Source organism: Lynx rufus, unplaced genomic scaffold (genome assembly GCF_022079265.1).
Source record: "Lynx rufus isolate CCGP_SWC_20201006 ecotype Redwood Valley unplaced genomic scaffold, mLynRuf1.p SCAF_1, whole genome shotgun sequence".
Classification (NCBI taxonomy): domain Eukaryota; kingdom Metazoa; phylum Chordata; class Mammalia; order Carnivora; family Felidae; genus Lynx; species Lynx rufus.
Window position 1 is genome coordinate 193022180 of NW_025814823.1, and position 288358 is coordinate 193310537.

The following is a 288358-nucleotide window of genomic DNA, read 5'->3' on the forward strand; positions in this document are numbered from 1 at the left end:
GATGCAGGATTTGTACAACTGTAAGAGTACGGGCTGACCACTATCTACTTTGCTCCCCTTCTCCCCATTGTCATGGAAAATCTGAGGCCTAGGGAGGGGAAGGGACTTTCTCAAGAACACACAGCATGTAATGGATATAGGAGCACTCTCTCTCAGAAGGCCTGTGGGCTGTGAGTGGAGGAAATAAAAGCCTAAAGTGTAATCTGAAGCTGTATTCTTCACCCGTTTGTCCATTCTTCAAATACTCATTGAGCCTTTACTCAGTGCCAGGAGCCCCCAGTCCCCAATTCCAACTAAGTACAGAGAGAGAATCCAAAATTGTTGGCAAATTGCCAAATTCTCCGCCTCTGCTCCCGAACAAGTATGCCACCAACCACTGACAGAGCTCCCACTGTGTGTCCAGCTGAGTGCTTTAGATACCTTGGATTCTACCCTTGCTTGTGGGCTTGGGAGCTGAGGAGCTAGAACGGATGAGACATGTTAATTCCCCCCATCCTCCCACCTGTCCCAGTGGGGAAGGACCTTTCCTCCCAGGAATCAGTGATTTCGAGAAGGCAACTGAGGGCCAGCTGCCCTGGAGTTTTCACTCTGCAGGCCCGAGGTGCCAACTATGTGCGCAGCAGCTCGAGAAAGTCATTCCTGGCTATAAACATCAGTTGAGGGCACATCTGATGCTCTCACCCTACCCAGTTAAAAACCCTCCAATGGTCCCTACTGCTTTAAAAATAAAGCTCAGAGATGCCTTAACATGGCCTACAAGACCCTGCAGAGTCTGGCTTCTGCCCACCTTTTCCTTCTTGTCTTTTTTTTCTCACTCACTCTGCTCCCACCTCACTGACCTTCATACCTGTCACGTTCCCTCCACAAGGTCTTAGCACATGCGGCCCCTGCACCTGAAATCTTCTTCCCTCTCTTCCTCTGTCCCTAGTAAAAGAATTTAATCTTTTTAAAGAAACCATTAAAATTTTAGAAGAAAATTAACAATATCCATCTTCTGGTTCCAGGGCTCAGAAGGCCAGTGAACAGATTTCCACCCCCTTAATCTGCCTTTTCCAAGCCGTGGTCCACAGCGCCCTCTGGTGGGCTCTGGGCGACAGCATCAGCAGGCAGCTTGGGCTGGCTGGACTGGTAGTCCTACACTAAGTTTCAACCAGGGAACCAGAGGTGGGGCTGGAAGGATCATCCCAAAACTGGCCGTTTTACAGCAGAAAACTGAGGGGCAGGATCTGCAGAGCCAGGCCAGCCAATGCTGTTTCTAGAATGTGGCATTATACAAATGATACAAATCTAATATTCAAAAGCATCGTAATATTTTGGTAGGTAGACACCTGTGGCTGATGGGTGAGCATCAGAAATAAAGCCATTTCACCTTGTCCTGCCCCCCTGAAATCTTCCATTCCTGGCTGTAGTCTGTCAGACCCTTTGTGGGCTACCCCACCTCACCCTGTGAGCTCACCTCCTGTGCCTTCAACACGGAAACTCCCTCCTGCTCAGGGTTCTTGCAGTAGTGACTCCCTTTGCCTGAAACTCTCTCCCCCAAACTGCCTCTTGGCTCAGACTCCCTCATGTCTTTCGGCTCTCACAGAGACACGCTCTGACCGGCCTACCTAATGTTGCCTCCCAATCCAGTCTCTGAGACATCTCGGTTTATATTCTTCATAGCCCTGCTCACATCTAGAGTCATCTTGGTTGTTTGTTTGAGGTCCACCTTCCTCTCTAGAAGGACAGCTGTTGGGGACTTGTTCGGTATCTGGCAGAGGGCCTGGGTACCGAGCAGACACTCCCTGAATACGTGGGGAATGACGGACTGAAAAATGGTGCGTGACAAGAACAAGCCAGAGAACACGTTAGACAAAGTCTGGAGGTTTACTCAACAACAATCACAATTGTACACAGTAAGTCAGTTCATCACAAAGGCTCACTTTTCCGGGCAGGAGAAGAGAGGTTGGTGGTCTTGAGCTCTCGGTTTAGAATCCCAGTCTGCCATCTCAATATTCCCTGCCTGTAGTCCCTTTGGGATCCCAGGCTTCACGCCCAAAACAGAGCAGGAGCTCAACCCTGTTGTCTGGAGAGGCTGAATCAAAGCCATCTGGGGAGCGGATGCTAAGAGGACCTTGTCACTTGGGATGTAGGTCCAACACCCACCCCAGAGGCGGCAGTGGGCCTTGGCCTTGGCTCAAGATCAAGTTTGAACTGAAATATTACTTCGATTTTCACAAAGAGCATCGGTGGAAAGTAGAAAAGAATTCCAGAATTGGACTGCACTCCTTGCCCCTCTCCCACACTTAAAAATCTTCAGAAAACATTAAAAATGCATTGCCTCCCAGGAATTATAAAAGATCGCCCAATCTGTACACACTAGAGACCACTGAAGCAAGGAATCCCCAGTCAGAGTAATCCTCGGTTACTACCGTAAAGTGCTTTGCCACGCTTTTGAGATTCCAGAGACTAGAAAAATGAAGATACATGGAAAGAAACAGGGAGCCATTTTCAAGGGTATCATCTCTTTCTCAAGGAGAGACAGAAATTCGACAGGTAGGTTTGGAAAGTGAATATAGGGTGCACTTTGGGAATCTATATGCTGCATCTTCAACAGGAACTGCTCTTTCTCCCCTAGGCCTAATGTCACCACCCCCCCCCCCCCCCCGTGGAAGTGCCCCCCTCTGCCTCTGAACTAATTCTTCCACAAGGGGAGAAGGGGCGGTTCCTGGACTATTTTAAAAGTTGAAAGCTCCAGGGGGAGGCACACGGTAGAATGGCTTTTCACACGTGTGCCTGAACATTTAGCCACCTCCAAAGGCCTTGTATTTACAGCAAAGAGGCTCTCCGCATTCCAAAATGTTTCCGGAGTTCCCCCTCTGGAAAGGCTGCTGGTGAGCCACACGGTCATGATGCTTTCTGGCCGCACCCTGTTTTGTGACCTCATGCTTAGAACAAAGGGAGGCAAAGGGGCCCACGTTCTCACCCATGACCCAGATGAGAGCGTCTCCACAGGTCCTGGCTGCTGTACTAAGCATCGGCTGGCAGTGTGGGCAGGAACCTGGATCTCTGAGACAGGTGGTTTTCAAAAAGGAGGCCAAAGCAACCAGTGGTATTTGTAACCAGTCAGTTGGTCAGCTGAGCCGTGAACCTCTTCCTTCCCCTCTTACACACTTTGCCGAGTCCCAGCACCTCCTGGTGAGGGCTCATCAAGTGCTGCTCAGAGGACCTGCCCATCCCCAGTCAAGGGTGCAAAAGCAGACCCTAATGGAGGACCCAAGAATGGGACGGAGGAAAGCTGAAGCCCGCTTGCTGCTGCACCTGCTTTCCACAGGAGTACCGGTCTTGCCGAGGACACTGTCACCCACTTGGAATGGGACATCTGGAGACCTAGCGAGTGCGCTGCACTCCGTGTGGGGGCTGGGGTGGGGGACTCCAGGTGTGGTCTACAAACAGGGCCCTCTCCCAGGGGTTGCTGAGGCCCTTCTAGGCCACAGTCAGAATGAGTTGTCCAGCTGCCCTTTTAACTTGGAGGGTTACTTGCCATGAACTGGAACAACTCCAGCCTCTGGCCCTTGAGGGGCATCTCCGCCTCCCAGATCCTGCCCTAGGCCCAACGTCTCCTGCTTGAAATCAGAAGTTAAGAAACACACACTCATCCAACAGAAACTGCACACACTACCACGAAAGCTTCCCCTCCCCCGCCCCCAACCCTGCCCCTTTATGTTTGTCTAGCAAGGCACTAGGAAATTGTTCAAGTTTAGGGATTTGCTGTACATTTGCATTTTTTTCTTTTTAAAAGGCACAGTTTTTATTTTAATGATGCTGCTTTGCTCTCTGATGATGAACCCTCAGTTCTCCAAACTGCAACTCTTGTTCTCCTAGATCCCAGAAGGGGCCTCATCTTTGGACTCCTTCCTGTGGAGGGCCACTTCTAAAGATATGGCACTCGTTTGGAAAAGACACGGAGGGATCAACAAGAAGGGATCAAGCAAGCTGTTGCACGCACAGGGGCCACCTCTCCTGGGGACAGGCGGCCAGGGCAGGGTGGGTGTGGGGGCAGAAGTGGAAGAAGTGATGCTTTGCCAGCTATATGCTTAATTGGGGTGGTGGTGGTTAGGAGTGTTTTATCTGCCTCCCCGCCCCTGATAACTGATGGCCTTGAGATCAGCCAGCATCTCAAAGGCAGATTCGTGGCTCTGTTCCCAGATTAATGTCTCATTTAATTGGTAAATGACACAATCGAGAGACCCAGCTCTAATTGGAACACTGGTTTCAAGTATTTCCTGGACTAGCTGGTGGGAGCCATAGGTTGTAGAATGCGATTTCCATTTCTGAATCAGTGGGTGGCAGGTTGGTCACAGAAATGCTTCCTATTAGCTTGGGAGCCCTCTGGGAGCCCGACACATAATTAACGAAGCAAAAGGTAAACACGAGGGACTGGCAGGGAGCTGGGTGTCTGCCTGTTCGTGGGACCCTCCTCCACTGCAGCTGTGAAGGCGGTGGAGGGTGCAGGGCTTCGGGTCTGCACTGTGGACCGTGTCGTACCGAGGCCTCCGGTACGAGCTGACGGACATGGGTCACCCACCCCCTCCCCCCGCCGGACACCACCAACCTCGGATTTCAAAGATTGTCTCTAGGTTGGGGGCTGGATGCCTTAACTATATTACACTTGGCTGGCTCTTTTAAATCGCAGCATTCTAGAAATCCCAACTGGATGCTAGAATACCAGAATCCTATGTAGCGTTCTAGTTTGTGATCCAATGATACAGTTCTATAAAAATTCTAGAGTTCTATGTGAGAACTGGAGCCGCGATGAGGTCAGAGGCTGGGCATCTCGCCCCTGGTCCACCTTGGAGGCCTCCAGACTTTGTGAGGTGAGCACTTCACACATCTGCTCCTTTCTTGAGGCAGGTAATTGCCCAAGAGAGAAAGAGGAAAATGGAAGCACTGATAAGGGAAATTCAGCCAGAATATCTGGTTTGGAGGTCTTCTACTAGGCCTTTTCCATGGGCCCAAGTCATCTGAAACCCAGCCCTGAAGAGCTGGTGGCTGAGCTGTCTTGTGCCCAGAGAGCAAGGAGAGACGTCCCATGTGTCCATGGCGGCAAAGGAACGTCTAGGGGTCCAGCTTCTGACCCCAGGCCTGGCAGCTGGCCAGTGTTCAGTACTGGATGCTCTGAGGGCCCAGGTATGGCCTTTGAATGCATCGCCTGGGGCTGTGACAGAAGAGAAGCCGGGCAGTAACTGTAGTTACTCAGTTACTCCATGACAGGCAGAAACTAAATGGCTGAAACCAGTGGCCCCAAGAAAGACTCCCTCCCTCCCCTTCTGCAGCGGACGGATGGCAGAGGTGCTACAAGTGCCCAGACGGACAACAGGGGCTTCTCTTTCTAAAGGGCCATCACATACGAGCCATCTCAAGGCTAGGTAACCTTGTAGGACCCATTTTCGGGTAGCCTAGGGCTGCCTTGGCATTTCTCCCACATAATGCCCAAAGGAACGTGGTGACAAAGTTGGTAAGGCCCTCCTAGATTTCCATGATGCCGTCAGGGATTAAAGCAGGCACTGCTCTTTGTGGGGCCTCATGTGGGGTCTGTTGTCCACCCCGTGGCTACCACCGGGCCTCAAGGAACAGGTGGGCCTCCTGCTCCAGCCGTCAGAGCCCTCTCTGCCCTAGACCTGTTGGCCAGCGCCTTTCACGTCACGCTGCCCACGGAAGCCCTGCCTCCCTCGGGAGGGGAAGGCTGCCGGAAGCGCCAGGAGAGGACCCCACCAGGCCCGCTGAGACACCAGGGCTCAGTTCCTGTTGAATTTTTCCAAGACTGTCGAGTTGGTGTGTTCAAACAGCCACTGCTGGGTCAGAGAAGAGGGGTTACAGGTGTTCATGAAGATCCTGTGGTCACTTTCACTGCAGTCCATGCAACTGCCGCTGACGGGGTGGTACAGGGTCTTGTCCTACGAAACAGGGAGGTAATCAGGGAGGCGGCGCTGGGGATCTGAACCAACGGCAGCAGCAACTATAGCAACGGGGCAGTGAGGCAGCGGCCGGCCGTGTTCACTGACCTGCGAGGCCTCCCTGCTGAGGGCACAGCGAGACCCTGCCCGGCCTCGCCCGCAGGCGGCCTTGCCCTGTGCCTGAGCTCTGCCTGGGGGGATGTGGGTGGAAGTGACCTGTGTGCCACTTCCGGGCCTGGGCCCTACTCATGCTCGTCTCTGGCCCACTGGCATCGGTTCTCATGACGGTGGTGGTGCTGGTGTTTTATGGACTCAGCTGCCAGCATGTAAGAGCGTAGAGATTTCACATAAAAACCTGGCTTTCTGGCATCTCTCAAATGGCAGAGAAGTGGGGCATGGCGGGTGTGTGACGCAAATGCACGGGCGAGCATGCTCTGTGGGGGGGAGTGAGGTGCTGCATGCCCGTCTGCTTCTCTTTGTTTAAAACCAAGCAGGTTAGGGGCGCCTGGGTGGCGCAGTCGGTTAAGCGTCCGACTTCAGCCAGGTCACGATCTCGCGGTCCGGGAGTTCGAGCCCCGCGTCGGGTTCTGGGCTGACCGCTCAGAGCCTGGAGCCTGTTTCCGATTCTGTGTCTCCCTCTCTCTCTGCCCCTCCCCCATTCATGCTCTGTCTCTCTCTGTCCCAAAAATAAATAAACGTTGAAAAAAAAAATTAAAAAACAAAAAACAAAAAAAAAAAAAAAACCAAGCAGGTTGCCCTGTTCCGCCCACACAGCCCGCCTTACTTTGCGGTATTTCCACAGCTGGTTGCCCTTCATGCTGTGGCAGTCATAGAGGGTGACCGGGCTGGTGTTGGAGATGGCGTCAAAGCAGAACTTCTTCGTGTGTTGGGGGTCTCCAGGTCGGATGTCTTCTCTCCAGGTGAAGGTGAACACCTGTACATACAGGGACATCATTATAGGGATAGCAAAACCGGGGACTTTCTTTCTTTCTTTTTTTTTTTTTGAGAGAGCAAGAGTGCATGTGCAGGGGAGGGGCAGAGGGAGGAGGGGGAGAGAGAATCCCAAGCAGGCTCCACGCCATCAGCACAGAGCCCGACGCGGGGCTCGACCCCACAACCATGAGATCTTGAGCTGAAATCAAGAGTTGGATGCTCAACCAACTGAGCCACCCAGGCACCCCTCTCTTTTCTGTAATGATAGAAAATGTTAAACATTGAGATCCAGGGAACAGTATTGACCACACCCCTTCCAATTACCCAGCTTCAACAATTACCAACTCATGGTGAATCTTGTTACAGCTTTACCCCCCAACACAACCCCCCACCTCAGCTGCCAGGCCTGGGGTCAGAAGCTGGACCCCTAGACGTTCCTTTGCCGCCATGGACACATGGGGTGTCTCTCCTTGCTCTCTGGGCACAAGCAAATTATTCTGAAGCAAATTACAGACATCATATCATCTCAGGTGAAAATACTTCACTGAAGTGCCATTATAACAATAAAAAGTTATTGCAAAGTCCTCAAGGTCATCAAGTAAGAAGAGTTCAAGTGTTCTTAAATTGCTTTGTAAGTTTCTTTTCACAGTCTGTTTCAATCAGGATCCAAACCAGGTTCACTATTGTATTGAGTTAATAAGCACTTTTTCCAGCAGCTTTACTGGAGAATAACTGGCATACAATTAACCATACACATTTAAAGTACATAATTTGATATGTTTTGACTCAATTTAATTTTAATTTGACTTGTTTTAATTTCTGATTCTTCATTATTCATGTATAGAAATACAATTGTTTTTCATATCTCATAACTTTGATAAGTTCATTTATTAATTCTGGTAGTTTCTCTGTAGAGTCAATAGAATTTTCCACAAAGGTGATCCTACAGTCTACAAATAAAGATGATCATATAGTCTACAAATTATTTTCCTTCTTCACCCATCTGCATGACTTTTCTTTTTCTTGCCACAGGTTAGTACAGTGTCAAATAGAAACAGTAAGGTCAGAATCCCTGTATTATCCCTGATATTAGGGGTAAAACATTCAGATTTTTACCATTAAGTTCGATGTTAGCTGCGGGTTTTCTATAGATGACCTTGATAAAGTTGAGGCAGTTCCCTTATTCCTGGTTTGTGACAGTTTTTATCAGGAATGAATGTTGGATTTTGTCAAATGCTTTTTCTGGGTATAAGGTGATTATGTGGTTTTTCTTTTTCAGTTAGCACGGTGAATCTATTGATTACTTTTCTAATATTCAACCAATCATGCATCCCTCAGATAAATTACACTTAGTCACGATGTATTATCCTTTTTACACACTGTTGGATGGGATTTACTAAAATTCTGTTTAGAATTTTTGCACCTATATTCACAAGGGATACTGGTCTGTAATTTTCGTATATGGGTCAGTCTGGTTTTGCTACGAAGGTAATGCTGGCCTCACAAAATAAGTTGGCGAGTATTCCCTCCTTTTCTGGAAAAGTTTTTGTAGAGTTGGTAACATTGCTTAAGTGTTTGGTAGGAATCACCGATGAATCTATCTGGGCCTGGAGTTTTCTTTGAGGGAAGGTTTACAACGGCAATGTCTGTCTCTTTAATAGAACCCTCTGTTGTCTGCTCTCTTGAAAAGAGTGTTTCACACATTTTCTGTTTTTCAGTTGTTTCTGGCAGGAGGGTAAATCCAGTCCCTGTTACCCTACTCCATGTTGGCCAGGAGTGGACCCCATGGTGGCAAAGGAGTGGTTGTGCCAGCTACTGCTTCCTGATTATCTCCCGGGTCTTCTGCATTTTAGACTCACATTTCTCCCTTTTCAGGCTCACGAGAGCTCTCTGCTCAGGGTGTCTGAGAGCCCCAGGGAATATCGATCCCACAGGGGCAAATGGGCTGCCATGCTTCCCATTTCAGAGGGTGGAGGCTGGCACAGCCAGGCAGCCAGACATCATTTTGTTCCTTGTTTGAGTGAATCTTCAGGCATTAGTGTGGACTCTGCCATATAGTGAGGCTATCCCAGGTCGAGCTCTCCAGGCACGTTCTCCCAGGCCCTGTGCTCTTCCTGGTCTCTTTTGGGGTTTTCCTTCGTGGGGTGGGTGTGGGGAGCAGCCACACGCTGCCCTGAAGAATTCAGGAGAATCGGTGAAGGAGGGCCACTTCTAATAACTGTTACCAAGGGAGGAGAGGGAGCAAGGACTTCAGAGGGAGGGGCAGACACTGTCAGGCCGGGCACTGGGCCCATCTGAGAGGCAGTGCTGTTCCTTCGCAGTGAGCGTGCCACTCACCCCTTCTGAGCTCTGTTTTTGCAGAGGCCCCGCAATATGGACTTCTATCAGTGTGCACTTCCAAAATGTCAGAAAACCCACAGGAAGGAGACTATAAAAATGTTCCCTCGAACCAAGAGTCAGTGGAGGCGGGATGCGGTGTGATTTTAGGGTTAACCGTTGGTGCTGGGGGGATCACGGCAGTTAAATGCAGTTTCTTGAGGGTGGTGGCTTTTTCTGCACCGCTGGCCTGTAGCCTTCATTCTTCTGATAACACCGCCTGGGCACGATCCCCTGGGGAACCCACTCTCCTCATTCATCTCCCCGTCCTTCAGGTGAGGCTGACCACATCACAGGTTCCAGGAGTGGGCACGTGACGTGGGCTTGAGCAACACGAGGACTGTATCACATCCCCTATTGTAACTGGCTCAGGAAAGCCAATATGTGAGCACCCCCACGGCTTCTCCAGAACTCTGGAAAGGGACATGCCTTTTCACTGGCGGGTTGGAAGCCTTTGCTGCTGGTGGTCATATCTGCCACCATGTGGGAAGAGCCGGATGAAGGATGAGGCCAACAGAGAGGAAGAAGAGTTGAGACCCTGGAGAGCTCCTGATGACATCATTTAAGCTCTTCAACGGCATACATGAGCCAATATATTCTTCTTTTTGTTGAAGACCATTTGGGCTGAGTGTCTGTCATTTGCCAACAGACCCGATTGATGATTTTATTGCAATGTGAAGGATTCCTCTTTCTAAGGTGTTCAGAAAGCTCTTATAACTCATCCCCTGGGCTAGCTTTTGTGACTCGTCACTGACCCTTGGCGTCTCTCTCCCTGCCGTGACCATGTGAGCATTCCAGGCCACAGATGGCCCAGGAAAACCTGGCCGCCAGTCCCTGAGAAGTGGCCCTTACCTGCATGTTGTTCCAGGCAGCCTCCCCACGGCCCCGGACACAGCTCTCCAGCCTCAGCGGGGAGCCCAGGGCCCCATGCTTCGTGTCAGCACACAGCCCTGTGCCCACGTTGCGAATCTGAAAGAGACAGAAGGAAAGAGTGGACTAATGAGGCACCTTGAGATAGTCCCCTGGGACCCCGCCGGGATGGAACGAGGGAACCCAGCAGAGACATCGGATGGAGGAAGCTCTGCATTATCTTAATGAAGCTTGCCCTGGGTTGGTGGACGTGCCTTGCGCTTCTCAGTACAGGAATACTCAGTCCTCAGAGAGGAGCTCCTCCAAAGCCAGCTTTGTCCTAGAGCATGCAAAGTCACAGGGTGGCAGTGGGGACCTGGAAGTTGAGGGGGGTTGGTATTCAGAGGACTCTCTGGCTCCATTCCTGGAGAATCTGATCCAACAGTTCCAGGAGTGGAATTTTACTCCCATTCCAGGAGACGCAGGGACCATATCTTGAAAGCCACCCTAGAAAAGGACGGGGCATCTTTGCTGTGGGGTCTTGGCCTTAAAGAGCAGGTGAATGGCAAGAGGTTCTCAATCCAAAAAACAAGAGTTTCAGTAAGACAGGGTGTGGTGTGGTGGGAGGAGCACTGGGCTGGAGCAGAAGGCCTCACTGCTCACGGTTGGTCAGCACTCACTACCTGAAGGCCACCATGCCGTGTAGGTGCATCGTGTAGTTCCTGCCTCACAGAATCACTCCTATCTTGACTGAGGGGTTGGGTGGAGGTGTGGTGGCCATGAAAACGTGCTCCTCAGTTGCCCTGCTGCAGGGAGTCTGACTGCCCGGCCTCTGTGTCCGGAATCCACTGTGTCTGAGTGGAGGCCGTGCTTCCCATGGGCTGCTTCCAGCCAGCGACGGAGCGGGGCAGGGGGACTGTGGAGGCCCATTCCAGGGAGATGCTGACTTCTCTGGTAGGAGACTTGGCTTGAAGACTGCTCAGTCACTTGGCTCAAGAGCATGCTTGCAGTGTGGGACTCCTCCTACAGCAGCCCTTCTTCCTCCCCTTTCCCATTCCCAGCGGGCAGACCAGCCCCACAGCAGATCTCCCAGCCTCTCCTGGCTCCCTTCTTGTTCCTTCTCTCAGGGATTCCCCCAACAAGTCTCTTGATGTCTCTGCTTCTCGGAAGACTGGCCCTAATACAGGGGAAAAAGCCAATAAACTGGCAAAGAAATGAAGAGCTTCATGAGGGAAGTCAACACGACACCTCCTCTACAGTATCTATGCTGGTGTTAGATGGGATGGGCCAGACAGCTTAGTCAGGAAAGGCCCCTGTAACTTGCTGTATGAATTTGAACAAGCCATACCTGGTGTTTCTGTTGGCTCAAACCCCTCACTCCTTCCTCTGGTAACAGCACCCTGATTTTCTATCGGACTACCGCCCTCTCCCCACTCTGTGGCCTGCTAGAGTATCTGTCCACTCCTGCTTTCCCCCTTCCTCCCGTGGCCACAGTGATTGGTGCAGACCTAAGAATCAGACTTGATTCCTGGAGCTGTGCTGGCTTTACTGGGAAGGAGGCATATACTTTCTGTTGCTGGGCCAGCTTCAAGCTTCTGGAAACCATCTTGCTACCCTCAGCATGAGGCTAACAGAAATGGCAGCAGAGGTAAACAGGAGAAAAAGCAACTGACATCATTTGAGACCCTGGATCCACGTGTCTGAAGCCACAGCTACCCAACGTTTCTATGAGATTCACTACATTTCTCTTTTCACTTCAAACTGGACTTCTGTCACCTGCAAGGAAGGAGATCTAACCCTTATGCTCCTTGTCCCCCAGCCCCGGTATGTCCATCTATAAATGAGTGGTCCTCTCAGCTCAGACACCAGGAGCCAGAGTCTGGTGACAGAGTGCTTCTTCTACTAGAAGATGGTCTGCCTCCCCCAGCAGGACGGGCTTGAGGAGTGTGACACAGGCAGCAGCCCCAGGCCCCTCACTCAGAAGGGGCTGTCATTGGTTTAAAGCTCTGCTGTCGTGGTCTTAAAAGTTTTAATAATAGTGTTGCTGTAAACATTGGGGTACATGTGTCCCTTCGAATCAGGATTTTTTATCCTTTGGATAAATATACAGTAGTGCTACTGCTGGGTCGTAAGGTAGTTCTATTTTTAATTTTTTTGAGGAACCTCCATACTGTTTTCCAGACTGGCTGAACCAGTTTGCATTCCCATTAACAGTGCAAAAGACTTCCCTTTTCTCCACATCCTCGCCAATACCTGTTGTTTCCTGGGTTGTTAATCTGAGCCACGGGGACAGGTGTGAGGTGGTATCTCATTGTGGTTTTGATTTGTATTTCCCTGATGATGAGTGACGTTGAGCATCTTTTCACGTGCCAGCCAAATTATGGAAAGAGCTCAAGTGTTCGACTGATGAATGGATAAAGAAGATGTGGTTTATATATATATAATGGAATACTACTTGGCAATGAAAAAGAACGAAATCTTGCCATTTGCAACAACGTGGATGGAACTGGAGGGTATTATGCTAAGTGAAATGAGTCAGTCAGAGAAAGACGGATCTCATATGGTTTCACTCATGTGGAATTTGAGAAACTCATCAGATGAACATAGGAGGAGGGAAGGAAAAATAAAATAAAAACACAGAGAGAGGCAAATCATAAGAGACTCTTAAATACAGAGAACAAACTGAGGGTTGCTGGAGGGGAGGTGGATAGTGGGATGGGCTAAATGGGTGACGGGCATTAAGGAGGGCACTTGTTGGGATGAGCACTGGGTGTTATATGTAAGTGGTGAATCACTAAATTCTACTCCTGAAATTATTATTACACTATATATTAACTAACTTGGATTTAAGTTAAAAAAAATTTTTTTAAATAATTTTATCTTTGAACTTGTCAGTGGAATCTGATAGGACAGGGGAGCATGCATGTGAGCAGAGGTGATAACATGGTACACGGGCATTCGCTGTACCTTTCTTCTGTGATGCCCCAGAAGCACAGAATCCCTGGGGTCCTGCGTGCATGGGAGTTCAGCTAAGACTAAGTGGGGTGCTGGCATGTCTGAAGGCCGTGCTTTCCGACCAGAACTTGACTGCACAAAGAAGGCCGAGGTATTCAGAGACACAGGAAGAGCCAGGGAGCTCTAATAGCCTCTTGCATTACTTCCCTGGACCTGCAGACCACTTTCCTTACCAGCAGAAGATAACAACACAGAAGGAAGGGAAGAAGAGGGCAACCCCCAGTTTTTCTTTCTGCTCTTCCTCATGCATCAGCAAGCCACAGGTAGAGTGGGTTTAGAAAGTATACATTATCGGGGTACCTAGGTGGTTCAGCTGGTTAAGCAACTGACTCCTGGTTTTGGCTCAGGTCATGATCTCATGGTTTGTGAGTTCAAGCCCCACAATGAGCTCCACACTGGAAGCACAGAGCCTGCTTGGGATTCTCTCTCTCTCTCTCTCTCTCTCTCTCTCTCACACACACACACACACAATAAATTTAAAAAATTTAATAAAATAAAGTATGCATTAGCAACAAGTGAAATAAAATCAGCTGAGTTAGCTTTGTGCTGTGTTTGCACCGTTCTGGTAAGAAATACATATGCACGTACAAGGGTTGAAATACAGATTGTGAAATTTCACCCATCTGGCACATGAGCTAAATGCTCTTCTATTTGCATTTAAAACTCACACTGCATAATATGAAGCTGAATGGTAAAATTTATGCTAATATTAAAGTTTTAATTTTTCTCTACTTAGAACATTAAGTAGCATATAAAAAACCACCACAAGGCTAGAGAGACTCAAGAAAGAAACATGTTTTATATTTCATGCCTTAATTGGCACTCTTTGCCTGTCTTGTGAATAAGGGTTCCGCGTTTGCATTTTGCACGGGGCCCTTCAGACTCACCTCTCCCCAAGCTGCCGCCGGGGGCTCCACCGGCGGGTAAAATTTGGGGAGGTCCCACGCGATCTTGGTCATAAACCACTTGAAACTCTTGCAGTTAAGGGAGCTGCGGAGCTTCTTCTGGGCGGCGACGTCCCCAGCAGACAGGTGGCGGTACTCTGGCCGGCGTTGGTAAATGTGCTCGGCGTACTCGTCCATCCACACCTCGGCTACTCGCTTCAGGTTCTGGAGGGCGACAGGGAGGTGGAAGGGTCAGGCCCTCCGAGGGGCTGAGGCCAGGGGCGGGGAGGGGGGGGCTGGGGGCAAGGATCCTGGAAGTTGAGGTTCATCTTTCTTATTTTGTGTTGCATCAAAGACCCTAGCCCACCATGTTTTTAAAGCCTTCTCTATTAATTTATGCACGTTTTAAGGACTCTACAACTTCTGGCTAAGAGATGGCTGTTGTTTTACCTGTGCATCTTCCACCCCCTTTTTCTAGCTGTAGCCTCCCTCCTCTGCTTCTGTCCTCTCTCTCAAGTGGCTTCAGGAAAGGTACATGAACCAGCCCCGCTAATGGGAACCAGCCCTGACTCTAGGGATTGGTCAGCGAGCACATGACTCACGCCAAGCCAATCAGAATCAATGATATTAGCATGGCGATTTCACCGGAACTATTGGGGAGAATTGCTCTTCCCACTTGATTCATTGCTGGGTAAGCTAGAGGCCAGAGCTGCTGGGTCATATGGAAAACCTGACCAAGGCTAAATGAATGAAGCAGAACTGAGGGCTGGACGAGGAACACGTTCCTTTTAGTACCTGAATCCAGCTATACCTGAAGTGAGCACTATCTTGGGACTTTCTATTAACATAAGTCAGTGAATTCTCTTTCTGCTTATGCCAGTTTCAGTGGGGTTTCTGTCATTTTCTATTAAGAGTGCTGACCAAGTACCCTGGTTGAAAACAATAATTTGCAACCAAAATTGTAATTCCACCAGCAGCTGGAATTTTAAAAAAATCCTTTGAGGTGCAAAGCTTGCTGCTTCTTTGAATATGAAGCACAGGGATGATTGATGTAAAAATGACAACCACATTACTGGCAAGTAGAGGCAGCAGTCAGGAAAACAACCTGTTTGTGAGCAGACTTGGAGATAGAGGGAAAGTGAATTCTTCTGTGTAACTGGGATGAAAATTCCTTATTTCATCTGCAGTTGTAGACACCACCTGCTGAGAACTTCAGACAGCTGGTTCCAGAAGAGCACAGCTTCAGTGTTCAGGGGGAAATTCTCTGCTCCAAAATATCTTTCTCCAACCCCTGACTGTTGCCAGAAATCTGCCCTTCACCCCCAACATTTAACTCTACAGGCTTTTTTGCTATCATAAAGGATTTTCTCCCTATTGCAATCCAAATTTTCTTCTGAAGGGCAAAAGGGAGTTAGTATTTTAAACTGTTATCAGTCATTCACTCCTCAGTGTGAATGACTGCTCTAGAAGCAGAAGATAAGGCAGGGGTGGACAACTACTTTGTGTAAAGGGTCAGATCGCAAATATTTTGGGCTTTGCAGACCATATGGTCTTAACTCTGAGGTGGTGGAAAAGGAGCCCTAGATAGACATTATGTAAATGAATATGTGGTTGTGTTCCAATAAAACTTTATGGACTGAAATTTGATTTTCATGTATCACAAAATATTCTTCTTTCATTTTTTCACCCTAACTACTTAAAAATGTAAAAACCATTCTTAGCACACAGGCCACATGAAAACAGTTTGCTGACTCCTGAGCAAGGAGGAAAGAAGCCATCAGGAGGGGGCCCCATGCCAAAGACAAAAGTTTTCACTCTTCAATTTTGCTGACTCGGAGTTTGGGACTAGGAAGCTATGGAATTTCCTCGCTGATATCAGCCTCATTCTTTCTGAGTGCTGAAGAGACTGACAGTAGGTTAGAAAACAATTAAGGAACGTATTAAACAATTAAGGAACAATACCAGGCCCCTGCAAGGCAAAGGCTGGGCTTAATTTAAATCTGTGCCCTGAGGAAGCTGAAAACCGAAAAAGGCTTGCACACCCAAAGTCTCTCCTTTTCCCAGGCGGCCCACCTAGGTCCTTCAGCACACTAATTTGCTCATGCCACAGGGATGGTGAGGAATTGTGGCTTCACTCCTCTCTGTTTGTCCTGGAATCTGTACAACCTGAGTAAGACTTTGGTTTCCCTCTTTATGTAGCTTTTTTAGGGTTTTTAACCGACCTCTCCTTGAATCTATCAAAATGATCTTCTAGGAGATAATGCTCTAGAAGGATTTGGCTGTCAAAACACTAAGCAAACATTTAAAATATGATCTGCAACTCAAGGAGGGTGGTAGTTAGATACTTGGACACAAATTCAGGGGAGCCTGATTCAGGCATCTTTGTGGTCCTGCATATGTATGTGGGGTGCCCCTCATATTATTAGCTGGCTTCAAGTCGACAGGAGACTGAAACAGTACAGACAGGTGAAAAAGAAGTTAAAATGTTTCAACCCAGAATTCAAAGACGCTGAAAGAAACTTCGCAGTCTTGTTAAGAGATGCTGATACCCATTGAAGAGGGCATCTTTTGGGATGAGCACTGGGTGTTGTATGGAAACCAATTTGACAATAAATTTCATATATTAAAAAAAAATAAAATGAAAGTTGGATTTTTACATCCAACAATAATCTTTACAAAAGCCTTTTATCTTAAAAAGAAAAAAAAAGAGATGCTGATACCAAGATGATCAGCTGTCACTGTTTAAGCAACAACTGCTCTGTGTGCCAGGCACGGGTCAGACCTAAGTGGGTTTGAATTCTGGCTCTAGTTAGTTAATGTCTCTACATTTCACTTATCTCATCGCTCCAGTGGGGATTAAAAACAAGTGAAAATTAAGTGAGACATGTATGGAAGATGCTTCGCCTGACGTCTAGCCCACAGGAAACTTTTATGTGTTACTACAGTTAGCTGTTATTCACTGAATTCATCTGTGGTTCGGTAAAGAGGAGGTGGGTGGTGCCTTTTTACGAGGCAGGTCTTATAAATGAGTGGATAAGAAAAGGATGCTTCGGGAATAGTCCTGCTCAGGGGTCAGAGGTGTCCCCATGGTCCCACCACTCCTAGTAGCTGGGAGTCGCACTCTTGGGCTTACTGACTGACGTTGTTCTGTTTTCCTGCCTGGCACCTTCCTCTGGGATTGCCAATGGGATCTCAAAAGAAATGGGATTCCTACCTCTCCAGCTGAATCTAAAACCGCCCTCCCAACCTACCCGGGTCGGATGGGCTGTGTCCTAAGCGCAGATGGCAGATGTGGCTGTCCTTAGAATCTTACACCACTAGAGGGCACTGCTGGCTCTCTTTTTCTTCAACACTGGCGGCAAAGCAGCCCCTGGAGCTCAGCTCCCACCTGGGGAGACCCACTGCCTCTTTGAGCCGGCTGGTCTTCCTTGTACCTCGCAGGACGAAGGCTCTTCCTGACCCAGAGCCTGCAGTTCTGCATGTCATCAGGTGATGAGGGAGGGGGAGGCGGTGGCCAGGGCAGAGGGAAGCTGTATGGACTGATGCCAAACAGGCTTGCAAAGGGGTCTCTGTCCGAAGGGGTCTCCACGAGGCAAAGCTGTGCCAGTTACTGAGTTACCTTTCCAGCTTCCCCCAGACCTCCCTGCGGCCCTCTTTCCTTTCTGGGCACCCCCATCCACCCCATTTTTCCTTTGTAGTAACCTTGTTGTTTTTTTTCAAGACACTTAATATTTTAAAATTTGAGGCTCAGTGGAATATCATTAATACAAAAAACAACCCCCAAAGCAAATCTCTGGCTAACATTTCTATTTGTAGCCAGTGGCCATTTAATTCAGGCAGCGATTAATACAAACCATTTTAAGCTAATGAAATAGTTTGACACACAGACTTTTTGGCAATGTTAGTGGGGAGGGGGTGGGGAGAAGAGCAAGATACTTACATTTATTAACCACCCTCATGCCTGGAACTTTTAAGTACTTTGTCTCAGGCTTTCTCAGTGTCTCACACTGCTCCACCTGCACAAACATTTATCTAACAGGCTTCTTTAAATCACTTCTGGTCTGACTTTGCACCTATGTTAGCTTTATCCTAATAATACCTGTGAAATCACAAGTCTGCAACTAATACATCTTAACTTCTAAAGCACATTAATTTAAACGCATGTAAATAAAAATGTTCCTATGTCTGCCACCTAAAATCATCTTGTCTGTCACACTTGGAGTAACTATGCTATCTCCCTGACTCTCCTGGCAATGCTAAGAGTCGCCAACAAATTAGCTTTTTTTTAAGTAAAAGAGAAAACACAGGCTCAGAGGAGTTAAGCAACCCTCTCAAGGTCACAGCTCCTAAGTGTTTAAGCAGGGGTTTAAGTAAGTTCTCTTAAACTGGATTTCACCTGGAGAGTTGGGGAAGGGGGTGCACATCCTCCCCCCCCCCCCCCCGCCCCGAGGCACTTGGCTTGGAGTTCCCAGGTGTCTCAGGATGCCTCTGCTCTGCTGATGAGCCTAGCCCCTCACCCCGTCCCCATCCAGGGAGCCATCACCTTACCCGGGCCAGGCTGACTCCAGCGGGGACTTTGTAGGGTACATATTTCCTGTAGATATGGCCCACCCTGGAGCAGGGAATGTCCTCCATGCGGCCCCCACACATCCACACCTGCAGGGTGGGAAGGGAGAAAGAAGATGGTATTTCTGCCTCTCATTCACCACCCCCTCGAAGGTCACTGCCCCTTCCTCCAATACATTCACTGGAAGCATCAGCTTGGGACTATTAAAGCTCCCATTCACAGAACGAGGAAAACACAGTGATAACCACAGCAGCTTTCAATAGTTGACAGCATTGAGCGCCTCCTTGTTGCCAAGCAGTCTGCTGCAAGCCCCCCCCCCCCCCCCCCCCGTGCACAACTGCATTTAAGCCTTGTCAGAAGACCAAAGAAGTGGGTAGTAATGGAGCTCCATTTTACAGATGAAGAAACGGAGGCTCAGAGAAGCTAAGAAGCTTGTCTAAGGTCACAGGGTTAGTGAGTGGTGGAACTAGAATTTAAACCTGGCTTTAGCGGACTCCAGAGTTTGGGCTCCGAACAAGTGCAGGTGTGGGGAGAGCTGTGTTGAGAATTCTAGGCAGCAAAGGGCGGCTCAGCGGGAAGGACTATGGTGATCGCCTTGGTAACGTCTACCACAGGTATGAGAGGGGAAGAGATAGCACCTAGGCTCTGTATATTTACCGACTGTGGTACCCGGTTCTGGAGTTTCCTCTGAGATCTACATGCCTCTTGCTGGGTCACCCTGAGCAGAGGCAGCAGGCTCCCTGCCCTGACTTCTCTGCAGTCTGGCTTACTAAGCCACACAGCTGACTATCACCGTAGAGAGGAATTCCAAGTTTCTCCTTGTGTTTCCCTACATTCCTGGCGTCACAAAGAGCTCCTGAGTTTGACTGCATGTGGTCTGATGGCAATGTGGGAAATCTCCGGAAGTACAATCCACGCTGACGCATATCCACTAAGGGGCCTGGCCTAGACAGACCGTCCTCAGCAGTCCTGGGGCCAAATGTTGGCTCAGCCACTTACCAGGTTTGTGACTTTGATCAAGGTACTTAACCTCTCTGAGACTCAGTTTCCTCATCTGTAGAGGATTAAATGAGGCAGGCCGTGGGGGTGAGATATTGCATGTAAAGTGCTTACTTAGCACAAGACTTAGCACACAGTCCTAACAGTTACACACTCTTATGATTCATTCAGACATCTGGCTAATATTCATGGGGTCTCTGCTACATGCCAGACATTGTGCTGGGCACACACGTGGCAAGTTTGCCAAGGCCCTTGTTCTCATGGAGGGGGGAGTATGGTGTGCAACCTCTAGGATGGCCCCCGGTGATCCTCGCTCTCTGGAGACACCTCCCTCCCGAATGAGTCACATGAGGACTGAGCCGTGTAACCAAAGGAAAACTGAAGAAGTGGTGGTCGTAGAAGACACTGTGGCTTCCACCTTCCTCCGTGGGGTCACTTGCTTTGGGGCACCTGGCTGCCATGTTGTGAGGACACTCGAGCAGCTCTGTGGAGAGGTCTAGGTGGTGAGGAGCTGGGGCCAATGTGCCAGCCAAGCTGAGTGAGCCGTCTTAGAAAGGGATCTATCAGGCCCAGTCCAGCCTTCAGATAACCATGGCCCTGGCTGATACCTTGACCACAACCTCACAATAGACTCGAGCAGGAATGTCCTGCTAAGCCACTCCCAAACCCCTGACCTGGTGTGGGTTTGTGTAACCTTGCGATACTGTCTATTACCGTTTGAAGAGGGTATGTTCAGGGGGATTTTTCTCTTGTGGCAGTAGATAATCACTACAGAAAGCCAGTTGCAGATGGTGATGTGTGCTATAAGGAAGCCAAAGCAAGGTAACTGGAGAGACTCATTGCCTGGATCTCTGAGAAGTGATGTTACCTACGCCAGTCAGGGATAGCCTCACTTAGAAGGGAAAATTAGATACAATACTTAGATAATGAGAAGGTAAAAGTAACATAAGGATCTGAGGGGTGAGAGAACAGGTGGAGAGAAAAGCAAGTGTAAAGGCCCTGAGGCAGGGCCAGGCTTGGTTGGCTTAATCCCTGAATGGAGGAAGCCAGAGGCCTGGAGCAGGAGCAGAGATGGGCGGGGAGGTCAGAGACAATCATAAGGGTCTTGCAGGGAAAAATAAGGAGGCTTCACCAAAAGTCTTCAGGGAGGGTGACGATATAATCCAATTTCTATTTTATGAAGAGGACTCTGCCTGAGGGGTGGAGGATGGGTTGTAGGGGGCAGGTGTGGGGGAGGGAAGGCCCAGAAGCTCTTGGAGATTGAGGCAGGTATGGCTTCGGGTTTGTGGGGGCTGTGGTGATAATGGTAGGGCCCAGCTGCACTCGGGACGTTATTGCTAATCTTATTCCCGTGTTTCCTTGTTTGTGAATGACAAGTAGGAGTGGGAACGTCTGTAACCCCAATTCTGTGCAAGAGACTATTTTCTGGGGATATTGGGGATCTGGCTTTATGTCTCAACCAATTCACAGGCTCTAGAAGGACTGCTTTTCCTCCTCATGCACCTGAGGGTCCTCAGTCCCCCATGACCCTCTGCCAGCCACTGTCTCCATCCCACCCCAGATGTGCTGTATCCCGGGCTTCCTGCAAGGGGACCTGTATGCATGAGGCTGCAGTGAGTGCAAGTGCTGCCTGGAGAAATGCAATTATAGTCTGATCTTGGGGGAGAAAAAAAAAATTGAGCAAGTCAATAGAACAGAATATCGGTCTTGAGATAATGGGCTCCTGATGGTAGATTAATGTCAAGGCCAAGCCAAGAAGTTTATTTTCAAAGCAGGAGATATTGATCAGGCGCCAGCCTCCCATAACAATAACTCTTCCTTTATACAAAATGACTGACGTGGAAGTGATGCTTTTGTCTGGCGGGTATCGCCCAGCTTGCCGCTGGGCCGCCCCTGTCTTTTGGGAGGCAGAGTGGCGCTGAACAGATGGGGGACACCTTACCCCACTCTATTTCTGATGGTCTCCTGGGCAGTTGACTAGGCTGGCGTCCAGCTCCCCTGACTCCATATTAAACTCACATTAGCTAACAAGGTTGTGTCTCCAGCTCTGCCTGGCAGGGAACCTTCCTTTATGTAGACAACGATCAATCTCCACATCCTTCTCTTTGCTGTGACCTCTGGTTTCTTTGGCCCTGACCATGCTGGCCATCTGCCTAAAGGTTCCTGAGGGACCAGGGTGACCTTGATCTGCTGAGAGGTTTAAGGCATCCAAAACACCCGCAGATTCCCGAGACGTCCGGAGCCCAGAAGGAGTCCTAGCTTTAGACAATGGGTTTACTCCTCAGCTTTCCTGCCCTTCCCTGAGTGAGAACTGCCTTCAGAGACAGAGATATCTGTTTGTTCAGCTAAAGCTGCTTCCAATTCCTGAGTCTTCTTTGAGCACCTGAACAACCTGAAGAGGTATCTGGCAGGAGCCCAAGACTGGAGGGGACTCTCCCTCCAGGAACACGACAAAAGATGGAGGCACAGAATGGTGTCATGACTCACCCTGGGTGGCCAGAGGTGGTCTTGGATCCCAGGTCCCATGGTTCCAGTCATGGCCCAAGCCACCCACCTGTGCACCTCTAGGGTCCTCTCCTACCTTCCTTCACAACTGAGGCAACAGCCACACAAGACCCATGATGACCATGGCACAGGGGTTACAAGCACACAACCCTCTCCATTCCCAATGCCAACTTGTGCAGCCATGTGACCTGGCACAAGGCATTGACCTGGGGTGCGACAGTCTCCTCACCTGTGACCTGGGCATGGCAGGTCACTACTACCTTGCAAGGCTGCTGAGATGGCATGAGACAGCTCATGAAAAGCACTCAGCTTAATGCCTGACCAAACGTACCAAACGTAACTACGTTAGTCATTTCTGCTTGCAAAAGAACGAGAAATGCCACCACCTTGAAATTATACAGCATTTGCCCTTTTGCCCAACAGCATTTTTTTTTTTTTTTATCCTATGGCCTGATTTCCTAAATGGAAATCATTCATTTTTGAGAGAGAGAGAAAGAGAGAGACAGAGCATGAGCGGGGAAGGAATAGAGAGAGACAGAGACACAGAATCTGAATGAAGCAGGCTCCAGGCTCTGAGCTGTCAGCACAGAGCCCGATGCGGGGCTCAAACCCACAAACCGTGAAATCATGACCTGAGCCAAAGTCAGACACTTATCTAAGCCACCTGGGTGCCCCATGAAGTTTTTCTAACTTACTTGGTGGCAGAACCTGTAACTGACTGGGAGAATGACAGGGCCAGGCAGCGCTGGGGCACAGTCATGGGGGCACCGCTTGGGGCCTGGGTGCCCCCGGGTGTTCTCCTCTCCCCCAGGTATCACACCTGCGGGGAAAGAGTCCAGCTGATGGCAAAAAGAAGGGGGAGCAGCAGGCAGATCACATTTGGATGGGACCCCATCACATTTGGATGGGACACACACAGACCACCGAGATGATGTACCTGCAACCCCTCTCTGCTGGCTTCCCTCCCTCCCTCTCTGTCAAGCCCCTTGCCAGCCTCCAAGCCCACAGGGGACACAGCTGCCTGCCTTGGGCGCCCTGTTGCTCTGCCTCGAGGAGTTTGCAAACACCCCGTCAGCTCATCTCTTGGTGCCTTTCTCCCCTGCGCAACAGCCTTCTCACTTCTCATGGAAGCACTGTGCCACCAGACAAGTACAAATCTAATTGTAAAAGCTTGCTCCCTATTCATTTTCACTGCTGCTTTGATTTATTTTATTAGCAAACTTCTTTTGTGTGATGACAGGCTTCATTACAGTGTCTATAAAAGACAATTACTTGCTCTTATCTCCTAAACTGAGGAGGGAAGAAACAAATGGTGATGTGCATCAGAAGACACTCGGGGACCCAGAGACAGTGTGGCAGAAGGGCCCATCCTGTGAGGAAAACATGAGCCAGCAGGGGCCCTGGCGAAACCTCTCTCTGTCAAGGACATGGCTGCCTGGAAACCACCAGGCATGACTGGTCATCCTTCCTGCTGACGGCCAGGAGAAGACAACATGTCTTTTGCTTTTGGGATCTCGGCTGAGGACCCCTATGGAATTCCAACCCTATTTAGTTGCACTTGGGGGACATAATATGATAATAGTTGCCACCAATTATTCTGCATTATCTGTGTGCTTAGAAGGTACGTAGCGTTCCTGTTATGAACTCCATTCTGGAGTTAAGAACTGAGGTCTAATCCAGGCTCCTCAGCAAGCTTTGTGAGTCTGAAAGCCTCAGTTTCCCCATCTGCAAAATGGGATGAATTATGTGTGCCTGATAGGGCTGCGATGGGACTGGAATGATGTAATTCTGAAGCACAGAGGGCTGTAAGCAATCCGTATAGTGTGATTTGGACACATGGCAGCTGGGGGGCACTGGAGGCAGGCCATGCAGTTCCCCTCAGAGAAGAAATGGCGTCATATCCATGTCTTCCAGAAGTTTGCATGGTTTTGAATATATTAGTTTGTTTTGAATAAGATACTGTTTCGGGGAGCTTACCAGCATGAAAGGACCTCACTCACGCTAGTTTGAGATATTTATAATGGTTACTGGATGCAGCTGGTGAAGAGTAGGAAAAAAACAATTTTACTTTATTTTTAAAAACCACTTGAAATACAGATTTGAAGGGGTACATGCACCCTGATGTTTATAGCAGCATTATCAACAACAGCCAAACAATGAAGAGAGCTGAAATGTCCATCGACTAATAAATGGATAAAGAAGATGTAGTGTGTGTGTATATGTATATATATACATATATATGTATATGTGTGTATGGGTGTGTATAGGTATATATACATATATACATGTATACATACATACATACATATATATACATATATACCTGTACACACACATACATACATATAGTGGAATATTAGTGACCAAAAAGAATGAAATCTTGCCATTTGCAATGATGTGGATGGAGCTAGATGGTATTATGCTATGCAAATGAAGTCATCAGAGAAAGACAAATACCATATTTCACTCATATATGGAATTTAAGAAACAAAACAGATGAACATATGAGAAGGCGGGGAAAGAGGAGAGAGGGGAACAAACCACAAGAGCCTCTTAATGATAAGAGAACAGATTGAGGGTTGATGGAGGCAGGTGGGTGGGGGATGGGCTCGATGGGTGATGGGCACTAAGGAGGGCATTTGTGATGAGCACTGGGTGTCGTATGTACCTGATGAGTCACTGAATTCTTCTCCTGAAACCAATATTGCACTGTCTGTTAACTAACTAAATTTTAAATAAAAAAAATAAAAACCATTTGAATTTACTTCTAGGTTAATATATTATTTTATATAATACAGTTTTAAGCACATATGTGTATCTAAATGAATAAATGAAATGTCTAATTCAACAACATCCTTAGGTGTTTATAGACAAGTTGGCCAAAAAATGGGAGGTGGCTGCCTTACACTGGGGTTTTGTTGCTTAAACTAATAAATGAATTTAGTCAAGTTGCAATTTCCCTGAGATGTGACTCATACTTGGGACAGAGCACTTTCATAACCACCCAGTCAGAAAGGTCCTATCATACCTTTTACATGTGAGGAAGCTGAGGCCTTGCGATATAAGTGCCTTCCCCGAGGTTCCTCAGCTCATAAATGGCAGAGTCCACAGTGGAATCTGGGGCTGGGTCCCCCAAGAACTAGGCAGCTCTGAGACCTCCAGGCAGACTGTACCTTCCTGGTTTGATCTTTCTTAAGCCTGGTCCAGACCCTATTATGGTCTTCTGCCAAGACCCTGTCAGCACCTGTATTGCCTACAGAATGAACGGGCAGCCCTGGCTTGCAAATAAGGCTCTCTGCCATCTGTTCTTCTCTTGATCACTTCTGGCCCTCTCCACATCCCCCGGACTCGTGTTGTGGATGCTGAGAACCAGCTGCGGTGCGTTCACTTGTCTGTGGTTTTGGGCGCCGTCCTTCTCTTCCCATCAATAACGCAGCCCATACAAACATTCATTCACTCATTCATTTACACTGGACCTAGTCATTGGGCAGCGTTGCTCTAAAACCCTGTCAGAAGAAATGGAACAGAAACTCGCTGTCAAGGGTGGACCCAATGACCCGAACCTGATGATATAACAGGGGGAAGGTGCTGGGACATGCTGACCAACTGCCAAGCAGTCTACCCATTTGCTCTGTCCTTCCACGTCCAAGCCTGAGAACGTTCTCTGTACAAGACCCCACGTATTCATTACCGCCATAATCCTCACCTTTGTGAGCATCAGAATCATCTGGAAAGCTGGTTAAAATACAGACTGCTAGGGCCCCACCCCGAGGGTGTCTGACTCAGCAGGTCTGGGGTGGAGACTGAGAATCTGCATGTCTAACAAGTTCTCAGATGCTGCTGCAAAGGCTGGTCTGAGGACCACACATTGAGGACCAGTACATGCTGGAATAGTGACAACCCCTCTCAGGATAATGGTATTAGCTAGTTCACAAAGACAGCCCTGTAAGTTTTGAGTTTTTAGTGCCCTTGTAGATGAGAAGATACGGGTTCAGCAGAAAGGGCAAGTGAGCTGTCCAAGGTCTCACTGAAAGTTCATTCCAAAGCCGGGCCTGGAGCCAAGGTCTTCGGCCTCTGTCTTGTCAGCCTCAAAGCTCTTTCCACTCCTGTCTTCTTGTAACTGTAGCCTGACTGCATCAACCATAACAATGCAAACATTAACAGCTACCATTTATTGATCATTTATTACATGCCAGGCACTGAGCTAAGGTTTTAACACAGTTTGGCTAACATCACGTTCACACCCATGCTATGAAGTAAAGATTATTCTATCCCCATTTTACAGCTATGAAGTCCAGAGAGATTAGGCCACTTCCCCAAGGTCACACAGCAACTAGCTAATCAAGTCTGCACCAGAACCCAGGGGGTTTGATTCTGAAGGCCATGTACTTCATCCGATGGTGTTTGATGGTGTTCTAACATGAGGGTTCTGGTCAGAACAGCTACCACTTACTAAGTGCCTCCTTTTTGTCTGGCTCTAAGCCAGATGAATGTTTCATGCCATTTAGTTCTTAGAACAAAGCTCTGAAGAAGTTATTATCTCCATTTTTAGCAACGAAAGATGGAGGCATGGACACAGGTATGTGCTGGTTGGGAAGCCATGGATGACAGATGACCCTTGGGCCTTTGAGCCACCTTCCTGGAGGAATGGTGGGAGATGCAGGCCTCTACAGACACATTCATGGAATTTCAAAGGGCTTGCTGAGAGTCATGAGCAGAATGCTCTCCCTGCTCCCAGCAGGCGGCTCTTGGGAAGCCTGGGCACCTGTAGCCAGGAGGAAAATGCTGCACGCGGCAGAGCACGTTTGCGGCATCCTCGGATAGCTTAGCCAAAGAAAGAATTAGCACCAGGTTCTCAGCAGCAACTCTGCAGCTGGTCTGAGTCAGGTGGCGGGGGGGGGGGGGGGGGGGGGGGGTAAGTGATGGGATGGGGGAGGTGTTGCCATGCAGGTCCTTGGATGGTAGCCCCAGATCACCTTCTGCCCCTTGGGCTGGCCTCTGGAAATCATTTTTCCCTCCTGAGCAGCAACGCAACTCCCCTCGGGGCTGGTGCTGACTTCTGGACCCTTCCTGTAAAAAGGGCCTCTGTCTAGGCTAGGCCCACCTTTCCTCCACCCCTCCCACGGGTGGAATGAGTTTAGAGTCAGGACATCTGGGATTTAGCTCCGGCACTGCCACCTTCTAGCCGAGGGACCCTGGTCCAGTCACGGAACCATTAAGGGCATCAGGCCATAACATCACCTGTACCCAGTTTCTGGTGTGCTCCTGCCTTCTTTTCACACTATTTCACTTACTCCTCCTGACAACGCCATGAGTTTTACAGAAGGAAAGCCTGAGAGTTTTCTCATTTAAAATCTGCCCCAAAGCTGCAGCCTGAGACTGGGTTGGGCTTTGACAGCTACGTCAAACAAAGCAAACCCAGGGGCCCTGATACCTCCTGCCTCTGCTGGGATGGGTTTCCTCGTGGAACAAGACTGTCCCCTGATGTGGTATTTCAGGACTCCCTCGCTCACATGGACCTGCCCCATGGGACCCTCAGGGAGGAGCCACTGCCTCCTCAGGCCCACCCTGCAGAGCTACGCTCCGTCCTTCCCTGGGGTGTCCTCGCTGTCACTCCCTTCTCTGGAGGCCTCCCTTGGCGGGGGGTGGTGGTGGTGGACTCTCATGCCTGAACTTGCAAATGGCCCAAACACAGCACTGGGATGTATATGGTGGGGCGGGGGATGCTGCAAGGGCTGAAAAACCATTTTTCCTTCTTAGTTTAAAAAAAAAAACTTCTTTCTTTCTTTATAGAAGTGATATGTACTTATGATGAACATATTCATTGTTATAGAAATAGTAGAAGGGGACAGCTGCACCCTGGAGCCCTCCTGCCCCCCCCCCCCCGACACCACAAGGAACAGGACGCTTTCATGGCGTGCTGGGTCAGAGCACAGGCTCAGTCTGAAATCCCCGCTTCAGCCGTGTGAGTTTGTGGAAGTGACTTAACCCAAGCCTCAGTTTCCTCATCTACAACACGGAGAAAGTGAGAGCACCGCCTCGGGTGTCTCATGAAAATTAAATGACCATGCATGTAGAGTGCCATGCACAGAGCCTCACACATTACTGGTGTGAGTGACCAGCAAACACCAGCTGCTAGAAGGATACTCTCAGGGTTTTTGTTTGCTGGTTTGCCTTCATCATATATTTAAACACCAAACATGGGATCATATTATATATATACTATTTTTCATTTCTTTTTTTTATTTTATTTTTTTTTTTTAATTTTTTTTTTTTTTCAACGTTAATTTATTTTTGGGACAGAGAGAGACAGAGCATGAATGGGGGAGGGGCAGAGAGAGAGGGAGACACAGAATCGGAAACAGGCTCCAGGCTCTGAGCCATCAGCCCAGAGCCCGACGCGGGGCTCGAACTCGCGGACCGCGAGATCGTGACCTGGCTGAAGTCGGACGCTTAACCGACTGCGCCACCCAGGCGCCCCTCATTTCTTTTTTTTAATTTTGAGAGATAGAGACAGAGCATGAGCAGTGGAGGGTCAGAGACGGAGAGAGAGAATCCCAAGCAGGCATAGAGCCTGACATGGGGCTTGAGCCCACGAACCCTGAGATCGTGACCTGAGCCGAAATCAAGACATGCTCAACCGAGTCACCAGGCACCCTGATACTATTTTTCATTTCTGTTTAAACTTAACTTTGGAGGCATCTGGTCTTTTAATATCATATTCCATTGTTTAGATGTGCTTTTATTTATTCCCTAAGGATGTACATTTGGGTCCTGTCAATCTTCCCCCATTGTAAGTAAGGCCTCAACAAATAACTTCTACCCAAATCTCTGCTCATCTTTGCAGTTGTCTCCCTTGGATAAACTCCTGGGTGTGGAATTTTGGGTGAAAGAATGTGCTTGCTTTGGTACATAACAGATTTAGCCAAATTGCTATTAACAAGAGGTATCCACTTATACCACTGCAAAGCCCACACCTTTCTCATGCCAGCTCATCCGTACTGTCCGGTGGAAGCATCCTGTCTCCTGGATCTCAGAGATGAAGATGTCCTAACCCTGGCCTCCTAAGGACACTATGCAGTCCAGTTCCTGGCTCGTTCTACTGCCATCACCTCTAATCCAAACCACGCTTGCACCTGTGTAAGTCAAGGGACTTTCCCCACAGCATCGTATCCGATCCTCTCTCACAGGGCAGGTAGGAAAGCTGTATCAGCACTGTCTGGGATGTGAGGGCCAAAGAGGTCAAGCGATTGGTCCAGGATCCCCAGATGGATGAACAGATGGATGGAAAGCCAAGATGAGAAGCCAGTGCCCTGCCTTCTCACCGAGTACCCTTCCCACAACACCACCACTACCAAAAGGTATTGAGGTAAATCTAGGAAGAGCGGGGCAAAGGAAGTTTTATCAGATACAAATTGATGCCACTAACAGTTATTTAAAACACCTACTGTGGGCCACACACTGGGTATAGAAATGGCCTCCAGGGAACTCAGAGGCCAGTGGGTAAGACAGGTCACCCGTTGGGTCACAATTAACATGAGGAATTCAGAGCTAAGCCAGGAGTAACGTTGGGGTGGAGCCTCGTTAGCACAGACAGCTCAGGTAAGGCCAAGTGGGGGCCTCTCAGACTAAGGAAAGGCATTTCCAGAAGAGTGAACAGTGCCTGCTTCCAAAGATGACCGGACGCACGAGCCTGGGGCTTGTGAGCAGCTCCATATGGCTGTGCGGACACATCTGTGTGGACGTCTGTGGTCTGCCCTGCCCCATATTCATTCCCCTTCTAGAAACAATGACTGGGCTTTCGTTTGGGGAACCAGCTCATCTCCACTTTCCGGTCTCCAGGATGGACATGTGACTGCAGCTGACCAATCAGAACATGGCTCAGGGATGGGCAAGGAACCAGCAGGCCAGTGAGAATCACCTTGGGGACTTCTACAGGAAGGATGGGAAAGATAAACTCTCTTTCCAGTGGGATGCTGGGCCCACAGAGAGAAAGCCTGACCTGAACAGGAAGCCAACCGAGATGAAAGTTGTGCCAAGGGACTGAGAGAGACGGAGACTGGATGAGATGGGTTAGTCTCTGGATCCAGCCAGGCCTGGAGGGTCTGCCCTGGAATTTCAACTGTGTGAGCCAACTGATTCTGATTTTTGCCTTCAATCAGATGACTAGGGTCATCCGTAACCAAGAGTGCAGACTAATGCAATGCGGTAAGAGGATGGAGGGTGGAGAAATGAGCAGGGGTCAGCTCACAGAGGCAGGTACAGGCAGGCTCTGGAGTTAAAGATTTAACCTGCCACCAGAACTGGGAAGATTCTAACCGCCAAACAGGAGAACTTCCATGGTGTGACTGTGCCTTTTGGAGACAATATGTCTCCTGGCTGAGAGAGTGTGTCGGGGTGGGGTGGGGGGATCAATGACTCTTCCAGAAACTTCAGAGCCTTAGAATACCTTTTCTAGGGTTTTCCCATCAGGATAGATGGCCTAGTCTGGAATTGGAGCCAAATTATTAATTCATCAGTCCTGATGCCACATATCAATTTATCTTAATTTCTGAAAATGCACTCAGGCCTTTCAGACCAGTCTCTTTTGTCCATCACCAGGAAGAAAGGGGTCTTAGCAGAGATTAAGCGGAGGGAATATGGCCCTTTGAAAATGCTCCGCTCTGGCTGAAATGAACACCCACATTTCAGGGAGGCGTCTCTGGCGGATGAATGGGCTTGCCTGTCTCCTCTGCACTGTGGCAGGCTTTCCACAGGGGCTTGGGAGACAATGCACAGGCAGATGGACCGCCACGGGCTCTGGGACCATGTTCTCAAAGCCAGGACAGAGAAAACTGAGGGAGGAAAGTCTCCCTTCCAGACCTGGGAGCCTCCTCATTACGCAGAGCCCTTTCCCCTCGAGAGTGAAGGACATTAATTGGATCAAATAGAAACAGGAGCCAGCCGCCACCCCCCCTCCCGGACGAGAGATTTCCAATATGGCTTCATTACCAAGTCTTTTGTAAATAAACTGTGTGGAGAAAAATGCCATTTGTTCTGCTGTAATTGCCTGATGAGCATCATTAGATAGGTCTTTGAAACACACAGAATGAAATCATTTTGGGTTTGGGAATTCCTTTGTGCAACTCTTTCTCCATTCACTATTCTCCACAGAGGGTGTTTCTGAAGGGGGACTTCTTGACCATGGAGGCTGGTTTCTGGCCAGTGATCTACCTGCTCTGAGTGTGTCACAAACACCTATTTATTCAGTGCCTCCTCAATGTCAGGCAATCCTTTCGGTACCTGGGACACAGCAGTGAGTGAAACACACAAACAATCCTACCCTATCGAAGTTGACATTCTGGTGAGCACTCAGAACACAGGTGTGCCCATTTCTGGGCACACTTGGCAGAGAACTTGATAAATCAAGTTTGCTCGATGGCTGTATTGACAAACTGTGAAGTTAAAAGTCCTTTGATTCCTTGTGTGTGATTGCACCATACCCATAAGGATGCAACATTTGGAAAGCTAGACTGCACTGGGCTACGGATACCCAATGACATCTGTGCCATCACCTGCCAGACCTGCACCCATGGCAGACATCACTCATCAGTCACCACCCTCGTTCTGATCAGCTTGGATGCAGCTTCGGAATACATATCAACACCGTGCTGGGTCGCCCCTATCCCAGAGCAGATCAGAGATGGCTGGGAGAGGAAATCTATTTGCTACTTCTCACTTAGATGGTCATTAATTCACTTCACTGAGAGGCTGTAGAATATCCCAGTAAATTAAGAACGAGCCCAGGAGGAGGCAAAAACAGAAGAAAGGGGGGAAAGACCACTGCCAACTTCTCAGGCTAGTTTCCCTCTCTAGTGTTCTCTCCTGTCCCTAAAGAGGCCCAGGAAACGTGGCAGGTCACAATGCAGGCTTTGCAGTCAGGCCCCCCTGCGGTCAGGTCCTGGTTCTGCTATTTCCACCTGAGTGGGGCCTTGGGCTGAGCCCCTCGTGTCTTCCTGTGAAATGGGTATAATGATGACACCGCTCTGCTAGGGTTGCTGAGAGGATTAAAAAGGCCAACACGTGTGAAGGGCTTGGCATAGGGTCCCGTCAGCTCCGAGCAGGGCTGAAATTCAGCTGTTGTGGACCAGAGCTGACACAAACTTGTGTCCAGCTGGTATCCGCTCTGACTGGTTGGTGCCTGGGCCGCCATCGCCATTAAATACTTTGAACACCAACCCTGGATGCGAGTGTTGGTTAGGTTAGGGGCTGGTCCCCTTCGGGGAGACAACTTCAGAACTCTGGAAGTAAAACAGACACAGACCGCCCTTCAAACCCAAACGATGTTTTGGTCGTTCTTGAGTTCTTTTCTTGCTACTCAAGAATTTATGTTCCCTAGTTCTAAACTGCTCAACCAGAGGTGTACATGGTGATGGCAATGATGTCGATAACGAACATAATCTTTGGGACGTTGTTAGGAAGCACCCAACTGTCATGGTCGCATTTAATCCTCTGAACAACCCCGTGAAGATTCAAGTATCATTAAGCAGATTTTGTGGCAGCACAAACCGAGGCTCAGTGAGGTGAGCCTTCCTTGTCTGAGATCACACAGTCTGTTGGAAGTGGCAGGGCCGGGATCTGACCCCAGCACCGAAGTCTCAATCACGGTGTCCCGCCTAAAAAGTTGATGCCCGATTCGGGGGGCATCAGGGTTGTGTATTCACAGGGCTCGGCCCAGTAGTGGTGCTGCTGGCCATCCCTCGCAGGCTGGGGGTGTGCCCTTCCAGGGGCCCTGGGGATGCAGACGCAGACCCTGGCCAGACGTAAGGGGGCACGGGACAAGCTAAGCCTCCCCTCAGAGGGACCGAGCCTCTGTTCGTCACCTGAGACCAATATGGAATCCCACAAATGAAGGGGAGGAAGTGGCCCCAGAAGGGTGGGTGGCTAACTAGTAACCACCATGTCCTCACCTACCATTGTCAGCAAGCTTCTACAGCACATGGGCTGGTCTGATAGAGTAAATATTTACTCACTGGATCTTGAATAGTTTCTACCCATTTTTAATTGCTGGCTGTGTCCCCGGGTTGCATGTTAAACACTTCTAAGATATTATCTCGTTTGCTCTTTGCAATAGCTCTGGAAGATAGGTAGTATTATTATTCTGTCATTTCAGACGAGGAGAGAAAGCTAATCTAAACTTGCCCCAAATCACACAGCTCCTGAGTGGTGGAACTGAGATTTGAACCCACACTTTTCTGACTCCACAGGTTGAGCTCCTGACCACTGGTCTCTACGGCCAACTCCAGCAGTGGTGGATACAGAGAAAGCACACTTGAGAGGGATGGCCACAACCCACTAAGGCTAACTGGGAATCTGCGAGGCCACGGGCCATCCCCAAAGCACAGCATCCCTCCAGGCCTGTGTGTCCCACTTACCCCGGCTTCTCTTCCCCCCTGCTGGTTTGCTGGACACCTCACTGGGAGACACCACCTTTACTGGAAGCAAGACCTGTCTTATTCCAACACTGCCATCCTAAGAAGGGGACGACGTTAAGGTAAATGGCAGTCAGAGCTTAGCAGCCTAAGGAGACACCCCACCTCCACTATACACATGCAAGAAGGAGTGGCCCATGGCCTCTGACTTGTCACCTGAGGAGCAGGGGCTGCTGAACCCTGAGCATCCAGAGTCTTTCCAGGCTCAGAAAGCCAAGGGGGTGTGGCAAAGAAGGGGGCTTCCGAAGAGCCGGCTCACCTTGAATGAGATTTCATACTGCTCCCCTCCCCAGATCTCCAGGCCTGGGTCGTACCCACCCAACTCCCAGAACCATTTCCGATCCACAGCGAACAGTCCACCGGCCATCACGGGAGACCTGTCAGGGAAGAAGAGTGTGGTGTGAGGACAAAACGTCCCGGCGGCAGGCTCCGAGTGCAAGCTGACACTGCTATTCCCCCGGGGAAGGTACTGCACACTGCCCCAAGGGCACAGCCTATGTGTCTAGCAGGGAACCCAACGCCCCTCCAAGGGAGGGCCTGGGCTGTCTTCTTTCTCGGCCATGACTTCCCTTCTTAAATACTGCATTTTAACCAAACGGATCCAGAGCTCCTTTCCACGGTCACTTGTGAGAGGAAATCACAGTAACGTGCGCCTTGCAGCGGCATGGTCTATGCCTCTCCAGTGCTCCCCCGGGTTAAATGGTCTGAATCGGGTCCCTCTGGGCCTGTCTGCGCAGTAGAATCTCTTAGATGACAAAACACGCAGCTGTCTGGGCCCTACCCCAGACCTAGGAAGCTATCCCTGGGCGGTGGAGTCTAGGAATGCGTGTTTTCAAACAGCCTCCTTGGATGAGTCGCCCTCAGGCTGCCCAGCACTGGACAGGAGTTCTGCTGAGAGTTTGCAGAGGAAGACACAGCTTCTGCTCTTTCAGGTAAACTGGGCTAAGACGAACTCTGCACATTCACTGTCTCATTACCCACTGAGCGCCAGCTGAGCCGTAGATGCTGGAAGAATGTGCAGGTAAATCAGAGCTGGCCTGGGACTTTGGGGGATGCTAGTGTGGCCGGGCAGCTGCCTCTCAGGACAGAAGGACCCAGAAGATGGATGGGAGGTACCAAGGGCCTCTGGGAGGTGCAGACGGCACTAAAGGAACATGGAAAGAGCGAGTGTCTGCCACCAGGTTTTGGGAGTGAGGAGAGAGGCTGGGGCAAGAGTCAGGGAGGGGTGCTCGGGGTGGTGGCATTTGAGGTGGGTTTTGTTTGGACAAGTGGGCAATGAGGGGAGAGGAAGGTACCCTGGAGGGGAAAACCACAGGAGCAAGGGCACAGAGATGATAAACGGGGCAGTGCCACGGGTAACAAGTCAGCACGGCATCATGCCAGGCCAAGGGCAGGGCTGGCATGCTGCAGCCTGCCTGGGTCCCCCTGGTGCCTCACACGGGGCTGGCACCTGAGGGGCCGCTGGTACTCGCTGAGTGACAATCTCGCAGAGTGACTGCGTCCTTGTCCGGCTCCACTGGAAGACTCCAGACCCTCAAACCAAGGAACATTCCAGCAGTGAACTCCATGCCACCTCCTGGCCTTGGGAACTGCAGGTTCATGGGAATTGGGCTGATTTAAGAAGAACTTAGCTGACCCACATGCCTCCCACGCTTCATGTAGCAGATGAGCCTTGACAGCATGGCAGGGACTCCTTTAAAAGATCCCCTTGAATATCCACTGAGGGCTTGAATGTGGCAGGTGGTTGACTGAACTGATGATTTAATAAAATGACTGCTCCTTGAATTGACCTCATGAGGTGGGCCTCATCCTTATTATCCCATTGACACGTGTAGAAACCAGAGCACAGACCGGGAGGTAACTTGCTCCAGGCTTCACAGCTACTAAGCAGGATTCGAATCTCTAATCTATGCCAGAGCTCACACCCTCAGGGCCACAAAACTCTGTCTCCTATCAGGGAGGAGCCATGGAGAGGCAGGTGATGAGTGAAAAGGACAGGGGAACAGGGATGGGGAAACTGTCACTCCACTCTCCTTTACCTTTGGTGGGATGTGAGATGAAGTGTTTAACCACTGAACCCCGTATCGCCCGCTGCAGCGACCACGGGCCACATGCGGCTACTGAACACCCGGAATGGGACTACTCTGAATTGAGTTGTGCCGGAAGTGTAAGGGACACACTGATTTCCAACACTTACTGTGAAAAAAATAATAGGTCTCATTAACCATTTCAGGGATGCCTGGCTGGCTCAGTCGTGGGGCCTGCGGCTCTTGGTCTCGGGGTTGAGAGTTTGAGCCCCACGCTGGGTGTAGAGATTACGTACACATAAAATCTCAAAAAAATAATTTCCAAGTGTTGGTTACATGTTAAAGTGAGACTATTTCAGATATACTGGGTTAAACAGAGTATATTACAAAAATGAATCTTACCTGCTTCTCTTTACCTTTTTTTATGTGGCCACCAGGAAATTTAAAAGTATTTTTGTGGCTCCCCTGATTTTCTACTGGACGGTGCTCATTTAACATCTCAAAGCCTGTCCCCCCATCTACACAATGAACATGTAGCTACATTTCCTAGTTCACATTGCTGTTATAGTTCTGAAAGTACCCAGTACTATGAAACATACGGTGTCTAATATCAACTTTCCTTTGTCTTCTGAAGATGGTGGGGTTTGGGTTTTTTGGCTGGAGCCATACACTGCCTGGAGAGGCAGGGAGCGTTTCTGAGCCAGGGCTTCGTGGGAAATCAAACCCAAGACTCTGCATGCGGAAACCAGCCTGGGCGGGAGCCCGGGGCAAGGACCTAGGAGCCGAGGTGGAGCAGGGAGAATATCAGCCTTAAGGCATTTTGGATGCTGGATGCTGGCCTCCAGAGGGAGGCCTCTCCTCCAGCCCCATCTATTTCCTGCCCATGTTCAGCAAGAACAACAACAACGGTTCTGAGGTCTAGTGTCTACCACTCACTTTACCGACATCATCTCCAGCTCTCACAAAGCTCTATTAAGCCCCTTTTCAGACGGAGAACTCTGGAATTCAGAAGAGCGACATACTCTGCTCAAGGGCATGCGGTTACTAAGTGGATGAGCTGTGGTTCCAACCAGGGTCGGCTCCCCAAGCCCGTGTCCTTCAAACATCATTGTCGCCCTGGGCCTGCGGATTGTTACTTGCGGGCACCGTAGAGCGGTGTGCAGGAAATGACCAGGATTTTTCTAGTGGCCTCTCTCCTGGGTTTTGTCCAAATACAATACAGAAAAGATACTTTTGGAAAGAATTGGAAGATACAAAGGATGGAGGGTCCCTCGGGAAGCATCTAGACCAGTGGGTCTCAACTGTGACCACACAGTTCGCATCGCCTGGGAGCTTTAAAGAATATTGATGCCTTGATCCCATCCCAGACTCTGGTGTGACTGGTCTTGGGTGGCAGGTGGCCTGGTGGGTTTTGTTTGTTTTCACAAGCTCCCCAGGTGATGCCAATGTGCAGCCAGGGTTGAGAGCCACTGCTGCAGGGCAGGCCCAACCCCTTCAATATCCAAGTGAGACGACTGCGGCCCTGGGGGGACAGGGTGGGGGGCGGGGGGGAACTACTGGGGCCTCTGCTAATAAGCAGCCACAGGACCTGGCCTTACCCTCTCCTCATCCTGCAATGAGGAAGATGAACGTGCCGAGACCCATCCACATAGGGCCCACGACTAAGCTTATGGTACTGGTTCAAACCACAGGGGGTTCTGGTTACCCTGAAAATTCTGTTCTCTGGAGTACCCCATTCCGACCTCAGCCTCTGCTGTGTGTCACCTCGGGCAAGTCTCATGTCCTCCCTGAGCCACAGGGTCTGTGCCAGTCAAGGGTGGAGGATTCCAATTACACCCTGGGGCTCTGTTGTGAGGGTTGTGTGCGGTCATGTCGGCTGGGACTGCTCTGCCGGCTCAGCTCAGATGTTGGCTACTCCTTTTGTTGGTATTACTCTCCAAGAACTCGGGGCAACTGGGGCCTCGAGCGTACGGAGGGTGCTAACTGCATGATGTCGTCTTGGGTTCTGACAGTAGTGGTTGGCCATGTTCAGGAGACCAGAGGTCAGGGGAAGAACACGGACGTCTGACCTGCTCAAGCGGCACGGGGCTCCACCCATGCCCTCTGCCCTCAGCTCACGCGACTCCCTTTGCCCAGCCACCTTTTATTTCCCTGAACAAGCGGGGCCTCTTCGCCTCTCTGAGCCCTCCCTTGGGCCCACAGCATCAGAGGCTCTCCTCAGGAACCGCGGTGTGCCCTGTGCCCATGACGATGGCCGAGCTGCCAAAAGACCCCTTTCTCAGGTGGGGAGTGTGAGGCGCAGGGAAGCTGGAGTTCACTGAGGCTAAACTGTGGTTAGGCAGGTGTGCATAATGGCCTCCCAAAGAAGCCAATGCCTAATTCCTGGAACCTGGGGATATGTCACCTTACACAGCAAAGGGACGTTGCAAATAGAATTTAAGTGAAGGATCTGAGATGGGGAGACTGTCCTGGGGGGCCCAATGTAATCACAGGGGTCCTCATATGTGAAAGAATGAGGCAGGAGGGTCAGAGTTAGAGAAGGAGATGTGATGATGAAAGCAGGTGCTGCAGAGAGATAGTTGGGTGAGGGGGGGTGGGAGAAGGAGGGGGAGTGATGGCGGAAGGAAGGAGGGGGAGACTTGGACATGTTAGGTTACTGGCTTTGGAGACGGAGAAGGTGGGACACCTGGGTGTCTCAGTGGGTTTAACGTCCCACTTTGGCTCAGGTCATGATCTTGCGGTTCCTAAGTTCGAGCCCTGTGTCGGGTTCTGTGCTGACAGCTCAGAGCCTGGAGCCTGCTTTGGATTCTGTGTCTGCCTCTCTCTGCCCCTCTCCCACTCAGCTCTGTCTCTCTCTCTCTCTCTCAAAAAAACGATCATTAAAAATATTTTTTTGAAGATGGAGAAAGGAGCCACGAGCCAAAGAATGTGGGCAGCCTCTAGAAGCTGGAAAGGGCAAGCAAACCGACTCTTCCCTAGAACCTGCCTACACCATGCATTTAGCTCAGTTAGACTCCTTTTCACACTTCTGACCTCCAGAACTTTAAGAGAATAAATCTGTGTTGTTTTAATAAGCCAGTAAATTTTGGGTAATTCATAATTGGGAAAATAATACAGCAGAAGACTGGACTTTGGCTTTGTACCCAAAGGTCTTTCCACATCTCTAGGAAGGGAGCCAGAGTGGCTCACAGGGCAGCACAGGAAGAGCCCCAGAGAGACACGGGCTCTAATTCTGGCCTGGCACTGACTCACTGTATAAGTGAGGCCCCTCTTGTCCTGGAGCCGCAGTCTCCCCATTTGCAAGGGACTGGAGTCCATTACCTGTAGGTCCCCCCAGCTTTCACATTCTAGGATGTTACGGGTCCACTCCACACATTGACCCCTAAACTGCTACCGTGGGACAAGCTGCCATTTCCTAACACTTCCAAGAGGGCCTAGCTGAATGATGGGACAGCTGTCTCTAGGGGCAGACAGACCTGCAGGTGCACCCAGCCTTTACTGCTTCATAGCTGTGAGACTTGGAAAAGGTGCTTAACCTCCTGGAGCCTTGGTGTCCTCACTTGGAAAATATGGATAATAATTTTTACTACGTATGGTTGTTGGGGATTAAAAAGGATCAGCATGTGATATGCTCAGCACTGTGCCTGGCATTTAGAAAGTGTTCAGCAAGGGGTGGTGGTGGTGATGCTGGTTCTTGCTGACCACGGGGTGCTAGGCTTGAGGGAGTGAGCAACTCTGTTCACCCCCAGCTGGCAGGAACACCACACAGAGGTGGCCAGCTGGGAGGTCCTTGAGCTGAGGCTCTGAGACAGCCTGGGAGGAGCTGTGCTTCCGGTTGGGGATGTTTGCCCTGATTCCCCTGCAGCGGACTTTTAGGGGGAGGTGGCGGTCCCGAGTAGGGTGTGTTGGTGAGGGGTCACTAGGTCAGCCACTGGGACCTGCCCAGGTCACTTGTACTTACTCAAATGGGTCGCTTGGGTCAGCTTTCTGAAGTTCTGGAGGAATCGGTATCCGCTTATAGTACATCTCCCAGTCAAAGGCGCCCCGCATGGCATCGCCCGCCTGCGTTTCGTACCGAAAGTCATCGTGGTCGATCACGTCAATCATCGGGCACACAATGGTCTTGCGGTTCCGGGCGATGCGGTCTGAAGAAGCCAAGAGATGCCCATTACGGACGCAGGACAGGGCAGCAGCTAGGTTCACGACCCTGCTCTGCAGCTTACTCGCATTCTTAACGTGTTCCCTGAGTGACTTCTCCGAATGCTTGAGTTTGAGAATCCCAAGAGCAAGGGAGAGGGCAGGCTTTAAGAAAGATGGACCAGGGCTCCCGTCCCAGTCCTGCTACCTGCGAGCTACATAAACAATGTCTCTGAGCCCCAGTGTTCTCCTCTGTGAAATGGGGAGAAGAGGTTGAGCACCACAGGCTGGTAGGAGGACGGGATATGATGACAGTTCGAGGTATCCAGCACGGTCGCCTGTAATGGTCAGCGCCATTGCAGAGAGAGATTAATTTCCTTCTGGGAGGGCTCCTGTTCTGGCCCTGTCAGGCTCTGCATTCTGGGTCCTAAGCTTGACTCGTGGCCGAAGTAGCCAGGCACGCCAGCTCCTCAAAACTTCTCAGCTATGGTCAGTGAACAAGTGGTCCTCCTTGCGAGAGAATTTAGCTCGCTTTTTCCAACAGCCAGAACTACTGAGGAGGGCAGGTACTATCCCACGAACTCCTCCTGACTGATGTACAAGCAAAGCCTGGCAAACCTCTGCCCTGCAGGAATGCTACAGGCTAGGTGATTCAAGATGGCAAGGGCAGTCCCTAGCCAGATGGCTTTTTACGGTCCCCGTTAAGCCAGGGAGAAGCTGATTCTATACAACGCACTCTGCCCAAACTACCAACCAGAATTTTAAGCTTTGGTTTGTTCTGTTCTTCGATGTTCCTTCTGCCAAGAAGCCGTGGCTGCAGCTTGGGGGTGCCAGTGATAAAGGGGCCAGTGGGCTATGCTGGGGTGCCTGGCTGCTTGGGCCAGCAGTCAAGTTCAAGGGTGGGAATGTGGAGTCTGGTAGGGCCAGTGTAGGCTGGCATCTGCCTGGGGCTTGGGCTTCATCAAGTACTTTTTTCTTCCAGGAGAGAAAGCAGCATTCTTGCCCTTTCCTAAACTGCAAGACAACAATCCATAGATGGGTCATTAAATTGATCGAGTGTGTGTGTGTTTGTGTGTGTGCATGTGCATGTGTATAATGAACCAGGAAAGAATATTGAATGTCAGGGTGCATTCCACCTGATAAGAAAAAGTACTTTTTCAGGAAACAGGTTTCTGTTATATTGCATGGGTGTGTATCTGTGTCCTGGATTGAGATGTCCAATGTATTTCTAACTGTGGCACATTGGTTTAAAAGTCTGGGGGCGCCTGGGTGGCGCAGTCGGTTAAGCGTCCGACTTCAGCCAGGTCACGATCTCGCGGTCCGTGAGTTCGAGCCCTGCGTCAGGCTCTGGGCTGATGGCTCAGAGCCTGGAGCCTGTTTCCGATTCTGTGTCTCCCTCTCTCTCTGCCCCTCTCCCGTTCATGCTCTGTCTCTCTCTGTCCCAAAAATAAATAAACGTTGAAAAAAAAAAATTTAAAAAGTCTGAGAAGTGCTGCTTTCGGCAGTGTGCCCTCTGGGCTACCAGTGCCCGATGTACCCATGGTGTGTTTAAAAAACTGCCAGGGCTGCTCTTGCCCCAGGTGCACCGAATCAGAACCTGTGGGGGCAGAGCTTGGGTCTGCCTTGTGAACAGGCTCCCTAGGGGTTCTAATGAAGTCGAAGAAACTTCTCCAGGGAAAGATCTAGAGAGGGGCCTCCCTTCCTAATTACAATTATTCATGCCCATGCAGGGGATTTCACTTCTGGAGAGGCTCTGGGCTGTGGCTCTGCTGCAGGCTGGCTGAGAGCGGGAGGTGTGAGGGGTCAAGGCTTAGCATCAGAGAGGCAGCATTCCAGGGTGCTGCGCTCACTTGGGGACAGAATGCCCAGGTCCCAACCCTACAGGTCACCTACAAGCAGTATAACCTTGACAAAGGTTATCTGATGCCTCTGAAACCTCGCTTCCCTGCCGACAAAATGGAGGACGACAGCACCTGTCTCATGGGGTTCCTGCGAAGACCGAGGGGGAAGGTGGGGCCAAGATGCTTAGCTCAGACTCTCGCACATTCACACATCCCATTAGTGCTCCGCGGACATTGCTGTGACCAGGATTGCCGAAAGAAGCTCAGAAGCTGAGCATCTTCCTCATTCTCTTTGCTCTTTAGTTTTCTCATTTGTTCTACGTGGATAATAAGGCCTGGCCTGTCTACATTCCCATATAACTGTCAAATTCAAAAGTGGCTGTGGCCTAAAAAGCCAAGGGACTAGCAGAGCCATGATGATGATGATGATGATGATGATGATGATGACAGAAATGAGGATAAACAGTGGCTTTCCTTTGCGGGGCTGAATCCTTCTCTCTGGCTCAGGAATGCCTCATCTGCACAGAAGGCAGAGAGAGCTGTGCATGGAGGTGTTAATGGTTTTGAGACAAAGCCCTGATGCGCTCTGTTGGCTGCTCATATTAACAGGGACAGACTTTTGCATCTACACCATTGGTTCACATTTCTATTGGAAAAAGAAAAAATAAAAAGAGGGAGAATGTTTCCTCCATGTATTCTGCAGATTATGAAAATTACCCTCATATATTTCCATAGAAACAGAGTTAAGGGCTATTTAGACTCCCAGCTCAGCTTTGTGGCCCTCCACTTCGAGTCACTGAATGACCCAACAAATGAGTTGTTCCTTCAGCACTATAAATTAGGTGATTTATGGTGAGACTTTTTTCTTTCTCTTTTTCTTTTTCTCTTTCAGTAATGAGAGGCAGATGCAGAGACCTCTTGGTTTAATTAAATACGGAGTTTACCAGAAAATCTGGGTTATATCCTTTTCCTAACCCAGTGGGATCCTGGACCCTTGGGATCAGAAGCGTATCATCTAATACTGAAGTTCCATGCTGATCTGCGTTAGAAAACAAATTGGCTGGATTAGCCCATTCAACCGTGTGGGTTTTGCTTTCTGTTCTCACCTCTGCCTGATGGTCTAACCAGTGCTCGTCCAAGTGTGGTCCTCGGACCAGCAGTGCTGGCACCACCTGGAAGTTGGTTAGAAATGCAGCTTCTCAGACCCTACCCCAGACCTCTCCAATCAGAAACTCTGGGGTGGGGTCCAGCACTCTGTGTTAGTGAGTCTTCCAGGTGATTCTGACACAGGCTCAAGTTGGCCCTGAACTTCAGTCTCCTTTGCTTCCTGAGCTTTCTGTTATGGTGAGCATCCCCATTCATTTGTGAGTTTTAATTTCTCCCTGGATTGATAACGCTTCTCCAATCTGTCTCTGGCCTGTCCCTCACCTGATTCCCAGTCTCAGTAGGACATTTCCTCTTTGATATCCACCTGTTAGCACCAGCTCATCACCTTCCACAAATCTGAACTCCGCAGAATTCAGACCTGCTTCTTCAACAAGCTTTGAGGCACCTCACTGCCCAGCATCCAATCCTCTTGTCTCCCTTCTGTCCACATGGCTATGATGGATGACTTCTGGATCATGCTGCCCCGTCCACAGCCCTTTCCTGATAGCTGCTGGAAACTCTCCAGAGAGGAAATGAATTTAGGGAGGCAGTGGGATTTCTGACCATGGACAAAATTTGGGGCCAGAGAGATGGTAACTTTGACACTTATGACCCAAGGGAACAATATTGAGTCACTCAGTATCTCCAAACCTCAGCTTCTTCTACTATGAAATGGGGACACTTTTGACCTGGCATGGTTTTGTGAGGACTGGAGATAATGCTTATCACTTCCCTGGCTCAGTAGCAGGGCACTGAATGTTAACTATTCTAAGTTGCTAGGATAATGTCCCTCCACAATGTGGCTCCTACAGCAGACAGCCTTGACTTGCTTTCCAATAAAACTTGAACTAATCTGGGAGAGGCAATCATGTAACTAGACTGTAGTGTGCTGTAGGACTTTGGGTAAGTCACTTCCCCTCTCAGCTTCCTTCTCTGTAAAATGAAGGGACAGGACTCGAATGGATTTTTAAGGTCTCTGTGAGCATTCCTGAATTCCTTGTGGCACCTGGCACTGGATGGCAGCATCTCAAGCAGTCAAGAGAACCCTTGTGGATGATCCCTGCAGAAGGCTGGGGCCCACCTTGCCTTGGGAGGGTCTCTTACCGAGCAAGGGGGGGAGCCAGTTGACATTGGCTTCACAGTGTGAGTCTAAGAATGTGATGACATCCCCAGTTGCTGCAGAGGCCCCCAGCATCCGGGTCCTTATCAGCCCTTCCCGCTTCTTGGTTCGAAGAATTCTCACACTGGGGAAGAGGGCCATATAGTCTTCAAGTGGCTTCTTCAAGTGCTCTGTGAGAGAGACAGAAGAAGACAGATGGACAGATGGGTTAGAACAGCTGCTCAGTAATCACTCTTGTGACTGCTCCCTTACGTGTGCACCATATTTTATAGTTTATTTTTTTATTAAAAAAATTTTTTTAAATGTCTATTTATTTTTGACAGAGAGAGAGAGAGACAGAGCATGAGTGGAGGAGGGGCAGAGAAGAGAGGGAGACACAGAATCTGAAGCAGGCTCCAGCCTCTGAGCTGTCAGCACAGAGCCTGATGTGGGGCTCGAACCCATGAGCTGTGAGATCATGACCTGAGCCAAAGTCGGACGCTCAATCGACTGAGCCACCCAGGCGCCCCTGTACTTTATAGTTTAGACACAGCTTTCCCATACAATGCCTCATGGGACCTTTCAGATATGGCCAACGAGGACAGGGATCACCACCTGCATGCTGTAAATGGGGACTCCGAAGCTCAAAGAAGTCCAGGGATAGTGCCAGACCTGGAACACACAGAGATCATCTGCGTGAGAGTGTGGGCAGTGGTGGTTTATGCTTGGCTGATACCTCTTCCCTCATTTTCTGGAATCAGCACTCTGATTTTTCTTGGTGAAACTGCCCCTCCCATTTTCCATCCATTATACTTTGGTGGGGCTCACCCACCCCTGGATCCAAGGGGGAGGAGCAGGTAGGATGGGCCTGACCAATCAGGGCATTCCATTTCCTTGCCTACAGTGATTGGTTCAGGAATGGCCATGTGACCCGAGTTGATCCAAATAATGAATCCTGAGAAGTATTTTTTTTTTTTTTCAGAACTACTGAAAAACCAGGCCCTTTCTTCTCATTAGAGTTGCTAAGTTGGCTGGCCATAAATCTGGAGCTGCTGGTGACATCTTTGGCAAATGAGGTGATAAGAGTTGGGGGAGGGGCAGTTCTGCTGACATTGAAGTAAACATGTAAAAATAATCCAGAGATGGAAATTATTCTGATGGCATTTTGATTCCCCAGATCCCTCTGTGCCTAAAGCAGATAGACTCCTAAATGTTCTTACTACACACGAAACAAATTCCTCTTCTTGCTTATGCTAATGTGGGTTGGGTTTCTATCCTGTGCCTGGTAAAGTCGTTCTGAACAAATCTCAAAAATTATCTCTTTTTACTAAAAAAGTACCAGCCTTAACACTGGTGTCTCTTTAGTTTAATCAGGGTTAGAGCACTTTATGAAAAATCTAGTATGGCTACAAAAAAAAGTCCTAACGTTTATACCACACTTAATGATGAAATAGCGAATGCTTTTATCCGATGATCAGGATAAAGGCTGTATTCTCTCTCATCACTTCCATTCAGCATTGTACTAGAACTCCTAGCCAGTGCAACTGGCAAGATAAAGAAATAAAGGCATAAAGATTGGGAAGAAAAAGGTAACAGTATCTTTACCTGTAGATGACATGATTATTTACATAGAAAAATCCTAAGAAATCTACAAAGAAGCTAGCAAGATTTCAGGATACCGGTTTAAATGTTGATTTAAAAATTAGTTGTATTTCTAAGTACTGGCAGATAAAAAAAAAATTGGAAAATTCAATTTAAAATAGTAAGCATACAATTTGCAATTTAACAAAAGAAGTAAAATCTGTATACTTTGAAACTGCAAAAACACTGTTGAAAAATATTAAAGACTAAAATAAATGGAAAGACAGTCTGTGTTCATGGACTGGATGACTTAATATTGTTAAGATGGCAATACCTCCTATGTTGATCTACAGATTCAGTGAGATCAAAATCACAGCTGATCTTTGCAAAAATTGACAATTGACAAGCTGATCCTAAAATTTATGGAAGAGATCAACAGATCCAGGATAGCTAAAAATCTTTTGATTACTTACACATGAACATTTACAGCAATACTACTCACAACAGCCAAAGATTGGAAATAACTCAAGCTTCCATCACCTCATGAATGGATAAACAACTATGAAATATATTCATACAATGGAATATCACTCAACCATAAAAAGGAATGAAGTACTGATACATGGTACCATGCAGATGAACCTCAAAACATTACACCAAATAAAGGATGCCAGCCACAAAAGGTCACATATTGTATCATTCTACTCATATGAAATTCCAGAATAGGTAAATTTATAGAGCCAACAAACAAATTAGTGATTACCAGAGACTGGGGTAGAGAGAGATGGGGAGTGACAACTCAATGGGTATGGTGTTTCCTTTTGGAGTGATAAAACATTTTGGAACCAAGTGATGGTTGCACAACATTGTGAATGTACTAAATGCCAGTGAATTGTATACTTTAACATGGTTAATTTTTATGTTATGTGAATTTTACCCCAATTAAAAAAAAATGGGTAAAAGATCTGAATAGGCACTTCTCCAAAGGTGATATACAAATGGCCGATAAACACATAAAAGGATGTTCAACATCCTTAGTTACCAGGGAAATGCAAATCAACACCACAGTGAGATACTACTTCACATCCACTAGGATGGCTATAATGCACAACTCAGATAATAAGTGTTGACAAGGATGTGGAGGATAAGAATCTCTATATACTGTTGGTGGAAATGTAAAATGGTGCAGCCACTTTGGAAAACAGTCTGGCAGTTCCTCAGTTAAGCACAGTTACCATATTACCCAGTAATTCCATTCCTAGGTGTACACCCAAGAGAAATGAAAACACACATCCACCCCAAAATGTGCGTACTAGTGTTCATAGCAGCAATATTCAAAATATCCCCATATTGAAAACCATAGAAATATCCATCAATTGATGAATGAGTGAACAGAACGTAGTATATCCACACAATGGATTTTATTATTCCACAATAAAAAAGGAAAGAGCGATTAAGACAATATGGATGAACCTTAAAAAGAGTATTCTGTGTTAAAGAAGTCAGACACCTAAGACTAGATATTATATGGTTCTATTTATATGAAATTTCTAGAAAGACAAAATTACAGGGACAGAAAGGAAGTCAGCAGTAGTCTAGAGCTAGGTTGGGAGTGGGGACTGATTACAAACAGGCACAAGGGAACTTCCTGGAGTGATGGAAATATTCTAACACTGTATTATAGTGATCATTTTAAAACTGTATAAACTGACCTAAGAACTGAACTGCAGATTTAAAATGGGTGATTTTTGTGTTATGCAAATTATACCTGAATAAGGTTGTTAAATGGAAAAAAATGTATTTCTATATCCTGGCAAAGAACAATTGGAAAGTACAATAAAAATACCATTTATAATAGCTTCATATAGCTAAAGACCCAAATAAATGGAGAGATAAATCATACATATAGACTTGAAGACTCCATATTGTTAAAGAATCAATTCTCCTCAAATTCATCTATAGATTCAACATAATCCCAATGAAATCACAGCAGGTTTTGAAATTGACAACTTTCAAAGAACCTAAACTGTGAAAACAAAAACAATCTTAAAAAAGAATAAAGTTGGAGGACTCACTGATTTCAAAACTTATTACAAAGTCAGAATAATCAAAACAATGTAATACTGGCAAGGAATAAACATAACCAATAGAACAGAATAGAGGAGCCAGAGGTATACCTATATATATGTCATTGACTGACTGGTTTTTGACAAGGGCACCAAGGCAAATTCAATGAGAATATAAGAGAATTTTTAAAATGTGCAACAAAACAAATGAGCAAAGGGAAAAAAGAAAGACAAACCAAGAAACAGATTTAACTATAAAGAACAAACAGATGACCAGAGGGGAGGTGGTGAGGAGATGGGTGAAATAGGTGATGGGGATCAAGAGAACATTGGGGGCACCTGGGTGGCTTAGTTTGTTAAGCGTCCAACTCTTGATTTCAGCTTGGGTCACAATCTCATGGTTAGTGGGTTTGAGCCCCTGTTGGGCTTTATGCTGATAGTACAGAGGCTGCTTGGGATTCTCTCTCTCTCCCTCTTTCTCTCTGTCCTGCTCTGTCTCTCAAAATAAATAAATAAGCATTAACATAAAGAGCACACTTATGATGATGATCACTGAGTAATGTACAGAATTGCTGAATGGCTATGTTGTGCACCTAAAATTACCATAACACTGTATGTTAACTATACTGGAATGGAAATAAAAAACTTGAAAAAATAAAACAGCTAGCATAACTGGATAAACACATGAAAAAAGATGAACCTCAACCTCTACCTCCTACCATACACAACAAATAATTTTAGATGGATAGCAGGTTTAAATATAAAGGCTAAAGTTATAAGGTTTCTTGAAGAAACATAGGAGAATATTGTTGTAAACTTGGGGTAGGAAAAGATCTCTTAAGACATAAAAAGCACTAACCCATAAAAGGGAAGACTGGTAAATTGGACTTGATTAAGAACTTGCTCTTCAAACTTTGCTCATCACAACACATCAAAGACATCAGTAAGAAAATGACAAGGCAGGCAACAGTCTGGGAGAAAATATTCACAATACATGAATCTGACAAAGGACTTGTATCAAGAATATGTAATGGATTCCACCAAAGTCAATAATAAACAGATGACCAACTTAAAACTAGGCAAAAAGCTATGAAACATTTTTACAAAAATACATTTCACAAAAGAATTGATATACAAATAGCCAACAAGCATATGAAAAGATGTGACTCAAATTAAAAGCCTGAGATGCCATTTGCTATACATTCCCCAGGGAGAGGAGTTAAGATGGTGCAAGAGTAGGGGGGCTCTAAGTTTGCCTCATCCCTCAAATACAGCTAGATAAATATCAAATCATTCTAAACACCCAAGAAATCAATCTGAGGGCTGAGAGAACAAAACCACAAGTCTACAAGTAGAAAAACGACTACTTTGTGGAAGCTTCTTTTAACAAGCAGATCAAAGCACATAGATCTAGAGTTTGTTTCTTCTTCTTCTCTGGACAAAATGACAAGATGGAAGAACTCATCCCAAAAGAAAGAACAGGAAGTTGGAGCATGTGGGTGGCTCAGTCAGTTAAGTGACTGACTTCGGCTCAGGTCATGATCTCACAGCTCATGGGTTTGAGCCCCGCATCAGGCTCTGTGCTGACAGCTGGGAGCCTGGAGCCTACTTTGAATTCTGTGTCTCCCTCTCCTTCTCTGCCCCTCCCCCACTTGCATGCGCTCTCTCTCTCTCTCAAATAAATAAACATTAAAAAAAAAGAACAGGAAGTAGAAGCAATAGCCAGGGATTTAATCAATACAGATATACAGATAGAAGTAAGATCTCTGAACTTGAATTTCAAACAACAATTATAAGGATACTATCTGGGCTTGAGAAATGCATAGAAGGCACTAGAGAATCCCTTAAAAGAACTTTTAGTTCTTTTAGATTAAAGAACTAAAAACTAGTCAGGCTGAAATTAAAAAAACTATAATCAAGATGTAAACCCAAATGGATGCCATAACAATGAAGATGAACAAAGCAGAGGAGAGAATCTGTGATACAGAAGATAAAACTATGAAAAATAATGAAGTTGAAAAGAAGAGGGAAAGAAAGGTAATGAATCATGAAGGTAGACTTAGAGAACTCAGCAACTTCTTAGAGCAATAATATTTGTATCACAGGAGTCCCAGAAGATGAAGAAAGAGAAAAAGGGGCAGAAGGTTTATTTTAGCAAATTACAGCTGAAAACTTTCCTATCTGGGGAAGGATACAGACATTTAAATCCAAGAAGCACAAAGAAGTCCCATGAAATTCAACAAAAGCTGGCTATATGACCTAGACATATCATAGTCAAATTCACAAAATACACAGACAAGGAAAGAATCCTGAAAGCAGCAAGGGAAAAAAAAGTCCTTAACCTACAAGGGAAGACAGATCAGGTTTGCAGCAGACCTATCCACAGAAACTTGGCAGGCTAGAAGGGAATGGCAGGATATATTCAATGTGCTCAATGGGAGAAATATACAACCAAGAATACTTTATCCAGCAAGGCTGTCATTGAGAATAGAAGGAGAGATAAAATGTTTCCCAGCAAACAAAAACTAAAGGAGTTTGTGACACTAAGCCAGCCCTGCAAAAAATATTAGAAGGGACTCTTAGAGTGGGGGGAAAAACACCAAAAGCAATAAAGACTAGAAAGGAACACAGAACATCACCAGAAATATCAATTTTATAGGTAACACAATAACACTAAATTAGTACCTTTCAGTAATCACTCTGAATGTAAATGGTCTACATGTTCCAGTCAAAAGACACAGGGTATAAGAATGGATTAAAAAAACAAGACCCATCTATATGCTGCATAGGAGACTCATTTTAGACCTAAAGACACCTGATTGAAAGTGAGGGGATGGAACACTGGAGTAGCCATGCTTATGTCAGACAAATTAGATTTTTTTTTTTTTTTGAGTGAAAAGCCTTTAGTTTAATGATACTCTGCCTCTTTTTTTCTTTTTCAATATATGAAATTTATTGTCAAATTGGTTTCCATACAACACCCAGTGCTCATCCCAAAAGGTGCCCTCCTCAATACCCATCACCCACCCTCCCCTCCCTCCCACACCCCATCAACCCTCAGTTTGTTCTCAGTTTTTTAAGAGTCTCTTATGCTTTGGCTCTCTCCCACTCTAACCTCTTTTTTTTTCCCCCTTCCCCTCCCCCATGGGTTTCTGTTAAGTTTCTCAGGATCCACATAAGAGTGAAAACATATGGTATCTGTCTTTCTCTGCATGGCTTATTTCACTTAGCATCACACTCTCTAGTTTCATCCACGTTGCTACAAAGGGCCATATTTCGTTCTTTCTCATTGCCACGTAGTACTCCATTATGTATATAAACCACAATTTCTTTATCCATTCATCAGTTGATGGACATTTAGGCTCTTTCCATAATTTGGCTATTGTTGAAAGTGCTGCTATAAACATTGGGGTACAAGTGCCCCTATGCATCAGTACACCTGTATCCCTTGGGTAAATTCCTAGCAGTGCTATTGCTGGGTCATAGGGTAGGTCTATTTTTAATTTTCTGAGGAACCTCCACACTGTTTTCCAGAGTGGCTGCACCAGTTTGCATTCCCACCAACAGTGCAAGAGGGTTCCCGTTTCTCTACATCCTCACCAGCATCTATAATCTCCTGATTTGTTCATTTTGGCCACTCCGACTGGCGTGAGGTGATATCTGAGTGTGGTTTTGATTTGTATTTCCCTGATGAGAAGCGATGTTGAGCATCTTTTCATGTGCCTGTTGGCCATCTGGATGTCTTCTTTAGAGAAGTGTCTATTCATGTTTTCTGCCCATTTCTTCACTGGGTTATTTGTTTTTCGGGTGTGGAGTTTGGTGAGCTCTTTATAGATTTTGGATGCTAGCCCTTTGTCCAATATGTCATTTGCAAATATCTTTTCCCATTCCGTTGGTTGCCTTTTAGTTTTGTTGGTTGTTTCCTTTGCTGTGCATAAGCTTTTTATCTTCATAAGGTCCCAGTAATTCATTTTTGCTTTTAATTCCCTTGCCTTTGGGGATGTGTCAAGTAAGAGATTGCTACAGCTGAGGTCGGAAAGGTCTTTTCCTGCTTTCTCCTCTAGGGTTTTGATGGTTTCCTGTCTCACATTCAGGTCCTTTATCCATTTTGAGTTTATTTTTGTGAATGGTGTGAGAAAGTGGTCTAGTTTCAACCTTCTGCATGTTGCTGTCCAGTTCTCCCAGCACCATTTGTTAAAGAGACTGTCTTTTTTCCATTGGATGTTCTTTCCTGCTTTGTCAAAGATTAGTTGGCCATACGTTTGTGGGTCTAGTTCTGGGGTTTCTATTCTATTCCATTGGTCTGTGTGTCTGTTTTTGTGCCAATACCATGCTGTCTTGATGATGACAGCTTTGTAGTAGAGGCTAAAGTCTGGGATTGTGATGCCTCCTGCTTTGGTCTTCTTCTTCAAAACTACTTTGGCTATTCGGGGCCTTTTGTGGTTCCATATGAATTTTAGGATTGCCTGTTCTAGTTTCGAGAAGAATGCTGGTGCAATTTTGATTGGGATTGCATTGAATGTGTAGATAGCTTTGGGTAGTATTGACATTTTGATAATATTTATTCTTCCAATCCATGAGCAGGGAATGTCTTTCCATTTCTTCATATCTTCTTCAATTACTTTCATAAGCTTTCTATAGTTTTCAGCATACAGATCTTTTACATCTTTGGTTAGATTTATTCCTAGGTATTTTATGCTTCTTGGTGCAATTGTGAATGGGATCAGTTTCTTTATTTGTCTTTCTGTTGCTTCATTGTTAGTGTATAAGAATGAAACTGATTTCTGTATATTGATTTTGTATCCTGCAACTTTGCTGAATTCATGTATCAGTTCTAGCAGACTTTTGGTGGAGGCTATCGGATTTTCCATGTATAGTACCATGTCATCTGCAAAAAGCGAAAGCTTGACTTCATCTTTGCCAATTTTGATGGCTTTGATTTCCTTTTGTTGTCTGATTGATGATGCTAGAACTTCCAACACTATGTTAAACAACAGCGGTGAGAGTGGGCATCTGTCATGTTCCTGATCTCAGGGAAAAAGCTCTCAGTTTTTCCCCATTGAGGATGATGTTAGCTGTGGGCTTTTCATAAATGGCTTTTATGATGTTTAAGTATGTTCCTTCTATCCCGACTTTCTCAAGGGTTTTTATTACGAAAGGGTGCTGAATTTTGTCAAAGGCCTTTTCTGCATTGATTGACAGGATCATATAGTTCTTATCTTTTTTTTTATTAATGTGATGTATCACGTTGATTGATTTGCGAATGTTGAACAAGCCTTGCATCCCAGGAATGAATCCCACTTGATCATGGTGAATAATTCTTTTTATATGCTGTTGAATTTGATTTGCTAGTATCTTATTGAGAATTTTTGCATCCATATTCATCAGGGATATTGGCCTGTAGTTCTCTTTTTTTTACTCGGTCTCTGTCTGGTTTAGGAATCAAAGTAATACTGGCTTCACAGAATGAGTCTGGAAGTTTTCCTTCCCTTTCTATTTCTTGGAATAGCTTGAGAAGGATAGGTATTATCTCTGCTTTAAACGTCTGGTAGAACTCCCCTGGGAAGCCATCTGGTCCTGGACTCTTATTTGTTGGGAGATTTTTGATAACCGATTCAATTTCTTCGCTGGTTATGGGTCTGTTCAAGCTTTCTATTTCCTCCTGATTGAGTTTTGGAAGAGTGTGGGTGTTCAGGAATTTGTCCATTTCTTCCAGGTTGTCCAATTTGTTGGCATATAATTTTTCATAGTATTCCCTGATAATTGTTTGTATCTCTGAGGGATTGGTGGTAATAATTCCATTTTCATTCATAATTTTATCTATTTGGGTCATCTCCCTTTTCTTTTTGAGAAGCCTGGCTAGAGGTTTGTCAATTTTGTTTATTTTTTCAAAAAACCAACTCTTGGTTTCGTTGATCTGCTCTACAGTTTTTTTAGATTCTATATTGTTTATTTCTGCTCTGATCTTTATTATTTCTCTTCTTCTGCTGGGTTTAGGCTGCCTTTGCTGTTCTGCTTCTATTTCCTTTAGGTGTGCTGTTAGATTTTGTATTTGGGATTTTTCTTATTTCTTGATATAGGCCTGGATTGCAATGTATTTTCCTCTCAGGACTGCCTTCGCTGCGTCCCAAAGCGTTTGGATGGTTGTATTTTCATTTTCGTTTGTTTCCATATATTTTTTGATTTCTTCTCTATTTGCCTGGTTGACCCACTCATTCGTTAGTAGGGTGTTCTTTAACCTCCATGCTTTTGGAGGTTTTCCAGACTTTTTCCTGTGGTTGATTTCAAGCTTCATAGCATTGTGGTCTGAAAGTATGCATGGTATAATTTCAATTCTTGTAAACTTATGAAGGGCTGTTTTGTGACCCAGTATATGATCTATCTTGGAGAATGTTCCATGTGCACTCGAGAAGAAAGTATATTCTGTTGCTTTGGGATGCAGAGTTCTAAATATATCTGTCAAGTCCATCTGATCCAGTGTCTCATTCAGGGCCCTTGTTTCTTTATTGACCGTGTGTCTAGATGATCTATCCATTTCTGTAAGTGGGGTGTTAAAGTCCCCAGCAATTACCACATTCTTATCAATAAGGTTGCTTCTGTTTATGAGTAATTGTTTTATATATTCGGGGGCTCCGGTATTCGGCGCATAGACATTTATAATTGTTAGCTCTTCCTGATGGATAGACCCTGTAACTATTATATAATGTCCTTCATCTCTTGTTACAGCCTTTAATTTAAAGTCTAGTTTGTCTGATATAAGTATGGCTACTCCAGCTTTCTTCTGGCTTCCAGTAGCATGATAAATAGTTCTCCATCCCCTCACTCTCAATCTAAAGGTGTCCTCAGGTCTAAAATGAGTCTCTTGTAGACAGCAAATAGATGGGTCTTGTTTTTTTATCCATTCTGATACCCTATGTCTTTTGGTTGGCTCATTTAATCCATTTACATTCAGTGTTATTATAGAAAGATACGGGTTTAGAGTCATTGTGATGTCTGTATGTTTTATGCTTGTAGCGATGTCTCTGGTACTTTGTCTCACAGGATCCCCCTTAGGATCTCTTGTAGGGCTGGTTTAGTGGTGACGAATTCCTTCAGTTTTTGTTTGTTTGGGAAGACCTTTATCTCTCCTTCTATTCTAAATGACAGACTTGCTGGATAAAGGATTCTCGGCTGCATATTTTTTCTGTTCATCACATTGAAGATCTCATGCCAATCCTTTCTGGCCTGCCAGGTTTCAAAAGAGAGATCAGTCATGAGTCTTATAGGTCTCCCTTTATATGTTAGGGCACATTTATCCCTTGCTGCTTTCAGAATTTTCTCTTTATCCTTGTATTTTGCCAGTTTCACTATATGTCGTGCAAAAGATCGATTCAAGTTACGTCTGAAGGGAGTTCTCTGTGCCTCTTGGATTTCAATGCCTTTTTCTTTCCCCAGTTCAGGGAAGTTCTCAGCTATTATTTCTTCAAGTACACCTTCAGCACCTTTCCCTCTCTCTTCCTCCTCTGGGATACCAATTATGCGTATATTATTTCTTTTTAGTGTATCACTTAGTTCTCTAATTTTCCCCTCATACTCCTGGATTTTTTAATCTCTCTTTTTCTCAGCGTCCTCTTTTTCCATAATTTTATCTTCTAGTTCACCTATTCTCTCCTCTGCCTCTTCAATCCCAGCCGTGGTCATTTCCATTTTACTTCGCATCTCGTTTAAAGCGTTTTTCAGCTCCTCCTGACTGTTCCTTAGTCCCTTGATCTCTGTAGCAATAGATTCTCTGCTGTCCTCTATACTGTTTTCAAGCCCAGCGATTAATTTTATGACTATTATTCTAAATTCACTTTGTTATATTATTTAAATCCTTTTTGATCAGTTCATTAGCTGTTGTTATTTCCTGGAGATTCTTTTGAGGGGAATTCTTCCATTTGGTCATTTTGGATAGTCCCTGGAGTGGTGCGGACCTGCCGAGCACTTCCCCTGTGCTGTGGTGTATAACTGGAGTTGGTGGGCGGGGCCGCAGTCAGACCTGATGTCTGCCCCCAGCCCACCACTGGGGCCACAGTCAGACTGGTGTGTGCCTTCTCTTCCCCTCTCCTAGGGGTGGGATTCACTGTGGGGTGGTGTGGCCCGTCTGGGCTACTTGCACATTGCCAGGCTTGTGGTGCTGGGGATCTGGCATATTAGCTGGGGTGGGTAGGCAAGGTGCACGGGGGCAGGAGGGGCAGGCTTAGCTCGCTTCTCATTTGGTGATCCACTTCAGGAGGGGCCCTGTGGCACCGGGAGGGAGTCAGACCCCCCGGCAGATGGATCCACAGAAGCACAGCGTTGGGTGTTTGCGCGGAGCAAGCAAGTTCCCTGGCAGGAACTGGTTCCCTTTGGGATTTTGGCTGGGGGATGGGCGAGGGAGATGGCACTGGCAAGCACCTTTGTTCCCCGCCAAACTGAGCTCTGTCATCTCGGGGCTCAGCAACTCTCCCTCCCGTTGTCCTCCAGCCTTCCTGCTTTCCGAGCAGAGCTGTTAACTTATGACCTCCCAGATGCTAAGTCCCGCTTGCTGTCGGAACACACTCCGTCTGGCCCCTCCGCTTTTGCAAGCCAGACTCGGGGGCTCAGCTTGGCCGGCGGGCCGCCCCTCCTCCCCGACTCCCTCCCGCCAGTCCGTGGAGGGCACACCGCCTCTCCGCCCTTCCTACCCTCTTCCGTGGGCCTCTCGTCTGCGCTTGGCTCCGGCGACTCCGTTCTGCTAATCCTCTGGCGGTTTTCTGGGTTATTTAGGCAGGTGTAGGTGGAATCTAAGTGATCAGCAGGACGCGCGGTGAGCCCAGCGTCCTCCTACGCCACCATCTTCTGTCCTCCCGATTGAGACAAATTAGATTTTAAAGCAAAAACTAACAAGAGATGACGAATGGCATTACATCATAATTAAGGGGTCTATTCATCAAGAAGATCTAACAATTGTAAATTCTTATGCCCCCAACTTGGAGACCCCAAGTATAAAAACCAATTAATAACAAACATAAAGAGACTCACTGAAAATACCATAATAGTAAGGGACTTTAACACCCCACTTACAGCAACGGACAGATGATCGAAGCAGAAAATCAACAAGGAAACAATGGCTTTGAATGACACACTGGACTAGCTGGACTTAACAGATGTATTAAAAGAACATTTCACGGTAAAGCAGCAGAATACACATTCTTTTCGAGTGTACATGGAACATTCTTCAGAATAGATTACATACTGGGTCACAAATCAGCCCTCAACAAGTACAAAAAGATGGAGATTATACCATGCATATTTTCCAAACACAATGCCATGAAACTTGAAGTCAGCCACAAGAAAAAATGTGGAAAGACCACAAATGGAGGATAAAGAAAATCCTACTAAAGAAGTAATGTTAACCATGAAATTAAAGAAGAAATAAAAAAGCACATGGAAAGACATGAAAATGAAAACATGACAGTCCAAAATCTTTGGGATGCAGCAAAGGCAGTCCTAAGAGGGAAGTATACTGCAATATAGGCCTACCTCAAGAAACAAGAAAGGTCTCAAATACACAGCTTAGCCTCACACCTAAACGAACTGGAAGAGGAACAGCAAATGAAGCCTAAAGCAAGCCTAAGAAGGTAAATAATAAAGATTAGAGCAGAAATAAATGATATAGAAACAAACAAACAAAAAACCAGTAGAACAGATCAACAAAACTAAGAGCTGGTTTCTTGAAAGGATTAATAAAATTGATAAATGCCTAGCTGACTTATAAAAAGAAATAAGAAAGGATCCAAGTAAATAAAATCACAAATGGAAGAGGAGAGATCACAACCAACACTACAGAAATACAAATAATCATAGGAGATTATTATGAAAAATTATATGCCAACAAACTGGGCAAACTGGAAGAAATGGACAATTTACTAGAAACATACAAACTACCAAAATTGAAACAGGAAGAAATAGAAAATTTGAATAGACCCATAACCAGCAAAGAAACTGAATCAGTAATCAAAAATCTGCCAACAAAAGTCCAGGGCAGATGGCCTCCCAGGGGAATTCTATCAGACATTTAAAGAAGAGTTAATCCTATTCTTCTCAAATTGTTCCAAACAACAGAAGTGGAAGGAAAAATCCCAAACTCCTTCTATGAGGCTAGCATTACCTTCATTCCAAAACCAAAGACCCCACTAAAAAGGAGAGTTACAGACCAATTTCCCTGATGAAAATGGATGCAAAACTCCCCAACAAAATAGTAGCAAATTGAATCCAACAGTACATTAAAAGAATTATTCACTATAACCAAGTGGGATTTATTCCTGGGCTGCAGGGATGGTTCAATATTCTCAAATCAATCGACGTGATATACCACATTAATAAAAGGATAAGAACCATAGAATCCTCTAAATAGATACAGAAAAAGCATCTGACAAAATACAGCATCCATTCTTGATAAAAACCATCAATAAAGTATGGATAGATGGAACATACCTCAACATCATAAAAGCCATATATGAAAGGCCCAGTGCTAATATCATCCTCAATGGGGAAAAACTGAGACCTTTTCCTCTATGATCAGGAACAAGACAGGGATGTCCACTCTTCACCATTACAGTTTAACATAGTACTGGAAGTCTTAACCTCAACAATCAGACAACAAAAAACAAATAAAAGGCATCCAAATCAGTAAGGAAGAAGTCAAACTTTCACTATCTGCAGATGACATAATACTCTATGTAGAAAACCTGAGGGGCACCTGGGTGGCTCAGTTGGTTTGGCGTTTGACTTTGGCTCAGGTCATGTTCTCATGGTTCACGAGTTCACGCCCCGCATTGGGCTCTGTGCTGACAGCTCAGAGCCTGGAGCCTGCTTCGGATTCTGTGTCTCCCTCTCTCTCTGCCCCTCCCCCACTCACACTCTGTCTCTCTCTCAAAAATAAATAAAAATCAAAAACTAAAGAAAAGAAAACCTGAAAGACTCCACCAAAAATGGCTACAACTAATACATGAACTCAGCAAATTTGCAGGATATAAAATCAACTTATAGAAATATGTTGCATTTCTGTACCCTAATAACAAAGCAGCAGGAAAAGAAATCAAGGAATCAATCTCATTTACAATCATACCCAAAACCATAAGGTACCTAGGAATAAACCTAACCAAAGAGGTAAAAGATCTGTACTCTGGGGGTACCTGGATGGCTCAGTCAGTTAAGTGTCTGACTTTTGATTTTGGCTCATGTCATGATCTCATGGTTCATGGGTTCAAGCCCTGTGCTGGGCTCCACGCTGACAGTGCAGAGCCTGCTTGGGATTCTCTCCCTCTCCCTCTCTCTCTCTCTCTGGTCCTCCCTGACTTGCATGTACTCTCTCTCTTTCTCAAAATAAGTAAACTTAAAAAAAAAAATTCTGTGCCCTGAAAACTATAGAACACTAGTGAAGGAAATTGAAGACGACACAAAGAAATGGGAAAACATTCCATGCTCATGGATTAGAAGAGCATTATTAAAATGCCTACACTACCCAAAGCAATCTCCCCATTTAATGCCATCCGTATCAAAATACCACCAGCATTTTTCACGGAGCTAGAACAAACAATCCTAAAATTTTTATGGAACAAGAGACCCCAAATAGCCAAAGTAATCCTGAAAAATAAAAGCAAAGCTGGAGGCATCATGATTCCAGACTTCAAGCTATATTACAAAGCTACAGTCATCAAGACGGTATGCACAAAAACAGACTCAGAGATCAAAGGAACAGAATAGAAAACCCAGAAATGGGTCCACAACTATATGGTCAACTAATATTTGACAAAGCAGGAAAGAATATCCAATGAAAAAAAGACAGTCTTTTCAACAAATGGCGCTAGGAAAACTGGACAGCAACATGCACAAGAACGAAACTGGACCACTTTCTTACACCACACACAAAAATACACTCAAAATGGATGAAAGACCTAAATGTGAGGTAGGAAACCATCAAAATCCTAGAGGAGAACACAGACAGCAACTTCCTTGACCTCAGCCATAGTAACTTCTTACCAGACATGTTGCCAGAGGCAAGGGAGACAAAAGCAAAAATGAATTTTTGGGACTTCAAAATGAAAAACTTCTGCACAGCGAAAAAAACCAATCAACAAAACTAAAAGGCAGCCCATGGAATGAAGGAAGAGATCTGCAAATGACACCTTGGATAAAGGGTTAGTATCCAAAATCTATAAAGAACTTACCAAACTCCACACCCGAAAAACAAATAATCCAGTGAAGAAATGGGCAGAAGACATGAATAGACACTTTTCTAAAGAAGACATCCAGATGGCCAACAGGCACATGAAAAGATGCTCAACGTCACTCCTCATCAGGGAAATACAAATCAAAACCACACTGAGATACCACCTCACGCCAGTCAGAGTGGCCAAAATGAACAAATCAGGAGACTATAGATGCTGGCGAGGACGTGGAGAAACGGGAACCCTCTTGCACTGTTGGTGGGAATGCAAACTGGTGCAGTTGCTCTGGAAAACAGTGTGGAGGTTCCTCAAAAAATTAAAAATAGATCTACCCTATGACCCAGCAATAGCACTGCTAGGAATCTACCCAAAGGATACAGGAGGGCTGATGCATAGGGCACATGTACCCCAATGTTTATAGCATCACTTTCAACAATAGCCAAATTATGGAAAGAGCCTAAATGTCCATCAACTGACGAATGGTTAAAGAAGATGTGGTTTACATATACAATAGAATACTACTTGGCAGTGAGAAAGAATGATATCTGGCCATTTGTAGCAATGTGGATGGAATTGGCGGGTATTAGGCTAAGTGAAATAAGGCAGAGAAAGACAGGTATCATATGTTTTTGCTCATATGTGGAATGTGAGAAACTTAACAGAAGACCATGGGGGAAGAGAAGGGAAAAAATAGTCACAAACAGAGAGGGAGGGAGGCAAATCATAAGAGACTCTTAAAGACTGAGAACAAACCAAGGGTAGATTGGGGGTGGGGGAGAGGGGAAAGTGGGTGATGGGCAGGGAGGAGGGCACTTGTCAGGATGAGCACTGGGTGCTGTATCGAAACGAGTTTGACAATAAATTACATTAAAAAATAATAAAATGAAATAATTATAACCCCACCCAAACAAAACAAAACAAAGAAGGCATCCAGGTGGCTAACAGAGACATGAAAAAATGCTCAACATCACATATCATCAAGGAAATACAAATCAAAACCACAATGAAATACCACCTCACACCTGTCAGAATGACTAAAATCAACAACACAAGAAACAACAGGTTTTGGTGAGAATGTGGAGAAAGGGGAACCCTTTCGTGCTGTTGGTGGAACTGGTGTGGCCACTCTGGAGAACAGTATGGTGGTTCCTCAAAAAGTTAAAAATAGAACTACCCTATGGCCCAGCAATTGCACTGGTATGTACCCAAAGGATATAAAAATACAGATTTGACTTGGTACATGCATCCCAATATTTATAGCAGCATTATCAACAATACTCAAATTATGGAAAGAGCCCAAATGTCCACTGACTGATGAATGGACAAAGAAGATGTGGTATATTATATACAATGGAATATTACTCAGCCATCAATCTTGCCATTTGTAATGATGTGGATGGAGCTAGTTTGTTATGCTAAGTGAAATAAGTCAGTCAGAGAAAGACAAATACTATATGATTTCACTCGTGTGGAATTTAAGAAACAAAACAGAAAAACATAGGAGGGGAGAAAAAGAAAAAAGAGAGAGGGAAACAAACTGTAAGAGACTCTTAAAGACAGAGAACAAACTGAAGGTTGGTGAAGGCAGGGAGGTAGGGTATGGGTTAGACAGGTGATGGGCATTAAGGAGGGCACTTGTTATGATGAGCACTGAGTATTGTATGATTCACTGAATTCTGCTCCTGAAACCAATATTGCACTGTATGTTATCTAGAATTTATTTATTTTATTTTTATTAAATATTTTAAACATTTATTCATTTTTGAGAGATAGAGACAGAGTGAGTGGGGGAGGGGCAGAGAGAGAGGGAGACACAGAATCCGAAGCAAACTCCAGGCTCCGACCTGTCAGCACAGAGCCTGATGCGGGGCTCAAACCCACAGACCACGAGATGGTGACCCAAGCTGAAGTTGGACGCTTAACTGACTGAGCCACCCAGGTGCCCCTATGTTTATTTTTAAAATTACTTATTTATTTTTATTTGAGAAAGAGAGAGAGAAAGCACATGCGTGCAAGTGGGAGAGGGGCAGAGGAAGCAGGCTGCACGTTCAGCATGGAGCTCGATGTGGGGCTTGACTTTAGGGCTGTGACATGACCTAAGCTGAAATCAAGAGTCAGACACTTAACCGGCTGAGGCACCAGGTGCCCCAACTAATTAGAATTTAAATAAAAATTTAAAAAGAAAAAAAAATGCTAACCATCAACAAAACAGAACAAAATTAAAAACTACATTCCCCAGAATGGCAAAAAGTAAAGACAGGAACAATATCAGGTACTGAGGAAGAGGTGGGCAATTGTAACTCATTCCTTGCTGGAAGGAATACAAAGTGTACAACCACTTTAAAAAGCTGCTTCTTACAAAGGTAAAGAGGCAGCTGTCCTATGTCCAGCAATTCCACTTGTAGGTATTTAGAGAAACAGAAACATAAACGTGGAAAAACAATGAAATGTTTCACAGTGGTTTTATTCATAATAGTACCAACTAGAAACAACCTAAATGTCAGCAACAGGTGAAGGGATAAATGAATCGTGGTAGAGTCATACAATAGATTCCCTACTCAGCAACAAAAGGAGCAAATTTTAGTGTACCCAACCACACGGATGATTCAAAATTACTATGTTGAACCAAAGAAACCAGACACAAAAAATAACTCAGTGTATGATCATTTGCAGTTCATCAACAGCCAAAATAATACTCTCTGTCTCAGCTGGGAAAACTGAACTGAAAATCAGGAGAACAGGGCTCTCATGTCTGGCACAGTGGGCCCATCCTTGATTTCTTCTGGGCCTTGGTGCTGTCCCTGAATCACGGTTTGGACCAGGTCTTCTAGGGCCCAGGACCCAGGCTTCATGGAAGCCCAGTTAGCACATGACCAGAGCTACCAGGTGACCACCTTTCCTAACCCAGGCTGCTCTGAATTCACTGCATCCGGGCTTAGAGCTGGAAGGGCCCTCCTAAATCAGGGAGCACATTCGGATCACCTGGTGAGCCGGCTATAAATGCAGCTGCATTGGGCATCATCCCAGGGGACTGTGACCTGCTAAGCCTGGGGTGGCATCCAGCGTTTTTAGTTTCACTTGACCCACAAGAGATTCTGATGCACAGCTAGGCCTGGAAACTGTTGGAGTAGCTCAGTTTCTTTATTTTGTAGACAGAAAGCTGAGGTCCAGAGAAGGGAAGGACTCACCTTTGACATACACTTAACAGCAGGGCTGGGTTTCAAACCATGGTCCCCTGGCTGCCTGGTTCAGAGCCCAATGACCCTTTTATTTTTCTAACTCCGTACAGAAATGTTTCACTTTCACTGTCACCTAAAGCAGATTATAATTTGCAAAGGAGCTGCACACATTTTATCTCGCTTGGTTCATAAAATCATACTCTACATCATGCTTCTTCCCACCCGACAGGTGAGAAAATGGATGTTCAGAGAAGCTAAGAAACTCGCCTGTGGTTGTATAGCCAGTAAATCGCGAGGTTTTCTACAGAGACATGATTTTTCCCCCTTTTATGTTTCCCCAAGCTCTTACAGTCATACGCTCTGATTTTTTTTTTTTTGCCAGTTCTACTATCCCACTCTAATCTGTTTTTTTAAATCAACTCACCTTTTTAAATTAAAAAAAAAATTACTGAATTACGTTTACTTTAAAGGGAAATAAACATCATAAATGGAAAATTGATACCAAATGGAATCAAGAGTTAATGAAAAACCGAAACAAATAAAAATAAAACAATGTGACTCAATTTTAGGCAGATCTTCCTGCCCCTCCCTCCCACACTGGGAGCTCACGGTCTGCTTCTCTGTCAAGAAGGGAGACACGGGAAACCAACCGAGGCTCTCCATCCGAGGTAACCAGAAGACACAGACGGGAGTTGGAAAGAGAAAAACTCTCCACATGATTCAATGCGGCCTAATGCAAAGTCTCTGAACCAACTGAGATCATCTCAGGTGCCACTTAAAACCACTTTTGCACAGGACACTGCTCGAGTGGCTTGAAGGAAGTCTCCAGAAACTTCCACGACCTGAAGTGTGTTTTGTGTTGTATCCCCTGGCATCTTGGAGGTCGGAGCAATTAAAAGATACACAGAGAAAAGATGATCTCCACATGTACAAGCCGAGGCTGGAAGGCTGAAAAATACTCCGGGCCGCCTTCCTGCTTGCCTGCCAAGATTAATATGGTGCCTCCTGCCCTTTACCACTTCTCTTTGGTACAGTGACTCTGTAGAAAGCAGAAATCAATTTGCCCTAATTGAGGGACTAAATCTTTCCAAAAGAGACTTTCTTGGGCAGTGAAACAAGATAGCAAGAGGCATGATCATGCTCCAGATATGCTGCTGTTCGGGCAGGAACACTATCTTTAAAAAAAAAAAAAAAAAAAAGAAAAATCCATAGTCATTGTCTGTGACCACCGCTGCCTCTTGGCTGGGTTCAACTGGTAGGTCATTAAAACAAGGATGAGATAATTTCCTTCACCCACACATCACTACTCCCATCAGAGGGTGAAATATCACCCTGGCTGGCTCTAATCATCGAGGGCCCGGCTCGGGCAGAGCCCCGTCGCTAAATCACCCCACACGCAGATGGCCGCAGTCATTACAGATCGACCAATTAGGGCCTTTTGACAGCTTGTGGTAAAGTCGGAGCAATTATTTAGGGGCAATTATGTGCCTCCTGTCCTTACCAGGAAATGCATTTACACAAAATCAGGGCCGTTGCCTTCTCTCACCACACTGTCTTCTTGGATGAGCACGTTCCCTGAAGTCACAGAATTGGAGAGCTGGAAGAGGATTTGGATGAAGATGATGATGGTCATGATGATGACAATTCTAAGGGACAATTACTGAGCCCCTGCCCACACGTGGAGCTCCCTGCTTCATACACGTAATCTCTGACACCTACAATAACACCACAGATGGGGTATTACGACCCCATTTTACAGACGATACCACGAAGCTCAGAGTGGGAAATGGAGCCTGCCCAAGGAACACAGTTCATAAATGATGAAGCCAAGGTCTACAACCCAGCCTGTCAAAGAGCAGGCTCTTCCTACTGTACCAAACAAACTCCACCTCTGCCTCACTGCTCTCAGGCCCTTCGATCCGGCCAGAGGGGGGTGGGGGAGGGCCAGAGAAGTTAAATGTGTTCTTGCCCAGAATCATACAGCAACACGGCGTCTTCCACCCTGGGAGCCCCAGCTTCATAAGCACTAGGGCAGGGATGGAAAACAGGCTTCACTGAAGTGCCTAAGCTAATGGGTTGTAATGGATACCTAAAGCTATATTAAGAAAGACTCTGAGGCTATATTCTGGCTCAGCATAAAAATGCCAGGACTGAGGGGCACCTGGGTGGCTCAGTCGGTTAAGCGTCAGACTTCGGCTCCGGTCATGATCACACAGTCCGTGAGTTCAAGCCCCGTGTCGGGCTCTGTGCTGACAGCTCGGAGCCTGGAGCCTGCTTCGGATTCTTTGTCTCCCTCTCTCTCTGCCCCTCCCCTGCTCATGCTCTTTCTGTCTCTCAAAAATAAACAAACAACAAAAAAGTGCCAGGACTGAGAAGAGAGGTGTCCCCTGAAGCAGCAGGGAGGCAGCAGTCCTAATGGCACATACTCACCATTCCTATTCCAGGGGCTGCTCTGACTGGAAACCAATACTGAAGTGCTTTTGCCCTTATTACCCCTCATTTAACGGTAAGTCAGGGCCATCCAGCTTGGAGTGAGGTTTGTTCTGAAGGGAAGCCCCGTCATGGCAAGGCTTTAAGCAGGTGTCAGAAGAGCCGTTAAGAGAGCTCACAGGTGGATTCTGCGTGCCCCGTCCACACCCCCTCAGCATCTGTTCTCACGGCTACCAGCTTGCTGGCACCTGCCTCTGCCCCGGGCTCTGCGCCCCCTTGGGTGGGATAGCCCCGAGCGCCTGCTCTGTGCTGGATCCCAGGGCCACCCATGGGATCGTGCACAGCTGTCCGCTCTGGTGCCATCACAGGCCATCTGTTCCCATTCTCACTGCCTCACTCTCTTGCTGGTGTTTCTCGAAGTCTCCTCCCCAAACAACTACTTGCACTCATATCCTGCCGCAGTTTGCAGGAAACCCAAATTGAGACAAAGCCAAGCAGCAGGTATGACCGAGGGGAACTGCAAGGCTGACTGTGTGGTTCTGTGAAGGTGCCCCTGATGACTCGAGCTCAGTCACACATCGTTCTCTGGTGCCTGGTTTCTGTAAGGCATTGTAACTGTGTGTTGAGAACTCAGCCCTACAGGCACTAACCCAAGGGCCTTATGCGCGTTTACTCATCTAATCTTCACAAACACTCCCTGGGGCAGCTCACCATTAGTATCCCTGTTTAACTGAAGAGGAAACTGGGACACAGAGAAGTTAAGTAACTTTCCCCAGGTCCACACAGTTAGTAAGCAGCAGGTCTTGGATTTAAATCCAGGCAGCGTGGCTCCAGAGGCTGTAGTCTTCTTTGTTACATTTTTTTTTTTTTAATTAGGAATCATTTCAAACATATTAACAGTAGAATAGAATAAAGGACCCTCCCCCCCCCCCCCCGACGCCCATCGACCCGTCACCCAGCTTCGGGAATTATCAATTCCTGGACACTCTAGTTTCATTTCTGCTCCTGCCCCTGGGAGCTACTGGAGTCTGTGCTCTTAACCATCCTGCTGCTGGATGAGAAAAGCTGGGGAATTAACATGGAAGGACAGGACAGCTCCCACTGGCCCTTTCCCGAGAACACTCCCACCGAGTTCTCTCAAGGTCAGGCACACAGCATCTTCTCAGGAAATACTTGTTGATGGCCTTGCTGGACTCCTCTGAAAGCCACTACAAGGAGGGTGGGACAGGTTATCATTTCCGGCATTACTAGAGAGGAGACAGGCCCAGGGAAGAGAAAGTCTTGGCCCAAGTCTCTCAGCCAGTGAGGTCTGAGTGAGGACCAGAACCAGGGCCTGTGCTTCCTGGGTCATCCCTAAATACTTGTATGTGTCATGCTGAACACACACGCATGCATGCACGCACACACAGGCTTCCCTGGGGCCTGCAGGCTTCCTGGCTCCTGTGTTGAAAGGCAGCCTCTCCTGGGGCACCTGGGTAGCTCAGTCAATTAAGTATCTGACTCCCGATTTCAGCTCAGGTCACGATTTCATGGTTTGTGAGATAGAGCCCTGCGTCAAGCCTCCCCCGTCGGGCCTCGTGCTGCCAGCGCGGATTCTCTCTCTCCCTCTCTCTCTGCCCCTCCCCTGCTCATTCTCTTTCTCTCTCAAAAATAAATAAACTTAAAAGAAATGGGAGCCTCTCCATCTTATCCAGTTTCAAGGGAGTTAGGTCTCTGTGGATGGTTCTCTCTGCTGGGCTGTAGCCCAGGGAGCAACGGCATCAGAGGAGTTTCTCCAGGTTGAACGGAGTCCCCCCAGAAGATATGTTGATGTCCTAGCCCCTAGTACCTGTGAATGTGACCCTCCTTGGACACAGGGTCTCTGAAGATGTCATCAAATTAAGGGTGGGCCCTCATGCAATGACCAGTGTCCTTTATAAGACAGAAATTTGGATGCACGAGGAGAAGGCCATGTGATAATGGACACAGAAACACTCTAAGAAACACTGAGGATTGCCAGCAACACCAGAAGCCTGCAAGGGGCAAGGAAGGATCATTAGGTAGAGCCTTCTGAGGGGGCATGGCCCAGCTAACCCCTTGATTTTGGACTTCCGGCTTCTAGAACTGCAAGAGAATAAACTTGTTTCGTTTGTGTTGTTTTGTTTTGAACCCGCTAGTGTGTGGTACCTTGTTAAGGCAGCCCTAGGACACTAAGACAGAAGGGTGAGGTTTTCACCCGGGCATTGTAACGGTGACACTGCAAGAATATGGCCCCCGTCCAGGCCACTGTTGTCCTGTGTCTGGAGCACTGTACAATTTAGGGGCAAGTACCCATGGCAAGTGGCCATGGTTGCTGTCTCTGCTCCGCTCTGTCCCCCTTTAGTCTAGCCGACATGCAGTTCAGGTGGTGTCTGAAAAGAGAAGTAAACCGCCTCTCATCACCCTTCCAGTGCCTTGCTTAAACCCTTCAATGGCTTCCTATGGCTCTTGGAAGAGGGTCCAAAATCCTTACCGGGGGTGACAGGGCTGTGTATGCCTGGCTGGTCCCCTCCTTGCTGCCCCCCAACATGCCGTCTTCCTTCAGGTGTCCAAAGGGCCCCAAGATGGCCCCTTCTGCCTCAGGCTGCCTGTCCAAGCTGGCCTTTCCACCTGGGTTGCCAAGTTCCCGAGCTCCTCCCATCCCCCCACAGTGAACTCCTGCGCATCCTTCAGCTCTCAGCTCAAACTTCAACTCGTCACAAAAGCCTTTCTGATGACCTCTCAGACCGCAGCTGGTCCCTAGGGCAGACTGTAGCAGAGCCCTGGGACGTGTTCTTCATGCCCCTCAGCTGAGGTCATCCATCGTTCTGCATTCGCGGAGTTACTCGTCTCCCGCCCACTTTAAGCTCCAGGAGGCTGGGCCCCGTGACTGCTCTGCTTGCCCGTGTACCCCACATGCCTCATGCGGAGCCAAAGGTGTCTGCGAATCCCTGCTGAACCCACACACCTCCCTCCACCATCCTTTCATTTGGTTTGATTTGATTTGATCTGATTCCCCTGTGAAGGAAGCAGGTCACGGTTCATCATCCTCATTTCAAGATGAGGGAAGTCAAGTTCAGATGATGTTGTTTCTGGTCCAAGGTTAACACAGCCAGCAAAGTAAGTGGTTTAGACAGGACTCAAATCCAGTTCGGTTTGTTCAGGGATCTTTACTTCAGCGCTGTGTGCAATCAGATCAGTTCCCAAGTAGAATACCTGAGTTTCGACTGCTGGTGCCATCAAAGCTTGCAGAGACACCTGCTGAGAAGCACGAAAAATAAAGGAGCTCTTGTGTCCCACACTCTGGCGGGGCCCAGAGCACGCGGGAGAGGGCCCCGGGGACAGGCCCTCGAGGGAAGAGGAGGAAGAGGAGAAGGGAAGTAGGGAACAAGTTACAAACCAGACAAATCAGCATCGTCCCTGTCACTTGGTTCTCTGGCCTCCGGGGTTGTTAATAATGCAGAGGCTGTGGCGGGAGAGGCTGCCCTCCACACATCCTAACTGGCTTCTGGGAGCTGTAGGTGTTCTGGGTCTCGTCATGTCTCAGCTCCACTGGGCTTCCGGCTTTTAAAGTGTCATAGCTCATCTGTTTCCAGGATTGACTTACTCACTCCTAAGTCTTAGACCGTGTATTCTAAGGCACTGCCAATCTATTTGGAGGAGGGTGGGCAACAAAGCAGTCAGAAATGTCACCTTTGTCCTGTTGTGACACTCAGGTGTTTCTAGCCAAAGGAAAACTGTTAAGATGAGGTAGACCCTTATTGTCATTGTCATGATTTCTGTCATGTGCTCACAGTGTGCATCTAGGCCCAGGTTAAGTGCTGTTATTTACACGCATTGTCTCATTTCATTCCCACAACAACCCTACTTGGTAGGCACTGTTAACAACCTTAGACAGGGAAACTGAGGCTTAGAAAAGTTTTACACTAATCTGGGTCCAAACAGCTAGTAGGTGACAGGCAGAAGTCACACCGAATGTTTCTGACATAATTAACTATGAAACTACATCACCCCCCTCGATGCCCCCGGTCTCCCCATTCTGCCTGGTGGGTACGCTTCCAATCCCACAACCTCAATCCTATCTCCCATCCCCTGGGATGTCAAGGGCTTTCACTTGCTGACAAAACTTACAGTCAGGTGAATATAAATAGCAGGAAAATTAAACAGAGAGGCTGGGAAGGAAAGCCGTGGTTGCACCGGGATGTGGCTTTTCGCAGGTGAAATGCACAGGCATTAAAGCATCATTCGCCACTTGGAAAAGGAAAACAGACCAGTCCTTCAGGAGAGAATACGTGTTCTGGCTCTGAGTTCTGGGAGGAACTTCAGAGTGGCAGAGCCGAAGAGGCCTCAGAGTTCAGCTCAAAGCCCTGTGTCATTCTCTTTTGATGGGGGTCCTCTCCTAAGACAGTCTAAGGTATAAAAGACACTCTTGATAGCTGGTTTTAAAAAACCAGCCATTTCTTTTTCCCCTTCCTCCTTCCTGCCCTCCTCTTCTTCTTGATAATAGCTTTACTGAGACACAATTCACATCCCATACAATTCACCCACATCAAGCACACAATTATTGAATGTCCACCAGCCATTTGTGCACTGTTGGAAGCAGCGAACCAGCTGTACCTTAGCGAAGGCATTTCGGCGGACAGAACTCAGTTCAGTTTCATCAAGAAGGCGTGTGCTGCACCCCTGCTGGGTGCCGGGAATGATGCTGGGCACACTCTTTTCTGATGATCTATCACGGTGGCTTACAAAGTGTGGACCCCAGACCAGTTACATTGGCATCACCCAGGAGCTTATTAGAGTTGCCAATTCTGAGGCCTTACCCCAAACCTCCTGATTCAGATGAGGGGGCACCCAGTGACCTGGATTTTAATGAGCTCTCCGAGTGACGCCTGTACAAGTTAGCGTTCGAGAAAAACACTAATCTAACTTCTGCAGAAGGTGAGCCGAGGGAAATGAATCTAGGCCATCACAATCATGTTAGGATTTCTGAATGATGAGATTAGAAGCTCAGTTTTCCTGCTAGAATAACAGAAAAACTGAAGTTCTCCAAGGAATGCAAGACTATTTGCTGGCCTCAGTGACACTATGAAAGCGATGGGTAGGGGCTCAGGTGCTCTCCACTCTCTTCCTCAGACTCACGTGGCCTGGCCTCTCCTTCACCTGCGCAACCCTCCTCTTGCCTCAAGTGAGAGATCTGACAAACAAATGTTCCTCCCAATAGGTAGACAGCAAGGGGCCTCAAACCTTAACCCTAAGAATCCCTGGGGGAACTGTTTTTCACAGACATTCTGTATGCCTGGGAATAGTGGCTTTCAAATCTTTTGACTGTGACCCATAAAAAGAATACATTTTACATCTTGACCTGGTACACATACATATAACCGAAATACAAGGTGTGATGCACCTATATATATATATATATATATATATATATATACATATATATACATATTCCTACTCTGGCCTCTTGGATTTCACTTTTGTTCAAAAGCTGGTCATGATCCCTGAAACTGATTTCATGACCTTCCATCTAGTACAATCTGAAAAACCCTGGTCTGGGGTACAGTCTGGAACCTCCAATGTTAAAAAAGATGCCTCACTTGGTCCTGAAGTCCTTGGCTATGGCCCCCGACCAGAGTCCAGTGCTCCCTGCCCAGTATCCATTGTTGTTATTGTTAAGACAGCCAAGATTCTGAGAAAATGTACCCAAGGTCCAGTTCTGTAAATAGGACTGATACTGCATTGCCTATCTCAGGAGGCCATCACTAGAACTCCTACAAGTTGATTTGAGATTTCTGGAGCACCACAAGGGTAGACAAAGTTATTACTCCCAAGTGGCCACTTTTCTCTGGCCAAAGACTTCAAAGAACATATTTTAGGTGTCCTTATTCTCACCATAAGAGCTGCTAGGAAAACATGTGTATTGGGGTTTTAGCATGTGTGGACCCTAACATCTCTGCAGCCTGGAAAATACAGGACACAGTAGATCTGAGGGAACTGGGCCCGAACTCTTTGTCAAAAGCCAACATAGCTTCAACATCTGGCTGACTCACCTTTTGAATCAGTGGTTTCCACCCTATCCTACTCAATGTCCCTTTAAGTTACAGTTATCTTTTTTTTTTAATTTATTTTGAGAGAGAGAGAGAGAGAGAGAGAGAACAAGCAGGGGAAGGGCAGAGAGAAAGGGAGAGAGAGGAAGAGAGAACATCCCAAGCAGGCTCCACGCTGTCAGCACAGAGCCTGACACAGGGCTCCATCCCACGAACTGTGAGATCGTGACCTGAGCCGAAATCGAGAGTCCGACGTTTAACCAACTGAGCCACCCAGGCGCCCCACCCCCTTTGAAGTTACAGTTATCTTGTATGGTCCTCTTTAATATCCTAAAATAAAATTCATAAGTAATATAGTCTGCATTAGCCATAACATTATATGTAATGCCCCAACTGTTGTATAAAGGAACAATAATAGAATAACTTGTGTTTCAATATGTAAATGCTTGGGCTGACTACAAGAAGACAGAGAAGTAGCCAAATGCTTGTACTTAAGAGTGTCCTATACTGGTTTACATTTCAGTGCACCTAACAGGTCAGTGCAGGTATGTGGTCTGGCACCCCAAGTACCGAGAGCAGCACCCTTGTCGGCGAGGTAATTTGCTAAAACAGTGAACAACTTCTAGCAGAGTTCCAACCCCAACAAAGCACGATCTTCCCTTGATAAACAGGTATTCCTGGAAAAGTCAGCACATACCCGGGGAGGGGAGAGAGTTCACCTGGGAGAGAACACTGCACGTGTCTGTAAGCTGTGCTGAGTGGTAGTCGGCAAGAGGAGAGGAGACAGAGGAAGAGAAGGTTGGGTGAAATGCTCATGGGCACGTTCCAGTAACAAAATACGTTTCTAGGGGGAAAACTGAGGGAGGAGGACAGGGAACCAGTAAGGCTGGGTGTTATATGTCCCAGAGGCCCTGGGAGAACAGGAGTGTCTGGGGAGAGTTGTAAGTGGGTTGCTATGGAGGATGTGATGTAAAACTCCTTCTCTGCCTCTCCCAGCAAGTGTTCTGTAAAGCCGGAAGTCCTCCCTGACACCTGTGCACATGTGGATTCTTTCAGGGGGCTCTCCGTCCAGGGTGGAAACAGAGTGAGTCCCTGGAGCAGAAGCCAGAAGCCGAGGACAGCCAAGTTGGGCGTACAACTGCTGGGCACTTGGCTGGCTCCGTCCCACACATATCCTTCACCACCACCCCCCGAGGGTTACCCCTACTTTACAGATGTGGAAACAGACCCACAGAGGGTCTGCTACTGCCCATGGTCACCTAGCTAGTAGTGATTTCTCTGGAACTCAAGCCCAAGTCTGTCTGTCTTCACCGTCCCTTTTAATCAGTGGCCGCCTGGTCAGATGGCTTAGAGGAACAAGTGAAGTTTATCGCTCTGGCACCTTTCGGAGGACGAACGGGAAGCGGACCTCCACCCTAAAGACAAATTGTACACCTTCCCCAAACATTTGCTTTGAAACCACAAGCCTCTCGGTTCTTCGACATCACATTACAAATCACCTGACTCCTCGGGGCATAGGTGTGTGGCTTGAACATGCCTTTGGTGATTTTAAGAATGAATTATGCTCCTTCCTCAAGCAATCACATCCACCAGCTAGCTCCCAGAAATAGAAAGCACTTCATCACACAAATTAACTCCTCTCCCCGATTTCGCAGAAGATGAGTAATCTATTAAAAAAGAGATGCTATTATCTAAACAGGCAGCCTTATCTGCACTTTTAATTTCAACTAAATGCCTTGCTTCTTTTTCAGCGGGTGGGCAGGGCCATAAATCTGTTTAATAATCAGATGACGAATAAAAACACTCCAGAAAACACCACAGTCAAGTTAATTACAGCCTCCCCTGTTTTTTGAAAGCGACTCCCCACCAATCGGGTACAAATGAGAAGAGAAGGTTGGGTCCCTTGGACTTGGCCCACCCCAGTTTTTCACCCAGTTGGAGCCCATCCAGGGAAGCAGATTCATGGGCAGTTCGAGGGCCATGGGCTCTTGGTAGCTGCTCTTAAATTATGTCAGGTTGTCAGGTGTTGGAGAGCAACATGTGTTTCACGTAGGGCGCCTGCTTCCATGCCTATCGTTTAAGGTGTTAATAAAAAAGAAAAAAAAAATTCTTCCACTTCACAACAGTGTCAGCCTGTCAGTTTCATATTTGTTAAAGGGCAAAAGTATTCTCCTGGGGGAGATTTTCCTGCTCAGTGCACAGGAAGAGAAAGTTGAACATGTGTCAGAGCGTTCCTTACCACCCCTCTTAAATATTGCTGCCCCTCTTCCCCGAATTCCCCAACCCAACCCGGGCTCTCTGGAAATCTCTGCGTTGCAGAGTCCTGCAGACTTCTCATCCCGCCTCTTCCCTCCCTGCTTCCTCCCTGGTTAGTACCAGCACAGGAACCGTGGGATCTTCAGCGATTTACATGAACTCCCACATCAGAAATTAATCTGGGTACACAGGCCTTCTGGTCTCTAATCCTCTGTCTCTCATCCCATCCACCCTGTTGGTATAGCACAGGCCTACTGATGTTACCTGGTGACGTCCCAGACCTCTTGGCAACGTCCAAAGCCCAAGTTTCCACTCCGATCTCCCGTCTCAACCCGGCACTGATCCTTTCTCTGCAGACACCACTTGAGTAATTTCTTGCCTTCACTCCTTTACTCTTGCAAATCTCTCAGCTCAGAGCATCCTTCTCTGCTTCTCTGTCTGAGAGAATCCTATTTTTCCCTCGGTGCTCAGCTCACAGTGCTCCTGGATTATCATCTGTGTAAACGGTGTTCTCCTCTGAGGCTCACCAAGTATAGTGCGCGCTCTGACCCCAGCTCTCTTTGCATTCCCTGCACGTTTTGGTCAGGATTTGTGTCTTTCTGCCCGGCACCATGCTTCTTGAGGGCACCACCAAGACTGACGTATTCCCCGTGCCTCACAACACCTGCAATTTGGCAGGGGCTGACTGACATCTGGTGAACCATCCTGACTTGGTATACTTTCCTTGTTGTTTGCTGCCTTTATTTTTTTTAAGTCTATACACAAAGCATGCTTCCAGAGGACTCAACAGGTCACCCATGGGAAGATGTCAAGCATATCTGGGAGTCCCTGTCATCCAGGTATTCACTTGTGAGTTTCTAAACATAGGAGGTAACATCAGGAAGCCAAAGTCATCTTCACAGCAGGATGTTTATCAATGAACTGACCACGCATGAAGTTCCCACTCACACATCACTCCCCACTTACCAAAGGGTATATCTCTGGCTATCACATCCATGTCTGTTTGTGAGATGGCTGCACTGCAGATGTGACCACCCGGCAATATAACACAAACTGATTATAAGCTTCTGCACAGAGAGCGGAGAATGCAAAGGCCCTGGGGCAGAGCAGGCAGGACCTAAAGCAGTCACTGGTTTTTTCTGGTTAATGTTTAAGGCCATTTCTCGTGGGCAGACACTTGCACTGAATCCTGTTAGGGCATACCCCAAAGATTCATACAGCCAGCAGGGAAAGAAACACAACAGATACAGGGGACTCCATTTTTGGATATAAAGTGTTCTGGATATTTCTTCTTTTTCTTTCAAAAGTGGAAAAATCTTTACTACTTTTTGTGACTCTAAATGTGATACACTTGTTGTAAAAACCCTTTAATTTATTTTGAGAGAGAGTGCATGCGCATGTATGCAAGTTGGGGAGGAGCAGAGAGAGTGCAAGAGAGAGAATCCCAAGCAGCCTCTGAGCTGTCAGCACAGAGTCTGACTCAGTCTCACAAGTGAGATCATGACCTGAGCTGAGATCAAGAGTCAGACACTTAACTGACTGAGCCACCCAGGCGCCCCTGCAAAAAAACCTCTCTGAACCATCATGGAGGAAAGGAACATCTGAATGACAAGCCAGTCTTGTCTCATCCACCAGCAATGGCCACTCAATAGCTTGGTGTACTTCTCATCCAGTCTCTAAAGTTTTTGAGCTTTTTTATTTTTCCTGAAACCTGTTTTGTTTTGTTTTGTTTTTTTTTCCCACTGAACAGTACATGTAGAAGTCAACAACCAGGCTCTCTGACTCTGTAGCTCATGCCCTGTCTCTGACACCAGGCTGTGTGCCTTCAGAAGAAAGGACCAGAACCGGGAAACAAAAATTTTCAGAGTTGCAGTTCAGCTCAACATAAAGAAAGAATGTTCTAACAGTGAGAGCTTCCCAGGAAGGGATGGCTCATCAGTGAGTTGTCCACCACGGGAAGAATTTGATGAGATGCTGAACTTATACAAACCAGAGAAAAGACTCAAATGTTGGAGAAAGACTACATGGCCTTGAAGGCCCCGCCAAGCACTAGGATTGTGTGATTCTACGGTTACAAGATGATATGCCTGTCCATACAGCCAGCTCTAAAATGGTGAAAATCCAGTTCTGAGGACCTAAGCCTTTAACGTGAGGACTCCTGATAGGCATTTAGTAATTTGCATAGAGAACATGCTTTTCTTTTCACGAGGGCTAGCCTATTTCATCTACCCCTGTAATTTTCTCCTTGCCCCAGCTGTGAGCAAATTTTACTTCTCAATGTTGTATTTGCTTTATTTGTCAAGGGCCAGAAAGCACATGGAATGCTGCCTCCCAGGGAACTCACAACGTGGGTCTGTGTGAGGCAATGTAGCCTGGGAGTTTTGTGCGTTCTGAACATACACCGGTGCCACACAGAAGATTTTTCCAGTCCTCTGGTTGTCCATGAGTCACTCAATGCCCATGTAGTCTGATTTGTTAACTCGTGCTCAAACACACAAACCCCTCCAATGCCCACTGCCAAAGCCCCCTGGGGAGGCATTTTGATCCCATGCAGGGCCCAGGTGGCTGTCTGAGAGGCAGAGCCATAGCTGAGTGGCATGACCCAGAAACCAGGTGGTAAAATCTAGGCGTGCCAGCAATGCCCCCTGCCTCCTCAGCACCTTCTCTATTTGGTTCTGTCACAGTGCCTGGCTATCCCCCCTTTGCCACCCCATTCCTGTGGGTTACCACATCTTCCCTCTTGGGAGTGGGGCATTTAAAAATTAGAGAAGTTTTTTTTTTGGTGATTTATATACACAATGGAATACTACGTGGCAATGAGAAAGAACGAAATATGTCCTTTTGTAGCAACGTGGATGGAACTGGAGAGTACTATGCTAAGTGAAATAAGTCATACAGAGAAGGACAGATTCTGTATGTTTTCACTCCTATGTGGATCCTGAGAAACTTAACAGAAGACCATGGGGGAGGGGAAGGAAAAAAAATGGTTAGAGAGGGAGGGAGGCAAAACATAAGAGACTCCTAAAAACTGGGAACAAACTGAGGGTTTATGGGGGGTGGGAGGGAGGGGTGGGTGGGTGATGGGTATTGAGGAGGGCACCTGTTGGGATGAGCACTGTGTGTTGTATGGAAACCAATTTGACAATAAATTTCATATTAAAAAAATAATAAAAATAAAAATTAGAGAAGTAAAATGTGCTCATTTTGAAAATCACTGAAAATCAGATATGCAAAAATCAATGAAAACCACTGTCAGAGTGGCCTCTTTTAATACTTTGTGGTCTGTTGTGGCTTTTCTGTCCCTTTAGTAGAACATCCCCATGATCCAGATGGTCATCCTTCCATATCCCTTACTGCACAATTCAGTGCGAAGTGACATTTAACTGAGCCTCATGTTGGACAGGGACAGTGCAAGGTGTTCACAAACCAAGAGAACCGAACTCAGGCCCCTGGTCTACTGAGGAAGGTATTTCTGCTGTAAGAATGACAGGAACAGCTGCCACATAGTGAGAGTGATTCTGTGCCAGACACGGTGCTCAGCATCCTACCAGCATCATCTCATTTAATGCTCACAAGGATCCTTGAGGTGGGATGCCCTCTCCATCTTAGGGATGAGAAAACAGAGGCTTGGAGAGCTGGATGGTCCTCTATCCTGCTGGTAAGGAGCAGAGCAGGGACTTGACCTAGGGGTAAGGGGTGGTCTGACTCCAGACTTTGCACACCTTTACCAGGGGAAGCATGAGCAATGATTAATGGCAGTTTGTTAGGAATGCATTTACTCTGGGGAGGAGACCAAGGGGAGTAGGGTCTCCCAAGCAGAGTTTCCCTGGAATCATCAGGGTGGCAACGTGGGGAAGGACATTCAGGTGGAGAGAGCGACCCAAGGAAATGGAAACACAGCCCCGAAGCAGTTGAGTATCCAGGGAACTAGAGAGAGCTTATGTCTTCTCACCATGATAAATCTTTAATAAACAATGAAGAAGTAATTCACGATTTCTTCTAATTAAAAGTAATTCATGATTTCTTCTGAATTAAAAGGTAATTCATAATTTCTTCTAATTAAAATACACTTAAGAATGTATGGGCATCCAACAGAGGCTTTGCTAAGAAACAAAAATTCAGCCTACAAAGGATTAAGACACAAATCCTCCCCACCCTGTCTAGAAAGGGAACATGCTAAATCTCTAAAACCTTGCAGGTAATGAAGTAAACAAACTACCTCCTTTCCTTCAGGACAGTATTATTTTTTAATTAAATGAGAAATAATACACATATTCTCCTTGTTAAATCAAAAAATCCTACAAATTAAAGAGATCTTTGGTCTTGGCTTACTCCATGGGGCTTACTCAGTAAATCACCACTGTTAGGAATTAGGAGTATATGTGTCCATGCCTTTTTCTATGTGTTTGTACACACGAAGGCATATGTATCAAAAACATCATCGTTTGGTGTGTGTGTTTACATAAATGGTTCTACAGCTTATTTTTTACTTTATAATACATCTTAGAGCTCTGTCCGTGTCATTTAGATCCAGTCCCTTTTAATGGCTGCATCATATTCCATATCAGGGATATGTCCCATTGATATATGCCCCATTGATAGGCACTTAGACCATTTCTAGTTCAGCAGGATTATAAACAGTGCTGTGGTGAGCAACCTTGTATGTGCCTCACCGCATGCATGGTGACTATTTCTCTAGGATAGACACCAAGAAATGGAGCTCTTAGATTTTACAATATGCACATTACAATTTTTTGATCCTCCCAAGTTGCCCTCCAAAGTAGAATTCCCAAGTTTTAGTCCTCCTACCCCAGCAGTTTCTGTTTAGAATGGTGAGAATCTCAGGAAGGAAGGTGGCTGGAATGAGGAGAGTGATATTTTAAATGGCATATTTGATATCATAATAAAATAGTTATTTCAAAAAATAGCTGTTTTCATATTGTAAACTAGATAAAGTAGAGCTGGACAAAATCTTGGCTCGGGGTGTTACACAAAAGGAAGACTCTCAAAGAGGAGGCCAGGCCCTGCTCTTCAAGAATCTCTGGTGAGGGGTGGATACAGGATAGGATGGGCATGTTTCCTACATGGAAGTAAATGTCTGAAAACAACAACAAAACCCCAGGGGCGCCTGGGTGGTTCAGTGGCTTAAGTGGTTAAGCGTCAACTTCAGCTCAGGTCGTAATCTCGTGGTTTGTGAGTTTGAGCCCCGTGTGGGGCTCTGTACTGACAGCTTGGAACCTGGAGCCTGCTTTGGATTCTGTGTCTCCTTCTCTCTCTGCCTCTCCTCCACTTGTGCTCTGTCTCTCTCTATCAAAAATAAATAAATCTAAAAAAAAAAAAAATTAAAAAAACAAAACAAAACCCAGAGCCCTGTTAGGATTCGGAATAGGGACTGGGAAGAAGGGGATGGGGTAGGCATACTAGGCTCTCCTCCCCTAGGCCTGCTCTTGGTCTCCAGGCCACCTGTTTTAGGAGACAAATCTGGTCACCATCAAAACCACAGCATGGAGCATAAATTTGCTGGGGCCAAAGGCAGGGCTGCTGCTCTGACCTCACAAATCGCTCCTAGGGTCAAACACTCTGGCCCAGCCAGTGTGAGTGAAGAAGGTTTGCCCAGCCTGGAGGGCCCAGAGTTTCAGGGGCCAGATGCAGGTCCTTGGTAAAAGCTGCCTCTGTGGACGAGGGTGGTTAGAAAGGTGCTTTTACTGTGGCTTTTAATGCGTTAATGGTATATGAAGGAGGAGACAACCCTTCAGAATGGAGCCCCGCTCTGCTCCCAAGTGTGCACCAATTAAGATGATTACTGGTTTCCTTACAACACAAATACTAATGGCCTGTCACACTCTGGCATATTTTTCTTGGTAACCTTCAACTTGGAATGATTAATATGGCTCCTGTGGCAAGGCTCATATGCACAAAGGCGGAAAACGGGGGTGGGGGGTGCCCAGCTCTGACAACTGCACATCCAATGAGGCAGACGTCTGTGAAAACAAGTTCTGGAGGACCATGGTTGTGGTGGTGGGGCATGGCCACGATCAGTGGGGGAGAATGTCCCAGGAATGCTCCGCGGAGCTAGAATTAGGGCTAGCTATGTGACACTACAAAGGTCCCCTTTCCCTTTCTGGGCCTCGGTTCCTCACCTCCTTGTTAAATGGGGTGGTAATCCCTTTCCTGCCTTCCAGGCAGCATGTTTGTATAAGGGTGCTTAAAGATGCTGAGTCGGGGGGGGGGCACCTGGGTGGCTCAGACTGTTAAGCATCCGACTGCTGATTTTGGCTCAGGTCATGACATCACAGTTTGTGAGACCGAGTCCTGTGTTGGGCTCTATATTGACAGCTCGGAGCCTGCTTGGGATTCTCTCTCTCTCTCTCTCTCTCTCTCTCTCTCTCTCTGCCCTGCCCCCACTCATGCATGTGTGCTCACTCTCTCTCTCAAAATAAACAAACAAATAAACATTAAAAAGATGCAGAGTGGGAACATCATTCTCATTGTCACTAGTGAAAATGAAAGGGCAGGAGAGGCACACAAGACAGGAGAGGGTGCACAGCACAGTGGCTAAGAGCACGGCTCCAAAGTCTGGCCGACTGAGGTCAAACGCCTAGCTTTTCCACAGTAAATTTCTGTAAGCCTCAGTTTCCTCATCTGAAAAACAGGGATAACATAGGCCCTCCTTTCTTAGGGTGCTGGAATGAAATGAGATGATGTATGCGGAGTGTTCGGCAAGCCCAGTGTCTGAGGACAGACTGAGCATCAATACTGTCGGCCACAGTTATTATTACTGTCAATGTTACACCAAGCCAGGAAGAATGGCATCAGCCTTGAAGATCCCAGGGAAACCCTACCTCCCCAATTCACGTTTTGTAGGCACAGTTCCCCCCATAAAGAACACTTCACATTCCATTTCTTTCACGTAATCGAGGCCAGAGAAGGCAACCCAGTTGCCCTCAACAGAATTCCTTCTCAGTGCTCCATGCGTTTTATTCAGCGAGAGAAATGCTAAAGACTGCTTCTATCTGGTCTTTTCAGAAATATGAACTGCTAGGTAGAGGCACCAACACCTCACAGACGCTTTGGGTCCAATATTCAGCAATTAATGAGGATGTAGTCAGGGGAGGCTCCCCTAACCATTCCTCCCCACTCCATTCATCTTATGTAATTAAAGCACAGTGCAAACAGGGTCTCAAAGCCTTCTCTCTCAACTCAGTCATCACCCCTAAGTCCTCAGTTCATAGGGCGAGCAGACCCTATGGGATGCCTCAAGGGTCCTAGGATAAAGAGCAGAACGGGGGCTGACATGCTTCCGGGGCCAGGCAGCTGACAGATGCGTATGAAATGAGCCAGATGGAAACCCACAAACCCAACTGGGGCTGCGGGCCCAGAGATGATATCAGGAGGACCACAGTACCAGAGTTTTATGGGAATTCTCCCAACTTCCAACTACTGACAATTCAATCATATTTTAAAATTATTTTGAAGGCCTAGTAAGCAGGTCTGTGGGGCTGTATCCAGCACCTTGAAAGGAACATAAAACTCTTCAAAGCCAGAAATTTATGACCTAGAGCAAAGGAGGAGTAATTTACCAAATGGAGTTCTCTAAACCAAAGGAGTTTAATGGATCAGAAAAAAGACAATAAAAGCCACCTGTAATTCTACTACCCAAACCACTAGTAAATTTTATGCTTTCAAGCATTTAAAAATATATATATGTTTACAGATGTTTTGCATGGTTCCATATTTAATAGGAATGGGCTCAGCTGTACCTACCAATTTGTCACCTTTCTTTCCCTGCACTCGTCTCTGCAATCATCTCTGCATACTGCCCTCTTCAGGCAGCTCTGCACAGCACACCCTCTTCCTCCTCAAAATGTGCTTAATGGGCAGTTTCTCTGGGATGCACTGAGCTAAAGTTTCTCAAGTTGAAGTCATGAACAGTACTTCAAAAGAAACAAACTACTGTGGGCGCCTCCATAAACACACCCAGGAATTTACTTGAGAAATATCAGCCAGATCAGCCAAGGTTTCTTTCTTTTTTTTTTTTTTTAATTAAAAAAATTTTTTTTAAGTTTATTTATTTATTTATGAGAGAGAGAGAGAGACAGCACAAGTGCGGGAGGGGCCGAAAGGGAGAGGGAGACACAGAATCCGAAGGAGGCTCCAGGCTCTGAGCTGTCAGCACAGAGCCTGACACGGGGCTCGAACTCACAAACTGTGAGATCATGACCTGAGCTGAAGTCGGACCAGCCACTCAGGTGCCCCAGATCAGCCAAGGTTTCACTGACCTCCAAGTGTGAATTTTCACTGCAAAGAGTAGCATCTTTATAGTTGCTAAAATAATTTTTTAAAAGATTAAAAATCAAAATGAAAAGGCCAATTAAAAAACTCCCTAACTCTTGGATCCACTGAACCCCAGTGGAGAAACACTGGTGTAAGGCACAGTAATCGGTCCCTCAGGACCCAAGGTCCTTTAGAGCTGAGCCTGTGAAGCCTCTCTTTGGGAGCCCACCGCCTGACCTTTCTTCACTGCAAGCCCGAGAGCTTAGCAACCACAGAGGCCACTGTTTTTCACCCACACACACTGGGGCCCTGGACCGAAAGCCAGATTCTCCTCCCACCTTTGGAGGGTTGGTGGGAGGCTATACTTTAAATTATTTTCCCCATCGGGCTCTTGGGCAAGACTGCTTTTGAAAAAAGTTTTCACTATTGAAAAAAGGAAAAAAAAAACCCAGAAAATCACAGAGGTAGGCCATTCTCCTCATTCCACAGATGGTTAGATGATGCCCTGGAGAGAGGCAGGGCCTGTGACAGACGGGCATGAGGACACGGGTTTTTCAATGGGCAGACGCTCCCTCTGTCAGCCCCACGTTCGCCCCGCCTCAGATTCCTCCCCCAGGCCCTTTCTCCTCCCACACCAACGAGGCCTCCCAGCATTCCTGTCCACCCTGAAATAAGCATCAGCTCCTTCAGTTTTCAAGGGTTCCCTATGTATTTCCTCTCACGTGTAGGTGGGAAGACATAAAACTTGAGGGGTCATCTGTGCAACATGGGGGAGTCTCCAGTTGAACCTGGCAGCATCTCAGACGTGTGTAGCTGAAGGCCTCCGGCATATTCGAGGGAAGGGGATGGCCTAGGTGGCAGGTCTGTAAATGCAGACTTAATCTTCTTAAGCTGAAGCTGGAGACACCTTTGTGATGCCATAGAAAGAAGAAATGAATTCAACTTCAGGATCCATTCCCGTTCTAAACATTAGAACAGAGGCTTCCAGGAAACGAAGGCTCCGAGTCTTGTGACCAAACATCTGAGGGTGGCAGTAAGGTGCTAGGTCTGCGACCCAGAAAGATCTGTGGGGTGGGAGTGGTCCTTGGTATGGACCTGGGTTCCAGGGCTGAGTGAGTCTGGCCTCAGACTTGCTGTATGACCTTAAACCACTCATTTATTCTTCCTGGGCCTCGATTTCCTGATCCCTGAAATGTGGCTACTACCACATAGCTGAGTTCGCTGGGTTACAGTGAGAACAGAAATGAGGGATGGTGTCTGGAGTCAGGGTGACATGTCTGTCACGAAACACCTGCATTTCAGTTGCCTCATCTGCCAAAGGACAGCAAACCAACTTATGCATGCTGGGAGGAGTAGAGAGGTATCAGAGAGTTAGGACACCAAAAGATCGATTCTTTGATACACAGTAGTGGCTATTGCCTCAAACACATCACTTTTAGCAAGGGCTCACAGAACCAGCAAGCTTTCAAGGCATCCCCCGCCCCTCCCCGTGCCCTTGACCTTCAACTGCTCACTCTCCAGCAGCAGAGGCAAGTGCCAGGCCCGGAACCACACTGACCAAACAGTGAGCGTCCACTTTGCAGGCGTGGCCCCCAAGCTGCACGACCCCAGGAGAGGGAGACCAGCCTGGGCTGGAGCATCAGAGAAGCCTTCTCGGAGGTGAAGGACCTGACCCATTTGGGCCTCGGAGGCTGACGAGGAACGTGAAGAGGAAGAGAAACAGAAGTACAAATGGCTGTGGAGGGAAGCGTGTGAGGAAAGAGGGGGGTGCTGGGGGCTGAGAGTGGACAGGCAGGTCGGACTCTGTGCCCTGTGAGGGCAGACACCTGTCTCGGACCCTTCATCTGTATTGCTCCCTAGCCCTACGGAGCACTGGAGAGACCGTCTGCGCCCAATGCGCCTTTAGGAGGATCCAACTCTATCACGCATGTCCTAATTTGGCACAATCTACTACCAGTACCGTAACTTGACCATCCGGTCGGGGAGATGAGAAGTAGGCCAGCAACAACAATGCCTAACTTCTCAGGAGGACGTGGAGTACAGAAGTACAGATGACAGCACCCACGACTGGAGGCGTTCATACAGGGACAGGGTCACAGGGATACACCGGGGGTCCCACACCACGCCTGTGCCGCGAGCTCCACGAGCCGTAATACCATCGTTTTTTCTCCCATCCAGGGCCCAGCAAATGTGTGACTGTCATTATGATAAGGAGATACTAGACACAAAGCTGTGTGTTTTCTCTGAGGGTGAGGCTGAGGGCACCCTATCCATACTGGGTCACATGGAGACTTAGGAAACATAAATCACGGTAGGGAATGGAATCTGGCTTTCTGTGTGGCCACTAAGGGGCTGGGAGTGAGTCTGGACTTTGGCCAATGGGAAATAGAGGAGGGCATGCCAGGTAGAGAAATCTCCCCTCCTCTGGTCCATGTGCAAGGACTACTCCCTGATGCTGTTCCTCCCTGCAACCTACGGAGGGCCCCCCCTATTCCCACTGAGAGCACTTGCCTGCCCACGAGGGAGCTTCCTGTGTGGTGGAAGCCTCTGCTGTAACTGCCTCTTGTTTCTGGCTCCTTCTCCCTTTTTACCCTCACCCTCACTGTCTTGGGCTTGCTCCTCCCAAGGAGTGTTAACGCCTTAATCATTGCTTAGGACCCATTTTTGAGAGGGCGGAGGCAAAGTAAGACAAAGAAGAACCATACGTTCGCTTGCACTTGTAGCATAAAATAAGTCATTCACGAGCACGGGGGCTTTAGGAGTTGTCAGTAACAGAACAACCCGCGTGCAACACACCTTGTGACACATCCCGACCCACGGTGTCCCGACGCTATAGAAGAGAATGAGAGACGAGAATACATAGCACCGGGAGGGCTTGATTCAAGTCCTCCAAGGTGCTCTTGTATATCTGTTCATTAATGCAACAGGCATTTAATGATGTCGCTATGAGCCTGGCATGGTGTGGGGTGCCAGGGATGCAGGGGTAACTAAGACATGGTCCACAGCCTCAGGGAACTTACAGTTGAGTAGGAAAGTCAACATGGAAATGCTGGGGTGGGCGCTATGCGTGAGCTGGGTTATTTTGGGAGGGGGGTGAAAGGAGGTTAAGGCTCCTCGCTATCTTGCCTGAGGATAAGAGAATGGGGGTTAGAGATGGCTTCCCTGAGCGTGGTCCAGAAGGGTGAACAGGAGATTGTCCCACTCCTCTGGATGAGGTGGAGAGGGCTTCCCCTGTAAGAATCTTTTGCCAGGGACCTGGTGAATGAATAAATCAAATGTGGTGGGATGATATTTAAATAAATCTCGGGGAGCAGCAGTGGTGGTATCATTGTTTTCTTCGCTCACAACCCCTGCCTCCCTCCCTCGACCACCACCACCACTCTCAAAAAAACCCAAACAAAAACATCAAGGCCACAGAGATAAAAGCCATAACCAACATCAGAAAACAAACAAACAAACAAAAAGTTCCTGGGAAAGCTGAGGCTCTGACATAAACAATACATTTGGAAGAACACCTCCTCCGTAAGCGTTGAGCCCTCATGGCCATCACCGTTACCCAGAGCTAAACAGGCCTGGGTTCAGGGAGTGATCAGAGAGGAGAGGGGGAGGTCAGAGGCGGTGAGGGTCCCTGCATCCAAGTGTTGCTTTCAGATGACAGAGCTCGAGACAGAAAATCCCATTTAAAAATATATTTTTAATGTTTATTAATTTATTTTGAGAGAGAGAGGAAGAGAGAGAGAGAATCCCAAGCAGGCTCTGTACTGCCAGCTCAGAGCCCAACGCCGGGCTCAAACTCATGAACTGGGAGATCATGACCTGAGCTGAAATCAAGAGTCAGACGCTTAACCAACTCAGCCACCCAGGTGCCCAGGAAATCCCCCTTTTTTAAAACAAGTTTACATTTTGCCTACCTGAGTGAAATTTTTTATGTCCCGACGCAAGACTTTGGTGTGACCAAAGCTTTCTTAAGCCCAAAAACGTAAATAAAATGTCCTAAGCAGCTCCTATGGGAGTTTGGTCCTCTGAAATCCAGCAAGAAAACACTAAATGGCAGCACAGCTGTCACTTGGTGGCTGTGTTCAGGCACTTGGCAGGGCTCAGGGCTCCCCATCACCTTACTGCATTTGGTCAGCCCACATTCACATGCCTGCCAGTGTCTCTGCCACTCAACTCGAGCTTTCCCCAATCAACACTAACCATTTACAAGGCTTCATAGCATGAAGCGCCACTAGACAGGCTTCTGCATGAACAGATACGTAATTGGCGTAATTTGAAAAATGGCAGGTGACAGGGTCAGGTCCAAGGCCAATTCCCTTCTGCTGCCTGACTGATGGGCAAGGTCTCTGGGGGCAGGGACCAGAGAAATGGCAGAATGTAGTGGGGAGGACCTGGGGCCCACTCATCTCAGGGGAGCTCCCAGCCCTACCACTCACTAGCTGTGTGATCTCTGCCAAGTCACTTCACCTCTCCAGCCTCAGGGTCTGCGTGTGCAAAATGTGGCTCATACGATCCCCACCTCACAGGGTGGCTGTGAATTACTACTGAGACACGAGTACAAACCACTTACTACTGAGCCTGGCACACAGTAAGCAGTCAGCTGAAGACCAGGAGCCCCAAATTAGCAGGTGAACTTAATGTCCACCTGGGGAGAAGGGCTGGTCAGCGCTCACAGAACTGTTCCCATCAGAGAGGGCTGTGTTGAATTCACCGGACATCTGTGCCACAGACTGAGCCACATGGATGTGGTTAAAGTCGTCTGCAAGCATGTTGTGAGAACCTGACTCATTTCTGTGACCTGAGACCAGCCAAGGCCTTTTGTGTTGCATGCACACTTGGGGAAGTCAGCCAATCAAGTAATATTCCTACAAATGTGTTCTCAGGTTCTGGTGTTTTGTCCCCTCCCCTTGAAGGATGTCCAGTCTCTCAGCCCTCAGTTCCTGCACAATGCTGGCAGAAACTCTCTCAACAAAAGTCTGGAAGCCAGCAGTAGTTACTTGGTAGACCAGACTGCAGTAAGCCGATGCTACTTGGCCCAGCTGGAGCAGAGAGAATAGATGAGTGAACATGTCCGAGAGCCCACGGCTAGCTCCTTCGGAGGAGGGCACTGAACCTGTTAGCAGGAGCTCTGATGTTGAGTTCTGAAAGCTACTGAGGTATTTGGTATTAAATTATAACATGAAAATAGCTGCTAATTATCATCCTCTGCCTAGTCAGGTAAAGAAAAACGTGTTTGCCCGGGAAGCAAAAATAAAAGAAGTCCATAAATCTTTCTTTTTTTTTTTAATGCTTATTTATCTTAGAGAGAGCGACAGAGCATGAGCAGGGACAGGCAGAGAGAAAGGGAGGGAGAGAGAATCCCAAGCAGGCTCCGCGCTGTCAGCATGGAGCCCAATGCGGGGCTCGACTCATGAACTGTGAGATCATGACCTGAGCTGCGATCAAGAGTTGGATGTTCAACTGACTGAGCCACCCAGGCGCTCCAAGAAGTCCACACATCTTAAAAACTAAAGGGAAAGGAGTTGTGACTACCACAGAAATGCGCAAATGCTACAAATCGGGGCTCCTCACCTTCACTCCATCTGGTTGTTAACTTTTACCAGCACGCTCCTGGCTATTTCCTTTGGTTTTAGCTGTTACAAACAACACTACAGCAAACAGCCATCTCCACACACATAGAATTTTCTGTGATGTTCTGTCTCTGTGCTATCCTACGTGGTAGTCACTAGTCATGTGAGCCTATGGAACACGTGGAATGTGTCCTGTGTGAAGGAGAACCTGAATTTTTAACTTTACTGAATTTTAATCTAAACTCCAGGGGCGCCTGGGTGGCGCAGTCGGTTAAGCGTCCGACTTCAGCCAGGTCACGATCTCGCGGTCCGTGAGTTCGAGCCCCGCATCAGGCTCTGGGCTGATGGCTCAGAGCCTGGAGCCTGTTTCCGATTCTGTGTCTCCCTCTCTCTCTGCCCCTCCCCCGTTCATGCTCTGTCTCTCTCTGTCCCAAAAATAAATAAATGTTGAAAAAAAAAAATTAAACTCCAATAGCCATATGTTGTGGGTGGCTGCTCCATTAGCACAGCTCTAGGGGTTTGGGAACAACTGTGGCTTATGGTTCTTCTATAATTGATAATTATGGTGACCAGAGAGCTCTGATTTCAAGTATTCTGTTCCCACTGACCCATAAACATTGACATTCTGGAATTTCTTAAATGTCTGGAAATTCTGATATTTTAAGAATTTCAATTACATCCTCCCAGACTGCATTTCCTACCTAGACTCTTCTGTCAGATTATGTCCCCTTAGGGACTAGAAATATTGAGCTCCCAGCTCAGCAGAGAAGCAGAGGTCTGTCACTCGAGGGGTACAGTCTGCCAAAAATCACTACGATCAGTCTATTACTGATAACACCATCCTGCCTCTGTGCTTTTGCTTATGCTATTCTCTTAGTCCAGGGAACCCCTTCACTAGGCGGGGAGGCCTCCTCTAGGAAGCCCTCCCTGATTATTCCCTTTTAGAATTAAAGGCTTCATGCTCTGTGTGACCACTAAACATGGCTCATGGCTCAGACGAGAGCCTGGAGTCACCACCTAGGACCTACTTAACCCCTATTTTAAATAAAATTTGAATAACTTTAATCATGGATTTCTTACCCCAAGGTTTATTTGAAATAACAAATTAGGAAGGAAAAGGTTCATAAGGACAGAAACACTGGAGGTGACAAGAAGTAAAAATCATCTAGGAGTTATGCAGTACAGAAGAAGACTTTTAGAAAAATATATAAATTCCAAACCTGGGCTTCTGAAAATTAAGATATTGGGTCATTTCCCAATGGAAAAGGAAAGGGCAAAGGATACCTTTTCCGGACCTCAGTAGTTCTTGAGGGTAGGCAGGGCTATAGGAAATAACTGATATTCATTAAGACAACTATAAGGCATCAAATGCTAACTCTAAACACTGGGGAAGAGGTGAGGAAAGTCATCCTAAAGTTGTAGGATTTAAAGGTTGACAGGATTTTAGAAGTCATCCATACTTTATCGATGCAGACACTGAAACCCAAAGAGATGATGCAATTTGTTTGAGGTCACAAAGCTATTTACTGGCCGGGCTGGAACCAAAGCTGGTCTACTAGTTCTCATACCAATACCTGGAAAAGTCACTTGATGAGCTTTTTTACTCCACAATGCCATTGAGTCGATGAGGCATTAATGGAGGAAGAAATAATGTATCTTCTTGACCCTGCTATACAAACACATCTTCTCTTGTTGCTAATGATAACTGCTGAGAAAGGCTACCTCTCTGTACAGAAACAGGTGTCAAAAGGAAGGATGAAATGAGAGTTGGCATTTCTATCTTTACGATGAGCATGGTGCGAATAGCAAGACTTGAGGGTGATATAATAATTGAAAGAGCATTCTCTAATTGGGGTGATTAATATCCAAATTGGTATTACACACGGGCAATATATTCAGTCTCTAAGGAAAATGAAATCCCTCAAACACAGCTGTCCATCAAGATGCAAATGGCAAAAGAGAAATAAGTGACTGATGATGCACAAATGATTTCAATGCTCTATGCATCACCAGGCATTTATTTTGGGGCTTTGGCCGTGGAGAAAGAATAATAGGATTGATCGAAGGCAGTTATAAACCACCACTGATAGATAAATATACATCTTCTTGCTCTACGAAGGAGCAGGTATTCAGAACAAGGTGGTTCACACAGACAGACAGCTCTTTAAATGATACCTTGCAATTACATTGCAGCCTTCCAGCAGATAATAAACCTTCAGTGTCTTGAATAATTTAAAATTTTCCAGCGGCATGAAGGTTGAAGGGAAAGAAAATCACACTCTGCTTTGGAGGGAGAAAAAAAAAATTCTCAGCAGATCAACTGTGGGAATTCTGGCAGAAAAATGCCCAGTTTTTTCATTTGTTTTTCTGAAAGGTGGATATAATCGTCCCGGCTCAATCTGGTCCCTGATTTTCAAAGTCAAGGAGCCAAGAGTGAATGGACCCATGAGAAATAAATCAGAAGACGTAAGGCATTAAATCTTTACATGTTATCACTACTATCACAAAGGTGGTAATATGTAATAGTGTATTATTCTGGATCCAAAGAAACTTGAGTTTGGATCCCAACTCAACCACTAACTTGCTGTATGAACTTGATCTTTCTCATTCTGTTTCATCATCTGTAGTATCAGGACAATAACGCCAATCATAGGATTCAGTGAGATCATGTATTAACAGTTCCAGCACATATTAAATGTTAACAAGCAATGGCGTTAATTATTATTGTCAAAAATTATTATTATTCATAATGATGGTTTAAGTTTTGAGGGTCTTCAAGGTGTAACTACAAAGGAGGATGAAGGAAAAAAAAAGGGACAGATGAACACAGAGCTTCATATCAAGGAACGTTATAGTATCTAGGTTAACGCTTATGGTAGAGTTAATCTCGGTCACTCCGAACCAGCCACTGTTCTAATCCCTCTACAAGCAATATCTCCATCAGTCTGCACAGCTCTTTACGGGAGTAGCCTAATTTTACTCATTGAGACACAGAGAGATTAAGTGTTAGTTCAATGTCATCCTATTGTCTGACTCTAGAGCTAGATAGTCCTGAGAACCCAAGGATTCAAAGCCCAAACAACTTAAGGTTTAAGTTTAACATTTAGTTTCTTTTTTCAAAATAATTTGCACAAGGACAATTTTATGCTGCTACAAAAACAACATCATCTATAAGGGAGTCGATATCGTGTCATAAAAGTGGATCTGTCAAGGTGGGCTTTTGTAATTAAGTTCACTATAGACACTGATGAACATCCAAAGAAATTGTCGTGAGTGCCAATGCCTTTGCGAGATGCTAAGAATGCTGTTGAGTCCTGTTGCGAGTCTGTACTGTATGTGCTGTGTTAGCAGCTAGCTCGAACGCTAAAGTGGGGTGGATGCTCAACTGTACTGGTTGGGAAATGTATTCAAGGACGAGCTTTGGTGCACATTTGGCTCACACAGTAAGTCAGGGAAGGGTGGGAAAAAAAAGGGACATAACCAGGGTGTCTATACCTGCCGCTGTAGCCTTGCCCTTTGGGCACAGTGGATGGTCGGGCCAGCAGTAGCATACTCACTGGAAACAGCCTGGATTGGGAGATAGGGCTGTGTTCCTGACTTATGCAGGTGCCTGATAGCTTGCGGGGGGGGGGGGGGGGTTGTGCCCAGCCAGCAGCAGATGTTCCTGAATGGGAGCAGGACTTTGTCATGAACCAGCCGAATGACTGAAGTGCCCGGTGGGTTTCCACTTCTCATTTCTAAAATGTGCAGGCTAGGTAGAGATTCCTGAAAGTAGAGCAGAAATTCCCTAAACTCTGAAGTCGTGCTGCCTGGAAACACTAGGCTTCTTACCATCAGTGGAAAGCCTTGATTTCTTCCAGATTTAAAAATAGATTTTGCGTGTGGGTAACTTGCAAATGCCTGAACTTGAGGTTTTGCATGTGGAGAGCTCCCTAAGAGATAGGATCCGTGGGAGTGTGGAAGAAATATTTAAAAATAAAGGTGGAAATGTGAATAGAATTGGAGTGTCTGTTCTTGAACTTACTCTACGACCACATTTTTTAGAAATTTATCTTGTACTGGAAGGAACTTGCGGGTGGAGATACAAACAGGGTCTTCTAAAACCCAGAGGGAGCCGTGGGAAGATCAGGGCAGAAATAAACCGGGCTGACGGATGTTGTAGGGCGGAATGATTTTAATTCAATATGAGGAAATGCTTTCTCAAGAGCTGCCCAGTTAATCGTGACACAGCAAGGCAGACCTGGCACAGGAGCACAGAGGTGGCCATCGGCATTGCTGACCTAGCCTCATGACACTCTTGCAACAAACCTAAGCAGGTGAGTACACTGAGCTGAAAGAAACAAAACCAGGGTGGCCTTGATTTGAGCTTTTCTATTTCCAAAGCCATGAGTGTGGTTAGAAGTGGGCTGACATCAAGGAAGCACTTTGGGGGCAAAAAATGTTCGTGGGTGAGTTTTAAATGTCCCAGGAAAGGCCAGAAATCCATACCCTGGAGAACAGGGCTTTGAAGCTAGGTGTCCCCAGGTAGGACGGGATGTTGGTCTACCCCAGAAAAGAGAAGGCAGGGGGCTTCTGACTGAGGACCAGGCAGGGACCCAAGTGCATTCTCACATCAAAAGAATTTTTTTTTTTTTTTTTTTTTTTTTTTACTGGATGTTTCAGGAGGAATTTCCTCCATGCCTGCTGCACTTAGAGTTATGAGCTTGGTTGGGGCCTCAAACAGGTGATTATGGTAATTTAGAGAGAAAGTACCAAGCCATTTCTGTCACAAGGCCGTTCCAGCTTGAAAATAATAGTGCCTCCTCGTATTTATAGAGTGCTGAATACTTTCCAAAGCCCTTTCCCATTTATTATCTCATTTGATCCTGACAATGGGGCCAGGGAGGGTTGTGGCTCTGGTGCAGGGCTTTGAATGAGGGCTTTACCCTCTTGGGTCTTCAGTTTCCCAATGGTGGCCCTGGGACCACCTACATCAGAATCTCCAGAGAGCTGGACAGAGTGCAGATTCCCGGGCTTCACCCAGGCTAAGAACCTGGATGTCTGCAGGGTGGGGCCCCGCAATCTGCATACTAAACATACTTCACAGGTGACTCTTCTGCACACCAAAATTTGAGAACCCCTGCTCCAGCATTTTATACCTCCTCAGCAAGGAGATCTTGTCATATGAAACACACACACTCAGCAACTAAAAAAAATCCTGAGAAAGTATAAAATTCTGATGAGTGGGGAGAAAACAGTCTGGTGTTGGCTGAGTGTATGTGATCATCCAGATAATAACAGCCTCTCGAGGATATAATTAGTGCCCTCAAAATTGGAATATGACTGTTTAATAATTTAAGTGAGATCATCAGGATTAATGAATAGCAGTTGAAATTAAATGTGGGACCATAAATCCACATGGCCTGCTCCAGGGAGGCAGTTATTTATGACAAGGCGTCCCGGAAAACAGGGGTCTGGCTGATACTGAACTGGTCTCCTCCCCCAAGGGCCACATGTGTTTGCACCTCATGCAGTCCAGACTATGCACACATTCACAGAAATCACCATCCAACTCTGTCGCAAAGCATCTGTTTGTGATCGATGTCCTGCCATTCTTATAATCTGGTGTTTTCCAAGTCTAAACACCATTTCAACTCTAGCAAAATAGTATGAGATACTGGCTGAGAAAGCAAGATTATTGGGGCCTGCCCCAGAACCACTGACTTAGAATCTCTGCTGCTGGGCCCTGCTAACCTGCATTTTAACAAGCTTCCCAGTTGATGCTTTCCCAGTTTGAAATTCCCCAAATTTTTTAATGCTTATTTATTTTTGAGAGACACAGAGAGACAGAGCACGAGTGGGGAAGGAGCAGAGAGAGAGGGGGACGCGAATCCGAAGCAGGCTCCAGGCTCTGAGCTGTCAGCACAGAGCCCGATGTGGGGCTCGAACTCACAGACCGCGAGATCATGACCCGAGCCGAAGTCGGCCGCTCAACCCATTGAGCCACCCAGGCGCCCCTGACACGTTTCTGATTTTAACTAAGCCCAGTAGTAGGCCTTTGCGGTAGATGGGGTAGCTCAGCACCCATCACCCCACATCCCAGTTAATAGTAATAAGAACTACCACCACCATAATAGCATTATAGATGAGAAAACTGACATACAGGGAAGTGAGTAGCCAACATGTGCTTAGCTCAAAGAAGCAGAGCTTTGTTTTAAAACCATGCATTCTGATGCTAAAACCTTTACCCCTAATCTTTACATGGCTTTTTGTTTCCCTTTTTTTCCCCCCCTTTTAAGGATCATACTGTACACATTCCTCCTTTTATTCCTGTTAATGTATCACAGACATCCCTTGGGTCAAAAGATATAGAGCTAACTCATCTGCCAACGTGTGCTGGGCCCTGCCGAACATATTGGCTCATGAGATGGGAGAGGATGGGGTAGAACTAGTTCGGCTCAGCTGGCACCACAGGCCAGCCCCCTGAATAAATCACCATGGCCATGGGGAAGGAACATCACTGGCCAGACAGGCCAGGGCCACCCCCATGGTATTAGTGACCAGCTGTCCCTGCAGGAGCACAGGCACAAACCATAGGTGAGGAGTAGGTCACCAAACTCACTTTGTCCCTCATCTTCCCTCAGCCAGAAGGCAGGAAGAAAACAGGGTTTTTTGTCGACCACAAAGAATATTTACAGTCAACTCTGCTCAGGAACCAGGTCTATTTATAGGTCATTTTCATTCACTCATGAGTTCAAGCACCACTTCTGTCTTACGGCAGCAGGGACAGGTTTTCCGGGAAAGGTCAGGTCTGGTCTTTCCTCCCACCTCGTTAAAATGAATCTGCTGGCTATTGTGGAGATTCTGGGAAGGTAATTGTTAGTTTGAGTTTTACATTAACAGAGATTGGAGTGCACTTGTTCTTTGGAATATTCTAGACCATATATTCTGACAGCCTACAGGAAAAAAAAAAAAACCTAACGGTTTCTGAGAAGACTGGGCACAAAGCATAGCTTTAGAATTCCTTCTGTATTCACCCTCACTGCACATTATTAGTAATGCCCAGTAAATCCCATGCGTTAACAGGCACAGGACTGGAGGACATACAGTTGATGGTGGGCATTACTGCTTATTTTGAGACTCCTGGATGCTCATAAATACTGTGGGCATCTCTGAAGAGGTCTGCACATATGAAGCAAATAAAATTATTACTATTATTTTATTATTCTGGGAAGAACGAACATTTTGGTCTTTCAAGAGAAGGACCTGCATGTACACAGCATCCAGAAAAGTTGGAAGAGGCAGTCTGAATCTGTTAATACTTTACAGGAACCAACGTGACTAAATCACATAAAGGGAAGAGATGTTACTATGGCCTTCCTACACGCTTATTTTTTTGTCTTATATAATGATGCAAAAGTGGCATTTTCGTGAGATCGCTCTACTTGAGATAGTAAAGCTAGAGACTGAAGAGAGCCAGAGGAGAAATTAAACTCGCAATGTCCATGAACACTAGATTGACTGCCGGTACTGCAATTTTCTCCTTTTAATTTCTGGAGTAAGTAAATCACAGGCAAGTGTGTGGACTGGGCCTTCTTGATCTTCAGAACTGTCAAGGATCACCTATTTTTGGCTAGGAAAACTGGTTACATTTTAAGTCCCCAAGGTTGGAGCTGTGAAGGTGCTTCTGGATTCAAATCAAAACAAAATTGGCTCTGGAGTTGGGGGGTCGCCTGACAAAAGACATGATCGAACTTCTCAGGGGCTGGAAGTTCTGCAAGGAAACTGGGAAGAATCCTCCAAGTATCTTTTTGCAATGAGCTCATTTTACAGCTGCCCGTGTGTCTGGTGTTCGCAGCAGGTTAGAGCCAATGCCTGCCTTTTTGGCCAATGTGCTTCGTTAACGGGCTAGAACCTGTATTATTTAGAGAACTGGGCCAATATTTACAGTGAATGACAGCAGCAGAACATATCTATTAGACATAAGCATTTCTTTTTTTAATTTCTTTTTTATTTAAAAAGATTTGTTTTAATGTTTTTATTTATTTTTGAGAGAGAGAGAGACAGAGCATGAGCAGGGGAGGGGCAGAGAGAGAGGGAGACACAGAATCCAAAGCAGGCTTCAGGCTCCGAGCTGTCTGCACAGAGCCCGACGCGGGGCTCGAACTCACGGACCGCGAGATCATGACCTGAGCTGAAGTCGGACACTTAACCGACTGAGCCACCCGGGCACCCCAGCATTTCTTTTCTTTAAAAAACATTTTTATTTATTTATTTTTGAGAGAGAGACAGAGCACGAGTGGGGGAGGGACAGAGAGAGAGGGAGATACAGAATCTAAAGCAGGCTCCAGGCTCTGAGCTGTCAGCACAGAGCCTGATGCGGGGCCTGAACCCACGAACCGTGAAGAGCCACCCAGGCACCCCTAGACATAAGCATTTCTTTACCTAAAAGCTCTGTTGTTATTTTTACCTAAAAGTCATTTTGCTCAGGAGCTGGGGTATGGAGAGGAGGTGAAGTTCTTGTACCCTGGTTTGCACTGTCTACTGAAAGTAAATTTTCCCTTAAGGCAAATGTTGGCCACTCAAGAGGCATCCTATAAAATGAAATACAACATGTTTAAATCACTTACAACAGTGCCTGGTACCCAGTAAGTGCCACACAAGTACCATGCTGCATTACTATTATTGCTGGTATTGCCTATTCCTTTTCCTGGATACAGACCAAATCAGCCCTTTCAGCTCCCCAGCCATGGCGCTAAGTGTGAAGGGTGTGAAAAGATTTGGTTGGTTTGAGCCAAATCAACTTAGGTACTGAGGAACCTCTTACTTTCATTTCGGCCTCAAATTTCATCTCCCTCAAGACCCTGAGTAAATAACAATTCATGTCAGCCCTAAGCCAAGGGCTTTCTGTGGTCCTCCTTCTGGAAGCCTTATTCCAAGGACCTCCAATAACCTACTCTACTGGCTGTTGCTCCCCACCCCCCCCCCCGACATTACGTTTTCAAGGAAACACTAAAATAGTGGAAAGGGGTAGGTTTTAATCCTCACAAGAAAATCAGGAGAGTATCGGCAATTTAGCACAGTGGTGCTGTGCCAAGTTTTTAAAATGTAGAAGGCTCACCCACCTCAATAGAAACATCACCTTTCTGAAAATGTAATGCAGCTATTTTCCACTACAGAAACGATTCTTTCCCAAACATCAGGGTTTTTGATGCTTCAGATGCAATCTGAGCGATTTATTTGATTTTTTTTTGCTATCTCTGTAAATCATTTATACAGTGCTTGATTCACAAAATCCTGTTTTTTTCAAAGATGCACAAAATATCCCATAAACATACTGAATCCTGCATCCTGTGTTCCTGCCAGATAGCCACCAAAAGGTTTCTAGAGTTCCCTCATTATAAACTAATTGATATGCTGTAACAGCTCTAATCTTCTTAGGAGTCCTCTCCTTTGGATTCCAAGAGAGAGGCGTTGTAGATGTCAAAGATATTACAGGAGAAGAAAATCAAGAAGCCTGTGGATTTTCTTAGTTGTTAGACACCCTAGAGACTGACACTTAAGATGTGGGATTCTTAAGATTATGGAGCCCATCACGGGGAAGATCAATCCTTTCTGTCAAGTGGGATTACCAACCGGGACTGGCTCGGTCCCCCCCCATATCTGCGGTTTCGCTTTCTCTGGTTTCAGGTACCTGCGGCCATCAGTGGTTCGGGAGGCGGGGGATTCTGATCACCTGTCAGAAGGTCAACGGTAGCCTGCCTCCACCTCACAATGCCTACATATTCACCTTACTTTATCTCATCACGAGGCATTGTATCATCTCACATCATCACAAGAAGAAGAGTGAGTAAGGCACAAGAAGAGAGAGAGAGACTGTATTCACATAGCTTTTATTACAGTATATTGTTCTAGTTGTTCTATTTTATTATTAGTTGTTAATCACTTACTGTGTATGATTTATAAATTAAGCTATGTCGCGGTTATATAGAAAAAAATATGGTAAACATGGAGTTTGGTACTATCCACGGTTTTAGGCATCTACTAGGGTTCTTAGGACATGTCACCACAGATAAAGGGGGACTACTGTACTCTAAGGGCAGGTAAGCACTTTAGGCCACTTACCACCAATCTCTTTGAGCCTCAGTTTGGTCATCTGTAAGATGGAACTGTTTTTTCTGCCCTCATACTGTAGAGGGAAGAGTATTTTACACCTGGAGCGGTCACGGGAGGTGATGTTGAGCAGGCCAAAATACACACCGTCATTCTACCTGCGTGGCCTGCTTTATCTTTTCCTCCCTGTGGTGTGCTCATTGGCATAGGCTCTGCCCTGCCAGGGAGGCTCACAGTTCCTTAGCTGCTAAGCTTGTCCTCGGGTCAGTTAGTTCAGGAGGAAAGCAGTAGGAACAGATCGATGTTGTGTTCTCTGGACCAGCCTCTCCAACAATACAGCTAATATCCTGGGGTCACTTGACTCCTGTCTCTATTTCACAGTTGAGTCAGAGAAGGAAAGATATGACAGTCATTTTATAATGACAAGGGCAACTGATTGTAGAAAAGTTAAGTAACAGAAACCTGGATACAAAGTTAAATATGACTGGACGTCTACTACACAAAGTACAATGTAAAGGCACTAAACGTAGAGGGATATTATCTAGCTATTAAAAAACAGATGAGTTAGCTCTATATCTTTTGACCCAAGGGATGTCTGTGATACATTAACAGGAATAAAAGGAGGAATGTGTACAGTATGATCCTTAAAAGGGGGGAAAAAAAAAGGGAAACAAAAAGCCATGTAAAGATTAGGGGTAAAGGTTTTAGCATCAGAATGCATGGTTTTAAAACAAAGCTCTGCTTCTTTGAGCTAAGCACATGTTGGCTACTCACTTCCCTGTATCTCAGTTTTCTCATCTATAAAACGGGGATAGAAATACTACCTTTTTTAAGTAGGCAAAAGCAGTTTGAGATCATTTGAGCCCAGTGGTTTTCACACTGGGAAGGAGAGAACCCACGAGAGTGTTATGGTAATGAATGAGGGAATTCACTTAGCACAAAATAGGTGCTCATTAAGTACTAGCTCTTGTTATTACATGCCATTACATGTTAGTATTATTATGCAGAATGGTGTAGAATAACACACACCAGACTATTAACATGTTACCTCAGCTGGAGTGGAACTAAAAGGGGATTGGGAGGGTATGAGAAAGAAAATGGAGATGAAGAGACACTGGAAACCAAAAAAAAAAAAAAAAAAAAATCTACAAATGGCACACAGGCATGTGGACAGATGCTCAACAGCACGTCATAGGGAAATGCAAATTAAAACGAGACCCTCCTACACACCTATGAGAATGGCAAAAATCCAGAACACTGACAAGACCAAACGCTGGCGAGGCTGTGGAACAAGAGCAGCCCCCGTTCACAGCTGGCGGGAATGCAGAACGGTACAGTCACTTTGGGAGAGTCTGGCAGCTTCTTACACAAGTAAACATACTCTTCCCATGGGAGTCCAGCAATTGTGTTCCTTGGTATTTACCTAAGTGAGCTAAAAACATGTCCACCCCAAAACCTGTACATGGATGTTTAAAACGGTTTACTCATAACTGCCTAAACTTGCAAGCAACCAAGATGTCCTTCAGTTGAGGAGTAGATAATTAAACGGTGATATATCCTGATAGTGGAATATTAGTCTGCACCAAAAGGAAACAAGCTATAAGCCATAAAAAGCCATGGAGACACCTTAAGTGCATATTACTGTGTGAAAGGAGCCAATCTGAAAAGGCTGCCTGGAGTATGATTCCAGTTATATTAGACATTCTGGAAAAGGCAAAACCATGGAGACAGCAAACAGGTCGGTGGCTGCCAGGGGTTAGGGGGAGGGCAGGAGGAACAGGCACAGCACAGAGGAGTTTTAAGGTAGTGAAACTATTCAGTAGGACCCTCTAATGGTGGATATACGTCCATCATACATTTGTCCCACAGAATGTACAACGCCAAGAGTGAACCCCAGTATACCACTATATACTTGGGGTGATGTGTCAACGTAGGTCCATCAATTGTCACAAATGTGACTCTGATGCAGGTGCAGGGCATTGATGGGGGCCAGGGGCTAGCTACATGTGTGGTGAGGGTGGAGGGGTATATGGGAACCCTCTACTTTCAGCTTCACTCTGCAGTGAACCTAAAATTGATCTAAAAGGTAAAGTCTATTAAAAACCCGAGGGTGGGGGGAAAAAGCCTAAATGTTAATAGTAATTGCCTGCAGGTGATGAGGTTACAGACGGCTCTTTCTGGACTTTGCATATTTTCTCCTTCACTCCTAGCCTGGGCTCATGCTGTCCTCTCAGCCTCAAATACTCTTCACCCCATACCCCAGGAAGTAGTATCTACTGATCTCTTAGGATGGAGTTTAGCTAGAATTTTCTCTGGAAGTCTTTCCTGATCTTCTCTGTGCTCCACAGTACCTGGCTCTCCACCAAGGGTCACACACTCCATGGTCTTACAATCGTCTCTTACCTCGTCTGTCTGCCCATCTAGATGTGAGTCTTTGTGGAGAAGACTGTGTCAGCCCTGCTGTATCCCTAGCATCTAGCACAGCATCAGCAACAGTCGATTCATGAGTGTCGTTGAATATACGAAGATGAATTAAATCAGGACAAGTAAAGGGAAAAACAAAATAAGCAGTACAAAACTCATGGCGAAAGAACTGAAGCGATACAGTGGAGGTGGGGAATAGCCACCCCAACGGCGGTGGGGTCCTGGAAGCAAATGAAGGCTGAGAGAGGAACAGATGCGGATGCTTAGGGGCAGGGTCAAGAGCAGTATGTTGAAATGCAGACCAGGGCAGGGCAGAATGGATTCCCTGATGTGCTCCCATGACTGGGCTGGTATAAGAGTGCATGTCAGAATTTATAAATCCATCATGGGAAAGAGGACCTGACTCTGGCTTCACTGGTGAGGGTCTCTACTGTGTGAGCCAGTGGGTCCAGCAGTGTCTGTAATCCCCCCAGCACCACTCACTGCCAGGGACCCATCAATAGCTCTACAAACACCTGCTGAAGAATTCCTTCTAAGGGGGCGCCTGGGTGGCTCAGTTGGTTAAGCATCAGCTCGGGCTGTGATCTCTCAATAGTCAGATGGGAGCCCTGGGTCGGGCTCTGTGCTGACAGCGTGGAGCCTTCTTGGGATTCTCTCTCTCTCCCTCTTTCTCTGCCCCTCCCCAACTGGTGCACAGCCCTCTCCCTTTCTCTCTCAAAACAAAGAAAACAAACAAACAAACAAAGACTTCCTTCTCCATGTGTTTGTTTGTTCGTTTACTGATAGGGAGTAGAGTTGAGGAAAATACTGTCAATGAGATCATACCAACGCCTTTCATTTCTGTACCTCATCATCCCAGGTAGCCCATCATTCATCCAAGGACAATAACCCTTTCCATTACTGCATATCCTATTTTTCTGCAAAACCAATACTATTTGAAAGTGGGCAGGAAAAGGAGAAAAGGAACAGAAAAATACAAATGAACAAAAAGGCCTCTCTCGTGTCTCCTAATAAAAAATCTGCCATCCGGGCAGTGCCGTCTGGAGGCAGGTCTGCCCCCCTCCGCCCTTGTCTTTCTCTCCCACTCATGCAAAAGCATCTCTGTGTCCTCTTAATCCTCAAGCAAAGCTCACACATTTGAAGAGCTTTTGGACACCCCTGGAAAACTGCAGTGCTCTATCTGTAGGCAAGGCCGGGATTATTGTGAGGCCAGCACCAGCCTCCAGTCTTGTCCCCGGTGCTGCCTGCACAGAGCTCTGGTTCTCATTTCAAGCATTCATCTGCTCCAATTTTGCCTCCAACCCGAGGTCTCAACCCTTAGCTGAATTACAATTAGTTGCCCTGAGGATCCTGGAGGAGACTCATTTCAGAGGAAGATGCCTTCTGCTGGGCAGCACCAATCTCGCCCGTTGTTAGCATCTATGAATTTCAACGCTGAGAACTGCTTCTGCTCACGTGGCCCAGAGAAATCTGTCTTTCGTGATGGCCCACATTTGCCGTACTTTGGACAGGCCTCTCCATAGTTCTGAAATTGCTTCTCCCAAATCTCATTTTTAAAACAATCACTGCTGAGTAAGTTTTCTTCCAAAGCTGCCTTAAGAATTTCTTCTCAGAACACGAATGATGATTACCTTTCTGAAAAATGCAGGTTGCAAAATCTGACAGCAAATGTGTAGGACTGAGGGGCCTGAGGTAAGAGTTCTCTGGGGTGCACGCTTGATTCACTGAGACAAAGGGGCAACACTCAGGGGCCTTAGTTCTCATTCTCATCTGTGAAATGGGATAGTATCTGTTCTCTTCCCTATCGTATTAGGGTCTGGCAACGGCACCACACAGGATCCATAATTTTGCTCTCTGGAGAAAGAGATGCACTTGGAAAAGGTCATTCTTACGAAATTTACCTCTTTCTCAAGACTGTCACATTCTTTTATTATTGGAGGGTGGGTGTGTCATGTTATTTTTATCACCAAGTACAACACTGAAGAAACTGGGATATTAGAGGTGCAAACCATCGTAAGTCTAGGACTGGATGTGCTTGATAATGAGCTCTTTTTAGCAACAACTCTGCTCTTTAATACGCTAGAAAAGTAATTTATTGAGAAGTGGCCTTGGGGAAAGAAAAGAATAAAATGCACTTCTGCAGATGTTTTTCATAAACAGCTGAGCTGAGGAGGCACAGGCCTCACTGGGAGCCCCAAGACGGGACTGTTGTCCCGTCTGCAACCACCAGCTGGGTGCTCTAGGTAAGCCCTCCACTGCTCTCAGCCTCGGGTTTCCCGTCCGTAAAATGAGCAGGCTCAGTTGTATCTGTGGTCATTACGCATTTTTAAGCAGTGCAGCTCCTCTTAGTGAACACCTTTTCAGGAACCCAATATAAACCGTGCCGAGAGAGGGATCTGCACCCCACCTGCACCTGCTCCCCGAGGCACCCCTGTGCCCTTAGTGCTCTGAGACGCACAGTGAAAGCCAGTAGCCTAGATGGTCTTAAAATTCGGGGGCACCTGGGTGGCTCAGTCAGTTAAGCACCCAACTTCGCTCAGGTCATGATCTCACAGTTTGTGGGTTCGAGCCCCGTGTCGGGCTCTGTGCTGACAGCTCAGAGCCTGGAGCCTGCTTCGGATTCTGCATCTCCCTCTCTCTGCCCCTCACCCACTCACGTTCTGTCTGTCTGTCTCTCTCTCAAAAATAAACAAACATTAAAAAAAATTTAAAAAATTCTTTCTAGCTGTTCAAGGAGAAACGCTCGCTTCTAATCCAGCTGATGTTTGGTTTATTCTCCCTCTGGAAGACTAATGTCCTCGAGAGGGAGCCTGCCAAGTGCTGTGGGTCTACCCCCAGGACAGCTGATGCTTCAGAAAACAGGTGACAGGTTCCCGAGGCGGAGCGCAAAGACACAAGGCTAGCACCAGTCACAGAAGGAACGTCTGTGTCTTCCACAGCCACATCTGTCTCCGTGGCTGAAGACGACCCTGCTACTAATGTGGCTTTATGTGGTGGGGGTGTAGCTGCCATGCATTTCCTTCCTTCCTCCCTCCTGGTTCATTCATTCACTAATTTGCAAACAGTTCTGAATCACCTGCTCTAGACCGCAAATGATCTAGTGACCTAGTGAGCAGGACTGACAACAAACAGGTCAACAAGTAGCCGTGCAACTATGCATGGAGAAGAGTGAATGGTGGTGGGGGTGGGGCACCTAACTGAAGAGGGTGTGAGAGTAGCCGCTCATGGGAAGGGCTGGGAAGAGGGTGTCCAGGCAGAGGGAACAGCATGAGTAGATACCAAGGCAGGACGGAACTTGACCCGCCCCATGAGAGAGGGCCCAGCTGTGGCTGGTACACAGACGGCGAGAGTGAGTGAGTATCACCCTTACTGCCTTATCACACCCTACTTACTTTCCCTCAGGAAAGACCACGTCAGTGAGCCCACTCAGAGCAGGCAAGTATCTCAGTCTTCTCCTCTGCAAAATGGGCTCGTTCAACACCTTCTCTAATGCACTTCTTCCTTTCCTACATCTACTCAAGAGGCCCCAAATCAAAACATTCATATTTCCAGCCACCCCGGCAGAGAGGGATGACCAAAAATCTTTCCCTGGGGGGTGGGGGGGAGGAGACTTTCCTGAATAAGAAGGCAAAATCTTGGGGAAAAAAAAAAATGAGGCTTTGTTCTCTTTGCCCTTTCTGCTGCTTCTTGTCTGAAAGGCAGACTTTCCAGAGGTATAGCAGCAATTCTGCGACCATGAGGATGAGGAAGCAGGCACAGAGAAGTCTGGTTCTTTGATGACAGTCTGAGGCAGCTGTACCAATTCTGGGTCTTATTATGAAATTAATGAATGAATGAACCCCTTTTGTGCCTAAGTTTATCAAGTTTTCTGGTATTTGCACTCCAGTACACTTCTACATTATTACAAACAGGATAAAAACAGAACCTACTTCTGTTGTGAGATACTGTATACAGGGCCACGGTCATGGCCGGGCACAGAGCAAGCATCAGTGAACGGTGGCCCAGACATTCCTGCTGCTGCTGAAGAAAACCGGCCACCCCTTTGGCCAGTCACTCGATGGAGCGTGGGGGGCAGGAAGATGGGCAGGGTGGGCCCTACCTCGATCACTGAAGTCATCAACCAGCACGATCTCGGCGATCAGCTCCGGGGGCGAGCGGTTCAGCACGCTGTGGACGGTGCGGAGGAGGGAGGACCAGCCCTCGTTGTGGAAGGGGATGATGATGCTGGTGTTGGGGAGTGTCTCCAGGTAGCGCTTGCTGTTGCAGCTAGAGGGAGACACAGGGGAAAAGGAGAGGTCAGGTTCAGCTCTCCTTTTGCCAACAGAACTCAACAATTGGCTAACTGCAAAGCCCACTCCTTTCCAGCCTTTAGGGAATGAGTGAGAGCCAGGGATACCTCAGTCACTTCAGAACCTCCTTCCACCTAGCATCCCGAAGCCTGGCCTCCAGTTCCTGCACACACAGTACACAGGTATAGGTATGCAAGAGCCCCCTGACTCTGTAGGAGAGCAGTTACAAACCAAAGCCAGCCAGCGCTGAGGGAGCAACATGGGGTCTGGCGCTCTCCATGTGCTAACTTGTTTAAGCCTCAACAGCCACAGGAAGGTGGCTACCCATCCTCAGAATTCCCAGTGGAAGACAGAGCTTCAGTCCAACTCTGGCCTCTCTCCCTACCCCTTGCACATTCCTCACCAGTGGAGGAGAAACCATTTATCCATGAGTTTGGAAGAAGGGACTCAGCTTCACTGGCTCGGTCCCCTCTGCTCTCCCTCCCTGGGCTCTGCTTGCACATTTTCTCCTCTGCTCTCCATCAGGCACATGGTAAGCTTGGGGTGGGAGGCCGTGCCCTGTGGGCCTTTAATATCACTGTAACACCCCCAAAGAATCAACACAGTTCCTTAGTGTCATCAAATATCTAGTTGGTGCTCAAGTTTCCCTGCTCTTCTTACGTCTTTTTACAGTTGCTTAAATCAGGATCAAGACCAGGCCCACATGCTGCCTTTAGCTGATGTGTCTTCTAAGTCTCTTTTTTTCTTTACAATGTACTTGTTGAAGAAACTAGGTCCTTTGCCCTACTGGATTTCCTACAGTCTGCATTTTGCTGCTTGGGTTGCTGTGGTGTCTCTGAACACGTTCCTCTGTCCACTCTTCCTTGGTTCCAGTACTTTGGTGGTTAGATCTAGAGACGTGACCTACTTTGATGGGATATTCTGGCAACCTCTTCCTAGTGGTGTGAGCATCCCAAAGGAAAAACATACTGTCCAGTTATCTTTCCTTTTGTGATGTTGGTGGCCACCAATGACCAATGTCTAAATCCTTCATTTCACTGGAGGTTTTTAAAATGGTGATACTCTTATTCTATCATTTTTGGTTTTCTAGCAGGGATACTACAATGAAGAAAAATGACCACATCAACAATTTGTTTACCCCCAAGTACATGAAAGACATGATACATTCTTGATTATCAGTTTTTAGAATGACTCGACTCCCCAGCATCTTCCAAAGACAGCCAATTATCTGTTTTCATTAGGAGGTCATAAATGTTAACATAATATGTTTCAGTTCACTGCAAATATTATTCTTTCTGCAAATAAAACCATCATTAGCCCAAGAGAGTCTCCTCAAGTTGGCTCCTAGTCCTTTGGATATGACCCCAGAGTACTGATAACTTCCTTGCTTTCTGATAAAAGATTATAAAAGATGCTCCAGGCTTAACTTGTACATTTTCTGCCCTCACCTGGATCAGTCATTCTGCCAAGGAACCCTGGCTCCTGATTATCATTGATATCACCATTTGGATCCTGCAATACGGACACTAAGGGCCTTCATTAACTACTAGGTTGGTTATGGTTTCTACACCTTTACACTGGTCAGAGTCAAAAATATATCTTAGTAGATTCATCATGAGTTCATGCTAAAGTTTTATATTTAATATACAAGACTATGCAGTTTTACTTAAGCTTAATCTTATATATTGAATCTCCTTTTTAATTGAGATATAATTCACATACCATAAAACTCAACATAAAATTCACCCTTTTGAAGTGTCTAATTCAGTACTTTTTAACATACTTCACCAAGTTGTATAACCATCACCACTAAGTCCAGGACATTTCTATCACCCCCAAAATAAACTTCATATTCATTAGCAGTCACTAACCATTGTCCCCTCCCCTCAGGCTTAGTAACCACTAGTTTGTTTTCTGTTCCATGGGTTTTCCTATCCTGGATATTTTATGCAAATAGAATCATATATTATGTGGTCTTTTGTGCCTGGCTTCTTTCACTGAACATGTCTTCAAGGTTCATCCATGTTTAGCATGGATTGATACTTCATTCTTTTTATGGCTGAATAACATTTCACTGCATGGATATACCATATTTCATCTATGTATTCATCAACTGATTGAAATTTGAGTTGACTGATATTTGGCTATATGAATAACACTGGCATGAACACTCATGTACAAGTTTTTGTGTAGACATGTTTTCAGGTCTCTTGGGTATATACCAAGGAGTAGAATTGCTGGGCCATAAGGTAACTCCACGTTGAACTCTTCAAGGAACTGCCAAAATGTTTTCCAAAGTGGCAAGAACATTTTACATTCCCACCAGCAACCTACGAGGGTTCCAATTTCTCCACTTTTGTTATTGTCCATCTTTTTGATTACAGCCATCCTCATGGGTGTGAAGTGTTATCTTATTTTGGTTTGATTTGCATTTTCCTAATGACTAATGGTGTTGAGTATATTTTCATATACTTACTTGGCCATTTGTTTACCTTCTTTGGAGAAATGTCTACTATGAATATATTACCTTATGTGGCAAAAGGGACTTTGCAGATGTGGTTAAGGTTAAGAACCTTGAGATGACTTTGAGGACCCTGGATTACCCAAGGGGGTCCAATGTAACCACGAGTGTCCTTAAAGGTAGAGAACCTTTCTGGTTGGGTTGGAGAGATGAGAAGGATGGGGCAAAGAACGGAACTGTGAGAAGGACTCAATTCACCACTGCTGGCTTTGAAGACTGAAGGAGGGGCTCATAAGCCACGGAAGGTGAGCAGCCTTTAGAAGGTGGAAACATTCCTCAGCTGATAGCCAGCAAGATAACGGGGTCTCACTCTTCATAACTAAAGTCTGCCAACAACCCAGATAAGCAAGATTCCCCCAGAACCCCCAGGAGGGAATGCAGCCTGGCCACCACCTTGATTTTCACCCAAGGAGCCCTATGTTGGACTTCGGACTTGCAGAACTGTAAGAATAACTTTGTGTTGTTTAAACTCCTACGTTTATGGTAATCTGCCATGACAACTACAGAAAACTCATACACAAGAGTCATCTTTGATACCCAGTCTGTAAACATCATTTGGAAACACTTAAAATGTAGAAGATCTCCCAAAAAATCCTCATGAGTCTCATGTGGCAGCAGTGGGCTGGAGTTGACAGTGGACACCCCTCTCTATGCGGCAGGTGCTCCCAGGGCCCCCTCAGCTCCTGCTACTCCCCACAACCTTACACCAGAGCTGCGTCAGTCCCTTGCATTGCCTCCAGGACCCCTGGAGACCTTTGAAGTTGATAGCCCAGAAGTAAAAGAGGGAGCTCCACAAGGTTGGTAAGATGTTTTTTGGAGAAAATATGTGACGACTGGGGCAAGAAACGTAACAACAAAATGTCTCCTTTCCTATGCCACTGTAATCAACTGTCCAAAGGCACCTGGGTCTCTCTGTAACTTACTCTGAAACATCTCAAAAAGGAAAATAGATTGATGGATGGAGAGAGGGATGGCCAGATAAATGATAAAGTCAGTAGAGGAATACTAACTGCAGAATCTAGACGGTGCACATGAGCGCTCAATGTGCAAGTCTTTCAGAGCTTTTCTGTAGGTTTGATAATTTTCAGAAAGAAATGTTAGGGGGAAAATGGGTCAGGGTCACAGTCCCCTTAGTTTCAGATTCTGCCTTTGCTGGAGGCACCAAGGGAAGCTGGGCGGGGGAGAGTAGGAATGAACCCCTGGTGTCTGGCAGTGAGGTCAGTTCCAGCTGTGTGGATAGGACCCCCCCTAATTCTGCCGGTCCAGTTCTGCTGGACAAGTCGGTCTCTTTCCCCTTGGGACCTCGGGACTTCCTTCACATGCCATCTTGCTCCTCCATCTGGCTGGGTTGTTTTTATCCAGGCCTCACGCAGCTCCCCTCGGGCCCTTCCCCCACCTCTAATCCCTTTGGTTATGTCAGCCAGCTTTCTCTGGGAGCAGTCTCTAACTTCATTTCGTTGGCTTTCACAAATAAAGCACCTCTTCTTAAAAATCCTTTCCCTCAACTCGGCTGGGTCCTCTGTGGCCAAGAAAAGACAGGCGATATCTAGTTTGCTACAAAAGTTCCTGCCTTCCATCCAATTTCACAGGAGGCTTGTTGGATTGAAGCAGGGTTGGGGGCGATTGGTGGTAATAAGTTGCCTGGAGTCCACGGGGTGAAACACAATAGAGCTATTACCCCGTAGAGAGTCCTGGCTCTCTCAAATCCCAGGCTGGGCCCCACAGCCTGCCAGTAGACACGCAAACACCAGCATATATTAAGGGCAGTAGGTAATGCTATGATTGACTAAATTTATTTCTAATTTAATTTAATCATGGAACTAAAGAATATTCAGAACTCAAATGAAAGGCTCAGCTGAGATCATAGCCTGGAACATGTACCTTTGTTAGGGGGCCTGGGGGCTACTCTTTTTCTCCCTCCTCTATCCATCCACTCATTTAGTGACTAAATAAACACCCAATGACACTTGACTTTTGCCATGGGCACTAGTCATTAGTTTGGTTCCAGCTTAGTAGAGGCTCTTTGTTTAAATAAAAAATTGTGTGTGGGAATGCAAGCTGGTGCAGCCACTCTGGAAAACAGTATGGAGGTTCCTCAAAAAACTAAAAATGGAACTACCCTACGACCCAGCAATTGCACTACTAGCCATCTATCCACGGGATACAGGTGTGCTGTTTCGAAGGGACACATGCACCCCCATGTTTATAGCAGCACTACCAACAATAGCCAAAGTATGGAAAGAGCCCAAATGTCCATCGATGGATGAATGGATAAAGAAGATGTGGGAGATATATATATATATATATATATATATATATATATATATATATACACATACAATGGAGTATTACTCGGCAATCAAAAAATCTTGTCATTTGCAACTACGTGGATGGAACTGGAGGGTATGATGCTAAGTGAAATTAGTCAGTGAAAGACAAATATCATATGACTTCACTCATATGAGGACTTTAAGAGACAAAACAGATGAACATAAGGGAAGGGAAACAAAAATAATATAAAAACAGGGAGGGAGACAAAACAGAAGAGACTCATAAATATGAAGAACAAACTGAGGGTTATGGGAGGGGTGGTAGGAGGGGGGATGGGCTAAATGGGTTAAGGGGCATTGAGGAATCTACTCCTGAAATCATTGTTGCACTATATGCTAACTAATTTGGATGTAAGTTTAAAAAAATAAAAAATAAAACAAGTTAATAAAAAAAATATATAGGTAAAAAATAAAAAAATAAACAAGTGTGTGACATGCTGGAATGAATCTCTCCAGTATCCAGCAAGACACTTGGTTCCACAGACCTGCCCAACAGCCACCTTCCTGTTGGGAGTTCATGCAAAGAGCCCCTTCTCTCCTCTTCTTATCAGGCCTCAGATCACAGCAGCAAGAGGAGGCCTGGGGATGGTGGGGAGCAAAGAGAAGGCCACCCCGTCTCCAGTGACACCCCCGTCTTAGCAGCCCTCTTTAAGACCTGTCTGCATGTTGTGTCTTGAGGGTTCAACACTGGGTGATGGGGTGTGCCCCGTTCTTTGGTGCGTGATAAACACGAAGCATCCCTTTGCCAAGTTCCTTCAGAAAGCAGCCAGAGAATGTGGTCTTCGGGAAGGGAAACTAGGGCACTGCTCCCAGTGCGAGGAGGCTGGGCTGGGCTATGACCACACAATAACAACTCTGCCTCCCCCCAGTGCATGTGCCTGATGGTTTACAGAGCACTCTTCCTTCCCTCTCCTCTAATCTATATGCTAGATATATAGCATATCTGGGGTACCAACCCCAGGAAGGGAGACGAACCAAAGTGCTGATCCCATTTTCCACATAAGGAAAATAGGGCCCAGACTGGTAAGTGACTTGGATCCAGGACTCATCTCTAGATAGCATTTATTTATTTACTTAATTTTTTAAATGTTTATTTATTTTTGAGAGAGAGAGAGAGAGAGAGAGAGGGAGAGAGAGAGAGAGAGAGAGAGAGAGAGAGACAAAGCACAAGCAGGGGAGGGGCAGAGAGAGAGGGAGACACAGAATCGGAAGCAGGCTCCAGGCTCTGAGCTGTCAGCACAGGGCCCAGAGTGGGCTCGAACTCATAAACTGTGAGATTGAGACCTGAGCCGATGTAGACGCTTAACCGACTGAGCCACCCAGACGCCCTTAGATAGTATGTATATAAAATAATGCTTCTTTTAGCTGTTGTGACAGGTGTCACGTGATTTCTCATTTGGTTTTAATTTGCATTTCCCCGATGATTACTGAATGGCTAAAAGAAAACATAAGAAATAAGGGCTGGTGAGGATGTGGAGAAAAAGGAACACTTGTGCACTGTTGGTAGGAATGCAAACTGATGCAGCCACTTGGAAAATAGTATGGAGGTTCCTCAAAAAATTAAAAATAGAAATACCATATGATCCAGTAATTCCACTACTATTTCCCCAAAGAAAACAAAATCTAATTCAAAAAGATACATGCACCCCTATGTTTACTGCAGCATTATTTACAATAGCCAAACGTGGAAGCAGTCCAAGTGCCCATCAATAGACAATGGAATATTACTCAGCCATAACAAAGAATTAAATCTTGCCATTTGCAATGACAGGGATGGAGCGAGAGGGTATGATGCTAAGTGAAAGCACTCAAGAAAGACAGATACCATACGACGTCACTCAGTGTGGAATTTAAGAAGCAAAACAAATGAACAAAGATAAAAAGAGACAAACAAAAGAATAGATTCTTTCACTACAGAGAACAGATCGGTGGTTACCAGGGAGGAGGTGGGTGGGGGGGTGGGTGAAATAGGTAAAGGGGATTAAGAGTACACTTATGAGCACTGGGTTATGTAGAGAATCGTTAAAATCATTATATTGTACACCTGAAACTAATGTAATGTTGTATGTTAATTATACTTGAATAAAAACATACCACAATGTTTTTCTTGATGACAAAAGTGATAAGGATAAAAGTCTAAAAAACACAGAAAGGCTAACAACCAACTGGTAACCACAGGAACACCCTAACACCTGGGGCTGGCCTCTGCTAAACATTTAGGGAATGTCTTCTTTTGCGCTCTTCTCTGAACGTGTATTTGTTCCTATGACACAGCACATGGCAAACCCATTTGATAGCGTCCAAGTCTCTGTGGGCTCCCAGTGCAGCGTGGCCTCTGAGGTTCTTGGAAGAGCCCCACTAGGGGCAGAAAAGAGCAGAGTAGTGCCCTTGTAGCGAGTCAAAGCAGTGACACCATGTAACTTCCAGCACATCAATCTTGATGCCCCTTGCCTCAATATTTCTGGCCCCCAATGGCACCATAAAAGGGGCACTGTGGAGTTTCAGACCTTTAATCAAATCAAGTGAAAAACAGTCCATCCCTTGCACAGGCACGTCCATCACCACCTGGTTCACAATCTGATGAGGTCCCAACCCAACAGGGCAAAGTTTAGTTACACGTGCACAGCAGAAGGACAAAGGGGCATGGCCTGGGGTGCTCCCTGACCCACTCTGAAACGTGAAAAGAAGAGAAACAAAGTGACAGTCCATCTAGAGGGAAAGATTAAATAAACGGTGAATACTTCAAACTATGGAATACTGATAAGCAGTTAAAAATAAAGTGGAAGATGATAATGATGATAACAGAAAATATCTATTAAGGATTTCCATTATGCCAGGCAATGTTCTAAGCACTTTATATGCAGAAAGTAATTTTATTTAATTGTCACAATGCTCTTTCAAGGTAGAGACTATCATTACTCCCTTATAAAGAGGAGGAAACCAGACACAGAGAAACCAAGTAACTTGCCTAAGGTCAAACAGCCGGTAAGGGCTAGAGCCTGATTTAAACCCATCTGCCCTTTACACATATTAGTAGTTTTACACAGATAATGTAGCAACGATATTAATTATACAAGCCAAAAGAAGAATGAAGACATAAAAGACAAAAATTGACGGAGTAGGAGTCTGATGCCTTGGCTTCTAATTTCTGCTCTGCATGCAACAATCCAAGCCCCCTCTTCTTGCTGGACCTTAGGTCCCCCTCATGCCAATAGGAAACTGCATAGATGCAGTGGGCAAGACCTAGGTGCCTGCTCTGTATTCTTTCTCCTTCTTTGGTAGTAGCATCCTGATTTTCCTTGAGGAATCTTCCACCTCTCAACTCTACAGGGTTCAGGGGGAGGTCCTTGCCTCGCCTTGAGGCTGGGCGAGGGAGTCTGGCTTAGCCAATCAGAACACTGCATCTTCCCAACCACAGTGACAGTTCAGGAAGAGGCCACCTATAAATCAGAGTAGATCTTTGCTGAGATAACCAGGAGAGAGAGAGAGGCTCTTTTTTGCTGAAACTGAACACGGGAGGATATAAATCTGGTCTGCCTGGGGCCACCATGTGTGTTCCCTATCTTAAACTGAATTCAACAGAATGGAAAACAGAGCCAAGAGTTGGAGAGAGGTTCCTACTGGCATCATTTAGGGATTCGGATCCAGCTAGAGATGAAGCCAAGCTCTGCTCCTGGTCTTTCTAGTTACGTGAGTCAATACATTTTCTTAAGTCTGAGATGGGTCTCTGTCACTCATCACTAAAAGAATCCTTGCTGTTTTAACTCTAGGCCCTTCCGGTCAAATGAATCTGTTTTGGACTTAACGATGGTTTGTGAAGGACAGAGGCGTAAATGGTTCCCCAGGAGTTACGTCTGATCTGTAGGGGGCAGCTTCTGTCTCCCGCTGCAGAATTCATCACTGCTCATCACTGACTGGGAGAAAGGGCCTGGGCTGAGGGCTGTGGAGAGGGTGGGAGGCATTGGGACCACCGGGAGATAACAGAGCCCATCTGTGACTGGGCAGCCCCCAATTTAATACTCCCTAAAGGATTCTGAGCTCTTGGGGCACAAAGACAAATCTAATATACTGGCTCTCAAGATGCACCCTCAGGGCTTAATGCTGGAGCACTAGAATATAAAAGAAAAGAAGTCAAAATCAAAGGGAAGCATTTCAAAAATCTTCTCTCCAAGTCAACTTTGAATAGACCAATCCAATCATTTTGAAGGGAATTATGAAAGACATTTAATTTCCTCGCACAGGACACCATCCACAGACCAAACTGAAATACAAGTCAGTTGAATAAACCTGATGTTGTACATGCCTAAGGGAGAAAAAGTGGTCCAGATCTGGGTTCAAGTCCTGACTCTGCCACTCTGCAGCTGGCAGAGGGTAGTTTTCTATACTCACTCAGCCTCAGTTTCTTATCTATCACATGGGGATAGTAATACCATGAGAATGTTATAACTAGGCGAGACTGCACATTAAAAACAGCCACATGGAGGAAGTAGTTACCTCTGTCCTTGGAGGTGGGTAAATGTGGAAGAGAAGTCACAGCAAAGAGAATGCTCCTGATTTCAATTCTCTTGGAATCAGGGATGGATATTCCAGAGAAAGACATAGGGCTTTAGTAAGGCTTAATTAGAGTTTTGCTCTTGTAGACATGAGTCTTATTCTTGGTACCCCACACTGTAGCCAACTCATGGCTCAAAACATTCTCATTTACTCACTCCCTCAACCATGCATGGATTCAAGAAATGTTTACTGAGCCCCTGCTATGTGACAGACACTCTGCTAAGCCCTGGGGATTACCCTAGTGAGGAACAAGTGATTGTCCCTAAAGGGATAGTGTTGAATGGGAGGCAAATAAATAAGCAGTAATAAATTATGATAATTTTTCCTACCTCCCTGCATGTGGCTGTGAGGTGAGAGCAGAACGAAAACAGCCAAGAAAGACAAAGCATGAGGGCATTAGGAGTGGTGTACCCTCACATCCAGCTCTGCGCCTTGCCAACAGAGAGCAGGTCATTAATGGTTGCTGGGTTGAACTGGAGTTGGAAGGGCCTACTCCAGCCCTTCTGTTTTCCAAGTAAGGAGGTGAGGCTTACAGAGGTTGCACGGAGATCCCAGACCACAGTGGATGCTGGAATGGGATCCGACGCTGGCTCTTTAGTTAAAACACAAAAAAGAAAGCCTTTGGAAACTCTGGATGTAAAGAATAAATCTGAATCATACACAGTTTCAAGGAGCTGATGTCTGCCGTCATGTTCCAAGTGCTGCCTGTGGGCTTGGCGGGTCTGTGGGCGGCTGGACCACACAGCCTAGAGATGTGGGTCTCTGAGGGTTATGATGAACTTCAGCATATAAACTACCACTGGTAGGAATGTGGATGCTTTCAATAAGCTTGCTGATATCTGTTCAACGTTTGTTCACATTTACCAGAAGTAGTTTGTATGGATGTGGAGCCAAAAAGACAAACCATTAGTTGCATAACCTTGGGCAAGTTACCAGACCTCTGTAAGCCTCAGTTTCCTCATTTTTAAAAACGGACTTACTGGTATGAGGTGAGAAGTGAACAGGATAGGAACATCTTGGTGCTCTGTAAACACAAGGGTGCATCAAGTGCCATCTTGGTCTGAAAAGAAACATCTGTGCTGATGGTCAATCATGGTGCCTGCCTTGGCCATGCCTGAGGAAGGCTAAGAAAGGAGTCCTGAGTGGGTCCCATGACCACACCTTCCCTGGACATCATGGTGCCTGGGGCAGGAGCAGAGCCCTGGCCCAAGGGCAGTCAATCCATCAACTTGCCAGTGGTCAACAGCCTAGCAAGAAATGTGCCTAAATGGGGGGCACCAGGCCAAATTCTCTTTCTCTTTCTTGGAGATACACCTTGATGTATGGAATGGGAGTCTAAGAGTTAATGAAGAAAGCTGACACAGAACCATACAGAGAAGAGCTAAAGCCTTGTTAATGATGGGATCCAGAAATGTCTATGGGTGAGGGTGTCATAAGACAATCTAGTGTTTGGATGTGGAAAGATCTTCCCATTTCAGACACTGGGAGCCCTGGCTATGCCATGGTTCCACCTCCCCCTCCTGAAGAGCCTTGCTGGCTTTTCCCACATTCCAACTGGCTACATTCCCCTTTTCCTTTAATGCCTCTGCCTCCTTGCAGGGGACTGGCCCATTGGTTAAAGTAACTTTGCGGCCAAGGAGTCCATCCTATTCCTAAGTCCATTCTCGGGAAAGAAAAACAAAAACAAGCATCCAAAAGTTGTACTTGAGCTGAGTGAAGTGTTCTTATTTCCTCTTTATTATTTTGAAAAGAATGGGTTCTTAAGGAATTAAGATTTCTAAACTCTAGAAGTAACACTAATATGGAAATCTGGACTTCCAGGTCACGGACAGGTGAGGCTGTTGGGGCACACCGTATTGTTTCATGTGATCAGCGATGCTCTATCGACATCATGCCGACTGAGCCACGATGGCATCATAAGCAGTCACCTGAAGCTCATGGTGTTCCACCACCACTGTGCTCTCTACACTATAGCAAATTGTTCTTCAGTAAATAGAAGGGTGAGTGGTGGTGGTGGTGGTGGTGGTGGTGGTGGTGGTGGTGTGTGCGCGTGTCTGTGTGTGTTTTAAGGGAATGATCACTTGAAAAAATCCTTGTGGAGTGACTCTGTTGTTTGAAAGCTCCCAGTGTTTGTACTCTTAGATAAACAACCTTCTTCTAGAAATGGGTGCACAATTTAGCACTTTCTCATGGGAACTGAATCAACACGCCCTCCTCCACCAAACAGATGATAATTTCAAGCTTTCCACTGACCAGATGGGCCTTGGGGAGTTGGGTTTGTGTGTCTTGGGGGTGGCAGAAGCCAGGATCTCTTTGGGTTGAGGAAGAAGGCCCACTACTGTTTGCAGGCCACATGCGTAGCTTCCACGTGGAAAGCCAATGAGAATCACTGAATTAGGAAGGCTGGAAGGGCCCGAAGGTCACCTTGTTTGCATTCCTTATTTTACAGATGAGGAAACGGAGGCCCAGAATGGGGAGATACCTTCCTAGAGTCACAGAGTGAGATGACATACCCATATCTCAAAGAGCGGGCCTTGAGAAAGAGTACTGCCCCAAGTGGCAACTGCAGGTGTGGGGAGGGAAGTGGGGTGGGCTAGAGATCTGGATCCAAGTCCCACATTTAGCACTGGGTCACCTTGGGGAAGTCACAGCCTCCCTAAGTCTCAGTTTCCACTTGGGTGAAATGGGGATATGATTCCGTCCTCCTGAGGCTGTCACAAGGAAGGAAAGAGATATCTTAGGTGGATACAGCATCTGGCTCATAAATGGGAGTTTCCATCATCAAGAGGCCACAGTGTAGGTCATTTTCCAGCAAATGGTTTCAGTATTCTGCTGTCCTTCCCTCTCTGTTTTGCATAAAGGATAGTCCCTTATAATAAAACATTCTCAGCAAGACTATGTCCAATGGGCTCTGGAGCTACCAAGAAGTTAAGAAGAAGTTATAAATAGCTCCAGGCTCTGGAACAAAAGGAAGAAACTGGGTTTTAGTGGGCAGAGTGTGAAAAGCTCCTGCCCCCCTATCCTCCCTCCAGATGCAGATCTGGGGCCTCTCATGACACATCCCTTCAGCTGTGTCTCATGACACAGCCCTTCTGTACACCTCTCTGGGGGATGGGTCAGGTGCTGGCTTTCTCTTCAACAGCCTGGCTGGAATCAGAGGAGCCAGAAGATTAGTGTGACAACATGTGCCAAGGCTGACATCTTGACGAAGGTCCCTTTCCATTCAGGGCAGGCCTTGCTAAACGCCAGAAGCATCTACCGGCTCTTCCCTCTTCTCAGTGGACAGCACAGAGGATCACAAAGGCTTGTTATGATTAATTATGCGCCATCCGTTCGTCACCACTGTTCCACCCCCTAACCCACACCAGACTTCAGATACAAGCAGTACTTAAGGGATCTTGGTTTGTGCTCTCTTTTCTTTCCCTTCTGAACTCACGTTTCGGAAAGCCCTTGGTTTAGACCGTATCTAGTTTTAACACAGTTGTAAAAACAACACAAAAAAATTTTTTAAAGCACACAGTGAAATCCAACAGTTTCTTCACATGGCTGTCCCACATGATAAAAGGTGGTCCTCCCACAGATGTAACATGCAAGGTATTCCATGTGCTCAAGCTTTAAACACAGGCTGACAGCAGGAAGGAGGAACTCTGGCTAATCAACATGGCATGTCAAGGTGCCCGGAACGATCGGCATGAAATAACCACCAGAAGGACCACACTTCAGATCTCAGTTAAATGCCAATTGCCAGGCAAACATCGTTAAGAGGAAATGGGCTTTAATTATCAAGATTCTTGATTCATCAAAGAGGAAAAAAGAAAAAACAAAATTGTAAAGACATGTGTTCAAGGAGGTTGCTGCCACTCTGTGTCCAGGAACAGAGAACTGAAAACCATTGGTATGCCCATCGACAGAGCAAGCGCTGAGTAGGTTAAGTTCTTGTGAAATATTACACAGCTGTTAGAAATGTCTTAGAAATCTTAAATATGGAGAACAAACAGAGGGTTACTGAGGGGGTTGTAGGAGGGGGGATGGGCTAAATGGGTAAGGGACATTAAGGAATCTACTCCCAAAATCATTGTCGCACTATATACTAAATAGACCGGATGTAAATTTAAAAAAAAAAAAGAAAAAAAAGAAAAAAAAAGAAATGTCTTGGAAACATGACTGCAATATAATAAGTAAAAAATGCTACTTGTAGAGGAGTGCCTGGGTGGCTCAATGGGTTAAGCATCTGACTCTTGACTAGAGCTCAGGTCATGATCTCATGGTTTGTGAGTTCGAGCCCCACATCGGGCTCTGGGCTGACAGTGCAGAGCCTGCTTGGGATGCTCTGTCCCTCTCTCTCTGTCCCTTTCCCGCTCGTTCTCTCTCTACCTCACTCTCTCTCTCTCTAAAAATAAATAAACTTATTTTAAAAAGCTACTTGTAGAATAAAATATGTATAGTACCACCAGATTTTTGTAAAAACAAAACAAAACCAAAAACAAACCCCTTCATATGTCTATATATGTTCCATAAACAAAGAAAAAAAAAAAACTATAAGAGGGCTAAACTGTTAACTTTCACTACCTGGGCAGATTTAGGATTGGAGGTGGGTGATTGGGGGGGGGGGGACTATTGATTTATTCCCCCCCACCCCCGAGGTTTACAGTCAGGGGTGAACGATGTCCTTATCTATGCAACATGGCTCCCCAATGACCTGCTCCACTTGTCTCACCACCACGCTGCCCGGCATGCCACCTTAATGAAGGGAGAGAACAGATAATCACCCTTATCTTACAGTCATCTTTCTCCTTTTCCTTAAACCCTTTCAAGGCCAACACCACTTCGAAATCAAACTCATCTCTGTAACCACTTTTACTGAGTGTTATTTGTCTGCTCCCAGACAAACATGTATTACCTTCAGCACGGTGAGTGAAATGCAACCTGAGTAGTCTTCTGCTTGTGTCTATTTATATTTATCTAGCCAATCCTGCTCGCTATGCCTGGCCCAAGAACCTTGACGCACAAAGGATTCGAATTTAAAAACTGTCTCCCTCCTTCTCTGTGAGGAATAGGTCTCAGTCTGCTGTGTGTGAAGCAGCAGAAAGAGCATGTGCTTGGATCCAGGTTTGAGTCTTCTCTGCTTTCTACTGGCTGAGCTCAGCTGAGGTTCAGTTTGTGCGTCTGGAAAATGGAGCTAGTGATCCCCGTTAGATACAAACAATTTCAGAGAGGCTGGAGTTACAAAGAGCTGTAACAGTGTTTTTGTAAATGAGAAGACAATGTTGAAACCTAAAGGAAAAAAAATATGATCACACAAAACCTCAAAGTGGGAAGAAGTAAATCGAGGCTGGCTGGTAAAGTGCTCAGCCCCATGCTTGGCACACAAGCACTTGATAAATGGGAGACACTGTTATTACTCATGGAGAACACAGCATCCATTTCTAGAACACTTAGAAAATGCATTTGTCTGCAGAAATGATAAAAGAACACAAACCACACATCGGCTCATGGGGATGTCAAGTGGCTTTTGCCTAGCATAAATTGTAGGGGATATATACGCCCGTTTTGACACACAGCCATTTTTGCTTACAAGCCATGTATCTCCGTAATTTCAACCCAAGGGCTGAATTCACTGAAATCCGCTTTTAAAATTACAGGAAAGAAGTCAATTGGAGAGATTTTGTTGGCTGCCATTTTATTGTAAGGCTCATGAGGACCTTTAAATTCCGGTATTAGGTCCGATGGGTCAATCACTGTTGTCTGTTCAGAAGAGAGTCGTTTAATTTCAGAGGAGAACTGATTTGAGCCTCCTGAAAAATCAGTGATGCTCCCAAGGAAATCTGGACTTTTTCCTTTCCCAGCTCACAAATCACTCAGGCGACAGCCCTTCTCTCCGCCCTCCTGCCCCTACCTACACAACCGCCCTGCTAACAGCTGCCAAACTAGGGAGGCTTCACCCCTCCCGGCCTGAGCATCTCGGGGGTGCTCATCTTATACTGAAGTACTCCATTATAGAAGTGCCAAGCAAGCTCACTCCAGCACACAAATCATGATAAAAAGGGTAAAAACTGCTAATACTTACTAAATATGTCTTCCAAGCCTGTCACTGTTCTACAGAGGGTCTGACAAACCTCTCCGCACCGTGGCGGGTGGGAGAGGGGTGGGTGCAGACTCCAGCCAGTCATTCCCATTGCCGACAGTGGGCGGGGGTGGGCACGGCTCCTGCCGTGACCCGAACGTGCGCACAAACTCCGTCATCCCACACACCACACCGCAAGACCACAGCCGATCTCGGATCATTTTTAGATTTACTATCCATTACGCCTCAAGCACTTCTTGCTATTCAAGGAAAGCAAGTTAATTAAAACCACAATAAAAACACAGCAACTCAAAAAGGATCCCGTCACCATTCCCATTTTTCACAACATAAATGGCACCGTTTATTAAACTGCCTACTTGACCTCGTCACTTGGATGTTTAAGAATGTCTTAAACTTGGCTGAAATAAAAATCTTGATTTTCCCCGAATCTGCTCTCCTCCAAGCCTTTGTTCCTGTAAATGGCAACTCCATCTTCACAGTTGCTCTGGCCAAAAACCTCGCATTGTCTCAGTCTCTTCTCTCTCTCGTTTTTTTTTTTTTTTTCCATATCCATATTGTCTATAAGTAAATCCCATCATCTCCACCTTCAAAATGTTTCTAGAACGTGGCCACTGCTTCTCTGCTCCTTCTCTGCCACGGTGGCCTGAGTCATTGTCCCTCTTCTCTGCCCGCCTGGCTGTAATAAACTCCTAACTGGCTTCCCTGCTCCACTCTTGGCTGCCTACAGTCTATTCTTAACATAGCAACTGAAGTGATCCTTTGAAAATGAAAATCAGACTATGTTGCTCAGTGCTCAAAACTCTCCAGAGTTTCCCGTTTTACTCCCTTTGGTCAAAGCCAAAGTCCCACCGTGGCCCTGACATCTCTCCAGGCTTGCTTCTCATCACTTTCCTCCTGGCTCACTGGGCTCCATAAGGCAAGCATGATGGCCCAGGGGCCTTTGCACTTATTGTTTCTTCTGCCTGCAGGACTCTTCCCCCAGTTAACTGCCCTGCTAGATAGACCTCACACTTCTTCATATCTCTGTTCATATGTCATCTCATTAGAGAGGCCTCCCACTAGCAGGGAAATAAAAATCCATTCCATTCCTATTACTTTCTCTACCCCTCACTCTGTTTATGTTTCTTATATCATTTATCACCATCTGAAAAAATAATGCATTTATTTATGACCTCTTCCACCCAGTAGAATGTAAACACCAGGAAAAAAGGAAATTTTGGCTATTTTGTTCATTGCGGTTTCCCCAGGGACTAGCCTATACAATAAGCACACATGGTAGGCACATGATAAATATTTGCTGAATGAATGAATGAATGAATGAATGACTCACAGAGACAGTTAACAGTGACTAACAGGCTTGAGATTTCCTTAAGGCAGGGACTGACACTTGACCGTTTTAGTATAAATGAGTAGGGGCTAGCTGTATTTTAGGTGGGCTACAGACTCGGGGTGGAGGAGTGGGAAAGAAGCCCAGTGACTTTAGATTAGGTTCCTGATTTAATTAGCTCTGGGTACATCCATGACGTGGCAGGTTACATCCCTGGCCTTTCTTGCTCAGGTTTACATCACCATTTGAGAAGATTCTAGGAGTACCAATAAACATCAGGCTTTCCTGGTTCTCAAACCCTCAGCATCAGCAAGGCCACACTATCAAGGGGGGGAGGTGGTTGTCCTTGAATAGGACCTCAGCATTGCCAGCTCTCCTGGGCCCATGGGGCCATTTCCCCCTCAGGGCTTTCCCTCTTCCTGATTCCCTACCTCTTTTTCTGGGCATTTTGGATACTGCAATGGTTAGCAAACCACGACAACAAATCCATTTCCAACTAAACTCTAGTTAGAACTCAGGGTGTACCTGTGTGACTTTTGCCCCAGATCCCTTTCCCTCCCCCATTTTGATTCTTCTATTTGCTGATCTGAAAAAAAGGTGAGTAATGACAACGATAACAATAACAGCACCTGTCCAATCTGTTCATGAGGGACGGTGGTCGATAATGTAATTTTCTCACAATATCTTCGCCTTGTTTTAGTATCAGGGTAATGCTGAGTTCACAATGAGTTGGAAAGTACTCCACTCTCTTTAATTTTTTGGAAGAGTTGGTGTAGAAGAGTTGTTTGTATTATTTCTTAAATTCTACTTCGTGGAATTCACCAATGAACCCATCTGGGCTTAAAGTTTTCTTTGTAGGGAGGTTCTTAACTATAATGTCAATTTCTTTAATATATATAGGACTATTTTGGTTAATTATTTCCTTTTTGAGTAAACTGCCAAGGAATTTATCATTTCAACTAAGTTGCTGAATTCACAGGCATAAAGTTGTTCAGAATATTCCTTTAATATTCTCCTAATCATTATAGAATCTATAGTTACATCACCTCATTCCTGATATTGGTAATTTGTGTCTTCTCTTTCTCATCAGTCTGGTTAGAAGTTAATCCATTTAATTGACCACCTCAAAGTGTCAGCTTTTGGTTTCATTGATTTTTTCCTATTGTTTTTCTCTTTTCTACTTCATTGATCTCTGCTTTGATCTTTTTAAAATTTCCTTTCTTCTGTTTATTTTGGATTAACTTGTTCTTATTTTTCTGGTTTCTTAAAGTAGAAGCTGGTGTTGTCAATTTGACACCATTTTTCTTTTCTAATATAAGCATTTAATGCTACAAATTTCCCTGTAAGTACTGCTTTAGTGACATCCCACAAATTCTGATATGTTGTTTTCATTACCATTCAGTTCAAAACATTTTTTTTAATGTTTATTTATTTTTGAGAAAGAGACAGAGCATGAGTGGAGGAGGGGCAGAGAAAGAGGGAGACAGAATACAAAGCAGGCTCCAGGCTCTGAGCTATCAGCACAGAGCCCGACGCGGGGTTCCAACTCACGAACCGTGAGATCACGACCTGAATTTGAAGTCGGATGCCCAACGGACTGAGCCACCTAGGCGCCCCAGTTCAAAACGTTTTCTAATTTTCCTTTTGATTTCTTCTTTGACCCATCTGTTATTCATATGTGAGTTATAGTTTCCAAACATTTGGAAACAGAGACTGTCCTGTTATTGGTTTCTAAATTTAATTCCACTGTGGTCAGAAAACATACTTTGTATCACTTGAATCCTTTTAAATTTATGGAGACTTGTTTTCCAACCCAGAATATGATCAATCTTGGTAAATGCTCTGCATGTACTTGAAAAGCATGTACACTCTGCTGTTATTGGGTAGAATGTTCTATAAATGTTAACTGGGTCACGGGGTTGATGACGCTGTTAAAGTCTACTATATCCTTGCTGGTTCTACTTGCTCTACCAATTTTTGAGAGAAAAGTGTTAAATCTCCTAATTGTGGCTATGTCTACCTCTCTTTGCAGTTCCATGAGTTTTTGCTTCATGTATTTTGAAGCTCTCTTATGAGGTACATAAATATTTAGGGTTGCTATATTCTCTCTCACTCCTTTTTTTAAAATGTTTATTTATTTTTGAGAGAGAGAGAGAGAAAGAGAGTGCGTGAGCATGCATGAGAGCAAGTGGGGGAGGGGCAGAGAAAAGGGAGACAGAATCTGAAGCAGGCTCCAGGCTCTGAGCTGTCAGCACAGAGCTGACGTGGGGCTCGAGTCCAGGAACTGAGAGATCATGACCTGAGCCAAAGTCAGACACTTCACTGGCTGAGACACCCCAGTGCCCGGTTGGTATGTTCTCTTAATGAAGGATCCCTTTATTAAATTATTAAACTACCTTCTTTATCCCTGATATTCTTTGTTTTGAATTCTACTTAAACTGACATTAATACAGCCACCAAAGCTTCCTTTTGATTAGTGTTAGCATGGTAGATTTCCCCTATCTTTTTACTGTCATTTGTACCTTTATATTTAAAGTGTGTTTCTTGGGGCGCCTGGGTGGCGCAGTCGGTTAAGCGTCCGACTTCAGCCACGTCACGATCTCGCGGTCCGTGAGTTCGAGCCCCACGTCGGGCTCTGGGCTGATGGCTCAGAGCCTGGAGCCTGTTTCCGATTCTGTGTCTCCCTCTCTCTCTGCCCCTCCCCCGTTCATGCTCTGTCTCTCTCTGTCCCAAAAATAAATAAACGTTGAAAAAAAAAATATTTAAAGTGTGTTTCTTGCAGGCAGCATGGAGTAGAATCTTGTTTTTTTTTTATCTAATTGGGTAAGAGGCAGAGAGTTCTGCCTTATAACTGAAACAATTAGTGCATTTACATTTAATGTGATTATCGATATGGTTAGGTTAAAGCCCATCATCTTGGTATTTGCTTTCTATTTGTCCTTTCTGACCTCGGTTCCCTTTTCTCTCTTTTTCTGCCTTCTTTTAGGTTAACTCAATATTTTCCATTATTCAATTTTACCTCCCTTGTTGGCTTATTCGCTATAACTCTTTGCTTTGCTTTTTACTGCTTGCTTCAAGATTTATAGGATACATTTTAACAGTATACCTTCAAATGATACTATGTCACATCACAAGTAGTATGAAAATCTTATAGTAGTATATTAGCACTTCTCCTCTCTGACCTTTATGCTGGCATACATGTATAACTTTACATAGGTTTAAAACCCAACAATATGTTACTATTATTTTTGGTTACTCTGTCAGATACCTTTGTAAAAAGATTTAAACAATAAGAAATAGTGTATATCTACCCACATAGTTACTATTCCCAGTGATCTTCATTCTTTGTAAATGAAGATCCCTATTTCCACCTGTTACCATATTTTTTTCCCCTAAAGGACTTCTTTTAACATTCCTTATAGTACATAACTGCTGTAATAAATTCTTTCAGTGTCTGACAAGTCACTATTTTGCCTTTATTTTTGAAAGATACCCTCACTGGGTGTAGAATTCTAGGTTGGTAGAGTTTTTGCTTTTCATACCTTAAAGATGTTGTTACACCATGCTCTTGCCTCTATCGTTTCCACTGAGAATTCTGTCATTTTTGTCTTTGGTCCTTTCAGTTTTATTTCTCTGTCTAGTCTAAAACTTTGTCTTCATCACTGGTTTGTAGCAATTTGATGATGATATACAGTGGTGTCATTTTACTCCTGTTTCTTAAGATTGGGTTTCATTGTGCTTCTTGGATTTGTGGTTTTATAGCTGTCACTCAACTTGGAAAAATTTTGGCCATTATTTTTCTCTTCCCTTTCATAGACTCCAATTACATGGACATTTGATTGCTTAATGTTGTCCCACAGTTCATCAATGTCCTTTTTATTTTGAAAAATTCTTCCTCTGTATTTTGAGTAGTTTATTTTCCTACTCTTCAGTTTTACTCCTCCCCCCCCCCCCCCGCAATATCTAGTCTGCCATTCATCCCATACACTATTTTTCATTGCAGACTTTGTTGGTTTCATTTCTAAAAGCTCAGTTTGGGTCTTTTTAAATTGTCCATGTGTCTATTTAATTTTTGAAACATATGGAATATAGTAATAATAAATGTTTTAGTGTCCTCTGCTAATTCTAAAATCTGTGTTAATTCTGGGCTTTTTTTTTTTAAGTTTATTTATTTTATTTCGAAAGAGACAGAGGCAGCACACTTGGGAGAGGGGCAGAGAGAGAGAGAGAGAGAGAGAGAGAGAGAGAATCCCAAGCAGGCTCCACACCATCAGCATGGAGGCCCACATGGGGCTCGAACCCACAAACTGAGATCATGACCTGAGCCAAAACCAAGAGTTGGACGCTTAACTGACTGAGCCACCCAGATGCCCCTGGGTTGGTTTTGATTAGTATTAATATTCCTCATTAAGGGCCTGTGAACTCTGGCCTCTTTGGTCTCCTTGGACTTCTCCTCAACTCAGGAAGTCCTCTGGGCTCCACTTGGGTTCCCCTCCCCATACCATGGCCTGGAAACTCTCTTGAGACAAAAGTTGGGGTACCTGTAGGGCTCACCTCATTTGTTTGCCACCTCTTAAGATTTACGGACTGTCACTGACTGATGTCCAATGTCTTACAAACCATTGCTTCACACGGTTTGTCTTTAGTTGTTGTTATTTCAGGCAGGAGAGGGTCCTGTTACTCTGTCTTGGCCCCTAAATAGCAGTTTTTGTGTGTCTGTGTGTACATTCATATTTGGGGCCCTATTATTATCATTACAACTAGTGCTATAAATGTGGTTGATTTAAACTTGTGCTGGCAACCGATCTTTCTTTCCAGAGTATATATTTAATAAATGTGTGTCAAAATGTATAGACTCTAATTGGCTCCCTTGTTGCTTTTGTAACCTGTTGGAGATGTAAAGGCGATCAACAGAACACTAGCCTATTATAATAATATAAACTTCTAAGTTCTTTTGAGGAAATTCAGCCCATACCATAAACCAACCAAGTTAATTTCACAAAAAGGAATCTGGTAGATTTGGGCCTTTTATTGCAACAAAGATTCCATTCAGGTTCATTCATTACTGAAAGCTAAACCAAGGGACTGGGTAAAGCAGGTCAGGAGTGTAGATGGTTTTCATTCCTACCATGAATGTTCTCTGATGGCTTTCAGATGGATGGTCTTCGCACGGGAGAAAATGACCATTTTTTCAGAGGAGAAGTTTGCACAGGAAGCTTTGGACCCCAGCCACTTCAGCAGTCGGGGCTGTTGCCATCAGCTCTGTGTCCTGGAGGGGCCTCCACGGACGGACGGTCGCCGTGCGGCCCAACCCGCCTCCCAGGGAGCAGGGGAAGCGGGCCAGCGCACCAGCCATCCTCTGTTCCTGCTCCCTCGGCAGGGGGTGCAGAGGGCAGGCCCGCTGAGCCAGCTGGCCACCTCCCATTTACAAGCCCCAGCAAGTCGGGTCAGACTGCCCTCTTTCCCTTCTCTGGGTCTCCATGGTCCTTGGTGCAGCTTCTGGTGGAAGCAAATGCAGCTGGCACAAACAGCCCCTCAATCCTGTTCTTGATGTGATGTTGCCAAAATTCAGTTGGAAGAAGTAAAAGGCAAACATTACCTCAGCTCCTGATGGAGTTGTTTCAGCTCAAAGAAACCAGAGGGAGGGAGTGTCTCCACTGCTCTAATCTCACACATTTCCGAGGTCTGCAGGAAAGATGCACCCCCTGCCCTCTCCCCTCCCCAGCCCAGGAAGAAAAGGAATAGCTCTTCAAGACATCTGTCAACTCATTTCTGGAATGTCCGCTTCCATAGCTAGGGATTCTGAAAAGCCAGGGGGTCAGGAGAGAGGGGCGGGGAGTGTCAGGAGCACTGGATTTAGTGACATCCTTCATGGTGACTTAGATGCTGGCGGGGTGGCTGGGAACAGAGGAGCCTGAGGCGTCCTTTGGCTCAATTCACACCCATCTAGAACAGTGCTTCCTCACCTCACTGATGCCCTGGACCCTTCTGCCAAGCTGGTGAAGCCTATGGTCACTTCTCAGAGCAGCTTGTATAATGCATAAAATAAAGCAGGTTATAAAGGAAATCAAGTGGACTGGGATACAGTTATCAAAATAACTTAAAAATCTGAAATATAGTAATAAAAGTGTTTCCTTATTAACACATTAATCAACACGATCTAGTGGCTGTTCTAAAAAGTACCTTCACTTCAAAGTAGTGATGAGCATTCATTACATTTCTAGATACCTATAAAGTGATGTAAAAGTAAATGATTTCTTTTGGGGACAAGTTCACAGGTGCTTTGTTGCCTACAGTCGTAACAGAAAGGAACACCATGCTTCAGTTAGAGGTTAGTGAAAAGAAAAACACAGTGTTTTCCACATCCAGATTTTTAGAGGCTCCTGAATTCTATCCACAGACTTGTCTGTGGGCCCCGGGACTCCGAAATTAAGAAGAGCTTTCTTTTTTCTGAACTGTTGGGAAAGAGTTGTGCACTGGAGACATGGGGGCCAGGCCCCAACCTGGGGGCCTCTATCCAGCTGGGAGACTCGAACTTTTAAGCCCAAGGCTGTGCACTTCTTGCCTACTTTTCTACCTGCAGTGTCTTCTCGCAAAGGCCGGTGCTGGGTGGGGGTGTCCTTGGGAGTTCCAAAGCACCCGGAGTCTACCCTTATTGCCGATCTTCTCATCTGTGGTGTAATGACCTGCTTAGCCCATCTGTCCCCACCTCTTGCACGAGGCAGCAATCATGGCTCATTTATTGTTGTGTTCCTGATGTCAAGCACAGGGCTTGGCACGTAGCCCATTCATATATATTTAGTGACTCAACAGATGAATGGACAGATGAAAGCTGTGTCCACACCTAGCTTCTCCCTCTCGTTATAAAAATATTCCCTGATTGACACCAGTACTTCTCAGCCCTGGTTATGTAAGTGAGAATTGCTTCCCAAGGCTTCAGAAAATACTGAGACCCAAGACGGACCCCACCCCCACCCCCCAGAGATTCAGACTCCAGTGGTCTGGGGTGGGACCGTGGCCCTTGTACATCTTTAAAACCACCCCAGAAACAGCCAGAGTTGAGAGCCCACAGAGCCACAGCACAGCGGCTGAGGCGAGGGTGTAATGTTCCCAGATGAACTTCTTTCGTAGAGCCAGCAAGATGAAATTAGTGCAGAATTCTGAACTCTGCAAGGGGCTAAACACATAAATTGAGTTTCTGACCCTCGGAGTTAGGTCACAGCTCTGTGTCCAGCAACATCAGTGATATCTGAACTACATTCTCAGACTTAGATGAAAAATCTTGGGCTTGACAGTAAAGACCACGAAACAAATTGCAAACGCCACGGACAAGCGCTCCGAGCTCCGAGGCCCCCACACTCCCTGCCCTCACAGCAAGAAGTCCCATGAATGGGGCCCATCCTGGATAAACAGCACCCCTTTTGTGTGGTTTCCTCATCTACAAAGCAGAGATGATAATAAGGCCAATCTTACAGCACTGCTGCGGGAACTGAAAGATAGGAATAGGGCAGAAAGCATTTCGTAAGTAGCCCAAACATGCCACCAAGATTAATTCTTTCTTACAGGCTTGCTTCAGTTTAGGTCACTTCACTTTACTGTGTTCTATAGATACTGTGTTTTTTACAAACTGAAGGCCTGTGGCGACCCTGTGTTGAGCAAGTCTGTTGGTGCCATTTTCCCAACAGTTATTTGGTCACTTCGTGTGTGGGCCACATACTGGTAATTCTCACAATATTTCAAACGTTTTCATTTTTGTTATTATATCTGAATTAGCTGCAGTCTCATGATAAAACCAAAATGGATGAGGACTTGCTTCTTATGGATGAGCAAAGACAATGGTTTGTTGAGATGGAATCTACTCCTGGTGACGATGCCGTGAAGACTGTTGAAATGACAACAAAGGATTTGGAACATTACATAAAAGGGAGTCGATAAAGCAGTGAGGTGAGGTTTGTGAGGACTGATTCTGGTTTTAAAAGAAGTTCTCTTGTGGGTAAATGCTATCGAACAGCATCACATGCTACTGAGAAATCTTTCTTTCAAGGAAGAGTTCATCAATGCAGCAAACTTTATTGTTTTCTTTTAGGCAATTGCCACAGCCACCCCGGTCTTCGGTAACCACCACCCTGATCTGTCAGCAGCCATCCACATTGAGGCCAGACCCTCCGCCACTGAAAGCCGAGACGATGGGTAGCATCTTTAGCAATATATATTTTTTAATGTTTACTTATTTTTGAGAGAGAGAGACAGAGTACCAGCGGGAGAGGGGCAGATAGAGAGAGAGAGGGAGACACAGAATCGGAAGGAGGATCCAGGCTCCAAGCTGTCAGCACAGAGCCCAACATGGCGCTCGAACCCATGAACCCGCGAGATCATGACCCGAGCCGAAGTCAGACTCCTATCCAACTGAGCCACCCAGGCGCCCCACTTTTTAGCAATATTTTTAATTAAGGGGTGTACGTTGGATTTTAGACACAATGCTATTGCACACTTAACAGAAAACAGTTTAGTGTAAACACAACTTTTGTATGCATGAGGAAACCAAACAATTCATTTGACTCACTTTATTGCGGTGGTCTGGAGCACAGCAGGCAGTATCTCTGAGGTGTGCCTGTACTGCTTTCTACCAACTGCGTTCTTACAGGTGCAAAGATCTTACGGATTACAGATGCTACGTCAGACTCCCTGCTTTCAAGTTCCAGCTCTACTACTCAGCTGTGCCATCACATGCAAATTACCTAACCGTTTTGTGCCTCAATTCCTTACCTGTAAAATGATGATAATAAAGGTACATACGTCGTTGGTTTTTGGAAGGTTTGGCTGAGTGAGGGAAGCGCTTAACGTACCTAGAATATCTTCTAAAACTTAAGCTTTGCAACAGAATCACCTGGAGGGCTTGTTAAAACATGGATTGCTGGGTGCCTCCTAAGAGCTTTTGCTGCAGTAGATCTAGGCTGAAACCGTGAATCCGCGTGTCTCATAAGCTCCTAGGTGCCCATGACGGTGCTGGTCGGGAACCACACTCTGAGAACCACTGGCTAAGAATGATGCCTGGCATGCAGTAAGCACCTAGTAAATGTCAGCTGCTATGATCTTTTCCTGGGCTCTACTTTCTTAATTCCTGAGCAGCACATTTTATGCTCTGGTGCCACTCAATACCGCCTTCCTGTAGAATTCCCATCTGAATTCCCATTCTAGACTCCCATTCTACCTTTGGTGGTAGTGTGGACCCAAGATAAGCTGCACCAGCATCACATGGGGGCTTGTTCATAATGCAAGTTCTTGGGTCCTGACCCACATCTATTGAATCAGGATTTATGGGGGTGAGGCTTAAAATCCTGGGCTCTAACATCCTTCAAGGTGATTGTACTGCACACCAACTCTAGGCACTACCGCTCTAGCAGAAAATCACCACGACCACAACAGCTCTACTGAAGGCACCTAGGGAGGCAGGACAGCCTCAGGTCCAGAGTCTAGTTTTTGGTTGAGCTGGAGACCTGGCTCAGCTTCTTGGCCGCCTGTGGCCTTACAGGACTTACGACATTTAAAGCAAACGAAGTGCCTGCACATGATACCTGTTCAATGAATGTTAGCTGCCATTATTATCTCTTTATCATCGTTACAATGTGTCCTGTCTCAAAATGACTTGAGGTAGCTTATAAAAAAAAGACACAAATACCCACGTGCACACGGCAGCTAAAACAAAGTCCCCTGTTTAAGAAAAGGAAATAAAAATGTATCTCCTCACGGAGAGCACAAGGGTTGAAGCTGTCGTTGCAATGGTCTGAACTTGAGTTTTGAACTTCCCCGTGGGCCAAAGAGGGGAAATGCAGAGGATACATGGGTCCCACTGCCTGCAAAGGGGAAGGAGACTGGCTGTCTTTCATCCCTCTGCCACATGACCGCTAAATCTAGGAGACTTGGATCACACAAACCTCCGCGCCAAGGCCTGGGCTACCAAGGAGGGAATTTCCTCCAGCAGCGCTTTATGTACCTGTTTCTTTAATTAATTCTCATCAAGAGCCACGGGCAAAATCCTTAGATCCCAGAAGATGAGAGACGTTACACTCACTTTGGGTGCCGAATATCAGGGAGAGAGCGATTCAGGGAGATTTTATCGCTGACGTAAATGTTAAATCCATTTTCTCGGTACGCCTGATCCACTCGCTCAGCGTCGGTCATGGGGTAAGGTCTCCCTTGTTCTCCATTTCCTAGGAGAAAAGAGCAAAGTCAGTGTTGCTAACTGAATGGGGTGGGGGAAGAAGGATGAAAAATATAATTAAGCCACAGAGGTAAAACTTTAGCCTTGGATACAGAGCGGACCTCCAGATTTTGTGAGGTTGGGGTATAAAGGGGGCAGGGGAATGAGGGTTTATTCAGCCATGGCCATGCCATGTACTTGTCCTCATGTAATGCCCACAGCAAGCCATCAGGGTGGATTTGTGAACCCTGATTCTACAGATGGATAAACTGAGACTCAAGAAGGTTATAAAAGCAGGTCTGTGGGCTCCAAAGCCCATGCTTCCCCAATCCGCCAGGGGCCCCAAACACTCCTGACCATGGATCCTACCACTGAGATGGGAGGCCAGGTCTACTTAAGAGCTGACCAACCACAGGCCAGTCACACCAACTCTCTGAATTTCAAATGTGAAGTTGCATCCATGACAGAATTTATGAACGATAAATCACTTACACTCCTGTGAGGAACAGGATTACTCTCTAGGCAAGGCAGACTTCATATGCAAATAAAAATGGCCACAAATGATAAAAGATGCTTTGATCTTTTAAGCCAGAAAACAATTAAGATCTGTCTAGCCTAGGCCAGGATTACCTGAAAAATGTTGCTTTGAGTCATGGATTTGGGTGGATAATGCGCTAGCTGTCCTTTCTCTACACAATCCATTTGGGGAAAGAGACCCTGATGGTCCAGGAAATTATTCTCTGGGTTCTCAGGGTGCAGATGGTGAGTATGAATGTCCACACCAACCCCTGCAATAACAGCCCAAGAATCTGCAATGGGAGAGAAATGGTCATAAAAGCAGCTGATTAAAAATCACCTCATCTTGTGGAGCCTGTAGTCTGAGCAACACCCTACTTACTTTGCAAAGTAAACACTGACAACATCAGCTTGATGGGAAGGTGCAAGCTGAGAGGTGGGGCCAAGGCCTGTGCCTACAGCCTTGTGGCTCCGGCCAGGTGAGAGAGAGGACGCCGCCATCTTGCAACGCTCCATGAGAAGACGCTGCTGCCTAGTGCCCAGGCCAGATTCCGCAAGGGACACAAATGCAGCAAGCAGAGAAAGAAGAGCCAGAAGCATCTGCCTGGGGAGGGAAGTTTCAGGAGTGGGTACCGGGAAGCAATTCAGAGCTCAGGCCCTAGAATCTGGCAGAGTACAGCTTAAGGCCCAAACCTGCCACTCCCAGCAATGTCACCCTGGGCATGCCATTAGCCTTTCGATGATCAGGGTTTGCTCTTTGTACTAACAGGGATAAGAAGGGCCAATGTAATGACTAAGGAGACAATGCCACGCCAGATGCCTGGCACAGAGTTCACACTCAACACAAGCTGGTTATTATTATTCTTAATACCGTTTCCACTGCTTACTCTTTCCTTGCTAGTTAGCCCAATGTTCTGATAATTCTGATATATCCGTCTGGAGAATCAGCTCTTTTCAAATGTTTCCTATCCCAGCTTAAGCGGAACCCACCCCCACTTCATTTTAAATCACTGGCTTATAGAAAAATGCATGTCATGTCTTTAGATTTCCCTGACCATCAGTTATTATATCAGCTCTATTTGGAGGCTTGTTATAGTCTGGGTTTTTTTTTTTCATAATGTAATCTAAAAAAAAAAAAAAATCAATAGTGGTGGTGCCTTTAACTGGGATGAAATGAATAAAATACCAATCCCTCTATTTGTACAGTGCTTTCCAGCCTTGTAAAGTTGCTTCAAATCTGTCCCTTTCCTTGTCACAACAACACCCAGTCCGTGGTGTCGGGGCTACCCTCCTGACCCCTAAGTCCAGGCTCTCTAGAGACAACTCTCCACGTAATTTCTATATACTCCCCCCGCCCCCAACCCTTCCCAACTCCCTGGTGTAATAGGAACTGCTCCAAAGACTAATTAGCCAAAGAAAACCTGAGCTGAAGCCTGCTAACTCCGTTCAGTCTTATGGCTACAGAGCTGGGTAGGGATCGACTCTGTCCTCCAGAGCTGGGTTCAAGTCCCAAGCCTGCCTCTTTCTCACTGTGTGACTGCAGGCAGATTACCCTGCGTCTCTGAGCTATGGGCCCCTTCTCATCAAACGGGCCACAAAGGGTGACTTGGGGTTTCACTGAGAAAATGTGCAAAGTGTGCAGCACGGGCCTCCATGCTCACCGTAGGTGTTTAATAAATGTTGGCTCTTATCACGACTGCTCTTCATTCTAGTGGCAAAATACCTCATGAGGAGGAGACATCTACTCCCCAATAAAGGTAGTAGGGACAACTCTTGAAGGCAGTGGACCTGATGGTGTGAGTGGAGAAAGGGGTCAGCTAACAGGTGAAGAGGGGGACCCCCAGGAAGCAGGGGGAGGGAGGATGGTAAATGGAGAGGGAGGCAACAGGAGGTACAGACATGCCTGCTAAACACACACACACACACACACACACACACTTCACAGGACCTGCCAGCCGGCAATACCGCTGTCCATACCTACGCGCTGGGCGTCCCTCCTGATGGCTTCTTGGTCATGCCAATCCTTCAGCTTTTGCCCATCTCCCAGGAAAAATATCTTCTTCTGCTGATTGTGGGAGCCCTTAAAAAAAAAAAAAACATAACAACTGTGAAAAAGAAGGAAAGGGGAAATAAATTTAGTAACAGAGTCCCAGAAATTGCACTACCTATGGGACGTGTTGGTTTTGACTGATGGTCTGTCACCATTTGTTCATTTATTAATTCCCTCAATATACCTCTGTTAGCACTGGCCATATGCCAGTCAGGTGGGCAAAGGTCAGAAGGATGACAGGTACACATGTCCACCCTCCTGGAACTACAAACCGGCAGGAGAGAAAACAGATGGACAGACCTTCCTTTCCCCCAAGGGAGAAAGCAGTAAGTGTGACTCTGTCCAACAGAAATCTAACGTGAGCCACAAATGTGAGCCACACATGTAACTTTAGATTTTCTAGTATTCACGCTAAAAGAAAAAAAACAAACAAAAACCAGATGAATTAGGTTTGGTAATATATTTTATTTAACCCAATATACCCTACCTAAAATATCGTCATTGCGAAAGTACTAGGTTTGAAATCAGGTGTATTTTGTACTTGTGTTCACCTTAATTCAGACCTTCCCAGGTGCCCAGTAGTCACAGGTGGCTCGTGGCTACATACTGGACAAGGCAGGTAAGCGAACCTTACTTAGATCAGAGGCCTGGAGACAGGGCCCCAGGTGTTCACTTCCACCTGGGAGAACCGGAGATAATTTCACAGACGTGAAGGCATTTGGGCTAAGCTTCAGGTAAGCAGAAATGAGAGGCAGGGCATAGACTTCCAGGTGTGGTGGAGAGTGGCCACAGCTGGGCTGGGCCTGAGGACCTCTGAGCACAGAAGCAGAAGCCAGCTCTTGGTCACCTCTACAGTCGCCAGAAGAGCCTAGTCCCCAAGAGGGTGAACATTTGGCCAGTGTGTGCGGAGTGTATGAACAAGCAATTGGATGGCTGAAAAAAAAATGGGAAAATACAGCGGCCACAAGAGAGCAGCCCTCTGGGGCCAGGCTCTGAAGGCATTTCCTGTGTCTGGGAGATGAGCCCATCCTGGTGTGCCCATTAGGAAGTGGTTTCCCTAATTAAAGGAGTTGCATGCCACTGTCTGGGGTCATCACAGGGCACCGATGCCTCCCCATGCCAACAGTGAAGTCTAAACACTTGGCCGCGGGGCTCAGTTAGAGCCTTCCCCAGGTAACGCTGCGCTGCACGGCTGTTTAAATGTCTTCCTGTGTTCACAAAAATGAGAATGGCTTTCCACATCACCTTGCCCATTAAAAATCTTGCAGACTTGTTCTTGCCACTGTGGCATGCAGGAGGCAACAGTCCTTTTTCCTATGTAATTAGCTACGAAGACCCGCAGCATGTGACACGCTGCGACATTAGCACTAACAAGAAGCCACCAGAAGAAAATCATCCCCAAGCCAATTTTTTAAGTCTCTGGCTGATCCTTGTGTTAGCAGATTTTCCACAACGGCTCAATATCCTTACATCAGCTCTAATGATAATCGCAATCCTTTGCATTCATTCCCTCTCCCTGAGTTGTAAGAAGCAAATTCTGAAAGTTAGCATGCCAGACGTGTTGGTCAGAGAGGGAAGGAAAACTGTGAAAACAAAGGCCACGTGCCTGCAAACAGTTCTCGGGGCTCTCAGAAAACACAGAGGCTGCGCTGGAAGCCCCTTCAGCAAGTTTCCACTGCATTCAGCTACATTTCCACAGGAGACACTCAGCGCTGCTTTGGGACGAGGGGTTCGGAGAGGAGGAGCTTGGCCCCCTTTGAACCACACCAGCAATGCATCTGTCTGTTTTCTGTACCAGGATTCCATGCGGGATTTCATTTTAAAAAGGTCCTCTGCTGAAAACAAACCGACAACCAAATCTCCTAATAAATGAACAAATACAAGTGGAAACTGATCAGGGCCACATCTCCATTTTGAAGAGCAGCCAAGCCTTGGGGTGGGTCAGGCGCCTGCCCAAGAAATACTCCATCACTGAGATGTCAAGAGGGATGGGTCAAGGGCTGTTTAGCAATGTTTTGTCCAGCCCTCCCTCCCAATTCCTTTTCCTTCTCCTGCTACCCAAAGACTGGAAACTTCAGGTGACTGCTCAGCTCACTGGTGGAACCAAGAGGCTCTGCAGACTGAGGCCACCTAAATGGAAGAAGCCCATCTAAAGAGGTTCTCAAAGTATGAGCAGCACTGCCCCACCTGGGAACTTGTGAAAAATGTTAATTCCTGGGCTCTGGGCTCTGCCCCAGTCCTCCTGAGACAGAAACCCTGGTGGGGGGAGGCCCTAAGATCTATGTCTTAACAAGTCCTCCAGGGCGCCTGGGTGGCTCAGTTGGTTAAGCATTTAACTCTTGATTTCAGCTCAGGTCACAATCTCACAGCTTCGTGGGTTCAAGCCCTGCATCATGCTCTGTGCTGGCAGCATGGAGCCTGCTTGGGATTCTCTCTCCCTCTCTCTCTGCCCCACCCCCCCATAACACACACACACACACACACACACACACACACACACACGTCCTCCAAGAGGTCCTAAGCCGTTCTTGAGTTTAAGAACTACTAGTCTCGAATAAAGAGGCCATAATCCTGCCTGCTCTGAGCTGCTCAGACCAAACCTGGGCTCTAGTATCCAAGTTGAACAGATTGATCATCAAAGGTCACAAAAACCTTAAGTATGGTCGCTAGCAAAAACAATCTGGTGGGTTTTGAGGTTTGGTTTTGTTTTTGTTTCATCTTGTTTCTTAATTGCCAGTGCGGCGGTGGGGGGCAGGCAGGGAAGGGAGATTTCCTATTGTTCTATCAAGATTTTTGGCTTCTCTTGAAAACTCAAGACATGTCAATGTTCAGGCTGAGTTCCCTCAGCTCCTCAGCGGGGAGTGACAAGAACTGCCCTGCTTAGGTGAGGCAAGCCTCTCCAGCTTGCCACAGTCCCTACCATTCCTTACTGCTTTTCATCTGGTTCCCATCTCTCATTTGTGTCGCTTGCCTGGCCGCAGCGAGTCTGAATATTGCCTCAATACACACTATTGTATAATATACGATGTACAGTGCTGCAATTAGAAACTGTGTGTTAGGAGGACTAGGAGATGAGAAGCCATGGGGAACACAGAAGGAGTTATCTTGTTCTCTGAGGTCCGGAGGCTAGAATGAGCGACAATGGCAGGGGGCTTCGTTCAAGGTAGAGAAGAAATTCCAAAAGTTGGATCGTGCTAGGATGAAACAGGACCAACTAGGAGGAAGATATTAGAGGAGGCCAGGAATAGGATGCTTGATAGTTCATCAGGATGTGAAAGAGGGGACTCAAGGCTGGACTGGAGCTAGTGCTTCTCAAAATGAAATCAGCAGGGGCGCCTGGGTGGCTCAGTCGGTTGAGCGTCCTACTCTTGATTTCAGCTCAGGTCATGATCTCATAGTTCGTGAGACTGAGCCCCACATTGGGTTCTGTGCTGACAGTGTGGAGCCTAAATGGGATCCTCTCTCTCCCCGTCTCTCAAAAAAAAAAAAAAAAATTAATGTGCAGTGCGATCACAGAGCAGGGGTGGGAGATCTTGTTAAACACAGATTCTGATGTGGGGACTGAGACTCTGCACATCTAACAAGCTCCCAGGTGATGCTGATGCAGGTGGTTCATGAAGGACACTGAGTAGCAAGGGCTAGGTGACCCTTAAAGGACATTTCAAGAGTCTAAAATTCCACGGAGGGCTCTGTTTCCTCCATCTGTTCATCAAAGTCTTCCCTCGACATGGGAAATGCGGCACGGGATTGAATCACACAGTTGTGACCTCATGGAAGTAGGCTCCTTGAATCTTGTTCTCAGAATGAACAGTGAATTGCTGAACTGACAGGGTAGAGAGTTGAGGTTCCAAAATTCTGGGCGTTTCACACCCTCAGCTTCTACGACCTGCACTGCCCTTTGCTTTTATGATGTTTGGCCTTCTGGAATGCTCTGTGGACAGGATCTATGCTGTTCAGGTGGTCCCACTGGCCCTTCCATCTCCCTAAGCAAAGAGGACGTCAGAGCCTACAGACACAGGGAGTTCTGCACATCTAAGCACATAGATATAGAGAGTCCTCAAATATCCAAGCTAAGCAGATACTCAGAATCAATTAGTCCACTCCTCCCTCATTTTACAGATGGGGAAGCTGAGGCCCAAAGAGGCCCAGCTACCCAACCAAGGCCACATAAGCAGGCAGGATGATAAGAACCATGTTCTCTGACTCCCAGGCTAGTCTTCAGTGAAGAGAGTCCTTGTGTTGTGACCTTGGACAAGGTCCAGAAGCCACAAGCACCCTAATTTTCCCACCTGGAAAATGGAGACAGCACTACTGACCCAAAAGGTACATTCAGATGAAGTGAGAAATCATAAAAACAGGATGCATCCCAAGAACTTCCAGAATTTTCACATAAATTGTGGATATCAACTCCTCTAGAATTTTAAGAATCTACTATAAACTGACATCTTCTCATCAGATCACCTGGATACAGAACTCAAAGTTTGCTATTAATTGCTTCACACTTAATAGGTCTGAGCTTTCAGTAGGAGAAAATTTAGGTTTCAATCCTAAAATCACAGAGTTTTCAGTGCTCAGAGGGTTCTTTTAATCCTATCCACGAACCTGAACAAAAGTTGTGGTCAATTTCAAGTGGTTCAGGACTCTCTGAGGTCCATCCATGGAAACCCCACAGACAGATCATCCAAACTATCACCAAACGTTTATCAAGACCTACCCTGTGCCAGGCATTGGGGATACTGGCAGCACAACACAAAGCCTGTACAAATGTTAATGGGGGCTTACAGCCCAATCAGTCTCTCTCAAAGGGTGGTTCTTGGGAGGCCTGGGCCCTCATTATAGATGTAATTTCCTGGCCCCACCCTGAACCTATTATATCAAAGTACCTGGGGGTAGGGAGCCAAGATGTGTTTTTATTTATTTATTTATTTATTTATTTATTTATTTATTGAGAGAGAGAGAGAGAGAGAATGCACAGGTGGGGGAGAGGGGCAGAGGGAGACAGAGAGAGAATCTTGAGTAGGCACCACATCAGCACAGAGCCCAGTGCGGGGCTCAATCCCATGACCCTGGGATCACACAGCCGAAATCAAGAGTTGGACCTTCAACTGACTGAGCCACCTAGGCGCCCAATGTGTTTTTAAACACAATCCCCAAGTGATTCTGATTCACAATAAAGCTGGAAAAACCACTCGTCTAAATGTAGCTGTCTCGCTATGAAATCTGAGGCTAACAGAATAGAACAGATTTTCCCTAAATTCCTTGGCTTGCCAGCCCCAAAGCCCAAACCAGATCTGGCTGTTCCCTCCCTGGGACAGACTGTGAGCCTCTTGAAGGCAGGGGCATCACCTGTTTTGGTTCATCAGCGTGCGTTCTTAGGCCAACACCTGGTCCATCTTAGGCCCTCAATAAATACCAGCTGAATGACTGAGGGCTGCTCATCAAAGGGGCAGGCTGCCTAGTTTAATGACTCAGAGCATTCCGGCTCCAGAGTTGGAAAAACCTAGGTTTCACTTCTGGGGTAGGTGGACCCCAATTTCCCTGACTGATAAATAGGGAAAACTAACAGAATAACCATAACCTGTGGGTTGTTGGGGAGAATGAACTGAGCTAATCAATACAGAGCATCTAGCTCAGTGTCTGGCACAAAGTCAGGCCTTCTCGGTAAAGGGGGCCTAGTAATACATTATTTTTAGAGAAAGCTTATCACCCGGTGTTTATGATAGCTACGTCTGGAGGAACAGAAGAGGGCGGGAATCAAATAATAAAACCATAAGCCCTGTAGACGCAACCTATGTAACACCTGAGCTGATGCAAGTGGCCACTGCTGATAACAGGATTTAGAGAGTCTCCTCATTCACAGGAGGGCATGTACCCAGGTGGAAATTCTTCAGAAAAGAAGAAAGTTCCTAGTTAAGAGTGGCAATCTGCAATAGAAACAAATGTCACAGGACCCTTAGCAACAAGAAAGGCGTGGACAGCACTTCTCAAAAGACAGCAATTCCTCCGCAATAGCAATCACTTAATATTATGCAAGCAAGCATGTCTGGATTTTCAATCCAGGGCCAACTGTAAATTTCTTTAATTCTACAGACTCGAACATTTGTCTGTGAAAGCTGTGACTGCTTCCCTTCAGCAACCATCTCTTGCCCTTGGTTTCCAGAGGTCCTTTTGCCACAGGAATCAAAGGGGCTGGGAGGGAGCATGGAAAGAGAGGTGAGGGAGAGTCTGTGGAGGAGACTGGCAGAATTAACGTGGCAATCCCATTAAACAATAAATGGGAAATGGATTTCGACTGGCTGCTCTAAATAACTGCTTCTGGTATCTGCGTGCTTTTACTTAACATTCCACGGAAAGAATCGATTAGTGTTCAAACAGCCACACACTCACACACACAGACGGAATTTTAATCTTTTGTTGAATCACTATTTAGCGTGCCTGGCACCCTTCGGAGGGCAGAAAGAAAGATGGTGAAGCAAGCCAACTGTGTTCTGCCCAAGAAGAAAGATCTATCAAAGTGCACTCTAATCCCAACATTGCAGACTCTGCGACTCCCACTCAGAGGACTCTGGCATCCCTCGTTCAGCTGGCGAGTGTCTTCAAAATACGGAAAACGGGTGATACGCTCCAAAACAGCAACGCCCAAAGTCAAACCGAGAAGGTCATCTGCTGCAGCCAGGGTCTGAAGACATATTACAGACCAGATTCTGCTGCAAATTTAACATGGCTGCTCCCCCTGACCCTCCTTTCACCCAACTCTACAAAGGCACTGGAATGATTTTGCTTTGAGGTTTAAATGACTCTGTATAATTCCAAACGTTTGTTTATCTGCTAAGTAGATTATTCTAATAACCTTCACACACACACACACACACACACACACACACACACACACACGCATACAGCAAAGCATTCTCCTCAAGGTTGCCTGCAAGGTTATACTTCAAAGAGGGCCAGGTACAGCTTGATTTACTGAAAGCATAAAGTTACTTTAAGCAAGGGAGTTTGGACAACTGGATAAATGTACTTCCTTTATGAGTTTTGAGGACATAAGCTGGATTGTTTTTATTTATTCATTCATCCAACAAATAAGGATGACTCTGTTGGTAAATCAGGGACCTACTATGTCCAAAGAACTGTGGGGGAGACAAAGATAAATAAGATAGTCCCTGGAATCAACAAATAGCATGGATATGTGACAAGTACCTAAGAGGAAAAAACACACAATACTAACATAAGGGCGCTGAAAGTTGTACGGATAAATTCTGTAGGTATTTACAAGAACCAAAGATTAAATTCTACCTGGGACAATCAGGCAAAGATTCCTACAGAAGCAGAGTCTATGAGAGTTGCCTGAAAGGATGGGTAGGATTTTGACAGGCAGCAATGGGGGGGAGTGGGGGGGGGGCGGCTGTCAGAATCTAGTTGGAGGGAAAGCATTACAAAGAAAGGGACTTCATGAAGTAAGGGACATGTTTACTTAACGGCAAAGAGCTTGACTCGGCTGGAGTGAGTAGAGTACAAAAGAGAGTCATGGGCCATGAGGCCAGGAAGTCTGAACCGGACTCTGAGCACCTTACACTGGAGCTGTTCAGCAGGTGGGAGCCACAGAAGGTCTCTGAGCAAGGAGCAGGTGGGGGTAGAGCTCCAAGAATAAAATGTTACTACCTATCCACTTGCAATTCATCTCAGAATCCTCCTCTTCCTGGAGGATCTTGTTTTCATTCAGAGGAAAGGTTCCCTCTTTCTGGCCCAGGACCACTCTCCTTCCGGCATTCCCTGGGTCAGACTTCTATAGGGCTGACCTTACCCCAACCGCTATCTGGTAGGCTGCTGTTCAGAGACAACCTGCCTTTCACCATAACCAGTACCAAGCTGTATGAGACAACCATGAAATGTAAAGGGCACTGTCTATGAGGGATGAAGACACTACAGCCCAGTGACCACGAGACTGCCTTGAGTCTGCTGAGCGCAGGTCAGGTGCATCTGCTGTTCCACTCAGCAACTGTCCATTTTCCCAGCTCTGATAACTCCGCAGTCTCGATGCCAGGATGTTGGAATCTGAAATCTAGAAGGGGCCCCATTTCCTAAGAGGGCAAGGTCATTCACAGACAGGAACCACCGTTTAAAAAGGCTGATTCTGTACTTTCAAAGGCAGATCCACTTGTCCAATTCACCTTTTGTATAGATGGCTCTAGAAAAGGTCATTTGCTACTTAAGGTGTGAAAGCTCATTAAGAGACTTTTTCAAGCAGTAGAGAGAAAAATAGCCAAGATATTTGTAATGTCTATTATCTAAAGGGCAAATGGAATCTTTAGTAACTTCTTGCTTCCATTCTAAAAGAATGACATCAACTTGTACTATTTTCTTCAGAAGAAGTTCCCAAATGTTTTATCACCTGGTGTGTGTGTGGGGGGGGGCACAATACTCTGATCCATAATTTTATAATGTTCATTTGAGTCTCTCACCCACCCATCCACCCACTTAAATGTTTAATGAGTACAAGCACATGCTAGACTCTGTGCTATGTGTCCAGGATATTGGGGAGCAAGACAGACAAGGACCCTGCTCTTATAGAGCTACAGTATGGTGTGTGGCAGGGGGGACTATACACTTTAATCCAGAACCACAAATAAACTGGAACAGCTACAGTGGTGTGTGCATTAAAAAAAAAAAAAAAAGTACATGGTGCAAAAAGGTTCCTTTCTTTCAGATCAGATCAGGAGGGTTTGATCCCATCAGCAAGGTTAGGGGAGGCTTCCCTGAAGAAACAGAGGGAGTATGATTAGGAGTTAATTCAACTGAAAGAGGAAAACAGAGCATTCCTGACAGAGGGAAAAGCAAGGCTGTGCAAAGGCCCTGTGGCAAGGCACAGATGAAACACAGGTGGGACTGAAAGAAAGCAGTGTGTGTGGCACACAGACGAGGAGGGAAAGGCTGATGGGGATGAGAGGTGGGCAGGTGTAAGGATTTTGTCTGTCCCGAGATTTTATATAATAGGAGGTGGCAAGATCAGGTTGCATTTGGCAGGCTGTGTTATAGCCCAGTGGAGAAGGGATTAGGAGACCAAGAAGGGTAGAACTAAGGGAGGAGGCTCTCACAGCGTATACGTATAGGCAGAGATGATGCCAGCATGGGCTAGGAAGACACAAGTGGGGATGCACACGGACAGATTTTTTTTTTTTTTAACAGAGTCACAAGGGTCTATAGTCCGCAGGTCTATAGTCCAGAAATGCAGGCTGAGAACTCTGACACTTGGGTGATTAAGTTTGTCTTTAAGGTCCATAAGCCCAAAGTCCTGTCGATGCAGGTGGGGTTGACCTGGGGTCTGAGCCCAGATCCCCCTTGGTCTAGCCTGGTGTTTGCCCCATCACATGTTACTTTCAAGTTTGAATCCTGTTCATGGACAACCAGTCACAAAATCAGACCCTAACAGAACTGTATCATCTGCATAGTAACCTTCAGGAATTGCATGACACATGGTCAAAGAGAAAGAGAAACAAATCATAACCAGGGAGGCTGGCGATCCTCCCGTCCCCAAGCTCAGTGAGCCAGTGCCATGGATGGTGTCCCTAGAGGCCTAGTTCTCTCTAGCCTCTGGCATGTGAGCACTTCAGTGCTGAGTGAGCCTTCTCTTGGAAGACAAGTACTTTCACTACCTCAGAAGGCACTGCGATGACTTCAACTGAAGAAATCGTCATCGGTGTTATAGCCAGGGGAAAAAAAGTCCTGCCTAAACTGGACTTTTGAGAGGTGGTTTGTCATTATATTCCATGGGCAATTGTCAAGGGCCATTCTGATTTTATGTTATTTCCCCCTAAAGTGGTGAGTTTATTATAACCTAACCCTTTTGTAAGATGAGACTTTACTATATTATTATTGTCATTATAGCCACTTTGAAGATGACAAAACTGAGGCCTGGAGAGAAAATCAATAGGAAAGTGCTTTGCAAACTGCCAACCACCCCATGAGCGTAATCATCACAGCTAATGGTTCCTTCCACACACATCTGCCCACTCCCTCCCACGTCTCAGAACATAGTCCGTTCTCGGGAAAGAAAAACTCGCTGGAGTGAATCATACTTCTGTGCCTTGTTCACAAGGGGTCTTGCAAATCCCAGTCTAGCCAGTAAGTGATCAACCACAGGAAAGCCTCCAGAGTGTTCTCAGAGGCTCGGTGGAGGGAGCCCAACAGAGGGTCACTGCCCTGCTCTGCAGAGCAGATGTGGATGTGTATGGAGGAAGGCGGGCAAAACGAGGAGCTGCATACAAGGCAATTTCTTAGCTTTCAGGGGTGGAAAAATGGCTGCAAACACATCTTATTGGTCTCCTGCTTGGGGAATGAGAACTGAGACACCAAGCAATTCAGTACTTGCTCTATTAATAGGACTAATTACAGTCAGGATCCCCTATACTCTGAAGACAGCACAACCCACTGTGTAACAGCACCTGCTTTGGAGTCAGAAACACCTAGGCTTGTGTCACAGTTCTGCTTCCTAGCTGTGTGACCTGAGGCAGGTTACATTGTTTTCCCCAAGCCTTGGTTCCTCAAACATGAAACGGGGGATATGAATAGTATCTGGCACACAGGTTCCTGTGAGGAATACATGAGCTACAGCCAGTAAAGGTCTTAGCGGAGTTTGGTATTTAGGAAGCACTAAAAATCAGAGCCACCATTATTAGTTATTATTTGGATAGTACTCTGCAATCGACAAAGCATCCTTGCATACGCCATCCTATTTCTTCACCACAATCACACCAGGATGAAGGCAGCATCATGAAGTTATCATAATGTTCTTCCTTGTGGATCCCAGACTCTGAGAATCCTCTCAGTATTGTGCTCCCAGTGGCCCTTAACAGTCAGCTGGCAATGACCAGAAGACAGGATGTATCCGCCATGCCTGCCTTGAGCTGGAAGAGTGAATTCCCAAGAACGCCTGGTAAGGTGTGGGCCACTGGCTGACTTCTACCGTCTTAGAGCTTCAGGCTGCTGACTGTTCACTGCTTGCAAAGGTCCCCAGGGCAGTGGGGAGGGGAAAGTGGGAAAAGCAGGTGACTGATGGCTCTCCCCGCCTCTAGTACTGCCCTCCCCTCACCCACAACTGCCAGGGTCTTCCCATGTGCCATGCCTCAGAGTCACAGAGTCTAGGTGCTGAATGGGAGCTGAGGTTCTTTCTGCTCTGTTGGCCCACTGGACCCAGTAACCCTCTCTTTGCCGTAATGCATGGATGGTCCCTGAGACTGGCTCGGGCACTTAGGGGAGTGTCTCCGTACAGATGGCTACGGTTATTAGAAAACTCCTTTGGGTACTTAGCTCCTTGGGCTCCTTCTTGGCCCCAAAGGAAAGTCTCTGATGGATTATGATCCTGGCCTCGTCCATCTGCCATCTTGGAACCTCTAAACTCTTCTTCATTTCTCTTGGGGTGGGAACCAAAAAGGGCTCTGAACCTCCTTGAGTGGTATCCCCACCACTTCCCCCACCCCTACCTTGCTCTCACTCTGGCATTCTTGTTCTTACACACTGATCTCTTAAGACATACAGTGCCCCAGGCAGGATACATGAGGTGTAGACACAGCAGTGCACAGGATGGTGTTCTGAGAACACACCACTTTGCTATGCAAGTAGACACCCCTGTAGGAACAAATCCCAACTCTCAGGGGCGGGCCTTCCCTGACCTCCTTGACTACATCATAATCTCTAAGTGTGCCCTGATGGCATCCTTACTGCTCCTTTGTGATTTGCACATTCATTTGGGTGATTCTTTCATTATCGTCTGCCTCTCCTCAAACTGTGACCTCCATGAGGGTAGGAGATAGGAATTTTTGTTAAACGAATGAACAAATGAGCAGAGACATCTTTTGTTTTCTTTTCTAGATAAAGGAAAGTCATCCATGATCACAAGTGTCTACTACAGTCCCAAGGGATTCATACCATAAATGGGTTCTGAGGATTAACTTTATCCTCTTGACTGAAAGGTTTCAGGTCAACTTAATGGGTTCCAAAACTAAAGAGAGCTGCTTTGCCTGGATCCTAAAGTGATTTCTAAAACTTTATGTTCCCCAGGAGCTGTTCTCTTTTTTCTGTCACAGTAATTGGAATTTTAGCTGGGAATATGACTTCTCAGCATGCAGATATTTCCCAGACATCCTTGCAGCTAGCTGTGGCCTGACTAGGTCCTACCAATGAGAGGCGAGTGCAGGTGTTGTGTGGCATTCCCCGGAACCCACCTGAAGAAACCTTCGTTCCTTCTGTGTTGCTGCCTAGAATGCAAGTGCCACTGGGATCATGAGACGGAGGGCCACTCCCTAGAGATGGTGAGGATACCGGTGGGAAGGAGCCCTAGATTCCTGAAGACTTCAGGGACTGGAGATGTCACACCAGCCCTGGACTGCAAACCTCCAGACCTCCTTCTCTTGAGGCTTGAAAACCTGAGAGATCACTTGGTGTGAGACCGAAAACCCTGAAGGAGGATCCAAAAGACCTAGTTTTCAGACTTCTGGCTCTACACGTACAAAGAGTGGGACAGTAGGCAGGTCCGTTGTCTTTCTAGATCTCTATTCTTTGAATATAGAATGGAGGTCAAAATATCTGCCCACAACATGATTATGTAAAAAATGCTAAGGAATCTATAAAAAGGTAGAACTAGTGAGTTCGGCAATGTCACAGGATACGAGGTTAACAAATGAAAATCAAATTGCACTGCTAAATACCAACAATGAAACATTGGAAATTCAAATAAAACATACCATCTACAACGGCGTCAAAAATATGAAACACTTGAGGGATCAATCTCACAAAAATATGCAAGACCTAAATACCGAAAACTACGAAAGAAATCAAAGCTCTAAATAAATGGAGAGATACATCATATGTTTATAAATCAGAAGACTTGACATCGTTAAGATGCCAATTCTCTATCTGTGGACTCAATGCAATCTTTGTAGAAATTGATACGCAAGGGACATAGAAAAAGAGCAACAGTTGGAATGCTTAATATCCACTAATTTCAAGGCCTGCTCTGGGGCCACAGTGACCAAGGGAGTGTGGTACTTGAGTAAGGAAACACATGTGATCAATGGGAACTGCATGGAGAGTCTAGATGTATCATCAGTTGATTCTGAACAGAGGTGCTAAGGAAACTCCATGGAAAAGGATAATCTTTTCCACAAATGGTGTTGGAACAACTAGATATCCGTATGTCTACATATAAACCTCAATCCTTACCTCACACTATACACACAAATTCACTTGAGATGGATCATTGACTTAAACGTAAGAGCCAAAACTATACAATTTGTACAAGGAAGTAAGTGAGCAAACTTTAGCAACCTTAGTTTAGGGGACAGTCTCTTAAACAGGACACAAACAGCATAAAATATGCATAAATTGGAATTCAGTATAATTAAAAGCCTTTGCTCTTTTAAGGGCAAGCCATGGACTAAGAGAATATATTTGCAAGAATATATTTGATGAAGGACTTATATTCAGAATGCACATAGCATATGTTACAGCTCAACATCATTAGTCATTAGGGAAATGCAAATCAAAACTACCATGAGAATAGCCAAATCATGAAGAGAGCCCAAATGTCCATTAACTGATGAATGGATTAAGAAGATGCAATGTACACATACTCAATGGAAGACTACTCACTGATGAAAAAGAATGAAATCTTGCCATTTGCAACAACATGGATGGAACTGGAGGGTATTATACTAAGCAAAATAAGCCAGTCAAAGACAGATATCTGATTTCCCTCCTATGTGGAGTCTGAGAAAGTTAACAGATGATCATAGGGGAAGGGCATGAAAAATAAGATAAAAACAGAGAGGGAGGCAAACCACAAGAGACTCTTAAATACAGAGAACAAACTGAGGGTTGATGAGGGAGGGGCAGTGGGGGGTGGAGAAAACAGATGATGGGCATTTGTTGGGTTGAGCACTGGGTGTTACATGTAAGTGATGAATCACTGGAATCTACTCCTGAAGCCAAGACTACACTGTATGCTAGCTAATTAGAGAATTACAAAACAGGAAGACAAAGCAAACAAACAAGCAAACAAACAAAAAAAACCCAACTACCATGAGATACCATTTTACAGCTATCCAGACAGTGATAATTTTTAAAAATGGAAAATAACAAATGTTGGCAAGGATGTGGAGAAACTGGAACCCCTGTACAATTGGAGATTGTATGGAGAGGATACAAAATCTCACAGCTACTACGGAAAGCAGTTTGGTGGTTTCTCAAAGGTTAATCATAGAAGTATCCAGATGACCCAGCAATTACACTCCTAGGTACGTATCCAAAAGCACTGAAAGCAAAGACTCACACAGTTGTTGTTGTTGTTTTTTTAATGTTTATTTATTTTTGAGAGAGAGAGAGAGAGAGTATAAGCAGAGGAGGGGCAGAGAGAGAGGGAGACACAGAATCCGAAGCAGGTTCCAGACTCTGAACTGTCAGTGCAGAGCCTGACACGGGGCTCGAACACGCTAACCGTGAGATCATGACCTGAGCCAAAGTCAGACACTTAACCAACTGAGCCACCCAGGCGCCCCTCACATAGGTATTTTTATGCCAACGTCCACTGCAGCATTATTCACATACCCAAAAAGTGGAAATGAGTCGACTGTTCCTTCATAGACAAAGGGATAAACAAAACACAGCACAGACATACAACAGAATATTTTTCAGCCATGAAAAATTTGATACATGCTACAACGTGGATGGACCTTGAAAATATTATGCTTAATGAAATAAGGCAGATACAGACGGATGCATATTATATGATTCCACTTACATGAGGTATATAGAATAGGGAAACTCATACACACAGAAAGCAGAATACAGGTTAACAGGGGGAAGAGGGGAGTTAGTGCTTAGAGGGAATCATTATTGTTGGGGATGATGAGAAATGTTTTGGGTACAGTGTTAATGGTTACACAACATTGTGATGTCTTTAATGCCACTGAAATATATTCCCACAAATGGTTAAAATGATAAATATTGTTACATACCTTTTACCACACTAAAAAGAGACCTCCCTCCTTCTCCCTCATCTCCCACAGAAAGCTAATTCTTCCAATTTTCAACCCTTACATGTTCTAATGCCCCCCTGGAAATTTACAATGGATGTTAACATACTTAGGCTCTGTAAAGTGTCACAGAAAAGAGAGCTGCCTAGCTTTGTGTAATCCAACATTTCACAAATTTATTTGATGAGAAGTTCCCCCACCCACCCACCCCCGCCTGCTCGCAAATGATTAGCATCCTGGGGAACTCAGGGACCTTGTTTTGAAACGCGATGCTAATGACAGGGTTTATGAGGAAGAATACAACACGATTCCTCCCCTCTGCAATGTGCAGTCAGTTTTTTGGTTTTTGCTTTGAAGCACGTAGACGTGGAACAATGACGTGAAGATTTCACGCTGACATACTGACATGGAAGGAGGGAAATAAAGTTTATGATAATATAAGATTCTCTAAAATAAAGCTTCAGTCACCTACTGAGGCATCTGTCATCTGTGTCTACTAACACATCCATTCATCCAGCTATTCATCCATCTGATGAACATTAATTGTGCAACTACTATTTGTTGGCTCTGGGTTACATGCTCCAGAGACTATGATACATAAAAGACACAGTTTCTGTCTATGGTAGAGCCAGATTTGAGATCATTTCCTTCTAAAAAAAACTGCCACTGAGATCTAAAAGAACAGCCATGAATTATTCTAGAATAACTGTTCTGGAAACAGCTCTGCAGAGGGCACTGAAGGATGAACATAATGTGGGCTGGTGAAGGCACCGCAAAAGCAGAGGTGGTAAGGTTGTCCAGGAATGTCCACACAGAAGAGTACGGACTATTTTAAAAGCCTGGCTTCTTATAACTCTGGCTAATGGATCACTTCACCTTTTCATAGTGGTTTCTCATATTTAACTTTCTCTGGTTAGCTGGAGAAACAAGGCATTTGAGGCTGGAAAAGAGGCTCTTGTTTCTCCTGAAGAGAATTCGGGCAGATTTCTCAGGGTGACTGTGGTAGACGGATTGCAGAAGTGGCCCCCATCTTCCACCCCTCCCTGTATCCATGTCCTCTGCGATGGGACCCCGAAGCTCCTCTCATCAAGAGATGAAGTCTTTTGCCCCACCTCCTGAATCAGGGCCAGCTTCGTGACCTGCTTTGGCCAACAGAAGGAGGCAGAAGTGACAGTGTGTCAAGCGTGAAGCCTCAAGAGACTTGCACTCTTCCCACCCCTGGTTTTTGTTCTTCTGCCCCCCATACCCCTAGGGAACAAGCCCAGGCTAGTAAGCTAGAGGGGTGTTGAGGGGCCAGTGGAGGAGGAGACATGGGGAGAAGAACCGTGGTCATCCTAGACAGAGAGCCAAACCCCAAAGATGCACCCACCCAGCCCGCCCACGGCTAGCCAGAGACACATGGCACAGCGCAGCCAAGACCAGGGAAGTGACCCAAATGATCTGAAGACCTGGAAGGGATAATACATGGTTACTGTTTGAAGTCACTCACTGAGCTCTGGGGTCGAGTTTTTTGTTTTTTTTTTTTTTAATTTTTTTTTTTTAATTTTTTTTTTTCAACGTTTATTTATTTTTGGGACAGACAGAGACAGAGCATGAACGGGGGAGGGGCAGAGAGAGAGGGAGACACAAAATCGGAAACAGGCTCCAGGCTCTGAGCCATCAGCCCAGAGCCTGACGCGGGGCTCGAACTCACGGACCGTGAGATCGTGACCTGGCTGAAGTCGGACGCTTAACCGACTGCGCCACCCAGGCGCCCCTGGGGTAGAGTTTTTAAGGCAGCACTGTTTGTGGTCCCAGAGAAGTGATAAAATGTCCTCTGATTCAGTTCAGTTCTGTGTTTACATCCAAAGGTGCCAACATAGAAATAAAACTGCTGGAATCCTTTCCTCCTGCCTCTTTTTTTTTTTTTTTTTTTTTTAAGATCCAAATCAGGGGCAGCTGGGTGGTTCAGTCAGTTAAGTGTCCAACTCTTGACTTTATCTCAGGTCATGATCCCAGGGTCCCGAGATTGGCCCCGTGTCAGGCTCTGTGTTGAGCATAGAGCCTGATTGAGACTGACACTCTCTCTCTCTCTCTCTCTCTCTCTCTCTCTCTCTCCCTCTCCCTCTCCCTCTCTCTCTCCCCCCCAACCCCCGCCACATGCTTTGCCTCTCAAAAAAAAAAAAAAAATTAAAAACAAATAAAGATCCAAATCACACCTGTTTTCTAATGCTCAATTCAAATACCAGATCCTCAAATACCATATTCTAATTCTATCCCCTTTCACTTAAATAATAATCTTCCTCCCACTAACTTCTCCCTGTGCTCTCTACCCCTCTCTTTTTGGAAGTTAGCCCTGAAGGTTTCCAATTGTAGCCATTTGTATACATGTCATTCCTTTCTAGTGGACTCTAAACCAATGCTTTCAAACTATCTGCGATGAAGAACCACTTTGTTTTAATTTCCAATTCATTGTGAACCAAACCATCTGTGGTAGACAGAATTCCAAGAATGACTCCCAATGACCCTCATTCTGTTATTCTCCTCTCCCATTGAGTGTAGGTGGGGCCTGTGGATACATGAGATGTTACTGCTCTGATTACACTGTGGTACAGAACAAAGGACATTATCCAGGTTGACACAATCTAACCACACACAAAAGAAGCAGAGAGTCTCTTCCATCTGGCAGCCTAAGAAGTCAAAATGATTCAAAGAGTGAGGAGGATTCGATGTGGCTTTGAAGATCGAGGGACCATGTGTGGGTAGCTTCCAGGAGGAGACAGCAACCCCAAGCTGACAGCCAGCGAGGAAATGGGGACTCCGATCCTACAACCACCTGCCAACAACCTGAATGAGCCTGGAAGTGGATTCTTTCTCACAGCCTCCAGAAAAGAGCCTGGACTGGTGAACGCCTTGATTGTGACCTTGTGAGACCCTGAGCAGAGAACCCAGCTAAGTCTGCTTGGACTCATGACCTATAAAACTATAAGCTAATACATGTGCATTGTTTTCAGCCGCAAAGGGTGTGGTAATTGTTGCAAAACAAGGTTAATGCAAACCCGTATAGCATGGCAGATTATACATTCCAAAGGCGTTTGTAACATTAGGTCCCACGTATTCTTCTAAAACCATTCTACAAGCCCATTAAGAAGAGGTAGAATCTAGGTTTCCTCCCGTTGAAGATGCACAGACCTTTGTGAATATCTCAACCAACAGAGCCTGGCAGAAGAGACACAATGTGACTTCTGAGACTAGACCATGAAAGTTCTATGAACTTCTGCCTTGCTCTCGAGGAGCCCAGCCACTATGCTATGAAGAAGTTATCTTCCTCTTCCTGTGAAGAGATCGACATGGAAAGGAGCAGACAGCCAGCACCACTGAGTGAGCCAGCCCGGAGGCAGACCCTCCGGCCTCAGTGGAGGCACCCCAGCAGGCACCGTGTGGATCAGGGAGGAGCTGTTCTGCCCGGCCGGGCTCAAACTGTAGATTTGTGAGCAAATGAATCACTGTTGTTGGTGTAAGCCACTGTAGTTGGGACAGTTTGCTAAACAACGATGGTAACTGGAACTAGTATGCAGCTTGCACCGCATGAAATTCACCATGCAAGTTCAACAGCACGTGAACAGATCTATATCTACTCAACAAGATACATCCACTGAGCATGTGCTTGGCTGTAACAGCAACGTCAAATTGCCATAAAAGTTTCTAAATGCTTGTCTTCTGTATTTTATCTCATGGTGAACTGGTGCCATTCTGCAGACTACACTTTGAGAGGCATGGCCGCCAGACATCTCCCGGCCAAGCCCATGCTTATTCACCTCTGCATCCTCCCAAATGCCTGTCAGAATTCCCGGAAACAGGAGGAATTCAGTAAATGTTTATGGACTGAACAGAACACCCAAAGAAAGTCAAGGTTGAAAGCTCAACTCTCTCATTTTATGGATGGCAATGTGACAGTCCAGAGAAATAATGGGATACATACATTCAGGGTCATGGGATGAGCTAGTGATTTTAACCTAGGCTTTGCCAACCCAACTGCCTACGTGGAAAGAGGGGTTGGCCAGGTGTCAGATAATATAGAAGGAAGGGGGCTGGTGAAAAGGCAGGTGTAGGGGCGCCTGGGTGGCGCAGTCGGTTAAGCGTCCGACTTCAGCCAGGTCACGATCTCGCGGTCCGTGAGTTCGAGCCCCGCGTCGGGCTCTGGGCTGATGGCTCAGAGCCTGGAGCCTGTTTCCGATTCTGTGTCTCCCTCTCTCTCTGCCCCTCCCCCGTTCATGCTCTGTCTCTGTCTGTCCCAAAAATAAATAAACTTAAAAAAAAAAAAAAGAAAAAAAAAGAAAAGGCAGGTGTATGCACGCCCATGTAAGGCAGGGGTGGGGGCAGCCGCCAGCTGACTGTCACCAAGTGAGGGAGGGCAAGTAAAGACAGATGTTCAGTTTCTAAAAAGAAACTGGAGAATTCAAGTTTCTAGACACTACTTCTTAATTTTTAATATAATACCTCAATAAACAAATATGTTTACATGCTTGATTTTGCCCAGGAGACCACCAATTTGCAATTCCTGAGCACCTCTAATTTAAACGTAAGAAAACTACGGTCCTGAGAGGTTACAGATTTAACCGAGAACCTACAAGAAGAGGTGGCAAGGTCATTTCTGACTTGCCCAGGAATTCGGTGAAGATGATGACTGACTGGTACTACCACTGGTCACCGAACACCTTCACTGAGCACCTACTATGGGCAAGGCACTATGCCAAGCCCTCGGCTCAACTGAGACTGCAATCTCATGTAATCCTTTCAACAGTCCTAGAAAGTAGGCACCAGTGTTTCTTCTTTTTTTACAGATTCAGCAAGAGACTCAGACAACCTAACTTGCCGAAAGCATAGTGTAAGTAGGCTGGTTGTCTGTGTTCAAAGCAAATTTTTACAAGGTGAACAGGTCTTCTTACTGTCCCTTCGGCATCCTGCCTATGGAAGTTCCCAGGTACAGTTTTACCTGGAATGGCTACAAAATCTACCCTTTAACATCTATCATTTCAAGCCAGGAGAAACCACCCAAAGGCGACCTGTTTCCTGTCCCCCAGAGTCTGAGTGATGCTGAACCCACGTGCTATTCTTCTTTCCCAACTGCTGACTCCCCAGAGGGGGGGCAGGCTGTTTCAAAAACTATGTTCATTTTTTTTTTTTCAACGTTTATTTATTTTTGGGACAGAGAGAGAGACAGAGCATGAACGGGGGAGGGCCAGAGAGAGAGGGAGACACAGAATGGGAAACAGGCTCCAGGCTCTGAGCCATCAGCCCAGAGCCTGACGCGGGGCTCGAACTCACGGACCGCGAGATCGTGACCTGGCTGAAGTCGGACGCTTAACCGACTGCGCCACCCAGGCGCCCCTCAAAAACTATGTTCAATGGGTCCCTTGGAGATGCTGCAGCTGGGAGCTGGGGGGTAGGGGCGTCTTGGCAAGAGGGGCTCTGATTTCTTCTTGGTCATACGTTCATCAGGCTTTTAAGCAAGATGATGTGACAAGCGTTCCTTCCGCTGCTTAAAAAAAAAAAAAAATTTTTTTTGAGAACCAATGATCTAAGCCAACCCCTTCACTTCGTTTTCTAAAGAGAGACCCTACAATTTGATTTGCAATTATAACAATAATTAAGGCACATAGTGAAAGATTTTAAAAGCCGAAACAGTATATATACAATGGAAAATATAAATCTCTCTCTTCTCCCAACCTCTAGTCCTACCCCTTAGAGATAACCACTGTTAACAGCTTTTTGAGTACTCCTTCCAGAATTTTTAATAAGGAAATTGAGCTCCTGAGGTTGGCTTATCGGAGATTATTCAGCCAAGGCTACGTACAAGACATTAGGCTCCTGGCATTTCTCTCTCCCTTCCTAACTTGCAAAAGTCTCAAATGTTCCCAGAGATTGCAAACTCTCTCTCCAATCCACCTGTAGCTTCAGAAACCATATATTATGCATCTTCTGGCCTCACTCACTGAGCAGGAAAATTTCATGTCTTTTTCATGTGACCATATTTCTCCCTGGTCTTTGTTTCACATGGTAGAAAAACAACCAGAATCCCATTCTCAACTGGCCAGTGTTCAAGCCAGCAGTTGCTAGCAGCTGAAAGCACATGCTCAGCAGGAAGTCTGAGCCAACGGACAGGAACTCAGGCTCAAACCAAAATTCTTTTTTTTTTTTTTTTAATTTTTTTTTTTCAACGTTTATTTATTTTTGGGACAGACAGAGACAGAGCATGAACGGGGGAGGGGCAGAGAGAGAGGGAGACACAGAATCGGAAACAGGCTCCAGGCTCTGAGCCATCAGCCCAGAGCCTGACGTGGGGCTCGAACTCACGGAGCGCGAGATCGTGACCTGGCTGAAGTCGGACGCTTAACCGACTGCGCCACCCAGGCGCCCCTCAAACCAAAATTCTTGAAGTTGTAGGAGGGGCAACATCTCCCTGAGCTCCTCTCGGGGTGTACTGTCAACCTCCCCACTGGTCTCCTGGCCCTCAGGCTACAGCCCCCAATTCCCCACCTTCCTGCCTGCTTCCTACGCCTTGTTCTCCTACATCTGTCTGCAGCCCCTTTTCCTACCTGCCTCTATTGGACCCATCTGCAGACTGAACCCATTTTCTTCCTGGTAGGAAAGAGTATGGAAGTGCACTCAGAGCCTCTTTCTCTCCTAGAGAAGACCCCAGAGGGCCAAGATTTATTGGGCTTCCCATTTGCCAGGCTTTGCTAGGCAATTTACAGGCATCATCCTCACAACAAGCCTGGAAGACGGCACTAGGATTATTGTCCCATTTTCCAGATGAGGAAACTGACTAGGAAGCTGGCATAGGAAAGCAGAACTGCTGATCCCAGGCTCAGGAGGGACTTGTTCGAGTTCCTAAAGTGAGAGAGTTGCTTTTGGCCCTGACGGCTTCGATGTCACGTCTGCCCATTACCCTGCCCAGATCATGTTTCAGAAGGGGAAAAAACACCCACGATACCCCCTGGCAGACTCTTAGTTACTCCTCTACCCCCTGTTGTCCAAAAGCCCAGCCCTTTCTCACGGCTCTTGAAGTGGACTCTGAACATAAGAGATGGCTGTCGACCTGAGAAAAAATTAATCCCATGTTACTTGTCAGCAGAGGTGCAGACTCCCTGCCGTTGCCTAGGTTACGTGCCTGGAGCTTAAGCCACTGCCGATCACTCCCCTATTTACCTTAATTAATCAGACTGGCGTGGCTCCCTCTGGAGGGGGGCTCGGCCCTCCCCACCGCCCCCAGATAAACAAGGGATTTGGGGAGAACTTCTTGGTGAAATGACTTAAGTACCACGGAGAGGCAGCCCTGGAGGCCAGCGTGGGTAGAAAGAGCACCACAGAGGGGCCACCTGGAACCAAAGGTGGAAAAAGAGAGGTTCCTTGTCAATGGTATTCACTTGCCCAGAAATTGTGACTGGCACTCACAAGGCAAAAATACGCTGCCAGGCAGGGCATAATTATAAGTTGTATTATTCAGGCTAATCAAAAGGAAGGCGTGAGACCTGAGAAAATAGCTGTCTCATATGTGAAAGGGCCCCATTTCATTTTTTTATGCTTTTAAAAATTACACAAGAAGGAAGCAGAGGAGGGAGTAAGCCGCTCAGACTTCATACTGCAGAGGACTTATTCCCTAAGAAACACACTACGTCGGCTGGCCTGAATCTGAACGTGGAACCCACCTGCATTTCTGGCTTTCAACCCTCTCCTCTCTTGGTGTGTGTTTTAGTTTCCTAAAGGAGTCACGGGTGACTGGACATGTGGCACTTACTGGGTCTGAAAGAGGTCAGGGCTCAAAGAACACAAAATTTATAGATATATTAACTTCGGCCTCCTTGCCAGATAGAAATGGACACATAAGACAGACACACCCACAAAAGCCTGCGACTCGGAAACCTTAAATGCAGCAAAATCAACTACAGGATGTTAAGCCCCACACTGATCCCTATTTGCTCTACATGTAGCCACACCCTCATATACAGGATTTAAATATCTGTCCAGGCTAGTATTTCCCCAATCTGTCTCCAGTTCAAGTTCTCTCTGTCTCTGTCTCTCTCTCTAAGGCACAGAAGTAAGCAACACAAGCCACTCCCAGTAGGTGAATCCTGACTGGCTATGTGATGACCCAGAAGCTCTGACTTCATATGTGACCCTGAGCATGGTGCCTAATGACCAGGCCTCAGTTTCTTCATCTGAAGAAGGGGCAGGATAACACCTGCCCAGGCAACTGTATCCGCTGTAAGGAGGCTCAAAGGAGACCATGTATATATATGAAAGCATTCTGTGGCTATGAAAGGACAGACATGCGGGAGTGGCCATCATACCTTCCGAAGCCATGAAACCAGAGGCTGTTGGTTGTTGTTTAGTTGAGGGTGTGGAAATCACTCTGCCCATCTGCTTCCTGTCTATAAAAAGTCTGCTGAGTCTGTGGGCCCGGGCCATTTTCAGTCTGGCCCTGCCCTTGTTCTCAGGCAAGTGATGCTAGGTTTGGATAACTGGTTATCCAGTCACACAACTAGACTGGAGCCAGATCAAAGCCTGGCACGAGGGAGACACTCTATCCTGTTCCAACTTCAGGATTCACCACTGACGGATGAGTGGGTGAAGGCTGAAAGATGGGAAACACAACTTTCGTCAGGCAGGAGAGCTCCGGGGTTGAGCCAGAGAGCTGACAACAACAGCCCAGGTCAAGCACAGTCACATATGGAGGAAGCAAATATGTTCTGAGAGTTGGGCTCACTTGACCCACACTAGAGACCTTAGCCAAGTCACCCGCTTTGGGGACCAGTGAGGCCTCTGACAGGAGAATGAGTAGGGTCACCGGACCCCAGATTTGGGGAGTGAGCATTCTCACGTGGCTCAGTGAGCTTCGGTGCCCAAACCCCTTCACCTGGTTGTCCCCTTTAGTCGTCTGGCCCACAGCCCCACTCCTGCCCTCTGTCAGTCTGGCCCTAAATTCCCTCCCCACAGGTACACCAACATCCTGCCTGCCTCCCCCGTGCCAGCTTCCTCTTCTTCTCCTGCCATCCCACATCCATGCACCGTCAGAGGCCTGCAGGTGGCCTGGCTCGGGCTGTGGAAGCCTACCCGGCTCAGCAGGCCTCTCGAGTCCCTGCCACATCCAGCTGGGCCCTGCTCCACCTCCCGTGGTCTCACCTTCCTGTCCTGGGTCCAGGTTGCTTTTTGTGTCCTTCCGATTCCACACAGAGGAGGAAGCACATCATAATGGACTGAGTGGCTCCGGCACATTACAGATCCTGCTTTCAGACCACCAAATAAATCAATAGGGCTGTTGTGTGTGTGTGTGTGTGTGTTTAAATTATACATTCATGGAATCCAGTAAGAGAGCCAATACTGTTGGGATGTAATATAAAAGTTTCCGGAAAGGAACAATAACAGCTAACATTTATTGAGCTTAGTAATTTTTAAGCCCCTGCTTAAAAACCTTCAATGACTTCCTATGGCTCTTAAGATGAAACCCAACTCCTTAACATTCTCACGAGGTCCTACATGGCCTAGCCTCTGCCCACCACGCCAGCCCATCCTGTACCATGCTCCCCTTGGTCTCAGAGCTCTGGACACTTCCCTGAGTTCTTCGAAGGCACCCCACTTTTTCCTGCCATAGGGTCTCTGCACATGCTATTTCCTCAAAAACAACGGTCACACTGTTCCCACTCCACCAAGTTCATTTCACATCTCAGCTCAGATGCCACTTCCTCTGAGAAGCCCTCCCTGACTTCTCAGTCAAGGCTTCTGGCAAACACAGCAATCCTATTCTTCAGAGCATCAAGTTAATAAATAGACCTTGGGTGGGGGGGGGGGGGGCGACTGGGTGGCTCAGTGGGTTAAGTGTCTGACTTTGACTCAGGTCATGATCTAATGGTTCATGAGTTCGAGCCCCACATCAGGCTCTGGGCTGACAGATCAGAGCCCGGAGCATGCTTGCTTCGGATTCCGGGTCCCCCTCGCTGTCTGCCCCTCCCCCACTCACACTCTGTCTCTCTCTCAAAAATGAATAAACATTTTTTAAAAAGGTTAGCAAGTAGACCTTTATTTAGAGTGATTATTTAATTAATGCCTATCTGTGCCTGCACTAGAAGTGCCAGAAGAGAAGGGCAGGGGAAGCACTGGTTCTAGGGCAGCTAGCTGTAGCAGTCACAGAGGTGCTCAAAAACTGTTAGCTGAATGAACTGAACGGATGAATGGGTGCATACTGTGTGCTAGTCCCTGGAATAATTCCCCCTCAGTGCATCATCTCATTTACCCTCAAAACAACCCTCTGAGGTGGGTACAATTATTTTCCCCAAGTTGCAGACAGTAGCTAAAATTGTACAAGGCATTGGTAACTTGCCCAGGGCCACGGATATAGCAAGTGGTAAAGGCGGGACTTGAACCCGGGTCTGTCTGGCTCCAATACTTGTACTCTGTACTCTGCAAAACCTGATCCCAGCCAGGCAGTGGAGGTCATCTCAAACACGTTCCCTTTGTTTTTAGAGTATACACTCCACCAGTGGGTAAGCACAGGGAAGGGAGAATTTTCTTTTTTGCACCGCATGACTCTGAGCCACAAAAAGATGAGACATCTCAGGTTCTTCATGTTTCCCCAAATGAATTTTAGGTAAGTTCCCTGGGAATCTCTCAATAATTCCATCTTCCCCCTCTCCTTTCTGGAGTGCTCTGGAGACCTACGCCACAGTGTAATTTGTAAATGAGAAATAAATCTCTGTGAGTTACAACACTGACATTTCAGGGTTGATCTGTTATACCCCCTAACATTACCAGTAAGAATGCAAATCCAAAATCACGCACCAACATGACTCCTTGAATAGATTTTCCTGGAGGGAACTTAATGTTCTTTGGTCACCTTTATGAACTTAAGGATGTCCTAAATTGCTACTGAAATATACAAGCTGTTTGCTCAAATGTGTCTGCTCTATTGTCCCTTCCCTTTGGATGCTGGCATCTGATTCTCTCTAATCCAAATGTGCTGTCTAGTCTGAAGGGGAAGCCTCCCCACTCGTAAGGAGTGAAGTGCTTGGACATTGGTTAATCTCTTCAGCTCCTCCTGGCCAGGGGGCTCAGGGGTAACTTTACAAGTGGACTTATAGGGGTCTGAAGCTCCAGGAGTGGGGTGGCCTTGTGACAGTGAAGCATTCGGTGGACCGCAATGTTAAGGGATGGTGCTGCTCCCAACATCTGAAATGACCTCATGGGTGAATGGCTTAGGAACACCTGTTCCCTCACAAGATGCTTGGCCAAGTTTGCTTTGGTGGTGGAGTCCGATAATTGCATTAGTGCACGTAGCATCTGACCTTACTAATAACTGTTCAAGCTACAAACTTGCTGAAAGTCACCATGTTTTAAGCAATTATTTGGCTCTGTGCAAAAATGTTAATTTCATGCTTTGTAAACACATCTTTTGTAAAAGACCAACTTGCCTATAAAAGTTGCTTTTGGCATCTCTAAGATAATCTTTAGGAGAGAGAAAAAGTGGGAAAAATGGGGGTGTCTACTTAATCAATTTCTACAACCTTCTTTCACTCGAGTTTTTTTTTTTTTTTTAATGACAAAAGAGACGTGCTGACAGGAAAGGTCAGCAAGAGGCAGAGGGAGACCCAAATCAATGAAGACTAGCTTCCAAGGAAGCTAATGCCCTTGCAGGTTCCCTGTGCATTGTCCTTCCCTAGGTGTCCTTCCCTCCTTCCCAGGAGTCTGAGAAACCTGGGAAAGTCACACGCTTCACGCTGACTGACCTGAGCACCTCAGAGTTAGAGAGCCCACTGGGGTGCTCTGGTCTGAACAGTTCATTCTGCTGGCAAGGAAGAGGGGGCCCAGAGACAAGACGTCCTGCCAGGTTCCCACAGAGGTCAATGCTGGTGTCAAGAAACCAACCCAGGGCCCCTGACCTCTCAGGATGGGGTGTTCCAGCAAGACGTGGCATGAAAACAAAGACAAAAATCTAAACCTTGTCTTCAAAAGTTAAGCAGAATGACCAGTCATGCTCTTTCCCATGATCTCCAACAGTGCTGTGTGTTTCCTGATATTCACCAGACGGCATAGTTCAACTCAGGAAGCATTTCTTCAACATTCACTAGCAGTGTTTCTCAAACAGTGACTCTGCTTTATCTTAAATATTCATCACATCTCAATTCTTACTTTCCACTCTATAATGGATGTCTTAATATAAAAGTAATGTGTTTCTTCCTTTTTTAACATTTATTTATTTTTGAGAGAGAGATGGCATGAGTGGGGAAGGTACAAAGAGACAGAAGGGGACAGCGGATCCAAAGAAGGCTCTGCACTGACAGCAGAGAGCCTGATGTGGGGCTTGAACTCATGAACTGTGAGATCATGACTTGAGCCAAAGTCAGACGCTCAACTGACTGAGCCACCCAGGTGCCCCTGTTTCTTTCTTTTCTTCTCCAAATAGTTTGAGTAAACTGGAGGCTTCTGGAAGTATGTCCTGTTGTTCCAGCATGAACTCACTGTATGAAAGTCCACTCATGGGCAAAGAACTGATTAACTACAAGATTAGCAGGTGCTAAGATCTACAGTGGACCAAAAGGACAGGCAATGGGATTTGGGGTCCAAGAAAAGGGAAGATAGACCAGTTACAACCTGGAGCAAGGTTCTCTGGAAGGATCGATAAATTTTTTTTTAATGACAGCCCTTAATTTTGTTTTCCCTGACTGGAGATTTTTTTGGAAACCATAAAGCACAGAGAAGAAAATTTAAATACCCTATAGGAAACTAGGGAAAAGGGTGCACAGGACCTCTTTGTGATGTTTTTATAACTACATGTAAAATCCACAATTATCTCAAAATTTAAAAAAAATATGTAATTTAAAAAATCCTCAGGGTGCCTGTGTGGTTCAGTTGATTGAATGTCTGACTCTTGATTTCGGCTGAAGTGGTGATTAGTTGTGAGACTGAGCCCCATGTCGGGCTCAGCGTGGAGGGCAGGGCCTGCTTTGGATTCTCTCTCTTTCTACCAAAATAAATAAATAAACTTTAAAGAATAAAAATAAGAAAATTAAAAATCCTCCATAATTCCACCATCCAATAGTAACCACTGCTGATAATTCTGTGGTTACCCTTTCTATCTTGTTTCAAGGCATGTGGCTGAAATCTGAAGTCTGGAGGCATAATTGGAGGTCTGAAACCATCTTTCTTCACCTGTCATTGTGTGTCAATAGAAATTTCCTATCATTAAAAATTCTTAGAAAGTAGTATTTTCAAAGGGTGTATTATATTCTATTACATGGGTGAATCATATCCCCTACTGCTGGACATTTAATTGCTTCCAATTTTCCACTATTACATTTTTTTATGTTATATATATTTTACTATTATAAAAAATTTTTTTGTAAGTTTCAGTAAACATCCTCACATCTCACGTTTCTGATTACCACCTCAGGTTGGACTCCCGGAAAGCAAATTCCTGGCTCTTTTTTTAAGAGTCTCATCACATGTTAATAACAAAGTTCTTTCCTGATGGGAATGGAGGGAGGTGGGCAACGTATTTTAAAAATCAAGCTGAAAAATGTCTTAGTAGAAAAACTCCAGGTGACTGCAAAGTGCCTAACTGGTGATTTTCAAATGCAGGGCCATCTGGGAGCCGGGTAGGAGAGTCCAGGAAACCCACAAACCCACCTGCCTGCAAACTGGGGTGGGTGCCTCATCCAGCTGTCATGCTCTCCTCGCATCTCAATGCAAAATGATCTTTGGAGAGAGACACGCGAAACCAGGACATATGGGACTGTCTTTTGTAAAAGGAGGTTGTTCACTCTTCTCCTAGGAGGGTAATAGCTTGGGAAATATGCATAAACCATTGCTGCTAGGATATAAACAGCATGAAATTATCCAAACTTGGAGCCATTAAAGATGCACATTGTGAATTTAGAATCAAAACACTCTATAAATTTATAGCAAATCTGCACATTGAAAAATCAGTCTGCAGACTATAAAAGCAATTGTTGGTTTAAAGCTTTCGCAAATGCTCCTGACTACACTTTGTGGGTGGGCACGAGGGTGAGGGCAATGGATTTCTCTCAAGGAAGGTCTCGTCGGCATCAGGAAACAGGGCAGCTCTGAGGCACCTTCCACAGGGGTGTCCCTTTCTTCTGAGGTCTGATGTTCTCCACTATTGTTCCTCCCATTTGTTCTGGAACTGATGTGGTCAAATTCTCCTTCATGAGTCTAAAGACTACCTGAGACCCTGCTGGTTCTTTCACATATGGGGGAGCAGGACAAAGAAATAAGGGACTGGACAAGTTACCATAAGGCTCCAAAACATCCCTTCTCAAAATATAAATACTGCCAACAAGGGAAGAACACGTAAGGTTTGGAAAACTCACTGAGAACACTTGCTCTTCAGAAATTATACTTCCATCTTTCAGTGTTTCCCTTCGAGAAGAGAGAAAAAAGTCTGCCCACCAAGGCTCCTCCCCTTCCCTGGAATGAGGTCAGAGAGGGAGCTGTGGGGGGCAGGAGGTCCCCTGGGCTGTCACTTCTGCCCATTGGAGGTCAGGAAGTTGACAGGTGGGCTTGCAATGTTTGGCTGTGGTTTCAGGCACTCCCTAAGAGCTGAGTGGGGGTCTGTACTGCTCAGACAAGGAATTAATCTCCTCTGGGGAAGGCTGAAACCAGTGTTTGTTTAGCCTTGTGCTAGAGAGACTAAAGGGTCACGGCAGAAAGCCAAAAAGCCCTTTAAATTGCCTCTGTCCCTCGGTATTCTAACATTTCCACCTCACTTTAAAAAGTGAGATTTGCCAACCTATTATTTTGAACAATTTCAACAGAAAAGTTGTATGAATAATAAAAAGAACACCAGTATACCCTTCTCTTAGGTTTGCCACTTATTAGTATTTACCACATTTGCTCACCAACCTCTTTATACAGTTTTTGCTGAATCATGTGAAAGTAAATTGCAGACATCATGATGCTTGACCACTAAGTACTTCAGTATGCATTTCACAAGCAAAAGAACATTGTCCTATATAACCACAATTCCATTACCACCTTGATATCAACTATTATCTAATATACACTCTGTATTCAAATTTTCCCACTGTCTCTCAAATTATTTTTATTAATTTTTTTAATTGGCACATGAGTCACATAACATAAAATCCACCCTCTTAAATTGTACAATGTAGTGGTTTTTAGTAGTCTCACAAAATTGTGCAATCTTCACCACTAATTCTAGACCATTCTCATCACCCCAAAAGGAAACTCTGTACCAATATCAGTCACTCCCCATTTCTTCCTCCCCCCAGTCTTTGGGAACCACTAGTCTATGTTCTCCCTCTATGGATTTGCCTCTCCTGGACATTTCATATAAATGGAATCATGCAATAGGTGACCTTTTGTTTCTGGTTTCTTTCACTTAGCATAATGTTTCCAAGGTTGTGTTGTAGCAGGTATCAGTCCCTCATTCCTTTCTACAGCCGAATGATATTCCACAGTACTACAGATAAACCAAATTTTGTGCATCCATTCATCAGTTGACAGACATCTCAGTTGTCTCCACCCTTTGTCTGCTACGAATAATGCTGCCATGAACATCCATGCACAAGTTTTTGTGTGGATGTATGTTTCAGCAAGGATTGGAATTGCTGGGTCACATGGCAACTGTGTCCAACCTTTTAAGGAACCTGGGCGCTGTTTTCCAAAGATACTGCATCATTTCACAGTCTCACCAGCAATGCATAAGGGTTCCAATTCCTCTACTTCCTCGCCAACACTTGTGACTGTCTGTCTCCAAAGTGCTTTTACAGTTATCTTTTCCTCAAACCAGGATCCAATTGGGGATTCTGCCTTGTATTTACTTGTCATGTCTCTTCTGTTTTCCTTTAATCTGCACCTGCTCCCCAATCTCCTTTTGCATTTCCTGGTGTTGGCAATAAAAGAATAAAAACAAAGTCTAGTCCAGAAAAGGTATTCCTCCCTGATCCCGGTGGATCATAAAGCACGTTCCTCTTGCTCACCGCATCAACGGCTTGGGAGCAGTCTCTGGTTGATGACTTCTTTTTTTTTTTAACGTTTATTTATTTTTGAGACAGAGAGAGACAGAGCAGGAATGGGGGAGGGTCAGAGAGAGAGGGAGACACAGAATCTGAAACAGGCTACAGGCTCTGAGCTGTCAGCACAGAGCCCGACGCAGGGCTTGAACTCACGGACTGTGAGATCATGACCTGAGCCGAAGTCGGACGCTCAACCGACTGAGCCACCCAGGCGCCCCTCTGGTTGATGACTTCTAAGAGTTCTTGGTCAGAGCCCAGCTTAGTGCCAAGCAAAATGATCTCGTGCCTCTTAACTAGGAAATGCTTCTCAACAACTTAAGGCTTCCATTTGGCATCAGCAGCCATTTCAGGGGAGGGCAGCAGGTGAGGCTGAGGTGGAAGGGAGTGCATCTGAGGGGCACTGCAGAATCTGGGTTTCTGTGTTGAAAGTGGCCCTCCAGGATACTTGGCCGGCGGGCTGTCTTGACTGCCGGAGTTAACTGGGGGCACTGAACTGTAACAGGGGACGGCACTGCAGAGTGATACCCACCAGCTTCCCGACAGTAATGAGCTCTGCCATGTATCACATCTCAGACCGGAGCTAATTAAATTCTCCACAGCTTCTCCAAGAGCAATGAAGCCTTGAAGCACTGAGTGGCGGGTGGCAGGATCAGGGATCCTGGGACTTACTCCTGGCTTAGGCACAGATTGCCTGCATGATACGAGGCAGGTAAATCAACCTCTCTGGGCCCCTCCCTAATCCATAACATGGGGGCAGAGGAACACATGGGAGGTGTCTTTAAACGCTGGGAGTCTCTCATTCTAGGCACAATACTGACAGTCATTCAGATGTATTCTCGCCAAAAGGTAATCATAGCAAGAGGAGCTAATGCGATATAGCTACAGCCTAGGACATGACAATAGTGCCAGTGACTCACGGGAACTCTCTCTCCACGTTCATGTAGCACCTACGGCTCTTCCACAAATGTCAGCTCGCTTGTCCCCACATGGGGTAGAAAGCGAACAAGTGATCTCGCAGAAGAAGGTTTGCAGATCTGAGGTGAATCCACTCATTCTTGAATCGTCACGAAGCATCCACTGTGTGTCAGGTGCTGTGTCCTAGGCCCGGGGGACACGGCGGTGAGCTAGATAGGTTGGACTGGGTGGGGAGGATAATTAAATGAGCTACAACAACAAAATGTGAACGCTGGTAAACTGAGGGAACTGCAGGAAGTCCACGCAGGGGCGTCTAACCTGGGCTAGTGGTTGGTCTCAGGTTCACAGATCATGTGACTCCTAGTCCTAGTCCAGGGCTCTTCCCGGTCTTTTTTTTTTTTTTTTTTAATGTTTATTTATTTTTGACAGAGAGAGAGAGACAGAGCATGAGTGGGGGAGGGGCAGAGAGAGGGGGAGCCACAGAATCCGAAACAGGCTCCAGGCTCCGAGCTGTCAGCACAGAGCCCGACACGAGGCTCAAACTCACAAACCGTGAGATCATGACCTGAGCTGACGTCGGATGCTCCACAGACTGAGCCACCCAGACGCCCCACTTCCCGGTCTTTTAAGGTAGAGCAGATATGCTTCAGGTAGTGGGAATAAAACTCTCAGCTGGGGCCAACTTGGCTGGTGGAAGAAAGGCAGCGGGACACTTTTTCCCTTGGTGCTTAACACAGAGCTGCTGAACAAATGAGCTCCAGTGCCCAAGGGCCTCATCTCCTAAAGGGACAAGAAATCAGGGCAAAGCTGCTAAGGGATATTGGGTTTGGGGTAAACTCTCTGAGGTCCTTGGCTTCACCAACTGCATGCAGTGCTGTCAGGGCCAAGGGCCAGGACCCCCTCTTTCTGGGCCTCAGTTTCCCAGTCTCCCCATCTGCAAGGCTAAACTAGTGCTTGCTCTTTTGTTCAAATCTACTTACGAGCCTTCAAAACTGTCTCTCTTCCTTTCTCCATCAAAAGACAAAGACAAAGCATGAATTGATGCGTTTCAATGGCATCTAATAAAATGAAATTAATGGTGTCAGGAATCTTTATTGACCTCTGAAGTCAAATTCTTGCAGGCTGATTGGCTGGACACAGCTGTTTAATAACCAGTACCCCCTCCCCCTGCCCCGCTTCCATACCACCTCACACTCTTTGCAGTAATCGGGCCATCCCATAACTCTTCCCATGAGAAGGAGAAGAGAGAGAATGGCCGGTGTCTACACTTTCTGCAAAGGCTGGTTCATAAAGCAATATTTATACATTCCCTTTAACCTGACATTGCATAAGATCTATTACCAGTTAATTAAATTGTAACCGTTTTATACATTGACTTCTGGTTGTGATCAGCATCTAAATTTACAGATCCACAAGTCTGCATCGACTTGCGTGAAGAAGCTAAATAATATTCACTTAAAAGAGCATTAAATTGTGCAGAACCATCATGAACAGTCAATAAACGCTTCATGTTAAACAGAATTTAAAGAGATGGTATTTGCTACTTTACTCCCTGGAGAAACATATGCCTTTAAAAGTTATTTCCTACCCCCTGAATTCCCCGTGACTACAGGGGTTTTGACAATTTTTTGATTTGTTTAAAACGAGTGATTATAAAACTTCGTTAGAGGCACTGCATTCATCTAAAAAGGGGGTGCATCCTGGATCCTGCCGCTGTCATAAAGGGAAAAGAGACAGGAGACTAATTAAGTAACAAAGCCTCAGCCAGAAACCTCCTTTCTAGAGGCATAATCTCCTTTGCCAGGCACAGGGCAGATGACTGGGTGCACGCTCCCTCCTCGGCCTAATCCTCCCTCCTCAGCAAGAAGCATCAGACAGTGTCTGGAATAATAATGTAATTACGGACAGCTCAAACACCTCATCCATGAAGGACAAGAATTTGGAGTCTTTCAAATATGGGAAGGAAAATCAAAGGCACCAAAGGGTGGCTCTTTCTGGGGGGACCGAGGGCATTAGAACAGTCTCTCTCAACTCTTCCCCCCCCCCCCATTAAAGTACACATGCTGCTCAGAAGGAAAAGTAATTGCTTTTGACCAAGATATGATGGCTACTCAGGTCAAAATGGTCTCTGCACTCACTCAAAACACAACCCTCAAAACCTCAAGTATCCTTCTTTCCTAAAAAAAAAAAAAAAGGAAAAAAAAAAGCCAAATTTTGTTTGTTGGTTTGTTTCTTTTCTCCCATCACGTTTCTTTCTTCAGTCTAGATTATGGAGTTCTCACTGTTTGGAAAGAAAAGATGCAGGATCCATGGGAAGGGACTGCATTTTGTGGATTTTATATTCTCTGGATTTAGCACAGGGATTGCTATACAGAAGATGCTAAATAAATGTTTGCTGATTGGCATCAGGTGTACCTCATGTCGTTTAAGTTAAATCTAACTGTGTTCTTTTCAGTTTGGAAGAATAGCATCCCGTGGAATATTTTGAGTCCAGGGGCTCACGGCGTACGTGTAGGTGTCGTAAAAGCCAAAAGCCAAACGCCACAGTCCAGAGCCGTGATTTTCACACGGCATTCCACAGAGGCTTATGGGTTCAACAGAGGTGACTCAGGGGTTGTGTTGGGGAGGGAAGCGGGTGGAGGCTGCTGGGCTGCCAACCCCATCCCGTGTCTATTTCAATAAAAACCCCTCATTTCTACCTGTTTTCTGTGCTAGGCTTTCCCATAAAACATCCTTTGAAGAAAAATGTCCTACAACTGGACTTTCACACAGTCTCAAAGTTATCTCCCTACAAGATACTTACTAATTGCACAGGGGAAAATAGTAACTGTATGCTGGAGAACCATGGCATACATCATCCGAACACTGCTGGTAATAACTCGCCATGTATCTCTGATGTGATGAGCTGAGAAGGGCACATCACCTCTGTGGTGTTCTTGCCCAAATGCATCAAACGAATTATGAGAAACATCACACAAACCCAAATTGGGGGACATTCTACAAAATAACGGGTCGCTCTTTTCAAAGCGTCAAGGTCATGAAACACACAAGACTGAAGAAACATCACAAATTGGAGGACACTGAGGAGACATGACAACTAAATGTAATGTGGGATCCTGGAACAGAAAAAACAAAGACTAGTGGGGAAAAAAATGGCAAGGTTCAAATAAGGTCTGTGGATCGATTAATAATGTCGCTTCATGGTCTAGATAATTGTATTATGGTTGTATTAGATGTTAACATTAGGGGAATCTGGGTGAAGGGTATAAAGGAATATTTTTGCACCATTTTTTGTAAATCTAAAATGATTTCAAAATAAAAAGTAAAAAAAAAAGTTTCTGAACTAAATGAAGTTTTAAAAAATCACCATCTGAGAGAAATATAATTGGAATTTTGGATTGATCTTCAAATATGAAAAAAAGTATATAGAGAAATAACAGAACCCCTGTCGTGCCAAGTCTGATTTAGGTATATGTGTGAATTTTAATGCTATTCGTTTTAAAAAGCTTGACTATCTAGCTTTTCCTGGCAATGCTCAGTTATTCCCTAGAATAAAGTAAAGACCAAGTAGTGATGGAGAATAGCTCAAGACAATATACACTTAGGAAGGGAAAAAAAAAACAAAAAAAACATTGCAGCTTGGACACGTTGGTGAAAAGAAATAGGGATGGGAGGGGAGCGAAAGGTAGAATCTGCCTAGTAACCGAATCGACTCAGGTTTCATCTATAAAATTCATAAGAATTTTGCATTCTACTCCATAATGTACTTATGGTTATTTTCATATAAACATTACAGTTATTGGCCCACCCCTGAATGATGTCCAGAAAAGAAGAGCCATGTTGATGCTGTGGATTCTCATACCTACTGGTATATATCCTAACTTCAGAGAAGCATGATGTTTAAATGGCTTAGGAAATGTTTATTTATATTCCTCATATCAGCGCATTCTGTTAGTACAAAGAAGTGCTTCAAGAAAGTTTAGTTTTGTTTTGTTTTGTTTTGTTTTGTTTTGTTTTTTTACAGATTTATATCTTAAAAACACAAATGCAGAATCCCACTCATCCAGGAAACCTCACTCCCTAATGATGTCAGATAAATGAAGCATTGCTCTACTAGGAAGTTGTGTTAAGACCTCAGGAAATTGGCATTGTACATATATTAGTTATGCATGGGAAAAATCAAGCCTGCCCTTTCTTTTTCTATTTTGAAAAGTGTGGGTTTGGCAAATGTCCCAATGGTTCTTTAATTTTTTTTTAAAGAGAATATCTGAACTGCTGATAACAGATTACCTGTTTTTGAAGTGGTGTTAAAATTCTGCATTTGGCCCTTCTTTCTTGGAAAGCCAGGATCCTGGTTAAGGGTGTTTTTCAGTCCCTACGACACTTAACACTGAAATATCTCTTGTCTTAAATACAAAAGCAGGCAATTGCCTTCTCAGTCTTCGTTCCTTTGTTTTTCTAGAACCTACACCTAGATCTTGGGGAACCTGCCTTCTTCCAGCATCAGTTCATGAGGTCTGGGGGTGGGGCTGGCTTCTCTCTCAGTTCCACAAGTAGAGACCTGACCTAACAAAGAGTATGGTACCTTCCTGATCTCTGTAAAAGGCTTACAGACAAGGGCATGGCCCAGAGTGGACACAGAGATCGGCTCAGTGACTTTGATTACAAAGATCAGAAAAGAGCCTTTCTTTCTCTGCTGGAGCTGCCAAGCTGGAGGAAGGAAGCCTAGAGATGCTGGCGGCCTCTCGCCACCACAAGGGGGAGAGCCAGCCAGAGGAGAAGCAACCAGTCCCAAGCAGAGATTACTGAAGGCTTCTCAGCCCCAGGAGCCAGCCATGCCTGAAGGCAGTACTTTCCCCATCCTTCTACTTACATACTCCAGTTAAGTCCCTTTTTTGCTTAAGCCCATTTGAGATGAGTTTCTGTCACTTGTGACTGAAAAAGTCCTGATACAAACATCTTTTTTTTAAAAAATAGGGAATATTAGGAAGCCTAAGATGAAGTGGGGCTTTCTAACCTCCAAGATCCAGGGTCAGACAATTCTACTCAGATAAACATATAGTCATAAGGGCAAGAAAGCATAAAGAAGTCAAAAGATATTGGTTTTGAAGTTCAGCAAATGAGATCCAAAACGTACTCTGTAATTGACCAGATAAACAGCCCTGGGCAACTGCCAACCCTCTCTGAGCTTCCATTTCTACATGTCTAAAATGGGAGTGATAACTTCACAACATTGGTAGAAAAACCCAAGAGATAGTGCATGACACCGTGAAGGAAGCACTGTCCAGTCAAACAGGGTTCTTTCTTTCCTTCACCAGGGCACAGATAAGGTGACCGGGGAAGATGGGAGCATCTGGGTTCAGGAGACGGCTGCTGATGCCCATGCAGAAATGCTGACATCAGAATCACTTGTGGTCAACTACGAAACAAGGAGGAATCAAGCCGTCCCGTCCAAACAGCGTGACAGTGTTTGAAGACAAGTATGTGAACCCGGTATCTGACTACAAAGTGTGTCACAAACCCTTCTCACTGTTTGGCCTTAAACATCAAAGAATACAATTACATAATTCTTTAAGCCTGCAGTTGTTTTGTATGGTTTTCTGTATCCTGGATTTTGTTTTATGATGGTAAGATTGTTTTTCAAAGATAGGGACAGGAGGGAGAAAAGAAAGGCTCTCTTTCATTCTTTCTTTCTTTTTTTAATGTTTGTTTATTTTTGAGAAAGAGAGAGAGAGTACAAGCGAGGGAGGGGCAGAGAGAAAGGGAGACACAGAATCCAAAGCAGGCTCCAGGCCCTGAGCTGTCAGCACAGAGCCTGACATGGGGCTTGAAATCACAAACCATGAGATCATGACCTGAGCCAAAGTAGGACACTCAACCGACTGAGCCATCCAGGCACCGCAGATAGGCTCTATTTCTATCCCTGTCCTGGACATGTCTTGTGTCGAGACAGGGATCATAGAAAGGGTGTATTCCAGATACAGGGCACAGCCCAAGCAAAGGCAAGTGGGAAAGAGGAGATGCGTGGCACATTCCGGCAACAGCAAGTGGTCCTATTTGGCTACCCAATGGCTCCACGCAGAGAACGGTAAGAAATTAAAACTAGAAAAGTAAGTTGAGGGCATACTGTGAAAGTCTCATTCATTATGCCTGTAGAAGATGTTAACAACTCAGAACAGAAAGGGTAAATGTTTCTAAACAAGGATTGATACCTGGATTAAGTCACTCCAGTGATCATTTCTCACCCCAGCCCCTTCTCCCTTCCTAAAAGAACTCTGATTTTGTCCAGTTATCCATCCTACAGATTTCTGTGCCTACATGTAATGTCTGGAACTACAGCAGCCATCTGGGGGCAATGAGGAACTTTAATATGGGAGAACATGCTGAGTATGGCAGAGCCAAAAGACGGCAGGAATACAAATCTCAGATCGTGTTGCTGAGCCACAGAATTACTTAATCCCACAGGTGCCCTTCTGCCAGGGTTCTTGTTATGTGAGCTAATAGATCTTTGTATCATTTAAATGACTGGGTCTTCCATTACTTGCAGCCCAAAGTAGCCAAAGTTATAAATGGGTTTTAAGGGAAAATAATTTAAAAAGCTCCCCTAGGCACCGATAGGTAAGACTCCAAAAAATGCCTTTAAAAAGGCCCCATGCCCTCAGTGGTCCAGAGGACTTATGACCCAACTGCTGCCCTGAACAATCGCCCACTTCGTAGAAACACACAGAAGGTTCTAGCAGCCAGCTTAAGTTTACCACTTAATCACACAACTCTGGCTGGTGTCAAGCTCTTCAAGGAGTTGATCCCAGGGAACAGGGAGAAAAATGAAAAGGAAATAAAATTGAACAGTTGCCTGCAGAGAACACCAGCTGCGTGTGATTGATTTCCATGTAATCTCCATTTGTCTCCCTGAAATTTTTTCATCAGATCTCTGGCACAGGGTCACAGAGAGGCACGAGGCTGCCCACGCCCAGAGTGTGGTCAAGAAAAAAGCCTTCCCTTATGTGCCCCTGAAGGCCAAGGAAGCAAGACAGGTGACACCGGGGAAAGCGCGAGAGAGAAGCTTTTCCTCCCCTCACCCCATGGCAACACTCAGGCCAAAGGCCATCACAACCAAGGTAGAAGGTTGGTCTGTTGGCTGCTCTATGAGAAATCCCACCCCTCAGGCTGGTGAGCTTCTGAGATCTTCAGAGAGGACGCCTGCCCTGCGTGTCTATTCATCAACTGCTCAGGGCAGTGTCTTGGCCCAAACAACAGTTGGGATGTAGGGTTCCTCCAATGACCCATCATTCCTGAAAACTCCACAGGGAAACAGATTACTCTGGGGAGGGGACTGGACTTGGGGTCACCGGTGGTGGGAGAAGAATGAGAAGGAATAGAAGAGGATGGGAGGGCAGGGTGGACTGCATCCTGTTATCGTTTCAAAGTGCCACACTTGTCACTTGTTTAGTGCTCTTTGCCTGGGGCTGAGTGTCCTCTATACCTGTACTGGAGCGTGCACTCACGTGCCTGGCGTGTTGGTGCCCACTGGAGTGGGGCCGTAAGCTCAAAGGGAAGAGAGACAGCACCCACCACTCGGGGGTGCTTGAGGCTAGCTCCCGGTACAACAGCATCAGCAGCTCCCTGAAATGCAACTTCTCAGGCCCCACTGTAGGCCTAAGGATCACTATTCTGGGGGTGGGTCCCAGACGTCTGTTTTAACAAGCTTTCCAGGTGACTTCCACGCACATGTGGACAAGACTGACCACCTCATTATGTAGGGGGGTAAAGGGACCTAAAGTGACTTACTTACTTAGGATAGATCATGTGGCTGGAAACCAGTAGAGGCTAACCTGCAGGCTGGGTCTGACCCCCCCCCCCCCCCATCTAGTGCCCCTCCCACTGCATCAGAAATCGAAGCAAAGCTGCAAAGCCACAGAGCTACTGAGAGCGATTTCAAAACCATCCATAACCAGTTTTAGTATTGCTGCATATATCCTACCAACTTATCTGAGCCCAAAACAGTTCTGTTCTTAATATGGGACGATAAGACCAGGGTGCCCTCTCCCCTTCTGACTCCTCTACATGGCTGACACTAGAGCAAAGTGTCCACATTTACCTAGTGACCAAAGCCAGAAACCCCAGCAACCGCGGAGCAGTGCAGTTCAAAGCAGGAGTTTAGGAAGCAAACTGCTTGGGTTCAAACCCCAGCTACTTGACTTGTTCTCTTTGTTACAGTGGGCAGGTTGTGACCTTTCTGAGCCAATTTTGTCAGCTGTGACTCGAGGACAGCAAGTTTACAGAGATGCTGCCTGTCTTGGGGATTAAATTGAGATAACCCACGCCGGGTGCTCAGCGCTGTGCCTGGTACACAGGTTAAGTACGCAGCACACATCAGCTGTCACTACCAGCCTCAATATCCCCTTGCCCCTTCCTCCCTATGTCCTACTGGTGACCTAGTCGTGCTGACTCTTGCCTCTCCAACTGCTCCCACATCTGGCCTCTTTTCTTTGGCTTTGTAAACCCATACCCAGTGCCACGGTGGTGGTTCTGGCCCTCATCTCGTCCTCCTGAACCACCACGCAAGTCTTCAAACACGTCTTCTGGCCTCCACTCTGCTCTCCAAGATGACAGCTCAGTGAGCTTTTAAAATTGCAAAGCTGAGCTGCTCATTTGGCTGCTTCCTAACTCCCTGCATTGGCTCCCCCACGGTCTTTGGGGTCAAGGTTCAGTTCCTGGGTGGAATGCACCAGTCCCCTGGTGGTTAGCACCCCCATCTTTATCTTATTTCTGGGCTCCTCCCCTGCGCTACACCTAATTACTTTGGGGAACACAAAAATGGTGGCTTTTCACACTACCGTGCTCTGTCCCTTGCCAGGAACGCCCGGCCCCCCCATCTGCCTGGGAAATAAGTCCACGTTCAACTTCCCAGATGTAGCCCAGAGTTGGGGCCTGCTCAAAGTCTTATTCTCAGGTAAACATGACTGCCCCTGCGTGTGCCCTCTCCGGCTGCTGCACCTGCTCCCCTCACAGCACCTGTGCCACCTTATGGGGTTTATATGTTTTCACATCTGCTGCCCTGCTGACTGCTGGGTTATCACCCTCCCTGGCACAGAGAAGGTACTCTAAACTTGTTTATTAAATGGATAAACACTGAACTCCCCCAATTTCACCAGTCTGGGCTCACAGAACAAACCTGCTCTGATGTTCCTCAGAGAAAGCCTTTCAGGGGTTGGAATCCCATCTCATTTTCACAGCGGGGCTAGAATGATTCTCCCTATAAATGTGGCTGTGATTATGCAATGAGGAAAGCAGACTTGTGTGAATGATATCTCACAATGTAATCCACCCATCACTGGGTGGCCATTCGGTTCTCAGCATGGGCAAAGCCCTGGGTTTAGGAGAAAACGAGCCTTCTCATCTCCAACTGGTGTGTAATGTGTCAATGAAAACCAAGAGTTTGTGGTCATGGTCATGGTCTTAGCACTGGGTTGGAGGCTTGGCTTCTGGTTCCTGGCACTGCCTCTCCCTCGTTGGGTGACCTTGGCAACGTCCTTCCCTGGTTGGGCCCCTGACCCTTGTCCGTGAAATCAGGGTGACGAACTAGAAGCTTTCTAAGCACCTCTTAGAGCTAGCTCAGAGCTCGAAGATGTCAGAAGTTTAAGTGCCATTCATGAGCAGAAAACAGGGATGACTCTCTTGCCTTCTACCCCCACTCTCTTCTGAGCACTTTGCAGTGCACATGGCAGATAGAGGAGAAATACAGCATTCACTGAGCACATGATGTGACTCTTCTTGTCTCTGTCTGGGTGCTCTTGAACATAGGACTGGGTGCTCTTGGAGGCTTCAGCCCCTTCCCCCATAAACAACTTCTCCTCTCTTTGAGATTCATCCAAAGGAGGCAATATTGCAGAGCAGTTAATAATGCACAACCAGAATCAGTCTGCCTGGCTTTGACTCCTGGTTCTTTCATTTAGTGGCCATGTGACCTTGAGCAAACTGTTTAACCACTCTGCCTCAGTTTCTCATCTGTAAAACAGGGACAATAGTAGTTCTACCTTATGGGGTCATTGTGGGGATTAAAATAGTCCCTATAGTTAATTCCCTAAGTAGTGACTGCTACAGGGTAAGCACTCAACAGAAATTATTAAGTTATGTTTTCTCAAAGATCCTTTGGGAAAAGAGTACTGCTGTCTAACGGCATTTTAAGAAAGGCACTAATTCATTCAAGAGAGTGCAAACCTCATGACCTAATTACCTCCGAAAGGCCCCACCTCCAAATACCATCACATCGGCTCTCTATTTGTGGTGACAACGAGAAATCGAAATTGACAGTCTGCAACATGGAAGAGGCCTTCACCAGATCCTGACCGTGCTGGCACCCTGATCCTGGACTTCCAGACTCCAGGGCTGTGAGCAATAAATTTCTGTTGTTTATAAACCATGCAGTCTGTGGTATTTTGTCAAAGCAGCCCAAACTAAGATGCATAACAACAATAACAAAAAATATGAGTGGATAGATACCAAAATGTGACTGTGGTTATCTCTGGAAGGTCATAATCACTGGGGATTATCTTCTTGTGTTTGTGCTTATCTGTATTTTGTAGCATTCTACAATACCCTTTATCTCCCTCCAAATGTCTCTTTCCACATTCCAGGGGCTCCGGGCTGACGGGTCCTGTAGCTCTGCTCCCCAGCTGGGGCCCAGCATTCCAAGGAATGGCCAAACTCCAAACTCATACTCCTCAGGAATGGGCTGGGGTGGGGTGTCTCCAGAGGGGCCTCATCTAGCTGGCAAGAATACATTCTATCCATGGGCATTTCCAGAAAGAACCTCAGTCAAAAGTGAAAATGACAGGTATCTGAAACAGACCATCCATCAGACAGAATTCTGTGCGGCTCAGAATCTTGGCAAGGAGCCCCCTCAAAGTAACACCTCCAGCCATTTACTGAGCATTTAAGTTCTGCTCTGCACCAGAGAGCTATGCTAAATGCATTCCAAGCATTATCTTATTTGATCTCCACAGTCTTGCAAGGCAAGTATTTTTCACCCAAATCATGATGAGGACACTTCAGGCTCTGCCATGTTCTGCCCCGGGTTACAGAGCTAGGAAGGAGCTGACAGGGAGTCAGCCCCAGGTCTAACCCTGTGACACATCACACCGAAACGGCACCTTCTGGGTTTTGTAGACCTCAGTGTACCCGGCCTGGAATTTCCCTTTTCTCAACCAATCTCTTGTTGACACTTGCGGTTGCTAAATAAGGTTTATAAATAAGCTACCCCCGTGTGACTTTTCCCCAACTTCCCAGCCTGTTCACTGGCCACAGAACAGAACTGTTGTTTTTCAATCAGGGAGCATTTATTAGATGTTGAGTATACACCTTCCATGTACTAGGGAGACTCACACCCAACCGAGGACACAGACACACACACAAAACCATTGGAAATGGGCCATGTCCTTAAGCATCTCTTTGTAGATCTATAACCGACAGACTGGGACACCCCAAGCTGTATCAAACTGACCCTCACTGAGTACTCTGACCTGTAATTAGGGTCTCACTAACACTTCTGTGCTAACTGCTACCATTTACCGGACCCACCACACACCAAGCACTTTACGTATTTTCTCTCCTCTAAGGCTTACCATAAACCTGCGAGGTATTCCTCACGTTTTATAGGTGAGAAAATGTGCTGAGAGTATTGAAGAGACTTGCCCAAGGTCAGCCAGAACCAGGAACTGCCCTGTAGCATTTATCATTTGAGGGTTATTTTTGTGTCTGTCACCCTATCATCCTGTAGGCCCAGAAGGACAAGGATAACATCCTATTCAGGACTGTGTCCCTCACTGACCTAATCCTCTACCTGATATCTAGTTAAGTGTAGGCTTACACACACACACACACACACACACACACGCACACAGAGGAAATACTACTAACTCAGAAGGGGGCCTGTGGATTCAGACAGATCTGGGTTTGCATAGCAATTCTGCCATATCCTGAATGTCTCTCCTTTAAGCACTTAGGTCTTCTCTGACCTTCAGTTTCCACACCTGTTAAATGGGGACTCCAATAAACTTACCTCCCAGGAAGGGTATGGGAAATGACCAGGAGTCTGGGGTATCAATCTGTGAGTAGAGATCTGACACAGAGTAATTGCTTATTAAAACACAGACATCTATTACTACAAGGCCAGAAACAGAAGTGCCCAGTTAATGGGACACGTGGAGCTGAAGGTGTTCCATTCCCCCAGTGGAATGTGAGCTCCTGGAGGGCAGGGATGGTGCGTTTACATCTGCGACCTCAACACTAGCCAAATAAGTGGTGTTCAACAAATGGCTACCACTGATAAAGACCCTTCCTGCCCGGGGTAGTGACTCCAAGCTGTGCACTGAAGGGCAGGTAGGCGGAAGGGAGGACAGAGAACCTCCTTTGTTGCAGCAGAGGGCTCCTGAGCCAGCCTGGCCTCTAAACTGGGGATGAATAAATAAGTAAATAAATAAAATGGGGATGGAAACAGTACCTACCCTGCAGAGTTCCAATGAGGCAGAAATGAAACACCATGGGAAGGCCTTCTGCTCACCTGAGACTGATGAGAAGGGGATGTGACGACACAGGGAAGAGTGGGCAGTGAGGCTGGGAAGGCCCTGAATGTGGACCAAAGAGAGGCATTAACAGGGAGCGCTCTGAAACCCTACAGTTAGGGGTACAAATCCCAGCTCTGACATTTACCAGCCTTGAGGATTTCACCTCACTGAGCCTCAGCGGCCCCCTCTCTACAAGGAGGAAAAGAAGAGAACCTCCCCCAGGAGGTTGTTGTGAATCAAACAGAAGGTGTGCTGAGCCGCTGGTACATAGTAAGAGCTCAATATATGGTAGTTTTATTAGGGAGGATCCACTTTTTTCTGAAGGTAGAAGCCCAACCACCTCAGACAATAACAGAGCCAGGGAGGAATTCAGCTTAGTGCAACTAAAATAAAAATAGGAGAGCCGAAACCGTTTCCCGAGGATGACTATTTATGAGACCAATTTCAGTTTCCCAGCGCTAATGAATCCCCCATGGCAGCCGGCGCGCAGCTCCAGAGTCCGGAGCGCGGGGCCGCGCCCTCCCCGGAGTTCTTCCAAGCACCGCACACCCTCGCGGTGCTCCCTCTGCGCTTAATAATCACAGCAATAATCCAAATAATGATCAGGGTAAAGTGCAGGGGGAGCCACAGAGGGTGCAGGTGGGGAGGAATAACACTTCAGCTACTTGGTTTCTTCAAGACAAACTTCTGCCCAAAATAGATTAATTCAATCTGCATATTAATGTGGATTACTAATTAGTGACTAAAAAAATGCTTTCAACAGAGGGAAAGTGCAATGCAAATGCTTCAAACAATAATAACATCCAGGAGTCACAGGGTAAGTATGGAAAGGAAATAAGGTAGACTCTTTTTTTTTTTTTTTTTAACATTTAAAATTTTATGGCTGAAGGAAATGGAGGGCATTAGGAAAATTCACTTAAAGCACAAAAACATAAAAGAGGAAAGCCTGGTGTGAGGGGACTTTCTTCGTGCTCCCAGGGAACCTTCTGGCTGCACAGGTCCTATGGACGGCACACCTGCTCTTTTGCCTTGCCTTCTAGACCCTGACACCCTGAGGGCAGAGCCCACTTCTTACCCACCTCTATATCCCGGGTCACCAACACTGCGCCAGGCACGTCCGGAGTCGTTACTAATACGTCATGACCCCCAAATAGAGGGTGGGGTGCACCTGGGGACTTCTGTCTAGGGAGTGCAGCATGAAAAGGAGTGACTTCACAGTGGAGAAATCTGACAAGCGCCACCTCAGCCAGGTGATCAAGGTCCACATCAAAGGGTGAAGTCATGTTAATGGTATGTGCCCTTGATGTAATGCAGCCTGATCTGCGGTCCTTCCTCCCACAAATCCGTAACTCTCATCTAAAAACAGCAGAAAAACATCAGACAAACCCAAAATCAGATTTCACAAAATACTCAACCTCGAAACTGTCAAGGTCATCAGAAACAAGCAAACTCTAAGAAACTGTCCCAGCCAAGAGGCACAATTTAGCGTAAGGTGGCATCCTGGACGGATACTGCAGAGGGAGAAACAGGTCTAGGAGGAGAAGGGGCCCGTCTAAGTTCTCACAGGCTCTCCTGGTGGACAGGCTCTCATAACATGCATTACACAGTGACGGAGACAGTGCTCCTTTTTATACACAGTGAATGTCTTGGTTTTTTATTTTTTTTTTACTGCAACTTAGATGCGATTTCCTTCCTCCTCTGAAAACCCTCAACTCTACTGATCAAAACTCCTGAATGAGTTAGCAGCCAAGCATCTCATGGGAACCAAGAGATTCAACGGGCTAGGAGAATGGTCCTCAGAGCTCAGCAAGACCAAATCCTCCCATTTAGCAGAGGAGAAACTGAGGCCCAAAGTAGGGGATGGTGTCTCTCCTACTGCCAGTTTAGTATGTTGGTGCCGTATTTCCCTCACACTTCCCCACTTGCAATATCCACAATCTGCCCCCACTACCTGGGACACAAAGAACCAGTTTAGGACCACGGAGGAATTCCTGCCAAATCCTAGCTCTATCTTTGCCAACCTCATGGCTGTAAAGGGCATCCGTGTGGAAAACAGTGTGGTATTTAGCTGCACGTCTTTTTGCCCCAGGCCCTTGGCCATTGCCAAGCAGAGAGCCCAGGCCTGGCAGGCTAAGGCCTGAGACATAAAGACGGCTTCCAAGCGGGGTGTAGGGAAAGGGCACAGCTCAGGCTGGCTGGCAGGCCACGCTTCCCTGTGCGGCCCCATCCATCAGCCACCCCGGGGGATCTCATTTTCCAGCTCGGCGTAGGGCACATCTTCTAAATGTGACCCTGTTTCTGTTATGAGAATCAAAGTGCTTCAACCACGAGATCATAAATACTCAAAAGTGACGGCTAATGGCAGTGGCAGTTTGCAAAATGCCAAATGGCAGCGAGAAGTGGACGCCGTAAATTACAGCCCGACTCCTCCATTCTCACTGAGGTGTTTTGTGGGGTTTTAGTGATGAGATCCGCTTTCAAGTGGATTTACAGGGGCTCCCTGTGAATTCAGACAGAGCTTTTAAAAATACTTCTAACAGATGCTAAAAAGAAAACCAGAAGAGCCTACCATTTCAAGCCTAAAATGAGTTTATTAAGAATGTGTTTAATGCATAATGGCCAAAATACGGAAAGTGGCTCATTTGAAGATGGATACGTTTAGTGTGAAAATGGTAACAATTATAATAATAGAAGTAATGGCAGCAAAGGCATATAAGGCATATTGGGTCAGGCACTGGGCTACGCATTTTATACGGATTATCTCACTGAATGCTCTCAATCGGCCCAAGCAGGAGGTGCTACTATGATTATCCCTATTTCACACATGTGGTAACTCAGGTTCCAAGAGGTCAAGTCATGTGTCCCAGGTCACGCAGCTGGCTGGAGTGACAGACTGGAGATGTCGAGCTCAGGGTCTGGATGACACTCCCAGTCTCCCTCCAGCCAAAGCAGACCCCACATGGTGCACATCAGGGGCTCCCCCCACCTCAGCAGAATGTCACTGTGATTCATGGAAGTCTGTGGACGACGCAAATGTCAGCCTGCAGGACCCTGTCACCAGCACACCGAACACCAGGACAAACCTTTAGAAAGTACAAGAGCCCTATTATGATGAAACTGTGAACTTCCAGGCCTGGCTTTTTAGTCTCAGTTCCTGCATCAATGAAATGAGGGCGATACTACCTTCTGGCTGTTAGGACAATTTGGTGAGATCACATATGTGAAAAGCTCCTTGAAAAGCCCTAGGCACTGTACAAGTCGTGCTATTAGAGAAGATACTAGATCAACTTTATCAGGAAGCGTGCTAACACGCATTCCCTCATGTCCCCTTCACAGAGGCAGAGACTGAGATTCAAGAGAGATTAAGTAACTTGCTCAGGGTCCCAGAACTGACAGTCAATGGCAGAGCCATGACAGAGGGCCTAGAGGGCCATGTGTTCTCCTTGTTCTCAATTCCATTTTCAGACACACACACACACACACACACACACACACACACACTCACTCACTGGGGCTGCAGAAAACACAGGCTGAGAACTCCTAGGGAGATCACTTTCAAAGGTCCCTCTAGCACTGAAGCTGAAAGCAGTGTTTATGTCTGCAGGTGGCAGGGAAAGACCGCAGAGAGGGTGGCTTCAGAGGACAAGTGACCTCGTGGTCTCAGAAAGAGCCCCATCTGCACTGCCCTGAGCACAGTGTTTACAGCTGCTGCTGTGACTAGTGACCTGCAGGCAGAACCTTGCAGGCTCACTCAGACCACGAGGTTCCCCCACTTAATGCTCATTTGCTTCATCTGCAGCTGGTGGGGACATTACTGAGGAGCGACAGGCAGGCCTGTGCTAGGCTGTGAAGCTGCCACTGCCAGCTGCCTGAGGAAACGTCTCCAGGTTCTGTGTCCTTCCATGGATTTCTTTCCTTGGGGAACTGTCCCACTTTTTCACAAAATGCTATGCAGCAGACCATTTCCTTCAGGCCCTGTTTCCTCTGTTTTGTGAATTCTGTAAAGTTGTCAAAGGGAAAGTTACAGAATCATAGACTGCCAGGGCTCAGCAGATCTCAGAGATGAAAAGTTGTCTACTCCAACCTTCTACCCTCCCCCCCACCCCTTCCTCCCTGCGGGCACTTAGGTTCCTTCTAGAGTATTTCTGCCAAAGGGTCAGCCAGCCTCTGCCTGAATATCTCCAAGGATGGAGAACTCACTACCTATCCTGAGGTGGCTTGTTCCATATTCTATCATCAGAGTAAGATAGCGAGAGGTGAACAGCATGGACCCCGACCAGAACTGATGACCTATCTTTGTAAGGCCCAGTGCCAAATGAAACCTCAGGGATCCTCGTTCAAAACTGATTTAAGAATTTTAAGATGACAAGAGTAGAGCAATCAACCTAACGCAAGGCCTTTCTGAGCATGCGACCTTGAGGAACTGCCCTGGTTGCAGCCCGTGTGGCCTGATTCTGATGGTAAACCCTGTGGGATTAGATCCCACTTGCTAACCAGTACTAGCCTCATGTGTAAGATGGAGGTAATAATCTCTCTTTCATAAACTTGTCTCTGAGGATTACATGAGTCACTACATGAAATGCTTAGAGCAACGCCTGACATAGAGCAAACGAATCTTTTTTCTGCCCATGCCGCGCACTACCTGGAGAAAAAGAAGTACACACAGCAATCTCTGTGTCAGCCCTTTTGACACCTGCAGGTGGCTCTTACGGCCTCGTATGCCTTGCGTCCACGCGGAGCAAAGCTGCTGGCTCCTGCTACCACTGCCAGCCACGAAGGCCACAGGTGGGAAAAGTCACACCCACCACCAAGGGCAGATTCAGTTCTGTGGGACCTGCTGTTTGCACTGGGGGTGAGGATAAGAAGAGGCCTGTTAAGAAAAAGATGAAAAGGCATGCACACAATGTATTTTTAATATGCTGCCAGATGCAGTCCCAGATCAACTTTCCCACCAGAGGACCCCAAAAATGCCTGGGGTCACCTACCACTCGACCAGAGGAGAAGTCAGGGTTGAGAGGGACAGAGGTCTTAATTGAGAGTGGTTAAGCCATCCTGCATTTGCGCATTTCAAGAGAACATACAAGCACAGGACGTATTGCCAGGGCCCCTCCTGGGGCCCAGAGCACAAGGCAGAGGCTCTGAAGCTTCATGGTAAAGCCGACACTGGCCACCACCGCAGCTCATGATGTGTGCTGACTGGTTACATGAAAAGGAAACTGCCCGAGAAGCTGGTCACAGTTCCAAGTCCTGTGGATTCTAACCCTTGTGTGTGTCTCCTCTCCGTCAATCTGCCTGGGCTTCACAGCCTTCCAGATGGCCGTCCTTCTGGCACTCCTGTCCCCTCCCGGAAAGCCTCTACAGAGCAGCTGCAACAACCCTTGAGGAATGAGAACCTGACCGGGTAAATCCTTCGACGGCCTCCCATGCCGTGGGGATAAAATCCAAACCCATTACCATGGAGCACGTCTTCCTTCCAAGACCAGACACTCTCAGCGCTCAGCCCCTCAGGGGCCACACTTCAGACGAGCCACAGCCTTGCAGGATGCTCTGCCTGGAATCCTCTCCCCATCCCACACTCCAGCCCGCCTAATTCATCCTTGGATATGCGCTTCAATGGCGCTTCTCCTGAGCTTTCCCTGGATCCCGCAAAACGAAAACGAGTCTGGGTCCGGTACCTGCCACGTGCTCCTACTGCACCCTCTACTTGGCCCACGAAAGTACTTCTGTCACCTTCTTGCTGTGACACTACTTAACAGTCTGTTTCCCAGCCAGGGCGTTAGGGCCGGAGGGCCCAGTCTATGCTGTATCCCCGGGGCTAGTGAGGTATCAGAGGCACGGTAGGTGCCCCACACCACCAAGCACTGGGGTGGCACTCTGAGGACGGTCCCATCCCAGTGCTGGTCCTGAGTAACCCAGGACGAGGCTTCCACCCTGGGGGCCAGACACCAGAGCCTGTGCTCTGCCAGAGGCACCAGCAGCGTGCCCACCCGCGCTTGCAGACACGGCACGGAGAGGCCGTTCCTTTCTGCCGCCTCCTATGCACAGGAATCTTGCAGGCGCAGCCAGACCTCAGAGCCCTTCATTTATTATTCATTTATTTCCTTGTAATACCATCGCTACTGCACTCAAAGGACATGGCCCCGGCACGGGCGTACCCCCTGCAAGCAAACACAGATTCAACTGAATCACAGCAAATCTTGTCTGAAAGTCTCCAATTATGGACAGCCAAACAAGCCCAGGATGCAAAGAGGCAACCTAGGGTCAAGACGTCCTCTTTCCCATTAGCCATGCTCTTTAAACATCCCAAGCACGCTCACATTTAACATTGCCTTTAAAAAAAATCTTATTTTAGGGCGCCCGGGTGGCTCAGTCGGTTGAGCAACCGATTTCGACTCAGGTCATGACTTTGTAGTTCATAGGTTTCAGCCCGGTTCTCTCTGCCCCTCCCCGCGTGTGCTCTGTCTGTCTGTCTGTCTCTCTCTAAAAAATGAATTTAAAAAGTTTCAAAAACATTTTTTAATCTTATTTTCATCATAATCCTCTGATGGATGGGACTCAGGGTTTATTGTTCATTTTCCAGGTAAGAAAACTGAGGCTCAAAAAGACAGAGTAACTTGTCCAAGGCTGGAGAACTCCTAAGTGACAGAGCTCATGAGAACCCAGGGGACCATGGGTTCCACGGCCCACGCTCTGTTATACTGTATTCTCCCTTCTAGAATCTAAAGATACTTTTTTTAATGTTTATTCTGTGTGTGTGTGTGTGTGAGAGAGAGAGAGAGAGAGAGAGAGAGAGAGCGCGAGCATGAGCAGGGGAGGGGCAAAGAGAGGGAGACACAGAATCTGAAGCAGGCTCCAGGCTCCGAGCTGTCAGCACAGAGCCCGATGCGGGGCTCAAACTCACAAACCGCGAAATCATGAACTGAGCCAAAGTCGGACGCTCAACTGACTGAGCCACCCAGGTGCCCCGATTCTAAAGATATTTTTAAGAATGATTTTAAAATCTTGAACATATCTGTAAATTAATTTTTATTCCCCGAGACAAACAAGTTTAAAAAATAGGAAGAAAAGCACGAAAGGTAGTTGAGGTTACTCCACACCTTCTGAAGTCAACCACGAGTCTATTACAAGTCACAGCACTCCGGCCACAATGCAATCCTTTCTTAGTCTTCAAGGAAGCCAGCTCCCTGTGACCTCAGAGCCCCTATACTTGCTTCCCTTCTGCCTGAACACCCTTGCCCTGGCTTCTCCCCAGCCTTCAGGTCACAGCCAGACCACCGTTGCTTCACAGAGACTTCCTCAAATCCCCTCCCCTGACTCTCTTACACCAACCTATTTCTGACAGCACCCATCCTCACTGTCTTATTAACGTGTTTTCTCGTCTGTTTCTTCCACTAGAAGGTAGGCTTCCTGAAGGCAGGGTCTGGTTTTCTCACCAGTGTATCCCATTCCACAGAACTATGCCTAGCACATACCAGGCACTTAGTGCACTGAATAAAGGAATAAAGCTTATTTGCATCTGACCATTGTCAAAGCTCACAGTAACTCATTTAAAAAAACCAAATTATATACATTAGCCAAGTAACCTTACAATAATCAAATAAATGTAGGACAGATAACAGCCTTCTATTTTTACTCAGGATGAAAATAAGAGCCCCAGAGAAAATAAGTGGCTTGCCCGAAGTCACACAGCAAGCAGAGATGCGGCTAGGCCTTGAACTCACCAATGATTTGGCTTTCTAATACTGTCAAATTGTATAAAAATCTGCTTAAAATATTTTTCCTTCAGTTCCTTCCCACTGCCTCCAAGATTCTCATAGGTCACTGGGTTGTTTGCTGAGCCCTCTGGCTCTCCCTCCCAAGAGGACAGAGAGGTGCCCATGTCTGCAGCATTTCTTTGAGCTGACATACTGCAAGGGAGTGTGAACTAACAGGATCTCTAGGGTAATGCTAATCCACAACCCAATGTACCCAGGATCCTGTGCCGAAAAGCTGATGGGCACATAAATCAGGTTTTCTAGGATTCAGCAAAGGCAAGCATGCAAGTATCCAAGAACTCATCTGTATCCCAGAGAGTTAAAAGGTGTGCAGAGGCAGAGAGTGCCAGCAGTAAGGCTCCTACCAAACCCATGACCTAGAAAACATGTGCATGGCCTTGATACAAGGGACCGAGATGCTGCCCCACAATGACCCTGTTCCTCCCCAAAAGCAGGCTCCACTCACATTTTAATATGCTCATGGTAATATCATAAAACCAAAAATGAAATTAATCAAAACCCAAAGTTTACAGCTAAGAAAGGGAAATCCACCTCTCCCCATCCCCATTCCACACACTGGAAACGCTAAGGCTGTTCAGTTTCAAAATCAACTAACCTGGCAGTTCTCTGACTTGTGAATTCAATGGACTTGCAGAGATTCCCACCCCCCCCCACCCCAACCCACTTTCAAAAAATGTTGGGAAGAGAGTGTTGTGTACTGTTCACCAACTACACGCAAAACAACAAAGAAGGCAACGTACTATCATTTCACAAAACAAAGGATACAGAAGGACATATTCCATAAAATAAAGGACCTTGATAATCAATACGGAGTTGGAAAGACCTCCAGCCAGGATCAGTAACACACCGAGCTTTTTGACAAAACTCATCGCCCTCCCCTCCTTTTCTTTCATTTTACCTGGGACTGGTGAACATTTAAACAACTGGAACAAGTCTGTGGACCAGTGAGTGGGAATCACAGCTCCAGCCCAACCCCTTCTACAAATAAGGAAAAGACAACTCTGCGGTTCACAGGGCTGGTTAGTGGCAGGGCCCTCAGGAACTGCAACGCCCGCCCCGCCTGGTGTCAACCTTGTCTTATCTGTGAAGACACGTGCATAAAAGAGATGTCAAATGAGCTTGACTTTCCTTTATTTATCAAAAGTTTGTATCTATTCTTCCTAGGCTGCCCCAAACCCCAGGGCTAGTCTGGATTCCAAAAAGACTGAGAACTGCAATTTGGATTAACTTCAGTCACTTAACTTTGGTTTACCCCAGAAGCAGCTAGAAAGCAGTGCACACAGAGGAGGCACACAGCAGGAAAAGATGTAGGGGGCACACACAGCTTCCCAATGCCTGTGTTTTCTCAGAGGGATCTAGGCAGCCCCACGCAAGAGATGTCTGCAGGTCTAAGAAGCGCAGGAATTGGGGCGCCTGGGTGGCGCAGTCGGTTAAGCGTCCGACTTCAGCCAGGTCACGATCTCGCGGTCCGTGAGTTCGAGCCCCGCGTCAGGCTCTGGGCTCATGGCTCAGAGCCTGGAGCCTGTTTCCGATTCTGTGTCTCCCTCTCTCTCTGCCCCTCGCCCGTTCATGCTCTGTCTCTCTCTGTCCCAAAAATAAATAAACGTTGAAAAAAAAAAAATTTAAGAAGCGCAGGAATTGTGGGCTTGTTACCTGTTGTGTTTCTAGCCTCTTCACTCCTAGGAAGCAACTTCTAAGACCATAAACCTGCACCTCAGCAAGTCAGACACAGAGGCCTAAGGTGTGCACCAGGGTCCCCTTATCTGTGCCCTGTGCTGCAAGGCCTAGGAGTCCTTTTTATGTCCTATTTATGTCCACTTAGGGCTTCTATGGGCAGGTCCAGTCCTGATGTTCACATTCCCAAACAAAGTCCTGAGGAAAGGCACCAATGTTTTATTTGAAACTCACAATTCACCCAAATTACTTGACATGGTCTTCAGCATACGGAAGCACTCAATACTTACCTGGACTAAAAAGAAGGCTAAGACAGATGTTTCACCATCTCAGCAGAGTGTGCCCCTCCGGGCTGTTTGGAGGACACAGAGCATAGTGACCACGGGATTATAGTGTTTAAACCCTGGATCATTCATCAATGGTGAGGTTACGCCCAACATAGTCTAGGCAAATTCCTTTGAACTGGGAAATTCTAACAATGTAAACACTGCCTTTCCTCCACTGGACTCTGGGTTCCTTAAGGGTGAGACTCCTGTTTCACCCACCTTTGTACCCTCCAAATGTGTCTGGCATGGAGAATGACAAAGTAGGGGCTCCACAAATGGCTGCTGAGCTAAAACTGAGTCATTGCAAATTTCTGCTTCCTCGGTGTATCCTGGCATACCCTGCCATTCATTCATGCATTTTGTTTATTGAGTATTCTTTGTGTCAGGCACTACGCTAGAAAACAGGAATACAGTGGGGAGTAAGGTGGTCTTGGTCCCTGATCTCACGGAACTTATATTTTTAGCAGGAGGGATAGATTTTAATCCATCATCAATACAAACAATCATATAGCTTTAAATCAAAAAAATAATCTAAAGGAGAGCTAGAGAATAGTATGAGAGTACATAATAAAGGACAGACTCTAGATGTTGTGGAGTGTAGGCATTTTAATCATACTAAAACAAAACCTCAACTCTGTTGGCATAGATGATTTAGTAAAAGGAAAATGTGTAGAACCCGGGAATTCATTAGATGGTTGTAATACCACAGTGTACAGATCAGCAATATAGGAAAAGTAAAAACCTTCATCCCCTGGTTCTCTAGTCTTTACCAATGGAAGCAACAAAAACTGACACGAATGCAATTGATTCCACAGAAGAAACCATTTTTAACAACTGCAACATAAATAGTTTGAGGCTCAGCTTCCATCTCCAGTAGTATGGTGGACTGGATACTCTGACAGAACCACTAACTAAAAGCAACTAGAAAGAGAAAAAAAAGCAACAACAAAAACAAAATCACGTATTTTAAATCAATTAATAAACTTGCAAGAAAGCAAAACATAATCAGAAACCAAAACCAAAATGAAAATAGGAACTCAGAGGTGAATGGACACCTGAAACTACCTTATGTATGTATGTATGTATGTCTGTCTGTCTGTCTGTCTGTCTGAGGGCCTTCACACAACCAGGTTTAATGCAAATGTTGATCTGCGCATCCTCTTAGAACACAGGACACAGGGAACAAAGTCAAAGTCCATGCCAGGTGGGAAGCTTGAAAGAGATCCACTCAACATCACCACTCATGGACAGCTGAGACATCCTTAGTATAAGAACAAGTTAGAAACAGACCAGAAAATTGGCTTAACTTTTGGCAATGAGTAAACTAGGTGGTAGGGAATCTGTCTTGAGAATCTGTTACCACAAGCCACCTCTCATACAGGTTTGTGGTCCCTAATCAGAATACCTAGGAGTCTGAAAAACTTCAAGCTGAGAATTAAGTATAAAGGGGCCCCACTAGGTATGTAGCAGAACCAAATGCCAATCTTTTCTGGAAGAACACACCTTCACCCAGGCCTCAAAGAACCCCAACAGAAAAGAGTGTCAAGAGATATAAGCAAAACCAAACAAATATATAAAATATATAAAGAAAAGAGGAACCAGAAAAGTGGGGGGGGGGGCAGCAAAACCGGACCCACCAAAAAAACCCTTAAATTACCAGACATGGAATGTGTTTAATCATGCTTTCATAAATAAAAAGGATTAAAAATATTAAAAATAATGAGGCTATGAAAAAGAATGAGCAGATTTTTTAAAAAATCCAAATACAACTTTTACAACTCTAACAATAGGAGAAAAAAAAAAACTCAGTGGGAAGGTAAAACAGTAGCCTAACTAGATCTCAAAATGAACTGATGAACTAGAAAGGAATTCTGAGGTAATTATTCAGAAAGCAGCACTGGTAAGGAAGAATAAGGAAGATATGAAAAAAGATAAGAGACATGGGGGCGCCTGGGTGGTTCAGTCAGTTGAGCGTCTGACTCTTGATTTCGGCTCAGATTACGATCCCAGAGTTCTGGGATGGAGCCCCATGTAGGGCCCCTCTCCCCTCACCTCTCTTTCTCTCTAAAATAAAAAAGGAATAAAGGGGGAAAAAAAGAAGTTAAGAGACATGGAAAATAGAGTGTAAAGGTCTAAAAAAATGTGTGAAATAGGAAAGGAAAGACCAAATGGGGCAATGGAAATACTAAGGAGGTAAAGACTGAGAAATCTCTTGAAAAGAGATAATAATTGAAGATTCCACAAAGCTAATCCTAATCCACACAGGATTAAAAAATATATATTAATACCAAAACCAGACAAAGACACTAAAGAAAACTATACACAAATTTCCTCTTCAAAACCGATATAAAAATTCTAAATAAAATTTTGGCAAATCAAATCCAACAATACATAAAAAGGATAATAAATCATGACCAGTGGAGTTTATCCTGGGAATACAAAGTTGCTTTAGCATTCAAAATCTATCACTGTAATCCACTATATTAACAAATCAAAAAAGAAATAACAAATAATTATCTCAATAAATGCAGAAAAAGTTTTTGACAAAATCCAACATCTATTCCTAATAAAGACTTTCAAGAAACCAGAAATACAAGGAAACTTTCTCAATCCGATAAAGGACATTTACAACAAAACCTACAGCTAGCATCGCATCTGTCACCATTAAGACTGAATACTTTCGGGGCGCCTGGGTGGCGCAGTCGGTTGAGCGTCCGACTTCAGCCAGGTCACGATCTCGCGGTCCGTGAGTTCGAGCCCCGCGTCGGGCTCTGGGCTGATGGCTCAGAGCCTGGAGCCTGTTTCCGATTCTGTGTCTCCCTCTCTCTCTGCCCCTCGCCCGTTCATGCTCTGTCTCTCTCTGTCCCAAAAATAAATAAACGTTGAAAAAAAAAAAATTAAAAAAAAAAAAAAAAAAAAGACTGAATACTTTCATCCTTGGATCAGAAACAGCACAAGGATGCTCTTGCCACCTCTATTCAACAATATACTGGAGGTTCTAGCCAGTGCTATAAGGCAAGGAAAAAAAAGTCATCTAGATTGGAAAGAAATAAGTAAAAATGTCTTTATTTGCAAAGGACATGATTGCCTATGTAGAAAATCTAATAGAACCTACAAAAAAAGCTACTAGAACTAGTAAATGAGTTTGGCAAGATTACAGGAGACACGATCAATATGCAAATAACTGTATTTCAATATATTAGCAATTAACAACTCCAAACTGAAATTTTCAAAATACTGTTTATGAAATCATTAAAAATGATCAAATCCTTTGGATAACTCTGAAAAAGATGTAAAGACTAAAAACTACAAAACACTGCTAAGATAAAAAACTAAATCAATGAAGCTATACAATCTACATATGTCAAAAGACTATTGTTAAGATGTCTACTCTAGGGGCGCCTGGGTGGCGCAGTCGGTTGAGCGTCCGACTTCAGCCAGGTCACGATCTCGCGGTCCGGGAGTTCGAGCCCCGCGTCGGGCTCTGGGCTGATGGCTCAGAGCCTGGAGCCTGTTTCCGATTCTGTGTCTCCCTCTCTCTCTGCCCCTCCCCCGTTCACGCTCTGTCTCTCTCTGTCCCAAAAATAAATAAACGTTGAAAAAAAAAAAAATTAAAAAAAAAAAAAAGATGTCTACTCTAAAACTGACCTATGGGCCAATGTAATCCCAATAAAAGTCCCAACAGGTTTTTTCATAGAAATTAGGATTTTAAAACTCATCTGGAAATGCACAGCACCTAGAATTGCCAAAACAACCTTGGAAAAGAACAAAGTTCGATAACTAACACCTTATTTCAAGACATATTATAAAGTGACAGTAATCAAGATGGTGTGGTAGTGGCATAAAGAAAAACAATAGATCAATGAAACAGAACAGAGGGTACTGATACAGACCCACACATATATGGGCAACTTATTTTTAACACAAATGCAAAGGCAATTAAGTGGAGAAATGACAGTCTACTCAACTAATGATAATGTAACCACTGGATGTCGATATGCAAAAAGATAGGAGAAGGAGAAAGAGAAGGAGGAGGAGGAGGAGGAGGAAGAGGAGAAGGAGGAGGAGGAGAGGAGGAGGAAAAGAAGATCCACATTTTACACTACATATAAAAATTAACTCAAAATGGATCACAGGTCTAATTGTAAAACCTAAAATTATAAAAATTCTAGAAGGAAACAAAACCACAACAAAAACTTTGTGACCTTGGGTTAGGCAGATTTCTTAGATATGACACCGAAAACATAATCAATATAAGAACAAATTGATAAACCAAACTGAAACAAAATTTATAACTTCTCTTCAAAAGACACTGTTAAGAGAATAAAAAGATAAGCTGCAGAGTGGAATAAATACTCATAAAGGACTTCTTTCTAGAACATAAAGTATGTATCTCATAAAGGACTTCTTTCCAGAACATAAAGAACTCTCAAAATTCAATAACAAGAAGCCAAACAACCCAATTTTTAAAGAGTGGGCAAAAGATATCAGCAGACACATCATCAAGAAGATATACAGAGGGCAGATAAGTACATTAAAAGATGCTCAACATCACTGGTCACCAGAGAAATACAAATTAAAGCCACAATGAGATACCAGCATACACCAATTAGAAAGGCTAAAATTGAAAAGATCGATCATACCAAGTGTTGATGGAACTGAAGAAGAAATGGAAACACTCAGACACTGCTGCTGGGAACATAAAATGGTACCACCACAATTTTTTGTTTTTTTTTTTTTGTTTTTTTTTTTGTTTTTTTTTCAATATATGGAATTTATTGTCAAATTGGTTTCCATACAACACCCAGTGATCATCCCAAAAGGTGCCCTCCTCAATACCCATCACCCACCCTCCCCTCCCTCCCACCCCCCATCAACCCTCAGTTTGTTCTCAGTTTTTAAGAGTCTCTTATGCTTTGGCTCTCTCCCACTCTAACCTCTTTTTTTTTTTTTTTCCTTCCCCTCCCCCATGGGTTTCTGTTAAGTTTCTCAAGATCCACATAAGAGTGAAACCATATGGTATCTGTCTTTCTCTGTATGGCTTATTTCACTTAGCATCACACTCTCCAGTTCCATCCACGTTGCTACAAAAGGCCATATTTCATTCTTTCTCATTGCCACGTAGTATTCCATTGTGTATATAAACCACAATTTCTTTATCCATTCATCAGTTGATGGACATTTAGGCTCTTTCCACAATTTGGCTATTGTTCAGAGTGCTGCTATAAACATTGGGGTACAAGTGCCCCTATGCATCAGTACTCCTGTATCCCTTGGGTAAATTCCTAGCAGTGCTATTGCTGGGTCATAGGGTAGGTCTATTTTTAATTTTCTGAGGACCACCACAATTTTTAAAAAGTTAAATATACACCTAACATAACCCAGTCGTTCCACTCCTATGTATTTGCCCAAGAGAAATGAAAGCATATGCCCACACAAAGACTTGTACATTAAAACTCAAAAACTTTGTACTAAGCCCAAACTGGAAACAACCCAAATATCTACCAACAGGTAAACAGACAAACAAACAGTGGTATAGTCATACAAAAGAACACTACTGACCATTAAAAAAGGAAGAAACTATTGATAACGCTACAACAAGAATGAATCTCAAAATAATCACGCTCCATGAGAGAAGCCAGACTTTAAAAAGAGTACATACCATATGACTCCATTTGTGTAAAATTCCAGAAAATAGAAACTAGTCTATAGCGATAGGAAATAGATAGTAGTTGTCTGGGGACTAGAGGAAGGCAGGAGGGACAGGAAGAAGGGGTTATACAATACAAAGGGACACAAGGAAACATTGGGGTATGTTCATTATCTTGACATGACAGTGTCACAGGTATATACAGATGTCAAAAGTTACCAAATTATGTATACGCAATTTACTATATGCCAATTATACGTCAATAAAGCTGCTTTTAAAAATCTACATTATAGTGAAACTGCAAACCAAAAAGAGATAAAATCTTTTTTTTTAAATCTTAAAAGTAGCCAGAGAAAAGACAGATTTAAAATAAAAGAATAATCATTATACTACCCCTGGCTTCTCAACAGTTATATTAAACCTGGAAGGCAGTAGAATAATGTATTGAATATACTGAAGGTAAAAAACGGTCAAACTGGAATTGTATACCCAGAAAGAACAGGAGCAAAATAAAGATATTCGCAAGCAAAACCTAGAGTTCGCTCTTAAAATACCCTCAAAGAAATGTAAAACAATATGCTTCAGGCAAAAGGAAAGTGATTCCATTCAGAAGGCCTATATAAAACAGTAAGAGTACAGTCTTATGGAATTAAAAATAATAATTAAACATAAGGAACACAGTCAATATCATTACACACAATATCAATGTGATAGTGATATAAGCGGCCAGATGGTAGGTATACTTGTAGTGATAACATGATGTATAAACCTGTTGAATCACTAAGTTGTACACCTGAAACATAACATTGTGTGTCAACTATACTCAATAATAGTAATAACAATCACTAAAACACATGACAACAGTAGTGTGAAATCAGAAGAGGGGGTGATCAAAGGTGAGGTGTACTGGCTGGGAGTAGGGTAAGTATATTGATTAATTTTAGATTCAAGAATACACGTTAAATTTTCTTAGTTAACTATTCAAAATGTAGAAACAGAATACTGAACTTTTATAGCAGAATAGAGGGAAAAAGCAAAATGGGAAAAAATTCCCAAAGAAGTCAGGAGAGAAGAGGAGGAAGAAACATAAAAACGTGAGACAAAAAGAAATGCCTGAAGACAGCAGGAAAAAGCCTCCACTAAAAGGTGAACTTCTGTAGAGGGAGGCTGTTCGATGCTACACACTGTGAGCCTACCATAGCGTCTGGCACATATTTCCACTTTTAATAGATATCAAATGACTGAGTTTGGTAAGTAAATAAACAAATGTTTGGAAGAATGGATGGCATAATAAAAAAATATATCTGGTCTCAGTCCCAAGTTCCTGGCACAAATCTCTGAAAACCCTTGGAATTTCCAGAGTGGCAGGAGTGCCTTTTGTCATTCATAAGTCAAAGGGAGCCCCTTTTGAGCACAGGCGAGTTTATGCTAATAAGGTGACGTAAGGTGGGACCCCCAGATAGCCTGAGGATGGGGCTGGTCACCAGAAGGGGCAGGGGGCTGGGTTGCAGATTAAGATATACAAAAACTCTTGAATAAAAGGATGTGATGAGCTTCTGGGTTGGTAAACATGAAGGAAGAGTAAGAACACCCCAGTTCCACTGTGACAGAAGCTCCTGTACTCAGGACCCTTCTGGACCTCTCACCCTATGCACCTCTTCATCTCGCTGTTCACCTGTATCCTTTATAACACCCCTTATAATCAACCGGTAAACGTAAGTAAATATTTCTCCAAGTTCTAGCAAATTAATCACACCTGAAGAGGGAGTGGTGGAACCCTCTGACTGATAGCCGGTGATCAGAAACCCAGGTGAACTGGACTTGTGATTGGCATCTGAAATGGGGGCAGTCTTATGGGACTGAGCCCTTAGCCTGTGGGGTCTGATGCTAGCTTGAGGCTGACAGTGCCAGAACGGAGTCAAATTTGTAAGACACCCAGTAGCATCCACTGAGAACTGGAGAACTGCTTGATGGTATTGGAAAAAAACCCATCGGGATGGTAAATGAATGAATCTGGTTAGCTGAATGAATAAATGTATGAATAATATAAAACTTCATTTTGGCCAAAAGACTCAGCCTTCTCCAGGCACCACTTCATTTATCAGAATTAGCCAACAAATTACAGACAGGACAAATTGGGTTTCTCTCTTCTCCCTGGCCACTGTCTGGGAGCAATGAAGTATGAGAAATACAGATGGACAAGAAAGGAAGTGACAGAAAGGGGACTGGGTCAAATTAGTCCCGGCTTATGGAAAAGTCGGCAGAATAAAAAATCATGTACAGGAGGTAGCTTCTAGTTTTGAATTATATTATTTATTCCCTCCTGTCCATTTCTATGACTAATACCCTAGTTGAGGCCCTTGATACCTATAGTAGCATCACAAGGCCCTCCACTGCCCTTTGTCCCTCTTCTAAGTCCTTGTCCATCCAGACTCTATCCCATCACCATACAGAGCCGGCATATCACTTGCCCCCAATCCTCCTTTCTCAGATGTTTCAGTGGGTCCCAACTGCCTCGTGGAATCCAGTTCAAACTTCTCAGCCTGATTTTTGAGGCCCTTGGAGTTGATTTTCAAGACCTTTTCTTGTACCTTTCCCCCTGAAGAATACTGGACTTTGGTCAATAGGTCCCATGACCCTTCTAACCTCTTCTACATCCTTGCTCATGCCGTTCCCTTCAACTGCCATTCCTCTTCTGCCATCTTTGTTACTGAGGTTGTAAACACTCCTCAAGGCCCAACTTGGATGTTAATGCCTCGATGGTGCTTTCTGGTACAGAACCAAAAATAAATTTTTTCACTTCTTGTTCCATAACACTCTGTTTATAACTCTTGTATGATTCTCAACAGGTCTTAGCTTATGCTCTACCTGGAAGGCAGTTAGTCTAACGGTTAAGTACATGGACTTTGAAGTCAGACAGAAGTGAGATTGAATCCATATCTGCCATATCATAGCTGTATGCTCTGGGGAAGTTACTTAGCTCCTCTAAGCCTCAGTTTCTTCATCTGCAAAATGGGGAAAATCTATATTAGAGGGTTGTTCTGAACATTAAATGAGATCATGCCAATCAAGCATATAGTATACACAGTAATTACTGTCATCAGAATACGTGTATATGCTCACTCTTCCATGGATGTGAGCCCCCTAAGAAGAGTATCCACATCTCATGATGTTTCTACATTTCCTTCCATCTCTTCTAATACCTAGTATGGTGCCACACACAGTGCTTTTCTCAAATTATGTAAAATAATTTCTAAACCAAGAGGTAATGTTATAAATACACTCTCAATCATGTTGGTACCAAGTTTGGGTTCTACAGGATTCTTAAGGTTTATTGCATTTGTTCAATATTCAATGGCTTTCATGTCCCTGGAAACCCCATATGCTCCAGATTTTACTCCACAATACTGACACCTTATTAGGAAAACAGCCACGGACCAGGAGAATACATTCCCAAAACATGTATCAGACAAAAGACTTGTATTACAGAATATATTTTTAAAACTCTTAAAATTCCATAAAGACAAACAACCCAAATGAATGAAAACTGGCGGAAGATTTTAACAGGCACTTCACAAAAGATACAAAATAGCCAACAAACCCATGAAGACAGGTTCTTCGTGACAGCACGCAAATGTCGTGTCAGGAGGCGTGAATATTGCACACCCCACGGAAGAGCTAAAATTGAAGACTGATCATTCCAAGTGTTGTCAAGGACGCTGAGCAACTGGAACTCTCACAGGCTGACGTGGGCACTCAAAGTGATACAACCACTTTGGAAAACAATTTGGCAGCTTCTTAAAAAATTAAACATACGCCTACCATACCACCTAGCCAATACACTGTTTCTGAAGGTACCTATCCACCCAAGTGAAACAAAACCCCAGACCTGTACACAAATGTTCATAGCAACTTTATTTGTACGAGCCAAAAGCTAGAAACAACCGAAATGTCCACCAACACGAGAACGGATAAACAAATGACGGAACAGACACATAATGGGAAACTGCTCAACAATAAAATGAAACAAGCTGCTGATACACAGGAGGACATGGAGGAGTCTCAATGATCATCTTGCTTGGTGAAAAAAGCAGGCAAAGAGGAACACACATTGGGTGATGTTCTATGCAATTTCTAGAAAACACAAGCTCATCTAGAAAGAAAGCAGGTCAGTGACTGCATGGAGACAGAGGGAAGGACTAGTTACAAAAGGGAACAAAGAGGGGTGCCTGAGTGGCCCAGTCAGTTAAGCATCTAGCTTCTGCTCAGGTTATGCATGACCTCAGGGTTTGTGAGTTTGAGCCCCCGGTCAGACTCTGTGCTGACAGCTCTGAGCCTGGAGCCTGATTCGGATCTTGTGGTCTCCCTCTCTCTCTCCTCTTCCCCCACTGGGACTCGCACTCTCTCTCTCTCTTTCAAAAATAAAATAAAAATTAAAAAAATTAAAAAGACAAAAGGGCACAAAGAACCCTCCGGGGATGATAGAAATGTTTATTATGATTTTGATGGTAGTCTCACAAAGTTTATACATATGTTAAAATGGATTAAGTTACACACTTTCAAAAGTGTGCAATTTATTGTATCTCAAATACCCCTCAACACAGTTGTCTGAAAAATATGTACTTAAAAAATTTTTTTTTCCTTATAAAAACCAACCACAAAGTAAAACGAGCAGGATGTTCACCGGCAAAGTAAGCAAAACCTAAAGTTGGTCTGAAAGCTGCTCTTGGAAGCATGGCCTCAGCACAAAGAGCGGCGGGAAGGCCAAGAGGCAGGAAGCTCGGCAGACAGGCCTCAAATCGCAGCGGGGAGCACCATAAATGTGGCTTGGATAGGACCAGCGTTCTGTGGTTGCCTTCGTGGCAAAGCTAATTTACTCAGCGGCTGTGTCCATGGCAATCCAACACTTGGAGGCTGAGACAGTTGTCAGGTTGCATTCCTGTGGCCTTTTTTCTTTTCCTGTGTGCATTTTCAAAGAGCTTCCTGGGTGCCTGTGGAGTCTTCACCCAAGAAGAGAGCTGTAATGGGAGATTTCAGGTATGGCTGGATGTCCCAGATCCTTGGGGAAAAGCAGAGGCAGAGCTTTTGCATGGCTCCAGGCATGGGTGTGCAGGCTGAGCAGGCACAACCCGGGGGGGGGGGGGCATTCACAGACACCTCAGTGCAAGAGGTGCTCCAGGAGCAGTGCAGGGAGGGGAAGGGAAAGTGACTCGGGGAGGCCGAATCCCCTGCTCTGGCCCTACCCCCAAGAAATACTGAGCACTCCCAGTGCACCCTTTATCCAACATTATTTTAAAAGAAAAGCTTAAAAATGAAATGTCACTGGAACGAGCAGGGAAGAAACTCATTGCCCTCTTTGTTGCCTTAGCCCTCGTCTGCTATTACCTTGTACTTCCAGGCGTCCTCGTTTCCCCATCTGTTGGGTGGAGAGATAATCCCTACCCTGCCCACCTCACTCATTTCACCCCTGCCTGAAAGCCTGAGGTACACACAAACCTGAGATTCTTGGAACAGAGGGGTCAGACTGGCAGGCCATGGCCAAGACCCAGCGGGCACAGATGGCTTTATTTAGCTCACACAATATTTAAAACTCAGGAGAGTCCATATTAAAAAAAAAAAAAAATCTAGAAATCTAACTTTTCTTGAAAAAACCCAAAGACCTGGCCTGATTGGACCCGCATTCCCAAGCAACAGCTGGAGCTGAGGAAGGAACAAACCCCTTCCCACTTGCCCACAGCCCCAGCCACAGAACCCTTCACTCACTTATGTCACAGGCTGGGGCCTGTGGGTGTTCGAGTCTGCTCTCAGATCAGTGAGAAGGGCACTTGGACTTCACCTGGTCCAGACTACCCCTCACCCAGGACACTGGGTGACAGGCCTGTAAGATGGTCCCCACCTTAAACACTTCTCTTGATGAGAAACTCATTCATCACCTTGGAGGATGCTCTTGCTTACACCTTCAAACGGAAGGTCTCTCCCACCCTCAGGCCAGGGTTCCGCTTTCCTTTCATGCTCTCTCCCTGCCATTCAAGCCTTTCAGACACAGCCACTGGTCCTTCTATGAAAACCTAAACGTCCAGTGTCTTTAGCCCTTCCCTTTAGAAACATTTCCTCATCCCTTGGCATTCCAGCACTTTCCTCTGAGCATGTTCCACTTTATCTCTGCCACATGTGGAGCTGGTGGATCCTTCCTCCCCATTTTGTCCTACTAAGCAGGTCAAATTAATTATGAACACATGTTCCTACATGGTTTCTCTCTGGCAAGCTCTAAAGAGAGGCAGCATCACCAAGTACTATAAGCAATGGTAAATATGTTCTGTCGGGTTTAGTCTCAACATCCTCATATGGATAAAAATAGACCTCGTGGCATCAGGCAGGATAATTCATACTCTCTACAAATCATTTCTGAACCAGAAAAATGAAACATCAGGGATTTCCAACATTGCAAAAAATTACATAAGTCTTGGAGTGAAAGTAATTGTTTTGAATTTTAAAAATAAGTACCCCATATTCTGAGGTTGCATACTTTTTATGGAAAGGAAATGAAAAAATATGCCAAAATTCCCTAGTTCAGACCTCAGGGCAGAACAAAGACAAAAACAAAAATTCTCTCTCCTGTGCTTCCTGTGGGTTTCTTGAAGATCAACATTTCAGGCGTAGAAAAAGCACTGGGCCTTTATTTTCTTTCTTTTTTATGTCTTAAAGAAGTGTGTGTATGTGTGTGTGTGTGTATGCATGTGAAAGAGAAAGAGAGAGAGAGAGAGAGAGAGAGAGAGAGAGAGAGATTGAGATCTACAGAAATCACTTACTATATCTGTCTCTGGATCTAGCTTTCCTGTTTTGTAAAATGCCAGGCTTGAAGGAGATCACTGAGAGGTCCTCAAATCTGCATGAGAACCACTTGGGTGTGCACATGCAGATTCCCTGGCAGACCCGCAGAAATTCTGCATCCTAGAGGGTGGGATGAGGCCAGGAAGCTGGTGTCTGACAAGTGCCCAGGCGACTCTGATCCCCCCCAGGCTTCTAATCTAATGATAACATCCCAAGCCATTTCTCCATCCCATTATTTTTTATTTTTATTTTTTCAACGTTTATTTATTTTTGGGACAGAGAGAGACAGAGCATGAATGGGGGAGGGGCAGAGAGAGAGGGAGACACAGAATCGGAAACAGGCTCCAGGCTCTGAGCCATCAGCCCAGAGCCTGACGCGGGGCTCGAACTCCCGGACCACGAGATCGTGACCTGGCTGAAGTCGGACGTTTAACTGACTGCGCCACCCAGGCGCCCCTCCATCCCATTATTTGGCATGCACTCTGTGGCAGGAGGCGTGCTAGGGCCATGGGGGTATGATGGTAAACCAGTCACACAGGCCTGGGTCTCAAGGAGCTCATGCAGGGATGGGGGTGGTAGACAAGGAGAGGTTTCCATGGAAATGGATGTGGGTCCTGGGATGTGGCTGGGGCCATAACACCCATAAATGCACAGGCTGCCATGGGAACCCACCCAGACTGAGGAAGGCAGGGTGGTCAGGGAAGGTTTACTGGGGGAGGTGATGTCTCAGCAGAGCCTTCAGTAGCATGTAGAGGACCTGGCTTTGGAAAGCCCAAACTGGTAGCATACTCAAGGCCTGAGAACCAGAGCCAGAGTGGATGGGCTCTGGCTTAGACCCGAGGGGACTGGAGGGAGAGCCGGAAATGGACACCAGAGAAGGTGGCAGGGGCCAGGTCATAAGGGCCCAAACAGCAACACCAAGAATTCTGGGTTTTAGCCTCAAGGCTACAGGCAGCCATGGAAGGGTTCTAAGCAGGAAAGGAACATGATCAGACTTGTGTTTTAGAAAGATCACCTGGGCTGCTGTGTGCAGAATACACTGCAAGAAGAAAGCGGGAAGAAGGAAGCAGAATCTGGAATAAACAAGGCTTCTTTCTTGGCTGTGAAGGCTCAGGGCTAGAGGTGGCCAGTGTAGTGAATGTCAGAACAGCTGGAGACCCCAATTCCCAGGGAAAAGCTGAGGCTTTTGACTTCTTATCCCAGGTCCCACTTGTATGATCACTTTTCCTCACTGGAGGAACCCACACTCCACCCACATACCCACCTGCCTAATTCTGTCTGGGCTGCTTGCTTCTCTCACACTCAGAAAGGGAGACGGAACCTGCCAGCTGGTCTTAAGGTATCAAGGAACAAGAGGAAGAAATGGCTCTGAAGAGAAACATCCCTCATGCTTGCCCCTTGGGAATACACATACGCTCTTAGTAATAATTTACCTGTGGCCAGCACACTACAGTTTTCAACACTTTTGATCCCCACACCTTGCTGCGGGGGCTCCCAGCACTCCTGGGAAATAGGCACTCCCATTGCAGAGAACAGGCAACTGAGGCCCACAGGGCTTGTGCACCTGGTGCAAGGGTGCAGAGACAGTGGGAAACGGAGCAGAGGCTAGGAATTCATTCCACGGCTCTTTACTGCTATTGATCCCTGAGCCCATGGGGCCTGTAATTAATTAAAATGTCTCTCCTCAACAGTGGAGACCACAAGCTGGAGAATTCGATGAAAACGATCTACCCAGGGTGGAAGTGTTTCATCTTGAAGTCCCCGGAGGGCTTCTGAAATGAGGGGGACTACGAGGTGGGGAGGGGAAGATGCCGCAAGCCTGTGAGGAAATGTCATCTGGGCTAAAAATGCCCACGCCGAGAAGGCTGGCGCCGCGCAGCTCTTGGGCAGTGGGAGTAACCCCGCTCCTGATGGAAAGAACAGGGGATGGCGGCTGGGGTGCTGGGGTGTGGAAGGGAGCCAGGAGGAGGGGGCGGGGCAAACCACACAGAGTGCTCCTTTTCCTCTTTCCACTCCCGACATGTCCATCTGGGGCCCGTCGGGTCAGTTAAACCGCCCAGCTTACTTGCAGAAGGGAAACCAGCCTCTAGACACTACTATCACCAAAGAATTAATAGCTATTTTTAAGCCCTAACAAAGTGACAGTCTCACAATGAATCTCCAGCAGTTGGTGTATGCGGTTGGTGACCATTCTCTCCGTTTCCCACGTGGGAAAACGAAGGCCCAAGACAGTTAAGTTTCACACAATGATGACAAGTGACACAGTGATTCAAATCTAGGCCTTTCTGAACTGCTGAGCCTGTTTTGCTTGAGGCGGGGCTGGTGTTTGAGGGAGAGGCTGCTTCCCCAGATTTATTTTGAATACAGGGAAAGGAGGGATGTGCTCGCTCTGTGTGTATGTATGCGTAGGACCCTTCCCTGATTTTACTGCACGTAGAAGGTAAGGGGCGCCTGGGCGGTTCAGTAGGCTAAGCGTCCAACTCTTGAGTTCAGCTCAGGTCATGATCTCATGGTTTGTGAATTTAAGTCCCGCTGATGGGCTCCGTGCTGACAGCACGGAACCTGCTTAGGAGTCTCTCTCTCCCCCTCTCTCTCCGCCCTTCCCCAGCTGGTGTGCTCTCACTCTCTCTGCCCCTCAATAAAGAAATAAATAAAACTTTAAAAAAAGAAGAAGAAGAAGGAGGAGGAGGAGGAGGAGGAGGAAGGGACAGCGGCACGGCAAGCTGGGACTCCCTCCATCTCCTTTACTACCTGCCTTCTTGGGATGAGAGAGAAGGGAACATAGCAGCAGACAGGGCTGGGGCAGTGCACAGACACCATTCCACCGGGAAGAGGCGGCAGAACCTCGGATTCCCATGGCAACAAGCACTCCACGACCAGCACTGCCCCCCTGCCCTTACAACACACTCTGTGAGCAGGGAAGGTGGGGTGATACCCTCATTTTCCACAAAGGACAGGGTTCTAACCAAATCTTGGGATCCATCAGCATCGAGGACTTCAGGCTGAAGCCACTGTGGTTCACAAAAAAGGGGAACAACAGGAGTGGGGTCACAGAGCTCTGCCAGACAGACTGAGAGGCAGAAAAGACATCCAGTGAGTGAACAGGAAGGAAATGGGGGCTGCTTGGCTTCAAGAAGGCTTAGGGGTGAGGGGTGATCTCTGTATCATTCTAGGTGTTCCACAGCGCTGGACTGATTTTTATGGGCACATTACCCAAGAGGCCTCTGAGCACATGGGGGAAAAAATGGGACAGGGGGTAAAATGTTATGGGCTTATAATAAAAGCATGACCATCTGGGATTGGGCAGAAGAAGAATTTCTCACTCATGAGCACAGGTCATGGATCAACAAAATCTAGAAGTGAAAAATCTGCCAGGGTCCACTCACAAGTAAAAAGCAGGTGCTCAGACATAAACATGAAAATAAAAATAGAGTTGCCAGTAGGCCTTCTTCTAGGCAAATATCATGTTACCTAAATGACCTGGGGCATCATTTAAGAGGTAAGCAATGATGGACTAGAAGAGGGTCCCAACTACTCTAACGGATGTGTTCTGTGAAAGGGTGGTAGGTTTTCAGTGAGTGAAGCCTTTTATTACTCAGTTGCATTTTGTTATTATACATTTTAACTTTTCAAACCAATAATATGTCCTTAGTGTAAAGTCAACCAATGAGGACAATATGGTTTTCTGATCAACATAATCTGACCTCAGGAGTGAGAGACAAGAGCTTACAGCTTACATCTGCCTCAAAGTACCGTTTCTCTCTTTTGCTTTAGTTACTCAATGCTGAGAAAACTTTTTTGATATAATAAATAGCAGATACATTTGATGAATAAGTAGATGTATTTTTTTTTTTTAACACAGCCTGCCCTATAATTTCAGGATTCTCTTCAATTAAACAGATGCTGGAAGAATAAACTGGTGACCTCCGACATGTAAAAATGTAGTACATAATACATGTAAGTGATTTAAAAACATGTTTTCTATTATTGTAGTTTAGAAAGAGTCAACACAAGGTGAAACCACATTTACAGAATCCCTGAAGACCTCCAGAGACAGTCTGTAAAGTGTTCACCGGGATGGTGTCTGAGGTCTTTCCAGCCCCAGCTTCGGCCTCCTCACCATTACATCTTGCACGGGGAGGAATGAAAACCCCAGGGGCAGGAGCAGGTGTAAAGTAAACAGGCTTTCCACCAAGTGCTGACCCCGGGCTTCCCCTCTCAGAAGGGGAAGTGAGGAGAAGAAGAAGAGAAGGAAACAACTGCGGCCAGACTGTACCTTCTGAGATAAATCCGTATCTACCTATAGCTAAAACAAAACAAAACAAAACAACCACACCAGTTGAAAAAGAGAAAGGCATTCAGGCACACAGAACTAAGAGGGCCCTGCCAGGTCGTCTTCCTGCTCTGGGGCTGCAGACTCAGTCCTGATAACTCAGGAGCTTCTGGTACGGAGAATACCAGATCCCCCAAACAAGCAATTCAAATACTTTGGAGACTGGCTGACATACCTCCAGCCACAAAGTGTAAAGACAGCAGATCTGCATAACGCATGCCATGGCATGCTTACTCATTTTTAACCACGACATTATTCTTTTGCTGTCTATCTTAGGGAAAAGAAAATCACTGGCATGTCCTATAGCTTGAAGAACAAAACTGGGATGATTGGGAGAAAGAAGAGGGAGAAGTGGTGACCTCCCCATCCCTGGAGCTATTCAAGCCAAAGGCTGCCACAGAGGGGGTTCCTCCCCCACGGTGAGACGGCATACTAAAGGATTCCTAAGATTCCCTTCCAACTCAAACTGCATCTAAAAATAAAAGCAACCCTTGTAAAACTTATATTTAAAAACCCGTACAAGTTATACATGTGCGCAATCATATCTCAGTACCAATAACGGTATAATGGCATTTACAAAAGCACTTTTCCCGCACAGATTTTCTCAGATAATCACCGCCACAGCCCTGCAACGCAGCTATTACTGTCATTATCCCCATTTTAAAGGTGGGACCGGGCTCTGAGTTTAAGCAATTGTTCTGAGGTCAGACAGCTAGAGAGCTGACAGCTCCAGGCTTCTCTCTGACATTTCTCCTCCTCCTCCTCCTCCTCCTCCTCCTCCTCTTCCCTCAACCTCTCCTCTTTCTGTCTTCTGGTAAGTACAGTCTAACAATGGGAAAATGGAGGAAAGACACTGAGAGCGAGCCTCTTATACAGATAACTAACTGAACCCCCTCCCATCACTTTGCACCACCAGAGGATCCAGGGAGGGCTTACTCATAACCTCCTTGGGTAATGAATATACAGAGATGTGCAATAATTTTGCAAAAAAAAAAAAAAAAAAAAAAAGGCTCATGCATATCCAAATTTTAACAAGAGAAAATTAGTCCCCTTTTTTAAGTTTAAAAAAGGAAGTGTTTTAGTCTAAAGTGAGGAAATGAAGGGAGGAAGATTTTTTTTCTTTTTCGAAGTGGGTTCTGTCATTCCCACGGGTGGTGAGTGAGCACACACTGCCTCTGAGATCACAGTGAATGAAACATTCGGATGAATTCCATAATGAACTGGCGCAGTCGACAAATGCCCATTCATTAAAAGAAGAAAAAAAGATTAATTTCAAAAGATAAGTCCCCCAAGTTGGTTATGGGGTTTGAATTTTCAAAAAGAGCACCACCTGGTCCTTGATTTTGTTTACAGGCTGATTTGATCCTCAGAATTCAAATCGAAACTGATTTTGCTCAAAAATGTTTTAGTAAAGAGGGTGTGGGTAGAAGGAGTGACTCCCATCACACGGCCTTTCAGTATACCAATTGCTTAAAGAAGCCACAATTTCTCAAATGGTTGGAAGGGAATGAAGAGGCCCAGAGCCTTGCACCAGAGTTTCACGGTTTTCAAAACACACTTTCTCCATCTTCTTTCTGACGGACAACCCTGGAGGGAAGGCCCTCGGAGCCCAGAAAGGTTTAGTAGTTGGCTCAAGGGCCCACGGCACAGACTTATATCCTAACTGGCATTCAGTCCGGTGCTCCTCGCCTCTCAACGGGGAAAGCACTTCCAAAGAAAGTTGCCAACTCACGTTCAGCTTCCTAAAACCCAACTTGGCCACCGTCTGGGCCTGTGCAGAGGAGGGATTGGGCAGGTGTCCCCCGAAGCATCCACATCTTCATGGAAGAAAGCAGACACTGGAAATGGCAGAATCAGTCACTAAAGACACACTGCATGTTCAGCCTGGACAAGTTCTTTGTCCTTGCAAATTTGTAAACCCTGCACATGAAGAGGGCGGCTGTAGTTACCACATGCTTCTCCCATTTCAACCCTTTATAACAAACTAACGCAAAGAACTTGAGGGGACAGCACAGCTGTGTGTTTGACTGTGAGCTGATAACAGCAGCAGTAGTTAATGCTTACCACACGCCAGGCACTACACTGGGAACATTAAGCAGTTTTATATGCATGTTACAGAGGAGGTAACGGACACGCAGAGAGGTTAAAGTCAGTTACTCAGGACTCTAAAGCTCTGAAAGTACAGAAGCTGGAATTTAAACCTACAGGGGCCTGTGGTCTTAAGCCCTCTGCCACTTACTAGCTGTAGGATCTTACATAAGTCACTTAATTTCTCTAAACTTTACTTGCGTAATCTGTAAAATGGGGATAATAATAGCAATCCCACAGGGCAACTCAAAGCATAAATGAGATTACAGAAATGAAGCACTTGGCACCAGGGCTGTCCTACTGCACGATTCCAGGGAATGCTACTCACAAATGGAGATGCGCCACGAGGCGGTCCCCCTTGGCACAGCGCCCACCGCAGTGAAAATGCTCAAGTGCTACCATCAGTATTCATTATCATTGTATGACAGTGCCATGATCAGGGTCAAGAAACAAAGTAGGAGCTGCTCATCTGTGAAGGCCCAGCTCAGGCGTTCCAAAGAGCTCCCTTGGGTTACCCATTCGGACTTAGCTTGCCACGGAGTATCTTGGTTCTCATGACCAATTTCCGAGCATGTCTCACCTCCCCAAGCAGATGTGAACTTATGGAGGGCAGACGGTGGTCCACGCCTTGGATCCCCTGAACCACCTCTAGTGCCCAGCATGCGGTAGGCCCTCAGGAGCTGTGGTGGTTTTAAAATGTGCCCAAGTTCTTTCACACTCTTCCCTTCAAGAGGTGGGGTCTGCTAAACTTAGTGACTCACATCCAACTAACAGAGCAAAGCATACACGACAATGTGCAACTTCTGAGACTAGGTCACACAAGGAACTGTGACTTCCTGCTTGCTCTCACTCTCAGATCACTCGTTCTGGGGTAAGCTAGCTGCCACGCAGTAATGACACTCAAGCTTCCTTACAGAGAGGTCCAGGCGTTGAGAAATTGAGGCCTCCTGCAACAGCCATGAGAGTGAGCCTTCTTGAAAGCAGATCCCTTAGCCCCAGTCAAGACCTCAGATGACTCCAGAGCTGGCCAACATCTTGACTGTAATCTAATGAGACACCCACCATGAGCCAGAGCCACCCAGCTGAGCCTAGATTCCTGACCCACAGAAACCACACGGTAATAAACATTGTGTTAAGCTACCACATTTTGGGATAATCTGCTATACAGCCACATATAACCCATACAGGAACCATGTGGTGGGCTTAACAACAAACAGACAACAGGGAAGTTGTAGTTTTCAGGTAGGAGGAGTAATCCTCATACTTGGATGAGAGCTTCCCTATTATTAAACTAAAAGAGAAATCAGACGGAAGACCCAAGATGGGCTGGCTTCACCCACTCAGGCTTTGGCTCAGTAATCACCATAGGGAAGAGGAGAGGGAATGTGGAGTACTCAGCTAAGGCTGGCCGTACAGCTCAGTGCTTCACCCCCTCAAAACACACAGGCCTGCGGCCCAGATGAGGGACCCAGCTCCAGCCAATCCTTCCCCACCCCCAGCTGATCCCTCCCCAACCCCAGGGCCATGCTCCAGCCACACAGCCCCCTCAGAGCTCCCCAGAGTGACCAAGCCCTTCGGAGAGCACTCCTCCTAGCATCCCTTTTCCCTTTTGTTCATTTGTTTCTATTCACTGAATTCTTTACAATATCTTATTGTGAAGTAACTTTGAACTTAGAGAAAAGATACAAGAACAGCATGATGAACTCCTATATATCTTTCATCCATGTCTGTTGTTACATGTTTCATCATTCTCTCTCCCAGCTATCTAAACTTCAATTTTTTTTTTTTTTTGTCCTGAAACATTTGAGAGAAAGGTGAAGGCATATAACCCCTTACTCCCAAATTCTTTAGCATGTATTTCCTAAAATAAGGATACCAAAGTCAGGAAATTTAACACTGATACAATACTAACAGCTCATCTACAGTTCCTAAGTTTCCGTAATGTCCTTTATAGCTAATTCTTTTTGGCCTGGTTTGGGATCTAATCCAAGACCGTCCATTCATTTTCTCCTTGATCAAATATGTTGCATGTCAGGCATTGTGTAAAGCACTGGGGATAAAATAACGAGGGGGAAAAACAGACATAGCCACCAACCTCATGGCACTCACCGTTTCAGAGGGTGACACAGTAATCAACTAATCACACTAATTATAAGTTTGTGTGATCACAAACTAAGATGTGTGTTAAAGAAAAAAGGCCTGAACCAGGATGAGGGCTGGGGGGTGGGGGGAAAGATGGTCAGAAGGCTATCCTGAGGTTAAGACACCTGAGCTGAGATCCGAAGCGTGAGGCAGTGTTAGCCGAGCCATTTGTGCATGTGTGTGTGCATGTGCATGTGTGTTTGTGTGGCAGGGAGACTGGAAGAACACTCCAGGTAACAAGATGGCTTGTTCAAGGTCAGTATGAATGGAGGGCAGGGGTGGCAGGGAGGGGAGTGTTGGGAGGGGGCCTGGAGTGAAGTTTAGTCTTTACCTTAGCCAGTGGCATAATGGACATTTTCCAAAAGACCCCTCTGGCTGCTGTGTAGAGAAAGGTAATGAAAACACATGACACAACCATCCCTTAGCCTCGATTTCAGGATCCAAAAGCTTTTTCTGTAACTTTTTTTTTTTTTTTTATAACTCATTTAGTGACAAAACCTGGCCTGAATGGACACGAAGCTACTTACGCTCTTTATCCACTTAGCATGAATATTCTTACATTTTTGCCACAGAAAAAAAAAAATAGTATGTTCTGGTTATGGAGAGCTACCCATAGACCCCACTGGGGCTATTACATAATATAATACATGCACTGCATCAACTTCCCTAAATCAGAAAGATTCTTGTGCCCCTGACCAGTTTATTGCCTCCCAACCACAAATGCACCTTCCCTGTCTGCTGTGCAAAAATAGATCTGGGCCCTTTAAACATTTTCTCCCTCGCTAGACAACATGATGTTAATAGTAATCACAGTGACAGGTCGAAGATGCTAGAGAGACACTGTGGGAAGAAAGGGTTTTCCTGTATGTTTTCTATCCTGGTTCTGGTACATGTGCCAGGCAGGCAGCACAGATGACTTTGTTACCAGCTAGACCCCGACACCTGACCTTTACTGCTCACCTGCTTGGACCCACCAACCTCTGTCCTACACTTTTCCTTACGCTCTTTTTTGCAGCTTCTCTCTTAATACAGGCAAAAGACCCAAGAGGCATAGCATCCGGTGATGGAAACCAAAGCCACCTCTCAAGCAATAACAACTGCCCGGACGAAGGGCTCTGGAGGCCCAGACCACACAGACCAGTTTGAGCCTAACCTCTGACCTGTACCTGTACAGACAGACCGCGGAGTGACCCATGCAGCTCCCTTGACACTAAAATCTCCGCCCAAGGAGGAGCACAAGACGCACTTACATAGCATACAACATACATATAGGCATGACCTTATGTTCGCCTCTACGTAACGATGAATAGTCCTCCTAACCTTGAGTGAAAGCAACCCATTCGCCCTTGTCTGGGGGCTCACGGCTTTGGAAGTTATTCCCCGTGATCTCCTTATTTGCTGCAAATAAAGTTTCCTTTGTGTGACCACGCCACCTGGTCTAGTTTCTGTCTGTGACTCACCGAGGAGCGAACTCACGTTAGCCTGATGACCACGTCTCTGGCACAGGGCCAGCCAGAGCCGCAAACACAACGTTTCTATCGTCCGGCCACAGTGTGCAACGGCACCAAGCCACCAGCAGCCTCCCCGTGTTACCCACTCCCGTGGTATTGTAGCCGACTGCCTTCTGGGAGGCGCCTCACCACGGGCAGCTGTCCCCGGCACCCGTCACTGGCGTGGCACCACAGCTGCTTCTCTACCATTCGCGAAGCACAGCTGTGCCATCCCCAACGAAGCCAAGATCTCTGTCTGGGGGCCTCTTCTTCGAGTGCTCCATCTCAGCCCCAGGAGGGAGGATCTTCCTTTCGAATTCCATCGCAACCGGGATGGGGGTGCTCCTTGGTGCTCTACCTGAGCCCTAGGGGGAGCCACTGCTCCTACATCTGCTAACCCCACATTCTTTACGCTATATTTAGAGCACTCGTTACTTCATAGCAGTCAATCCTTCATTACTGCAATCTCTTGTCAGAGTTCATAATTCTTTATATTAAGCTTTCAGTGTTTAGATAACTGGGCGGTTTCTCTCACCTGATTGAACCCTGACTAACATAATTCTGAAACCTAAAATGTGCCTTGTACAGAGGGTTTAGGCTGAGGGATTCTGGACCTAAAGTAATAAGAGCATCTATGGAGCACTTCTTGTATGCCAAAGCACTATCCTGACTGCTTTGTGGACGTGAACTAATTTAATCCCGATGGCTATCTGTTGAGGCAGATACTACTACCGTGCTCATTTTAAAACAGAGGACACAAAGAGATTCAGTAACTCCCAACGTCACACAGCTAGTAAAGGGCAGAGCTGGGATTCAAATCCAGGCAAGCCTGTGGCTTTACAAGGCTGGGAGTGGGGCACCTGGGTGGCTCAGTCGGTTAAACGTTCGACTTCAGCTCAGGTCATGAGCTCACGGTTTGTGAGTTCGAGCCCCGTGTCGGGCTCTGTGCTGACAGCTCAGAGCCTGAAGCCTGCTTCAGATTCTGGGTCTCCCTCTCTCTCTCTGACCCTCCCCTGCTCATGCTCTGTCTCTCAAAAATAAATAAGTGTTAAAAATCGTTTTCTTCTTAAGGCTGGGAGTGAGGTGGGGAGGGGGCAAGGAGAGAGGCAGCAACAGGGAGACTGTGCTTCCTCTACTGTGCTCTCAGGGCCCAATGCCCACTCCACCGACTGCTTGCATCCCACTGCCCTGGAATTATCTGCCTAGTGGTCCAGCTGGCCTCAAGGGCAGAGACCATGTCCTTTCCTCCTGGAATATCAAGTACTTAGCAGAGAGCCAGCCTGGGCACGTTCAGCATTCAGTCAAAATCCGATGGATGAATGACACATTGAATGAAGCAGAACTACAGACCCAAACACCAGCTAAACAACTAGCTGAGCCTTCCGAGTCACGTCCCATGCTTGGAGTGCTCTGGCCTCACGAGTCCTGTCCTGGGAGCTCCCCTGTGTCATCTGCCCTCGCATGCAGACATCTGACAGCGATTGACAAAATGACCTCCTGGATCTCTTCCAACTCTTGGTCCCATCAGAAAGCAAATCTGGTCACAAGACTTCTCTGCCCAACGCCCTTCATGTCTCTGGCAACCACAGGGTAGAGTCTAGTCCATGGACCTGGCCCCACCTATACGCTAGCCTCTGCCAGGCCCACTCCTGGCTTTACTTACTAGGGGCCAGCAACACTGAACTTGGAAGGCCCTCAACACACCATGCTGTCTTCCCCTTTCTGGGACTGTGGTTCCCCTCCACAGAAAATCCCTATGCTCCCCATTCTACACCCAGCCCTTTGCTTGCCTGGCTAAATTACCCCACTCACCTTCAAAGACTTAGGTGACGATTCCCTCCTTGAGTAAGCCTTTCCTGCTCCACCCACCCTGCCCATCTGGGTTAATTTGCTCTCCTGTGTGTTCACATGGAACTTTTACCTGCAGTTACCAGAAACAGATCTCACTGTATTCTAAATGACCTTTGGGTGTATGGAGTCAAGGTTAGTTGTGAAGGCTCAGGACCCTGCAGGCCAATCACAGTTCCATCAGTGACCAACTATGTGACCTTGGGTGTGACATTTCCTCTCCATGGTGCTTAGTGTCCTCCTCTATAAAATGGAGATATCACAGTGTGTACACCATTGGGTTGCTGTGAAAACTAAGAAAACCTTTTATGTAAGGTACTTAAAACTGTGTTGGGCAAAGGTAGCCTGCATGGGAGTTACTATTATCAGTATCTGATGCTCAGAGGCTGCAAGTTATGCCTCTTGGTGGCCTCACTACCTGGCACGGTGTCCAGACCACAGCAGAGTATAGTGGACAAATGAATGGACTCCACCCACATCGCCTCCAAAGTAGCCCACAGCCTCCATTACTTCCTGCACCGCCATATCCACCTCTCTGAGCCACCCCTCTGTTCAGATCATCTTTTGTGCAAAAACTGCCCATGGCTTCCCAATTTCTGGAAGTCCAGCCTCCCCAGCCTCCCAGCAGAGCCCTTGTGATCTGGCCCTTACCTCCCTGCAGTTATTTGATATCTGAAGGTTCAGTGACTTAGGCATACTCCCTGTTCCTAGAATAGGTTCCCCGCTTTCTGTGAGCTGAGAGGTCCCAATCCTTCCCTGGGGCCACCTTAAAAGTCACCACCTTTCAGAAGTCCTTCCTGACCTAAATCAGTGTGACCTCCTCTTCCCAGCACCTCACAACACCAGGCTGACCCTTCCCACGGTACTAAGTACGCTCTGCCTTGTGTTCTACATCACTGCGTACTTGTCTATATCCTCTATAGACTACAAGCCCTCTGAAGGCAGGGCTATTCTCTGTACTTAACACATAGTAAGCCTCCAAATCAAGTGAGTTGGGACCCAGAACAAAAATAGGTGGTTGAAATCACTGTAGTCAAAACTCAGAAAAAGAAAGATAATAGGGTTAAATAAAAGGCAGTATGCACCATGTTTACTCATTGGTATTCCAGGCTAATGGCTAAGTTTAAAAAAAAAAAAAAAGGCTGATCTGTTAATAAGGAGTGTGGCTTTAAAGAATACATACGTGCAGGGTAATATGCTAATCCTCCATAGGAAGAGAGGCTTTTTTCATGAGTTAAAAGGGAATCGAAGTAGCTAGAAGAGATTATGACAATTATCCCTGCCTTGCAGAGTGTTTTATCCACCGCTACCCAAACACAACGCATCAACACACTCATGCACACCCATAAAACAATCTGATGAGAAAATGGAAAATGGTCCATGTATTGGTTTCCTGGGGCTGCCTTAAAAAAGCACCACCAACTAGGTGGCTTCAAATAACAGAAATTTATTGCCTCATTGTTGTGGAGGTTACAAGTTCAAAATCAAGGTGCTGGTGGGGCCATGCTCCCTCCAAAGCCTCTGGTGGAGGATGCATCCTTGCCTCTTCCAGCTGCTGGTGGCCTGAGGTATTCCTAGGTTTATGCCAGCATCACTCCGGTCTCCTCCTCCGTCTTCCCATGGCTCTTTCCCTCGCTGTGTCTCCCCTCTTGTAAGGACCTAAGTCAATCATATGGGATTAAGGGCCCACCCTACACCGGCAATTAGTTAATCTTAACTAATTATATCTGCAATGACCCTATTTCCACATAAGGTCACATGCTGAGGTACAGGGGTTAGGACTTCAACATATCTTTTAGAGGACATGATTCAACCCATAACATTCCATTCATCCATGCTGGGAGAAGGACCTCAGCACCCCCAAGGTCACACAGCAACTAAAGTCATTTGATCCACCAGGAAGAGACTAGAACACGGGTCAGCAAACCACAGCCTGCAAATCCCGTCTGCTGCCTGTTATTTTGCAAATAAAGTTTTATTGGAACACAGCACACTTGTTCATTTATGTATTGTCTCTGGCTGCTTTCACACTACAACGACAGAGTTGAGAAGTCGTCGCAGAGACCATATGGCCCACAAAGCCTAACATATTCTCTGGACGAAAAGAATACATAACATACACTGGCCAAGTTTGGAGATGGACTTTCTAGATACAGGAGGAAGCCCAGGCCCACATGGCAGTTCTCTAGTATCCCTTCTCTCCAGCTGGAACCTCACCCAACGAGCTGTCCTACTGGGAAAGCTCCTTCAACATTACTTTCCTCTGCCTAGAGAAATGGCAAAACATAGCACTTTAACATTCGTGCCACTAAAGCTGTACAAATTAAATTCTATAAGCATTTCCAAGAGACAGAGATTAATTCTAACTGGAAAGATCAGAAAAGACTTTCTGGAAAAGGAAAGATTTGAGAGGAGCCTGAAAAGGAGAGTGGGCACTCAAGAAATCCTCTAAGCCTCCCTGAGCCATGGCAGATTACCTAGGACTCTGCTGAGCTAAGAAAGTGAGTTCCCTCTCACTGGAGGTGTGCAAGCCAAAGCTGGCTGACCGCCTGGCAGGGATGAGGTTGGGAGAGATGGCACAAGATGAAAGATAGTCCCTTGGAATCGTGGATTCTTCAGTCTCAGCTCTCATCGCACTTGCTGAGTGAGACACACACAGCACAGAGACAGCAGGGGCTGGAGGCAAGGAGGGAGACACAGACTTACGCAGAGACAGGAGAGGACTGAGGATAGGAGAGGGGTCGAAGAGGTGTACTCACGCCCAAAATCAGAAGGCCCACGTGAACTGCATGGAGAGGAAAGCCACACCTGTTTCCTTCCCACTTAACTTCTACAGAGAAAGAAAGAGCAAAAGCCTGACCACTAGGGTTAAAACTAATCAAATGTCCCTTCAACACCTCTGGCTTGGCACCTGGCTGCCTTCTGAATGTGCCCCATTGTTCCCTGGGGCAGGGCTCGGCTGCCTCTCCTATTGCCAAGGGAGACACAGGGAGGCACGCTCCAGACGTACAGGGCTGCCTCCTCAGGCGAACCCTGACACTCAGGAGCAGAGGAGCCCCGCCTACCCCGGCGGGAAAGATAACACGGCAGGCGGCAATGCCTGACAGCTGCCCAGAGCCAGGGGGACAGGCAAGAAGAATGGGTCTGAAAGCTGATGAGCCCTTCTTATCTGTACTCTGCTGGCATGCCAGGAACACATTATCCCCACTTTCCAGGGGAGGAAAGGGAGACCCAAAGAGGTTCGATGGCTTGCCAAGGTGCCAATAAAGCATGGCAGTTAAGAGCACAGGTTTGAGAATCAGAAATCTGAGTCTCAGTCTTGCCACCTACATCCTCTGCAGGCCTGGGAAGTTGCTTATGCTTCCTGAGCCTCAGTCTTCCCACCTACGAAATGACCACAGTAAGACTGCTTACAATGCTGAAGAAATAAGAAGGGCACAGTGCATGGCATGCCCCAAGAGCTCAGTAAGTTAAGAAAAGTTACTGTTACCGTGGTGGAGCCAGGGCTCAAAGAGAGCGAACTCTCAGCCCAGAACCAGCTGTCACACCTCTGTGCCCCACACCCCATGCCCCACTGCCACACCAGCAGCCATGTGGAACCTCTAAGGGAAGGTCCCTGGAGTGGGGGGCGGTGGGGCGGGAGGTACAGCCACTCCTGCTCTGACAAAGGGTCATCCCTGCACTCACAGGCACCGGGGGCTGTGTTCGGCTGAACTGCCTCACCCAGATAGCTCAGGGCCCTCACACAGGCCCTCTCTTTTCTAGCAATGCCCCCAGATAGATGCCTCTGAGGCCCCCTCAGACAAGGGAATGCGGTATGTGCCATTTCTGCTGGAAAGCCGTCCTGCCTCTGTCCTGCCTCTCACCGTAGATTCCTAACACTCCCGCGGTAACAAGAAGGCACATTCTGGGGTTTCCTGACATGCCAGGAAGCCCAAGGCAGAAAACAAAATGCACTCTGTGCTCACATCACTTCTAACAAACAAACCTACGGCAGCCCCTCACACAGCTGGAGCAAACTTCATTAGATGGGGTGGACCTCAAATTCAGAGTACCTAAAAACACAGAGAAACAAGGTAAATCGTTCTTGGGCTCAGACAGAGCCACAATATAAATCATGTGGATATAAACTTAAGGGAGTTTGTTCAAGAGCCATAGGTCTATATGTTTGTATTTCCAAGTAACCATTTCCCCCCACCCTCTGCCCAGCCTCCCCAAAAAGTACATTGGGCTTATAGTCAAAAAGGACTGGCCTTGGGGAGCCTAGGTTGGTTAAGCACCTGACTCTTGATTTCAGCTCAGGTCATGATCTTGCAGTTTGTGAGTTCAAGCCCCAAGCCGGGCTCTGTACTGACAGTGCAGAATCTTCTTGGGATTCTCTCTCTCTCTCTCTCTCTCTCTCTCTCTCTCTCTGCCCCTCCCCTGCTTGCACACATGTGCTTGGTCTCTCTCTCAGAATAAACATTAAAAAAAAAAAAAAAGTACTAGCCTCAACTTGCTCTGTGACCAGTTATGTCACTTAAACTGTTTGAATCTTGTCTTTCTCTTCTGCAAACTGGGGATCACAAGCCTTGTTGTGCCTCCACCATGACATAAAGAGGACAAATCAGACAAAGGGCTCCCAAACTCACATGTCTCCAGAGGCCAGGCTGGCTACATGAAAGGCTGAAGAACCCAGGTTCAAGCTGAGGTCTTTCTACAGTGGGCAACTGCTACCCAGATCCAGGCACTTTTTGTGATACTGGAACCTGGACCCCGTTGCCAACACTTTTACGGTTTTCCTCATAAAAGCCAGAAATGAGCATTTTTTTCTTTTAATGTGAAATATCCCAATGTTCACGTGCTGACAACTCTCCGACACTTAAAAATAAAGACACTCATCCATCTATGGGCCAGCACTGGGTGAGCCACATGAAACATATTTCTGGGCTACTTCTGGCCCCAGGCCACCAGTCTGCAATCTTCATTAAAGTATACAGGTAAGGTGTAAAAAACAAAACAAAACAAAACAAAACAAAACACGGTGCAAAGGTCAAATGAAGTAATATAAGAAGTTCTCTGAAGAAGACTGTCATTAAGGTTTACTGTCAATAAACTAACCAGGAATCCTACTACAGACCCTGATGCCCCCAAAACACAAACACTAACTTTTCACTCGTTAGGTACCAAATTTAGAAACTTACTCCTTCACAAATAGACATGCACACACACACACACACACACACATTTTTTAACTGTCAGCAGCTGCCTCTGATCAATGCTCAGGAGGAAACACGCAAAAATAACAGTTTTCAGTCGAGCACATACAATGTGCTTCAGCAGCAGGAAGTAATTGTCGCACACATTCCCCCGCCAGATGTTTCCAACCTGTTCCCTTTAAGAAACCCCCTTCCTGCAGAAGCCCCGCCAGCAGCCTCTGCTTAGCAGCCGGCCTCCCTGAGAAAGCTGACATCTGTAACTCACGGAGAGATTCGTACAAACACACGACCCCAGTTAACTGGGCTCTTGGGAGGCTGCCCGAGGGACGCTCCCGAGAGGCACGTGGGACCTGCTGTAATCATGCCCTGGCACTGACGCCCGGGCATTCAGCTCGCGGAAGAGCTTTCTGGAGCCAACACAACGCATCCAAGAACCAGGCTCGCGGGGCCTCCGGCAATAACCTCCCCCTGCAGCCTCCTCATGGCCTGGGGAAGAAGGAAAGGTAGCCTCACCCAAGGTCATGGAGCAGGTAGGTGGCAAGACAGCAGAAGGAAGCTTGGGGCTGGGTGCTCCACCTGAGTGAGACACCTGGGTTGGAATCCGGTTTCCATCACTTCCTAGTTGTGTGACCCTGGATATGTCACTGTACCTCCCTGCACCTCAGCTTTCTCATCTTCAATTCACTTAATCACCACGGTGACACAGTGAAGCAGTGACCATTGTGCTCATTTTAGGATAAGGCTGAGGCTGAGGTCCAGAGTTGGACACAGAATGAATAAGGGACGGTGGTGGGCCCGGGAATCAGAGGAGCCTGCCCCTAATCCTATGCTCTCTCCAACTCAAGGAAGAGACTCACACGGCCTCCCTAATGTTGCACCTTCCCAGGGAGGCCCTGGCTCAGTATTGCCCTCAACCCTCACCTACAGACACCTCCTCCTTGCCCCCTTGGCAGGAAGGCAGAGCACCTGTCCTGGAAAGGCCACAGATCAGAGGAAAACAAAACCTCAGGGCCCAGAGAGTCCCTGTGGCCCACGGCAGAGGCATTTTCAAAGTGCACCGCCCGTCCCGGATCCCAACCCTGCACCACTTGCGTCTGACACAGTGCCATTGATAACAGCCCTCTGTGGGCACTGGTTGGCAGCTTGGGAAACTGCAGATAAACACGCTCCCCAGAAATACAAGTTCAAAGGCAGGTCCCAAAGCGCTCCTGTGGAGATTGGAGTGGGCCCCTGGGGAAAGTCAGGTCTGCTTCCCAGGGATGCTGACAAGTTGGAGATGTGGACAGAGAGGAGAGAGTTCCCCGAAGGATGACCCCTGGCCCACCCCAGACCAGCCCAATCATGCTCCTTGGGCGCGAGCCCTGGAGGCCTGGTGTTAACAGGCTCCCCAGGGATTCTGAAGCACCCAAGAAGAGCCGTTCCTCAAGGCTAAGCTCCTGCACTCCGCCAGCAGTTACCAGGCACCAACCAGATCACTCCTTGCTTGCTGCTTCAGTTGTTTGGCAAATATTTGGGGCAAATTAGAGCGGGCAACCGAGACAGAGGTTAGTTCCTGCCTTCAGGAGACGACAGTCTGGACAGATCAAATAAAAACAATTATTGCACCACACGACACATTTATATAAGGGGCGCTGGGCTCCTGGTAGCAAGAGGACAACCCCAGGCTGCCCCTACAGGAGCGAGGGAGGCTTAGGGGCCAGGTGGCAGGGAAGAAGGGTGAGAGAGGCAAGGGAGCAGTGTGTGTGGAGGCGGAGAGATGTGAACTACCCTGAAAGGTACAGGGAGTGGGCAGCAGAAAGAAGCCCCAGGCCATGCCTTTCTGGAAGTTTCTCCACCTAAGTGGACAGGTGATAAAAATCAATGCTCAGGGGAACTAACACTAGTGAGCAACTCCTGGGGGCTGCGGTGACCAAAAAATACTTCCCGGAGGTGGCAAAAAATACTTCTTAGAAGGACGCAGAGGATCTGGGTTCTCGCCCAGCGTAGTAAATGGGAAGGTTCCCCCAATAATTGCTTTCGATTCCAGAGCATCAGGGAGTGGACTACAAAGAGCAGCTGTGCACACACCTTCCTTCCCACCCCCCAATCACCAGAGACACTGCGGCCCTGTTCCACCTCTGAACGCTGCACCAAGAAGCCAACCACCTCTCCTCAGACCTCACCTTCCAACAACCATAAAGAGGCCTCCCTCCCTATCTGAGCCACAGGGAAGCTGAGTCCCTACTATGAAGAACTGGGTCCCTGCTATAAGCCAGGCACTTCCCACAAACAGGAGCATAACCACGGTTACTGAGGACTCGTTCTGTACCCAGCCTGTGCTCAGGGCCTTACCCACTGTGACTCGTTCAACCATCAATACACATAACACTGTCTCCATTTTACAGACCAAGAAATCCAGGCATGGAGGCCAAGTGACTTGCCCAGGGATCTGAATCAAGTGGCTCCAAAACTAGAGCCCTACACGCTGCCCCATGATGTCTTGGTCTAGGAAGATGGGGGAGTCACTTTGCCAACAGGGCTGCGGGGGCGGTTTGGTGAGGGGGCCTCTTCAAGTGACCATGTGGGCTCCACCTCAGCCGCTGAAGAGGGTTCAGTCTTAGCACAATGGTCTTTCCCCTCTGCTCAGACAGCAGGGCTCCCGTAGCAGCCTCGTAGGAGTGGGTGTCAGGGCAGGGTGGGAAACAGGTCCTCTGTCCTGCTCAGGCATTGGATCAGAGACCCACAGGCTCAAACACCAGCCCCACAACCACAGGCTGTGTATCCTCAGGCCACTATGTGCACCTCCGTGAGCCCTGGTTCCCTCATTCATTCCTACCTGTTTATACCTGGGAGTATTTAACAAGACATACAGGTAAAGGGCTTCTTAGTCCAACACCTACCAGAATAAGTGCCAAAGAAATGGTAGCCACTGTGATTATTATTATTAACCTTATCATTCTCCCTGTCATCTATACCATCATCATTCTTATTAGTGTCATTTTACGCTGTGGCTTTTTATCACCTGCGCAAACAGAGGAAAATTCAGCATCTGAAGCTCAGAATTCTCTCAAAACCAAAGGGGAAGGAAAACATGGACCTGCTTTTTTCCCATCCTTCTCCTATCTACACTCAGCAGAGGGCAGCAAACAGGAACCATCTAAAGATAAGAGAGAGCGAAGAGAGACACATGGAGAGAAAGCTACACACTCATAAATACACACCCACCCACCACAGCAAGCGGAATTGTTTAGCTTCCAAAGTATGAACACTCCGCCTCCTCCAGCTAAGAGGGCCAGGCAGAAAAAAAGAGTCAAAGCTGAAGAGACAGAAGTTCTTTTTCAGCTTGAGAGAAATGTTCAATGAACTGACTTTTAATGTGGGGCGGGGGGTGGGGGGCGCAGCTCTCAGGACGTCTGTGAGGGGAAGGAAGGCGGCAGCAGGACTCACAAGATTAAATAAAGGCAGCTTTCAAACTGCGCTTCATCTCAACCCTCTACTCCACACCAGCAAGCATTCACATGCGAGCTTCCTCAAGAGGAAACTGAGGCTCAGGGAGTTAATCATCCCAGCTAAGGGGCGGCACAGCCGGGACCACTGGGATGCCAGCCATCCAGACTGTAGGTCCAGTGATCAGCACTGAGTCCTGGATGGCCAAGAGGTTTGATCGCGGGGACCAAGCCTGATTCCAGCAGTGACTGCCTGGGACACTGTGCCAGTGAGATTCTGGAACGGACACCTGTAGTCCTCATCCCTACACTGCATTTCCCCTCCTCTCCACAAAAGTGCCCGGGCTTTTCTCTGGGAAAAACCTTCCTACAAGGCGGATGGCCCGAGCCTACCCCTGGCTCCTGCGTGGGTTAAGTCAATCAGCATCGCTCATCCTCTTGACAAGTGTGGATGGTTCAGAGAGCTCATCAGATCCGGATTAGGCTGATGATACCTAAGGAGATCTTGCTAGCACTTCGAGGAAAAAAGTTTCCTCCCTCTTCAGCAGATGCTACCAGAGGAGACAGACTCTCTCCTCCAGGATCTGGGTATGAACATGAGGTCGGGAAGAGCTACAACTGCTTTTAGCTACCACAAGGGCTCAGTCTAGGGCAGGAACTTCTAGATGATACCATACCTGAAGCCACTGCAATTACAGGAGCTAATATATTCCCTTACTCATTTCAGCCCATGTAGCGTATTTCATTCTGTTGTTTGCAACTGATAGAGAATCTGAAGTGGCTCTCAAGCTCACGTTAGCTCCGTCTGTCACAGATAGCAGTGATGATGCCACATGCGATGCATCCGTTTAATTTCTCAATTTCCCAGCCGGATCCCTTGGCCACCTTAAAATTTAATTCATTTTACTTGCTTTAACACTATAAAATTTTGAGAAGAAATGTATAAAAATGGAGCTGCAAAAAAGCCAGGTAAGTTCCAGCCAATAATTAGTCAATAAGTACTGGGCTCCAAAACTGGGAGTGATAATCTTGGCTCGTGCGGGAAATAATGGTAGAGAAGAATCAATTATTAGGATGTGGAGGGAAAAAATATTCGTGGTGAAAGAGAGCAAGAATTTGGAGAAGAACTGGGTTCTGGTCTGTACTCCCCGCTCCTGGGGCTCAGTTTCCATACCTACAAAGCAAGGTGGGCAGACTAACCGACTTCTGAAGCCCCCCTCCTGCTCTGACACATGTCGATCGCTCAACAAACATGTCCCGATCGCCTTCCAAGGGCCCAGCCTTAGGCTGTGTGCTAGAAGAGGATGTAGTTCCTCCTTCAAGATACTTCTGGAAGGGGAGGCCACGATGTACTCGTTGGCCACAGGAACTCAGGCACGCATAGGGTACCGCCTTTCCCCACCGCACTGGGCATGAGGACGGTGGTTCTCTGAGAAGCAAGACTCTTAGTTCAGTCCTCCTGGGAGCTCGGATACATAGATGGGATATGGGGAGTCAGTTACACGAAAATACAGAACACACTGCAAATATCATCATGAGCGGTTACCTGCCACGGGACGTACCACAGATGGCCAGTTTGCCTCAGGGTGTTTTTCAGTGATGAGATCCTGATGCCATCTCTCTCGTGACAGCTGACGGTGGTCACTGTACAATTAGCAAGCTAGATGGTTCCCTTTAAAACGGGCCCTCGCGGGGGCACCCGGGTGGCTCAGTCGGTTGAGTGCCCGACTTCAGCTCAGGTCATGATTTCATGGTTCGTGAGTTCGAGCCCCACATCGGGCTCTGTGCTGACAGCTCAGAGCCTGGAGCCTGCTTCAGATTCTGTGTCTCCCTCTCTCTGTGCCCCTCCCCTACTCATGCTCTGTCTCTCTTTCTCTCAAAAATAAACAAACATTAAAAAAGATAAAAAATAAAACGGGCCTTCGCGTTTTCATTCCCGATTCCATTATTTGTTATGTCACTGGCACCAACAGATTAAAGGCTGAATTCACATCCTCAGACCACAGCCTGAAAGAAGGCACTGGAGTATGAACATATCCCCAGGTAAGTTCACCACAACTCCGGTACGGAGGTCTGTTTTAACATACTTTCACTACCTAGGCCTTTTCAATACCAACTCACAGAACCCCAGGAAATTAAAGTTAGAAACCTCCTCACGAAGGATCTATTCCTTGTGTCCCAAATCAGTTTCAACATGCCATTCACTCCACTTGAGTAGCAGTGTCCAGAAACAGGTGGTGTGGGCTTAGTGGGACAGAGACTGTTTAGCCATGTCTGCCCCGGCCAGGGGAGGGGAGCACCATTATGATACACATTTCCCTTTCCTCTTCTGAATATAAGCCTTCAGTGCACAGTTGAGAGATCCAAGGCCCAAAGAAGTTAAGCCACTCTCCTGAGGTCACACAGTGAGTTTAGGGGTAGGAGAGAGAGTGAGAACCCAGGCCCCTGTTCCCAGGCCTTCCTCAGCTGGGCTCCTTAGGAGACTATCTACCTAGGATGACAGGAGGAATGCAGGGAGCCAGATTTGCTCAGGTAACTCAACAACCCAGCCCCAGTGGCATCAGGTTTCAGCTGGGCATGCAGACACAGAAGAGATTAATAATATAAAGGGTTCCAGCCCCTCTGCAGAAAATTAAAGAACTCATTCCAAGGCTACATTTCTAGGGTACTTAACTTTCTGATGGGTAAGGCTCTGCCACCAGGAAGACTGAAAAAAGCGAGGGAAAAGGTATTGATTTCTAGATGTTCCGAGAATAAAGTTCAGCTCTGACACAATGAGAAAAACTCTTGATACTTGAAAATTAAAGTAATTGGTATTCTATTATCCTACCAATTTCTATTCCACAGTTGCTATTATCCAATGAAGTCATTTCTCACTTTCAGATTATGGATCTGAAATGGGGAGGGACTGCATCACGTTCCCTAACACGGGTGTTTAGTAGCTAGTTCCCAAGTCTAGAATATGAAACAGACGGTAGGATTAAACAGAGATGTTAAACAGATTGGGGCTACGAATGAGAGGGACCCCTAAATTAAAATGAAGATAGTTTCAAGACTGGCTTTTCTTGCTTGGTTTTACAACTTTCTGAGGACAAAGCTGTCTGACTAGATGAATGTTGAAGTCCTGAAAGCATGATGTGTCCTTTATAAATCAACTGCCCCACCCAGCTCCAGAGGTATGCCTAGGATGAGCTAGCATGACAGTCATACAGACTTAATTTCCAGCAGATGATAAATGCTCTTAACTTGAAACTCTCTATCCTTCAATCCACTGGAGAAGTCCAAGAGTTAAAGGGCTGCTCAAAAAGTGGGTATGTTAGCCCTCAGACCCACAGGGAATATATTTTGCATTTGGATAAAGTCCTGTCAGCCTTCCCTCCAGGGCCCCCGTGGTTATTTCTACCAGAAAGATCAACGAGGTGTGCTGGGATAATTCTCAACAATTACAAGAGTGACAAGCTGAGCTCAGAACTGGTCAGCCCTGTCGAGAGAAGCCCTGTGTGCTCAAGATGCCAGATTTCCCAGATAGCAGACTAATGGGTTACGTCCATGTTCCAGTGCATGGGGATGAGGGATGGAACCCCATCGCTCTGAGAAGTCAGCCTCCTCCCTCAAGGCCAGCTGACATTCAGACAAGGGACTGGGGGCCAAGCCCAGTGCTGTGCATCTGCAGGAGAGTGAAACAAAAAGTGGCTGTGTGGAAATTTGGCAGAGTGTTCCTGAAAGGGAGCAGATGAATGCTGAATCCCACAGCACCTAGCAGAGCTTATCATTAGGGAAACAGCTCCTTTCTGCTACTCCCAGGAAGCAAAGGAGTTTCTTCAAAGCAAGGATAATCCATCAGTACCCACCTCAATCACCACCACACCCCTTCACCCCTTCTTCCTCCTCTGCGTGATATTCCAGAGCAAAAGAAATAAACAAGAACTAGACCTTCCCAGATGAGCCTATCTGTCCATCTCAGTTAAGGGCTCTGAGCAGTGCCCAGCTGTTGCTCCCCTCTCTCTGCCCAAAAGGCTGCCTTACTCCATCAATTCCCTCTTGCACAAGTGAGTAATTTACTTTGAAAGCTCAGGCCAAACTGGCAGTTAACCTTGACCTTCTCTCTACACATCTGGGTCTATAGAAAATGAAAATCAGGACGTCTCTGGCATCCACGGCAAATGAAATACGATGGCTTTCTCCAGGCAGAGGCAGAATGTCAGGAGCTATTTTAGAACTGGCTACAGCCATTCCAAAGGAGAGTTAGTGCTCAGGCAGGGCACTCCCCCCTTGACCTGGGGCTGTGTCCAGTGTGGAGCCCCCACAGGAGGGATGCTAAAAGGGACCCCTGCCCTCAGGAAAAGAAAAAAGATGTGGCCGTTGTACTCTTCACTGATTCACTGATGCTATCACAATGCTGGAGCTGGACCAATAACTACATTTCACAGAAGGAGAAAAGGAGGCTCAGAGAGGGAGCTGAAAGGTGACCAAGGGCACACACAGCAAGTCAATGGTAGAGTTGAGGACAGAACCCTGACCTCCTGACCCTGATGCCAGTACAGGGAAGTGAAGAAAGACTTCATGAAGGAAACACCAATATGCACACAGAATTTAAGGGGAAGAGGTCTAATATGGCTGTCAAGGTTTGAACCAGGGTGGTGAAAGAGTTGAGGAGCTTAATTTCCAAACAATAAGAGCTACCAAAGAGATGAAGGAGGCCCTCCAGGATGGTTTGCAACAATTACCAGAGTGACAGGCTGTACTCAAACTGGTCATCCCGGTAGCAAGCAGCCCTCTGTGCTCAAGCAGCCTGATACTAGGAAGAGAAAGAAAAACATCAACCTCAAAAGTCAGTCTCTTCCCTTATCCTGCCAAGGATAAGTCAAGTTGGACAGTGATGGACAAATTATCCACCAAATTATGGGGCCAAGGAAATCCTGTAAGAAAACCTGAAATGTCCCACTGTGTGAAACAGTTCAAGCATGCAAACACTCACTGGCACCTACCTACCCGGAAGCTGGGGAGGTAGCAGAGCTCTGACAGAGCTTCTGCTATCAGTCTATATGTACGTGTGACACAACAGACACACACGTGGGGGAGTTCAGAGGAAGCAAGAACAATTAAGGTCCTAGTCTTGTGCAAGAAACAACACACCTAGTCAGATTAGACAAGTTCAAGAGGGATCATGTCCCATCTCCAAGAAGGGACAGGGAAGGCACCTGATGTTCCAACCTCAGGGCACCCAGGCACAAACACCTCTGGGAATTTGGGGGAATCCATCCACGAGAATCCCTGCTTCTGGACTCTTGAGAAGGTCAAAGGCAGCAGGCCCCTCAAGAACCAGGAGTCTCCCCGCCCCCCCTGCCCCGCACAGTGCATCCTCCAACAAATCCACAGATCTGGGAAAGAGGGAGGGTGAAAAGGGGGGAGGGTACACAAATGGGAAGAAGAGGGAGACCTGGTGTCCCACTGAGCAGGGAACACAGAGATCAGCAGGTGAGGGAAAAAGCGGAAAAGACCTGGACGCTAAACAGAAGGACTGGCAGCTCCTGAAGAAGTCATCTTGGGATACAGGGGTACAGACAGGACCTTCCAAAAGCAAGAGCTGCTGAAAGAGGTAAGGGGATACCAGACATGAAAAGAAAGGAGAATGGTAACCTACAGTAAGAAACACACCTTCAGACTGAGCAACAGGAGTCTCAGTCTCTAGTTCTGGTTCTGCCTCCGACTGACGTGGGGTCCCTGGACAAGTTCCTGTCTTTCTCTGGGCCTCAATTTTCCCAATCCCCAAAATGGGAAGAACAGAAGAGTCTTCGGCGCTGACACGGAGAAGATAGAAAGGGAAAGGTGGAGGAAGGAAGCGAAGGCTACAAGTGAATACGAGGAGAGAGGGTTCCCACCCCCACAGCAACTGGGGGACTCACCAGTCCGGCCGCCGGGACCACCGCCGCCCCCGATCCTCCGGGGGTGCCGTCGGGCTGCCGCTCACGGTACAGCGCCCAGAGCCCCACGTTGGGCAGAAGGACCAGGGCCGCCAGCACCAGCGCCACCGCCTGCAGAAGCCGCTTCTCCTTCCGCCTCATCGGGGCCGGTCAGCCCCGCCGCGCCCCGCCGGCCCGGCCGCGCGGCCCCCGGCTCCGCGCGTCCGCCCGTCCGCCCGGCGGCGGCAGCAGCTCGGCGAGGAGAAGCTGCCGCGGCGCCGGCCCCGCTCCAACTCCGCGGCACTTCCGCTGCTCGCCGGCCGGGGAGCCGGCCTCTACCACCGCCCCGCCGCCGCAAGGGGGGGGTGTCGCCGCCGCCGCCGCCCCCGAGCCCGCCCAGCCGCGCGCTCAGCGCCGCTCCTCTCCCGCTCGGCCGCCGAACGCTGTGCGCCGCGGGCCCCGACCTTCTCGCGACTTTTTCCGATCCGTCCGGGAGCGGCGGAGCCCCCGGGACCGAGCGCTTCCCCCTCTCGGGCTGCAATGGTGCGGCCCGCTCCTTGGCGGCTGCCCCGCCCGCGGCAGCTTTGCGAAAGTCGGAGAGTTGGCGAGTTGGGCGCTAACTGGTGCGGGCTGGGCGAAGGTGCGTGTTCGCGCGCTGGGACGCGCGGGAGACCTCCCGCAAGCTGTGCCCGCAAGCTCTGCCCCGTACTCCCCGAGAATTTACGAGCTCTCTGGGGGGGATGCAAACGGTGCTGGAGCCCTGCGGGACGCTCCGGGCTGTGACTGCCCACCCCCCCTCGGCTCCGCTCCGAGGACCAACTTTGTCCCGGGGACTCAGCAGTCCTAGGCGTGAAATGGAGCCAGAGCTGTGCTCGGCGCGCGCGGATCCGCGGCCGGGCCCTAGTTTTCTTCCTCTCCGAGTTCCGGCGTTAGTTGTGAACGCCCTCTGTGAACTGTGGAGGGCTGCGCCCGCCTGCCACCCGTCTGCTGTCCCTGCAGAGCGGCGGGAGAGGGAGACCAACCTCCATGGAGTTGGAATGCCCGCCGGTCCCACGAATACTTCTGGTTGCTTAGCTCACGGAGCCCTTTCTCGAAAACTCTTGTCGATTTCTATCTCCCGCGCAGCTACTCAGCTAACCATTAGTGAATGCCTACTATGTGCCAGACACTATGCCGGGCACCGTTATGAAATGAAAACAGACTCAAGCTCTGTGGTCTGGGAGCTGAAACAGTAAACGCATAATCGCATTAGGCGGGGGAGTGTGCCCATAACCATGATGAGGGCTCTGAGGAAGTCGGCCGCCTGGGCGCTGGGAAGGGCTGCGGAGCTGGCTCCGACGGTGATGCCTGTCTGTGGCTCCTCTGTGCTCTCCACTTAATTGCTTCCTCTCTGACGTCGAGAGATGAAGCGCCTCTCCCTGCCTTCCTCTTTGCCGGCCCCGCCTGCGCCCTCTTGATTCTTCGGGTCTCCAGCCCAACTGCTGACTTCCATGCTTAGCCATCTCCAGCGTTGGACCACCGACCTCCCATTGCTTCCAGCTCCAGGCTGAGCGATGGGGATTCAGTTGTCTGAAATCATAGCTTGGCTCTGGACATCTGCTACAAAACCTTCAAAACCCCCATCACTTAGGCTCCAGCGTTCATCCTTCTTGCCGAGACCTGCTGGGGCTGATCAAACATTATTATGTCCTCTGCCCCGCCATGTTGCTGTTTTCCTTTATGTGCTGTTGACGGTGAAGTTCCTTCCACCCTGACAGCTCGGAACCTGCTTGGGATTCTGTCTCTTCCTCTCTCTGCCCCTCCCCTACTCGCTGTTTTTAATATTTTAATGTTTATTTATGGGGTTAGGGAGTTCAGCACAGAGCCTGACACCGGGCTCGAACTCATGAAGGGTGAGATCATGACCTGAGCCAAAGTTGGAGGCTTAACCGCCTGAGCCACCCAGGTGCCCCTATGTTGGTGGAATTCTTGTCCATGTCTAGTTGAACTGCTGCATCCTCCATGAATTCCTCCAAATCTCAGAGGGCTGCAGTCTTTCTCTGAACTTTTGTCACAGTAATGCTTACCTTTTATTAAGGGCTTACTCTGTGCCAGGCATCATGTTAAACCCTCGACACACATTACCTCTTTTAATGCTCACAGTTAGCTACCCTGTGAAAAAGTGCTTTTCTTACCCTCCTTTGCCAATGAGACTCCTTGAAGAAAGCGGAAACCAGAATGAGGCTGTTTTAACAAAGGTTAGATAGCATCACCCCTCTGCTCAGATCCCTCCAGTGGTTTCCCATCTCCTACTGGACTCCTACAAGAAGCTACAAGATCCCCCAAGGCTGTAGATAAATAGCCCTCACCTTTTCTTTCTTCATTGTGTCCAGCCCTTTTGCCTTCTTGCTGTTCATTAGAGCACACGAGGTCCTTTCTTGCCTCCTGGCCTTTGCCACTTGCCACTTGCTGTTACCTCTGCCTAGAAGGTCCACTCTTCTCTCCCTAGATCTTAGCTCTATACCTTAAAAAATGTTTTTGGGGGAAGCGCCTGGGTGACTCAGTTAAGAGTCTGACTCTTGATCTTGGCTCAGGTCATTCATTATCTCATGGTTTGTGGGTTTGAGCCCCACTACGGGCTCTGTGCTGACAGCTCGGAACCTGCTTGGGACTCTGTCTCTTCCTCTCTCTGCCCTTCCCCTGCTTGCTCTCTATGTCTCTCTCAAAATAAATAAACTTTAAAAAATGTTTTTAAAATTATTTTAGTGGTAAAATATACAATAATATAAAACTTACCATTTTAACCGTTCAATGGCATTAAGTACATTCACATTGTTGTACAATTATCGCTATCCATCTCCAGAACTTTTTCATCATCTCAGACTGAAACTCTGTACCCATTAAACACTAACACCCCATTTCCCTTCCTCTCGACCCCTGGTAACAACCACCATTCTACTTTCTGTCTTTATGAGTTTAACTACATACTTCATACAAGTGGAATCATGCAATATTTTTACTTTTGCGTTTGGCTTCTTTCACTTAGCATAATGTTTTCGATGTCCATCCATGTTGTTGCATGTATCAGAATTCCATTGCTTTTAGTGTGGCGAACTAATCTTTGACAAAGCAGGAAAGAATATCCAATGGAAAAAATACAGACTCTTTAACAAATGGTGCTGGGAGAACTGGACAGCAACATGCAAAGGGATGAAACTAGACCACTTTCTTACACCATTCACAAAAATAAACTCAAAATGGATAAAGGACCTGAATGTGAGACAGGAAACCATCAAAACCCTAGAGGAGAAAGCAGGAAGAAACCTCTCTGACCTCAGCCGCAGCAATTTCTTACTTGACACATCTCCAAAGGCAAGGGAATTAAAAGCAAAAATGAACTATTGGGACCTCATGAAGATAAAAAGCTTCTGCACTGCAAAGGAAACAATCAAGAAAACTAAAAGGCAACCAACGGAATGGGAAAAGATATTTGCAAATGACATATTGGACAAAGGGCTAGCATCCAAAATCTATGAAGAACTCACCAAACTCCACACCTGAAAAACAAATAATCCAGTGAAGAAATGGGCAGAAAACATGAATAGACACTTTTCCAAAGAAGACATCCAGATGGCCAACAGGCACATGAAAAGATGCTCAACGTTGCTCCTCATCAGGGAAATACAAATCAAAACCACACTCAGATACCACCTTACACCAGTCAGAGTGGCTAAAATGAACAAATCAGGAGACTATAGATGCTGGAGAGGATGTGGAGAAACAGGAACCCTCTTGCACTATTGGTGGGAATGCAAACTGGTGCAGCCACTCTGGAAAACAGTGTGGAGATTCCTCAGAAAATTAAAAATAGATCTACCCTATGAGCCACCAATAGCACTGCTAGGAATTTACCCAAGGGATACAGGAGTACTGATGCATAGGGACACTTGTACCCCAATGTATATAGCAGCACTTTCAACAATAGCCAAATTATGGTAAGAGCCCAAGTGTCCATCAACTGATGAATGAATAAAGAAATTGTGGTTTATATACACAATGGAATACTACGTGGCAATGAGAAAGAATGAAATATGGCCTTTTGTAGCAACGTGGATGGAACTGGAGAGTGTGATGCTAAGTGAAATAAGCCATACAGAGAAAGACAGATACCATATGGTTTCATTCTTATGTGGATCTTGAGAAACTTAACAGAAACCCATGGGGGAGGGGAAGAAAAAAAAAAAAGAGGTTAGAGTGGGAGAGAGCCAAAGCATAAGAGACTCTTAAAAACTGAGAACAAACTGAGGGTTGATGGGGGGTGGGAGGGCGGGGAGGGTGGGTGATGGGTATTGAGGAGGGCACCTGTTGGGATGAGCACTGGGTGTTTTATGGAAACCAATTTGACAATAAATTTCATAGTAAAAAAAGAATTCCATTGCTTTTGAAGATATAGTGATATTCCATTGTATGTATATACCACACTTTGTCTATCCATTCACCCACGGATGGAAGTTTGAATTATTTCCACCTTTTGGCTATCCTTAACAATGCTGCTATGAACAGCCCTATGTTTTTTATACTGCAGTTGATAACACAGTATTTATGTAATTGAATTTCCATGTCTCTGACAAAAGTGGAAGTTCCTGAGTTGAAGATAATGTTGCAAAATTCTTTTATGTGCTTTCCCAGCAGAAGCACAATGCTAGAAACAGAGTAGCGAGAGTGATCCTTTTACAAACATGAGGCTCACTTTGCTCCTGGGAACTTGCCTGGGACTTCCCATTTGTTAGAATAATCTCTGAGAATCCTTAACACAGTCCATGAGGCTCTACCCGATCTGACCCGATTTCCAGACTTCATTCTCTCTCCTTCCCTTCCAGTCACACTGGTCTTCTCGCTGTATTCCTCAAATGCACCAAGTTGATGATGGCCTCTGGGCTTTTGCAAATTTGCTGTGCTGTTGTCTAGAAATCTCTTCCTCTAAACCTTTGCTTGGTTCTCTCAGGAACCAGACCAAATGTTCTGCCTTGGAGAAAGCCTCCCTGACCAGCTGATTTAAAATATCAAAGAGCACCCCATATCTATTTGCTTTATTTTTCTTTAGAACAGGTATCATTTTTGGTTTCCTCCTCTAGAACATGAGCTCCAACCAAAGAGGAACTTTATATATATAGACACAGATAGATATAGATATATAGATATATAGATAATATAGATATAGATAGATATAGAGTTGTCCTTTACAGTATGTCCCGCCTCTGCTAGCTACATACTTCTCCTTTGGGGGGAATCAGGAAACTGGTACTCCTTCCAAGCAGAGGTATCTACAAAAAGAGTACCCCCCCTTCCTTGAGCCAAAGCAGCAGGAGCTGAGCCAGGGCACATGGATTTCAGCTCATACTCCTGCTCAGAGCAGACAAAACCAAGCTGTTCCCAGGCCTGGAACACAATAGGTGCTCAATAATTACAGGATGAGTGAAGTATAGCAGCTGAGGTCATGTACTGGAAAATCTTCAGTGTCTCTCCTCCCCACCCCTTCTTCCAGCTCCCTAGAGGAGTCTGTACAAAATTGGATTTGAGCTTTTTCTTGTGTCTTACTGAGTGACTTCTTGATCAAAGCTGCACGCCAGCTCGGTCAGCCTTCAATGGAAACTCTAACCCATGAACCCAGCTTTAATCCCAGGCTTCTTTGATCACCCTCTACAACGTAGGATGCTGAGGGGAGCTCCTGGGGCTTTATCCCACTCACTAAGATGATACCATTTGAGACATGTGGGCAGCCTATTACCTCTGGCTGTTTTTCTGGGAAATCTGATCTGGTCACTGAATAAAACTGAACAAGATATGTTACTCTCAGACTGACCTATCCTAGGCCCATTATGGGCATTAAATGAGATAATGTGCATAAAGGGCTTACTCCAGATGCTGGTGTGATGAAACTAGTAACTGACTGAAATAAAAGTCCAGCACCACTCGGAACACTGAGGAGGGATGAACAGGATTTCAGTTGCAGGGCAGGAATTTTCACCAGTGGCCTGGGGCCTCTGCAATCTCATCTCCTATCACTCTTTTGTCACTCACTCCAAATCAGCCACACCCACCTCCTTCCCGGTTCTGACCCTACTCCACTCAATCCAGCCCCAAGGCCTTTGAATTAGCCCCTGTCTCTGCAGGAACGCTGATTGCCTGATCTTCCTCAGTTGTTCCACCTTCTCATCCTTCAGATCTTAGGTTAAAGTCACTTCCTCACAGAGACCCTCCCTGCCCACCCACCTGAAATACTGTTACAATGCTTTACATCTTGTTATGTGTTCTTCATAGTGCATATCCCTCTTAGCCACAATCTTATTTATTTGCTTATTTACTTGTTTATAATTGAGTTCTTCCGGATAGAATGTCAGTTGCATGGAGCAGAGACCTTGTCTGCACATTCCCTGCTATATCCCCCAATACTGCAACAACATACCTGACACACAGAAAGGATTTAATACCAACATTTGATGAACGGTATCTCCTCTCTTGCCCCATCTTCTCATCTTTTCTTTCCTTCCTTCCTTCCTTTTGTCCTCCTTCTTCTCCTTTTCCTTCCCCTCCTCCTCCTCCTTCTTCTTCATTTTGTTTATTTGTTTTGAGAGAGAGCGAGCATGCATGCATGAGCATGAGCAGGGGAGGGGTAGAGAGAGAGGGAGAGAGAAAACCCCAAGCAGGCTCAGCACTGTCAGTGCGGAGCCTGATCTGGGGCTCCATCTCATGAACTGTATGAGCCAAAATCAAGACTCCGACGCTTAACCAACTGAGCCACCCTGGCGTCCCTTTTCTTTTTTTACAATGAGCTGCTTGTTCTCTTGTTTACTTTTCTGTTTTCCATCCTGTCATCAGTCACAGGCAGATCTTTCAGGGTCCCCTGAGACATACTTCAGCAAGAATGGTCAACCAGAAGAGAAATGATAGAGGCGGGCCCTCATCCTTCCTGTTGAAGATAATGAAAACCTTTTTTTACTAGATGTCTTCACCTTGGCTTTCTTAGGGTCCTTTGTTGCTGACCCCATTTGTCCAGGGTTATCCCCTCAGGCCGGTCTGGTCTAGGCCTGAGCTGAGGGGGTGTGAAAATGGAACAGAGCAGCAAGCCAGGGGATGTTGGTCTGCAACTCAGTGTACCTCAAATACTCTTTAACCTTGGCCACATCCTTTAGATGTTCTGAGTCTCAATTTCCTCATCTGAAATGGGGATAACTATGACTCTTTAATGGTACAATTTCCAAGCTGGCAGGACAGAAATCTGCTTGACCCTAAGCAAAACCTAAGAAGCTCTGGGTATTGGACTTCTGTGCCTTCTTGGTCTTTCTCTCCTTGGAGACCATCAAGATCAGTATGTTCTTGAAGCAGCCTGCCTACCTTTCTTTATGGACTAAGCTCCCCCTTCGTGTAACTTCTTAGCAATGCCTGTCCTTAACAGTCACAACGTTTATGGCTCCTGGGTGATTGTCCTCCACTAGACTGTAAGCCCCTTGAGGACAGGGGCTTACATCATGCATAGATGTTGTTTGTTGGTTGGTTGGTTGGTTGGTTTTCTCCCCAGGATACTCTTATTGTCTAGTATAGTACCTGGCCCAAACAGGTTCTCAGCAAACACTTGGGAAATAAATGAATGAATCAATTAATCAATCAAACACCCAGCTCTTTAAAACCTGCACTCAGGAAACTCATTAACACAGGGGTCAATGACCCAAATTGCTATCTCTACCGGATTGATCATTTAACAAGGCTCAAACTTCTAATATAGAGGAAGAGAACAAAAGTCCTGGAGCTGAAATTTCTCCAGCTGGCTCCCAGCCTGGATCAGTCCAGACTTTGCTCTTAACTTCCTGTGTGGCTCAGACAGGCTACTCAAATTCTCCGAGCATCAGGCTTATTATGTATGGGCCCATGAATGTATGTGATAGCAGGAATTAAAGAGGTCTAGATAAATATAGAATATGGTTGCATTAAATACAGCCATCCAACCAGATGCCCTTTGAGGTCTTTTTAAATTCTAAAATTCGGGGACTCAATCTCACAAGGTAGGGTGGGAGAAGGGGAGCCAGACATGGAACACCAGCTCAGGTGGTTCAGTCCAGAGTGTGCATTTAGTGGCATTTCAGCTCTAGTTTGAATAAAAAGAAAGAGTTTGCAGGATGCCTATTTGAAATGACCTCTAGACAGAAAATTGTCTGTCTCTCTCTTGGAGTCTACTTTGTCATTTCCACAATGAGATGCCAATTAAGCCAGTCCTGCCAACTATAAAGGAATGCTGCTGAATCAAGGCAGCACATGTGGAAGGGGCTTCAGGTAGGATACATTTTGAAAGAGCAAACAGAGAATGCCATAAATCTCAAAAAGTAAATCTACTACGTCATGAGGTGGGTACATCTCAAACAGAGCATTAGTCGGCAGTGTCAGACGCAAATATCAGGTATATAGGGAGCCATCCTCCTCCTGGAACTGCCACTAAAATAAATATTAGGGCTTGGGAAATGAGAGTGCTTCCTGTTCAATTACTTTTCATTTTTGCACAAAGGGGAAACGTTGTCTAAAAACACAAACGGGGGCGCCTGGGTGGCGCAGTCGGTTAAGCGTCCGACTTCAGCCAGGTCACGATCTCGCGGTCCGTGAGTTCGAGCCCCGCGTCGGGCTCTGGGCTGATGGCTCAGAGCCTGGAGCCTCTTTCCGATTCTGTGTCTCCCTCTCTCTCTGCCCCTCGCCCGTTCATGCTCTGTCTCTCTCTGTCCCAAAAATAAATAAACGTTGAAAAAAAAATTTAAAAAAATAAAAATAAAAATAAAAACACAAACGGAGAGGTGGTGGGGTGCAGGAGAAAGGGGCTTCTTAGGAGTCTGAGACTCTTGGCTCCCATCTGTGCACACCTCTGTACCATGAAGGGTGGAGTACTCTATGGCCCAGTGATCTCAACCTTGGCGATGCATAGAATCATAAGGGGACCTTTTAAAATTCCAGATGCTTGCCCTGCATCCCAGACAAATTAAGTCAGAGCCTCTGGGGGTAGGATTCAGCCATCCCCAGTGATTTGTCTGCAGTCCAGTTTGAAAGAACCATTGCTTAAAGGCTTTCAGGGCTCTAAAACCCTCCTAGGGTTTCTTTTTGTCCAGGCGACAGGTCATCTGATGTTCCACTAGGTGGCACCTTCCAGCAAACTTCAGTGGGTCCAGAGAGGTCTCGGGTAGGTCTAACTGCAAAGAAAGAATTCAGAAAACAATGCTTGTGCTCCTTACTGGCTATGGGGGAGGGGAGGGGTTTCTGCACTGTTGATGAGCGGGATGAATTTGTTGGTAAACAACTTTCTGGTGAGTGTTGGAACCAAAGAATATTACGATGCATCTCTGCTAGGAAACAGGTCCAGAGAGGGGACAGCTTCATCCCTTAAGGGCTGGGCTCACCATTCTCCAGTGAACTCTGGTGTCTCACCCCCAATATGTCCAGCAACAACAAAAAAACCCCGTCAAAAGTCTTCAACAAGCCCTGTTATGGGCAGTAGTGGACATCTGTTATTTTCATCTGGTTAGTTGACACCACCCTGATTTTCCTTGAGGATTTACTTTCCCCTATCTCAGCTGGGAGGTTAGATCAGAGCAGACTTCACCCGTAGCTTCTGGTTTAACCAATCAGAGCACGCTATTCCTTTCCACTCTAGTGATTGGTCCAAGGATGGATACCTGACTTACCTAAGGCACATTAGAACAATTGCCTTCTGTGGTTCTTACGCAGAGGCTATCAGGAAGTAGTAGCCACTTGCGGATTGGCTTTAGGCCCCACCGTGATGAAGGTACTGGAAGTCTTAACCTGTGTCCTCCGAGCTTCTCCTGCCCCAGAGCCGGCTATATACAATACGTCGATGGGCTTCCTTGCTCACTGGTTCCCTGTTGGGGTTAGAGCTTAGACAGCCAGGGCAGGATTTCAGAGGGAGAGAGAAGAACTAAATCAGATGTTCCTTTTCCCAACTTCCTTAATGGGATATAAGGGCTGGATGTGTCTGCACTAAAGGCCACACAGCTCTGGTCAGGCAGGCCTCCCTCCCTGGATTCAGTCAGCTGCACCTGCCCTCCCCCTTCAGGCCTAAGGCTGGACAGCACCTATTGTTTCTTACCCCAGGGTACTGCACTCTCCCTCGTGGTTCTCCTGTCCTATTGTCCTCTCATTAAACTCTCCTCACGTTTCCTGGTGTGTGAGAGCCAGAGACCCTGACTGAATCAGGTGGAGAAGCTTCCTGAGAACCCGAGAACAGCACCAACAGAGAAGAAAGTGGAGCAGAGAGATCACCCAGTTACCCAAGCCAGCCCCTGACGTCATCCTTGCCGCCACTCCAGCTCACCTCCCACGTTCAAACAATTACCTAATAATGCTGATTTTATGGCCTAATAAATTTTAAAGTTATACCTTCCCCTCTAGGCCTACTACACGAGACGTATTTCAGGTGCCTGCAAGAAGGAGAACCCTGCTACCTCAAATGGCTGAATTCCCTGCCTTGGGAACCAGCCTCCATCCTCATCTATGGACTGGCCTTGGCCTAGGATTTGCCCGACCCGGCTAGAAAGGATGAGTGGAGCCTCTCAGATTCTGTCTCTGAAATTGGAATCAAGTGCCACAAAGGGAAGAAGGCAGCTACTGCTGGTCCCCAAAGGTGGACGTTCAGGTAACATCAGGGTGGAGATTAGTCCTGGGCCACACACAAGGAGAAAGCACAGGAAAGCAAAAACCTCGGAGAAACACCGGAAGTACATCAGTCAAATGAAGACAATAGAGCAGGAGTGCAAGGAACAGAGAGAGAAAACGACGTACGAGAACCACCTCAGCTCCTGGTTTTCTAGCTCCAGTGCTGGTTTCCGGGATCCTGCCTGCATCCCTGCCCTGGGGCTTCTGCAAGGTTTCCTGCTAAATTCTCTTTCCCCGGAGTTGTGAGTGAGTTTCTGGCCCTTCTGATCCCAGGAGCCCTGGCCTTGGTACTCTAATCTCAAAGTCCAGGTTAAAGCCTTTATCACCGCTCACATGAATTGTTGCAATAGTCTCCTAACTCCGCTGCCGCTTTGGGCCCGCATCCCTCAGCCGTCCCCCTCCCCGCCAGTGGTGACTATTCTGGTGTGCAAATAGTCCGGTGACTATTGCCATGTGTTTCCCCGTGGCGGTTTCATTGTCTTCACCATTGGGTTCCCGCGGCTGGCCTTGCACTTCGTGCGAAACAACCTTACTTAACCATGTTGTCTCTCACCTCCATGGCCTTGCTTATGCTGGTCCCCCTTCCAGGACTATCCTTCACAGCCTTCTGTGGATGAATTCCTACTGAGATGTCATTTCCTCCCTCGCTTATGCACTGACTTCTGCTCCTCCAAGAGCCCCTTCCTCTTTTTCCCATAGGACTTGTGTAATTTCCACTTTAGTATTTACATGTTAATAAAGATGAGGATGAGGATAATTATGGAGCTCTTATTACATATCAAACTCTTAGCTAGCACTTTACAAACGTTATTTCTTTTAATCCTCACCAAAACCCTATGAGGTAAGTTCTGTTACTATTCCTACTTTCCCGAAGAGACACCTGAAGCAGGGAGGTGAAATGACTTACCCAAAGTCACACAGGTAGGAAATGGTGGACTTAGGTCTATTGTTCATCTCTTCCTTAAAAAAAAAAAAAAAAAAAATTAGCGGCTTCCAGGACTCAGTTGGTTAAGCATGCAACTCTTAATCTCTGCTCAGGTCATGATCTTGCAGTTCATGAGATTGAGCCCCGCATGGGGCTCTGGGCTGATAGTGCAGAGCCTGCTTGGGATTCTCTTTCTCCCTCTCTCCCCTGCCCTCCCACTCGCATGTGCATGCTCTGTCTCTCTCAGAGACATAAATAAATAAACTTAAAAATTATTTTAAAAAATAGCAGCTTTATTGAGATATAACTCACATGTCCTACAATACACTCACCCACTTAAAGTGTGCAATTCAGTGGTTTGGGGTATATTCACAGAGTTGTGTACAACCACCACCATAATTTTTATTTTATTTGATTTTATTTATTAAAAAATTTTAATGTTTATTTATTTTTGAGAGAGAGAGAGACAGAGAGACACAGCATGAGTGGGGGAGGGGCAGAGAGAGAGGGAGACACAGAATCCGAAGCAGGCTCCAGGCTCTGAGCTGTCAGCACAGAGCCCATCACGGGGCTTGAACTCACAAACCGTGAGATCATGACCTGAGCTGAAGTCAGACACTTGACTGACTGAGACACCCAGGTGCCCCCACCACCACAATTTTAGAACATTTTCATCACCCCCGAAAGAAACTCATAGTCATGAATCGCTCATTTCTTGATGCTCTGCTACCAGTTAGCCTGGGACCCAGCATAGAGCATGTTCTCAACCAGCACTTGTTGAAGACTGGGTAGTTACCCCAAGTTAGAGGACAGTGGAAGGTGGAAGACAGCCTCTTTGTGCAACACTCTTTGCATCTAACATCAAACAAGGATTTGCCTGATTCTACCATTTATTGATTTTATGCTGTTTCTCTAATTACAGCCACTACTTATTATCTCTTACGTGCCATGCCATGCATTGAGTGACATGTATACATTATCTTATCAATGCTCACAAGGACACCTAGAAGTAGGTATTTTTGCATCCATGATACAGATGAGGAAACTGAGGCTCAGGGATTTCGTTAATTTGTCTAACATCGTACAACTTATAATCACCATCATCTTAACATTAAGTACATTGCTAGTGTGAATAACTGAACACTTACCCATGTCTAGGCATTATGCTAAGTTCTTTATGTGCAACACCCATTTATCCATATTAGCCATTCATGCAACAGATATTAAGAACCTACCCCGTACCAGGCCCTATGGCGAATGCTAGGGATTCAGTGGTGGGCAAACAGATAAATCCACAGTCTCACAGGGCTCGTGGTCTGGTGGCAGAAAAGGCATTCTAACAATGAACACACAAATAATTGTTTTAGGTGGGAAGAAGGAAGGTCCTCATGGTTATTAGGTGCAGATCTGGTATTAGAACCGAATACTATTGAAATCTAAGTTTGGGGCGCCTGGGTGGCGCAGTCGATTAAGCGTCCGACTTCAGCCAGGTCACGATCTCGCGGTCCGTGAGTTCGAGCCCCGCGTCGGGCTCTGGGCTGATGGCTCAGAGCCTGGAGCCTGTTTCCGATTCTGTGTCTCCCTCTCTCTCTGCCCCTCCCCCGTTCATGCTCTGTCTCTCTCTGTCCCAAAAATAAATAAACGTTGAAAAAAAAAAAAAAAAGAAACATTTGAAATCCAAGTTCAAGAAATTCCAAGACTCTTTCTGCCAAGTTACACCAGCGTGACTCCCTTAGGCTGATCTAAGGAGACTTTGGGTTTGCTTGCCCTGTAGGAGGTCTGCCACTTCCTATGGGAGGCCTTAATGCACAATACAACAAAGGCTCAAACACACACACACACACACACACACACACACACACACACACACACTTACTTAGACAACCCATATCTCCAACTGGAGAGAGAGCTAGGAGAGAAGCAATGCGGTGCACCTTGCAAATGCTTTCTTTCCTCAGCTGGGGGACTCAAGTTTGAAGAGCATTTTTCTATTCGCTGTGTTGCGCATTTGCTTTTATCATGTAAATGATTCTGAAGATCACTCCACTTAAACATGTAGAGACTGTCCCATTTTGTTTTCCAGTTGCAAAGTACTCCATGATGTGAACAAACCAGGGTTCAAACAGTCCCCTGCAATAGACATCTGGAGTTGTTTGCATTTGAGGCTAGTGAAGTAATAATGCCTTAATGAATAATTGGGTGTATGTCTTGTTCATTAACATGGAGGTGAATCTTCAGGGGAAATTCTTGGAAGTAGGATTGGCTGGATCAAAGGGTAACCACTTCTTTAGTTTTAAAAGATATCGCCTAGCTCCCTACCAACAAGGATCGACTCCTTTTGCACTCCTACCAACAATGAATGAGAGTGCCTGACCCCTTCACATACCAGACACACGCAATATTTTTTTTTAAGCACGCATTTGACAATAAAAACCTACACTCCCCAGTTTCTCTTAAAAATTGCAAGATCAGGCAAATACTGGGCCTGCTTTCCTGCATAGCCGTGACAAGCTGAGGCTGAGGGGTCACCGAGACCAAGTTGTCACCATGGCCCTTGTGGGTCTTGGAAGTTTTAACTCCTGATCTCATCTAGCCCCTTCATTATGAAGATGAGGAGACTCTAGAAATTCATAGAAGAAAGCGAGTGGGGACTAGAACCTGGGTCTCCTACCTCCCAGTCCACTGCACCATCCGGCCTCCAGAGTAAGCCCAAGAGGGATGAGACAGACGTGAGGCAGCGTAAGTGTATAAAAGCACTGGCAATTTGGCGTTAAAATTGGAATTGTTTTTTTAGCATTTACTTTGCTCAGTAAATATATCACACTACCTTGTAGTTGATTAAACTGTGACTAATCCACACAGAGCAGAGTGACAAATTGGTTTCTATTTCTTCCGAGCAACCAAAAAGAGGGCTGATGTCACAGCAGAAAGATTCAGTTACTCATTCATTCCTTTGTGCATCGAACACAAATTGCACGCCAGCCTCCGATCCAGGCACTGGGGGTTCAAAGATGACTAACAGGCATTTAAACACAGAACAAACAAGTATGCGAAACCTTGATGGAACACTAGAAGTGTTTTATTGAAGGACCATACAGGCTGCCGTGAGAGCTCAGAGGAGGGATTGTAATTCTGCTGGGGGGCATATAGGAGAGGTCACACAGGAGGTGTTATTTGGGTGGATTCTGAAGGACGTGTAGGAGTTCGCTAAGAAAATGAAAATGAAGTGTTGCAGGAATTTTTTGGTTTTTTGTTGTTGTTGTTGTTGTTGTTGTTGTTTTTACCACATCCTGGGGTTCGTTGTCTTGCCGTTTCGAAGAATGAAGAGGGGGACACAAAATGAGCAGCGGGCAAAAGTTTATTAGAGTATAAGATCAGAAAGTAAGAATAGTATGAAAGCCCTCTTTGCAGAGAGGGGGCATTCGAAAGTGAATGGGCAAGGCCCTTGTTTTTTCTGGTCAACCCTCCCTTCCTTTCCACCTTGTTCCTTCTCAGGTCCTACCCTTATCAGCTTGACAGTTCTAGGCGCTGGGTTGTCCATTCCTGATTGGCTCGAGTCCATTTTGTGAGGGGTGGTCTATGGCCATATATATTCCTTGTGGGTCATACGTTTTATGGTCTACTACTTATTTTTAGTTAGGTCTTTTGTCAAATTCCTGAGGGAAACCCGAGGGGGAGGAGCTGTCTGTTAGATTCTGAAGAGGAACTTTATGCCTGAGGGAGTTTGCTGTGGTCAGACACTCCCAGCATTGTTCCAAAATATGTGTTTTGCCCCACCCAGGGACCTCAGGTCCTGATCTTTCCCTCTCTGCCAACTGAAGCCTATCTTTTCCTATCATAAAGGGACATGGGAAGGAATTTCAGAACATGACTGTATTTGGAGACAGGGTCTCTAAAGAAGTAATTAAGTTAAAACGAGGACCTTGGGGTGGGTCCCAGCCCAACCTGATGGGTGACCTTACAAGAAGAAGAAATTTGGACACAGAGAGACATCAGCAATGCACTCACAGGAAAGGCCACAAGAGGACACAGCAAGCCAAGGAGAGAGGCCCCAAAAGAAACCAAACCTACCGACAGCTTGATCTTAGACTTCCAGCTTCCACAGCTGTGAGAAAATAATTTGCTCTGTTCAAACTACCTAACCCATGGTATTTTGTTAGGGCAACCCTAACAAACCAATACAGGCACCAAGGCTCCAGAGAGCAGTTAAGAGTGGGTGACAATCAAGACCAACAAAAAGAAAGGGAACGAGGAGGGGTGGGGAAACTGAGGATGAAAATGGGGCAGGAAAGAGGAGTTTGAATGTGGCAGAAACAGAGTTAGTCAAGCCAAAGAAGTTCAGTCAACCTCCAGTTTTCTATAGTGATTACCCAGTTTGTAGATATATATTTAAAAATTTTATTTTCAGCAATGTAATGTATGCATATGGTTGCAAAATTAAATAATCCAGAGAACTTATAATAAAAAACAACTGCTCTCCCCCATGTCCTGTTCCCCAGAGAGCAATCAGCTTTGGCTAAAACAGAGTTGTCATGTGCTGAGTTCTGTGCTAAACTTCTCTGTACATTGTTTTCATGAGTGCTCACCACAACCCCATGAGGTAGCTACCATTATTATGCCCGTTGTACAGATGGGAAAACTAAGGCATAGAAAAAATAAGTGATCTGTCCAAGGTCCTATATAGCTGGGAAGCAATAGAAATGGAAAGCAACTCAGGTCTGACTCCATACACCTAAATACTCTTAACCATCATACTCTGGTGGTTCCTGTCAAAGCCTTATTACCTGTGCTCCTTGATTTACCAACTCTGGACGTTATCTATTGACTTCTTAGTATGATTGATGAGGATTTAGCTCACTTAATCCTCCTGCCTTCTGCCTTCCAATTTTAGATAGATACACTGCAATATTTAGTTCTGATGTGGGTACCTTTGAGGCTTTAAATGATACACATAAACCTCAATTCCTTGCTTGTACTCTACAAACATTTGTTAATTGGTTGTGAATTGGGTGACAGAAAGGCCATCCCAAATGTTCTTCTTACCCATCTTCATCCACCATAACATTTAGCTCTGTAATGGGCACCCCGCAGGTGCTTGATAAATACCTGGGTAACAGAAATAAATGCAGAGAAACTTAACAGCATCAAAGGTGGGAGATGACCAACAAATCTCAGCTAGGAGAAGGGCATGATAATTGCAGCCTGCAATGTCAGACTGACTTCTTTGGAGACACAGCCTCCCACCGAGGAGGGAACAAGGAGCTATAAAATGGAAATTGAAGGAGAATCACTTCAGAGCAGCTGTCAGGAAGCACTTCCCCCAGCAGAGACAGCAGATGACCTCGCTGCAAGGTTGTCTGGGCTCACACACCTGGGCGTGTCCTGCCAACTTAAGGAGGCCACCAGGGAACTCCATTCAGCCCCCCCCACCCCATCTCCCCATAGTGGCAAATGGGGGGTATTCTGCCAGCATCAGGTCCACAGTGGGCTTTCTGAAAGGGGTGGCGGGGGCAGCTCCCTGGGGGAGGCTTCTCCCATAGCCTGGAGAATCTGGGCCCTCATACCTGTGAAGAACCCAATTACATAAAGATGAAGGCCATCTGCATAGGGTCTTTGTTCATGCCATCCTTCTGCCTGTAGCATCCTCCCCACTTTCAGCCTAGCTAATTCTTACTTATCTTTGTACTTCTGGTCGGATGCACTGTCTCAGAAAGGGATTCCAGATCCTCCGAGGGCGCGTCACATCTGCTATTACACATCCTCTAAGTATTTTGCTTTGATGTCACTTAGCACAGTGGTGAGTTTACATTTATTAGAGTCATTACTTGTATAAAGCCTCACCCTCGAGATTGGGACCGTCTCTGATTTTGCTCACCACTGTGTCCCTGCACCTAGCACAGCATCCAGCGCATAACAGGTGCTCTGTAAACATTTCTTGAATGAATGAAGAGGTGAATGAATGAGTCTGAATTCAATCCCTTTAATCAAGTGGTTCATTTATGTGAGGTTTTGCCCCCTGAAAACCCAGCATCGTGGCACCTAAAGAGAAGAGGATGTAGCTTTCAGACCCTGACTGCCCCAGTCCAGACTCATGATTCACCTTCTGAAAATGCAGTGACTGGCATCTCTGATGACTCACACAGACTCCTGGGGGACGCCCCCCACACACATTCTTTTCTTCCCTTCGCTCCTGTCCTCCCCCATCAATCTGTCAGCAGGCTGGGTCTCTTTGCCTCCTACTCAGTAGTTCTCAGTCCTGGCTTCAGCTGACTGACCAGGGCAGCCTTTTAAACAGACAGATGCTTGAATTTCTGATTCAGGGGCTCCAAGGTGGGCTCAGGGAAGTGTTCATTTAAAAATTCTCTCCAGGGGGATTCTGATGTGTGACCCACTCTCTAAATGGATCTCAAAGCTGTCTCCTTTCCTGTAGCCACCTGCCCTAGTCCAGACCTGTCCACGCCCTCTTCCCCCCCCTGGGGAGAGCAGTTTCCTCTCTAGTTTCTCAGGGCTCCAAGTTTGGGGTCCCCAGTCCATTCCCTGTGAGGCAGCCTGCCAGAAAGATCTTTCTACAATGAAAGCCTCTAGAATTTCACTCTTCTGCATAAAACATCTCCCTGCATCCCACTGCCTGCAGGATAAACCCCAAACTCCTGGAGAGCCTCACAGGCGCTGTTCACTTCTCTAGGCTCACCTCCTTGGTTGAGCCTCAGCCACCTCACTCACACTCTGCCCTAACACGTGAGCTATCCTAAGGGCCTGAAGGAGCCGGTCCACATTCTCTCCTTCATCTGGGTCTGTGCACAATGGCTCCCCTCACCCAATGTTAAAGAAAAATCTATTCTGACACTTGTTAAACTGATAAGGAAGGTTATTGAGGACCATTGTAATAGGAGTTTGGCAATAAGGGAGAGAGAGCTCAACTCCCACTACAACAATGATATACACAACGAGCACAGTGAGGGCGTCAGTGGATGGAAAATTACTAAGAGGGAGTGTCCAGGGTAGGGGGATTTTGCTAAGCTGACCTAACAGGGCTCTTGCTAAAGGCAAAGGGCTAGACATCCAGGGTAAGAGATGAGGAATTTGCTCAGATATCAAGGGTGATCAGATCTCCTGGGTGAGGGGATGACCTGGCAGGACTCTTTGCTAAGTCTGGGCTGGGCAGACCAAAGACAGGATGGGCACTAAGATCGAGGCCCAGGTGAGAAAAGGGCTCAGGGGAACCTGGCTGAAGTTTGGTCCGGGACAGCGTCTCTGTCACCAGGAACAATTGACTGTGTTCTGCTCTGCGTCTGACAATGCCAGCTTCTCCAGTTCCTGTGCAGGCAGAGCCTCCTCTGGGAAGTCTTCCCTGATACTCCTCCGCTGCCTGGGGCCCCTCACCTGTCCTGTGTTAGCATTTGTGGCCTCCTAGTGTTGTGATCTGTTTCCTTGCCTGCTCCTGAGCTTGGCTGTAAGCAATTGGAGGGCAGGCACCCTGTCTTGAATCCAATGCCTAACACAGCGTTTAGCTATCAATAAATATTTGTCAAATGAATACATACTGATGAACAAGGCTCTCGTGGAATCGCTCCTCTGCTCTGAAACAAGCAGTGACTGTATTGCCTACATCCGTGGTTCTTGGACTTTGGTGAGCATCTGAACCATCAGGAGGGCTTGTTGAACACTCGGTGCTCGGTCCCCCTCCAGAGTTTCTGGTTCAGTAGGTTGGATTGGGGCCTAAGAATCTGCACGTCTAACAACAGGTGAAGCTGATCCAGATGGCACTTTGATAGTCACTGACATGCAGGATTGCAGCGGATATCATCCTCAGGCGAGATGCACCATACTATTTAAAAAATCCAAAGATGTGGGGCGCCTGGGTGGCGCAGTCGGTTAAGCGTCCGACTTCAGCCAGGTCACGATCTCGCGGTCCGTGAGTTTGAGCCCCGCATCAGGCTCTGGGCTGATGGCTCGGAGCCTGGAGCCTGTTTCCGATTCTGTGTCTCCCTCTCTCTCTGCCCCTCCCCCATTCATGCTCTGTCTCTCTCTATCCCAAAATAAATAAAAAACGTTGAAAAAAAAATAAAAAAAAAATCCAAAGATGATAAGACTTAGTAGGCAGATTTCAGGTGAGGTGTGAAGCAGATATGATCTCATGATCTAGGTGACCTTCTTCCCCGCCTAAAGTATAAGATTCCCTCTCTCCCTGCCTCCCTGTCTCTCTCATTTGCAGCCCGGAGCAATAGCTCAAGACTTCATTGCCTTGCCCCATGCTTCATTTGCTGTGGGAGAGGCTGCCTCTCAGGCCCCTCTGCCAGGCCTGGTGCCAGGCTGAGAGCAGGGACTGCGGGCCCCTGGGTGGCTGAGTGGAATACTAATGCAGGTGGCCCAAGGAGCGGCAGTGACCTGAGCCCTCTCCCTTTTCGGTCCCCGCGATTAGCTGCTGCTGCAAATGACTGAGAGGGCAGAGAAAGCAGGACAGGGGTCATGTCTGAACCAGACAGGGCAGGACGGAGCTCCCCCAAATGCCCCTGCCCGGCCCAAGAGGGGCCAACGCGCAGCTGTTTGCTGCACACAGACAGAGCTGGGATGTGAAAGCTGTGCCGTTCACACATGCATGTGAAGCTTTCGGGGTGTGAGGCAGAGTCAGGGGGTGGGAAGGGGGCCACGCCAAGAGCTGGGACTCGAGGCAACTTTCTGCATGTCGCCATGTGCCAAATTCTAAATTTGAACTTGACCTTCTGGGCCAAAATAGAAGAATATTTGTCAAGATAGGAAGACAGGACATGTTTTTTGTTTTGTTTTGTTTTGTTTTGTTTTGTTTTGTTTTGTTTTAGTTTGTTGCCTCAATTTGTAACTTCTAACTATTTAGACATGTGCTATACTCTTGGCCAGGCCCTGCAAATGTTTGGCATAGGGCTGCCTGCCAGAGTGACGAGGTGAGCAGGACAGCCCCAAGAGGCTGTGCTGTTCCCCAGGGCCAGAATCACGAACTGGAAGCCCCAGTGCCTCCCTGAGGACTGGCTGGTAATCCTCAAAAGGGCAGGCAGCACTCTCTTTCTCCCTAGGAGGTAAGGGTGCACCCTGGTTCCACATTTAAATCACACAATTTCATCTGCTCACTGAGATAAAGGAAGAGGCCTGGACCTCGGGAGGCTTAGATTCTGGGGTCCCCATCAAGCTGCTGGATGGTGGTCGGGAGTGTGGGGTCAAAGCTCACACTGACACTTCCCAGACGTATTTCCTTAGGCAAGCCACCTCTCGCAACCTCAGTGTCCTTGTTTGTTAAGAGGACATCGGTGTAATGCCTGCACACGGAGGGGTTTATGCCAAAGCCTTTGGGCTGGACCTGCATGGGTGGGTATTTCCTAAGTATTAGCTGCTATTTGTGATTTCCTGGTTAGTTCATCCCTATCTGGCGGGGCTTCTCCCCAGGCAGCCCTACCTTTTGGCAGAGTTTGACAAATTGGAGAAGGCTGTCCTCCAGGTTTTGGGCTTTCCCCTTGGACAGTCTTTGCTCATGGGTGCCCTTCTAACTCATTTCAGGGACCCACGACTCTCATGGTGCATATCATGTACCTTTACCGATGCAGGTTCTTAGACCCCTGCCTCAGGCCTTCTGAGTCCCCAGGTTGAGTTTGGGCCCAGGTGTCTGCATTTTAATGAGCTCCCCAGAGGATTCTCATATAAGAGGCAGCTCTTGGGGGAACCCTGTGGTTGAGAAAGTGGACTGAAAGTCTGAACCCACAGCAGCTGCCGGAGGCAGATTCCTGTTCTATCTGAAGCACTTTTCTAAGAGTCAAAGCTGCCCAAGAATGGAATAAGCTGCCTTAAGAAGTAGTGAGCCGCCTGTCAATGCAGGTATGCAAGCACATGCCAGATAAATACCTGGCAGAGAGAGAGAGAACTCCAGCCCTAGCTCAGGAGTTGCAGTTCATGGCCATGACAATCTCTGTGGTTCCTTCTTCTTTGCCCTCTGCCCTACATCTCAGGAAATGCTGTCATTCCTCCAACTCCGTCACCATGCTCCCTTTCCTAGGGACATCTTGGTTTGAGTCTCATGTTTAAGAAAGGAATGAATGCTTTCCTGTCTTGGGACAGAAGGCTGGTGATGAAGAAGATCATTCTAGGCTGCCCCATTCAATTGCGCCACCACAGGGAACCCCCATCTGGGCCTCTGGGGCAGAGGAGCCCTGCCCTAGGCCTTCTGTACCTACCCCCCCCCCCCACTTTCCTTCTCCATCGTCACACATAATTTATAAAAAGAGTTGGAGGCAAAGGATGCTGTTGAGTCAGTTTGAGACTGTGCCCAAGAGAGAACTTGGAGCTGCCGTGCCTTGTGGCAACTGTGCCTAACGCCGCGTGTAATCACTGCCATGTGTCTCTGTCAAGAACTCCAGTATGCTTCCGTGCGGTCCCCGGAAACTCCCCTGTCAGGACCCTCCAAGCAGAAGACAAATGGACAAGTTAGGGTAGTGGTAAATCCTGCTGTCCTTCTGTTGTCAGCGGCCCCTTGAAGCAAATCAGCCCAGCAGGGGGCAGAGGGGAGGGCACGCCTGGCAGCGATGTTCTGGGGGACTGGGGTGCGTGGTTGCTCCCCAAGTGCATTTTCTCAAAGCGGGGCCTGGCCGATACTTTGTTTGGAGTGGATGGGTTGACATGCCAGTTGCTAAGGATCTGAGAAAGTAGTCAGGGAGGACAGTGGATTTTTTTATCTGCTCATTTCACCACCAATCCCCAATGAAAGCCCCACATCCCAGCCTTGTCTGGCCCTAGGCCTGCTCTCCCAGATGGCAGGACCTGGCTAGGTGTCCCCTCACCTGTGTTCCAAATCCAGCAGAGGAGGGTCTGGGTGGCTCATGCGGTTAAGTGTCTGACCCTTGACTTCAGCTCAGGTCATGATCTCACGGTTCCTGAGTTCGAGCCCCACATAGGGCTCCGCGCTGACCGTGCAGAGCCTGCTTGGGATTGGGTCTCCCTCTCTCTCTGCCCCTCCCGTGCTTGCTCTCTCTCTCTCTCTTAAAATAAATAAAAATAAAACTTAAAAAAACTAAAAAAAATAGAAGCCAGCAGAAGGCCCCCACCTCACCCTGAGCTCCACCGCTATCCTTGGAAACCCAACTCCTCTGAGCCAAAGCTGAGCACTTCCTCCTTGGATGAGACTTCCTTCCCCTCTTCAAGGGCACTGACTCTGTCTCCAGGCCCCTTGCCACCTCCATACTTTGAATGTCACTTTTAGGAATGGTGGCCACATAATTGAGCACCTACTATGTGCCAGACACCATGCTAGGGGTGCCACATGTATAACCGCAAATGTTCACAAACCCAAAATTATTAGTTCCATTTTGCAGATGACAAAAGTGAGGCACAGGATAGTTAAGCGACTTGCAAAGGTCTAGGTGACTTGAAAATCTGTAATCGGTTGGGTTTGCAAAGACAATAACAGTGAATACCAATGACAGTGGATCCGAACCCCTGAATTTGAATCTATGCTCTCACTCTTCTTTGTTGCCAGGAGGGTTGCTTTTATCTCTCTCTAAGCCTTAGTTTTTCTTTGTGTAAAATGGAGGCTGTAATCATCATCATCATACCCACTTCTTCATATTTGTGGTGAGCAGAATAACGGTCCCCCAATTTCTAGAACCTGGGAGTATGGTACCTGACATGGCAAAAGGGATTTTGCAGATGTGATTAAGTTAAGGGTTTTGACCTGGGGAGATTATCCTGGATTATCTGGGTGGGCTCAATATAATTGTAAGGGTTCTTATAGGAGGGAGGCAGGAGTCTCAGAGTCAGAGAGAGCACTGGAGAGAGATTTAAAGAGGCTAAGGGGTTGGTTTTGAAGATAGAGGAAGAGGCCATGAGCCAAGAAATACAGACAGTCTCTAGAAGCTGGAAAAGACAAGGAAACAGAGTCTCTTCTAAAGCTGCTAGAATGAATACAGCGCTTCTGACCCCTTGATTTTAGCTCAGTGAAGCCCGTGTCAGATTGCTGCCATCCAGAAATGTATCATGTGTTTTAAACCACTAAATTTGTGGTAGTTTGTTACCACAGCAACAGGGAACTAATAAGGGATTGGGACTTAAAAAATATCAGTAGGAGTGCCTGGGTGGTTTAGTCCATTGAGTGTCTGACTTTGGCTCAAGTCATGATCTCATGACTTATAGGTTCGAGCCCTGCATCAGGCTCTGTGCTGACAGCTCAGAGCCTGGAGCCTGCTTCAGATTCTGTGTCTCCCTTTCTCTTTGCCCCTCCTCCCCTCATGCTCTCTCTCTCTCTCTCTCTCTCTCTCTCAAAAATAAACGAACATTAAATTTTTTTTTAAAAAATAAGTTATACACCAGGCACATTGAGTTGGTTATACAAAAGTTCACAGCAGATACTGCCTCCTGGTTTTACTGTGAGGTTCTTAATATCTTACACAACTTTGTATTCCAAACATAATTTGTTATAACACTTGGTACATTGTAAGCACTTTCAATATTTAGTGGATGAATGATAATTTCATTCACTAAACAAAGGGGAGGGGGCAATCCTGGAAATAGTAAAGACTAGAGGTATGCATACGAAGTCTAAGAGGTGATTAAATTTCCCTTAAGTTAAGGCATTGATGGGTCTGGTTAAGACCCTAATGATTTGTCCTGTGTATAGAATGACATATTATCTATTGGGGCACCTGGGTGGCTCAGTTGGTTGGGCGTCCGACTTTGACTCAGGTCATGATCTCGCAGTTTGCGGGTTTGAGCCCTATATAGGGCTCTGTGCTGACAGCTCAGAACCTGGATCCTGTCTTCGGATTCTGTGTCTCCCTCTCTCTGTCCCTCCCCCACTCATGCTCTGTCTCTCAAAAATAAATAAATGTTGGGGCGCCTGGGTGGCGCAGTCGGTTAAGCGTCCGACTTCAGCCAGGTCACGATCTCGCAGCCCGTGAGTTCGAGCCCCGCGTCAGGCTCTGGGCTGATGGCTCAGAGCCTGGAGCCTGTTTCCCATTCTGTGTCTCCCTCTCTCTCTGGCCCTCCCCCATTCATGCTCTGTCTCTCTCTCTGTCCCAAAAATAAATAAACGTTGAAAAAAAAAAAAATTTAAAAAATAAATAAATGTAAAAAAAAAAAATTGAAGAATGACCTATTATACAATTAACAGTGTTTACCAAGGACTTTACTAGGTATACCTTCATACAGAGAAGAGCACAGCTCAAGACTTACCTTCTATAGGGAGGTCTTCTGTCCCCACTCCAGTACATTGTGATGGTTATTTGTTGGAACTCTTGGTTACAGGCGGTAGCAATTCAAATCAAATGTATCTGAGAAATACATACATACATGCATGCAGTAACCACAAATTTAAAAACCACCTGAATTTGTTGGCTAGTGTAACTAACAGACCACCTCTAGCTGCAGGTCTAACTTCAGGTACTGTTGTTGGATCCAGGCATTTGAATGATGTCATCAGGATTTGTTCTCACCCTTTCTGAGCTTTGCTTTCGTCTGTGTTGACTTCATTTTAAGGCATGTTCTGCCCACGTGGCATATCTCACGTGTTAACCTGGGGTGTTAACCGTGGTAACCTGGGGTGTTACCAGGTTAGCAATCTCCAGGAAAAGAGCATCTCTTTCACAACAAATGTAGCAAAAGTCTTGAGACGGATTCTGATTGGTCCAACTTGAATCAGATGCCTGTTCTTGAACCAATTACTTTAGCCGGGGAGCTGGAACACCTACCTCATGGTTAGACGTGGGTCATGGGCCGAACATGGAGATAAGACGATCTCAGGATTGTGAGGACGATCTCAGTCCTCACATGGACTGAGAGTAGGGGAGGAGTGGTCCCCAAATGGAAATGGAGGAAGCATTACCGGAGAAAGGGAGTGGGCCGGGCAGGCACAAACTACAGAATTTTCTTGCCCCAGATCACTTAGAGTAGGATGCAGAAATAGTACTAGAATCCAGCCTCTTGAATCACCCCAAAGTCTGGTTCCTCAGTCAAATGGGCTGCAGTGTGAGGGCTGGATCTGCAAATAAAACTCTCAGGCCTCCTGGGATTTCCTGGAAAAATAACGAGGAGTATGAGGGTGGAGGGTTGGCAGAAATAGACACTTCCTGTTCATACAAGAGGCTCAGACTCTCAGAATTGGAAGGCCACCAAGTCTGACTTCTCCATTCCCTTCACAACATCCTCTCCAGGTGGCTGGCAGCCTCTGTGTGTACTGCCAGGGACAGGAAACACACTCCTATTCTGAGACAGTCATTTTGTGATACCTCTGACCATCAAAAATAAATATCCCTATTTGGAGTCCAAATCTTCTTCCTGTAGCTTCCACCTCCTTACCCTGGGAATCACAGAGAATAAGTCAAACTCCTTTGGAATGGCCCAGAATAAAAGTGCACCGAGACTGAGAGTCAGAAGAATATGGTTCTGATACAGGCTCTCTGCCAGGAGAGCAAAGAAAATGCAACGAAACGCAAGCACGAATGTGAAAGTGCTTTATATGTCACAGATCATCATCTTCATTATCATCATCGCCATCATAACCATCATCTGTCAGGCACTTAAATGTCAGACACCGTTCTGAAGGTATTACCTAATTTTATCCTTATAATAAACATTTGCGATAAATTCTCTTATCATTCCCATTACACAGAAGAGAAAACTGATGGCACTTGAGCTTAGGCCCCATGGTTAATTTAAGTGGCAGAGCTGGGACTGGAAGCCATCTGGCTCAATTCCCACATATGTGTCCTTGTCCAACACATTACCTATAAAAAACGATGCAACAGTGGGCATTGCTTTAATTGATTGTTTCAGCCTAATGGCTCTTGAACTGGTGGGTACATTTGGTTCTTCAGTTTTTTCTAAGGTTGTTGAGTGGTTCTTGGCTTCCCCGATCTCTTTGTGGGACAGGGAGAGTAGTTGAATGTGCCAGAATCAGCCAACAGTCAGCCCTCTAGCCAAGGGCAAGTTTCCTGTGGATGATGTTTTCCCAAACAAGTCCTTCCCTCTTCCCTGGTCCAGAGATTAAATAACCCACAGGCAGCTCTCCAGACAGAGAGAAAAATGAAAGAGAAAGCAGTGCGTATGTTACAAGAACATAAAAAGGACCAGACTCTGTTTACTCAGATTGGGAAACAGATCCCAGGAACAATGTGTCTGCTCCAGTGTAATTATCTTGAAAGTGGTCGGCATTTTACTCAGTTCTGAAACTCATAAAGAGGCTTCAAAGAGATGGGCACTCTGGGGACTCTTTTATCAAAAGAGACCTAAGAGGTAAGGTTTCTAGATCAAATTCAGCCCTTAACTGAATCAGCAAAACTGAAAAAAAAAAAAATTAAAAAGGGAATTTTATGAAACAGCAGGAAAATGTTTTGGATATGCAAATTGAAAAGAAAGGGTAGAAACTGACCCCAATACCTGGCTGAATCTTTCCACACGGCTGGCTGGTGTTAGTGAGAGTGGAAAGAAAGGAAGTTCTTGCAATTATAAACCCCTAGCTTGGACGAAACATAGAGCTTCCATCTGTTCTATTTTTTTTTTTCACCTAATTTACTTACATTTAATTCAACTCATCCATTCATTCATTTTTCAGTAAATAGCTGAAGTGCTTACTGTGCTCCAGGAAGATGCAATGGAGAACACAAGGTCCTTCCTTCAAGGAACTTACTATCCCCAAGTCTGTCCCAGAGTAGGAGGCTCAAGCATCTACGTGCCCTTCTGAGCAGGAAGTCTCTACTTCCCAGCATCCCTGCCCCCATATGCCTCTTGGTTTTTCTGGGAAGACTCATGGGGCTTAATAGATTTGTTAACAGAGTCAACCTTCACATTCCAGTCTGTTTGACTTTAGAACTGGATTAGCTTAGAATTCAGGAGGCTGGATTCTAGTTCCGTTTCTGAGTCCTATTCTGTGTGTGATTTTTGGAAAGAAAAATTCTATTCGTACCGGAAGAAAACTGAGCCTCCAGGAAGACTTTTCTCCTCTTGTTCCCCAGTCCCCATGTTATGTTTAAATCTTGGCCCTCCCACTCACAAGCTGTGTGCCCCTGAGCCAGTTGTCTAACCACTCTGTTCTTAGTTTTACTGTATATAAAATAGGACTGTGAGAGTTTTTAAGAAAAATGTATGTGAAGTGCTTGCAATAGTTCCCGTTTTGTAATAAACACTCAATAGACTTTAACTATTCTTATTAGAGCACTGTGGACCATCTTTTCATAGTATTGATCACTATGTGTTACTATATAGTTAAGTGGCTATTAGGTTTACATCTGCCTCCCAATTAGACTGTAAACTCCGTAAGGGCTGTTTTATCTACTGCCATGTTTCCAATGTCCAGTTCACTGACTGGCATACAAAAGGAGCTCAATAAATGTTTGTTTAATCGGTTAATGAATGAATGAATTCCTTCCCAAATCCATCTCGGCTTGCAGAGTAAAGAATCTGAAGACCTGCCAGAGCATCTGTTCCCAGAGGTTTTCTCAAAGATGCTCCGACAGCTGTTTGTGCTAGAAGCCACCATGAAAGGCATTTTTAAAAGTCAGAGGGAGAGAATAGTGGTAACGAGGAGATCTGTGGCCCAGCTGGGATCCTGGCCTTGTGACTGCAGCGAGACTCAGGGGAGGGAAGGGGGAAGGTGGGAAGGTAGACACAGGGGCTAAAGAAAGGAAGACAGAGGCATTATTTTGAACCAGAGTTGGAGAGATACTCAGAAGGAGAGACTCATCGAGGCAGAAAGAGTCATTGAGAAAGGTGTTCTGTGGTTGACAGAGACAAAGGCAGAGCGGGAAAAGGGAAGGAAGGAAGACAAGTGTTTGAACTGGCAGCTAATTCTCCAAATCCTTGAGGGTTTTTGAGAGCTAGAGAGTAATTCAGGCTTCAGCCTTGGCTGGTTGATTTATGACCAGTGAGAGTTGGACCACACTGGAGCTAAGCACATTAGGCAGCTGTGTGGCTTGGAGCTTCTCGAAGCCAAGCCTGGGACTTCCCTGGAGAGCAGGACGGTGAGCAGATCAAAGGGTAGAGGGACTGTCTGCTCTAATGGGATATGAACTCTCAGTCAGGGAAATCATGGTACAAAAGACTTAGAAAGCCTCGGTCATCACGCTCACTTCTAATTGGGAGCACACAAGAAGTTTTGACTCAGATGACTGATCTTTCCTCCTTTCCTGCCTCCCCACTTTCCCCACCTTCCCTCCCTCTGCTCCTCACTTCCTTCCTTCCTCTCTTTCTCCCTTCCTTCCTTCCTCCCCTCTTCCCCCTATCCCTCCCTCCTCTCCTCCCCTACTCCCTTCCTTCCTTCCTCCCTCCCTTCCTTCCTTCCTTCCTTCCTGATTTATTGAGCATTCAGAATGTACAAGGCCACCAGGAATGCAGAGATTAAATAAGACATGATTCTCAACTTTTAAAGAGCTCTCAGTGGTGTAGCATAAAGAGAAGAAAAACAGGGAATGGAATAATAGGTACAGTATGGTACCATTTATATAAATTCAATTTTTTAATTTTTTTAACGTTTATTTATTCTTGACAGAGAGAAAAATAGAGTATGAGCAGGGGAAAGGCAAAGAGGGAGGGAGACACAGAATCTAAAGCAGGCTCTAGGCTCCAAGCTGTTAGCACAGACCCTAACACGGGGCTCGAACTCACAAACCATGATATGACCTGAGCCAAAGTCGGATGCCCAACCAACTGAGCCACCCAGGTGCCCCATATATAAATTCAAGTTTTAATTTTTATTTGTTCATGATACATGTACTTATAAATATCTAATGAATTAGGCAGAAATAGTCTAAATTTGTGACCGAGGCTGTTGGGGGATGGTGTGGGGAGGAAATGAAATCTGAAACGGCAAAGCAAGGGGGTTTCATCTCTAGATGAGCAACATGTTGCTTATTTTATTTTTAAGAAATTGAAAAAAATAGACAAATTGTTTTTGAACGGTCATTTTACATGGTGGGTATTTGGCTATTTGGTATATGCTATTCCTCTGAACTTTCCCAGAATTAAAGGAAAAGCTCGAGAAATTGAAAAACTGATCATAATTCATCAAGACAAGTCACTTTTATGCTTCTCTTCTTCCACATTAGCCCCAGGAGATGGAGGCAAGAGAAATGATCAGAGGCATCTTCTGTCTCCCCCAGTCCATCTACCCTGCAGTCCATATTTTCAGGAATGAATTCCCCAGGGTTAAATCAAATAAGCTACTGCATGCTAAGTATGATAAAACAATCCCTTTTCCATGAAATACATGCACCTTCCAGAGTGTTCCAGAAGTCAGGAACTTGGTAGTTCAGGCAGGAAGGGGGTGGCGTTTGGGAGCCAAAGTGACCAGAATCCTTTGAGTATCTGTGGAAAGGAGGCACTGGCCATTTATGGTCTCTCTCTCCTGAGAAACCCTAATTTGTAGGCAGGTGATGGTGAAGAAAGCCCAGGCTTTGGAGCCAGACAGACTCAGGATAGGGGCTCCTTAGAAGCTGTGTGACCTCAGGGAAATTATTAAGTCTCTGAACTTGAGTTCCCTCATCTGTAAAATGGGGACAATAAGGCTTCCCGGGGTTGTTGTGATATTTAAGCGACCCCGTAGAGGTTTAGTGTCCAGCAAGCACAACATGGTACCCAGAAAACAATAGATTCTTTGCGCATATTAATCTCTTCTTTCTGAGGGGTAGGTGTTCTTTGTGTGACATCTGGAATATGGCTCCAAGAGCCAACTTCGTAAATGGGCGCGGTTGCCAGGACTTCTGTCTTAAAAATCTTCCTTCATGGAGAGAACAGCATTGTAAGTGGCAAAGATGGTGGAGACACTGAGCCTAAGTCCTGGGTCCAGGAGGAGGCAAGACCCCCAGAATCAGAGAGCAACAGACCTGGAAGAGACAATGCCGGTCCTCAGGCCACTAGTTCCCAAACCTCACCTCACATCACGTGGGAAGTTTGCAAGCCACTCAGTCTTGAGTCTCAGATCGGAAGAGCTGACATTGGGACTCAGGAATCTCTTTTTCTGGGAAAGCTCTTCCTAAAGTGCAAATTAAAATTTTTTTTTTCAACGTTTTTTATTTTATTTTTGGGACAGAGAGAGACAGAGCATGAACGGGGAGGGGCAGAGAGAGAGAGGGAGACACAGAATCCGAAACAGGCTCCAGGCTCCGAGCCATCAGCCCAGAGCCTGACGCGGGGCTCGAACTCACGGACCGCGAGATCGTGACCTGGCTGAAGTCGGACGCCCAACCGACTGCGCCACCCAGGCGCCCCCCTAAAGTGCAAATTAAAATAATGACATGCCATTTTTAATTCAACACATGGCAAAATAGAGTTCGACAATGTCAAATGCCAAAGAGGGTGTGGGGAAATGTGTGCTCTCAACCATGGCAGGTGGGTGCAGCCACTTTGGAGGGCAGTTAAAATTGTGTGGGAGTGGGGTGCCTGGTTGGCTCAACAGGTGACTCTTGATCTTAGGGTCATGAATTTAAGCCCCATGTTGGGTGTGGATCCTACCTAAAAAAAAATTGTTTTAAATGTTTATTTGTTATTTTTGAGAGACAGAGAGAGAGAGAGAGAGAGAGAGAGAGAGAATGCACATGTTGGGGGGGGAGGGGCAGAGAGATAGGGAGACTGAGGATCCGAAGCAGGCTCTGTGCTGACGGCAGTGAGCCCAATGCGGAGTTCGAACTCATGAACCGTGAGATCGTGACCTGAGCTGAAGTTTGACACTCAACCGACTGAGCCACCCAGGCGTCCCCAATATTTTCCAACATTTTAAAACTCTTGGTTTCAGATCCGGACATGGTCTCACGGTTCATGGGTTCTAGCCCTGAGCTGGGCTCTGTGCTGACAGGGAGGAGCCTGCTTGGCATTCTCTCTCTCCCGGGGTGTCTCTGCCCCTCCCGCACTTGCTTTCTCTCTCTCTCTCTCTCTCTCTCTCTCTCTCTCAAAAATAAATAAATAAATAAAACCTTAAAAATGTTTTAAAAATTGTGTGGGATAGTGGGGGATGGAGAAGCACAGAGCCAGGCTGACTGGAGTGCTGGTCCCAGCTCTGTCACTTCCCAGCTCTGTGACCTTGGAGATACTCTTCAACTTCTCTGACCCTGAAGCTCTTCGCCTGTAAAATGGGACTGCTATGGCTTGTTGAAGAGGCTGTGTAGTTGAAAGCTGGACGCTAAAGTGCTCTGCAGGCATAAGAGGGATCTGAGATGTGTATGAATGAATATGTGTATGTTGTGTGTGGTTGGTTTGTGGGCATGTAGATAAGAATGTATGTGTAGGAGGTGGCCATGCAGGGTGTGTGTGTTTATATGCCTATGTGTTGTGTATGGCTGTGGGTTAGTTAATGTGTGAGAAAGGGGGGGGGGGGTGGGAGGCAGGGAAAGGAACTAGTAAGAAAGGAAAGGCTGTAGGAAGGAAATTAGGAAGGAAAGAGGGAAAGAGGGAAATGAGACAGCACAAGACCAGATTTTGCTGTTCTTTCCAGAAGCCTCTGCCAGCTCCAGGAATGCAGACTGGAATTGGTTCAGAAACCTCAGGGACTCTCTCTGGAGCCAGTCCATCCGCTGGCTTCTCTGTCCCAGAATCACCTCTCAGCACTTGGAGACGTTTTCTGGCAACTTGGCCTCCCAACGGTAAACTGGACTTCCAAAGGCTCAGTCACTGGATGCCTTGCCTCATGGACACCTGACCACCAGGGGTACCTCCAAAGCCATGGTGGCTGGCTCCCTCCACAATTTCCATGGCAGGCCTGTGTTCCTAAGATGTAGGGTACCCATGGCCCTCTGTCTGGAAGGTTGTACAGGGCTCTGGGCATGTCTGGCCCCTCTGATTATTCAAGCTGGCCTCAGATATCTCCTCCTTGGAGAAGTTTCCTCTGCCCTGCCCGTCTACAGCAATACTGCTCTCTTCCCTGTGTTGTTCCATTAAATATTTTACTTCACTTTTAGTTGTGGAAAATCACACACACACACACACACACACACACACACACACACACAAAGCACATAGAACATAGATATACAGCATGGTGGGGGATCATAAACCAAACACCCACGTAGCCATCCCTCCACATTAAGAAATAAAATATAGCCTGTACCCTAGAAAGAAGCTCTCTTCTGTCCCTAAATGGCTTCTCCCAGGTGTAATCCTCCCTTCCTCCTAAGGCAACCACTACCTCGACCTTTGCTAATCATGTCTGTATGGATTAATAAGCCATCATCTCCCTGCATCAAGCCCAGCGTGTTTGTTAACCTCTGCCAAGGTTGGGACCCTGCAAGCCACCTCTCTCCTCTAGAACTAGCTGCTTCTCTGATGCTGCCAATAGGGGGCACTAGGGAGAGACAGCAAAGCCTGGAGGAGGCAGAAAGGAGGACTTGATTTGTCCTGGTCTCTTTCTGCACTTGTCAGCTTCACCACAGCAAGGCACTGTGTTTCAGTAGGAGGAGCTGATTCCAAGGCTCCCAGAAACAATCTCATGATGCCCCTTTGGAGACACGGGCACCTGCCAGTTGGCCAGCATCTCCCTCAGAGGGGCCGGTCCAGCTCCAAGACTCTAAGTTTTCATCACTCCAACCTCTTTTCTCTGGTCTCCCAGATGCTTCTTCCTGCAGTCACCACCTCCGTGAACAGCTTTTCCCTTTTCAGTTCTTGAATATCTGATGGACAATTCTTCACATTCTCTCTGTTAAAATACCTGTGCAGGGTCTTCTCTCTCATGAGCAGACCCCAACTGACACGATTTCTTTGCATTAAAAAAAAAGAAAACAAACTTTCACTACCTAAGGATGCATCTCTAAACACTGAAATGCGGTTTTTGTCTAATATTAAACTTCAGCTAAACAGAATCACTCAGAATGCCCTCTTTGGTGTCCGGAAGCTTCCTCATTCAACATGTTTGTGGCACGTGTTGTGTCATGGCTTGTCTGTTCCCACTGCTGTGTAATATTCCATTGCATGAACATGTCATAGCTTATTTATCCACTCTTCTCTTGATAGATATCTGGATTGTTTCCAGTTTCTGGCTTTTAAAAATAATACATACTACAATAAATATTCTTATTTATTTATTTATTTATTTATTTTTAATTTTTTTTCAACGTTTATTTATTTTTGGGACAGAGAGAGACAGAGCATGAACAGGGGAGGGGCAGAGAGAGAGGGAGACACAGAATCGGAAACAGGCTCCAGGCTCCGAGCCATCAGCCCAGAGCCTGACGCGGGGCTCGAACTCACGGACCGCGAGATCGTGACCTGGCTGAAGTCGGACGCTTAACCGACTGCGCCACCCAGGCGCCCCAAATATTCTTATTTAGATTTATTGGTGTAACTACATACAAATTTCTGTTACACATATATTTAGGACAGAAATCACCAGAACTTTCTTTTTCTGGTGAATAATGGAGTTGGGAAACTTCTCTTATGTTTCTTGGTCATTCCGATAACCTCTTGTGCGAGATTTCTGTTCAAGGCTCATGTCTTCTTTTCTACTGAATTGCTTTTTATTTATGGATTTGTAGCAGTTCTTTATATATTCAGAATATGACCCATTGGTCAGTTACAGTTTTTGCAGATAACTTATCATTTGTGCAAGGCTTGCCTTTTCACTTTCTCAATGATATGATTATCATAAAAAGAGGTTCTACATTTTAATGTAGTCAAATTTGTATCTTTCTTCCCCTTTATGATTAGCACTTTTTATATACTACTTAAAAAAATTCCTCCTGGGATGCCTGGGTGGCTCAGTCAGTTGGGCGTCCAACTCTTGATTTTGGCTCAAGTCATGATCTCATGGTTCTTGGGATCAAGCCCCATGACTGGCTCTGTGCTGTCAGTGTGGATCCTGCTTGGGATTCTCTCTCCCTCTCTCTCTGCCCCTCCCTGGATCTCTCTCCAAAATAAATAAAGCTTAAATTTTTTTTCTAATTTTTTAAGTTTTATTTTATATCTGAGGGAGAGAGAGAGAGAGCGCACAATCAAGGGAGGGGCAGAGAAATAGAGACAGAATACAAGGCAGTCTCCAGGCTCTGAGCTGTCAGCATAGAGCCCGATGTGGGCTCCAGCCCAGGAGCAGTGAGATCATGACCTGAGCCAAAGTCAGATGCCCAACTGACTGAGCCCCCCAGGCAACCCCCTGAAAAAATTTATTTAATTTCTCCTTCATAGGAAAATGTATCTGTTATCTTTCTAAAGCTCTGTTGTTTTGCCTTTCAAATTCATGCTCGATAACCCACCTGATACTGATTTTTATGTGTGGGTGATTTATCAATAGATTCTCATGAATTCTTTTAATCATATCAAAGGCAAGTTATGATAATTTTATTTTTTACTGTCCAGTTTTTTTTTGCCTTATGCAAAATTATGCCTTAATTTTTTTTCTTATGTTACCATACTGGCCAAAATTTTCGGTATAATGTTGGATAGAAGTGGGGATGGCAGGCATCCTTGATACATTCCATTTCTCAAAGAAAAGTTCTTAGTCTTTCACTATTATGTAGGATGTTTTGCACTTAGATGGTTTTCTAAATACTTTTTATTAAAGTAAGTAAATTCTTTTTTATTCCTGGTTTTCTAAAAGTGTTGTATCATGACTAGATATTGAACTTCATCATATGCATTTTATGTACCTATTGAGATTCTAATTTGATTTTTCTCATTCAATTAACATAGTGAATTATATTGACTGATTTTTAAGTACTATATCAACCTTGCATCCAGGAATAAACTCCATTTGGTTAGCAGGTATATCTTAATTCTATATCGCTGGAATCATTTTCCTAATATTTTAATTAGGGTTTTTGCATTTAAGTTCACATGTGAGATTAGTCTGTAGTTCTCCTTTCTTGTACTGTCCTTGCCAAGTTTTGGTATCAAAATTATATGCCATAACATGAGTTGAAAAGTATTTTGTTTCAAAAAGTGGGTTTAGAATTATTTCCTCTTTTTTCATTCTCTAGAAGAGTTTGTATAATACCTATAATAGAATTTGTCTGGGCAGCCATCTGGGCCTAAAATATTCTTTGAGAGACAGTTTTCAATATGAATTATGAAAAGCCCTATTCAGATTTTCTATTTCTTCTTATGTCTGTTTTGGAAAGTTGTGTTTTAGCAGAAATGTGTTCATTTTACCTAATTTATTTCAAACTTATTTGTATAAAATAGTTTATGCTACTATGTTATTATATTTTTAATTCAGTAGAATATGTAGTGATAGCTTCTTTTTGTTGGTTATTTGTTCCTACTTTCCTTTAATTTGATCAGTCTTTCCAGCTTTTATCAATGTTATCAGTGTTTTCAAAGGACAAACTTCTATGGGGCGCCTGGGTGGCGCAGTCGGTTAAGCGTCCGACCTCAGCCAGGTCACGATCTCACGGTCTGTGAGTTCGAGCCCCGCATCGGGCTCTGGGCTGATGGCTCGGAGCCTGGAGCCTGTTTCCGATTCTGTGTCTCCCTCTCTCTCTGCCCCTCCCCCGTTCATGCTCTGTCTCTGTCTGTCCCAAAAATAAATAAAAACGTTGAAAAAAAAATTTAAAAAAAAAAAAAAAGGACGAACTTCTGGCTTTACTGATCCTTTTTATTGTATGGTTGTTTCTATTAATTTCCGTTCTTATTTTTATTTTGTCCAATTAATTTGGGATTTAGTCTGTTGTGTTATTCTATTGTTTTGAGATGAATAATTAATTAATTTTCAGCCTTTCCCCTTTTTAACATGTATTTGAAGCTGCATATTTCTAAGTACATTTTAACTGCATCTCAATGTTCTAATAAGTCATGTTTTAATTAAAATTCAGGACTAAATATATCTTAATTTACATTGCGGTTATTTCTTGTGTCTATGGAATATTTAACAATGTATTTGCTATTTTCAAAATATATGGAGATCCCTAGTTATACGTTTATTATTGATTTATAGCTTAATGGCAACTGTGACCAGAGGAAATGCTCTAATTTCTTACCTTTGAACCTAGTTGAGACTTGCCTTATAACTCAATATATAGCCAATTTTTCTAATTGCCAAAAAATCTAATAGCCAAAAAATCTAATCTTTTGTGCTTGAAAAGATGTTTATCCTGCAGTTTTGAGTTTTATTTACGTCCTTCAGGAAGATATTGCTAATTGCCTTGTTAAGTCTTCTATATTCATGCTTTTATGGTCTGCTTAAAAAAAAATCATTTACTGAAACATTGAAGATGGCAGAACAGCATGGAAGTGTTTTGTGTGTCTTGTGTCCATGAAATACAACCAGAGCAACACTAAACCATCCTACACACCTAGAAAATTGATTGGAGGATTAACACAACAATCTGCACAACCTGAACCACAGAATTCAGCAGGTGTGCTGTGCGGACAGGTGAATTTGGGGAGCAAGAAGCTGCAGAGGTTAGGGATCCACTTTTGCAGGCAGAGAGAGGACAGAGACTGGGGAGGGGGGGAGAATATAGGAAAAGCACCCCTCCCCAAAAGCAGCTGGAGAGAAAGTGGAAAATTGGTAACAGCCACAGGGACTAAACTAAAAAGGGAGAAAGGAGAAAGGAGAGGGTTTAAATTCCATTAAGACTGTAAACAAGGGGAGCGCAAAGGCTGCAATTCCGCAGCTCCATACCTGGTGGTGCTCTGGTGAGAAGGGTAAATCCCCAGGAACAGAGTGGGATCCGGGAGGTTCTCGGGCCACACAGGAAAAGCAGTTCCACTGCTGGAAGGACATCTGGTAGAGACTGTTGAAGCCACCTGGTCCCAGCAGACCCCAGAAGGTGGCCACATTTGCTGGTGCTGGAACAAGGTCGTTGAGGGTGAAGTCTGGTGCCAGATGTGTGTTGTGATTTTTCTATAATCCCTGAAACGCTGCTGCTACACTATCTCACGAACTTTTTCTGGGGCGGGCAGGCACCTGGCCGCAGCCTTGGGGCACCGGCAGCAGCGGGGTCCAGCAAGCGTTCCTGGGTGCAGCCGACATTTGGCCATTGCTCGGTGAGACCCTCCCGCAGAGGGGCAGAACGGGTCAAAGCCACAGTCCTTCAGAAGTAAGGGGCCGGGGAAAACAGCCGCATCTGAGACAAAACTCAGGAGAGAGTTACTGCCTGGGGCCTGGTCACAGAGAGTGAAGTGGGGAGTGGACGAAAGCTGAAGACAGAGGACAGGTGTGCGATTGCTGATCTGGGAGAAGAGACTGGGTAGCTGGGTGGCGCCATTTTCATCACTCCTGCGCATGCGCATACGCACCTACGAGCACCGCAACAATCCACCCCAGTAGGCTAGCAGCACCATCTAGTGGAGAGCAGAGCCATTACACTGAGCCCTGCCCAACTGGGCCAACCTCACTCTTCAAGAACACAAGTCTCACCGCCGGCTTAGTTTATGGACAATAAAGCACTACACAGACTGCCTTCTAGGGGAAAATGAAGTAATTTCAGTCCTACTTCAATCTGTTAGCAGGTCCATCTATTCAATTTTCTTTCTTTTTTTTTCCTTCTCTTTTACACTTCATTTCTTTTTCTTCAATACAGAAAGAAAACATTCGTTTTTATTTTCAATTTTTATTAAAAATATTTTTCTTTAAATTTTATTACTATATTTTTTTACTTTTGTGTAAATTTTTTCAAGTTCTATTTTACTTCCATCATTTTATTTTAGTCTACCTCAGTGTATTCACCTTTTCAAATTTTCAAACAATTTTCTTTTTTTTCTTTTTTCTTTTTTTCATTTCTTTTCTTTTTCTTGAATGTAAAAAGAGAAAAACTTCATTTTTACTTTCAATTTAATTAAAATATTTTTATTTAATTTTTTACTACATTTTTTGCTTTTATGTAAATTTTTTCAAATTCTATTTTACTTCCATCATTTTATTTTAGTCTACTACAGCGTATTCACTTTTTTCAAATTTTCAAACGATTTCTTTTTTTAAAAATATTTTTTCTCTTTTTTGTTTCTTTTCTTTTTCTTGGATACAGAAAAAGAAAAAAATTCATATTTATTTTTAATTTTTATTAAAAAATAGTTTTAATTTTTCTACTATATCCTTTACTTTTGTGTATATTTTTTTCAAATTCTATTTTACTCCCATCATCTCATTTGAGTCTACTTCAGTGTATTCATTTTTTCAAATTCTCAAAAGATTTCCCTTTTTTTTCTCCTCCCCACCCTTTTTTTCTCTAATCTGTCAAACCACTTTCAACACCCAGACCAAAACACACCTAGGATCTAGCATCATTTATTCGATTTGTGTGTGTGTGTGTTTTAAATTTTAATGTTTTCTTAATTTTAATTTTTTTAATTTCAATTTTTCTACCTCATTAATTCCTTTTCTCCCTTCAAAATGACAAAATGAAGGAATTCACCCCAAAAGAAAGAGCACAAAGAAACAATAGCCAGGGATTTAACCAACACAGATACAAGCAAGATGTCTGAACCAGAATTTAGAATCACGATAATAAGAACACTAGCTAGAGTCGAAAATAGATTAGAATCCCTTTCTGCAGAGATAAAAGAAGTAAAAAATAGCCAGAATGAAATTAAAAACGCTATAACTGAGCTGCAATCATGGATGGATGCAGTGGCGGCAAGGATGGATGAGGCAGAACAGAGAAACAGTGATGTAGAGAACAAACTTATAGAGAATAATGAAGCAGAAAAAAAGAGGGAAATGAAGGCAAAAGAGCACGATTTAAGAATTAGAGAAATCAGTAACTCATTAAAAAGGAACAACATCAGAATCATAGGGGTCCCAGAAGAGGAAGAGAGAGAAAAAGGGGTAGAAGGGTTATGTGAGCAAATCATAGCGGAAAACTTTCCTAAACTGGGGAAAGACACAGACATCAAAATCCAGGAAGCACAGAGGACCCCCATTAGATTCAACAAAAACTGACCATCAATAAGGCATATCATAGTCAAATTCACAAAAAACTCAGGCAAGGAGAGAATCATGAAAGCAGCAAGGGAATAAAGTCCCTAACCTACAAGGAAGACAGATCAGGTTTGCAGCAGACCTATCCACAGAAACTTGGCAGGCCAGAAAGGAGTGGCAGGATATATTCAGTGTGCTGAATCAGAAAAATATGCAGCTAAGAATTCTTCATCCTGCAAGGCTGTCATTCAAAATAGAAGGAGAGATTAAAAGTTTCCCAGACAAACAAAACCTAAAGGAGTTTGTGATCACTAAACCAGCCCTGCAAGAAATTTTAAGGGGGACTCTCTGAGGGGAGAAAAGATGAACATATATATACCAAAAGCAACAAAAGATTAGAAAGGACCAGAGAACACCACCAGAAACTCCAACTCTACAAGCATCATAATGGCAATAAATTCATATCTTTCAGTACTCACTCTAAACGTCAATGGACTCAATGCTCCAATCAAAAGACAAAGGGTAAGAGAATGGATAAGAAAACAAGATCCATCTATATGCTGTTTACAAGAGACCCACTTTAGACCTAAAGACACATACAGATTGAAAATAAAGGGATGGAGAACCATCTATCATGTTAATGGTCAACAAAGGAAAGGCTGAGTAGTCATACTTATATCAGACAATCTAGACTTTAAAATAAAGACTGTATCAAGAGATGCAGAGGGCATTATATCATAATCAAGGGGTCTATCCACCAAGAAGACCTAACAATTGTAAACATTTATGCGCCAAATGTGAAAGAACCCAAATATATAAATCAATTAATCACAAATAGAAAGAAACTCATCGATAGTAATACCATAATAGTAGGAGACTTCAACACCCCACTCACAGCAATAGATAGATCATCTAATCAAAAAATCAACAAGGAAAGAGTAGCTTTGAAACATACTGGACCAGATGGACTTAACAGATATATTCAGAACATTTCATCCTAAAGCAGCAGAATATACATTCTTCTCCACTGCACATGGAACATTCTCCAGAATAAACCACACACTGCGACACAAATCAGCCCTAAGTAAATACAAAAAGATCGAGATCATACCGTGCATATTTTCAGACCACAACGCTATGAAACTCTAAATCAACCGCAAGAAAAAATTTGGAAGAGTAACAAATACTTGGAGACTGAAGAACATCCTACTAAAGAATGAATGGGCTAACCAAGCAGTTAAAGAGGAAATTAAAAAGTATATGGAAGTCAATGGAAATGATAACACCACAACCCAAAACCTCTGGGATGCAGCAAAGGCAGTCATAAGAGGAAAGTATATAGCAATCCAGGCCTTCCTAAAGAAGGAAGAAAATCTCAGATACACAACCTAACATTACACCTTAAGGAGCTGGAAAAAGAACAGCAAATAAAACCCAAAACCCCAAACCCAATCTTCCTAAAGATCTCAGATACACAACCTAACCTTACGCTTAAGGAGCTGGAAAAAAGAACAGCAAATAAAACCCAAAACCAGCAGAAGACAGGAAGTAATAAAGATTAGAGCAGAAATTAATGCCATTGAAACCAAAAAAACAGAACAGATCAATGAAACCAGAAGCTAGTTCTTTGAAAGAATTAACAAATTTGATAAACCACTAACCAGTTTGATCAAAAAGAAAAAGGAAAGGACCCAAATAAATAAATCAAGAATGAAAGAGGAGAGATCACAACCAACACAGCAGAAATAAAAACAATAATAAGAGAATATTATGAACAATTATATGCCAATAAAATGGGCAATCTGGAAGAAATGGACAAATTCCTAGAAACATATACACTACCAAAACTGAAACAGGATGAAATAGAAAATTTGAACAGACCCATAACCAGTAAGGAAATTGAATTAGTAATCAAAAATCCGCCAAAAAATAAGAGTCCGGGGCCAGATGGCTTTCCAGGGGAATTCTACCACACATTTAAGGAAGAGTTAACATCTATTCTCTTGAAGCTGTTCCAAAAAATAGAAATGGAAGGAAAACTTCCAAACTCTTTCAATGAAGCCAGCATTACCTTGATTCCAAAACCAGACAGAGACCCCACTAAAAAGGAGAACTATAGACCAATTTCCCTGATGAACACGGATGCAAAAATACTCAACAAAATATTAGCCAACTGGATTCAACAATACATTAAAAAAATTATTCACCACGACAAAGCAGGATTTATACCTGGGATGCAGGGCTGGTTCAATATCTGCAAAACAATTAACGTGATTCATCACATCAATAAAACAAAGGACAAGAACCATATGACCCTCTCAATAGATGCAGAGAAAGCATTTGACAAAATACAGCATCCTTTCTTGATAAACACCCTCAAGAAAGTAGGGATAGAAGGAGCATACCTCAAGATCTTAAAAGCCATATATGAACGACCCAACGCTAATATCATCTTCAATGGGGAAAAACTGACAGCTTTCCCCCTAAGGTCAGGAAAAAGACAGGGATGTCCACTCTCACCACTGTTATTCAACATAGTATTGGAAGTATTAGCCTCTGCAATCAGACAACACAAAGAAATAAAAGACATCCAAATCGGCCAGGAGGAGGTCAAACTCTCACTCTTCACAGATGACATGATACTCTAATGGAAAACCCAAAAGCTTCCACCAAAAACCTGCTAGCATTGATTCATGAATTCAGCAAAGTGGCAGGATATAAAATCAATGCACAGAAGTCGGTTGCATTCATATGCACCAACAATGAAGTGACAGAAAGAGAAATCAAGGAATCAATCCCATTTACAGTTGCACCAAAAAACATAAAATACCTAGGAATAAATCTAACCAAAGAGGTGAAAAATCTATATGCTGAAAACTATAGAAAGCTTATGAAAGAAATTGAAGAAGACACAAAAAAAAAAAAAAATGGGAAAAGATTCCATGCTCCTGGATAGGAAGAACAAATGTTGTGAAAATGTCAATAATACCCAAAGCAATCCACATATTCAGTGCAATCCCTATCAAAATAATACCATCATTCTTCACAGAGCTAGAACAAATAACCCTAAAATTTGCATGGAGCCAGAAAAGACTCCAAATAGCCAAAACGTTCTTGAAAAAGAAAACCGAAGCAGGAGGCATCACAATCCCAGACTTCAAGCTATACTACAAAGCTGTAATCATCAAGACAGTATGGTACTGGCACAAGAACAGACACTCTGATCAATGGAAGAGAATAGAGAACCCAGAAATGGACCCACCAACGTATGGCCAAGTAATCTTTGACAAAGCAGGAAAGAGTATCCAATAGAATAAAGACAGTCTCTTCAGAAAGTGGTGCTGGGAAAACTGGACAGTGACATGCAGAAGAATGAACCTGGACCACTTTCTTAAACCATACACAAAAATAAACTCAAAGTGGATGAAGGACCTAAATGTAAGACAAGAAGCCATCAAAATCCTTGAGGAGAAAGCAGGCAAAAGCCTCTTTGATCTTGGCCACAGCAACTTCTTACTCAACACGTCACTGGAGGCAAGGGAAACAAAAGCAAAAATGAACTACTGGGACCTCATCAAAAGAAAAATCTTCTGCACAGCGAAGGAAACAATCAGCAAAACTAAAAGGCAACCAACAGAATGGGAGAAGACATTTGCAAATGACATATCTGATAAAGGGTTAGTATCCAAAATCTATAAAGAACCTATCAAACTCAACACCCCCCCAAAAAAAATAATCCAGTGAAGAAATGGGCAAAAGACATGAATAGACACTTCTCCAAAGAAGACATCCAGATGGCCAACCACCACATGAAAATATGCTCAACATCACTCATCATCAAGGAAATACAAATCAAAACCACAATGAGATACCACCTTACACCTGTCAGAATGGCTCAAGTTAACAGCTCAGGCAACAACAGATGTTGGCGAGGATGCAGAGAAAGAGGATCTCTTTTGTGTTGTTGGTGGGAATGCAAGCTGGTGCAGCCACTCTGGAAACAGTATGGAGGTTCCTCAAAAAACTAAAACTATAACTACCCTACGACCCAGCAATTACACTACTAGGCATTTATCCAAGGGATACAGGTCTGCTGTTTCGAAGGGACACATGCACCCCCGTGTTTATAGCAGCACTATCGACAATAACCAAAGTATGGAAAGTGCCCAAATGTCCATCGATGGATGAATGGATAAAGAAAATGTGGTATATATATGTATATATATGTACTCGTATATGTATATATATGTATTACTCGGCAACCAAAAAGAATGAAATCTTGCTATTTGCAACTATGTGGATGGCACTGGAGGCTACTATGCTAAGTGAAATTAGTCAGAGAAAGATAAACATCATATGACTTCACTCATATGAGGACTTTAAGAGACAAAACAGATGAACATAAGGGAAGCGAAACAAAAATAATATAAAAACAGGGAGGGGACAAAACAGAAGAGACTCATAAATATGGAGAACAAACTGAGGGTTACTGGAGGGGTGGTGGGAGGGGGGATGGGCTAAATGGGTAAGGGGTACTAAGGAATCTACTCCTGAAATCATTGCACTATATGCTAACTAATTTGGATGTAAATTTTAAAAAATTAAAAAAATAATAAAAAAAATAAAAAAATAAAAAAAATCATTTACTGGTAAAATCTTCCACCGTGATTATGGCTTGTTTAGTAAATAAATATAATATATATTATATATTATAATATTATTATATTATATACATAAATATATAAAATATATACAAATAAATATATATATATATTTAAGGCCATGTAATCAGGTACATATGAATTTAAATTTTTTACCCTTTTTTCTGATTGAGGGTCTTATCATTAAGAAAAGCCCCCCCCGCCCCTTTTTTTAATCTGTGTAGTGCTTTTTTGACTTGGAGCCTACTTGCTATTAACACAGCTGTACTAGCTTTCTTTGGATTAGTATTCATATGATGTATATTTACTAGTATTTTTCTATGCCTTTACTCTCAATTTTTATATATTCTTAAGTTTTAGATGTGTCTCTTATAAACCATATGCCTTTGTTGTTTCTCAAAGCCAGGCTGATAATCTTTGTTTTAACTGGAGCATATAGACCATTTATATCTAACATCTACATTAATATCTATACATAAATGTATGTATGTTTATTCTTGACACTGCAAGAAACTCAGGACACTTTAACTCTCTCCAGCTTACATGTTATTATTGTCCTGTATTTTAATTCTACGGTCATTTTAAACACCATAGGAATACCTCCTTATTTTTTAAAGACCAATTTTAAGACATAATTCACAAACCTACAATTCACCCATCAAAGTGTACAATTCAGTGGTTGTTAGTACATTCACAGATATGTGCAACTACCCACCACAGTCAATTTTAGAACATTTCTGCCACTTTAAAAAGATACCCCATACCCTTCAGCCATCCCCTGCCCCTGCCCCTCATCTCCACCCCCAGCCCTAAGAATCCATTGATCTACTTTCTGTCTATAGATTTCCCTACTGTTGACTTCCATATGAATGGAAGCCTCATTACCGTTCTACAGCAGTTAACCATTTAGATTTATTCCCACATTGACCATTTTCATTCCTTCTGACTTCTCTCACCTTCTATGTGGAGAAAACACAAGTTACTATTTCCTTTAGTGTAAGTCCGCCAGTGATATATTCTCTCAGACAAAATATAGTTTGCATGAGATGCTTTTATTTTATCTTCATTTCTGCAGGATATTCTTGCTAGGTTTAGAATTTTATTTGAGGTATTTTCTTTCATCAGTTTAAAGACATCATCCCATTGTGGTTTTTTTGTTTGTTTTTTGTTTTTTTGTTTGTTTGTTTTTGTCTTCCATTGTTTCTCTTGAGAAGTGTGCTGCTGGTCTAATGTCTGCTCCTTTGAAAGTAATGTGTCATTCAGCCTGCTGTTAGCCAGAGGGCTGGCTTGCTTCTGGTTTACCTTTATTTATACTGTCATCTGGCTATTCTGAGTTTCTGCTCGGACCGAAGGGTCGTAGACAGAAATTTTTGTGTTCTCAGCCCCGAGGGACTGTCAAAGCAGCACTTCTCAGTCTCTCAGATGACTCATTTGGATGAGCAGAGTCCTGCAGGACAAAACTCTCAACTCACATCTCCACTTCCCCCCAAGTTTTGGTCTAGTTGTTCTTCACTACCCTCATTAGCACTCTGATACATTCAAGTAGATTTTTAAACAATTGTCCATCTTTTCTTATTGTTCTCAGCTGGACGGCTGGAGAGTCGGTCTGAATTACTTACTTTAACATTACTGACTCTATCATATCACCTCATTTTACTTTCTTCATAGGTTTCACTGCCATTTGGAAAGCTCTTCTTTAATCGTTTGTCTGTGTTTGTTTTTTACTTGTTTTATTTTTTAAATTCACATCCCAATTAGTTAGCATATAGTGCAACAATGATTTCAGGAGTGGATTCCTTAGTGCCCCTTAACCCATTTAGCCCATCCCCCCTCCCACCACCCCTCCAGTAACCCTCAGCTTGTTCTCCATATTTATGAGTCTCTTCTGTTTTGTCTCCCTCCCTGTTTTTATATTATCTTTGTTTCCCTTCCCTTATGTTCATCTGTTTTTGTCTCTTAAAGTCCTCATATGAGTGAAGTCATATGATTTTTGTCTTTCTGTAATTTCACTTGGCATAATACCCTCCAGTTCCATCCACGTAGTTGCAAATGGCAAGATTTCATTCTTCTTGATTGCCGAGTAATACTCCATTGTGTGTGTGTGTGTGTGTGTGTGTGTGTGTGTGTGTGTGTGTATATACCATATCTTCTTCATCCATTCATCCACCGATGGACATTTGGGCTCTTTCCATACTTTGGCTATTGCTGAGAGTGCTGCTATAAACATGGGGGTGCATGCGTTCCTTCGAAACAGCATACCTGTATCCCATGGATTAGTGCCCAATAGTGCAATTGCTGGGTCGTAGGGTAGTTCTATTTTTAGTTTTTTGAGGAACCTCCATACTGTTTTCCAGAGTGGCTGCACCAGCTTGCATTCCCACATTTGTCTGTGTTTGAATTGTCCTGCTAGGCTGTAAGCCCCGTAAGAGCACAGTCCTTAACTTGCTGACTGTATCCTCCACCCCTGACCAAACACAGATCGGACTTCTCTCTTCACTGCCATCTGACACTACAGTCTTCTCTCCCTCTTTGCTTTTTACCCTCATGGTCTTTTTCTCGCCCTTGTAGTTTCCTCATAACCTCTCACCATAGGACCTTTGTATATGCTGTTACCTCTACCTGGAAAGTCTCTCCCTTCCTATTTTACTTAGTTAACTCCTCAGCTCAAGCATAACTTCTCAAGGAATCCATCCCTATCTGCCTTTACTTGGTTAATTTTCACTATTGCATACTTTTATACTACTATATACGTACAATTTATTGCACTTTTTATAGTTTAAACATTAATTTGTGTAGTAATTTCATTTGTAAGCTCCATGAAAGAAGATACTGAAAGGGCGGACCTATGCTGCTGACTCCATCTTGTTCTGTGTCCTCCACCTTGAGTGACTATATCCCCAACGTGCCCCCTTTTTGGGAAAATCGCAGAAACCTCAGACCACGCCTCCTCCCCTTGAGTAACCTCCCGCTCACCCGTTCAAACTTCCCGATCAAAACACGACTGGCGACCTGTGTAACAGGACTCCGACCCTTCCCCAGCCAATCGGCTGAGGCCACAGCCATTACCTCACCAACTGCCCCTAGACCCCAATAAAACCTTTGTGCTTTTGAAACTCGCTCTCTCTCCCAGGCATCTCACCGCTGAGTCGGTGCAGGTAGGGGATTGAGCTCGAGCTAGCTCGAATAAAGGCTCTTTGCTTTTGCATCGGACTCAGCTCCCTGGTGGTCTTTGGGGATCACGAATTCTGGGCACAACAATACCTGTTGGTTTTTCCCATATGGTGTCTCCAGCACTTAGAACAGCGCCTAGTTAGTTCTCCACAAATGCTTCCTGTATGATAAATGAATGTGCCAAATCCTTATTTTATAGACGAGGACACTGGAGAATTGGGCAGTTTTAAGTTAGATGTCAGCCATGCAGAGATGCCTGAGTGTCCTTTCTCTGTATTTGTGTGACATGAAGCAAAGCTTTAACCTAAGGCCCAATTTCCTTGATGAGAAAAGAAGAATGAGCTGTTCTCTCGATTGTCGTATTGAGATCATGTGCGTAAGGAGCCTAGCACATGGTCCGTAGTATGTGATCATATAATGGGAACTTCTGGTGCTGCTGGTGTTGTGAGTAGGTCCTGTCCCCACAGAAGACCTTCAGCAGGCCCAGCTGCCACAAGGAAGGAGCAAGTCACTTGGATCCACAGCCTCAGGGCATTGAACAATGGGTCGGTTGGGGTGATGACTGGCCTGAAACCTAATAGAGGCAGATGAGGAGCCTGAGAATCAGGAGGAGAGAGAGACCAGGAAGCAGAGCAAGAGTGAGAGAACAGGCCCAGAAGCTCTCTCTGCCCTGGGTGCTACTGCACACTGTCTACCCAGCATCTGCCACAAAGGTTGTCTAAGGGAGGCCCTCCACCCTGTCCCTGGTGCCCTCCAACATGCTTTCAACAGGCTCCGTGGAGAACTTCGGCTAACTCTCAAGACCTAGTTACACTGCATTTACTTGAACTTTATCAGAATGCCAGCCAGCACCATTCTTGATAAGCAGAGGCCAGTGAGGTCTTGCCTTGTGATCCTGTCGGTGACTCCTAGGTGACCTTGAAACATCTGGTAACCTCATAGGGCCACGCCTGAGCCTGCAGAGTCCTGTCAGAGCAGCTGTTTGGGCAACAGAAAGCAGCAGCAGATGCCCACGCAGAGCTGCACCTTAAAGCGGTCTGCTTTGAGTGACTGATCTGAGCCGACCTAAAAGCCAAGACTGTGTGGGAGAGTGCAGATGTGGGCTGTGACTGAAGGCCAGTGTCATCTGAAGGTTAACCCCTCATGGTCAATGGCATCCTCTGTATCTTTGGAATGATTATGGATCGATAAAGCTATGATTACTCCCTGGCCTGGAGCGCGGCACTGCATTTATTGGGTAGAGGAAATTGTCCATCAATAACAATAACAATTTACCCTCAACAGTTACTAAACCACACGTTGATTTCATTAAGGCTAGAGCACAGTTATCATCATAATAACAGTGTATGCTTCCCACTTTCCCTCGTGAGGGTGAAAGGTTTGAGAGTACCACCCTTGTCTGATGGGCTGACATTGAATCTTGAGCAACTAGCTTGTCACTAGGAGAACGAAAGGGAAAATATTTGGGGGCAAATGTTGGATTCAAAGGACTTAATGCCATTACACGGATTAATTAAATCATGTATTTGCCAAATATTTTCGAGCACCTACGATGTGTCATGTACTGCTCTAGGTGCCAAGAATGTAGTAGTCGAATAAAATAGGCTGTTTATTATTTATCTGTTGCCATGTAACAATATTACAAAAAATGCAGCCCCTTAAAATAACGCGTATTTGTTATCTCAGAGTTTCTGTGGATCAGAATTCCAGGCACAGCTTAGCTGGGTCTTCTACAAGGTTGCAATCAAAGTGTCAGCCTGGGCTAGTTTCTCATCTGAAGGTTTGGCTGGGAAAGATCCACTTCGAAGCTCGTGTAGTTGTTAGCAGGGCTCAGATGCTTGCAGGCTAAGACTAAGAGCTTTAGTTCTTAGCTAGTTGTTGGCTAGAGGCCACCCTCAGTTCCTTGCCATACAGCCCTCTCCCAAATAGCCACTTGCTTCATCAAAGCCAGCATGAGAGGGAGTTTTCTCACACTACAGACATTGCAATTTTATGTAACTTGATTAGAACTGACATTCCATCACCTTTGCCATATTGTTTCGATTAGAAGCAAGTCATGGGTCTGGCCCACACTCAAGGTGGTGGGGTAGGGATCACACATGTTAATATAAGGAGATGAAGGTAATTGGGGGTGATCTTAGAGTCTGTGCACTATTCTCAGTCTGTTGTGACTCAGTTTACAGGAAGGGTAGCCACAAAATAGAATTACTGTGTGGTGTGATTCAGGCTATGAAAGGGGAAGAACTCAGGTAATGCCTCCATCCCTGATGAAGGGATATTTAAACTAGAACATGAAGTAAGAGAAGAAATTGTTCAGCTCAACTGTGGGGAAGGTGTGGTGGCAGGGACATGAGCATGTGTGATGCACAGAGGGTTCCAGGCAGAGAAATTCTAAACTCATAAAATGTTAGAGCAAAAGAAAAACTTAGTGATTATCTAGTCTACTGGTTCTCACTCCTGGATGCACACTGGAATCACCTGAAGAGCTTTATAAAACACTCAGGTCCAGAGCTCATCCCAGAGGCTCTGATGAGTTGGTCTCAGGTAAGCCTAGACAATGGAATTTTTAAAAGCTCGCCAGATGATTTTAGTGTGCAAAGTTGAGACCGCTGTTATAGCCCAACCCCTTCAATCACATAGATCAGGAACTTGAAGCTCAGAGAGGAAATGGATTTGGTCAAGGTTACATAGCTACTAGTTGGCAAAGCCAGAGTGATGGGGGGAAAAGGCACTAAGCTGGGAGGTAGGAGACCTGGGTCCCTGCTGCTGACAGGTCTCTGTCCATTCCTCTTTCTGGGACTCAGTTTCCCCTTGGTACGATGACATGGACCAGATGAGAGCCCCTTCAAATGTGAATGATGCTGATTCTATTTGGCTAAGCACCGACCTATATCAGCAGCTAATCTGGGACTGGCATCCAGCTTTCTCCACTCTGAGCTATGTCTTTGGAAGCCTGGAGTCTGTGATGTCAGGGACCATGACCAAGGCCCTTTTCTGAGGGAGGGTGCCTGGTGGACTGGATGTTACCAAAGAAGCCCTTTTACTGGAGACAATTTTGTTTACTGAAGCATGTGAGAAGTTCACCCAGCAGGAAGCTGCTCTTGGCTGGGTTTAATCTATGGTGTGCTTATTAGGATTAAGGTATTAATTAAAATGGGCCTTTCAAAGACTACCTGTTGAGGGAGTCTTGCTTAAAGAAAAGCACATCACACTAGCATAGGTAACTCTCCTATGAGATCATGCAGGTGTCTATGGAATTAATGTAGAAGCACCCAGTCTCTCCTCTTCTGCTACATTAGCTCACTATCTGCTGGTGTTGGTGGACACATGCATGTTGAATTATTGGTTGTAGGGGTCAATACAGTGCTGGTATGGCCATCTGGGAACCAGAACTCCCCTCCAACCCTGGAAGAGTGTGCTAACCCTTTGGGGATCAGTGTCCTCATGTGTAAAACAAGCTACTTGATTATCTATCTTTTCAGAAAATATTTGCTGAACCCTTATTTTGAGTTAGAACTGCTAGTGTTTCTCCTTCAGGAATTCACAAGGTGAGGGGAGCAGAGGCAAGAAAATCAATATAGGGTAAGGCCCTTAGCTTGGTGCCTGGCTTATAGGAAGCTCTTGTGATAATTCTTGTGTCCAGGTGCTGTGGGAGCCCAGTGGACGGTTCTTGAAATCACACAGTGGGAGAATAAACCATGCTTCCAAGAAATATAATCATTAATTGATTCTCCAGGTATTTATTGAGCACTGACAATATGCCAGGCATTGTCCTAGGTGATAAGGATAAAACAGGGAACAAGGCAGGCAGTAACCTTGTTTACACAGGGCTTACCTTTTCACGGAGATGATAATAATAATAATAATAATAACAATAATAACAATGACTTCTACTTAAAGGGCACTTACCATATGCTCGGTACTTTATTTGCATGTCTTATTTCATTTAATCCTCACCAACAACCTTATCATGTAGGTACTATTATTTTCCCCTTTTACAGATGAGGAACCTGAAACTCACAGAGGGTTGAGAATCTTTCCCAAGGCTGCCCAGCTGGGAAGTGGCAGAACTGGGGTTCCTACCCTGGGCTGGACCACTTAGAGCCTGAATACTTCCTCACTATACCATTTTGCTTTAGGATCGAGGTTATATACAACTGGTGGAGGGGTTAACCCACTGTGAGAATAAATGTGTGTGTGTGTGTGTGTGTGTGTGTGTGTGTGTGTGTGTGTGAGGGGGGCGCTGGAGAGGCAGGAAGAGATTGAGAGAGGGGGGTTAGAGGCAGGGAGAGAGGGAGAGAGAGGGAGAAAGTACGCTGAGGGGTAGCAGGTCTGTTCTTGACCACCTCCCCCTCCCTGCAGCTGCAGAAAGATCTCACATCACATGGCACTTGTTGGTGATGTGAAGAACAGTCTCCTGAAACATTTGAAGGGAAAGCCACTGTCTTCTCTTATTTGAGGGCCCATAAAAATTAGTGATAGCTTATTCAATGAAATAAAAAAAAACAGGCAGGGATTAATAGGCTTCCTTTTGAAGTCTTTTCTCTCAAAATAATTATCCCTCTGGGCCCAGCGGTCTCTGGTGTGATGCATGTGTTATTGGCCAGGATCACCGTCCCCACTTGTATTTGAGGAGGAAATGAGAAGAATCAGCCTTCAGAGGTTTCCTCCACAGGGATCCTCCCAGCCCTGGGGAAGAAGCTGGTGTTCCAGCTGGATGAAAAATCTAGGCCCTGGGTCCCAAACACTGGTACCCAGAGTGAAGAGACTCAGCACAGTTGGAATTAGCAGCTGGACAGCCTGAGGCAGGACTCATCTGAGAGCCTGAGGTAGGTAGGACCCAATCTTCAGGTGTGAGTCTGGTTAAGCCAGCCTTGAGTACCAATCCTCACAGTAAGCTTGGGAGGAGGTGTTATTAGCCATATAGTACCCATGAAGAACAGAGATGTTAAGTTCTAGAAGTCACACAGCTAAAGAATTCTGGAACTAAGATTCAAATTCAGGTAGCTGTTACGCCCAGGTAAAGAAATAAAACCTCTCTTTGAGGTCAGACAGGTTAAACTTGTTCCAGGTCACATAGCTCCAGAGACCATACACTTTCTATGGTGCAAGACCCATAGAAAGTTCTGGAAGATCTGTGGGACTGCTGATTGAGAAGGAAAGAAAGGGCATGGAGCTCAAGAAACACCAAGTGGCCTGGTAGCCTTCCTCAGCCCTTGGTAACCTTGTCTAGGAAAGAGGCAAAGCCGGGTTGGGTGTGGCCTGGAGAAAACCAAACGTGGTGGGCGTCCCCAGAATCACAGTTCATGAGTGACAGAACTGGAAGCAAGGCCCACTCTCTCCCGCAGTCCAGCTTCAGGGATCTTTCCCATGGTTTCAGGCTGCCATGTCCCCATAGGGGGCGAGAGTTTATCAGGAATATCAGGGGTCACTCAGCGAGACATCAGGGCTGATGATCATTGAATTTTTCTCCCAAGCTTAATAACTTAATTCACTCACTAAGCATTTATTATTCATCAGACACCCTGCCAACCTTTTTTTGCGACATTACTCATTCGGTTTACAAACGAGCACCAGATGCAGGATGTACAGCAGAAAACAAGACAGACCAGGCCCTTACCACACAACCATCCCCATGGGTGGTTATGATTTTTTGCATTTTATAGATGAGGAAACTGAGGCCCAGAGGAATTAAGGAACTCACCAGAGTCACAGTGCTAGTACACCCTCGAGCTGTTCATGCGACCCCAACTCTGTTCCGTCTCTACCGCATCAGCGTCTCGCCTCTCCACGCAGCCTCCTGAATTTATTCAGAGAGTGATTTCGTTTGGCTCTTTATTCCCCAAGCCAGACTCCCTCGTGGACTCTGCCTCTGTTCCCATCATCAGCCAAATGTCACCTCCCTGCCACTGCTGCAACCTAAAGGCAAATTTTCCATATATTTTTTTCCTCCTGCCAGAATATCTCTGCATTTCACTCCAGCCGCGGTGAAAAAGGCCTTTTCACTGTTGTCATTAGCACCCGTCTACCTCTTTCTCCTGGCCAAGCCCCCTTCCCTTCCCTTTCCCAAACTCAGAATGTTTGGTCAGCCTCCAAGACTCATGTCAGCTGTCCCTCCTCCGAAAAGCTTCCTCCCCTGATACCCCGAGGCAGAGACTGTCCTCAATGCCCCCCAACACCCACCCCCTTCTGAGCATTTTCATGGGTGTCTTGGCAAATTCATGCACATGTCGGTCTCTCTCACTGGCCTGTGAATTCTCTAGGGTCAGGACTACCCATATGGTTCCAGGAACCATTGCTAACCATTACTAAGTGCTCGGTAAATGTTTGTGAAATGAATGCTCGAGGACAGCATGGCCTCTGTCTCCTCCGGTCTACATCCCAGCTACAGACTCCCTTCAGCCCAGCTCTGTCCTCATTCTTTATCCCAGCTGCTGACTGTGGGCTTAGACCTTAGATGCTTCATTAACTAATAATAATGAGTCACTGTACTAGCCTCAGGAGCATTGTAAATGATACAGTGTCAGGAGAAGGCAGTGGGATGTGGAATTTCAATGAGGCTGGCATGGTTCTTGAAACAGAGAAAATGCCACGTGCAATCTTTTCCTCTGTTACAGCTCCCATATGCCAGGCCTCACACACTAACTTAGAATCATTCCATTATTCCATTCCAGTTCTAATTCTAGGCTGACTGTAAGCATTGCAAATTAGTGCCATGTGGCAGGTGTGGCAGGCGGAATAATGGGCCGCCGAAAGATAGCCATGTCCTAATCCCCACAGCCTGTGACTGTGTTACCTTATACGGCGCAAGGGACTTTGCAGATGCCATTAAGCTAAGGATCTTGAAATGTAGTGATTACCCTGGATTATCTGGGTGGTAGGGCCTTAATGTAATCACAAGGGTTTTTAGAAGAGGCAGAGGGAGCTTTAACTACAGAGGAGAAGGTGATGCGATGATCGAAAAAAAGACTGGAATGGTGTGATTTGAAGAGGAGGGAAGGGGCCACAAGCCAAGAAACATAGGCGGGCCACCAGCAGCTACAAAGGGCCAGGAAGAATTTCTGTCCTCAAAGCCTCCAGAAGGAACCGGCCCTTCCAATTCCTTGATGTTGGTCCAGTGAAAATGGTTTCAGACTTCTGACCTCCACAGCTGTGAGAGAATAAATTTGTGTTGTTTTAAGCCACAAAGTGTAGGTAATTTGTGACAGCAGCAAGAGGAAGCTGCTACGTGAGGCTACTTCCTGTTTCTGGAAAACCTGGTAGAATGTTGTACTCTTTCCTGGAGCTAGCCTCAGAATCATTCTTAACACAATGCATCTGACAACCACTAGCAACTGATCAGAGTTGGAAAGGGGAGAGGGAACCCATTTGTTATTTTGTATACAAACTGGTCCAGATCCCTCCTTCAAAGTGGAGGAAAATGGAAGCCCAGAGAGATGAAATCCTCTCCGGGGACATGCAGGACAGTCTTCTGCATGCCAAGACTTGTTGCCCTATGTCAGCCCCTTAAAAGCCCAGCTTAGTAGCAGAAGTATCAATGGTGATACACATTCCAGCTTGGACTGAACGTTCTTGCAGGAACAGAGTTTCCCCCTGCAGCCAGGGCTGAGCAAAAACAGTCCTGGTAGGGCCTTTCTCAGGCTCCTCCACCCACGGCCCCTTCCTGGAAGGCCAGGCCCTGCAGTACAAACTGCAGAAACCCCTAGAACCTCAGGACAGGCTTTGCCAGGGACTGGTCTTTCAGGCCAGATCTATTCATCAAAGCTCTCTACAGAGATTCTAGCCACCCTGCTAACGACTTTCCTGGGGAATCTCTGCTTTGCTTAAATCTATCCTTAGGAAACCTGAGCCTGTGAAATGAGAGTCATTAGGTGAGATAACTGTCACCTGAGAGCTACAACTACTGGGACATTAGCCTCCCCGGCAGGTGGATAAGGTTGCAACCTCATAAGCAATGATCACTTCTCTATCTGGGTTTATTAGCCAAATGTTCCCTAGGGGCTCAGCTGCAGCAGTACAGGCCCTCTCCTGCTCAAAGACCCTCCGAGGCTCCCCACGTCTTTCTAAACAAAGTTTCAGTCTGGGCAGAATGTGCCCCAGTCTTAGAGGTCAGCGAACAGCTAGAGTGATAGAGAGGAGACTGCAGTGAGGACTGGAACAGAGGCAGCTGCTTTGTGGCTGGTGAGAGGGATGGAGCAGGGGAAATGGGCATCCATGTCTGGCTCATAAGGCTTCCGTGTCTGGATGCGAGTATGGGCTGCACGCCACAGCCCGAGTGGAGCATCTGAGGCCAGGATGCTCAAGGGACAAGATCAGGGCTACAGTTGCTGAGGTGCTAAGGGCTGAGTGAGGGAGACAAAGCCAGTAACAGAGGAAAGAGAGAAGTGACTGTGTGTTGGGGGAAGGAAGGGAATAAACCCTCATTGAAAACTTGATATGAAGGTGGGGGCTCGGCCTCAGTGTTTTCACCTGAAAAAAAAAAATGGAGCTAGCAGGATTATGGTGAGGATTAAACAAGATAGTGCATGTAAGTGTTCAGCATGCAACCTGATACCCAGTGAGTGGTTAGTAATAACGGTAACTATGATTTATTATTACCTGCTCTTACATTCCATAGCTGTGTAATTGAGTGCCTCTTATGTGCCAGGAGCTGTTTTAGGGGCTGGGATACATTCATGAACAAAACAGAAACCATGGTTCTTGTGGGTCACATTTTAGTGCTCACCCCTTTGTATTCAGAGCCTGTGAGGAAGGTCTGCTTACCCATGTTTGGTAGACGAGGACTGGACACCGAGAAGTTAAGCAACTTGTCAAAGGCCACGAAGCCACCAGGTGGCAGAGGCAGGATTTGAACCCAAGTCCGTGAGACGGCATGCCCAAGGCTCCTCCACCGCCCCACCTTACTTCTCTATAAAAAGCAACACAGAATTAACAATTGCTTGTATGGCATCAACTGTACTTTCAACATGGAGTTTCTGTGACAGTCCAGATTTTAAGCCCTCTTTCTCATCATTCCTGTGAATCATGAATACCCAGCAGACCATGTCTGGCTTGGGGCTTATGAAGATGTGATTGTTTTACTCATTGAACCTGTACGAGCTTCAGGGAGAAGAGAGGCCATCGTAGCCAGAGTAGTGGGGAAGGTTTCCCGGAGGAGGCTGGACCCGGAGTGGCAACACCTAACATGTCACGTACTGCGCTAAGCAGTGGGAATTGCAGCAAAAAAGATGTGCTAGGTTCCTGCCCTCATAGAGCTTACTGTGTGTGTGTGTGTGTGTGTGTGTGTGTGTTGGGGAGGCTAAGGTCGAGGAGGGGGATGGAAGGCACTGGGAGACAGCACATGCAGATAAGAACATTCATCCCACTGGAGACTCCTTTCCCTGAATTTTGCTCCCCCAGCTTTGTTTCTTGATTTGTCTCCCCCACACCCCTTCCTGCACATTTTACCAACTAGAGGGAAAGGCATGGACTTCTGGAAGCTGCCCAAGAGGTCCCGGATGCCAGAGCTGTGCTGAGAGGGAGGTGCCGTGGCTCACCCTTGCAGGCTGCTGTTCCCTTTTGGTGTGGCTCTTTTATCTACAAGCTCAGTGCAGACAGTCGATGCTAATCCGATCTTTGGGGACCAAACGAAACAGCCAGCATTTAAAGGGCTTGAGCTCTCTTTCTGATTACCAAGCGACCTACATAATCGCTCTCGCTCCAGCCTGCCTGGGAGGGCCCTGCCACTGACAGAGCCAAAGCAGGCACTTTCTCTGCTGGGAACTGGCTATGATTTCTTTTGAGGTTGCCAAGCACAGAGGAGGCTGGGGTAGCAGGAGCCTGGCCAAGGATCCCAGAGGCCTGGTTCCCGCCCCAGATCTGCAATTAACTACCCATGTGGCCCTGGGAAGGTCTATTCCCACCATCACTACCACCTGGGCCTCGTTTCCACATTTGTAACATGAGGGGGTTAAAGCAGATCATCTCGGAGGTCCCTCCTCACTCCAAGATTCTAGGTCATTCATGACCCCAAGTCACACTTACTACTCCAGTCTCTGGGACCTCTCTGGAGCCCACACGATGGGTATGAAGCATAGCAGGATGGTTACTAGCATACGGATTGTGTGTGTGTGCAGATATACACTGATTTGAACATTTCCAAGTCATGTTAAGTAAAAAAAAATTAAGTTGCAGAACGGTTTCTAGGAGGCGATACCACACACACATATCACATACATGCTTGTTCAAGCACACATATACATAGAACATTTGAATATCTCTAGAAGGACACACAAGCACCCTACGATCTTGGAGAAAGATTTAGGAAGGAGATTTAAATTTCACCATACCTTTTTGTACTTCTTGATTTTGTTAACAATGTGCACTGTCACTTTGAAAATTAATAATTGTTGGGGCCCTGGGTGGTTCAGTCGGTTGAGCGACCGACTTCGGCTCAGGTCATGATCTCATGGTTTGTGAGTTCGAGCCCCGCGTTGGGCTCTGTGCTGACAGCTCAGAGCCTGGAGACTGCTTCTGGTTCTGTGTCTCCCTCTCTCTCTGTCCTTCCCCTGCTCATGCTCTGTCTCTGTCTCAGAAATAAATAAATATAAAAAAAATTAAAAAAAAAGAAAATTAATAATTGTTAAAATAGTGTGTGAACATTGCCATCGATTCATTTATTCACTTAACATTACTTATGGAGTTAATCCTGTGCCGGGTACTGATTTAAGAAGCAGTGAGCAAGTCAGACCCTGCCCGCAGGGAGCCCACATTCTAGATTGATAATATCCAAATCTATAAGCCTGTAATACAATGCCCATTTGGGAGAAGGGGTGTGAAATACACAAGACCCTCATGAATACCAAGCGTGGCTTTCCATCTACAAATCATTAGATCCTGAGTAGGTTGCTTTGCTTTGTTGATCCTTAGTTTCCTCACCTATAAAACGGTAGTAATAATAGGACCTGCTTTGTGGGGGTTTTGTGAGAACTAATTGAAATGTGTACCTAGGGTTCTCATTGGACGAGTAACAGTACCTAGGACATAATAAGTGCTTCATATGTTGATTATTGTTGTGTCATATTACAGGGAAGGGGGTCCAGAGGGGAGTGGACGTGGCTATGAGCTGTGTAGGGACTGTGTAGGGACTGAGGAAGGTGGGGGGGGGTGGACACCTAGGAGACAGAGCAGGTGGAGGGGTAGGAAGAGGTGAACACACTGGGCTGGCTGTGGGTGGGTTGGGATGATATAGAAGGAAAGAAGGGGTGTGAGGGACCCAGCCCAGAAGATAGAAGTGGATTGGAGCCCTAACCAGCAGGGAGCTCCCATGGAGCTCCCCCAGGATTCCTGGTCCAGCCAGGAACTAGGGTGCAGGTTGGTGAGGTAGGAAGCCCATTCATCCCATCCTTGGTGCCCAGGGACAGAGCCATCTCAGGGTCAGCCGGTCTGGGTCTCTGAGTGCCCAATATTTTCATGTTAGGCTTGTGGGCTGATGTGAGGGTCCCTTCAAAACTTCCATTCCATTCTCTGTGATGATGCCAGACTCTTTACTGTTAGAGTCACTCCCCATGTGGGGGGCAGGTGGCAATGTCTGGGTGACCCTGTGTCCAAAGTTCTTCGCCAAGAATCTAGATGTGATCTAGAAGCAGAGAGGGAGGGTTTTCTTCAGGGGGTTCCAAACTGGCTGGTCCTCAGACTCTCCCCAGACTCCAGTACAGACCCTGGGGCCTCAGTTCCCTGCGTGCTGGTGCAATGACATAGGGCACGGTCTCATTGCTGTCTCCTTGGCATCCATGCCACTACAGCCAAATCAATGACAGGTGCTTCTCAGACAAACAGGGACGGGAGCTTTCCCTCTGCACACCAGTCAGACTTTACTACAAGCTAGAGTCAAACTCTGGGATCCATGTGTGATAAAAACAACATAGTCACTTACTCAGTGACTTAAAGCTTGTTGGGTGCACGTGCATGTGGGCTGGTGTGTGGGTGTGATACGTAGGAATAAGGGAAAGGAAAGGAGAACAGGTCGAGTGGGGAGAGAAAGCCAGAGAAGTGAAATATTTGCTTCCCAAGAGAAAATGAAATCCAAAGGAAAAATCATTGCCCTGGGGGACTCTGTGAATCTTACCTGCATTCAGTGAATCTCAGTGAATAATCTTATTCAGTAAAGCTTTTTATGCAAATCCACGCAAACAAATTCTGGGCCCTGCTGCGTCCTGGGAGGGCTGACTCCATTTCAGGAGCTGTGAGCGGGAGGTGAATTTAGCAGGAGGCCCCTCCTGAAAGCTGAAGATAAGACGCTGGCCATGGCCCACAGGACTCATGTGACAGTTTCCAGCGATAGCTTCTTAGCCACACACAAAATATATATCTATGTCTTTTTGACACAAACTCAAAATATCAAATTTTTTTCAAATTAGTTTTGAGCAGCAAAATCCCCTTTTGCCCAAAGGAGTTTTAAATGGAACCCTGACGTGAACAAGAGAAAAAGGCAAGTTGCTCTGGTCCCAGCATGGAAATGGGGATGGGGCACAGTGCCTCACGCATTCAGGTTAGGCCCACCGCTCTCCACCCAGTCCTGGCCTCAGGCAACAAAGGTCTCAGATGGGATTTATCATGCTTACACGCCTTTACCTTCTCCATTTCACAGGCAAAGAATCCTCCTGGCACCCTGTTGCGGTACGATTAACCCCCTGTACTCAACAAGGGCCACCTGGCTACCACCTGGGGCTCAGCGCTACCCTGGGCCGGAAGACCAGTTCTTTCTGGAAAAAGGAACCTTAAAGAGACCGTGGCCAGAAGCTTGGGAAGTGACTCACTGGTTCCTGGTTCTGTGACTTTGCCCACTGACAAGGGTTCAGGCTCTGAAATCAGAGGTTCAAATCCTGGCTCTGTCGCTGAACACTGTGTGATCTTAGGCAAGTCTCTTAACCTCTCTGAGCGTGTTTTCTCTTCCACAAAATGGACTTAGTTCCTACATCCCAGGTTTGTGTAAGGAGTAAAGAAGCTGTTAAGTGTTGGGGGTAGCAAAGGCATGTCCACATGGCCCAGGAAAGTACTGGAGATGGATGAGTAGTCACGTGTGGTGGCCAGCAGGAGAGCAGAGTTCTAAAGGGGAGGGTGTGGGGCGCCTAGATGGCTAGTCAGTTAACTATTTGACTTGGCTCGGGTCATGATCTCGCGGTTCCTGAGTTTGAGCCCAGAAGCCGGTCTGTGCTGACAGCTCGGAGCCTGGAGCCTGCTTCAGATTCTGTGTCTCCCTCCCTCTCTCTCTGCCCCTCCCCTGCTTGCTCCCTGTCTCTCAAAAATGAATAAACATTAAAAAAAAAATTTTTTTTAAGGCAAGCTGTCACTGAGTGGCAGCTGACTGTTCTCCTTAAGGGAAGGCAGGCCCAGGGATGGCATTTTCCCAATTTTCCCAGAAAAAAATAGAAATTTAGATTTTTTTGTGTAAAACTGCTGAATTTTAGACCTTGGCAGTGAATTCAGTTTTTCAACGCTGTGGATCAAACAAAACACATCTGGAAGGTCAGGGGCTTGTAACCATAGATATCACGTGACAGTGACTGACACCTAGGCGTCACTCGCTAGGCTTCACGTGGACAAATGAGCATGCCTCTTCCACCTTCCCCCCTTTTCATTCTGTCCTGACCATCCAGTTACCAGGTGAACTCTGAGTTTCCTTCTGAGAGGATCAAGAAATCTTCACAAGCTCACCCAGCTGAGCCCGAATCTCAGGATTGCAGGTATCCTGCCCTGCTGTCTCAGACACTTCCCCCCTGCCTGTGGATGTCGTGACAACTCACTACAGGCGGTTATGGGCAGCGCAGCAGCTTCAGAAAGTGTGTGTGTCAAGGGGAGGGGCGCCCTTCAAAGGTGCCATCTCTGCTTCCTGCCTCTTAAATTCAAAGCTGGCTTCTCAAGGAGTTTAGGATCTTTGCTCTGGGCGCCTGAGCCACTTTGTAGCAGGATTAATCACTATCTCTGAGAAGAACTCTCCAGGGTTCTGGTGACGTCCTTGGAAGATACACATCTGGAGTTGGACCAGCTGCCTTTCAGTCCCAGCATGGGTGTGGGGTGTGTGTGTGTGTGTGTGTGTGTGTGTGTGTTAGGAGCACAGAGGGGTTGGTCTTT

At 46.0% G+C, this 288358-nt stretch overlaps 1 protein-coding gene across 1 annotated transcript; it reads right to left on the bottom strand.

The window, feature by feature from the left end:
• Positions 1–1847: 1847 nt before the first annotated feature.
• On the bottom strand, positions 1848–227193 carry GALNT10 (polypeptide N-acetylgalactosaminyltransferase 10). The gene is made up of 12 exons (XM_047092171.1): positions 227020–227193; positions 133714–133816; positions 131092–131230; positions 104013–104179; positions 43791–43976; positions 39524–39707; positions 33795–33912; positions 18542–18649; positions 13997–14218; positions 10098–10214; positions 6721–6870; positions 1848–5936 (listed from the first exon to the last, which is right to left on the bottom strand). The coding sequence occupies exons 1-12, from the start codon at positions 227176–227178 to the stop codon at positions 5778–5780; spliced, it is 1812 nt and encodes a 603-aa protein (XP_046948127.1). The 5' UTR covers positions 227179–227193; the 3' UTR covers positions 1848–5777.
• Between the last annotated feature and the right edge of the window lie 61165 nt (positions 227194–288358).

What these genes read in the sequence shown, in the direction of transcription:
- GALNT10 (XM_047092171.1), bottom strand. Translation starts at nt 227,178, where the DNA reads ATGAGGCGGAAGGAGAAGCGGCTTCTGCAGGCGGTGGCGCTGGTGCTG. An exon ending in CTGGAGTCAGCCTGGCCCGG is followed by an intron (nt 14,219 to 18,541) that starts GTAAGGTGATGG and finishes GTCGCCCTCCAG; the next exon opens with AACCTGAAGCGAGTAGCCGA. An exon ending in CGGCGGCAGCTTGGGGAGAG is followed by an intron (nt 10,215 to 13,996) that starts GTGAGTCTGAAG and finishes TGTCTCTTTCAG; the next exon opens with ATTCGCAACGTGGGCACAGG.